Source organism: Vulpes vulpes, chromosome 1, assembly GCF_048418805.1.
Source record: "Vulpes vulpes isolate BD-2025 chromosome 1, VulVul3, whole genome shotgun sequence".
Lineage (NCBI taxonomy): Eukaryota > Metazoa > Chordata > Mammalia > Carnivora > Canidae > Vulpes > Vulpes vulpes.
Window position 1 is genome coordinate 183,213,611 of NC_132780.1, and position 288,358 is coordinate 183,501,968.

General features: G+C 35.4%; 1 protein-coding gene across 10 annotated transcripts; it reads left to right on the forward strand.

The window, feature by feature from the left end:
* The first annotated feature begins 16,175 nt into the window (after positions 1-16,175).
* Positions 16,176-219,965, forward strand: FUT9 (fucosyltransferase 9). Of its 10 annotated transcripts, XM_072737611.1 has the most exons (6): positions 16,705-17,213; positions 114,758-114,846; positions 115,745-115,827; positions 164,071-164,182; positions 189,692-189,845; positions 207,326-219,965. In XM_072737611.1, the coding sequence occupies exons 5-6, from the start codon at positions 189,770-189,772 to the stop codon at positions 208,411-208,413; spliced, it is 1,164 nt and encodes a 387-aa protein (XP_072593712.1). In that variant the 5' UTR covers positions 16,705-17,213; positions 114,758-114,846; positions 115,745-115,827; positions 164,071-164,182; positions 189,692-189,769; the 3' UTR covers positions 208,414-219,965. The 10 variants fall into 10 exon arrangements, with proteins under 10 accessions (XP_072593666.1, XP_072593719.1, XP_072593670.1 ...); XM_072737565.1 differs by lacking the exons at positions 16,705-17,213; positions 115,745-115,827 and adding an exon at positions 16,176-16,672; XM_072737555.1 differs by lacking the exon at positions 115,745-115,827.
* The last annotated feature ends 68,393 nt before the right edge of the window (positions 219,966-288,358 follow it).

Below are 288,358 nucleotides of genomic sequence, written 5' to 3' on the forward strand. Positions count from 1 at the left end.
CAAAATAAGTGCACTATTAGAATATACACTCCATTCTCTCTATAACAACAGACAAGATTCAGATTTAAATGTTCTTATGACGTAAGAACTGCACAAAAGAGTAAACAAATTGGATTATAACAATATGGTATAATAGATCATTTTAATGTTTATGATCTAATTTTATTTTATTTTTTAAAGATTTTATTTATTCATTCATGAGATACAGAGAGAGAGAGAGAGAGAGAGAGAGAGAGAGGCAGAGACACAGGCAGGGAGAAGCAGACTCCATGCAGGGAGCCAGACATGGGACTCGATCCTGGGACTCCAGGACTGTACCCTAGATTGAAGGCAGTGCTAAACCACTGAGCCACCCAGGCTGCCCATGATCAAATTTTAATATTATAGCTAAATATACATAAAATATACCCTTAAGAGTAGAGATGTTTTTGTTATTGGTTAAAAACTACAAATTGTTTCTGATTAGAAACATGATATTTCTAAACAAATACGACTATGATAATTGTATTGATAGGGGTTAGCATAACAAAGTAATTTGAAATACATTATATCAAACTAATTTTTCAAGTACTGTCTAACACATTCACTGTAATGGTTGGTATTTATTAGATCCATCCACCAAATAAATCCAGTTATCTTTTTGGAAGATGGTAGTATGGAACTTCTTTGTGCACTTGCCATTAGGTATAAGCATGGAATTTGGTTCAGCCAAAACAAAATAAAAGGAAAGAATTTATGAGGCGGGGAGTTGGGGCCAGGAGTTACAATAACACAGAATAAGGATCACTGAAAATCTCCACCTCCAAAAAAAAGCAAAGAAAGCACAGTAAAAATTGCAAAAATCAACTTTCTCAGAACTTTAGGAATTAACCAAAAGCTTGCAACTATCTGAGGAGTAGTCATTAAAGAACAAAAATGGTTGAATCTCTCTAAGATGTTTTGCCACATTTTAACTTCTTCTAATTCCCCTCTTTCCAGCTTTGCAGTAGCTTTAAAATCAACAGTTCTGCAACCATACTACTTGCAAAAAAACAGCCGCCTAGTAGCTACTAGAGGAGGTAGATATGAGCTCCAAAAAGAATCTCATGCCCAGAAAATTTTAATATTTGATCTCTATCTCAAAAAGTTCTAATCAGCGGAGATTTTCCTTGTTTGACCTGACTCACAACTCATATTAGAACAATAGCAAGAATATTCTCCCCAGGGTATTAGACAAAAACAATCACTGGTCACTGGTCAACGTCAAATCTGTCTGAGGGGGTAATACAATTTGGAGCATGCAAGTAGTGGGACGAAAAAAAAATTATAATGGGGATTTGGTAAATCAGATGTATATACAGGTACCTGAATAGCTTCAATATATTCCTGGAGATCAAGAAAAATCTAAATAAACATAAATTAATATGCATTATGATTGCTTATATAAAACATAATGAAAAAAAAGAAAATTTGCATGATTGAGAAATATAAATATTAAGGAAAATACAGATATAAGCAAGGGCCAATTTTACCCAACCCAATTTTACCCAGTTTGGTGGCTGAGATGTCACAGAATGCATGGCATTGGTGTCCAATGCCATTCAAACATGGGAGCTGGAATCACAATTCCCTCCTCCTATTTCCTCCCGATGTCTCCCTTCCAAAGCCAAAAATGAAACAGTGCCACACTATGTAGCTAGGAATTGCATGGTCATAATGCCATCACCTCTCTTCCTGCCAAATAATTGTTATACACAGATAAAAACATAAAAACATACCTAAATATATACGCTATTTTCCAGCAGAACACAATGGCACAACCATCATAGAATGGCCAACAGACAAAAAGAGACAACATTCTTAACAAAAGAATAACTTATTCTTGTTGAAATGGTAATAAAAACAATCTGAAAAAATTTAAATACTCTATGTATTGTCTACACAGAGATAAGGTATACAATCATATTTATGAAGCTAGAATAGTAGTTTATGTAACAAGAACAAGTGACTGTGAATCAAGAAGATGCAATTGTACAAAAGAATCAGAAATTTTGCAAAGAACCAAATCAAGATCTTGTAAATTTAAAATGTAATTATTAAAATAAATAACAATAACAAAACCCCTCTTTATCCATTCATCTTTCAATGGACACCGAGCCTCCTTCCACAGTTTGGCTATTGTGGACATTGCTGCTATAAACATTGGGGTGCAGGTGTCCCGGCATTTCACTGCATCTGTATCTTTGGGGTAAATCCCCAGCAGTGCAATTGCTGGGTCTAGGGCAGATCTATTTTTAACTCTTTGAGGAACCTCCACACAGTTTTCCAGAGTGGCTGCACCATTTCCCATTCCCACCAACAGTGTAAGAGGGTTCCCTTTTCTCCGCATCCTCTCCAACATTTGTGGTTTCCTGCCTTGTTAATTTTCCCCATTCTCACTGGTGTGAGGTGGTATCTCATTGTGGTTTTGATTTGTATTTCCCTGATGTCAAGCATTTTCTCATGTGCATGTTGGCCATGTCTATGTCTTCCTCTTTGAGATTTCTGTTCATGTCTTTTGCCCATTTCATGATTGGATTGTTTGTTTCTTTGGTGTTGAGTTTAATAAGTTTTTTATAGATCTTGGAAACTAGCCCTTACTCAGCCATTAGAAACGACAAATACCCACCATTTGCTTCAACGTGGATGGAACTGGAGGGTATTATGCTGAGTGAAATAAGTCAATCGGAGAAGGACAAACATTATATGTTCTCATTCATTTGGGGAATATAAATAATAGTGAAAGGGAATAGAAAGGAAGGGAGAAGAAATGGGTAGGAAATATCAGAAAGGGAGACAGAACATAAAAGACTCCTAATTCTGGGAAACGAACTAGGGGTGGTGGAAGGGGAGGAGGGCAGGGGATGGGGGTGAATGGGTGACTGGCACTGAGGGGGGCACTTGACGGGATGAGCACTGGGTGTTATTCTGTATGTTGGTAAATTGAACACCAATAAAAAATAAATTCATTATTAAAAAAACCCTCAATAGATACGATAAATAGAAGACAGAAAATTACACAGAAAATTGGTAAACTACGAAATTAAGACATCATTTCAAATGATAACAAGGATGAAAAGAGATAAAATGAGAAAAAAACAAAAAAAATGAATTCGCATGTTTCCAGATTTATTGTTTAGAGGTCTCAGTACTACACAAGTATGATTCACAGGATTTCAAGCAAGTTTTACTCATGATTAAGGCTTATTGCAACAAAATGATAAGAGTAGAAGTAGTAAGAAAAATACTGGCTTTTTTCTGAATGGAATGGAATTCAGAATGGAATACAGAGAGATCAGGTGCAGTCTTCTGAGTCCTTCTATGTCTCAGCCCAGGCAGTACTTTCTCTCTAGCAGTGAACCATAGGAGCCCGTAGGAAATGTCTCTGCTCAAGAAAACCATCTCAAGTCTTCAGAGTATGAAGCTTTTATGGGTCTGGTCACATAGGCATATCTGCTAAGCAATCATTTATGGGAATGGAAACTCAGGGCCTCAACAATGAAACTGGTGCACATTACCAAGCTTGATTTTTGTGCCAAGTAATCCTGACAAGTTAGAATTGAATAATCCATTCCTCTAGGTATGTCAAAGAATATTTTTAATCATTAACATAAAGGACTTTCTGAGGGCCACCTTCAAAGGAATTGTGAGTCAATCATGGAGCCAGGCTCACATAGAGCTATGACTGAGAAACCATATATGCTATATTTATATACTTTCTTCATATTTGTCTAATTGTTCAAAAGAATAAAATGGAAAAAATAGGAAAGTGTGTTAAACAATTATTGGTAATAATTTCCTAGACCCAGTTTCTAGATGGAAAAAAGCCTACCAAGTGTCAAACATTATAAAACAGAAAAACTACATTTCTGAGGACAAATATAAATAAATAAATTCCTAAAAGTAAAAGAACTAAATGGTGCTTAAAGACATTATATTAGATTTCCTACTAACAAAATTGGAAACCAAAAAAAAAAAAAAAATAGATGAGTGCCATTAATGTTCTGAGGAAATATAATGATGAATTTAGAATTATAAATTATAATAACTTTGTTTTTTGTAATTCAAAAGCAAAGACAAAATAAATGTCTTTTCAGATATACAACCTTGAAATTATATATATAATATATATTACAGTTTATGTTGTGACATAAATTGGTATGCATTATAAACTATATCCTTTATAATATATAAATTATATAAAAATATAAATTATACATAAAATGTTATATGTAGTTACATATACTATTATATATAAATATATAATATTTATAATATTTTATATATAAATATATAATATTTAAATTTTATTTTTAAAGTATATTTAAACTATATTTTACATAAAATTTCAATGAGCCTTATATATCTGAAAGGATATCTGTTTTATCTTTGTTTTTGAATATATATATATACTTATGTATTTAGAAAAATATGTATTTAGAAAGTAATATGAACAGATTCCCTAGGCAAAAACTGAAAACAACAGTGGGATAAATAAAAATTGAACAAAAATAAATAAAACTTACTGAAATTTTATAAATAATGATGAAAAATACTAGTAATGATTCAGAACCAAATTCCAAAACAGAAAACATGAATGGAAGTATGATAGGGCAAGAAGTGAGATGGATCTACATGAAATGTTGAGGTAGTTATCAGGATAGTCACATTTTTCTTTCTCAGGAGTAGGATACTGCCAATGATCAATTTTTGTGTTTGATATAACAATTACATCATAAATACTTAGGTCAAAATTTTGAGAATTAAAATGAATTTTGCAATGAAAAGAAATATAAAATAAAAAGAAAAATAAACATCAAACCAGCAAAAAATAGAACAAAAGTCAAATAATACAAGAAAAAATAGAAAAAGAAGGAAGCATAGAACATAATAACAAAATATGAGTCCAAAGAGAATATACTTAATCAGAATAAAGTTAAAGTCACCTAGGGGTACCTGGGTGGTCCAGTTGGTTAAGTATCTAACTCTTGATTTTGGCTCAGATCATGCCCTCAGGGTCCTGAGACTGAGTTCCATGTGGGGCACCACCCTGGACATGGAACCTGCTTAAGATTCTCTTTCTCCCTCTTCCTCTTCATCCCCACCACTCACTACCTTGGGCTCTGTCTCACTTTCAAAAAACAAGACAAAACAAAACAAAAACTGAAAATTTGATATATATATTGATACTACAAGGTATACTAACCAAACTAGCAAAAACAAAGCCAGTAACGATATTAATATTTTAAAAAGTAGAATTCAATAAGGAGAAAGAAGCTATAAAAAGACAGAAAAATCATTTTGTTGTTGCTCCGTATCAATGAGAGACATTTCCTCGTATTTCTCTTCCCTGATCACCTATTTGACTTGTGGCAACAGTGTTACAGTCTTTTAACAGGAGTTTGGAAATGTTTGCTCCTTCTCTATTTGCTGAAAGAGAATATGCAGCAGTGGTATTATTTTGCCCTTAAACAATAGGATTTACCATGTAAATCCGCTTTTGGTCTTTGAGTTTTTGTATAAATAAATGTCTTAATTGTGATTTGAAAAAAATATTACAGAAAAAAATATTGAAGTGTAATTTATGCACAATATTGTATTAGTTTCATCACTTATTAGTTTTATTATTCATTGCTATTAGTTTTATTATTTATTATGTACAACATGATTATTCAACAATTCTATACATCACTCAATGTTCTCCATGAGAAATGTAGTCACCATCTATAACCAAACAACATTATCACAATCTTTTTGGTAAAAAAAGATTTTATTTATTTATTCATGAGAGACAGAGAGAGAGAGAGAGAGAGAGAGAGGCAGAGACACAGGCAGAGGGAGAGGGAGAAGCAGGCTCCATGCAGGGAGCCTAGTGTGGGACTCGATCCTGGGTCCCCAGGATCACACCCGGGCCGAAGGTAGTGCTAAACTGCTGAGCCACCTGGGCTGCCCCTCTGTGACTATTTTGTAACTAGAAGTTTGTATGTGTAACTAGAAATTTGTACTTATTAATATCCTTTATCTATTTCACTAATGCCCCACCCACCTACCCTCTTGGCAATCACCAGTCTTCTTTGCATTCCAGTGTGTTTTTTTGATCTCTTTTTTTCCCTTTGTTTTGTTTTTTTTTTTCTTAAATTCACTATACAAGTGAAATCATATGGCATGTTTTTTGCCTGACTTTTTTCATTTAGCAGTGTACCCTCTAGGTCCATCCATATTGTTGCAAATAGCCAGATCTCATTTTTTTTTATGGCTGAGTAATATTTCATTGTATATAGATAGATAGATAGATAGATAGATAGATAGATAGATAGATAAATAGATACACATAATTTCAGTGAGCCTTATATATCTGAAAGGATATTCGTTTTATCTTTTTTCTTGAATATATATATGTATTTAGAAAAAAAAACACGTATTTAGAAAGTAGTACCAACAGATTCCCTCAGCAAAAACTGAAAACAGTAGTATGATGAATAAAAATTGAATATATATAATATATATGTGATTTCTATACCCATTAATCTAGTGACGGACAGTTTGGTTGCTTCCATATCTTGGCTTTTATAAATAATACTGCAATAAACATAGGGGTGCATATATCTTTTCGAATTAATGTTTTCATTTTCTTTATGTAAATGTTCAATAGTGAAATTACTGAATCACATGATATTTCTATTTCTAATTTTTCTGAGGAAGCTCTAAAATATTTTTTTTAAGCGTTTTAATTTTTTTTTAATTTTTATTTATTTATGATAGTCACACAGAAAGAGAGGCAGAGACATAGGCAGAGGGAAAAACAGGTTCCATGTACCAGGAGCCCATAGTGGGATTCAATCCCAGGTCTCCAGGATCACACCCTGGGCCAAAGGCAGGCGCCAAACCACTGCACCACCCAGGGATCCCTCTAAAATGTATTTCACAATGGATACACCAATCTACATTCCCATCAACAGGGCAACCATTCCTTTTTCTCACATCCTTGCTGACACTTGTGTTTGTTTTGATTCTAGTCATTCTGACAGGTGTAAGGTGGTTTTGATTTCCATTTCCCTGAGGATTAGTGATGTCAAGCATCTTTTTATGTGTCTGTGGTCATCTGCACGGTTTTTTTTGAAAAAAAAAAAAGTCTATTCAGGTCCTCTGTCCATTTTTAATTGGATTATTTGTTTTTTTGTACAAGTTCTTTACATATTTTGGATATTAACTTCTTATCATATATATCATTTGCAAATGTCTATTTCCATTTAATAGGTTGCTGTTTGTTTTGTCAGCAGTTTCCTTCAAAGTGCTAAAGTTTTTTTTATCTTGGTGTAGTCCCAGTAGTTTATTTTTGCTTTTGTTTCCCTTGCCTGAGGAGATATACCTAGCAAAATGTTTATAAGGCTAATGTCAGAGAAATTACTTGCCTATGTTTTCTTCTAGGATTTTTATGGTTTCAGGTCTCACATGTAGATCTTTAATCCATTTTGAGTTTATTTTTGTGTATGGTGTAAGAAAGTAGTCCAGTTTCATTCTTTTGTGTGTAACTGCCCAGTTTTCTCAGCATGATTTTTTGAATAGACTTTTTCTCCATTGTACATTCTCACTTCTTTTGTCATAGATTAATTGACCATATAAGCATGGGTTTATTTCAGGGTTCTCTATTCTGTTCCACTGATCAATGTGTCTCTTTCTGTTCCAGAACTACACTTTTTTTTTTATTACTACAGCTTTGTAGTGTATCTTGAAATCTTGAATTATGTATCTCTAGCTTTATTCTTCTTTCTCAAAATTTCTTTGACTAGCTAGGGTCCTGTATAGCCCATAAAAATTTTAATAATATTTGTGAAAAATGCTGTTGGTATTTGATGGGGATTGCGTTAAATCTGTGGATTGTTTTGGGTAGTATGAATATTAACAGTATTGGTTATTCTGATTCATGAGCATGGAATATCTTTTCGTTTCTATAGTCATTTTTTCCTTTTTTTTTCCATTTTTAAAGATTTTATTTGTTAATGACAGACACACACACAGAGAGGCAGAAACATAAGCAGAGGGAAAAGCAGGCTCCCTGCAGGAAGCCCGATGCAGGACTCCATCCTAGGACCCGAGGATCACCACCTGAGCCAAAGCCAGATGCTCAACCACTGAACCTCCCAGGTTCCCCCCTTTTATCAATGTTTAATAGTTTTCAGAGTACAGGTCTTTCACCTCCTTGGTTAAGTTTATTCCTAGGTATTTTATTCTTTTTGGTACAATTATAAGACGTGGAAGAATTTTAAGTGCGTATTACTAAGTGAAAGAAGCCAATCCAAAAGGGCTACACACGGTGTGATTCCAACTATGTGACATTCTGGAAAAGGCAAAACCATAAGGACAATGAAAAGAATCAGTGGTAGTCAAGGAGAGAGGAAGGAACAAATCGATGGAGCACAAAGGATGTTTAAGTCAGTGAAACTGTTCTGTATGATATTCTAATGGTAGATATGTATACATACACATATATGTATATATATAAACATACTCTAATGGTGTGTGTGTATATATATATACATACATTACACACACACACACACATTTGTCAAAACCTATACAATGTACAAGACCAAGAGTGAATCCTAGTGTAAACTATAAACTTTGGGTGATTATGTATTAATGTTAAGTTCCTCAGTTGGAACAAATGAACCACTCTGGTGCAGAATGTAGATAGATAGCAGAGGAAATTGTATGCAGAGGGGGACAAGGGATATATGAAAACTCTATACCTTCTGCTTAATTTTGCTGTGAATTTAAAACTGCTCTAAAATATAGTCTATTAAAAGAGAAAATGTACTCATATGGTACTATTATATTCAAAATTATGGTTAAATAGATCATTTGCTATAAAATCGGAATTTGTAAATTGATTTTAATGTTTGCCAGGATTTTAATAATTATACATCAGGAACAGAGGACTTCAAAATAATTATGAAAACCTTGAGGAAAAGGGACAAAAGATGAGAACACAACATTAATAAATTTACACAGAAATTTATTATTCAAGAAAATGAAAATAAGAATTATATTACCATCACAAGCATAGTCATATTTTAATATCTTATGAAAGCTGATAAACACAACAGATAACATTTATGAAGGGCTCACTATATTCCAAGCATTCTTGTTAAAGACTTTGTATGCCATAACTCTTTAAATCATTGTAAAAATTTCCGTAAAGCGAGTATTGATGTTTTATTTCCATTTATAGATGAAGAAAGTGATGAAATATGTTAATAGCTTTTCTAGTATAGAAAATTCCTTACATTCTTGGATAAAACACTTTACACACCCTCTTGGTGATGACATTGTATTCTTTTAATGTGTTGCTAGGATTTTTCTGTTCCTATTTTAAACTAGGACTTTCCATCAATGCTTTTTTTAAAAAAAGACTTTATTTATTCATGAGAGACAGAGACAGAGAGAGAGAAAGAGACACAGGCAGAGGGAGAAGCAGGCTCCACGCAGGGAGCCTCATGTGGGACTCGATCCCAGGTCTTCAGGATCAAGCCCTGGGCTGAAGGCAGCGCTAAACTGCTGAGCCACCCAGGCTGAACCTCCATCAATGCTTTTAAGTAAGATTAGTCTGTAAATAGTATATGATACTTAATCTTTAACATCTTTAGGCATTATTTGTACCTGCAAACTTTCATGAATTAAGAGTATTATGATTCTTACTAATCAGTGGGCTTAAAGCTATCTTCTTGCAAATATCTGATGTAGTTATGTTGATGCTACACTATTTGGTACATAGGTATTCATAATTGTTTTGCATGCATAGGAAGGTGCGTATTACTCTAATCATAAAATACACTTCTTCATTTTTAAAAAAGATTTAATTTATTTATTAATGAGAGAGACAGGGAGAGAGAGAGAGAGAGGCAGAGACGTAGGCAGAGGTAGAAGCAGGCTCCGTGCAGGAAGCCAGATGAGGGACTCATTCCCGGGACTCCAGGATCATGCCCTGAGCCAAATGCAGACGCTCAACTGCTGAGCCACCCAGGCATCCCATCTTCTTCATTTTGTTTAACATGTTTTTGGTTTGTATGATACCTTATTTTCCCTTATGATTGTGATTCCCGCTTACTTTTTGTATGCCTTTGCCTGGTATGTGTATATATACTTTAACTTTCAAACATCCTGAGTTTTCTGAGTTATAGATATAAAACATAAAACTCGATTTTGTTTGTGATCCAATCTAAAAATCTTATTTTCAACATAGAAAATGAGATAACTCTATTAATTGGTTGTTATATGAAAGATATGTTTGCTCTTGGTTCTGCCGTACTGTTTTGTGTTATGTTTTAATTTTTTAACTTTGTAAAGTTTCCTCACTCTGAGGTCTATTTTCTTTTATTTCTGTATGTGTGTGTTCTCTATGGTTTTCATTTTGTTCTTTGCTACTTTTGTACTTATTCCTTTATAATTAACTGCATTTCTCTTTTTTATAGACTATATTTATTAGTTTGTTGAAATAAATAATAATAAAAATTAATATTTTGTTCATCTTCTATTATAAATTATAATATATTGTAATATATTGTAATATTATATTCTCTTCTATTGTATAATTTGTTTAATATTATCTTGATTATAGCTTATCTATGTGTTTTTTTTTTTTTTTATCTTTGTGTTGTTAAATACATTGGACTACTTGGTTAAGTGATTTCCTTTGACTCCTGGCCATTAAACAGTCAATGCCTTCATATCCCATCTTCTTTTGCCCTTCTCATCCAAATTTTGTTTAGATATATCACTTCTATATTGTCAGAGTCTATGAAATTTATATTCTATTATTTTGTCCTAATTCTCATGGTCTCACATATCAGATCCATGATTAAATACATTTAGTACTGACAATCAGTCTTTAACCCAGAATGTCTCTTCCATTCATCTCCTAGAAAGTTAAATTCCATTCTCCACCCTGAAGACATGTTCATTTGAATAATATTCCCTTAGTTATGATACGATGTTCAAAACTATGTGCACCTGTTATATTTGGAGGATTGTTTGGCTAAACAAAAATACTCCTTAGCTCTCACTTTATTTTCTTTGGTATCTGGTGGATTTTCCTCCACTAATATTGACTGATTCTATTCTGCTATCAATGTTGCAGTGAAGAATTCTGAGGCCACTCTTAATATTTTCCTTTATAAGTTACTGTTTTTGCCTGCATACCTAAAATATTCTTTTTACATTTAAATTCTAGATACTGTACTAGGATATATCTTGATGGTGATAATACTGGGGCAATTTTCCTAGTCATCATTGTGTCCTTTAAAAATGAAATTGCTTTTTTTTGTTATTATAATTTTTTTATGTAAGCTCCAGACCCACAGGGGGCTTGAAATCACAACCCCAAGATCAAGAGTTGCATGTTCTACGGACAAGTGTCTCTTAAAAAAAAAAAAAAAAAAAGAGGCAAACCATGACATAGACTCTAATGGGCTAAATAGATGATGGGTATTAAAGAGGGTACCTGTAATGAATACCAGGTGTTATATGGAGGTGATGAATCACTGAGTTCTACTCTTGAAAGTTACATTATTGGTTAACTAACTGGAATTTAAATAAAAACTTGAAAAAGAAAAAAAATGAAATTGTTGATCCTTCATTTCAAGAATGTTGCTTTCTTTAACAATGTATTTAAATATTTGTAATTTTTTTATATTTATTTTTCTTCTACAGGGTCTCTAATTATGTATGTGTTGGATTATGTTTGCCAATCTTGTACATCTTTCATATTCTCTCTAATCCTATTCATCTCTATTTCCAGTTCATTGTGCCAATTTATCTCATTTCCGTTCTCTTTCTCTTACTGTGTTTACCTCAGTGCATATTTTTACCTTGTAATTCTTTCATATCCATTCTTAATTTGTAATGTTTTATTTTTAGTTCCACTTCTTTCCCCAAGTTTTGCCAACTTTGGGTCATCAGCTCCTCCTCAACCATCCCCAAGTTCTCATATTTGTCTTGTAGCTTTCATTCACAGAAGCAATTCCTTCATTGCACCCTTATGAAAATTCATGGCAAAATGTTGGGACAAATTTTTCAACTTCTCCTTGGCAACACTGTTATGATATGTGTTCTCTAACAATTGTTACGTTTTGATGCTCCTCTGTAAGTCTTTTCCTATATTATTTTTATATTGATACTGTGCCCGTTCTTTTTTTATTACTCATAATTAGCTAAGTTTTTCTCCTCTAGGTTCCTGAGAAGAAAAGAGGAGGAAATAGCCATCTGAGATTTAGAAATACTCTCTTCTCTGCTGATGAAGAGATAGCCTGCTTTTTGCAAATATCACTCCTCTGTTCAATCTGCATTTTGCCCTCCATTTCATCCCCCAGCACATATACAAGAAGGTTCTGGTCATCAGTCCCACTCACTTTAGTTCCTACACTGATTTCTGCAAAGATGCGTAGGTTTGGCAAGTCAAGATGAGCAATTCACCTTTGGGAAGAATACATTTCTTGGCTTCTGTTAGATTAGCCACAAGTGAGCCCTGTCTCCACTTGTCACACTTCTTTTCTCCTTCTGTAGCAATACCCCAGTTTCAGCTTCTCCATCCATTGCTGAAACCAAGAGAAAGAGCTTTAGCACTTCAAAGTGAAACTCTCACTTTCAGGAATGATATTTTTATCAATGCTTTCTAAGATTAGTTAACATTGGGCTCACTATCTGCTATTCTTCTCTTTACTTCCTTTTCTTCAAGTTCTGGTTGATCTCAGCAGTTTGGGCATCTTGTACACACATTTTGAAAACTGCAGATTATCTATCTCCTGATTTTGTTAAAATTAGAATTAGCAGATTTTTTTGTTTTAATTCCCCTTGTTGTTTTGCTATGTTGTTCAGGAAAATAAAGGGAAAAATGGCTGATTTTTGTCATCATCATCATCTAGAACTTGTCCATGTATTCAGCAGTACTAATCATACGTATTACATACTAATTCTTCAGAAGTCTCCATAACCTCAAAGACATTTATTAGGGGTGCTGGGTAGCTCAGTGGTTGAGCATCTGTCTTTGGCTTAGGGCATGATCCTGGGGTTCTGGGAGTGAGTTCCCCATTGGCTCTTCATAGGGAACTTGCTTCTCCCTCTGCCTGAGTCTCTGCCTCTGTGTGTGTGTGTCTTGTGAATAAATAAATAAATCTTAAAAAAAAAAAAAAGACATTTGTTACTCTCTGTTTTCCTCACCAGTAATAGCAGATATTTATTTTGAAAGTTGAGGCTCATGAAAATTTTCACTGGCCTGAAAAAATTCTGTAATTTCCTTTTACTACAACAAATGTTTTCTTGTTTGTTTCCCCAAACCCTTCTTTTTCATCTTTATTCAACAACTAATATAAGACTTGGCTACAAGCAGAGCCGAATAATCTGTATTCCTTTGCACCTAATCTTGTTAATGCCTATACTTAAATTAATAAGTATTTCTTCTTTGGGCTTGAAATTTATCATTATCATCATTATCATCATGATCATGACCACATCATCATCATCACCATCATATCATCATCATCAACATCTTTCCTAGTGATAAAGCACTTCTATTGGATCATTAGACTGTAAGTTTCAAAAGGCCAGTTACCAATTCTCTGCACTGTGGTATATCTCTAGGGACTAAAATGGTGCTTATCCAGAGTGGTGGTTATTAAACATATATGCTCAATAAACAGATGAATGGTATTTCCTTTGCTGTCTCTGGTACAGAGTGCCAGACTTGTTCAAAGATAGGGTTTACAATATTTCTGATTTCAGAAAATTGCAATATAAGTATTTGTTTTCAAGTAAGTAAATGCAAAGGGTTAGTGTTTAAAATGAAGCTTTTTATTTTATTTATTTGCCTTCCCATGTTGTAAAAAGAATACAGTGCAACACTATTGTGGATGTAGAAGGGGAAAAGAAATACAAAAGAGAATGGGGTGGTGGTAGAGGTGGCAGGAAAGTTTTTACCCAGCCTGAAAATCTCTTCCTCCAGTAGGGGAACTGGAATGCCATTCCATCTTTTATCAGCTATTCTTGTCTCCGGTGGGCCAAGTGGTTAGGAATGAGGAGTTAAAAAGTTTCCTTGCTGTGGCTCTAAATGTCATCCCTTCTCTTTGCTTGGCTTTAAGGCATTTTCATTTCCATTTGTTTTTTGTAGGGTTTTTTTTTTTTTTTGTCGTTTTCTAGTCGTAAAATGAGATTATATAGATACTGCTATTCCAGTTTCATAATCAAATGTAGGAGGAAAATAACAAAAATTTTCAAAGGTGAATTATATTAGTAAAGGAAGAGTAAGGACTGTCTTAAACAGGGATGAGAAAATGGAGATTCAATTTTTGGCAATAGCTCCCTGCCCAAGTAGCCACTAGGATTTGGAAAATTTACTGCTCATGTCTGTAATATAGACACTACTGAGAATTCTTAAAGTCAAATAAGGTGTAAGTCTTCACCCACTATTTTCTTCCTATGGTCTTCTTTGAAAGAATAGCATATGGTGAATTTGTATGGTGCAACACTGAGCATCTGGAGACAGTAACACATGCCTTTTAAAGCTGAGGTGTATTGGAAGAGTTTGATATCTGTTGTTCCCTTAATGAGGAGATGCTTCTCTCATTCAGATTATTAGGTAGATGTGAAACCAAATATTTTCATTAGCAGTTGTGCTCCACAGAAAAGATTCTAGAAAGTCAAGGATATCTAGTCCATCTAGTAATACGTCGTCATTACCAACATTGTTTTTTCTCATGTGAATGTATATGGGAAGAGCTAGAGGTTTTTCATCAATTTGAAGGTATGCTTTATGCATTAAAAATGTTTCTGCATTCTGCATTTACAATTGAGAGTATTTTAAGATAGCTACATTTGTTACATAAGACATATTTAGGTAAAATAAAGTGCCCAGTTTACTCACACTAAAGGATAAAATCCTTTAGGCTTTCAAAAAAGGACTCAACTATCTGAAAGACTACTAAAATTACACACACATAGTATCAAAAACTGTCCCCAGTGTATTCACAGGGAGTGATCTGATCACTTCAAATGTTATGTGATTTGAGGAGAGTTGTACTTGACTTTTTTCCTAGTCATTTCACACACATCATTTACTTTGCTTTCTCCTTACCGTCAACTACCTCGTGAAGATTATGAAACAAAATTATGGTTCATGGAAGTGAGTCAACAATGTCCCGATTGTTTTATATTTACCAAATGTGTGGATTCACCTCTTCGATCTTGTGCATGTACAAGGCGCTAAATACATTATCCACTTCCACGCAAGCCTCTGTAGTTGAGCAATAAACAAGACTGATTCACATTCCAAGAGAGCAAAGAAAATCTACAATAGGACAGCGAGGCCAACACTGGGAAAATCTGAGTAAAAACGAAATGCTCTGCAATAAAAAGATTGAGAAATGTTCCGATTAAACGTGCTAAGCTGTGTCCCGGTTTTTGTTTTTTTTTTTGTTTGTTTGTTGTTTTTTTGTTTTTTTGTTTGTTTGTTTTTAGGACATTGGGGAAAGGGAGGAAAACCAAGGGCAGAAGATAACTAAAGGTCTTGAGCCCTGTAAGACCTTCCCAGATCACTGAGGACAGGACCCAAGCAATCGGGTCATAAGATTTTTCTTTTTTCTATCCTTTTCCTTCTTTTTTCATTTTTTCTTTTCTTTCTTTTTCCTTCTTCTTCTATTTTTTTTTTTTTTTTTTTGGTCACCTCCTTAGCTGGTGAACCCGGGCCGCAAGCAAACACCGCCACCCTCATCCAGGGAACGGCTCCCAGGAGCTGGCGCGGGTTTGCCTGCACTGAGCTCCCCGCCGGCGCCTTCTGGCCGGGACCCCCGTGCCCAGGAGCGCCCAGGAGCGCCCAGGAGCGCCCAGGAGCGCCCAGGAAGCGAGGCGCGGCAGGGGCCCCACACGGCTGTCACGGATGCACCTGCGAGGTCCTCATCCGGGCAGGGGGGGAAGGGAGGGCGCGAGCAACGGCCCGCACCCCGCGGCCGGGCAGCCGCCGCAATGGAGCCGGCGGCGGGTGCGCTCGCAGGTGCTGCAGGCCGTGGCGCGGCCGCCCGGGGCTCGGCACCGTCACCAGCGCGCAGAGGCCCGGGTAACCCCCAGCCTCAGCTACACCGGGAAGGGGCGCGAAGGGGGAGGAGGGGGGAGGGGTGGTGGGCTGGGGTGGGGTGGGGGTGGGGGTGGCGGAGGGAGCGACCCATCCCCCGTGGAGAAGGTGGGCACCTGGGCCGGCTCGTGCGCGCCTCCCTCCCCGCTCGTCTCGGCTCCGGGCGCGCATCGCCCCGGCTCCCCTGGCTCTCCCCCTCCCTCCCCTCGCTCTCCCCCTCCCTCCTCCTCCCTCCCTCCCGGCCGCGTGCCTCCTCCCCTCCCCCTCCCCCTCCCCCTCCGCCTCCCCCCTCCCCTCCAGCGGAGCCGGAGATGGGCTGAGAGCGCGCGCGGCGCAGCAGCTCCGGATCCACCGCCGTCCCCGCCCGCGGCTCCCCGCGTCCCCGCCGCCGCCGCCGCCGCCGCCTCGGCGTCCCCGGGCCCCAGTCCCGCGCCCAGGACAGCGCCGCCACCGCCGCCCGGCCCGGCCCGGCCCTGCCCGCCGCCTGCGCTGCGCAGCCCCGGCGCGCGCCCGGATGGCGCTTCCCTCCCGGGACCGGTGAGTGGCGAGTGGCCGGGGGAGCGCGGGGTGAGCGGCGCTCGCCGAGGAGGTGCCCGAGCCACCTGCCGGGACGCCGGGTCCCCGGGGCGGGGCGGGGCGGGGCGGGGCGGGGGCTGCGGGGTGTCCCCTCCACGCGGGCGGCCGAGCCCCCCCTGCCGCGGGTCCCCGAGGGCGCCCCGGCTCTGGCCCCGCGGAGGCGGCGGCGGCCCTGCCCTCCCGGACCCGGACCCGGACCCGGACCCGGACCGGGTCTTCCCTGCCCGCACGGTCCCCGCGGGTCTCCCTCCTGCGTTCCCGCTTCCGTCAGCGGCAGACGCGCCCCCGCCCCCCGCCCCCCGCCTCCCCCCCGCGTCGCCGACCGAGCCAGTCCGCGAAGCCCGCCCCGACCCCCTGCCCTCCGCCTACACGCCGGCTCCCGAGCCCGGCTGTCCCGCCGCGGTCCGGCCGGCGAGTCCTGCCCTCGTCGCCTCCCCACGGCGGTGCCTCCTCGCCGTCTGCCTCTCCGACAGTCGCCCCAGGACCCTGGCACAGGCTCGCGGTGAGCCTGGCTGGCGCACGGCTGCTTGGCGCGTGTCTCCGCACCTGGGCTCGCGGGGCGCGGGGCGCGGGGGGCCGGGCCGGGGCGGGGGGTACGGCCGAGCGTGAGCACAGCGAGACCCGAACACGAAAACAAAACAACAACAACAAAAAAAACCAAACCTTTTGCGGCCAAACTTTTTTGTTATTGCTGTTTCCAAGAGCACACCTTTTGGAAGCCGCTCGGATTCGTTCCGTTCGGTTTTAAAGGCTTCTCGGCTGCCACAGGGAACGCCCCTCCGTTACCTGTTTTCTCCGGAATCGGTCTGGGTTCCCGGTGGAGAACCCTGCCCCTTGCCTGGGTGATGAACCTTCTTCACTCTCTAAAGCTCAGCAAGTCTTGAGGATAGAAGAAGCTTTTCCTTGAAGGAGAGGAGGAGAGTGGCACCAAACTCACTCTTTAAAATCTTCTTTGAGTTTGCAGTAAGCCCAAGCCCTTATTTCTCTTTTAGCTTAATGTTAAGCTAAGAGAGGGATACAGTAGGGTCAGAAAATGGGTACCCAAAAGCTCCGCTGCGATCTGGGTACTGGTGTTGGCTAGTGTCTTAGCATCCACAGTCTTTCTGAAGTTTTCTTAGGGCAGCTGCCCTTTCTTTCTGAAACCATGTTTAACGTTTTCGTGTTTCTGGTTGGCTTGAGAGAAAACAGGCAGTTGTGTTCAATGAATGAATGAGCAACGCACAGGAGGGGGATGAGTGAGCTCGGGGAGAGATTATCCAAATACTAAAATCTGTATTCCCGGTTCCCTATTTATTGCAATCTTAAAAAAGCAAAACTGCTCACACACCGTTTATGATTTAGTTTCCTAAGGAAGTAAAGAAAATAGATTGATCTCAGCATGTTTTACCGTATACACCGTTGGTCACAGGGTTTGTGCTCTAGTTCATGCAGACAAGAGGATGTAGAAATAAATGTTGAAACTTTAAAAGGTGCCCCATTTGAGTATGTAGTGTGTGAATATAAATCTCCTGGTAGTATTATTTTTATTTTGACTAATTTTGAAGAAATAAAAATTAAATTGGTTTTTTTTTGCTCTCGCAGTTGATGCAGACAGATGCATGCTTTCCTCACCTTAAACTAGCAAGCTCTCTGCCTACATAAGAACCAAAAAGGAAAAGATGAGCAGTTATTTAGAGAATTTGTCTCGTGAGGATTGCCTTGACATCTTGCCTTACCCGACGTTAAGAATTTTTTTAAAATTTTGTTTTAATTAAGACTGTATGGGTGTGTTTATTTCCCTTTTCTTGTAACATAGGCAGAAATGCAGTCAGCAAGTCACTGACAAGGGGTGGTGTTAAGTAAACGTTGAGAGCTGCTTCTAAAGTCAGGAGAAGCTATGAGTAATGACTTTATTGTTGGTTTTCTAAATTTGGAAATTTTAGTTGTTAAACCTAATGCTTGACTAAGAAGACTATTCAAAGCCAAGTATTTACACTTACAACAATTACTGCAAATATGTACTTGTGGACATATGAGGTGAATAGATAGTAGGTAAGTTATGAGCTGACTCAAAAGGTCATTTCCTTTTCATTAAATGCCTTTAAAACCTTTGGATAACAGTAGATGCTTGCTGTATGCAATATACCCAATACCAGTGAATCTATATTGGAAAAGATACATCCCAACTGAATGAAAAGCAAAGCAAGGAGCAATGCTGACTTTGATCAGCTATTGCCCATAATTGTGTAAATGATAAGTTCAAGCGACATGTGCTACCATAATTCTAATTAATGTCAAATTCTAGACAATGTCAAAAATGTCTCAACATACCTTTTGTATGTATGCTTATATACGTGCAATATTAAAAAGGTCTCAGAATTGTCTATGAAAATGCAAATAATTAATCTGCCATAAATTATGGCATGATTTTTGGGTAAGAGCTCTTGATGAACTGGAACTCAAGATCTGCCTAAATTTAATGTCATTGTTGTTATGCAAAACAGCTAAATATAACACTTGCAGAGATAAGGGATACTAATATTTGAATGGCACATCTTTGACTATCATTAAGTTATATCTTATAATGCTCACTATTATGTGCCACCTAGAGGATGGGATGGGTGTATATTAAATGTATAGTAAATGTTTACAGTGGTAAAAAAAAAAATTAAATTGGAGAAGAGAAATTTAAAAATGTGGAAATGATACAGATTATTTCACCAATAGATTGTATTAGTTGAAACCATTATGTGAAACTATTTTTTGGCTTGTGTGTGGTGGTATGGGGAGGGTGTGCTAAGGAAGAGAAAGCAGGCAAGAAGGGAGAGATAAAGGATAAAAAGCTATGGATACTTGCTTAAATTTTTTACTTCAAGTTCAGGTAACTAAATACAGGTTCTATTATTTTGGTATTTGGAATAACAGCTTTTTTCCAACTTGGGTTTTAAGAACTGTTTCTTTAATTATAGCAATAAAAATACCATTTTTAAAAATGAAGTGGCTCATTTATTTTATTCAGTAAAACCCGGAGATTATAAGCAAACTCTCTTACGTAAACTAATTGACCTAAATAAAATTCTAGACAAATTTAAAAACAAAATCTTGAAAGAAGGAAAACACACATATTCCCATACATCTAAAATTACAATATTAAATAAAGAGCCAGGTGATTTAATGTTTTAAGAAGGCAAGAAGATTCAGTTGAGGGATAACTACATAAAATTCTTTCATAGCTTAATACAATATCTCATATATTTTTCTTACACTTCTGAGTGTATTATCCATAAAAATGGATTCTTGCATTTTTATTTACAATGTACAAGGATCTGTATTTTATTAAATGTGTCAAATTTTAAAAATTCCAAACAATCCTCATATTTTACTTGTAAATATCAAATTATTACATCAATGTTTACAAATGGCTATGCTTTCTATCCTTATTCTATAGGGGAAGAGAACATTTAATAACAAACTCTCAAAGAATTAATGAGCAAAATGAATATTTTAAAACTAGCATGATGATCTAACCAAAGTTTAGTAGTGCTTTCAAAGTAGCACTCTCATAAGATGAATTAAACAATTGAAATTCTTGCAGAAGAGACATATTTAGATTTAATTAGAAATATTTAGAGTCTGTGATTTTACATGTGACCATGTGTGAGATTCACTTTTATTCATGAGGCAGCAAATAAGATGTTTGACCTTCTTAATAGAAGGAATCAGAGAATTTAGATATCAATTAAAGGATGTACAGGACATTCCATCACTATCATTTTACTATATCTTACCCAAGTTTCTTAAATAGTTAGTAGAAACAGAATTAGAATCCAGGTCTCCTGACTCCATGATGTATGTCCTTCTATAAAATAAAAGTCAATTTTCCTTCTTATTTTAAGAAGGTAATAAGAGAAAAATCAGTTTGAGTATCAAAGAAAACTGAAATTAAATGAAAGTCTGTACTTCTTTAGGAAATGCCTGGTCCTGTCACCATCATAGTTGAAAGTAATATGTTTCTGCACAATCTTTTCCACCTGTAGGTTTAAAACTTGGGAAATATTTGAAAATTTAACTGTTATTGGCTCACCTAAACATATTTTAATATTTTTGCTTAATTTTCACCATAAATTCTTCACCTATATAGGTTTCTTTCATGGTAGTTATATGTCCTGGATACTTCCATTTTAACTTTTAATAGATAGTTCATTGAAAAATATTCATAAAAACAGATTTTGGCTTCTGTAATTAAAACGGGGAATAAACTTGTAGTTTCATCTATGTACAGTCTTTTTGGCATCACAGAGAAAGTCTATGCATCCCCACACAAACTTGTTTTTTGTTTCGTCACTGTAGCCTGTGAATAGCTCAGCTGGTTAGGGAAGATAAATTTCTTTAACAAAGCTCCAAGTCTGCAATAGAAAATCCTGGCACTTTGAGCTTTCCCCCCTCACTGGTGACCAGACAGATCAGTGAAAGTGAATGACTCAATCAATGGGGAACCATCATCATTACCTGGTCAAAGATAAACTTCCAAATGTATTCTTAGTGATGGTGGCTTATCAGGGCCATCTCACCTAGGAAGAGCAACATGGTAATATAGATTGATTTCTCAATTACATTATCTGGAAAAAAAAAAACTGTGTTGTCTAAGTGTGCCTGGGTTGATTGAAATTAGGGGAATCTGTGGCTTCAGACGGCTGTGTCTCTCTTTCAGAGGCTGAGGGGGAAAGCCTCAGCTTAGGAAATGGCCTTTTTAAAACCAACTAAGACATAGATTTAACTGAAGGAATAAATAACTACATCTCTGAGGCCTAATTGCTTTGGAATGTAATTCAGCCTCCACTTATTGAGGGACTACCACGTGGCAAGAACTGAAGTGGTGACTACAGACACAGGATGAATGTGATGCAGTTCTGACTTCAAGCTGCTTACAGTATAACTGGAGGGACAGATAAGAACAAACAGAAAGGAACTATAGGATACCAGCTGGCCTTAACCTACGGCAGCCACCAAGTTACTGAACAAGGATGTCCAAAGAAAAAAATCAAAAAGACTACAACTTATTCTTAATATGCCTTGCCAAAATCGATGGAGGTTTGCCATGACTAAATCCTGGCATAAAAATAATCCATGTCCTTTAAAAAGCATATGTTTCCATTGCTTCCCGTATTAATTTTAACTCTGACGAAGATTTTTGTTTTGATAATGCAGGAGCCTATTATTATGAAGTAATATAGGTATAGCCCCATACTAATGGAGCCAATGATGGATTTAATCTTCATAGGTCATAGGGTGATTTTTTAAAGGAAATGTGATTAAATAGATACTTTTAACATGATTTGAAATATCAAGATTGTCTTTCAAGAAACTTAAATCTTCAAGGAATATTTCAAGGGAAATGTACAAAAGACAGAAGAAATGGAGACAATGAACAATATATCTAATATCTACTAAACAATAAAAGTTCACAAACTGCTTTAGCAAAATATATTTAAGGAGGTAATTTTAAAATTCTGTATCATATACTCCTATAATGAACACTTATTGAGCAGGTATGAAGATATGATACAAAGGAACATGGTGTTAATGATAATGATAGCTTCAGGCTTTGACTAGGAGACAGCTGGCTATTTCAATAGCCATTTCCTGCTGACTTTCAAAACCCACGAAGAGTCTGATATTTTACTCTCTAAGCATGAATAATTAATCTGAGACCTTGTTTTGGAGGGACCCAATGAGAGCAGTCAATCTAACTTGTCCTATTTGTCCATGTCAATAGCCTGGTAGTATTTGTCTGCCCCACCAAGTGGCTAAGCAGTACTTATAGAAATGGGAGTGGAGAAAACATCTAGAGGTGTTGACAGGTATTTACATGGGAAATGCAGAAGCTGGGCCATCCTGTGCTATTCCTAACACATTTCCTTGCTAAGATTAAGAGAAATAGGGAATATAGATCAAAGCATGGTCAGAGCTGTCTGGCGGGGAATGGCAGATTCAGCAGAGTTAAATCTAGGACCCTTGTAACAGTTTGGGAGAGCCATTTTTTCATGTAAAACTGAGATGCCACAGGAGCTGGGCAAGCTGAGAGCTTGAATATACTGTTACCATTTGATAAATGAACCCTTTCTCACAGTGTTAGTCACTGAGTCTGAGTTGACTCACCCCAAAATGATATGTTCCCTCCGTGTTAGGGAGGTGATCAGTCCAAAACCTCAAGGGGGACCTGCAAGTAGCAGTTGTCTGCCCTTTCCAGAGGCTTCTGTCAGCAATAGTGTTAGTCACAGAGACCTGTATCTCACAGATTTATTAGGGATGTGGGACCCCAAATGTAGAGAGCATCCAACAGCTTGCTTGACAACTTCCAACACAGAGTATGGATTTGACCTCAGTCAAAAGATGCCAATTTTTGGATTAGTTGTTGTGAAAGTCCAAGTAAAATATCCAAGTGACATAGAGACTATCTCTAATACTCCCAGATTCCAGTAAGATTCTAGATACCTTTCTTGTTGGTGGAGTTGAATAGACAGAAATTTGTCTCTGACTGCTGGAGGGATTGAATATTACAAATCCGCCCATACAGTCCCAAGTAACTTTATTTGACAAGCAGAGCTCTCAATTCTGTCAGGGTTTATTAGCCACTTTAGTATGTGTGTGTGTATATGTGTAAACAATACCACAGTCATGACATTGCTAATGGAAGCTTCTGACTGTGTCATAAATAGGATATCATATAGTTAAAGCATTGTACAATAGGAGGTAGAAGCACTCATCCTGCTCACCTACTGATGGCAAGTGGCAGAGGAATTTAGCTAGTTTTGGAGATAACCTGTTGGAACTTGAAGAGTTACTGCAACTGTGTATTCATGACCATGACACATTGTCTTCAGGGGCCAGTGGGATAGAAAAGAAAGCATTGGCACAGTCCAGTGTAATGTAGCGAGTGTTTAGTCTGTGCAGTGGATTCAGTTACATGAGCAGTTAGTGATAATCCATTCAAGGCTTCCAGTTGTGTCTTTTTCATTATCCATATTGAGCTGTTGCATTAAGATATGGCGTTTCTTATTACTCATGTTGTCTTTAGGTCTGTAATCAGGGCTGTGATTTCCTTTTCTCCTGGGATTTTACACTGGTTTTGTTGGACCATCTGGGAAGAAACAGAAAAAACACTGGAAAATGATTTACATCTTCCATTAAACACTTATCTGCATACAGCCTTCCCCAATTCTGACTCTCTTCTCCAGTACTATGGATGATGAACTATAAGTATATAACACATTAATTTTTATCATACAAAGTTTAAAACAACAAAAATAGTACATTAAATTGGCCCCAAAGTCTTTATCCACAGGATCATGTTATCCTGCTTTTTCCATTGTGAACCCTGCCTCGATGCCATTACCTAACTCTGAGTGTTCTATAGATCCAGGTAAGAAAGTGACTTGAGGATTCATATCCAACACATCTATGTAGGTTTAATTCCCCCTTCCACTTGAAATTTTCTAGCATACTCAGGTGAATGAGTATGTCCTTTGATCCCTGTTGGGGATAGAGATACCTTGGCCTCTAATTATGTTTCTCTTGAAATCATTAGTCAAAGTAGAGGGACAGAGAGGAATCCGGGAGCAGAAAAGGAGATACTTCATATGCAATTTTAGTTTCAAGTAATGTGGCAGTGGTTCATGGCATAACCACATGAAATCTGAATATTTTTGGTACATCCGTTACTTTGTATGTGGAGGAGCAAGACCCTCAATGGCTGACACTATCTATTTCAGCCTCGGAAATCCCTGGACTCAGAAACCACAGCTGCACTGATATTTTGCTAGTAACTTCTGGTTGACTAAGTCTTGGCTCACACAATGGTGACCTTCTTTAAGGACTCCATATTAATTAGGGGCATTAGCAGCCCTATTGTATAGATAATACCTCATAAGTTTTTAATGGCTTTAACATCAGGGCTGAGGGAGTTTTCCTGCACAGTGGTTGTGACCTCAAGAATTTATCTAGATTTGCCTGGATCTCTTTCTTTTTCTTTCTTTCTTTCTTTCTTTCTTTCTTTCTTTCTTTCTTTCTTTCTTTCTTTCTTTTTTTTCTTTTGGTTCTCTTCCTAATCCTCCAGTAGATCAACTTCATCAGAATTCTAGACTCAATCCAGGGCAGTAAGAGTTCAGATACTGGTCAAAGCCTCATCTGTGGTTTCCCAAAGGAGTTTTTCTATCTCTGCAAAATCTCCCCAAGAAAGGTAAAACTCTTTTATAGCAACCAAAACCCACTGTAAAAAAACGAAAACAGAAACCAAAACTCTGAGCAATTTTACTGTTACTTCCAGATGAATATATTTAGCATAATAGAATTAAGGAGAGATATAGCTATAAGACAACTTTTACTGCTTGCCATTTTGCTTAATAAGCCCTGTTCTCCATGCTCCTTCTTTCTCATGTGAGCCAGTCAAAATTCTAATGATCCATCTGGGTTCTGTTAGGGAATTCTCCCTTTCATACTCAATTTGTGTTTGCATTCTTCTATTGTCTGAAATAGGAAGCAACCTTCTGCCTGCCCATTACAAATCTTAGTATTATTTGTAACTTGTGCTGCGGATCAGAGGCAAGCCACCAGATTGCAAGAAGTCCTTCCACCTAGAGGAGGATAAAAAACAGAACAGCATCTTGCCATCTGTATTTTACCTACTTCCTGCTACTTAGCTTACTTAACCTCCTTAATTCCAGGCAAAAAAAGTGAAGGACCTTTATTGCCAATAGATGATATTATTTGCTACTGATTCCCGTAGACCTACCCTCAAATTCATTAATGGACCTGCGAGGCCCTCATCCTTTTTTTTAAGAAAGAAAGCCATGTCTATGTCAACATCCCATCCTTATTACCAAAATGATCAAAAACTCTGAAGAGTTTGAGATGTTACTCTAGTTTCAAACTGACATGAAAACCTGCCACAGATTCATGGATGGTAGCAGAAGACATTAGGGTCAGAGATGAAGGACAATTTATTATTCATAGCAGTAGCAAAAGTTTCAGCATTTTTGCAGTGGTTCCCTAAGTCCTAGTTTCCACAAGAAAACACAGAACAGACCGGCTGATGCTTCAACAGTGCAAGAAAGGGATCCTGAACTTAAGGAGTGCAAATCCTTTATAATGGATGATAAGTATGCCTTACTTTACTCTACAAGGAGATGCTAGTTCTATCTTCAAGGTTATTTGCTTTACAAACTTCTTTTAAAAATAGTTCAGAACAAAAGCAGCCAATGCTTCTTTCATAAGATGTGCAGAAACGTGAGAGACCCTTAGGAAATTGTCTCCTAACAATGACAGGAGATTTCAATAAATGCTTGTTTTGATAGGCTCTTTATCTATGGTTTGATATATGTTCATCATTGCTATTTCCTAATGATGGAGTGCTTTAAACATGTGCAACCTGAGATTGATGAATCCCTCACTAAGACATAAACTAAGAAAGAAACTTTTAAAGCAAATATATTCCATTTATAAAGTGCGACATTCAATTCTTAATTAGTTGCTCCTGACTATATGGGCTATGCTCTATAGACTAGATAATTATATAGTGTAGGAAAGACTAAAGAACTGAGCATTTCTAGGTCAGGAAGTTAAAAATCTGAGCCCAGAATACAGGATATAAGAAATGTCTATTTTGAGTAATTATAGTAGATCATAAGTAAAAATCATTAAACAAAAATGGTGTATGTGAATCTTTTCCTATAGCCTTAATACTTCTCTGATACTTTGCACTTTAAAGGGTGCCTAAACTTTTCCAAATAATCAGAGGAAAAAGGCTCATTGATGTTTTATTTTTGCTTAATTGTAGACTGTTTCTTCAAGATTGAGCGTTGTCATCATTTTCTCTAATATGCATCTCCTATACCCTAGGCTAGGACACATGCCTTTTCTGTATGATGGTAAATGCCCAGGTTTATCTGTATCATATTATGACTTTACAAGATCACATTGGCATGATACATTTATTTATTTATTTTTAATTTATTTTATTTTATTTATTTATGATAGGCACACAGTGAGAGAGAGAGAGAGGCAGAGACACAGGCAGAGGGAGAAGCAGGCTCCATGCACCGGGAGCCCGATGTGGGATTTGATCCCGGGTCTCCAGGATCGCGCCCTGGGCCAAAGGCAGGCGCTAAACCGCTGCGCCACCCAGGGATCCCGGCATGATACATTTATATGTGGTTCCCCCACTGGATTACTTTGAAGCTGGTTGCTTATTAATCTTCAAAACCTTAGTGCTCAGCTTCCTAATTGATGCATAGTAGGTCAATATTTATGGAGGTGAACAAAAGGTAACAAAGTCTATTAACATTGAACTTAACATCGGATATTTTAGGTAAGTTATCTCCCACAAATAATAACTAAAAGGAAGATATGTAGAATATTTGAGCTGGAAAAATCTTTAAGAGTTCTTAGTGGCCTTTGGTTTAGTTATAGCTGTGTTAAACATCCAAATTCTGATGCTTCTTCCTAGTTTTGTGACCTCCTGAAACATTTAAAATTATATCCTGTTTTTTTGTGAAACCTTAAAATTAGTAGTTTGTATACTTTTGGAAATTGATGGGAACATCACAAAGTATAATGCAAGCCCTTGTTTGATTATCGAAGTTTGAGTGTCTTTGATTATATTATCCAGGACAGATTTCTCTTTTAACCCTCAGTTAGAAACTTCAAAGCCTTTGACTTTTCCCCTTTATCAAAGGGTTAGACTAAAGATGAGCATACCTCTTTTCACCTCTTGCCCTGATGCACAGATGCTCTTTCTTCGTTTCTTTGTCATCTTGTTTTTTTCTCTGCTGTTCAGATGTCTGCTGTTCATGCCTGCCTGCCTTTGCGTTTTCTGTCACTGCCCCACCCTGATCACTATTGTTAAAACCAATGCTGCCAACCCTGAAGTCTGATGTGCTTCTCCCCTGCCTTTTTTCTCTAATTTTTCAATTTATTTTGCATCCAATTCTTACTCATGTTATAAAAACAAAAGCAAAAAACATAAAAGCCTTTCTCTAAGGGACAGCTGCCTTCTTTGCCATGAACTTGAAGAATCAAATAAAATGATGGGCTCTGTGATTCTTGTTCGGTGTTTGTTGCTTGTTCATGGGCTGACTGCAACTTCATTTCAATTCAGGGGCTGTAATTCTCTGGTTTTGTTCCAGAGCCATTTTGGAAATTTAAGAAGTCTAAATTACTGAATTTTGATTAACCAGATTTTTATTATTTTCCTCATAGTAAACAGGTCTTTGGTGACCATATTGTCTCTACGTTGCCTTGTTACATTCATGAATACTTTAGAACCAATGAAATATTAGTGTTATTTGGGAAAATAAAAAGGTTGGAATGAATTAGATAAGAGACAGATAAGGTTTTATGGGAAGCATGGAAGGTCAGGAAATGACTTTGAGTTGTTTGGAGCATGACAGTGGTGAGCTTGAACAAAAGAAAATTGGAAGATATTGAACAATAGGAGAGCATAAAAACAATGCAGAGGAGAGGGATAAAGAAGCAAATTATAGACTGATAAAAACAATATTTGCCTATGCTATAAATAGAGCTCTATGGAGACACTGCATTATAGAGGCAAAGTATTCAGCCATAACTGGGCTTTATATTATCTGACTATTTACTAGCTAAGACACCAAAGTCAAATTTCCTAGTTCTCTTACGTTCTTTGCCCATTATGTAAAAATTTTGCATAATTATTGTGAATGTAGAATTAAGTAACATGTAGAAATCCCTAAAACACTGATTGGCACCATAAATTCTCATTTGGTAAATATTATGTTTTCTCTATACTTAATAATTTGAGAAGACATAACCATTTCAGTTTGTAACAAATGAAACAAGTGTACTTTCCAGTTAGATAATTAGCAAGTGACATTCATTCTTTCAGGCCACTAGAAGAATCTTGGATTTTTCAGAATAGTATACAGTAATGCAGGAAGCAGCATATAATGAGCACTGGAGAGCTAATTAGAATCATACTTTTTTATGACAATATTAAGTAGATACTTGGAAAATAAATTCTGCACTTTAATTATTATTTGATTAGTGTGGTGTAAAACTTTTCCCAAAGAATTAAAGCTCATGAAGTGAAGGATTCTTGTTCTACCTTGGCTAAACAAAGCTTGTAAGAGTATATATCCTACCTTAACAATAAAACAAACAAAACAAAACAAAACAAAAAACAGTGGGTGAGAGACGCCTAGGTGACTCAGTGGTTGAGCACCTGCCTTTGGCCCAGGGCATGATACCCCGGAGTCCTGGGATCAAGTCCCACATCGGGCTCCCTGCATGGAGCCTGCTTCTCCCTCTGCCTATGTCTCTGCCTCTCTCTCTGTGTGTCTTTCATGAATAAATAAATAAAATCTTAAAAAAAAATTGAGTGAACTACAAAATCATAACTTTTCTTGAACTCATCAGAAAGCTGATAATAAATTCCAGAATTGTTAACCCATGGATAGATCCCTCCATGGAGCAGTAAGTCATGGGGATGGTGTGATATGTGGTAGAGAACAAAAGGAGACCTGCTCATCATACAAGTGGCTTTAAAAAATCAACTAAAAATGTAATAAATTGATAAAAGTTGAATGTGGTCTAAAATGACAATATAGGACCTCTATAAACGTGACACAAGGGGACTTTGAACTCACCAATGCCTTCATGTAGACCTCCCTCAGGTGCTTGTAAGAAAAATTAGAAGCAGGATAAAAGACAAGTGGAGCTTCCCTCATTAAAGTAGATACAGAGCAGAAGATTGGCCATCACTGTAGGTAAATCACAAAATCCTACTCCCCCTCCAAACCCTCGGGTTCTATCCTAGGCAGTTCTAGAGGACATTGAAGTCTTTGGTTCACCGAACATCAACTCCTAACTAGATAAGTTCAATGCCCAAACTAATAGGCTTAGCATAGAAGAGGCATGACCTGTGTCTAGGTATAAATAATTTTCATCAGTTTCAACTATTTTACACCTGATTTTTGGCATTTAATAACAAATTATAATCTATACAAAAATGAAAGTAAAAAAGAATCACTGTCAACAGTCAAAGCAATAGAGAAAGCTAGATTTAAAGATAGTCCAGGGTTGGAATTCTCAGACAGGGACTTTAATGTAACCATTTTTAATGAGCAAAGGGCCTAAGGGAACAGGTGAACAATATGCATTAACACAGAGAAATTTTAGCAGAAAAATGAAAACTGTGGTAAAGATTCAGATGAAGATGCTAGAAAAAACATAAGTTATCACAGGTCACAGACTCCTTCAATGTGCCTGTTAGTTGACTCAGTTTTTCTCACAGAGAAAAAAAAAAATCTGTAAACTTGAAGACAGGTCATTAGATATTAGCCAAACTGATAAGAAAAACAAAAACAAACAAAACAGAGACAAAAAGAGTAAAAGGAAAACATAAAAATTACATATCCATCAATTACATATCCAAGAAGTCAGGAAAACTCCACACAAGAGAACTACACAAAGTACACATATATTTAAAAAAAGGTTCTTCATGTGGTACAATAAAATACCAGACAGAAACATGGATCTACATAAAAACATGAAGAGCTTCAGTAATGGTAAAAATAAAGTTAAACATCAAAGATTTTTTAAAAATTTTAATTGCTCTTAAAGATAATTGACAATAGATGATTGACAAAGAGACAATATATTGAGGACTTTGTAATCTCTCTAAAAGTAGAGTATACGTCAGTGATACCTCAAAAATTATACAGTTACAATAATGGTTAATTCACTTATTTTTAATTACTTGCCATTTGAACATTTGTACCTGTATGTAAACAAATAACCTAATTTATGCAAATACATTTTGTGTTACTCTAAAGTGTTGATACACATTATTTCATTGGACTTTTATAATAGGTCAGACTATAACTCCATGCAGAGTTAGGGTGAGTGTTTTCGAAGAATAAAACCCAGTACAACAATATAGCCCTTTAAAAGATTAACTACCTCTACCAACTATACCTTCGTTGTTTAACAGATGGTGTATCCTTAGTTGGTACTACAGAATATATGTACCCTGGTAACTTGACAGGAAGTATAACTTTGACCCCACTTCATCTATTTTCATTAAAACTTGGTTATGTGAATTAGAATTTTTTTGAGAATTGACTATTGCCCAGGGTCCAAAGTTTAGCTAACCCCAGTTGCTAAATCTAAAATGTAAATGAGTAAAGTGGGTCTGGGTAAAACACAGGGTCATGGAGGAAAGTGGAGTAATAGAAAGGATGGGCATCTTGGAGATAAAGGTGCTACTCAAAGCATGTTTTGCAGGCCCAGACTGTTTTGCAAAGTGTTTCTTATAGGTTCATGAGAAATACAGACACTGAGAGGAAACATTTAGAGAATTTTATCGTAAGTTGGAATTAATTTATATCTGTTCAACCTAACAAAAGAAAATACAGGCTTGTATTTTTAAGTCTTTTAAAATTTTTTCTACTAACATTTGTAATTGTATTTTATAAAACTGATTCATGAGGGACTTGATATTTAAAAACAAAAGTAGTGCTTCACTATAATTAGCCTGAGAGGCACTGATCCCTAGACATTACAACTAATGAAATAAAAATGATTAATAAATGCAATAGATCTGTGGCCAAACTTGTCCTATCGTTTTCCACTTTCCAATCTTGCCTTTAAATATTATAAATTTGAAAACATTGTATTGGGAGTGCACTGTTCTCACGTTTTCCAGAATTGATCTCACAGAACTATACTTTACCATTATGTTTTCAGTCTACATTGAACCCTATGGAATATATTGTTGAATCTAAAATAAGGATGTTATTTTAAAAATCTAGTTCACTACCTCATATAGGGTTATCTATGATGATCTGCAAGAGAAATATTTCTCACACTTTTTCAGAGGAGTCATACTGATTTTATTACTAACCATATTGAATGAACAATTCTTTCAATGGTTTTTAAGAAGTCCAAAGTTAGATATATATCCCTAATAACTATAAAGAGGTTTATAGTCTGTATTTTTAATTTATATTATTTATTTAAAAATGATCTTGCTTTATTTCGTGTCTTTTATCCTATTCTATATTTTTTTTCTCATAATGCATTTAAGTTTGTAGCAAAGTAAGGTGCAACTAGAAAGATGATAAGTACTAGGAAAAAAAAGAAGAAAGAAGAAAGGAAGAAATGAAGAAATTAATATATTCAGATATGCTTGTATATTGTATATTAAATATCTGAATATATCTAATATATATGAGCTCTAATTACATTGTGTTGTCCTTGATACCTAGTTGAAAAGATTCTGTGAAAAATATGTTGAAAATTTCGGTTTAAAAAATAAATATAGCAGGAAGAAATTTACAATAACTTTCTCTATGTAAAAGCAGGCAATAAAATTTACCCATGTTTCTTCCACTCAGAAGCACCTGTTCCAAAACAGATATGAGCACTGGGAGTCATTTCATTATTATCTCCATGCCCATGTGATCTCAGTATTTCAGGTTCCCGATTTAAGCCGGGCCCTGTCTGTAGGCAGGCCATGTAACTGGAGAGATAACAGCATCCTACTGAGATAATATGCTTTTATTCCTAATGATAACCTGAGGAGTAGATGAACAGTACATATTTTTATAGTAATTGTAAGAAAACTTCAGGCCAGATTTGCATCCTGTTCAACTCAGCATGACAATTTTGTGATTCCCAGAAAGAAGTTTCTGTGCTGCTAACCAGGAAAAGAATCCCAACTATTAAGAACAATTACCATGTGGTTTTCAGCTCTCTACACTGGGATTTGAAATTCTGTATAATTAATTATACCTTATGGAGATCAAATGAAGTTTAAAAAACAAGCCATTCCGCTAGTGAGAATACGAAAAATATTGAAAGCCCATTTATTATCAGAGGTTTCATAACCATTGCTAATCTTTGTTCTATTGTGTTGAATTTCATGGAAGAAAAAGTAATTGTAAAACTTTTTAGCTTACATGACCTCACTTTTAAGACTTATTGAAAATCTCTTGATCACTAATTAAAGCTACTAAACAGTGGACTTTTTTGAAAAGAAGCATTTTTTTTTTGGCTGGCGAGACAGAATCATTTCTAAAATGGAGTATAGCAATCCACAGATGGAATAAAAATTGCTTATAAAAGAAAATGACTCCTCATTCAATTGATACAGCAGGGTCCAGAAAACACACGAGTCACAATTAATAACCTAGCCTGGAAATAATCCAAATCCATGGAAAACTGTCCAAGGTCGATTTCTCTTCATTCTAAAATTATTCTCCTGAAGCACACAAAAAATTTATTGACTTAGACCAGGCCAGAATATATTAGAAAGTAAATTTTTTAAACCTAGCAATTTTACAGATGAGCTATTTACTTTCTTAAATTTGTTTGTCTTTTGATATAGCAAATATAAATATATAGATACTCAAATATATACACATATATATACATACTTATGTGCATACAAACACAAACTGCCAAATATGTAAATATATATACAAATATACACACATGCAAATGCAATACACATACATACCCTTGTAAATATATTTCTTTACACATAAACACACTTAGGTAAATATAAACACGTATGCATAGACATACACATACGCATGTCTAACCTCTTTATTCTATATTCAGAAAATGTTAATTCCTAAATTTTCTATAAAACAAATGCGAAGACTTTCAACTAGGGAGAGGAAACCTTAGGGAAAATGAGAAGACAAATATAAACCCTATACAGAGCTCAGTGGGCAGGGTAAATCTAATTTTTGTTTCTATTATTTTCCCAGTATTTTCTTATTTCTCTGTCTCTCTGTCTCTCTGTCTCTCTCGCTTTTTTTTTTTTTTTTTTTTTTTTTGAGGTGGGGAAAGGTAGAGATTGAGGGAGAGAAAGAATCTTATGCAGGTTCCACGACAATGCAGAGCCCCACAGAGACTCAATTTCACAACCCTGAGATCATGTGCTGAGCCGAAATCAAGAGTCAGACACTTAACCAACTGAGCCACCCAGGATCCCCAGTATTTTCTTATTTCTATCTTAGTTCTTGATTCTTGTGGATTTTTCCTGTCCTTTAGTTCCTTCCTCAAGCATACCAACCCTCAGAATGAAGCAGGCCAAGGAGTAAAGGCAATCTCTGCATCTATGTGAGTATGGGTAGAAATATATCATCATAACTATTAAAAGTAGTAGGGGAGTACATCATTATTATAACTCTTATTAAAAGATAATTGTATGTGTTACTATAGTTAGGCACTATAAAACCCTATTACCCACTTGTATAGCCCATGTTTTATCAAGGAAATTATACCCAATATAAAATCAAATCTGCAGAGCAAAAAAGGTAGAAAAAATAAATAATAAATCATTACCTAAATGGACTATAGAGTGTTAGAACAGTGCATGTTCTTCTATCATTGGCTTGAATTATTATCTTTATTCAACAAATGTCCATTAAATTAGCATGTGAATGTTGCAGTGCAAGATAAATGCCCTAGACTAGCAAATGAATAAACTGACGTAAATCAATTTGAGATGCAACAGAACAGATCGGTTCTTTGTCTGACTCCTATTATTCACTGAGGTAATTGAGTTCTATGGTTGGGAAACTGTCACCTATACACTTTCACCCTTGCCTCCTTGGACCCATACTTTGCCCTTGCATCAAACCCAGAATGCTTGCTTAGTAAGTGCAAAGAAAGTTATCAAAACTCTTAACTAGAAATGAAGAAGGAGAAATTGTTTTTCTTGCTTTTTTAACTTTTAAGAAAAAGCTATTTTGGCAGTAACTGCCCATTACTCAAGTGGCTTAGATAAGAGGAGATAAGCAAATGACTTAAATAAGGGCATAGACAAATGAGCTACAGTTTTCTAAAACTGATCAGAAAAGGATGAGTAACCATCAACTCAATTAGCTCACATGAGATCATAGAGTAACTAATGGAGTCTTTGTTGGAAATACAACGTACCCCATCTTTAGTATATTATACACTTTCTGAAATCCAAGAGACTCTACTACTGTAACACATTCAAGATAAAAAGGGAGAAAGATATTAATTTAATTATGGAGCATTATTGAGTAACTATTATTAGTATAACAAAAAGATGCATGAACACTTTAAAAACATCTTATTTTGAGCCCCCTTTCCTTTCTTCTTTCTTTCTTTCTTTCTTTTTCTTTCTTTCTTTCTTTCTTTCTTTCTTTCTTTCTTTCTTTCTTTCTTCTTTCTCTTTCTTTCTTTCTCTCTTTCTTTTCTTTCCTTTTCCTTTCTTTCTTTCTTTCTTTCTTTCTTTTTTTCTTTCTTTCTTTCTTTCTTTCTTTCTTTCTTCCTTCCTTCCTTCCTTTCTTTTTTCTTTCTTCCTTTCTTTTTCTTTCTTTTGCTTTCTTTCTTTTCTTTCTTCTTTGTTTGTTTGTTTGTTTCTCTTTTTTCTTATTTTCTCAGTAAAATGCCATTCTGCACTTGTACATGAAGATTCTTACTCTGTTTGTTTTATATCTACTTCCCTTGTCACCCATAACCTTATTTTTCTCTTTATCATACTTGGTTTCTTCTTGTTCCTTCATCTGTATATCTTCCATGCTTCTAATACATTTAGTTATTCCATTTTAAGAAGTCATTTTGGAAATACAGGAGTTCACAAGTTTGAAGACTAATGTGCATCTACCCAGGAGGACCTCAAAAATTACATTAATTTTAGAAAGATATATAAGTTCAAGTCTGACATCTGCAAATGAATACTTATGGTTTTAAATTTCCTTTATGTTTTGAATCAGAACATTTGCACTTTAGAATAGAGATCCTATATAAGCATTAAATAGCATACTATAAAACACTAATTTTCATCTTTACCATGTCTTTTTAAACTAATATGTAACCTGATTTTGAAAGATTCTGAGCAGATTCCCATGCTGCAAGAATAACAAATTATGAAGACTGAATGTATCTCTGAGCTTTGCTACTGTGATTAAATAAAACCCACAGCAATGCTTATCTAATACATTGAGTCCATCCATGGATTGCATAATCATTATTATACTGTGTGATTATTATGCATAAATGCTAAGTGGCTCACATAAATGACTGCCATTAGAATTACTTTTATATAACCAAACTAACTTTTTGGTTTTTCTCTTCCCATTTTGTCAATGGGGCCATTAGGAGTGATAACTTTGCCAAATACCACGTACATTTAATAATGTTATCATTATCACAACATAAAGAAAAATTTCCTCCATGAATAAAACAAGATCCAAAGATTTAAGTTTCTTTTATTGAAAGATTCTTCATTATTTTCAAGGATCTGAGTCCATGCTTAAAACCTTGCTGTGGTTTGTCTGTATTTGGGGACAGGAGGAAGGAGACAAGAGAAAGGAAAGCACCTCTAAACCATTCTAATAATCACCATTATCTTCCTTTCTGCTTTTACATGGAATTTATTTAAACTAAACATAATAGCTGTGCTTCTCAAACTTAAATATCCATATGAACCACCAAAAATGCAAATTCTTATGCAGTAGGTCTGGAGCAGGATCGGGGATTTTTAACCAACTCCTAGGTGAACTGCTACTCTCTGAACCACACTGAATAGCAAGGCTCTATGGAACACTAAAGGTAGAGATCATTTACTTCAATATTTCATAACCAGGAACCTATGAATCTCCCAAGCATTCATACACAGGTTTTAGGATTCCATGGGTCTCAAGAAATCAAATGCAAAAATTTTTATATATGTGGATATGAATATTTTTCTTTTCTGCAGAGTTCATGGTTATAAGATTCTGCAAGAGGTTTATGACCTAATTAAGATAAGTGACTACTGATTTAATCTGCTCCATTTTTAGATGAGTAAACTAAGGTCTAAGGTGCCTAAATTATCTGGCTTACACAATTAGTTACAAATTTAGGACTTGTAACCAGGTCTTTGATGCCCTAACTCAGAGGATTTTAATGATAATAGATTGGTCTTCAAGCTTTCATTAGAGAAAAAGGAGGATTAATTTAATTCAGTAAATAAATGAAATAATGAAGTAATAATAAGTGAATATGAATGTAATCTTGTAAATGAGGTATTGGGCTTTTAAATTTTTTTTCTTGTAGGATAAAGCGTCCTTAGCCTTGGCCTAGATTGGAGGAGAAACTGATAGCATCAACGATATTGAATGGCTTTGATATGGAGGAAGTTGGGGAATATCAAATGCTGGAAGGAGAGTGGAGACAACAAAGATGGAATTTAAAGATTAACTCCTCAACTTATCTTTATCTCTATCTATCTCTTATCTGCTCAATAATTAGTCTCTAATGTCAAAAAAATCAATTATTACATGTTCAAGAAGAAAACAAAAATTTTGAATCTTCTTTCCAGAGAAATGTACTCACAAGTGGTATTGTTTTCATTAGCCACTTATGCCAAACTGAATTGTATGAATTCATCCAAGTGAATACAGAATGACAGAAGTACAGATCCTTAAAAGAATTACTCCAGTAATAGGTGAGGTGAATGAGACAGTACTTCAATAATGTATTTAATATCAGTGAAACCTGTATATCAGTATTGGCCAAGAATTTAAGCTGGGCTATGGTTTTAAAGGCATTAGAAGTTTCCGCAGACAGGATAGCTAATTAGAGCTTAATACAGACACTTGAAACATACACGAGACCTGAATCTTCACCCTTAGGTGTGTGCTGCCTTGAACAGAGACCAATGCTTCAGTGCCCAAAGGTCAAAAAGATGTACACCATGAAAGTAGACAACCTCTGATAAAAGAAATGCAATATTTATAGTTATAAGATTTTTCAGAAGCTTTGGGCTTTCCATTTAATTTCCAATTATGGAATCAAATCAGAAGAGTAAAGATTTTCAAAGGAAAAGATGCAAAAATGTTGCAAATATTCATCAGAGAGGATCCTCTGTCACCTTTGAGTCAGGTGAATTCACTGCTATCTTGGGATCTAAGACATGAGTAATATTAGAAAACCACAGACACCTCAGTCTTCTGTTAGCAAAATGTCTGGCTAGCAAGGCAAACCACAGACCACTTTTTTTTCCCTTCCCTTTTTGCCATTACGCATTAAACTATAAAGCTAATTCAAAAAAGAAAAATGTTGAAGATTATAAGGAAAATATTAAGTAATCCCCTTAAAAACTGTTCTAAACAGTTAGTTAAAAGGTGTTTAAAGAATTCAGAAGAGATTTGACATTTCTAGAAAAGCAATTTTCTTCCAGAATAGTAGCTGGGTAAAAATACATACAAGATGTTCCCTACCAGCTGCCAGAGATCTATTTAAAATGCAAATCTGACTAGGTCCAGTCTACTCTTCAACATTCATCAATGGCTTCTAATTGACCTCAGGATAGCATTTGAACATCTTGAAATGGCCTTGAAATCTCTCTTGCTCTGTTGCTTATGTTCCAAATCTTATTTTCTACTCAGTTCTTATTTTTAGCTTTAGTAGTACTGACTTGAAAGACCTCCTTTGCACCCATCTATGTGAAAACTTGTCTTTCTTTAGTTTATACTTTCTTTGTAAATGGAGCACCCTGTTTGGCTTAGTCAATTAACTCAAAACGCTTTCAGGAAACCTTCCTCCAGTCACCATTTTAGGATAATTGACCCTTATCCCAATCTTTCAATATCCCTACATTCAAAATTATGTTAATATTTTTCTTTCTTTCTATATTGTATACTCTCTAAGACAAGAAGTATGTTTTTCATCTTGTATCCCTATCACTAAGCTCAGTGAGGGGAACATAGTAGGTGCTCAGGAAATGTTTAGGTGCTTTTGTTTGTTCAGCTTTATTGATGTATGATTGACAAAATTGTAGGATTTTTAAAGTGTACATCGTGATTTGATGTACCCATACTTTGTGAAAGAATTCTCACAATCTAGTTAACCCATTCATCTCCTCACATACTATATTTTGTTGAGAACATTTAAGTTCTATTGTCTAAGCAATTTAAATTATATAATACAATGGAATACGATACAACTTAGTCACCATGTTTTACATTACATCCTTACTTCATTCATCTTATGCTTAAAGTTTGTGCCCTTTAACCAACCTCTCCTTATTTTCCCTACCCCTCTTACTATGGCAACCACATTTCTACTCTGTTTCTGTGAGTTTTAGTTATTTGTAAAAATTTCATATGTAAATATTACCATGCAACATTTACCTTTCTCTATCTGGCTTATTTCACTAAAGAGAACACTCTTAAGGTCCATCTATGTTGTCACAAATGGTGTGATTTCCTTCCATTGTGTGTGTGTGTGTACACACACACACACACATATATATATATATATATATATATGTATAAATTTGTATATATAAATATCACATTTTCTTTATTAATCCATTGATTAATGGTGGAAAATAACCCAAGATAACACTTGGGTTATTTTCATATTTTGGGTATTGTGAGTAATGCTCATGAAAGTGCAAACATCTCTTCAATATCCTGGATTAATCTCCTTTGGATAGATACCTGGAAGCGGGATTGATGAATAAATTGTAGGTTTTCACTCATTCCATTTCTTGACCTTGACAAATTTGTTCTCACTAAAGGGCCTATGTGTGTGATATTTTCCATGTCCAAATTTTTCTTCAGATATTCAGCTCTCATCTCAAACATTACCTCCTCCTCTTCACAGAGGCTGTCTCAATAACCGTATCCAAAGTAACCAAACTACCTGCTCATCATTCTCAATCACAATATCCTGTTCTATCATTTTTATATTACTTATACCATTTGAAAATTTCTTTTATTACCTATCTTCACTGCCAGAAATAAAGCTCCAAGAGGATAGAGATCTTACTCTTTGCTATGTCTCTAACACAGTCCAAGCAAATGATCAACAAGTATTTGTAGATCTAGTGGAATGAATAATATATTTCTTTTCCATGTTGGGTTTTCTTATTAAATATTGTCTCTAAAAAGATTTCTTGGATTAATAATATGTGAGAAGATACTTCTTGGATTTTTAAGTTCAAACAATTTATCTGTCTCATTCTCTTTCTTGCTTACTTGCTTGTTTTTCTGCTTTCTTTCCTTCTTAGTTCAAATATTTAATAGATTCATATTACATACCAGATACCAATAGCTAATGCATCATATTATGTACTATGACCTTAAATAAAATATTTTTAATTTCTAAGTTTTTCTGAATATTGTATGTGTTATTGGCAGATATTATAAATTATTTCTCCTTGTTATTCAAGTGTGAGTACGTAGTTGTTTAAATGGTCTATCTATTTAAGGGCCATTTAGGAGAACAAAACACAAACTATCTGAGGCTCTGAAAAATTCCAACCAAGAAGGATAACAATAAATTCATTTATTTATTCATCAACTCACTAATGCGGTCATGTGGTCTAAATAAAGCATTGCTTAGCAGCTGGTATTCCACAAGTGAAAAGGCACAGCAGTGCAAAATCATGGCATGTTCCTGGAACTACAAATATCCAATATTCTTGGAGAATAAAGATGGTAGTAGAAAAAGGAAAGGAAGTGGTTTGAGGTAGGCTGATACAGGTAAGGAACAGATCACAAAATATCTTTAGTGACAGATAATTGAGTTTAAATTTTATTTTGTAGGTGATGACTCCTCTTCTGTAGGATCTTGGGAAAGAAGGAAAGGGTTTGGAGAGGGTAAGCCCAAATACAGTAGTCCAAATGAAAGAGATGAGGAGGGCAAAAATGGTGCAGTGTAGATGGAGGGCAGTCCATGTAAAAATGCCCATTTTTGAGGTAATATTATTGAAACAGCAGAAATCCTACCCTGAATGATGCAATGTGGGGGATGGAAAGTCAGGAGCAATCTATGATGATTTCCTGGTTTAGGCATGGTGGATACCAGAAGGGGGTCAGGTACGTTGAGATTGATGTTACACTAGTTTTTTTCATCCTGGAACTCCATTATTTTTGTTTGTTTTTGTTAATGTGTAAAAGATATAGTGAGAGGCTGAGAGAGGAAGAGAAATCAATCCATTGGAATTCTCAGGTTTTGAACTAAAGTGTTTCTTTTTTGCCTGCCCTTCCCTGCCCACCCTCCCACCATCAATTGCCCGGACCTTAGCCTTTCTGCTTCTGTCCAATATATGGCCAGTATGCTTCCTAAGGTATGTCTGTGCCTTTTTACTTCTTTGTTTTCACTTCTTTCATAAATCTTGCAAAACACAGCTTTTTAAATGCTACTCATATACCAGAATCTTCTTCATCTATTTAGTTGATTACCAAATCCTGGAAGGCAAGGTTGTATTTACCATCATAAAGCAGCTTCCAAAGTGTCTGACAGAAAATAGATATTTGGTGTTTTGAATTCTTATTTAAGTGTTCTCAAGCCACAAAACTCAGAGTGAAGAATTCTCTAGCACTCTTAGTCCTTCCCTACTGTGCTTTTTAGAATACATGATTTGTAATCTATATGTAAATTGCATACATCTTGTATAAATAATTCAAAATTAAATGTAATCTTGTTACTAGTCCCTGAATATAAACAGACATCTACCCATATTAAACTAAATATTTTCCATATGGTTTTCCTTCAAAAGTCATGTTTCTACATAGGAAAAGAATAGTGACCCTGAAGAGGTATTGGCAGTTTAGAGGGCAACTGACCCTGCCACTTAGCTGGTTCTGTGATGCACTTAAGAGGTGCATCTTTTAACTGTCCTGAACATTAGTTTTCTCGTTCATAAAAGCACATTTCTAAGGGCATCTTTAGCTGCATATTTCTCTGACCTATGTTTTTTGAACTCTATTTAGGACCTAAGCAATCTATTAGCACATTATAGTCACCACTTATATCTCTTAGTAATCCTGATGAGTTTCTCCTTGTCATGACCTAACCTCATTGTGGAAAAACATTATTGAAGAATAGCATTCTCTCTGATATTATGTTTATATAGAAATAAAAAATGGCGATTATTATCTGTATAATTCACAAAAGGAAAGGTTTACTAGAAACATCCATTGATTAAAGCAGAATTATTTTTGCTTGAAGTTGTTCTTTGCTCAGTTATCTGCATATGTGGAAGATATAACTATACAGATTTATTTCATATTTTGATGTCCTACTCAGAAACAAAAAATAGTAGGCTTCCAGAGGATGATATATCACTACAATACCTAGAAACTTTCTATAGAATGACAAATATTTACGTAATTGACCTCATTTTTTTCTAATTGAATTTTTAAAAAAATAAATGAAGTATTTTTCCTTAATTTTTAAAATAAATTAATAATTCTTACATGGTGACATGACAGTTGTTCATACAATGACTGGCTCTGACTTCACACTGAGTTATTCTTTAGGTTTTAATCACTACAAATGTCTCAAATAGTTGAAAAACAAAAATTTAGCACTGAGGTTATAAAGAGAACAGAAGAATTATGAAAATAGCAACATTTTATAAAATATTTTATAGCTCTACAGAGCCATAAGGAGTCTAAGATAAAAGTATGTATGTATGTGTATTTATATGTATACACACACACATACATATAAACTTTTTAATACAGAAATAAAACTAAACCATACCAAGTGTTTTGTAGCAAGTTATATAATCAGCACATTTTTATTGTTTTTCATAGTTTTGTGACTAATGCTCTGTTTTTCCTGAACTTTATCATCAAATTATATCAGTGCTGGTTTTCAAAAACTTGAGTCCTGACTAGAGACCAATTTCCAGAGCCTGCTTGTACTTGCCCTCACGTGTCCCTAGGTGATCAAGTGAGTCAAAACTAGATGCCAGGGGGGGCCTACAGGCACCAGGGCCTCCCACAGCCTTGGATGTACAGCAAGGCAAACTTGCTTGTCGAGGCACTATCACAACTAGCAATTTTGTACCCGGAGGCAAAACAGCAGAAATCCTACCCTTAGACAGAAATTTGGAACTCCCAGGTAGGTGTTAGGAAAAATACCTGCATTTGATAGCTTCTTTTAATTAATAGGTGCTGAAAGTTTTGCACTTTTTAATTTTCTCTTATTTTATTTTGAAAAATGTAAAACACATAGAAAATATGAAAGATTTTTACATATGCCCACTACCTAGATTCTACAACTAGCATTTATTACATTTGCTTTATGCTTGGATATCCATCTAATTCATCCCTCTCTCCACCTCTCAACTCATCTTTTTTTTTTTTTGATGCAAAGTTGCAGACGTCACTACACCTCACTGTACAATTTAGCATGTGTATATATCTGTTTATGACTTTCTTTTTCCTTTGAGATATTTAATATGGATTTGAGAGACAGATATTTTGGAAATGAATCAAATCTTAAACATAATGAAGCCCCAAACACTACTCTGTCAGTAATAACAATAGTTAACATTTATTGAGCAATTACTGTATGTGACAGATCCCGTATTAAAGATTTTGGGTGTATTAGCCCATTGTATTCTCATCACATGGACCTATTATTATGCCTATTTTATACATATATATATTAGAGCTTAGAGCAGGTAACAATTAAGGTTTAATTTATAAGCTCCCCTCTTGCAAATAAAATATGCACTCAGCATTTTAGAAGTCTATATGGGTGATGGCTATGGGTATTAAGGAGGGCACTTGTTATGATAAGCATTGGTTATTGTATGTAAGTGATGAATCACTGAATTTTACTCCAGAAAACAATATTGCACTGGATGTTAACTAACTAAAATTTAAATAAAACAAACAAACCAAAACAAAACCATGATAATATTTTTTTTAATATCAGAATGTGAGGTAGGAGGAGGAACAAAAGTGTCATAGACATCATACTCAGCATAATTTGTGTACATGTCCTACAATCAAAAGAAAATTTGTGCATATGTGTACAAACAAAAGCCCTTATTCTTGGTGATTTTTCCATTATCTACAATTTGCTCTAAATTGAAAGAATGACTCTTTGAGTAAAGACCAAGTTAAGGCAGCATGACCTAAATAATTGTCCGTAAAGCTGACTCTGATTCTTCATTGAATTTTTTGAATTTAGTCATTTCACTTTGTTGGCACAAAGAGACAGACCTTATTTAACAGGCCTATTTGCATTTACAATTACTCAGATTTGAATGGAGATACTCCAAAAATCCATATCTTTTGAAAAGCTCAATCATGGCTGATAAACTAGAGTAAAAAACAAACAAAAATAAACAAACTTTATTTTCCAACAGTAAAGCTGAATGAAATATGTGGAATATTTCTTCTTATATTGTTTGATATTTGCATATTTGACAAAGAACCTCTCAACTAGCAAACAAATATTAATTGAAACTCTTGGGGGCACCTGGGTGGCTCAGTAGTTGAGCATCTGCCTTTGGCTCAGGTCATGATCCCTGGGTCCTGGGATGGAGTCCCACATCAGGCTTCCCACAGGGAGCCTTCTTCTGCTTGTGTCTCTTCCTCTCTGTGTCTCTCATGAATAAATAAATAAAATCTTTTTTTTTTTAATTTTTATTTTTTATTTATTTTTTTTTCCTAGTCTGTGCAAGACTAAATAAATAAAATCTTAAAAAAAAAAAAGAAGTTCTTGGATTAGGTACTGGAATCTTGGTCAATAATTTGTTCAGGTTATTTGCCTGACTTAAACACAGCTACAATCACCTTATTAAGAACCACAGTCTGTGCCAGGTCTTCATGATAAAAATTATTTTATAAATAAATTTTAAAAATAATAAAAAAAGAAATAGTCTTCACAGCTCTTTATTAATGATTCACGTGAATTTTAAATAATATGTTTACTATGCTAGGTATAAAAGTACTGTATAAATTATTTTAATGAAATAATAATGGCAATGTTGGAATAAGTAAATTTACCCTGTTTATTTTAACATTAATTACTGCTGATATGTACAGTCTTCTGTGTTCTGCCTGCATATGAATATTTCAAAATGCTTGATATGCCAAGTCACTAATTTCATTTGATAAATGAAGGCACAATATGGGAAGTCAGTCTAAATTGGGTAACATGAAAGGGGTGAAATGGGCCAGGCTCACTGTGAGGGAGAATGTCAGGACTTAAGAAGTTAGACATGTGACAGACGGATTTTTCAGTGGTATGAGATTAGCTAAACCAGCTGATTGGTTATCATAATCAGAGGAAAAACCAAGATGTGAAAAAGCAAAAGCAAATAATGTTAGACAAAAGTGACTTGTGGAAATGTCAGAGCAGGGGCTCAGCCACCAACAATAGTCCAACTGAAAATAAGAAAATGGGTTATTAGGAAAAAGCAAGAGCAAAAATCAGGAAGTAAGAATAAGTGAGGCAGATGGGGCTAAAAGGAACTTTCAGGGTGTACATTAGAACTTGGCCTGATCCTCAGACATTCTTCCATTTGTCATTATTTCACATTGTTCTATGTGCAAGCTCTGTGTGGTTTCTCATATCCATGTCTAATATATTCACTTTATCAATTCCTAGCCAACTACTTGCTTCATTTTTTTTTTTTTTTATTTATGATAGTCACACACAGAGAGAGAGAGAGAGAGAGACAGAGACACAGGCAGAGGGAGAAGCAGGCTTCATGCACCGGGAGCCCGACGTGTGATTCGATCCTGGGTCTCCAGGATCACGCCCTGGGCCAAAGGCAGGCGCTAAACCCCTGCGCCACCCAGGGATCCCTACTTGCTTCATTTTTGAACATAATTTTGAACTAGACACTGTACTAGGTAGTGATATTGCCTAAAAATCCTAAAGACTGACAAGTAAGTAATTACCATCCAAGATAGCAAATACTATTGAAATTTGATGGATGGGATACAAAGCACAGGAGATTCTGGGAGTATCCAAGGATTCCAAATACAGTTGTATAGACCCTGTAAGGTAAAAGCTACTCAGCTATGGAAAAAGTGGGGGATGGAGGGTAAAAGTCACCTGCCAAGCTATGCAGCCTAGTCACGCTGGAGAGGTCATTGGCATCCCTCTCTACCTCAGAGGAGATAACTTCTTTCATAATCTGCCCATGCCAACGGGGCACCTTTTTGTAGTTTGCCCAAGGCTGTTCAATGCAGAATAGGTGTGGATGGCTACTTGAACCTCCGAATGGCCAGCCCAGATGTAAAACACACCATGACCTGCAGTCCAATTTTTAGTTTTCTAAATACATAAATCTGATCTTGCTAAAGAAATGGGACTGGATCAGTGGATCCAGCTTTTGCTTTTGAGCAGCTCATTCTTCCTTTGTATGTATGTATGTGGTTTCAAAATTCCCTTTCTGCCTCATTCCACATGGAATAGTATTCATATCTTTTGATAGCTGTATAATAATATCTTTCAAGATCTTCATTGAGCCTTATAGAGAAAAATACATTTTATGCCTCTCTCTCTCTCTCTCTCTCTCTTTCTCTCTCTGTGTGTCTCTCATGAATAAATAAATAAAATCTTAAAGAAAAAAAAAAAGAATACCATTTGGAGTCAACCTGCATTATCCAAAGAATATTGTGTCCTCCCTCTAAGGGCATGCTACAAAAAATATTATTAAAATGAGGGGAATTAACAATGTATTTTGACTTAAGTGGCATCAAAAAGAACGTATCTTTAATAATACTTTACTTTAAAGATTTTGTTTATTTATTCATGGGAGACGCAGAATGAGAGGCAGAAACATAGACAGAGGAAGGAGAAGCAGGCTCCATGCAAGGAGCCCAATGAGGGACTCGATCCCAGGACCCCGGGACCACACCCTGAGCCAAAGGCAGACACTCAGCCACTGAGCCACCCAGGCATCCCAATAATGCTTCATTATTTAATAATGCCCCTTCCAATGACTAGAAAACCATGTCTCTGAACCTGGAAGGACCCCTTCTTCTTCACACTGTGCTTTAATGGCAAATCCAAACTCTATTTGATCTTTAGTTTTCACTAAGCAGAAAGGGATCTAAGTTTTTCATGGTCTGAATCTTATACGGTTTGGGGGCCTTCTTTTAGAATAGAAAAATGACAAATATAATATGTCCTTCCAATGCCACCCAGCAGATAGAAAAATGCGTTGGAGAAATGGTAAGAATAGTTGTCCTAACGGATTGCAGTGGGAATATTTCACTTATGCAAATTTTACTGGAATGTATAATTCTCTCTCAGAGCTTTTGAAAAGGCATGCTAGTGAGGAGGCCAATGATGTTTAAGTGTCATTCACATCACACTATATCTGCCTCTGCTTCTAGGTGCACATTTAGTCACAAAATATGTTTTCTACAGTAAAGTAGTTTTTATAATTTCCATTTACTAACTTGTAATCCCATCTTGTTTTTTCCTGCTTGAGACTAGGAACACATTATTTTGATGAGAATTGTGGTATTTCCCAAATGTCCCTTCATAGTATTAAACCCCAAAATTTTGGTTTAGTCCCTGAGATAGCTAATTGTATTCATTACATATGAAGTTGTGATTATAAATTCAGAAAGGAAATGTATTTCTCACTTACAGTTGATCAGGAGCCTTTTCTGTTCCACTCCTGAAACCTTTATACCAATATGAAAGTAAAACAAGGTCTATGAGAGAAAAACACCATGGGTACTATGTGAGGGGACTTAAGCCACACATCAGGCATTAAGAAAGAAATCTTGAAATCTCTTAAGAGTTGCTGGTTGATTATAGAGGGTGCATTTGTTTTCCATGCTGTTGTAACAAATTGCCACAAATTTAGTGACCTAAAAAAATGTATTGTATTACAGTTCTCTAACTCAGAAGTCCAACATAGGCTTCCATGAGCTAAAACGTGACAGCAAGCCTGTTTTCCTCTCTGGGATCTTTAGGGGATGATCTGTTTGGTTGCCTTTTCCATCTTCCAGAGGCTGCTTGCATCCCTTGTCTCATGGCTTTCTTCCTCTATCTTCAGAATCCGCGACATTACATTTCTCTGACTCTTCTGTAGTGATATCTTCCTCTGACCAAAACTGAGAAAAGTTTCTCCATTTTTAGACACCCATATGAATACATTGGACCCACCAGAAAATCCAAGATATCACTGATCTTAAAGTCCTTCATCATATCTGAAAAGTTTCTTTTGCCAATCGGGTAACATATTCACAGGTTTGGGGGATTAGCACTTAGACCTCTTTGCACATCTGCCTACCTTAGTGGCTAAGTGGAATGATCAGAGTTTTTGAAAGATAAGTCCTGCAAAAAAGGTGGCCATAGCCACCACCATTATTCAAGAGGGAAAAGACAGAGTACTCAAAGGAAATGTTAGTAGTCTGAGAAGAAGATTTTGCTGTATAATATGGTTTGGAAGGATTGCCAAAGAGGAGCCAAGGATAAAAAATAGAAGAAAGCTACTCCTAAGTTTCTGACTTGGGCACAGGGATAAACGGTAGTTCCACTGGTGAAGAGAGAGGTGAGAGGAGAGAAGATTGGATGGGAAGTTCACACTGACCTAAGGTTGTTGTGATACTTCTGCTAAACACAGGTGAGGATCTGTGTATTACCATGGGACTAAAGTTAAAAAAAAAAAAAAACAAAACAGAAAAACAAAAAGATCTGTACTGGTGATTCTAACAGCACATGTTTACTCTTTCAATAGATATTTCTGAACACTTCCTGAGTGCCTGACATGGAGAATAGGACAGGGAATTGACCAAGTACAATTGGACTTGATTCAGTCTACTTTTCCATTGGGTATGGATGATACAGAGGTAGTAAAGCCAAGTGATCAAGAGCAGGGACTCTAAGTCAGATTGTCTGTGACTGAGTCTTGATTCTGTTAGTTTCTACTAGGATCACCTTCAGCAAATTATTTTATCTTACTGTGCTTCATTTTCCTTTCCTTTAAGATGGACATAATAATACAAATACCTTTTTTATAGTTTTGTTGTGAGTTAATACACAAATTTCCAAGAACAGTGCTTGAAGTGTAGTAGATTTTAAATGGATACTAACTATACTTGTGGAAAGGCAAGAAAGCAATTAAGGGAAGGATATTCTTGAAGTAAGAGATTGGCTGATCTAAACTAGAAAATAAAGGACAGGAAGTTGAGGGGGACATAAAGAGCCTCAGAAAATAATCTCTTCTTTACAGGCCTTCTCATTACTGTTCTTTGGAATCCTTAGTTTCCAGGTTTCTTTATTCTCTAGCATCTTTCTGAGGATTACACAAGGTAGTAGTAACATCCAGTCTCCTGGGAAGCCAATCACCTATATACCAAGACACATGCTACTCACTGATAAAATTCAGTATTTAAATTGCGTCTTAAAAACATTTATGTCCAACTTATGTAACCAAGTCTAATAAAGGAGTCATATTTTAAGTAAGTCAGTAAATAGTACCTTTTTATTTCCTCCATGTCTCATATAAGGCCTTTCTATTTCAAAGTCAACACCCAAGGGAAACATCAGAAATAAAATTTGAAAAGGAAGAAATTTTAATTCTTGTCCATTTGTGATACAGTGTAAATAAACAGGAGATCTATCAGACACTGGCTCCAACTTTTTCAAGTTTTGGAGTGAGAAACATGAATTAGAAAGTTGTTTTGAATTTTTCTTTAATTTCTGTTACATTTATTTTTATTATTTCCTTTGGGTTATGAATTCTTTGAGTATCTCTCTATTTTTATTCACAGAAAAGAGAGAACCAGAGACATGGGTTATAGTAGAATCTTGGAGGAAGGGTAAAATTCTCAACATATTGGCATAGCGAACATAGACTGAACAGTTATTATACACCAGGCACTATATGGAAATACTATAACATTTACTCCTTACAATAATTCCACAAGGCAGATGTGATCTTGCATTTTTACAATGAGGAAAATGAGAGAGAAAGTAATCTGCTTAATGGAAGAAGCCACAGTCTGAATCCAGGCTGTCCTTGAGATACTTTTTATTTTGGTTTATGATTGTTTTATTCATTCATTTCTATCATGTTTATTAAGCCCTTAATACATGCCAGGCAATTGTGAATAATGATCTCTATTCCTATGAAATATTCAATGTTTTCTTTTGATTACTCCGAAGTGAACAAGATTTCCAAAAATTTTTAGAAAAGGATTTATGGTGTAAACCTAACTATATTGCTCCCACTAGAACAATGATGAACTTGGGAAAATGTAGTAATAAAATTAAAAACCTACTGGGTATTTGGCACATGTTAGAAGATTTTATCTTTACAGCAAACTCGAAGTTAGGCATTTCATTTGCAGGAGAAACTGATATTCAAAGAGGTTACGTGACTTACAGAGCTAATGAGTGATCGATGCAGAATTGCCCAATATGTCCAGAGAAATATCTATCTCTGGAAATATTGAGAAAGGGCCCAGGACTCAAATGAGGAAGGATATGTAGCATACCTCATGCCCCCTGTAGTTTTACTCAGTGTACATTGGCCTAGGGTTTTAGGAAACTCCTATAGTTGAAGCCTGTTCAATATTGGTGAGTAATTATCCTTAAACTTATATGACCATATAGGCTGGATAATGGCAAATGGCACCAATTTAATCCAAGCACTGCACATCATGTTTAATTGGGTCATCTACATAATTTGTGGGACCCAGTGCAAAATAAAAATGTGGAGGCTCTTACTCAAAAAAGCAGGAAAAATGTACCATTAAAGGCTTTTCCTTTTCCTGCACTCTCTCTCAACATGTCATGCTGTTTATTATTTGCTATTCATTGTTGTTCTAAGGAAAGAAAATTAAAATTTTAAATTATCAGCATAAGTTTTACTATCCATCTTTATATTAGGTAATGCCTGTCCCAATGCAAATATCAGAACATTTAATTAGTATGTAAAATCACCCAAAATTATAAATCATATTTCATAGCTCATCCTTTCATATATATATTATATTGAAATGATTATAATAGTTATATATATAATATATATATTGTTAAAATAGAACAATGGAAATTCTATGAAAAATTATTTCAAGTGTTTTTATTTTACTTCTTGATACATACACATTCGACCAATGCTCTACTTTCGTTTATTCATGAATAAGAAAGAACTGAAAAGGAAAGAAACTATGAGATGCCCTATCTGTACCTTTTCTTTATGTCATCCATAGTGTAAATGGTTGGCTGATAATAGAGAAGTAACAGGAATAAGGAGTATGATAGGATTCCTTGTTGTGGTTTTTAAAACAATAGTGTCTTCTGTCTGTATTCAAAGCAAGTTTTTGATCACATGGAAAGCATGGCCACTTGGTGGTATCAGTATCACCCCCTTCCTTTAGTCAGACATAACACTTTTACCTTGAATTCACTTTGAGTCTCCTTGAATTCTCACACCTTGTGGGTCCACCAAGATTCTGTGCCCAGAAGATATCAGAAAGGCTACATGCAAACAGAGTTGCAAGGAATGGTGGCCATACATCTTGCATGTATCTCCCCTGCTTATTGCCCACTATCTTATCACAATTATTGAATTTCACTTACAATACACAAGTTCAAAAATAAAGTTATTAAGAATTTCAAGGCAGCAACCACAGAGCAATAAACCAAGTATGGGACCCTCTGATAGCAGAATCCTGCATAACTGCACAGGTCAAAAGCCCATGCAGCTGTCCCAGTTTTAACCCAACCCAACATGATGTAAAATTCAATATTTTTAGATTATCAAAACACTATTTTTTTATTTCTAATAGAGACAATGCTCTTTTTATCAACATTTCTGTCAGTTAAAAATGCAACCCATGTTCAGATTTGTGGTTTAGTGTTCTAGTCATGAGCAACTACACTGTTCATTATCAAGTCCTGTGCTTTGAGACTATCTTAATAGGAACAGTTTATCCTTTGCATCCATGCCCATCACCAGCTGATATTTTCGTAAAACACAAAACCACTTACTTGAATATCCTAGTCATGTTAAATTGCCCTAAAAGTATGTTAATGCCTATTGTCTCTTTCTCAACTTATCTTATTTGCTCTGGAACAAATAATTTACATACCATACCACTTTTTGTGTAGCACTGATCTGAAGGATATCGTAATTGTATTCTAATTGTGAAGATGATTGTTTCAGTAAGGAACTGATTAGAAACATTATCTCAGTCTTTTAATTCAATTATGGATGATAGAGGGACATGCAACTGCCATGTCTCTTTTACATTTCTAGCCTATGAAATAGTTGTAAATGATTTTTGAGGAATCAATTTTTGGCAATCTATTTTCACATGACTTAGGTGAAATCCTTTTACATACAATAAAGTAATAGTAGAAACAGTTAATTAAAATTTGCAAAGCAGTATTATGTATTGAATAAATGATTTTTCCTTAGATTAGGATTCTGATGGGGAAAAGCAAGCATCCAGACCCACTGAATGTCTTCTAATAAGTACTCTTGGCTTTCCAGAACCTTTTAAGAAGTGCAGTTACATTGGAAAAAGCTACTAAAAAGAACTGGAAAGTCTGGCTGCTTTTGTCACTCTTTCTTATTTTATTTTATTTTATTTTATTTTTTAATTATTTATTTATGATAGTCACAGAGAGAGAGAGAGAGAGAGGCAGAGACATAGGCAGAGGGAGAAGCAGGCTCCATGCACCGGGAGCCCGATGTGGGATTCGATCCCGGGTCTCCAGGATAGCGCCCTGGGCCAAAGTCAGGCGCCAAACTGCTGCGCCACCCAGGGATCCCTTGTCACTCTTTCTTAATGATACTTATCCTCCACAGAGTTTTCTGCTGGTTATTCCCTCTTTCACCCCAGAGCTTTTTGGAAAATTTATCAAGGTTTCCAAGTGTATGGCAATTACTGCTACTAAGCACGTTGCCTTTTCCTCAACTCCCAATTGATTAAATCAAGAAAGAAGCAAAAAGAAAGTTTAACAACCAAATCTTGTGTGCTCCCTAACCTGGCCAGGGTGCTGCAGAAAGGAAATGGGAACAAGGAGACAATCAGAGGTTTTTCCAAATGGAACCAACTTGAATTCACTATGACCACTCAGTTGCCAAGAATCTGAAAGATGTTAGGGTGTTGATGGATACTTATTTCTAGCACTATATTGAAATATTGAAAGGCTTTTGCTTTTTTAATACCTAAGATACTTCTTGAAACATCAAGAAAGAATCTCTGAAGAAGAAAATACTTGTGAACTTTTCTTCATGAAGGTGGTATGTAGAGAGGGATATTTGAAGAAAAATTAGAGAGCAAGTTAATATTTAATGAGATAAAAAAATTAAAACTATAAAAGTAAAGTATTGAAAATAATCTTGTGTCTTCACTCAATCACCACCCAGGCAAGCCATCGCAAAGCTCAGCCTTCATTGAAAATTTACCAAGAGCAAAGTAATTTTTTAATTCTTTTGAAACAAAGCACCAAGTCAGATTAATTAGTAAGACTTTTCTTGGTCCATGGAAGATTAATTTCTACATAGATCTAAAAGATATCAAAATAACTCAGAAGTTTGTATCTCCATAAAACTAATTTATTTTATACTGTCCTGAGGATTATCCTAGATTTTGGAGATTTTATAGGTCTAAGAAGCATTAAGGCAATGTATTTTTGTCCCAATCATTTGCTCGTTTCATTATTTTTGTAGTTTAGAAACTTTAAATCTATTACAGTTGGCTCTTAAACAAAATGATTCAAACTGCACATGGCCATGTTTTTCAATAGGTACAGTACAGGGATGTACTGGAGGATGACTGGACAAATGTATCTTCTCTTCCTTATGACCTTCCTAATACTATTTTCATTTCTCTAGCTTACTTTATTGTAAGAATGCAATATATAATACATATACAAAATATTTTTAATCAACTGTTTATGTTATTAGTAACGCTTCTAGTCAACACTAGGCTAGTAGTAGTTACATTTTGGGGGAGCCAAAAGTTAAAAACATGAATTTTTGACTGCATGGGAGTCAGACACCCTAATCCCCTCATTGTTCATGGATTAACTGGGTATCCAAAGTACAGTTGACCTGTGATTATATTAAGTATAAAAAGGAACTTTTTCTACTCACTAGTAAAAATGAAAAAAGAAGAAAATCTTGAACCATTTAAACTGAGGAAAATACATTTGTTAACAGATACATTTAAATAAGTAATCACTTAAGTACTAACCAAAATATCACATGTTGCATATTTACTATCAATTTTGCCATGTTGTCTTGGAAAGCTATTCGATATTTGATTGTATACGCAGGTAGCATAAATTATATATTACATATATTTATTTCTAACAGTAAGTTATGGCTTTAGGGAAAGAGTGAAACTGTATTATTTGTAAACATCATATGATATATAGAATTAACAAATCAGACTAAACAGATTTATTTCTCATTTTTGGATATTTTTAATACTGCTACATAAAGCACAGGGTATCACAAGGTGTCACAACATAATATTGCTATAGCGAGTGCAGTAGCAAGAAGAATAATTCTTTGGCTGCTTCGGGGTCCACTTCATCAAGTGATTATAGCTGTGAAGACTAGAGGTCTTGTCCTTATTTTGGAGGTTGACTGGACAAACTAATTCACTCATTCCGTAACTCAACCCTTCTTTACTTAGCCCTTACTCTGGGCTTTATTATATTCAGTGCTGCGGTTATAACAAATATGGAAGAGATAGACATGGTGTTGGCCTTTGTGAACCATACAGCCTAGAAGCTATTTATAGTTTATCAGGTACTACCATCCAAGACCAAATACACATGCTAGTGCACAACTTGAGATGTGTCCTACAGAATTCACTCATTCAGTCAACAATTTTGAGTAATATTGTGGCCCAAGTGTCTTGCTAGATCTTTGGACTACAAAGATTTCTTTTAAATCCTTCTACTTTTAAAGGACTTACAATCTGATGAAAGCATAATAATAAAATAACTCCACAACTATCAGCATTTTAAAGGATGCATATGACAATACAGTGAATAATTTAAGAAAATTTATATGTGATTAATTCACACATGAAGCACCCAGCATACCAGAAGAAATTTAGGCAGAAGTACTTCTGTCAGAACATGGAAGATTCCAGCCACATATTGCCTTTTGATCTTGAGTGTGTCCCTAATCTCTTTTTGTTTGTGTTTCAGTGTTTTCATATGTCCGAAAGAAGGAAAGGGATAATTTCTATCTCATAGGGTTTAAAAATGCAACGTTCATGAGATAAAACAGATACTATGCTTATAAGAGTACCCAACACATAATACTAAGTGAATATTAGTTATTATTTCATTTTTATATATCTTGATTTTGTGTTTGCTTCCCTTTCCTTCATTAGATTTCAAGAGTTCCTTAAATTTCTTTATACTGTGTCAAAAATGATGATCCTTGTCTCATTAATTTAAATGATTATTCTCTTTATGAATTGTGAGTGGTGTGCATAGTGCAGCTATTAACTTATTTTCATTCTTACTTAATAATGAAAACATGTAATGTTACAAATTTACTTTGAATGTAGCCTTAGCCATATACATTTTGACGTATAGTATACATATGCTCATTAACTTGTAAATAGATGTGATAATCTTTTAAATTTTTTCATTGACCCAGTAACTAAGGAAAATGATTTAAATCTCTAGTTAATGGTTGTTTGAGGTTTTACTTTTCTTTTTTCTCTGGTTCAAACTTAGGCTAATATCTAATTATAATACATCTTAGTAAAAAATTATAGCATGTGCAATCTCTCTTTTTATAATTTATTTAGATATTCCTTGTGGTGTAGTCAGTTTTCAACTACATAGACAACAGATATTTAGGGAAAAAAACACCTTATAGTTCTATGGTGCAAAGTTTAGTATACAGGGTTTATATTTCTGTTATAATTTTGTCAACTTAAGATCAAAATATCAAAATAACATTTGAATTAAGTATGTTGAATTCTTGCATTTTAGTTCTATTTATATGTGGTTTAAGTTCTTAAAGAATTTCTCTTTTAGATATGTTGCTCTCTGCCAGTTCATGAAGTTTCATACCTGTTATATCTTTATTATCTGTTGTTAAATAAATAATTTGTGCCCCTTCTTATGCTTTTTGCCTTGCAATCTATCTTGCCTGAGACAAAACAATGATCAGTCTGCTTTAAAATTCTCAATTTGCAAATCCTTGTTTCCCATTGGAGGGCAGTAGAAAAAGATAGATAGAATTTGGTTAACCTCAAAGTAATATCTATGAGATCTAGAAACGTTTTTCTTTGCCAAAACCATTAAGAATTAGAGAATTCTAATTGGACAATTAGCCCTATAAATATGCATATCAGCTTTTAGTTTGCTTTTATTAACTCATGTAACTTAGATTAATAGTTCTCAATCAATGAAAAGTGTGAGTTTTAAGACCTTTTTGCCTATTGCTGATTGAATTCTGAAGGTATTATTAGTAGAGAAAAAAACACAACTTAATGTAAGCAAATATATCTATTATCTAAAAACCTAAACTCTTTTAACTAACCATCTAATACAGTAATTATACCTCACATGGTTACAATCTACATATGTCTTGATTATGTATGGAAATAATGATAAAAGAGAGCTTGGATAGATGAGAATTGCATTTTAGTTTTTATTATCAGTCCTCTCTTTTTCTAATGTTTAAAAAGTTAGAAAAGTAGTAAGCTATTTTAGTTTGTGTCCACTTCTTTCATTTTATATCCAACATAAGGAAGTGCTAAAGAGCAGTAAACCAGGCCATTCTAGAAGACAGAGAAAGAAGCCTCTATAAACCATGTGTTCCACACCCATTTCCTGAATAATAGAGAAACGGACAGAAAAATAAAAGTGGAATTACTGAAGGACTAATATTGCCACTCGCTTCCAAGAGACTCAACAATGGGCAAAATTTACTTTTGTTGATTTTATAAACATATATTTGGAAAGCTCTAAGTTGTTCTTCCTCAAGGCCTTAAAACTGGGTTGAAATCTCTTCCTTCCAAAGGCTGAATTGGGGGAATTCTTTCCTACAGTTTTTGCGATAGAAAGTTAGTGGAAGCACAGGATGAAAAGCAGTATATACATGGAATGCTGCTGTCGGAAAGAAAAACTGAATATGAGACAACCAAAGAGCCAGCACCACTCTGGATAAATCAGGTGTGTTCAGCAATCTACGAAGATTCTCTGCACCCAGCCTCTCTTATATCTAATGCTGTCTGTAAGAAAACTGTAATTACCAGACGTGCCATTAGACTCTAGGAGAGGAAATCTTTAGGAGAGAGAGGGAGAAAAACCAAAAGCTACTTCTACAGATATATATTATTAAATGTAAGGAAAAGTATGGGAAAGAATCTAAAGTTAAGGTTTCACCTTCCCTACTTTCCATATATGTACTTAAGGGACCTCATAATCAGATAATTTTCTCCTTTTCAAGGAATAGAATTAAAGGAAAAATAGCTTCTTTTGGTTCATGTTCATAGAACATAATGGTGTATCCCTTTGTGTACTAGGAGTCTGTCCAAGTTATGTCCAAGAATTTGATGTGTTTGTGCATAATAGAAAATACCTTGATATTTCCTAGTCCTAACTTTACCACTCACTAACAGTAGGGTCCAACGTAACACAGAACTGGAAGGAATTTGAGGTCCCAACTTACTCTAAAATTCCTCACATTTCTTGCCGGAAAGCCTCTGTTGATCTGTCCACATCTGCACTCTTGTTTCCTGTCTGTGCCACCTTCCTCCCCTGCTTTCCCTCCATCCCTCTTCCTTAGTGAATCCAGTTTAAAGTCTCCATAGTGACCATTGCAGCCCACCTGCAGCACTAGGGAGGGATTGAAATAAGAAGAAGAACGGGGAGAAGCAGCCAGGAGATCCTAGAAAGTGAGAGCACACCAACCCTGTCAACTTCTCCACACCCTGTCACCTTTTTAGCCAAGGGAATCAAGAACGGGATGAAGAAATTGAAATATTTTCTCATTTAGACACAAAGAAGCAGATACGATGGCTCACTTTTTTAGTGAGAAAGATAAAGCAAAACATTTTTTTTTTATTTATTTCTAATAGGTTTGTGTCCTTCACAGGATGAGAGGGGCTAATAAACTGTGCAGAGATGACACAAACAAGATTCATTAGGTCCATATTTCTTTCAGAGGCCTTTAAAAGTCTTATGATCTAAATGATATAAAACTAAATTTTGAAGTGACTGTTAAAACTATTTTTATATACTAGACAATTTTCTCAGGATTTATTCTTTTTGTCTCTCAGGCTCTCACTAGAGTTCAGGCATCGAGTTTTAGTTCACACGTGTGGATAAGCCTCCAACCTCTCCAAACATTTTAAAAATCTGTAAATTAAAGACATTTAAAAGGAATTCACATGATCTCATCTGGACTGCTGCTTGATCTTGTTTGATATTCTTTAGCGTTCTTTTTAGAATGGGTTAGTAGCAGAGGGGCTGTAACTGATCTCCTCATTTCAGCACTGGGAACGTGAGGCACTTTACGTTGGGTTCAGTTCTATTCTGTTATGCTACTCCCGTTTGTCAGTAGGTAGAAACTTTTCCCATTCCCCAGAAGGCAGTACCTTCTGTGAATAGTTGCTTTAGACAAGCATTCATTGTTCAAAGGGTTTGATTCTGCACTGAGCAAAAGCTACAGCATTATAAAGATGCCAGTTTAATTTTTTTTTAAGCTTGAATTTTTTAAAGCTAGAAAGGAACCCTCACTGTTGAGGCAGTCATGAAAGAAAACCTCTTTTCACAACCCCTGAAACAAGTGGATGAAGAGAGTAAGAGTGAAAGTGCAAAGACTGGGAACCTGGCTTTTTTCCAAGAAAAAGAAAAAGCCACAGTTAGAAGAAGTAATTGAACACTTTGGAAATCCCTTTGAAGACCTAATGCAGTGGAACTTTTTTAAATGAATAAAAGCTAAATGCATAATAATTCCATGTAAGAAAATATAAATGAATGTTTGAAGTAGTAAGTAATGAATTTATAAATGTTTAATGTAGTGAGACCAAGCAGTAGCACCCCTTGGTAATGTGTGTTTAGCATTAGCAATGCTGTTACTTGGAGGAGACAAATGAAAAACCTGGCAAAGTTTTACCTCTTGTTATTTTGTGTCTTGAATGCTTTGCCTGGTTCACAGTGATGATATTAGTTGTATCGATCACCCTTATTCGGTAGAATTTCGTGCACTTGGCAAACAAAATTTTTAACGTTGGTGAAGGCAAAATAATTAGACTTAACTATAAAAATGTCCCACTCTTTCATATTGTGACTAATGATACATTACACAAGCTTATATATTACTTATAATAACAGTCGAGGCAGTTGCATTTACATGGAAAATATAGGAATAGATTTTAGCTCTGTTAATAGAACACACGATATGAAATTTTAATATCTTGCTACATGTGGTATTTCTTAGCAAAAAGGTATGGAAATCATCGATATTTGGATAACTTTGATGTAAAAGCAAATGTGTGTCGAGGACACTGGAGGTTGAGACCTAAAATGGAAAGAGCCTTGAGTGTTTATCACGCTGAAGGAGAATGTGTTTTCTGCTGAATGTGGTATATATATATACGTTATGGTTTTAGTAGATCAGTTGCAGGCAATCTTCTCTAAATATTCCAATGAGTTGTGGTGGGTTTGTGTGTGTGTGTGTGTGTGTGTGTGCGCGCGCACCAACTTTGTCTAGACTCATTTCTCTATCAACCTCAAATGACTCAATTTGCTTAAAGTTGGAGAATAATGTCAGACTCACCACCTGCACACATGCACACCTGCGCATGCGGAGATGAGCAGGCTACTAGAGGTCTGCTTTGGAGCAATGATTTCACTTTGGACCATGTAGATGTTGCAGAGGAGTAATAAGTCAGTTAAAACATAGGTGTCTAGACGGGAGGAATAACTGATATGGTGGAGTGTCATAGAATTCCGAATCAGGAAAGAATACCAGTAACAACAGAATCTTAAGGTTAGGAGAGAGTAAATTAAATCAACTGTCCATCACATTACATTACCTTTCACTTTGAGGCTCCTTTCTAACTGGCGTTACATTGGAACACCACTAATTTCTGCTTCTTATTTTGAATTTCATATGTGAATTGATTTCTCAGCCTGCCCCACAATATCTCCTCTGTATGGAAAAATGTTACCTCTTTCTTTTTTTTTCGAAGTGTGAAAATAAAGCAACCAGACTGATTTTCTTTTGTGAGTCATATCCGATCTCTAAAAGCAGTTCCTAAAATGGAGTTGCCAAAATATTCCACATCATGGCAGCATGGCTGGAGTAAGTTTATGAGGTAAATATTCTGAAAGATATTTCAGTACCCATTTTATAATCTCATATATCTCTATAATCACATGTTGAACTTTAATACTGAACTTTAGTAACTTTAATACAGAAAAACATAGGTAAAAGCACATGTGTTTATTGCTTGCACAGAACAATAACATGATTTCTTTGTTAGTAGATCTCATTTGGTGAAAGAGAGTCTGACAAAATTTTCTCTTGTTCTTGCTCAATTATCCAAACACAAGGAATGGTCCTGATCTGAATTAAAACTATCTTTAGTGTCAAATTGAACAGATGGAAACTCACTTATGGAGAATCTTTTCTTGGAAATAAACTCTTTAATTCAATAAATCTATCTAATCCCAAAGTATTCCACAGAATATGAACACCTAGTTAAATTAATTTAAATACCAAAGAATATTTCATCAATAACAGTTACATTCTAATTTCAATTTATACAACACAAAACACTTAGAACCATTAAAGACACAAAGATTATTTTGAATTAAGTGCTTAACATCATTAACGTCAGTATAATATTCAAAAAAGGAATTAAATATTTAAGGAAATCCTTAATGTCTTCTTCCTATCAAAGGCTATTTGGCTTGCAGTACTCTCGACATCTCCAGAAATATTACCAGCTGGGCATTTATTGCACCGAAATCACAAATTCAATCAATTAAGAAAAGACCATTATAACACTGAGACAGAGTTTAAACAAAGTAAATAAGTACTGTCATTTTGTTTTGCTTTGATTTGGCAAAATTATTATAAAAGTCCATAAGCATAGGCATGTAAGATACACATTACAATGTATCCTATATCTAGCTAGTATTAAATTTGCAGTTCACTAGTAATCCCACGGGATTTTTATCACACAGGTACGGGAATAGGAGAGGACATATTGCTTTTGGTCTCATTTTAGAATTCACCTATTATGGTACATGAGTATTAATCTATTTTATAATGGTGTTGTTGAAGTAGATGCTACAACATGTTTTAGTAGATCATTCTAGTATTTAACTACATTTCCTGGCAAGAATCTATTATCTATTGTTCTTTAAAAGTCTCATGACACTTCTTAAACTATTCTCTCTGGGGATGGGTAAATTCTAATAATCATGCCATAGATTGTCTTAGAGATCATTAAGCCTTCTCTGCTCTAGATATTTTTAGCATTTCTATTTTCTCATGTATCTAGTTTTACAAACTCTTTCCCTCTTTACATTGTTCATTTCATTTTTGTCTATACCAAAGAAGCATCTGCTTCTTATCTGCTTAGAATCACCTGCTTCTTATCACCTTAGAATTATTCAAAGTCTCATGGAACTTCTTGATGCTTTGTATATATTATTCTCTTTTTTCCCATTTTATATTGTGAAACTTGCTTGCACTACATGATTCTGAGAACTTTTTCTTGCATGCTATGTAGCTGTCAACCTATGCCTTGTGTTTATGTTCTTCATTCCTTTTTTTTTTTTTAGAAAAAAAGATTTTATTTATTTATTCATGAGAGACACAGAGAGAGAGGCAAAGACACAGGCAGAGGGAGAAACAGGCTTCTTGCAGGGAGCCTAGTGCAGGACTCGATCCCGGGACTCCAGGATCACGCTGTGAGCCGAAGGCAGATGCTCAACTGCTGAGCAACCCAGGCGTCCCTGTGTTCTTCATTCTTACAGTATCTAACTACTCTACATGGTTAATGTTATTTATGTTGTAATCCTCTCCTCTTGGATGCTTCTAATTTAATCATACTTAATTATCAGCAAATTCAGAAGGCTCTTAGCTTCCCCCCTGTTTTATTAGAAGCATTTTCCCAGAATACTTCTTCCCAGGAAACTAAAAAGAAAAAGTGAGCCAATGCTACTGTCAAGTTACTGAAAACAGAAGCACTATGGATTATCTAGCAAGCTGGAGATACTACTCTGTCTTATTTGATCTATATTCTGGAAGTCAAATTGATTTTAATCATTCCCATGGAGTTGCTGAATTAATTTAATAATTTAACTTATAATTGTGCCACAGTTATAATACTGTTATGATAGTATTCTAAGTATCTTTGGTTAATTTATCTCTTTTAATACTGGGGAGGAAGGAGTTAAAGTAGCTGGCCTATGATCCATTCACTCTCATTGTGAAAGAGCAAAAATGAGGATGTTGTGGGCAGAGGTGGGGAGCAGGTAGTTTGGCCTAATCTTTTAATAAATGAACCCATACTACTTAAAAGAAAAGAGATCTTATATATGAAATGCTCTTAGCAGGATATTCTTGGTTTAGGGTTATGACAATGAACCTAGAATCTGTAGGTTTATAGAGAATGAGAAATAGGGAAATTTGCTGACTCTATGGGGTGTCAAATATAGTTATTTCAGAACCTAAATGCCCCATTTAGTCAAATAAAGACAATGAAACATCACAGGGTTGTGGATGGATGAAGTTATGGATCCAGGGGTATACAAAGTGGGGAGCAATCAGTTTTTCCTTTGGAGAGAGAATTTGGAGAAGGATCCTGCAAATGACATCAATAATCTGTGCACAAGGTAGATGCACCAAACCACCTCAGCCAATCCTTTAGAGAATAGAACATTAACAAAAATTGCCATGTAGATTCAGGTTGGCAAGTAACTCATGGGGAAAAACAATCTATATAAGACCAATTAAGTAATTCTTTTTGTTATTTCAGCTCACTGGAAAAGCCTCAAAGTGAGATAATGGTATGACTTGAATATTTAAACTTGCAAACTCTTGGTTACACTAACAGAATTGCTGCATATCTGGATCCATTTCCAATTTATAAGGTACAATTGCTGCCAAATGCACAAGGAATTTGGGTGTAAAGATCCAGAAATACTGGCATCAAAGTGAAACAATTACTTCACGTTATTGTTAGCTTGGGTAATCCACTACTGAAGAAGTTGCTGGTCCATACCTGCTGTCTATGACAGAGAACTCATCCTACACCTCACTATTAATGTGATCATCATGATATTTGACTATGGTCTCATAGCTCCCTGGAAAACAAGTTTTCTAAGAGATGACCACCACAGCACCACCTGTCTGCTAGAGATGAGTGCTGAATGGAGGTCACAGAAAGCATCATACAGGATCATGTGGAAAGTGACGCATGTTTCCTTTGAGGATTGATCATCCCTTATCGGCAACGTCCAAATGGTCTGGAACTGGCACGTGAGTGCATGGTAAGGACAGCAATGAAAAAATGAAGTTGTGGATGGCATCATTATAGCAAGGAGCTTCTAGCAGTCTTTTCACCTCCTATGGGAGAAGTTGGCATAAGGTCTCCCCTTTGAAGTAACTTTTCATTGGCTCCCAGCATGCACACTTATCTACATTCCAAAAAATATGTATGCAAAAAGTAGTTATAATATATAAAAATGTCTGGGTCTTGAATCAATTTGATTAATATCCTATGATGCTTTCAGCTTATTTGTGACCAAGTTCCTACCAAAGGCATTCTTCATCTTTAGTTTTCACCTTAACAAATATGTACACACACACGCACACACACACACACATACACACCTCCATCTCCTTTCCATTTCAATCTGCATTAGATATTCCTAAAGCTGAATGGCTATGAAATCACATCATTGAGATATCTAGTATGTAATCAAAGCAATATATTTATGAAGAAATGTGGGCATAGAACAACTGTTCTCAAAATATGTTCTTAGTTTGGCTACATCAGAATGCCCTAGACATCAGAATATTCTAGACTGTAAAATGTAGGTTCCTTGGCCTCATCCCAGATTTGGAGAATCAAGAAGTCTGTATTTTTATCAAGTATTCCACGTAACTTCTATGAAAAATGATCAATAGAAAGAACATTGGTTTAGGTGTTTATGGAAAAGATTACTATCACATGAGTGTTTTTTTTAATCTAAGTAGACTTAGAAAAGTTATAAAGAAGTTCCATGTTTGAGTTTCCTCATCTAAAAATAGAGCAATTAAATCGGACATAGAGGACTAGTCCAGGTGTTACTAGTACAATTCATTATCTCGTTGCTCAGATGAAATGTTTTAAAATGAATTATCAAAACAAAAAATACTCTCTTAGATGATTTGCCTTGCAATTCTGTCATTTCTAGTGTGCTCTGGGAAGATTCCTATTGCCACAAGAGTAGCAAAACATAGGGAAGGAAAAAATATGTTTAATGAGGGGAATGCCAATGCTTATCTATTCCTGGCAACTTGCTCAGTACTCTAAGGAATTGGCAATGGTGGCTACTCCATCTAATAAAATGGGATGTGATCAGTATGTTAATGAGAAAAATATTGTTGTGCCTCTTTGAGCTCCAAGTCTAAAAACTTCTCAGGAATTTATATACAATTTAAAGAAATTTGAATTTTTAAAAAATGTTAGTGTTTGCTTTGCTTTCCACATTTTTCCTGTACGTATGTAATATATATGTAAACAACAGCCACAAAAACTGCTGTAAGTCTATTATTTTTTTAATTTCAATTATAAACCATATGCCTGAAATACTTTATTTGAAAGTTTGGCTTTGTATGTCATAAATTGCAAAATTGATTGGAAATCTTTACAAGTTGCAAGATAACAGAAAGAAATAGAGTGTTGTCACAAGATAATGGCCACTGACTGTGAGATAAATGTCAAGGCAAAGTCATGGCAAAGTCTGGCCATTTATCAAAAGTAAACATTGAACAAAAAGTAGGATACATTTATCAAGCAACTGTTCTAGTCCAAAAATTTTATTTTTCTCATCATAGCTGATGTATGATTTAGATGCTGTCATTTCACCTGCCAGATGTTTGTGCAGCTAAATGACTTGGGTCATTGCCACCTTATTTAGAATTATATAACCTTGATTTTTTGAGTGATGATTTTGTTTAGTTCAATAAATACCTTATAGTAAGAAAATAATTAAGAAAGTTAATTGATTTGGCTGAGTTTTAGTTTCTTTTTCTTTCCACTTAGAATAATTTTATGCCCTATCTATTACCTAAAAGTGGTTTAGTAAGATTCACATTAAAATGCATGTTCAAAGGATCAGTAGGGTAGAAATTCAAATAAAGGCTATAACTGAGGAGAATAATACTCAAAATTATTTTAATATAGGCATAGAGATTCTAACAAGCAGAGCAATCGCTTCTACGCCTATTGTCCCTGACACGTGTGGCCTGTTGAATCACAGTATCATTTGATCCTGATAGCTTTATTGTCACCTGTAGTCATTTATACCCATCACCACTCCTAAATTACTGTAAAAAGAGACCACCATTCTCCTAATTTAATTTAACAAGTTCTTCTACGTTCCAACCATGATGGTGAATTTGGAATCCATTTAACTTCCATAGACCAGCTTCCTCGAATGGAAAGCAAACGCCCAGTAATTATAAGCTAAAAGCATATGGGGGAAATCTTTGTATAACTAATACAAGTATATATACTTTATTTTCAGAACTACTTTATAATGACATTACTTAGAGTATAAAAATAGCAAAAACATTTCTCTTCTAGCCTGTATTTAAGGTGGCTGAGTATAGTGTACACATTCCAGAATTGCCCAATTCCTGCATCTTTCATACTCATCCTCTTTCAGTTGTAAGAGAGGCTGATCTGGGTTAATGAACATCAGGGACCATAAAATATGGTTACCTAAAGCTTTTATGTCCTTCCTTCATTGCATTCTTCCTTCATTCATCTTTTCAGCCAAAACACATCAAGTAACTGTGAAGTGTGAGATATTATATATTTTAAGGTAAAACATATACAATGAATACTATACAATCTTTCCATTGAGAAATTCGTAGCCCAATGGTTAGGGTTATATGTGTATATGTATGTATTTTTTCCATTAGGGTGTGAATATATATATATATATATATATATATATATATACACACACACACACACATATATATACACACATATATATATACACATACATATGCATATGTACATATATGTTTAGGTAAAGATAAATAATTCAGTACAACTGTGAGCATATGTTTGTAGTAGAGTTGAGGAGCAAGTGGGCTATGTCTGGAAATAGAAAACAACTTTAGAATATAAAAGATCTTGTGTACTTTGCCAAAGAGTTTGAATTTTATTCTATAGGAAACAAAAAGCTAAGGAAAGATTTTAAAATTAGGAATGATTGTATCATGCCTGGCTATGCTGAAGGAATCATTGAAGCAATAAAATATTAGAGATCTTAAGTCTTTGCCACTCTTTGAGAGTTGATGGTTACTTGAAAAAATAAAGCAGTAGTAGAGGTGATAAGAAGGACATTGACTAAGTATATATAAGATGCCAAATTGACAGGCCTTGGTAAATGATTTAGTGATGTAAGAGAAAGGAATGACTCAGGGATGACTCTGATGTTTTTAGCTTTGAACCATAGAATTGTAGTTAAAAATAAATAAGTAAATAATAAAAGATAAAAACAGACTTTGCATTGAGATTTTAAAGCTAGATTCACCACTTTTTATTTTATCAGTGTGACCTTGGGCAATTTGCTCAAACTCTTTGTGCCTAATTTTTTAACTTATAAAACAAGTATACTAATTATTTTTAACTCATCAGATTTTTGTGAGGATTAATGAATTAACGTATGCAGTCCTCTTAAAATGGTGCCTGGAATATTGTAAATGTTGAATAAATGTTTCTCCTTGACATTATTATTATTATTATTATTATCGCAGAAGATCATTATTATCACTGCCATGATTCCATTACACAAAATAAAGAATTTCAACCAAGACAATGATTTTGAGGAAAAGATAATCCCCTTTTGGACTGATCAAACATTTTCTTTAAACATCTAAGTTAGAAATGACAAGTAGGTTATCAGAAATACAGTTCTGGAAAGAGATGATGGCTAGTATATAAATTTGGAAGTCAGCCATATACAGGTCACATTTGAGGCTATGAAATAGCTTGGATTGCCCAAGGGGAAAATATTAAAAAAGAAGAGAAGAGAGGAATTATGAAAAACAAATCAGTCTTCATGGAAATACTAATATTTAAGCAATGAGTAAATAAGCCATCATAGTACCCTGAAGACCAGTCAGAGATACAATGGAAGAATGTGGAAAGATGAGTAAGATAACCAAATAGATAGGGCTCCCCACTCCCCTAAAAAAATGAAGAAACCTGAAGAGTGCTCATTGGAATTCAACAAATGATTTTGGTGAATGAAGTAATTAACTAATTTGATAATTGAGAAGTCATTGGTGACATCGCAAGCTATTTCCATCTGTTCCTATCATATCGCTTGGCATGTGAATACACTGAAAATAAGTATTAGACTAAAAAAGCAATTTAAGCAATATTAGGTATGCAGTTTAGATTTCAGTGGGCTAAGTTATTAGTGAAGAAATGAGAAAAGCTATGCTTTGGTAAAAATATAATTGTAGACAGATTTTTCTATTAAATTGAGTTATAGTGCTATCTAAATTTGTTCCATACTATTATTCTCATCATTGTAAGAGTATATGAGTCAGCAAATTTTGTTCATAGGCTGAAAGAAAACACTCCTATATGGAGAAACTATGGAGGAAAAAAAAGTAAATTTTTTGAGTCAAACTGGCTGGATATTAGAACATAAATAAACCTAAGATTTTCTATACACAAGTAATAATTTGAAATTACAGTGGAAAAACGATTTCATTTATAGGAACAACTGTGATATATGTTCACTAAGAATCACTTTAATAAGAAATAAATGATACCTAGTATATTTTGCTTGGTTTAATGGAATGAATAAAGAAGTTCCTGATGGGAATATTGGAAAAAAAAATATTTACTATCAGATTTTTTCCTACACTTAATCTCAATAGGATACCTTCAGGAAATTTAAGAATCTATCCTAAAATTCATATAAGCAAACCACCTTTGGTAAGGTAATTTGGAGAAAGATGAGTAAATAGCTAGACAGAACAAATTACTAAAGCACATTAAAAAATAATTAAAACTCAGAAATTAAAGAAAAATTTAAAAATTTAAAAATTTCAACGAGCATACTCATAATAAATTATAAATTATTCATTAATTTAGAAACATAAATAGCTAATGAAATAAAGAATATTTAACTTCATTAATAATGAAAGATATACAAATAAAAAGCACAGTGAGAAATATTCTTTTCCTTTTTTTATTAATTGATTTAGGAGAGGTACTTGTTATATTTGACAAAAATAACAGTATACTTTAGATGTTTATGTTCTTTGTCCTTGTAATTATATTTCTATGAAGCTATTTTAAGGAAACTGAATTATAAAAAAGACATTTATTTAAATATGCAGTACTTATTGAAACATTATTTATAATAGCAGAATATTATTGGAAGCAATCTAAATGCCCCACAAAACAAGAAAAGTTAATTATGGCAATCCATATCATGCAATATCATGCAGGCATTAAAATCATAATTACATGGGAAATCATTATGAAAAAATGTTTAGCAAAAAGCTAGATGCAGAAATACATAAGCAATTTGATTTAAACCAGGAAATATGTAATATATCATAGCTATTTCAACCATTGGGGGGAAGGGAATCTGATTTATGCATTGCTTTGCTAAGGATACAGTAATTTAAATAGAAAAATTGAAGTGTATGTAATTAGAGGTTTATCAGATAGCTATTAGCCTACTCACTTAAATTCAATACAACTGTTTATTTTTTTAAATACAGCTGTTTAATACCACTCTCTAGACTAAAATAAATATAAGCATTTTCCAAAAAATTGACAAAAAATGATATTAAAACAATGCCAGTTAATTAAAGTATTAATACACATAGAATAAAATTTTTGAGATATAATTTTGCATTTTATGAACCAATTTAAAGTAAATAAGATCTTCAAAAGGTAGTAGAAGAGTCTCCAGAATCAGAGCAAGTGGTCAAATTCTGACAGTTGATGTGTCTCCAGTAGGAACTGCAGGTTAGAGGTTCTTCTCTAGAGGAATAGATCCTAGAACAGTATCCTTAAATGAGGATTCATGTGGACCTGTCTGGGAGCAAAATACCTTAGGTGGAATTTGTTCTAGTTGGCTGACAAGAGATCGAGTGTTTTGGGAGGTGGGAATTGTAAGAAGGATGATGAAAAACAAGATGTGAATTTAAGCATTCAAAACAATTCTCACGTATTTGCCTAAATATCATGATTATTAATTTTCTACTACTTTTCTTCAATCCAATAAAAGATCACAAGAAAAAAGATCTGGAAGTGAAAACCGTTTTGTTTGTGGACAATTAATTATGTAGAAAATGAAGTACAGTAGTCATTTTACTGAAGAGTATGAAGAGCACTGAGCTACAATTCCAGACATATGGAAGCTTTGCCAGTTTAACTACTGCTGCATAAACAAACTTGAGGAAGATTCACAGTTGTTCTAAACTTTAGTTTCCTCAACTATAAAATAAGGGATTTGTTTTTAAATTATCACTAAATCCTTTCCATTCTTAAATTTCTGTGACCCTAATTCCAATTACAGCCACTTCACAGTTATGGCAACAATAATACTTCATTTATTGTTACTATTTAACTCTAGTACAAGATCTTTTCCATACATTATTCTATTTAATCTTTGCAATGACTTTATAAAGCAGGTTCAATTATAAGCTTCATTTTTAATGAGAAACTAGGGTTTGGAGAGGTTAATTAGCTTGCTCAAGGTCACATAGCTGCAGTTGGCAGAGTAAAGATTCAAACCCAACTGACTGCAAATCCTGAACTCAGAACTACTGGACTATACTTTCTCTTTATTTCTAATATATATTTTCTAAGAAACTAGAGCTTATTAACAGCTAGTTGCAAGCATGTGAGATGTTTATTTAATTCACTTGACAACATAGAAAGTTGTGTCTTAATAACTGTTATTTTCTACAACCACCTAGTAGATTGTCCTATAAATTTATCTTTGTTGAATATACTTAAAGAATTTTTTTCAAGAGAATATTAAATCGTTTATTGATTACACATGATAATGGGTGATATACAAGCTTTAATCCCTTCTATAATTTTATCTGATATTATAATTCTATTTAGATATATTGCATAGAATGTGCCAACAATCATAATAACCAAATAAACTCCAGGACTTTGCTTGGTTGACCCTTTTAACGGTGAACTCCAGGTCACAACATGTTAACTGTCATTTCAACCACACCAAGGTTTGTGGAGACAATGGCTTCTGTGCCCAAGCAGGTTGCAAATAAATTTTGAATGGAACTGGAATCACCCTGAAGGAATTCTAACTTCACACTCTTGGGGTAGTTTACCAAGATGGCTTCAGAGTAGACTGACTTTTACACAGCACATTTAAAAAGACACATTTATTCAGCGTCATGATCAGACATTTAGCAATCAACAGCTGGGTGCAAAAAAAAAAATCTACATTAAAAACCCTTTGTTGGAATGCTTTACACTTTCCACAGAACAGAAACTAAAATAACTTGTTATACAGTTAGTCACAAATACAGTCCTTGAGTTTTTTGCCCATACACATGAGTATTGTCTAAAACATGTCTTCTTTGTAGCAGCTAGGCCCTCCTACCACTGTGCTTGGCTGAGATCACACATCTGTTGTAACCTGTAGCTTCCCTGTCACTTCTCTGGCTCTCCTCTCTTTCTAAGCTTTGTTTCCAGGTGTAATGAAAACCTTCTGCCACTGCCATAGCTTCTTCTGCTGCTGGAACTGCCAGAGCCACCTTGGTTTCATGGTTTGGCAAAGTATTGGCCTCCACCACCATAGGTGCCAGAGCTTCTGCCTCCAAAATTTCCTTCTTTCATGGGTCCAAAATTTGAGGATTGATTGTTGTAATTGCCAAAATTGTTATAGCTTCCGCCACCTCCAAAGTTGCTTCCATCATTACCAAATCCATTATAGCCATCCCCACTGCCACCGTATTCACCAGCACCTCGACTGCCACCGAAGCTACCTCGACCAATGAAGTTCCCTCCATGACCAAAGTTCTCATTCCAACAAAACCACCTCCACGACCACTACCAAAGTTTCCAGAACCACTTCGGCCTCTTTGGCTGGGTGAAGCACTAGCCATCTCTCGCTTCCCTAGAGCTTTCCTTACTTCACAGTTGTGGACATTCACAGTACAGTACTTTTGAATGACAATCTTATCTACAGAGTCATGGTCATCAAATGTCACAAAAGCAAGACCTCTCTTTTTGCCACTGCCTCGGTCAGTCATGATCCCAATCACTTCAATTTTCCCATACTGTTCAAAATAATCTCTTGGATGATGTTCTTCAGTGTCTTCTTTAATGCCACCAACAAAAATCTTTTTCACAGTTAAGTGGGCACCAGGTCTTTGAGAATCTTCTCTTGAGACAGCCCTCTTTGTTTCCACAGCTCTTCTATCCACCTTGTGTGGCCTTGCATTCATGGCTGCATCCACCTCCTCCACGGTGGCATACATGACAAACCCAAAGCCTCTGGAGTGCTTGGTGTTTGGATCTCTCATTACCACACAGTCCACAAGCATTCCCCATTGCTCAAAATGGCTCCTCAGACTTTCATTGGTTGTTTCAAGCTCAAACTTCTGATGAAGAGCTTCCGCAGCTGCTCAGGCTCTTTGGGTGACTCTGACTTAGACATGACAGCGGTGGGAGGGGAGACTTTAACGATGCTTACTCAGTGGCGTCCAGGGGCAGAAAGCAGTAATCTAATGAACGTATCTACTTAAAGGATTTTTCTCAATGTACCCAAATGTTGAGATCTTTCAAAAATTAGTGGAGAATATTATGTTGAAAATTTTTGGCCCTTGCTGGTTTGACATTTGCAATTTTATGTAAGCTTGGTATATATTTCAAAATTGTATTAAGATAGTTATTTTTAAAATGTCTTTGTTTGCCATAATTTATCATAAAATTAAAAGATCACATTTTTTTTCTCTGAATAATGAAATTCAATGGCTAATTCAGTGGTAAAAAGTAAAATTTATCTGAAACTATTTTGTACTATATTTTTTATTTATTTTATTTATTTTATTTTATAAGATTTTATAAGATTTTATAAGACTTTATTTATACATAGAGAGACACACACACACACACACAGAGGCAGAGACACAGGCAGAGGGAGAAACGGGCTCCAGCAGGGAGTTGATCCTGGGTCTCCATGATCACACCCCGGGCTGCAGGCGGTGCCAAACCGCTGCGCCACTGGGGCTGCCCTTGTACTTTATTTTGATTAAAATATTTTGGTGTACATAAGATATGCACAAATATAACTAAATAAAGTTTATGGTTACTCTTAATTTGGCTAAAACTGGAAAAAAAGATACTTTTAGTACAGTAAATAGATCACAATTATACACCACACATAATCCTTTATTTGGCAGACACATTGAAGCCAGACATAGGTAGGCACTGGAATTATTTAGGTGAGCCTCAAGCTCTTCCTATCTTTAGGAGTCTTTTCAATAGTTGGAGAAGACACACATGAAGAAACAATTAGAAAGAAGATAAACGTTATAACTTCTAATATAAACATGGGGAACAGCACATCATTCCTTCCCGGACATGGTGGAAAGATGGAAATCAGGAGACATTTCACAGAAGATGAAATTTGTATTGCTCCAATACTTATGGCTTTGTATGCTTTAATAAGCCTTGAACAGAGGGAGGTATTGCTGATAGACATACAAATCAAGTAAAAACCTAACAGCCTGTGTATGTATAGTATTCAATATAAGAAATGTAGGTCAGAATATCAAGAGAGAGATTGGATTAGAGGAATGTGTTGAGGGGCACCCGGGTGGCTAAGTGGTTGAGCGTCTGCCTTTGGCTCAGGTCATGATGCCAGGTCCTGGGTTCAAGTCCCACATCAGGCTCCCCCAAGGGAGCCTGGTTCTCCCTCTGCCTGTGTCTCTGCCTTTCTCTGTGTGTCTCTCATGAATAAATAAATAAAATCTTTTAAAAATTGGTTGAGTATTATCAATATCTAGCCATTAATTAAAATTTTTGCACTGCACAAGAAGCAGATACTGGGGGGGCACTTGACGGGATGAGCAATGGGTGTTATTCTGTATGTTGGCAAATTGAACACCAATAAAAAATAAATTTATTATAAAAAAAAAAGAAGCAGATACTGGAAATGACAATGGGACCACAAACATTAAAGAGGATACTCTGAGGAAGAAATGCTAAATTGATCCTCCTTACATAATTTTCTCTCCAGTGCTACTCTCTTTGTAACTTTGAACAAGCCTCCTGCAGTACTGGTACAACTTCTGTCATCTGTAGAGGGAGACAATGAAGCTAGCTCGTTTGTTCCCAACCTGGGCCTTCAAAGGTAGTGTTGGAGTTCTTCAAGCTAAATTAAAACTCCATATGATTTTTAGTATTAAGAAAAACAGTCTACATTGCAGCTTGTTCACTGATTTTAAATCCTATAAAATTTAGGGTCTGTGACTAAAATAATGAGAGAATCTTTACTTGTATAAACATTGCAAACCATTTTACCAGATGGTTCCTAGAGTCTCTTCCAGCTCTGAAAACTTATTATTCTATTATCTCAGTGAATATTTGCAGTGGCTGTTTTTTTACATAGAATTTTACTGCACCAAACAATATTCACACAGTCCCCAGCCCTGAGAATGTTGCCTGGCTGGCAGCTGCACAGGGGCCATTAGCACAACAGTTTACATGAAACGTGATGATATCTGTTTTCTTTGGTTTGTTAAAATACAAACATAGCATTTAAAATCAGTCATTTCTTGGAAGGAAGGCAAATGGTATAATGAAAGGAAGACTGAGTTGTGAACATGAATTTCTTGAAAATGCCTAGTTTATTGATATCTACTTAGAATTCAGTTTTTTGTTCAATTATGTCTTTTGGAAGAAACTAAAATTAACTTTCAGGCATGTCACTTTGCTTCTTTGTAAAAGGGATAGGATGGTAATGACTCTCACCTAGTTACTCCATGGAGGCTTCCTAAAAAACATTGCAGAAAGAGTCTCTTGTTCTTTTGAATATTGAAGGTCAAAAACAGGGTATTTAAAAATAATGTGATCAACCCTCATAACCATATTTTTAGAAGAAAATTATTTCCACCACTAAAAATTCGCTTGTGTAATTAAATATTGAAACCATATAAAAATATAGCCAACAGATTAATTAGAGCTTAGTTCTAGATAGTATATAAAATATATGCAAAATATGTGTATATGTATATATGTAAAATATGTATCTGTCTAATGAAGACTCAGCTACTAGCAAAAAGCTACTACATCACATAAAACAGAAACACAACAAAAAAATTAGTCTCTATCAGGAGCCAAGTTTGAAATTAATGATGGTGAAAATTTTAAACAGTAGGACACAACCAAGCCTACATGGTCTCCTTGGATATATAAATAACAAGTAACAAAGTTATAGACTAGGATTTGATGCAAAGAAAACTTAAGAGAGAATGAAATCCTCAAATTTTAACTTATTCTTTCATATTTAGCATTTAGGAGGAAAATTATTGGAATTCTGTGCTTTGGAAATGAATCCCCATTTTCTGGTAAATAAATATATGAGTTTTCTTTCTTGTAGAAGGAGGTTTGGCAAATATGAAAACTCAAGTCATGTATAATTTTCATTTTCTTAACTTTTAGTAATTTATTTATTTAATTATATTTTGAAATTATATATTTGAATATATATATTCTTTCAAAATATATATAAAATATATGGGTCATATATTGTAAAGACTAGAATATTCTTATAACATGAATGTGTAAGTGAATCTAATGGAAACTGAAACACATTTTAAACTTTTAGACTTTTCAAACTGCCAATCTTATTCAGTCTCTTGCTTCATCAGTTGAATTAATGTCAGTTAGCTGATTCCTTGAATTTCATTTTACTGTAAGTCCACTAACTGATTTGACAGTAGCTCAATGAAAGATCCCTATTGGATTTTAAAGTTTAATATTGCATTAAGTTAATTAAGAGAATGATATTTCTTTTCTCCTTCTACGTGTTTTGCAGTAGGTATTAACAAATATTTATAGCCCCAAATAGCCTGTTGTTAGAGCAGCCTTTGTTCTTCAACCTCTTAAAACATACCAGAAAAGGATATTTACACAAGCTATGCTATTCACAGCCTATTATTTACTATAAATAATGAAATGTCTGGGAGACTGATCTGAAGTGAGCCATGACTCAGGACAGCCAATTCTGTGGTAGATCACAATTCCACGGGATTCAGAAACAGCACAGATTTTCAGTGCCCTTCATTGGGAGCAGGTACCAAGTAAAGAGTGCTTGCACTTTCTTCATCGAGCGGTATTATTTTTAAATTGATGTTGATAAATAAATAAATAAATAAATAAATAAAAATAAATTGATGTTGAGATTCCAGTAAATATAGGAAGATCATTTTTTTGGGGGGGAGTAGGGTTTAGAAGAGGAAAAATTAACAATTGTTAAAATATCTTTACAAAATGTCAAGGATGGCAAATTCACTTAATACACAGAATTACTGGTAACCTGGAAATTACCTGAAGGCTTTCAAGTGACTACTGAATTAAATTATTCCTGCCTTGTGAATATAAATTAGTCTTTCTTCATCCAAGGAGGCAAATATGGACATACTTTCTGAGTTTTCACCTAAAATTATTTTTTTAGCTAGGTCCTTTGCAAGGATGAACAGTAGATGGAACACCTGAATGGTTTAGTGGATTAAGTGTAGAACTCTTGATTTCAGCTCAGGTCATGCTCTCAAGGTCCTGGAACTGAGCTGCACATTGGAGCTCTGTGTTCAGCAGGGAGTCTACTTGATATTCTCTTTCTCCTTCTTCTTCTGCCCTTCCCTCCACTTCCTGCCTGCATGCACATGCTCTCTCTTTCTTCCTAAAATAAATAAATCTTAAAAAAAAAAAAAAAAAGATGAACAGCAGAGCTTTCCTATGAAACATTTCCTAAACCGAAATGGCATAAATCAAAGAAGCAAGTACTCTTTCATAAAAGCAAAAATCCTCCTCAGATTTTCCCATATTTAGCATTTCATTATTTGGGATACATCTGGCAAACAGATCTTCTTTTATTCAAAAACTGTACTAGTGAGACTGACATAGTACTTGGCATTGGCTTCATAAGTATAAAATAAATGCCTTAAATTATTGACAGTGTATTATACTGTTTGGCATATAAAAAATATAAGCACTTAACTCCTAATAAAATGAAAATTTAGAATAGGCATGCTATAACGTTGTTTTGTGTTTGTGTTATTATTTCCCCTAGGATAGTTGAAGTGCTTCTAATAGTAGTTATTTAGTTCTCAAAGCCACCACATGAAGTGCTCAGCAGCAAATATTGTTGACCCTGCTTCACAAATTGGAACACTTTGTCAGGTTTATATCCATATAAACAAATAGACCATAATAAGAAAATCTTAATTACTAGTTCACTAATGTTTCTCTTCATTCTCTATTTTATTAATTTATAAAATTTTGATCTAATCAAGTTGCTAATAGAACTTAAAACCATTGACTAGTACAAATCTTGTAAAGAAAAACTACAATTCTCTCCCTAGGCCTTGTCTTTCCCCAGATTGCACCCCAGAGATGCACAAATACACAATATCAGACATAGTTCTAGTATAATTTCCTTATGTCGCAATGAATTAATCAATGTTTATGCTCATTTTTGACTCTGTTATGGTAAATGAGATCAGGATTCTTAACAACTGTGTGTACACACACACACACACACACACACACACACACACACACACATCCCTTTTACCTGAACTACTGATGTTACAAATTTTAAGTATTGTAAATTTTCCTTCTAGAGCTCTTTACCTTTTTCCCTTTCAGACACAACTAATACCTTTACTGGTTGTAGAATTGCCTGTTGACAGTCATTTCCCCATATTTTAAATGTCTCTTGATATTCAGTGTTTGTTGTTGAAATTTCAGAAGCTGTTCCTTTTTTTCTGTTTCCTTTTATGTGATCTGCTCTACACCCTGTTTGTAGTCTTGATGATTTACTCTTTATCCCTGGAATTCTCAAATTTCAAGATAATGCACATTGGTGTGAATTTCTTTATAAAATTGTTTTAGGGATTCAACGAACATTTGTAATCATGCCCTTTGTTATTGTGTTGTTGTTTTTATTTTTATTTATTTATTTTTTTTTCTTTTTTTTTATTTATTTATTTATGATAGTCACAGAGAGAGCGAGAGAGAGGCAGAGACATAGGCAGAGGGAGAAGCAGGCTCCATGCATCGGGAGCCTGATGTGGGATTCGATCCCGGGTCTCCAGGATCGCGCCCTGGGCCAAAGGCAGGCGCTAAACCGCTGCGCCACCCAGGGATCCCTGTGTTGTTGTTTTTAAAAAGAATTTTTAAATTTTCTCCTTTTTGTGCTATTTTTGGAATGCTTTTGAATCAATGCTGGACCTTCAGAATTGACTCCTTTTTTCCCCTCCCAACTTTTTTCTTTTCATTTTTATTCTTTATTCTAGGATATTCCTGCAACTTTGTTTTTCAAAATTTCTATTGGAATTTTAATTTTGGAAATATTTCCAAGAATTTTTTCTTGCTCTCTGGCTGCTCTAACTTCACGACATTCTGCTTTAGATTCATAGACGCATCTTCTTTTGTATCTCTGAAATATTCATCATACTTTTTCTCCCATGATCATTTTTCCAGTGGGCTTGCTTTGTTCTCTTTCATATTAGAGGCTAACAAAATGTCCCATAAGTCTCAGTTATGCATTCATATTTGAAAGTAAGGCTGACCAAAGATAACTGAAGTTCGCAGCATTTGGATAGGATTTATTTATTGGGTGTGTTTCATTTATAGTGAGTAATGAAGGAGTTGGTCTTTTCATTGAAAGACATCAATATTTAGATTCTGGTCCCTACTCTTAACTATTCAGCTTCTGTAAAGAAGACTCTTCAATCTATTTCATGTGAGTTATATACCTGTGACTGAAGCTCTAGGATCAAAGTATCTTACCAATACATTTTCAGATCCCCCTCCCAACTGCATCCCTATATTTAACCCTGATCTTCACCTCATTTCCTCACTGCTTTGTCTTGTTATTGTCCCCATGTTCAGAGGCATTGTGGTTTCTTTCTTTCTTTCTCTTTCTTCCTTTCTTTCTTTCTTTCTTTCTTTCTTTCTTTCTTTCTTTCTTCTTTCTTTCTTCTTTCTTTCTTTCTTTCTTTCTTTCTTTCTTTCTTTCTCTCTCTTTCTTTCTTCTTTCTTTTTAAGATTTTTTATTTATTTATTAGAGAGAGAGAGAGACAGACAGACGGAGAAGCAGGCTCCATGCAGGGAGCCTGATGTGGGACTCGATCCTGGGTCTCCAGGATCACAGCCCGGGCTGAAGATAGTGCTAAACCACTAAGCCACCGGGGCTGCCCTTCTTTCTTTTTCTTAAAAAAAAAAAAAACATCTTATTTATTGATTTGAGAGCAGGAGAGGGGGAGACAGCAAGAGCAGGAGGAGGGACAGAGGGAGAGGGAGAGAACCTCAAGCAGACTCCTTGCTGAGTGAGGAGCCTGGTATGGGGCTCAAACCCCAACCCTGAGATCCCAAACTGAGCTGAAACCAAGAGTCCGACCCAACTGACTGAGGCATCCAAGTACCCGTAGTTTTATTTCTTTTGGAAATATGCATTTGGTTATTTTTCCCTGTTGGTAGTCATCTTATTTTTAAAGGTGGAGAAGGGGGACTAGAAAACACTAAATCTACACACGTTCTTTCCACTAACCCTCTATCTTCAGCAATTTCAAATTTTCAGAGTACTCTGTATGTCCAAATATTGAGCTTTCCAGATACCATAGATATAATCTTCTTATCACTCATTCTCTGCTTAGGCATTTAGGTGGAGTCCTCCTCCATGAAGTTAAGTCAGTTATTACTCTTCCAATTGTCTTCTGGTTTCTCCTGAAATTGTTGAAATCTCTCATTGCTGATCTTCTGTATTTCCCATTCTCTTTGGGAGAGAGAAACTTTTTATTCCTTTACAGTCATTTTGGTGATGTTAATGGAAGAAGAGAAAATAAGTACTTGAAATCAATCCACCATTATAATAGAATATAACTTTATTAATTTTCCAGATAATGGCACCATCAGGTCACCTTCTAATATATAGACAAATGTTGCTGAGGACCTCTAGGATGACAAATTCTAACATTATACAGTCTATTTCTAGTGTAAAAATATGACCTCAGTCAAAAAAAGGAAGATAACCAGAACTGGAATTTCAGTCCATAACCTGTATGAAGGGGCTGAAAACTGTCCTATGGTAAAAAGTTTTTTTAGAACTTTCTTACAGGGGAAACAAAAGATTACTATGGAACTCCATCAACATAAAGGGAATGAGGAGATGTATTTGAATATTTTAGGAAAAACTAGTTAATGAACTGTGAGAAAAATGAAAGCCCATTGTGGGAAAACAAAAATGGATCCAGCTGTAAAAAATGGAAAAACAGTTATGATTTTCACCAAAAAGAAAATCCTCATCTTTGCAACAATGTATCTATCAATGTTAATGTTGTACTTAAGGAATTAGAATAAGCCCAGGCTATTAAATATCAAAAGAAACAGATTTGCATGTATTTATGTCCTTAAATTGTTTTTAAAATAATATTTAAATAAACCATGATGAATAAAATATTCATGGGACAAATTTTTAATCTTTTGTTTATGCTGGTTGTTGTAAGCTATTTGTCAGAACTTGTAAGTAGAACTTGATTGTACTTCAAAACAAAAACTGGAATGTAGGACATAATACTTTTTGAAAAATGGTCATTTATTAGAGAATATTTAAGTGTAATTATGTATAACTTCTTTAATACTTTTTAGAATATAGGATTCATTTTTGGCGACCTTACATAAGAACAGTGAGGAGATCAATAAAATGAAATTTTCAGGTGCATTTTTCCATGCCTAAAGCAATTTAGTGAAAGAATAATGGACTGAAGTGAAACAAAAACAAACAAAAAAAATCTATTTGCTTATTTATTAAATATATGTATGCTTCACCTATTCCAAAAACTAATTTAAAGTAAATTATTGCAAATAAATCACTGTATTGAGAAAATTATGATTGCCTCAAGTAAGGTATTTAAATGTTTCAGTGTCAATTAAAATGAACATACTTCATATATTGAATGGTTGGAGAACCACATCTTGGCCACACATTTCCTTCTTTTAAAATCCACTCTCTTCCCTGAAAATTGCATCTAGGCTCTTTGTTTAATATGAATGCCATTCATATGCCCTGGACTCCTAAATTTGTATCACAGCATTGATAAATCTTGTCTCAAAATTCATGTAATTAACAGTCAGCTTAACATTATCCAAGTCAGCTTGGATATGTATATTACACATCTCAAAAATGGCATGTCCAGATCAGAAATCTTATTTCAGTTGTTCCTCATTTGAATAAACAGTGGGAATATGTACTATTTTTTTCAAGGCCAAAATTTGTGATTCTTTCTTGATACCACATTCACATTTTTTTTTTAATTTTATTTATTTACGATAGTCACAGAGAGAGAGAGAGAGAGAGAGAGGCAGAGACACAGGCAGAGGGAGAAGCAGGCTCCATGCACCGGGAGCTGATGTGGGATTCAATCCCGGGTCTCCAGGATCGCGCCCTGGGCCAAAGGCAGGCGCTAAACCGCTGCACCACCCAGGGATCCCCCACATTCACATTTTAACTCATTTTGTATATTCAACCCTTTATAAAGTCTTACCAACAGTAACACCAAAACATGTATCAGATCTGTTCATTCTCTCCACCCTCATTGCTAAAATTCTAACCAAACTGCAGTCATTTATTTTTATTTTATTTTATTATCTATGGAATATTTCATTAAAGAAATATATAAAATATATATGTAAATTTTAAGAAATATTCATTAATTAGCATCCAATTTCAAAAATAGAACAATAAGAATTGAATATCTTTAATGCCCTCACTGATCAATTTGTCCTCCATTTCTCCCAGAGGTAACCAGTACTCTAAATCATATGCTCATAATTTCTTTTTAAAATAATTTATTTTTTAAAAAATTTTTCCTTCCTATGTATATTCATCTTGGATAATACCTTGTTTAGTTTTGTTTTTTGAACTTTTCACAAATGGAGTTGTATGGTATATATTCTTCTGCAATCTGCATTCTCTCAATATCTTGTTTGTGAGATCTGTCTGTATTGCTGTGTATATTTATAGTTCATGCACTTTTACCGCTTTACACTAGGCAATTGTTTCAGTATCTCACAATTCACATATTGATTATAATTTGTACGAAGATTTGGATGGTTTTCAAATTTTTCTGGATGCTTTATTATTGTCATCTTTTGTTAAAAACAATGCTGCTACATTATTGTAATAAATCTCTTGTGACTATGCGATGGGGTTTCTCCAAAGTACATACCTAAAGTGTAGGAACTAAGTCCTGAGGTTTTCAAATATCCAAATGCAGTGGATTAAGCCAAACTATTTAAATGTTTGTGCTTATTTACTTTCACATAACAGTGGATGAGAATTATTGTTGCTATACTATCTCATCAACATTCATTATTAGCTCCAGTTATTAAATTTCTGCCCATCTGAAGAGTATAAAGAGTGTAAGGAGCCATCCGTTTGTGACTTACAATTTGCATTTTACTGATTACTAATGTGGTTGAGCATCTTTCTTATATTTATGGCCATTCATGATTCCTCTTCTCTAAAATGCATATTTGGTCATTTAAGCATTTTTATTGTTGTTGATTGTCTTGTAATTATTGATTTGTAGAAATTTCATATTTGTATTTTTGTCCAACTTAATTATAAATATTTTCTTTCAGTTCTGGTCATATCCTTTTACTATTTTTATGCTATCTTCTTATTATCATCTTAATTGAGGGAAACCTCAGTAATTTTCTTTGGGATCTTGATTTTTTTTTTAACTTCTTTAAGAGAATGTTGCCAAACTGAGTCTTAAGGATATTCTTCTATATAGTCTTCTAAAGCTTTTAAAGTTTTTCAATCCACATTTAAGTATTTCATATCTCTTAAGACAAGTTTTGTGAATGGCACATTAGGGAATTAATTTTATTTTTCCCTTTGAACAGATACTCAGGTTCTAGCATTATTCTTAAGCAATCTATTCCTTCCCAGTGGCTGCTAACAAAACAGATCAAGTCTCCATACATGTGTGGATGTACTTTTAGATTATTTCCTTCTATAGGCTCTTTCTATCCCAAATACCACACTGCCTTAATTATATAGCTAAAGCTTCATAATAATATGTCTTGAGGTTTTGTATAGTTTCTTCACCTGATGCTTCTTCTAGAGAGTTTTGGCTATTATTATCCCTTTATTACTCTATATACATTTTAAATAGTTTTTTATTATTTAAAAAAATAAGTTTAAAGAAAATTGTATTTAATCTATAATCTAGTTTTGGAAAAACTGCATCTTTGATATACCAAGCCTTTTTCAAAGACATGGCATAACTTTCCAATTATTTAGGATTTTTGTCATGTCCTTTAATAAAGCTTTATAATTTTCTCCAAAAGGGCCTCTGTATATTTTTACCTACCTACTTACTTCTGTTTGTTTGTTCTTAGATACTTTATGTTATCGGTTGCATTAACAAGGAGGGTCTTTTTCTGGTTATCTAATCTACCAAAGTGCTAGAAATAAGAATTGTTCCAAAATTTCTTAGCTGGTTTCAGTGTTTCCACTTTTGTCTCCTTACTGCCCATTCTCCTCACTTACTACATCCTGGAATTTTTCTGTTTATTTTTTGATGTGTTTGTTACCTATCTTCTCTTACTAAAACTCAGTTCTCTGAGAGTAAAAACTTTGTCTTTTCTGATCAATATTGTATCACCAGTATCTAAAATAAAGTGAGCACTTTAAAAAATATTGAATTATTGAGTAAAAAAATTGTAGAATACATTAATATGTGAGTCACATATATTGCTAATATATCAGAATACATAAGTCCACATGAGGGCTTTCCTTTGCTCAAAATAAATAGATTGTTTGGTCTATTAACTAATCAGGATAGGACAAAATCATGGAATTACAAACCAAACGATAATATTTATGGGTAGCAGGTAATATCAAAGAAATTGATGACTGTTTATTCTCCTCTGGTTCCTAGATGCAGAAAACATCACTTACTGTGGATCTTTGGACACAGGGCAGCCTAATTGTGTTGATCACAGATCTCCTAGTTCTGCTTTTTATCCAGTGTACTCGTGCCTCTCTTGCATCTTTGTGGAGTGGCCACAGGACTTTCACTTGAACTCTTCATTATCAGGCAGCACACTCTCTCCTCAAGTTTCCATTCCATTTTCAAGTAGCTCTCATTGTATCAGAGTACTTTATACTGAACTAACTTCTACTTCTCTTGAGTCACCACCATTGAACTGAGCTTTAGCCACAAGATCTTCAAAAAACAAATTCAACTTCTTTTGGCAAGATAACTCTTCATGTATTTTAAGTAACCTATTAGGTAATGTACTAATTTTTCTCTCATTTAGCCAAAACATCTTTTTACTTTCATACATGAATTCTTTCAGCTACTATTTCTGGAGTGTCTACCATGTGCTAAGCATAGCAGAGATGAGCAATAGTAATTTCAGAAAACATTGCTTCTCACATGACATTATATAACTCCCAAAATTAAGCTCTAACCTTTTAGGATGTATTTGGCAATTCGATAGATATGTAGTGGAGCCTTTGAGCCTCTCATTCTATCTATGATGATGGAATTGTTTTTTTCCAAAAATTGCATAGCAACCTGAAAAAATTTTAAATGAGACACTAAAGTATTTAATCACACTAAAATTAGGCTATATAGAAGATCATATCTTCCCATTTTCTTTTAACATCCAAAATAAGTTTGAGTTGATTCTTCCAGAGAATTCTGTCAAAAAAAAATCCTAAATTTCCTGGAAAGACCATCTGGTATATTTCAGAAGTGCTATGTATTTTTTTAAAACTAGATTTAGCTTTCTGATGAAGAAGAAAGGATTTTTGGATAAAGAACTAAAACCAAAAATTGTATTGCATTTCAGTCTTCAATTTTGCCCCAAATCATCCTTGCCAGTTGAAAATGTTTATCTAAGTTTCCCAGAGTTTATCAATAAACTTATCAAAGCTTGACCTTAGCTGGTTTTTAAGCTGAGTAGTATTGTTTTTTGGAATGCAAAGTTAATTTTATTACACACTCATTTGGGACTGACCATTCTAATACTCAGGTTTTAACAAATTTGACACTTGACAGATATAAACACATGTCCTATAGAAATAAGACTAAACTGATTAGCAGTAAAAAAGTCACAAAACTTATACACTCAGTGGAGAGGGTTTTGGCTTCTAAATCATAGAAATTATCTTAAAGCCCCATATTCTGAGAGTTGCCTTACTCATATTTATCAGCACATTATGATCCCTAGTATCTGCAAGGTTCTGATCACTGATCACCATTTGTTTCCTCCCATTCCCATAGATACTTGCTCTAATATTTGATATATGCCATATAACTCTGGTTATATATGTATTCTTGCAATATATACAGTTTTGTGTGTGTGCATATTTTTAAATTAATTTATTAGAGAATATTATGATGCATAGTATGATATTTTGTTCAGTTTCTTGTTTTACTTTAAAAACTATCCAGGTAACTGAATGTATGTAAAGATTTCTTTAGTTTGATTATGTGAAAAATCTCATCAGACAGACTTCACAGAGCATACCCTCCTAAGACTTTTATTTAAATGAAAAATATACAAGTACAAAAACAGAAAGAGAGAGCAGGCAAGCATTGGGGTCTCAGAGATATCCCATGTGCAGGGTGCCATTTCTGGGAAAGCTCAAACTAGAAGTTTCTAGGGAAGCAATTTTGTGTCCCTTTGATGTTGCTTGGTTTTATTTTTCCCTTGGTTTTGTTTTTCGTGAACCAGGAACAACCCTCACCAAACACCAAAATTGCCAGATCTTTGATCTCATACTTCTAGTCCCAGAACTGTGAAATAAATTTGATTGTTCATAAGCCCACCCAGTCTATGCTTTTCTCTTACATTAGCCCAAACTGATAAAGACAGAAATTGATACCAGAAGTGTGGTGCTTCTATAACAAATGTATTAATTAAAATGTGGAATAGCTTTGGAACTGTGTAATGGGTTAGTACTAGAAAGATTTTGAGGAACTTCCTGGAAAAAGCCTATATTGTCATGATTAAGGGTAATTCTGGTTTGGACACATAAACAAGCAAGGCTCATCAAAGCTCTGTAGATCAATTGGAACCACCACTAAAGAAACTGACCTTGAGGATCTCTAGTACATCATAAATCCCACTGCCCTTATCTTGGCCAAGAGTAGAATCCAAACATCCAGGTGCTCCTGAAATAGTTTCCCAGTACAGCTATAAATAAATTATAACTTCATAATATATATCTAGCTTAATGTTTCTAATTGTTGCTAGTATTTCATGGTTTGCAATCCTTTTAAATTTCTTTCTTTTTTTAAATTTTTATTTATTTATGATAATCACAGAGAGAGAGAGAGGCAGAGACACAGGCAGAGGGAGAAGCAGGCTCCATGCACTGGGAGCCCAACGTGGGATTCGATCCCGGGTCTCCAGGATCGCGCCCTGGGCCAAAAGCGGGCGCCAAACTGCTGCGCCACTCAGGGATCCCCTCATGGTTTGCAATCCTTAAGCATTTTTTAGTCATTCTCCTAAAGATGGGCATAAAGGTTGCCTTCAGTTTCCAATTACCACAAATAACACTGTGATGGATGTATTCATACATATCCTCTTGCAGTCCTGTGTGAATTTCCCTCAGGAGCTCAGTGTTGGGGATACCTGGCTGCCTCAGTGGATGAGTGTCTGCCTTTGATTCAGGGTATGATCCCAGAGTCCTGGGATCTAGCCCCACATTGAACTTCCTGCAAGGAATCTGCTTCTCCTCTGCCTATGTCTCTGCCTCTCTCTGTGTGTCTCTCATGAATAAATAAAATCTTGAAGAAGAAGAAGAAGAAGAAGCTTGGGTGTTGAATAGCTTGGTCATCAGTAGGGCAATCACATAACTTAGTGTCCATACTGAAATAACTTTGTGAGTGGAAGAGGGCATTATTTTTTTTTAATTAATTTTTATTGGTGTTCAATTTACTAACATACAGAAAAACACCCAGTGCTCATCCCGTCAAGTGTCCACCTCAGTGCCCGTCACCCATTCCCCTCCAACACCCGCCCTCCTCCCCTTCCACCACCCCTAGTTCATTTCCCCGAGTTAGGAGTCTTTATGTTCTGTCTCCCTTCCTGATATTTCCCAACATTTCTTTTCCCTTCCTTTATATTCCCTTTCACTATTATTTATATTCCCCAAATGAATGAGAACATACACTGTTTGTCCTTCTCCGATTGACTTACTACACTCAGCATAATACCCTCCAGGTCCATCCACATTGAAGCAAATGGTGGGTATTTGTCGTTTCTAATTGCTGAGGAATATTCCATTGTATACATAAACCACATCTTCTTTATCCATTCATCTTTCGATGGACACCGAGGCTCCTTCCACAGTTTGGCTATTGTGGCCATTGCTGATAGAAACATCAGGGTGCAGGGTCCCAACGTTTCATTGCATCTGAATCTTTGGGGTAAATCCCCAGTAGTGCAATTGCTGGGTCGTAGGGCAGGTCTATTTTTAACTCTTTGAGGAACCTCCACACAGTTTTCCAGAGTGGCTGCACCAGTTCACATTCCCACCAACAGTGTAAGAGGGCTCCCCTTTTCTCCGCATCCTCTCCAACATTTGTGGTTTCCTGCCTTGTTAATTTTCCCCATTCTCACTGGTGTGAGGTGGTATCTCATTGTGGTTTTGATTTGTATTTCCCTGATGGCAAGTGATGCAGAGCATTTTCTCATGTGCATATTGGCCATGTCCATGGGAAGAGGGCATTATTAAAAATTATTCTGGGATGGCAGCATGAGCCAAAACATGGGCAAACCAGGGTATAGAGTCTTCTGAATCATAGGTTGAATGCATACACTTAATATACCAGTCTCTTCTCCAGAGTGCATACATAAAAAGTATCTCTTTTCATACTTCCTTGACAATACTTAGCATTTTCAAATTTTTAGTTTTAGAATTTGATATGTTAAATGTTTTTTTCATTTTCATTTATCTCCACATATTTGCTTGCTTTCGTTCTTTTAATTTGGGATTCACAACTTTTTTTTTTTATTATAAATGTTCATTGGATCAGATTTAGACTTAGAAATTCTTTTCCCTCAATTTGTCACTTATTAGCTTTGTCTCTGAACAGAAATTCTTAATTTTGATATAGAGGACCAATTAGTTTTTTGTTTTTTGTTGTTTACCTTTAGTTGTGCTATATGTAATTTGCTCTAGAAGAATTTCCCTATCTTAAGGTCAGAAAGGTATCCTCCTATATTTTTTTCCACTGGCTGTATGACTTTAATTTTGGAATTAGCTTAAACTAGGAACCAAACATTTTTTTTTTAATGGAAAAGCTCAGTTTGACCACAGAGTTCTTGACTTTGTTTCTAAACTTTAATCTCAAACTAAGAAACCTTCATCTATCATGAACCCTTGTGTTTTCTCAGTTAATACTTTCCTCTACTTGGCCTCTCTTTTTAGCACTCACACAAAAAGAACAAACTGTCTGCATTCAGGTATTGAAAGGCACAGGGTAGCAGCAGGACCCTGTTGTCACAGAATATAGGTTTCCTGCAATTCAGGAGTATGCAGTCTGCCAATTTTTGGTTAGCACCTGTGCCTCCCGTGTACTGGCAGAGGGACACATGCCTTCTTAACACATGGTGATCAGAAAGGAACCAAACAATTATGCATGTGGGAGAAGGTCAATTCTTAGCTTTGTTTTTCCTGTAATACCAGTTTTTGAAAATCTAGCCCATGTTTTTTGATGGAGACTCTCATAGACTCAGAAACTAAAGTTGAAAGTTTGCCTTTATTTGGGTTATTTAAATGTATTTTGTCATCTGTTTTTATCTTGACTTATCTGCTAAAATTCTTTGTTATTGCTTTAGAATTTATAGTATATGCTTTTAGCTTATCACAATCTTCAAGTAATGTTATATCACTTTTTATATAGTATGAGTACATTACAATAATAGACTTCTATTTTTCCCCACAAACTTTTGTGCTACTGTTGTCATACATTCTACTTCCCTGTATTAGTCCTACAATCTGTTATCTTTGTTTTTGCTTTAACCAGTGAATGTTCTTTTATAGAGATTAAAATTAACAGAAAAAAAAATAAAAAATAAAATAAAATTAACAGAAAATCATTTTTTATTTACCTATATATTTATTACCTCTAGTGTTCTTTATACTTTGATACAGATTTAAGTTTTCATCTGGTATCATTTTTTTTCTGCTGAAGGACTCCCTTTAACATATTTTATACTAACGATAGTGATGGTGAAGGTTTTAACTTTTATGTGCCTGAGAAAGTCTTTATTTTGTCTTTATTTTTCAAAGATATTTTTTCTAAGGATAAATTTTTGGTGTTTGGTGTTTTAAAGAGTTCCTCCACTGTTGTTGGGCTTTTATTGTTTCTGATGAGAAATCTGCTGTAATTCTTATTTTTTCTTGGTACATGATATGTTTATCTCTTTGCTTTTAAAATCTTCTCATTTTTGAGAAATTTCATTGTGATATACCTTGAAACAGTTTCCTTCATATATTTTGTACTTGTAGTTCATTGAACTTCTTGGTTCTCTAGACATCACTTTCATTGCATTTGAAAAATTTTCATTCCTGTTTCTTCAAAATTATTTTTCTTTCTCTCCCTCCTTTTGGGACCCCTACTACGTGAATATTAGATGGCTTAAGGTTTCTCAGAGCTACTGATGCATCGTTAATTTTTCTCTGTGTTCTATACTGAATAGTTTCTATTGTTATATCTTCAATTCCACTTACCTGTTTTCAGCAATACCTAATCTGTGGTTTATTCCATATAGTGTATTTTAAAATCTCAGAAATTGTAGTTTTACCTCTGGAAGTTAGATATGAGACATAAAAAAAATCTTGTATGTTTCTAACATGCTGTTATTTCCTTATCTTTTTTAAACATACGGAACATCGTATTTTCCTGCTTCCTTGCATTCTTTTTTTATTGGATGCCATGTATTGTAAATTTTACTTTGTTGGATATCGAATAGTTTTGTTTGTCTATAATCGTTGTCCTTTATTTTGGAGCACATCTAAGTTATTTGAAAACTGTTTAACTTTTTCATTTTGAAGTTTGCTTTCAGGTTTTGTTAGACAAGATCAGAACAGCTTTTTTCAAAGATTAATTTTGTTCCTGATGCTTTTTTGAATACTCTTCACAATGCCTCATGATTTATGAGATTTCTTTTATCATTCGGTCTGGTGAAACACAAACTATTTGTGGCCATATATGAGATTGTTCCCTGTCTTCTTTTTAGGAGGTTCTTCTTCCCACCATGGGGGGGTCTCCTCATAGATATTTGCTGATTAATGGTCAACTGAGGGGGCCTTCTGCTTATCTCCAGATATTTGCTATGGAATTTTTTTCCTTTCAGATAATTATCCCTGAGAACTCTAGCCTGTTGGCCTCCCTGAACTCCTAATTTTCTCTCCTTAACTCTGGAAGACCATCAAGCTCCACCTTGGTTCCCCCTCCTCATGATACAGCCTGAAACCTTTCACCTGGCAGGGATCTGTGGGAAGTTATAGAGCTTTTTTTCTTCCCCTCTCAGGGATCACTGTCCTGTGCTGCCTGATAATCTAATGTCTAAACTGTTGTTTGATATATTTTTTCTCTTTCTTTTTGTTGTTGTTGTTGTTTGAGTCTAGAAGATTAATCTTGTCCATATTCCTGCATTTAGGCCAAAAGTACAATAATGGTCTGGGTTTTTAATAGCAGAGACAAGGTCTTATCCTGGAGCAAGATGGGAAGCTGAGCTGAGCTTTCAGTATATTACCAGGAGGCACAAATGCCTTTCAATCCAATAACATGTATTAAAATAGTGCCTTGCCAGCACTGAGAAGAAACCAGGGAAAACGTACATTCACAGCATAGAACTCATCATCTTAACCAAGTGACAAGGCATAGTTTTGCCAATTCAAGACAACCTAACATTATTTGACTCCTAATACAATGCAATAAGAAGTGTAAAGCATTATATATGCAGTTTTGCACTAAATGTTCAACTTCAGTTTAACCATGAGAAAACATTACAGAATTTGGATATTTTATGAAATAAGTTCATGTATACTCTTCAAAAACTTCAATTTTGTGAAATAAAGCAAAGAAATAAAGAAGCAAAAGTCAGTGGGATGATTTTAGGTTAAAGAAGACTAAACAGTGACAATAGCCAAAAGTCACATATGAGCCCTGGTTGTATTCTAGCTAAAACACACACACACACACACACACACACACACACACACACACACACACAACAAAACAAAAAACAAGCAGTTTTAAATACATTTGGGAAGCAATTGAAAAAACTTTACACATCAATGCCACAGTTTATAACATGCTATTATTACTGCCTTTTTGAGATATGATAATGGCATTGTTGTCATGTTAGGGAATGTTCTTTTTCTTAAGATATTTAATTCGAAATATCCAATTAAGAAGTGTCATGAAATCAAGCAATATGCTTTTAGGTAGTTAAGCATAGAGAGAGAGACTGAGAGCCAGGAGAGAGAATGAAGAGAACAGATGAGTGAGAATTGAAAAAGGGAGGAAACAAATATGGCTAAATGTTAATCAGTGAAGCTCATTGAAGGGTATGCAGACGTTCTTTGTAAAAATACTTAAACATTTCTATCAGTTTGAGAGTTTTCCAAATAAAAAGTTCACAGGGAGGGACAACACCAAGATAAGATGGCTTTATAAACAAGTTTCATTATATCTTTAAGAATTTTTGAGGGAGGGAGACCTGGGTCACTCAGTGGTGAACCATCTACCATTGGCTCAGGTTATGATCTTGGATCCTGGGATCGAGTCCTGCATCAGGGTCCTCATGGGAAGCCTACTTCTCCCTCTGCCTATGTCTTTGCTGCTCTCTGTGTCTCATGATACATAGAATCTTTTCTAAAAAAAAAAAAAAAAAAAAAAAAAAAAGGAATTCTTAAGGGAGAATATACTTTGAGAAATAAAGTTTTGTTTTTTAAAGATTTTATTTATTTATTCATTAGAGACAGAGAGAGGCCGAGACACAGGCAGAGAGAGAGAGAGAGAGAGAGAGAGAGAGAAGCAGGCTCCATGCAGGGAACCCAATATGGAATTAGATCCCGGGACTCCAGGATCATGCCCTGGGCGGAAGGCAGATGCTCGATTGCTGAACCACTCAGGCATCCCAAGAAATAACGTTTTCATGCTAATATTATCATGTGAGTATAACCTTGGACCTAAATCAGATCAAGACAGTTTGAAAATGTAAAGTTTAGTATACTATTATAAACATAATACAGAGATGATATTTAATAAGATATCAAATTATAACCTGCAGTTCAGTAAACAATAATACATTATGGCAAGGTACATTTACCCTAAAATTCAGTGATATTTTAACAGTAAAAGACTGATCAACACATTTACCAAATTAACAGATCTAAAAACCACTTATAATCATCTAATAGATTCCAAAATACTTTTACAATATAGCTGTAAATGGCAGATAAAATGAATGAACTAGACCTGCATACATCTTCATGGAAATATAATGAAACATAATGTTGAGTATACCAATAAAGTTAACATTTGATACTACATGTGTGAAATTTAAAAATGAACAAAAATGTAATAGCATGTTTCTGGCTATATATATTTAAAGCAGAGATACGAAAATATGAATGTTCAGAGCATATCCCCTGCTTATGATATTCTGGTGGCTTCTCATAGCTTTAAGATGAATACCAAAATCCTTACTATGGATCCTAGGGCTCTACATGATCTGATTTCTGCCAGCATTTCTAAATTGTCAAATATTATACTTCTAGCTCTGTGTGCTCCGGCCTTTCCTGGCTTCTTTCACACACTTGAATGTGTCATGTCACAATTCACTATACGGTCTTTGCGTGTTGTTTCTTCTTTCTGTGATAGCCTAGCCCTACTTCTCCTTACTTACATAATTTCTATTTAGATTTCATCTCTTATCCCATTCTTCATTTATTCGGGAGACATATTTTACTCTTATAATATTCAATACTATTTCTTTCCTCTGGGCACTATATCAGTTATTTCTCATTTATGTATGAGATTGTGTGATTAATATCTGTCCTCCTGTTAGGTTTTTACCTCCTTCACATAAAATCAGAGACTATTTCTTGCTTTCTAACCAGTGTATCCCCAGTACTTACTATAATTCTCACAGATTAAAGGTGTTTACCAAATATTTGTTAAATCAGTGAGTGAATTGGAAGTCATTTTTTTTCATGAAATGTGTTTATTGGATTGTAATTCCTTTGAAACATTTTTCTTTCTGATGTTGTCATTTTCTTTCCCATGTGCCTAATACCATTGGATGCAGTTTAAGTGTCTCTCCCTAGATGAGAAGGAATGGATACTATGATTGACAACACCAACTAGAACCATGGGGATTGAATGAAGCATGTCCCAGACAAGTAGTAAGGATATGCCAATCCTGGCAATTAACACATAAATGTATATTAAGGAATTGCATAGAAGAGTGAATAAATTATGTATTACATATTAGGATATAAAACAGAAAAGATCTCTGTAGCAAAGACTAACACTGAAATATGCCTTTCTTTATGTTCTATATTATTTATGAGCATTTAATTATCTCTCTTCCTAAGAAAAAAATAAAAGTGGCTTCAAAGATATTAAGTGAGGGAGAATCTACAAAAAGTGAGTTTCCAAAATATTATTTTAGCAGCTGTTTAATGAAGAATGTATAAATTATGCAGCTCTTTTCAGCATTTTTGTCCTTTCAAATTAACAACTGTTTATTGAATATTGTCTATGTGTAAGACATGGAAGGAACATGCACTGTGAAGCACATGATAAATAGGAAATAATTTGCTGAAGGTATCCAAAGTCAAACCACAGAGTTAGAGGTTGCAGGTCAGCATCTAGTGTGTACATGATTAACCAGTATGAAACTTGTAGAGGATAATAGATGAGTAGTCATGTACTACATACTCTTCTTCCATAGTAGAAGGGAACTTCCTTGAGAGCAGGAACAGTCTTAATCATCTTTATAAACTGGTACCTACTACAGTGTTGGGATCATAAAAGCACTGATGTGATCATAAGAGCAGCTCCCTAGCTCCAGAGCAGCTTATGTGCCTCTCTCTCAACTCTTCTTTCAGTGACATACTTTGGTAACTTGGAATTGGCCTTAGTGGAAGTATTTACACTGTGGAAATCAACAAATACTACAAATTGGATCTTTTTCCCAAGAGCTGGTTGTTGAATATTTACCTTGCATACCACTGCATAAAAGATAGTTTAAAAAGATGTTTGGTGGAGAGCCCTGGTGGCTCAGCAGTTTAGCGCCACCTTCAGCCCAGGGTGTGATCCTGGAGATTCGGGATCAAGACCCACGTTGGGCTCCCTGCATGGAGCCTGCTTCTCCCTCTGCCTGTGTCTCTGCCTCTCTCTCTCTCTCTCTCTCTCTCTGTCTCTCTCTCTGTATCTCTCATTAATAAATTTAAAAAAATCTTAAAAAAAAAAGATGTTTGGTACATGAGTGAAGGAATTAGTAAAATTTATAAGAGAGAGATATTAGGTCAAGACATCTTTTAGTTCATTTGTGATATAGAAGAGGTGAGAAGGTGAAAGCTGAAAATAAATAACTTTCAATGAACATTATAAAATAAACAAAATGAAAATTAAGATCCTTAGGATAGACTATAATTCAATTTCCTACTTTATGAAGAAATTTTATATAAAGAATCATTTTTTAAAAGGATATTCAGCAACTGCCAAAAAAAACCTTCCAAAAGAAGGGAATCCTAGGAAATTAGGTAAAGCCCTGCTTCCTTCTGGGGTAAAAAAATTTACAATTCATATTTCTTCCCAAGGGTAGTACCCTACATAATGTATTCTTATTTTGTATTTCATCACTATGTGCCTATGACTCTTGCATTAGACAAATGCTTCCTAAATATTTTTAAACCACAATTTCTTTTAAGAGTATCACCTCCATGTGAAAATGCAATGACATATAAAATCGTTCATAAAATTTCCTGAGGAAATTCAAAGTGCTGCCCCTAGGCCTGGGTTAGGACAGATATTCTATGTTAGAATAAGAGGACCTTAGGGGGCTAGCTATTTGTTGAATTCATTTCCTATTTCCAGCATGAGTCTGGCACACTGGCACTTTAAAATAGAAAACACAGAGAAAAAATAAGACTTCTAGATTGAATGAATGAATGGAACAAATAATTAGTTACTTTAGATGCGCATTACTACCCCTGAGATCCTTTTTTCAAAACATCTTTCATTTTGTTAACTGTTTACTTATAAAGCATGATTTTCAAAACCTATAATTTTTAGATCACCGTCCTCTGATAATTTTTCACTTTGCATCATTTATGATACCAAACTGAATGTTCTTGATTTGTGATAGAGAAGGTCAAGCTATAGCCTTTTTTTTCTCCCCTGGAATATATAGTTCAAGATTTCATTACTGTTCCAAGCAACATTGCCTCACCCATGAGCCGCAGTGATCTTTCATTTAGCTAAAATTCTAGGTCTTGGTCACCTGAGAGTTGATTAAGCTAAAGCCATTACATTTTTCTACTTTCTCAGTGGACTTTTAAACCTAACTCTCTATTTTTACTATTTAATTCCCTTGTCAATTTCAACTCACTGTTCTAGTCTGTGAAAAAATTTTTGTAAATTGTATGACATAGTAACTTGAACTCTTTAAAATTGCCTCCAAATTTATTAAGTATGTCAAATAATATGTCATCAAATAGTTGATTTCAAAATAATGCAAATAAACATTCAGTAATACAAACAAGAAGCCTTCTGCAGTTGACACAAAGATATTAACTTGTATTATTTGTAGAAAAGATTTATCAGCTAAAAATTCAACAAACTACACAAAAATACTATCAACAAATGCTCATCTTAACCACAAAGATACTAGGAATTATTTTAAACGCTTTGTTGAAATCTAGATGATTCAAATGAGGTATCACATCATCTGTGAAGTCTTTCCCTGTGATTCAATAGTGCATACCTTCTTTATGTTCCCATGAAATCTTGTGCAAGTCCCTATCACAGTCATTACCACAATATACCAAATTTCTTTTGTATCTATCTTTTCAAGTACTGTGAAGTCCTTGAAGAATGACTCTATGCCTCCTTTATCTATGCATTCTCAGAACCTCGTGCGTAGTAGTTATTCAGTAAATATTTGTCATACTGTTGAGTTAATAATAGAGAGATTCTCATAAGTTACCTCAGGATATTTCATCCTGTATAAAGGTTGCAGTTTTCTCTGGGCTTATTCTAGGAAGCACATTGCTAAAAATAATTTACAACAATTCGTGGGTTTAGATGAGCCAGTTCACCTCTTTGTGCCTCACTTAGAACATTCTTACTATTTTAAATTCATGCACATATGGAATATGTGACTTGGTTTTATTACAGAAAGATAATTTCATCCTTTTAAAGCTAAAACTGGATGTGTTATTATGGTTATTTCTCATTTCTTCTTTTTATACTGCATCTTTTGTATTTCTTTTTAAAATGTCAAAAACAGTATCTCATTAACACCTCTCAGAGAACAGTTGCCAATGTTTCCATTCATAGATTTGATACTTGGAGTGCCTCCTTCCAAATCATAAGAAAATGATAAAATGCAACAAAATCACAATGGTTCTGAACATACATGCACTCAGGTATATAAAATTTACATTGAACTTTCTGATACTAATACATTTATTTAAGTATTTGGATAATTAAATGCCCTTATCTGATGGCTGCCTTTTGATGGCCAGATATAGATCCATTTTTTCCAAGGCCAATTTATATAAGAAGATACAGATAAAATTCCCAGTGTTCTTGCACATAGGTTCAGTAATTAGTATCTACTTCAGACTAAAAAGATCAATGGAGGGAGAACAAAGTGACCTTGTACCTTATGTGTAATCTTTATTAATTGAACTCTAAACTAGCCTTTGAGATTTTTATGCAGTCTCCAACAGAAGGGTCAATAGAATACCAGTAAATCCTCTTATATTTATTAATTCATTCTGCAAATGCTAAAGTGGGGTTAAAATTGATTCAATTCATTTGTAAACCGCTACTAAAGGGGAGAGTGATTTTTTAACTCATCACTTACATATACATGGAAAAATAATATTTCGAAATAAAATCAGGGGAATGTTTTTAACAGCAATGGGCACATAAGAGTTTGACCATGTTTGTAATTTCTTACCATCTTATAAAATTTCTTAAAAGAAATTAAAATTTTGAATTAAAAACACTAATAAATATTTATATTGAACAAATACTATGGTTAAGGAGCTTTTATGGGTTCCAAAAAGACAACATAAAAAATACAGTCAATGCTCTGAAAAAAGTTATAGTCTAATGGAGAAACAAAATATTGAGAACTCACTTATTAAAATACAAAGTAAAGTAAGGGAAATACTTTGACATTGATCTGAAATAATGCTATGGAAACATAGAGGATTCAATGATGAAGTTTTATAAAATAGGAGACATTTGAATTGTGCACTGGAGGATTAGCATAACTTCACAAGTTTTAAAAGATATTCTAAGCAAAAACAAAAATAAGGGCAAGAGCTCTGAAAATATCAAAAGATATAAAGTAATTGAGAAATGGAGGACAGCCCTATGTGACTGGGATAAAGTAAGGAATCATGATAGACAAGCCCACAAATAAAGACGGGAGTTTAAAATTTGAAGACCTTACTTTCCATGTTAAAATTTTTGGACTTTAGCTTCTGGCAGTGAGGAACTACTGAAAAATTTTGAAGTATGGAACGGCATAAGTTAAACCTGAGTATCTATCAGTGTTTTAGAATGTTTTCACTGGTGACAACACAGAAGGTGTAAAAACTGTAATTGCCCTAGTGTAAATGAAGAAGTTCTGAGTTGTGGCAATAGAGGTGGGATTGAAAGGAGGGAGAAAAATTGTTAAAAGTTAGTAGGACTTGATTTTTTGAATGCAAGTAGAAGTTAAGGAAAATAAAGATGGCATTGGGGTTGCTACTCAGTATCATTTGTTTTTAACTACAACCAAATGTGCATTCTTTTTTTAATTTAATTTTTTTAATTTAAATTAAATTTGCCAACATATAGTATAATATCCATTGCTCATCCCATCAGTGCCCTTCTTAGTGCTCGTCACCCAGTCTCCTCCCTTTCTGCAACCCTTTGTTTCCCAGTTAGGAGTCTCTCATGGTTTGTCTTCCTCTCTATTTTTTCCCCACTCAGTTTCCCTCCTTTCCTTTATAATCCCTTTCACTATTTCTTATATTCCACATATAAGTAAAACCATATGATGATTGTCTTTCTCTGACTGACTTCTTTAACTCAGCATAATACCCTGCAGTTCCATCCACATCAAAGCAAATAGTAGGTATTCATCTTAAATATAACTAAATATTTCATATCTAATCATTTAATTTTAATCTGAGTGTTCTTAACCCTGAAAAATTTTAAGTTTATAAAAAAATTTGTTTATAAATCTCTAAGTAAACATTTCCAGTTTATGCATATGTGTGTGTTCTATTTTACCAAAAGATCTTCAAGAATAATTTTTCAGAACAAACAAAAGAGAAAGAAAAAGAAAGAGAAAGAAAGAAAGAAAGAAAGAAAGAAAGAAAGAAAGAAAGAAGAGAGAGAGAAAGAAAATTTCATTACTTGACCAATTATTTCATTAAAGAGATCACAATCTTTCTCCTTGAGTTGGGGAGCAGAAGAACAGTCTTCATCCTTTCCCATTCTCCTTTTCTACCTGGTTAGTGTCACTAGGAATTCATCTTTTTAGCCTATGATGAATAAAGAAATGTATGTATATAAAGATATATCTGCATTGTTCATAAAGATATATATGACCTTATTCATAGTTATTTCAGTTCATTTGATATGGCATTTGTGTGTGTGTGAGTGCATGTGTGGTGGTAAATAAAGCCTCAAAAGGTAATTGGTGGACATTTCTGTAAAACACAATGAAACTTCCCTGATTTATCCAATTATATGCAGATAACAGCTTCCTAATATTACATCAATACATAGAAGTAGATAATGGGATTCTTGCAAGGATCATTGTTTATTTCTTGAAAATGACATATGCTAGAGAACAGTTTATCTTTAAAGGATAATGTATATCATAATCATATTATTGGAATGACAAAGTAAGAACTATGTATCAGAAAAACTTTATGTAGAAATATGAATTCACCTAAGTTAAAAAAAAACTGATTATCAGGTCAAACATTCATTAAACAGAATAAACTGATATGATATCTCCTTTCTAGGATAATTTTCTGATACTTGCTTTTTTTCCTCTTATGCAAATCCTAGAACCTAACATTGCTTTGAGTTATTTGTAGCCAATAAGATTTTCATTATCAGGTGCTTCTCTTCAAGAAGAGTTATAAATTCTTTCTCTCAAAGCTGTTCCAAATGGTGCATGAGTCTACTTTTTGAGACAGGCTTTGCTACAATACAATCATCTTTAACTTAGAGTTGTATATGTGAACAGTCTTAAATGTGTGACTTGGTTTATAATTACGTATGTCTCACTGAATTTGAATAAATCTTATAAATGTAGTTGGATTTGATACCCACATCATATAGCACATAGAAATTATGTTTTCCCGTTATGACAAATCTGATGGAAAAACATCTTCATATTACACTAGAGAGAATAATTTAAGCCTATATTCCTTCCACATATACAGCTACACTAGAATATTCGACATACCAAACAAGGCAATAGAGATTATGTATTGAGATGGGAAAGCACTTTGAGGAATTGACAAAAGGTTGGACTGCCTAGAACATAATGAAGACCAAGAAAATATTGGGCACGATCTAGACCCCCTTTTGCTTCCCTAAGGCTTTGGGCTGTTGGAAAATAACAGTCAGGAGGAAACATATAGGCTAGCTGCTTTCAGCTCTGCAACATAAGCTGAGGCAGTTAACCAAGTTATGACCTAAACACTTGAATGGGTGCTAAGGAAAGAGCCTAGTGAATACTTCAGAAATATTATCATGTAACAGCCTTATTTGGGAAGAGTGTAAGTTCAGTATATATATATATGTGTGTGTGTGTGTGTGTGTGTGTATAAATACACACACATATTCATGTGTATGTAATTTTTAAGATACTTCCCTTCTCTGCCCTTAGCTTCCATTTCCCAGATGATCAGAATTGTCATGCTACCTTCTTGTTAATCAAGAACTCCTCACTATAGCATCCCACCATAACCTCAAGTAATTCCTTACCCAAATCAAAGTTAAATCTGTGAAGATTGCGTTAATTTCACAGGGCTGCTGTAACAAATTACTACAACCAGCTGGCTTAAAACAATAGAAATTTATTCTCTCAAAATTATTGGGGTTAGAAGTTCAAAGTCAAAGTGTTGGCAGGGCTAGATTCCCTCCAAAGCTCCAAAGGCTCCAGGAAGAATTTGTCCTCACCTCTTCTAGCTTCTAGAGGTTGCCAGCAATCCTCGACATTCCTTGGTTTGTGGCAGCATAACTCCAATCTCTGTATCTGCTTTCACCTGTCCTTCTTCTTTGTATGTCTCTGTGTCTCCAAAGTTTTTCTTATAAGAACACAAGTATTGGATTTAGAGCCTATCCTAATCCCGTGTGACCTTATCTTAACTTCATCTCACCTGCAAAGACTTTTTTCCCATATAAGGTCCCATTCACAAATACTGAGGGCTAAAACTTCAACAGATCTTTTTCAGGTTACAATTCAATCTACAGTAGGGGAAGCTAATATTTAGAAAATTGTTTAGAAGGGCTACCAGATCCATCTAATTAAATAATTTTATATCAAAGTCAGAGTAACTCTAAGGTTTGTTTGCATTTTTAAAGAAGGACTTTGTAACACAAATGTAGCAATAATGAATAGAATCATAGGGATCAGAACAATCTTTGCACCTGCTTCCTGAGTTTCCAGCTCCTTATTTTCAGCAAACCCATGGATTAAGATCTACCTCACCACCCCCACCTCTCAGCACCTGGGTGGCTCAATGGTTGAATGCCTACCTTTTGCCCAGGGCATGATCCTTGAGTCATAGGATCGAGTCCCGCATCAGGCTTCCTGCATGGAGCCTGCTTCTCCCTCTGCCTATTTCTGTGTCTCTCATGAATAAATAAATAAAATCTTAAAAAAAAAAAAAAGACCCACTTCCCAGAGTAGACCAGCTACAAAATGAAGAGGAGATACTATGCAGAAAACTTAGGCTGTGTAGCTTATTATTTTCCTTTAGCAATGTTTTTGCTTTTATGATAAATATTTAAGTATTTTCTTTGGATCAACTTATATGAATAATGGCTTTATATCTCATTTTAATTTTTTCATGTTATTGTGGATTTAGACTCATATATGGAAAACATGAAGGATATCCAGGCAAAAATTCTGGCAACAGAAAACTACACAAATGTAAATGATTTGGGGAGGTCTGGGTTTCTTTTCTTCCAAAATATTTCCTAAGTGTGAATGAAAAGAAGATGAAAAGAAGGATAAGAAACAAAGCAAAAAAGTCTTTGGAAAGTTTAAGTCAGATAATCTGGACTCTTCTGTGCTTTCATGGTAGAGTAAGCATGCATTCACAATCTTGGAACACTATCCCTGAGTACCATAATGACAGAGGATATGATAACTTACTTAGGACATTAAAATCCTGAAATTCAAGTTTTACAATTATTCAAAAGGAAATGAATGCATTTTAAAACAAAATGCTTTTTCTTGTATGCAAAATGCTTTCCAGAGTACAACTTTGTTCTAAAAATTGGCCTATATTCTGAACAATAAATGTATTTCCTTTTTTAAACGACTTAGTTTATTCATAAATTGCATGTGATCAATACATATCTCAAATGATTATATTTAATGTAGAAATTACAGCTAAAATTGGAATGGATTTCTTCTTTCTCAGAACATTATTTAAGACTCAGAATTTAATAAGAAATTCTAATATTTAAAAATCTTTCATCAGTTTTAACACTTTAGAAAAAAGGAAATACATTACTCTAAATTAAGTTGCCATTTTAAAATATCCATTTACATTTTTGTTAGGTTTAGCATTTTTTCTTTGTTGATTACAAAAAACATATTATTCTAAATTTTGTTATTTTGATTATTGATTTCCCAAGAGACTTTGATCTGAATTAAAAAGCTACAGCCTAAGTTTTATAATTGAACTTTATAGTGAAACATTTATTTTTCATGCAATTAACTTATACTCAAGAAAAAATTTAAGTAATCATATGAGTTTCTATAGTGCTTTTTATTCAACTGTTTTAAATACTCTGTGTTACCAGGTCACTCAGTTCTTGTCCCTGATGCACGAAAGAATTGGAGACCCAAGACCAGAATGGGAAGATAGAGTTTATTGAGTAGATAAGTATGGTACTCTTTCAAGAGAGAAAGTGGACATTGCTGATGCAAGAGCAGCAATGACACTGAAAAGCTCTAGCTGCTTCCCTCTTAAGCCTACTTTGTGTACATGTAAATTTGGCTTTGATACATAACATTTTGAGTTTTGTGCATGTGCCTATCCATGATGTATTCGGCTATGACTGTATTCATTTATGTATTATATGAGTTTCTAATGAGCTTTTTTAGTGAACTTAGGGCCAAGATGCACCTTTTGTATGCATGTTCAGCTCTTGCAAGCTCCCTGGTGGCTTCTGAGCCAGCTTTCTGGTTAGGCCTTTTCTGTTCTGTGAGCCCTAAGAGAACTCTGAAGGTATGGCTGTTAAGCCTCAGGGATGGGTTCCTAGGGTGTGACCAGCATCTCCTTTATCCCTCCTTGCTAATGCCTAACTAATTACATACATCTGGAACTGACTTAGTTGTGACTTTTTACAGTGTGGTTCCCCAAACATATGCAACAAATTCTACTGAGAAGTAGAGGGCTTGTTATATTTGGAAATTCTGTTTCCTATCCCAAATCTATTTATCAGCATCTCATGAAAAATAGTTCATGAATCTATTTTTGATAAGCCACTCAGATAATTTTTATCCTTAATAATGTGTGAGAACCCAGGATTAAAGGTGATAGACCAGTGAATCCTAACCTTTTCAACACTGGTGATCTCTATGCTTTGCAGTATACTGGGAAAATCTATTCAGTGACTGTCAACTTCTTCCAAAGAAAGTCATCCAAGGGACATGAGTGAAAGCCTGAACTACCTCCCAATGTCCCCAGAGTTCTGGGATCCTAGCCATAGATAGCAGGCAGCACACTTGGAGCCTAAGAGAAATATTCACAGACTTCTCTTCCCTTTTTCCTTCTCTCTCCCCCTATTCCCCTGCTTCTCTTATGTTTTCCTTCCTTGCTTTACTCTTTTCCATTTTCTCAATGCCTTCACTAATTTTGTCAGAGGAACTGGGGGGAGGAGGGTATCCAGAGGGCAAAGACAGCTTATCAAAACCCTCCCTTATTCCACCTAGCTCAGTCTCACTGAACATCCTTACAACAGGTATTTATAAAATAAAATGTCCTTTTGTTTTGTTTTGTTTTGTTTTGTTTTGTTTTGTTTTTTTGGTATTGTCACAGGCAAAGAAGAAAAGAACCAGTGTCACTAGCCATCTGTCCCTGGCCGGTCTCCCATCTTTGGTTCCAGTCATGCATCTCCTAGATGTGTGTGACTGAGGATGGATATAAGTATCATACAATCTTTATCTTGACTTTACTTCCTAGCTCCCATTTCCAGATTCTTCTTCCAGGGAGGGTTTTAAGAAGTAGGATCAGAAATCAAAACACCATCTGAACAAGCAAGAAGTGCACTTGCTTTTTGGGAGCAGTCACTGGAGCTCAGCCCAATGCTCATCCTGTTCATCACAGTTCCTGAGCTACCAACTGGCCTGTCTTTTCTTGGCCTGTCACATCATAAGTCAGGACTTATCTCTTCTTGGATTCATTACCTCAAGAACCACCCTCTCCCACCTCCCAGCAGAGCTAGAGAAATGAGGAGATAGAATGCTTAAACCTTATTGATTCAATTTAAAGATAGGAAAAATGAAACTATTTCTATACCCATATCTCAGTAAAATTTTATTTAAAAGTTAATTATGGTCTAAGCCAGAAGGTGGCAAATATGATTCATGGGCCAAATCTGACCTGCTGCTAGTTTTTGTAAATAAGAGTTTACTGGAACACAGCCACAGCCATTTGTTTATATATTATTTATCTACTTTCACACTACAACAGAATTGAGGAATTATGACAGAAATTGTAAACAGTTGAGAAGCTACAGAAATCCTTGACTTTACCTTTTGGACTGTAATGCCTAAAGTATTTACCATCTGCTTCTTTAGTGCACAGTTTGCTAATCCCTGGTCTACATCAAAACATTCATACTTTATTTGTCCAATTTCTATAAGCAAAATACTCATAAATTAAATTCCATAGAAAGATTTCCCATAGCAATAGAAAATCTTAATAGACCAATTACTAGTAAGGAGATTAAATCAGTAATCCACAATTTCCTAACAAAGAAAAACCCAGGACCAGATGGCTTCACTCGTAAATTTTACCAAACATTTAAAGGAGAATTGATACCAATCCTTCTCAAATTCTTTCAAAAAAAAATCAAAGAGAAGGAATGCTCCTCAACTCATTTTACAATGCCAACATTATCCTCATACCAAAACCATAAAAGGACACTACTAGAAAGGTAACTATAGGTCAATGTCTGGATGAATAGAGATGCCAAAATTCTCACTAAAATACTAGCTGACTGAATCAGCAGCATATTAATAGTATGATTCAATGTGATTAAGTAGTATTTATCCATGGGATGCAAGGATGATTCAACATGTGTAAACCAATCAATGTGATTCACCGCATTAACAGAATGAAAGGAATCATGATCACCTCAATAGATAAGAGAAAAGGCATTTGACAGAATTCAGCATTCATTTATGATAAAAACTCAACAAATTAACCATTGAAGGAACATATCTCAACATAATAAATGTCATATAGGACAAGCTCACAGCTAACATCATAATTAATGATAAAAGGTTGAAAATTTTCCTCTAAGATCAGGAACAAGGCCAGGATTCCCACTCTCACTATTGCTATTCAACATGGTACTGAGAAATCCTAATGTAAAAAATAAATAAATAAAGGCAAAAAAAGATATCAGAATTAGAAAGGAAGAAGTAAAATTGTCTCTTTTTGCAAATGACATCATTTTGTATGTAGAAAATCTTAATCAAAAAATGTTCTTTCTAATCAACAAATTCAGTAAAGTTGTAGGATACAAAAGTAAGTAGCATTTCCCTAAACTAATAATAAATTTTCTGGAAAATAAATAAATAAATCCCATTTGCAATAGCATCAAAAACAATACAATAGTTAGGAATAAAGTTAACCAAGGAGTTGAAAGACCTATACACTGAAAACTACAAAACATTGGTGAAAGAAATCAAAAACATACAAATGGAAAGGTATCTTGTGTTCATGGGTTGGAAGAACTAACATTGTTAAAATGCCAATACTACAAAAAGTCATTTATAGATTCAATATAATTCTTAAGAATATTCCAGTAGCATTTTTTTACAGAAGTAGAAAAAAACACTCCTAAAATTTATATGCTAAAATAAGACCCTAAACAGCCAAAGAAATCCTGAGAAAACAAAGCAAGAGCATCACACTTCCTGATTTCACTCTGCACTATAAAGCTATAATAATCAAAACAGACAGAATGATGGAATAGAATTGAGAACTCAGAAGACCAAAGCATATACAGTCAACTAATATTTAACAAGGGAGCCAAGAATACTCAATGGAGAAAAGACAGTGTCTTCAATAAATGGTGCTGGGATAACTGAACACTCACATGTAAAAGAATGAAACTGGATCCTTATATTACACCACTGGTACAAAGTAACTCGAAGTTACTTAACCATCAAAAAAAAAAAAATGAAACCTTGCCTTTAGCAATGACATGAATAGAGGTAGAGATTAGAATGCTTACTGAATAAGTGAGTCAAAGAAAGAAAAATACTAAGTGATTTCACTGAGATGTGGGATTTAGAAAACAAAACAAATGAGCAAAGAGAAGAAAAGAAAGAAGAAAGAAGAAAGAAAGAAAGAAAGAAAGAAAGAAAGAAAGAAAGAAAAAGAAAGAAAGAAAGAAGAAAGAAAGAAAGAAAGAAAGGAAGAAGAAAGAAAGAAAAAAAAGAAAAGAAAGAAAAGAAAAGAAAAAAGAAAAGAAAAGCAAAAGGAAAAGAAAAGAAAAAAGAAAGGTAAAACAAATTAACTATAGAGAACAAACTGATGGTTACCAGAGGGGAGGTGGATGGGAGGAATGGATGAAATAGGTGATGTAGACTAAGGAGTGCCCTTTTGGTGAGCACCAGGTGTTGTATGGAAGTGTTGAATCACTATATTATACACCTGAAATTAATATTATATGTATGGTAGCTAACTGGAATTTAAATAAAAACTTTTAAAAAACGATATAAATTAAAGACTTAAATGTCATATCTGAAACCATGAATCTCCTAGAAGAAAACATACGATAAACTCCTTGAATAAGTCTTGGAAATGATCTTTGGATATGACACCTAAAGCACAAAATAATAAGTAAACAAATGGGACTACATCAAACTAAAAGGTTTTTATATAGCAAAACAATCTATCAACAAAGTGAAAAGACAACCTATGGAGTGGGAAAAAATATTTTCAAACCATATATATGATAAAGGGTTAATATCCAAAATATGTAAAAAAATTCTACAACTCAGCAGGAAAAAAAATAATAACCCAGTTAAAAATGGAAGAAGGACTGAACATTTTTTTCTAAAGAAGATATATGAAAGGCCAACAGGTACATGAAAAGATGCTCAACATAACTAATTATTAGGGAAATGCAAATTAAAACCACAATAAGGTATCACCGCACACCTATTAGAAGGGACATCATCAAAAAGACAATAGGTAAGTGCTGGCGTGGATGTGGAGCAAAGGGACCCCTGCTCACTGCTGTTGGGATTGTAAATTGGTACATCCACTATGAAAATCAGTATGGAGGAACTTCAAGATATTAAAAATGAAACTATCATATGACTTAAGAATTCCACTTTGGGAATATATCCTAAGGAAGCAAAAACATATCTGCATCTTCGTGGTCTCAGGAGCATTATTTACAATAGCCAAGACATGAAAACAATCTAAGTGTCCATGAATGGATGAATGGCTAATGAAGTTGTGAGCCATTAATATTATTCAGCCATAAAAAATAAAGAAATCCTACCTGTTTGCAACAACACAAATAAATCTTGAAGGCTTTATACTAAGTGAAATAAGTCAGACAGAGAAAGACAAATATGATATGAATATCTTGCTTGTGAAATATAAACAAAATAAAACAAAAAGCAAACTCAGAAAAGGAGATCAGACTTATGGTTACCAGAGGTGGAGAGTGGGGGTAGGAGGAATAGGAGAAAAGTGGTCAAAAGCTACAAACTTCCAGTTATAAGATAAGTAAGTATGGGGCTGTAAAGTACAGCATAGGAATGCAGTCAATAATATTGTAATAAATTTGTAAGGTGACAGATGGCAACTACACCTTTTGGGGTGATCATTTTGTAATGTATATGAATGTCAAATCACTCTGTTATATACTTGAAACTAATATAATATTTCATGTCAACTATGCTTCAGTTAAAAAAAGGAAAGATAAATCAGTAACAGGATGTACCGTACTATGTGATGACTATAGCTAACACTGCTCTATGATGTGTAGGAAAGTGGTTAAGAAAGTAAATCGTAAGGAGCACATGGGTGGCTCAGTGGTTGAGTGTCTGCCTTTAGCTCAGAGTGTGATCCCGGGGTCCTGGGATCAAGACCCACATCAGGCTCCCTGCAGGGAGCCTGCTTCTTCCTCTACCTATGTCTCTGCCTCTCTCTTTCTGTGTCTCTCATGAATAAATAAATAAAATCTTTAAAAAAATATATAAATCCTAAGAGATCACATCACAAGGAATTTGTTTTTCTTCTTTCTTTTTTTAATTGTATCTATATGATATGATAGCTGAACCTATTGTGGGAGTCATTTCACAACATATGTAAATGAAATCTTAGTGATGTACATCTTAAGCTTTATACAGTGAAATCTGTTAATTATTTCTCAATAAAACTGTGAAAAAAAGATTTCCCATACACATGTTAAAACATACTATATTGTTTTCTCCCAAAGCAGCATAAGATAAATATGTGGGAATAACTGCTTTAATCCCAATAACCAGAACAGCATCTATCATAGTGGAGATTCAATAAATGCTTGGTTAAAGAAATAAATCTTTAAAAATATATGTACATTCTACACTGTATTTATGACCTTTATTTATTTTAGAATAAATTCCTTTTTCCTAAATCTTTGGGTAAAACAAATGTTCCGGGGAGAATGCACAATGAGATTTATAGTACTGTTTCAAAGCCCCAGATGAGAGAAGCTCATTAGTTTGCCCTACAGGGTTCTACAGGTTTTAAGAGAACAAAGCACCCTGCTCACCCTCCCTCAAAAAGTGTGTGTTAAAAATGTTCTACAGATTATATATATATATATATATATATATATACTCTGAAAGAATTTCAAACATCTATAATAATAGCATTTACTAACCTGTATCCAAGCATATTTTAAATCCTCAACACATTGATGTTTATGAATCGTCCATGTCTCCTACAGCAAGCAGCTCAGCAAGTGGAAGAATTTGCAATACTCAGAGCTAGCTCTCTTCCACAACACCAATCCTGTTTTGTGCAGTTCATACAGATCTGTATCATATTCCCCTAAGGAATAAGGGTCAGGACAGATCATCCAAGCTAGCTACATAAAAGAGAAGGGAATAAGAGGAAAGCCTAACCTGAGAAAAAATTCAGACCATGAAAATAATCAAGGAGTTAAGAAGCAAGCACACATCATATACTTCTCCCATAATCACTTTTTTTCCAGCTTCTGTGCAGATACAGACCAAGGAAGGTGACCATTCACCATCTAGCCACACAGTAAATCTGCCCCACAGCAAAACGCTCAAGAAACATAATTTCCCTTTCTCTTCCTTTTCTTCATTTGCTTTGTGCTTTTTAAATTTTCTTTTATTTTTTAAAATTTTATTTAAATTCAATTTCCCAACACAAAATATGACACCCAGTGCTCATCCCATCAAATGCCCTCTTTAAGGGAGGTCACCCAGTTACTCCATCCCCCCATCCACCTCCCCTTCCACAACCCCTTGTTTCCCAAAATTAGGAGTCTCTCATGGTTTGTCTTCCTCTCTTCATTTTTCCCCATTCAGTTTCCCTCCTTTCTCTTATAATCCCTTTCACTATTTCTTATATTCCACATATGAGTGAAGTCATATGATAGTTGTCTTTCTCCGACTGACTTTTTTCACTCAACATAATATCTTCCAGTTCTATCCACATCAATGTAAATGGTGGGTATTCATCCTTCCTGATGGCTGAGTAATATTCCATTGTACATATATACCACTTCTTTATCCATTTATCTGTTGAACGACATCATGGCTCCTTCCACAGTTAGGCTATTGTGGACATTGCTGCTATGAACACTGGGGTGCAGATGTCCCATTGTTTCACTACATCTGTATCTTTGGGGTGAATACCCAGTAGTGCAATTACTGGGTTGTATAGTAGCCCTGTTTTTAAGTTTTTGAGGAACCTCCACACTTTGGCCGCACCAGCTTGCATTCCCAACAGTGCCAGAGGGCTCCCCTTTCTCCACATCCTCACCAACATTTGTTGTTTCTTGTCTTGTTAATTTTAGCCATTCTTACTGGAGTAAAATGGTGCTTTATGGTCATTTTGATTTGTATTTCCTTGATGGCAAGTGATGTGGAGCATTTTGCTTTGTGCTTTTAATTTCAGGATTCTTATTCCCATTTATTTTGCTAATAAAAAGAGCAAACCAACATTTTCTATGGTTGGAAAAGGACCCCCTTTCCATGTCAAATATGCAAAAAAAAAATCCTTTGTGGCTAAACTATCCAATGTTGATCTCACGAGACAGAACAGGGCTCTAGAATCTGTCTGCTTCTGTTGCAGTCCAGCTGCATCATTTCCACACTGGGCAACCTTGAACAAGTTGTTTAACCTCTCTGTGCTTCATGTTCCTCTTCTCTAAAGCTGGAATAATATCTTATAGGCTTGTTGATACAAGGCAATTATGTGTAAAATATAATTATGTGTATGAAACTCTGGAAATTGTGCTTGGTATATAGTGAGCACTCTTTTATTATGAGGTGGTATTATTACTAGTGTTAATGAGATTCAAGGTTTTAGCCTGAGACCCTCCAATGGCTGGTTCTTGTTCCCTTCTCCTGCCTCCTACCTATGCTTCATCACACTGCCTATCTCTCTGCTCCGGGGAAGCCACACTACTTTTTATCCCAAATTATATTATCTCTGTATTCCTTATCTGTGTTCATACTGCACAGCCCCATCACCATTCAACATTCACTTTACACTATCAAGCTTCAGCCAAGTAAAATTGAATACTGTTACATTTGTGCCCCTAGCCAGACATTTAGTACAGATTTCTTCATTTCTCTTTCTTCCCTTCCTCCTCTTGACTATGAACTCGTCAAGGACAGGATAGTATTCCGGCCACCCTTTTAGCCATAGCACCTGGCAGCTGCTATATAGAACACATTTTTTAAAATGTATGTTGCATTAAAGAAGGCTTAAGGACCTAGTCTAGTAATTCTGAAGTCATAAAATTCTGTTTAAAGTATAGTCACAGGAATTGGCTCAGTGACCTCCTCTGGCAGCAAATCTCACTTATTACTATAAACTGCATGAAGGGATTGTCTTTATTTGTTCAAAATTCAATGTCCTTTCACCACATTTGGTGAATTGAATTAAGGAACTTACTCTTATTAATGAAATTCAATTTTGGATATATCTGCAATGTTTCGAACAACATCATTCAGAGTCCCCGAGAGTTTTTCTTCTTTCTAAGACAAGTAATGTTCCATTTGTCTATTTCCCTATTATTTCATTTATAAGAACAATATAGTGCTTTTCTTAGTCATTTATACTGTCTTGAATCAATTGGTTCAGCATATCTTTTTCATTATATAAAACAAACGTCTCCATATTTTCACCTTTTGGTAAATTTAACCCAAATTGACATTTATCTTACATAAATATCTATATAATTTTTATTTTTCAAATTAACCCTTTGCTAAAGAAAAAAAAATATAGCCTACCCTATAATAATGACTCAAAAATGCACTTGTGTTGGTGAAATGGTAAAATAAATGAGTAGGATTTTATACTTTATTCAGATACACTCCAAATCCAAACGTTTCTCTCACCTTTAGATTGGCTACTGCTTCTGGGCTTGCCTCTCTACTAAATGTTTTACAGAACATCTGAAATGAGTTTTAAAATTTTAATCAGATCATACTAGTCCACTGGTCAGATGAACTTTCCTGTCTCCCCTGTACCATGAATAAAGTCTGGACTCCTTACAATAGCCTTTGAGGCCCAACCTCATCTACCTGTCTATCAATCCTAACCCCCTGACCAACCCCCAATTTGACACTACTGTGCCCTGGATTACTATACCACGGGCACACTGGGATTTTTTTCTTTTCCTCCTTGAATATGTTGTGCTTATTCTTTGCCTGACCCTTTGTAGCTAGTGTCCCTTCTCGTATTGCTCAGTCCTGAAGGTGAGGCTGAGACCTTTCCATCCCTCAGATGTGACCTCCTTCATGAGGCTTACCCTCCCTGACCGCCTCTGCTCAGGATGACAACTTGGTCCCATTGCTGTGAGCCACTCCGCAGCTGACATCCCTCAGCTTCTAGCTTTGTGTGCTGAACGGCTCTGTGAATTCAATCCACCCTGGATCTTGGCGACCAAGTCCATCAGTCTCTGCTGTTCCAGTCATTGCTGTTTCCCTCTTCCGACACCTGGTTAAAGCAGAAAGCCTCACAAACCCCTATATCTGAGTCATTTTGCTCCCCATAGGCCCATTTTTTTTTTCTCTCCACTCATCATCCATGTCGCAGATAACCTAGGGAGAGTTGGGTTCATAAGCTGGACCTGTTCCGGGTGTGAGACCCTCGTGACACTACTGGTTTACCACATGTTAGCATGGGATTACTCAGCACAGTAATCTCTTCCCAAAAGCAAAAGCAGAAACCCTGAGCCTTCCCTCAAGTAGGAGTTCTGAAAATTGTCCCCCCTAAAGGTTTGGCCTCAAGAAGCTGGGGGGAGAAAACCCACTTTCCCCTCCCAGGGAGCTCTCCTTTCTGTCCACCTCTTGGGCCACTGTCACAGGAATAGACAAATCAGGCTTCTTCCCATTGCCATTTCTACATGATTTCCAACTCCTTTATATAAAATTATATGCAAACGTAGTCATTTATGCTTACTGACAAACATCAAGATGAAAAGTAAAAAAAAGCAAAAAATAAATGAATCATTTTCATGTTTCATCCTTAAGTTATAGAACCTCTGGATCTGGGCATGAGCTCACATAATAGACTAATCCACGAAGTTTAGTCTTATATATATATATAAAAGGGAACTAGAGGAATTTAGAAATACTCCCTTTGTTTGGACGTTTGGGTGGTTCAGTCAGTAAAGTGCCCAAGTCTTGGTTTTGACTCGGGTCATGACCTCCAGGTTGTGGGATGGAGCCCTGTCTAAGGGCTTTGCGCTCAGCATAGAGTCTGCTAGAGATTCTTTCCCCCATCTCTACCTTCCCTCTCTGCTCTTCCCTCTGTTCTCTCTGTCTCTTTAAATAAAATCTAAGAAAAAAAATAGAAATTCTTTCTTTCTCAAATTGCCTGACTTCATCCATATGTCAAAATAATCCTTTAAATGACAAAAACTGAGGATCTTGTCCCACCTTCACCCTACATCAGGCAGATGCTTTGACTGCCCTAGAAGGAAAGACAGGTATATAGGAAAGCAAGAAAGAGAAATGCATATCAATGTGACTGGTTTAGACAGAAATGTAGAGAATGGAAAAGAATAATTATTTCCCTACATGTAATACATAAAAAAGATAAAGATAATTTTATTTAGATAAAATTTTATCAACAAAAATAATAACTCCACAACTTTATTCAGCACATTAAATCATAGCCATAATTTGGGAAATACACACATGCATACACAAATCTGAGTTGCCAATTAGATAAGAGAACTCAGGCTACTTATTGGCTCTCGTTATTGCTCTCATTCTAGGTAGGATTTTAATTTTTTTTTTCTGATTTTCCAGCAAGGATCATTTTGAAAGCATCAAATAAGATTTGGTTGGTAAAAACAAAGCAAGAATGGCATTTGATGCTGAGGCAGAAAATCATCATAGTATCATAAGACTGGAACCAGTTGAGATAGGTATAAATGCCCTTTCTCTAGTTTTCTTAATTTATTAAATATGTTGATCTTTTATGTCAAGATTCATAAATAACACATTACATATGTTACATGCAATAATTGTGTTTGTGGTTTTGCTCATTTAACAATTTTAAGTATAAGATATATACGATTTCAACACAGAAACTTGATCCACCCTACAAAGCATTTCATTAATATTTTTCAAATTGATATCAAATAGTATTTAAAGTAGATGTCTAGGCAGAATTATCTTTTAAACAGTGTCCAGGAAAACCATGTGCAAGTGAAGACTTTTTCGAGTACACACTTTTAAATTAGGGCTGGATTTGACTCCAGCTATACCTTCCAGCTTCTTATATGAATGATTTGTTTGAACTATCGAAACCCCATAAAATGAGGATAATAAAACCCACTTTAAAATATTGGTTAAATGTCAATAGAAAACACCTAAAAACCTTCAACAGCTATTACAAAATATAGGCAATCTATTCATCTGCATTTTATGTCTTTGAAAGAGAAAAGATTTAAAGACAAGACAGAAATGCCAGATCTGTACTCCATATTTTGATTATTTTTAATGTATTTGAATCCAATATTAAAGTGTAAATAGGGAGAGAGTAATACCACATTGGGGGGGAATTATTTTTTTATTAAACATAAGCCAAAGATATATGTGTGTGTGTGCGTGTATATATATATATATATATCCAGAAAGAAATCTGACTGAATTTTGCTTTAAAATCCACTTATTTCAGGAAGAAGAAATGGGTTAGGAGTTTGGGGAACATTAGAGGGGAATGTGATAGGCTTGTGTGTGTATGTGCATGTGCCCCCCAGTCCATGCATGCACACGTGTGTGTGCATGTGTGGATGTGTGTTTACGTGTACTGAGTGCGGAATTCCTAACCTCCACTTAGAAACCTCTAAGTTTAAGAGGCTTGTGTTCTACAGTAAAAAAGATGTTTTTGACAAGGAATACATTCCTGTTACATAGCTTGTGAAGGCATTATCTTAAAGAGAAAACTAAATCTGTTCTTTAATTTACTTTGAGTAAATTATTCCATAGTTCCACTATATTTGTTCTCAGTTAGGATAATGTCAGTGGGTCAGCTTCCCACTTTGTATTCAATGGAGTCTTCATTTATTATAGAATAAATAATTCAGTAAGACTTGAAAGCACTCACCTGCATTTTATAGTCACTCATGTTTTTGGGCAAGCATCTTAGTCCACTTGAGCTGCTGTAACAAGGTGTCACAGTTTAGGTAGCTGATAAACAACAGAAATTTCTTTTCCACAATTCTAGAGGCAGGGAAGTCCAGAACTGTGGTCCTGGTGGCTTGGGCGTTTGGAGTGGGCTTCCTGATTCATAGACGTTTATCTTTTCACTGTGTCTTCACATGGTGAAGAGGGTAAGGACACTATCTGGATCCTCTTCATAAAGGCACTGATGCTATTTATCTCCCAATCTTGGGCACTAGGATTTCAACATTTGGGGATGCCTGGCTGGCTCAATTAGTAGAGCATGTGACTCTTGATTTCAGGGTTGTGAGTTTGAGTCCCACGTTGGGCGTGAAGCCTACCTAAAATTAAAAAAAAAAAAAAGATTTCAACATATGAATTTGGGGAGGATAAAAAAAATTCAGACCATAGCAGCTGGCATACAACAACATGAAAATTAAAGGTATTTGGACAAATCATCTAATTATTTGGTCTTTAGTTTGTTAAGCATCCAGATAATTCAGTTAACCTCTTGTTTTGCATTTTGGTTTTGGTTTTGTCTACATGTAAAATTTATTCTGTAGGTGGAAAAAAAATAGATACCGTAAAGTATACTTGGTTAATAATATATGTTATTTCCTTAGAGTTTCAACTAGAGCATTAATTCTTTCTAATAATATTTCTTTTATGGGGCACCTGGTAGCTCAGTCTGTTAAGCATCTAACTCTTGATTTCAGTTCAGGTCATGATCTCAGGATTGAGAGATAGATCCCCCAGTCGGGCTCATTCTGCAGGGAGTCTGCTCATCCCTCTCCCTCCTCCTCCGTCCCTTCCCTGCAACCACCCTCCCCAACACTCACACTCAACACACTATCTCTCTAAAATAAATATTAAATAAATAATAAAATAATGAAATATTTTTAAAATAATATTTCCTGTATATATTCAAATAACTTAATAACTCATTAGCATTTTTCTAAAACTTAAATGAAATAATATATTTATACAAAGGATACAATAATATATAGAGAAGAGTCTATGTTTGAGAGATATATGATTTTTAGTTTTCTTTTGGTTATTTAGCTGCATATGTAGTATAACCAGTACATTTAACTAACATACTTTTTCTTTCTTTTTTTCCCAACAGGCTTAGAATGCGATAATTCAAGAATTTTATAATACAGTGGAATAGCTTAACAACTGCTTATGTGCTTCCCATGATATGTTCTCTATATTGTAAGTATATATTTACTTCAATGCTGGCTTGAGTGTGAGAGAAATGTGTTCAATTAGAACTTATAGGTAACCTAGATTGTTTTAGAATTATTGTAAGCTGAAATTCATCCAAAGTATAGAAAAGTTGTAGAAGTTTATCTTCTAGGAAGAGATATTCTGTAAATTTAGATTTAATGTATCAATGTTAAAACTTAATATAATTGTCTGTTGTAATAGAATAATATGCTTTGAGGGTTAGTTATATTTTTAATAAGTCTTTTATCTAATATCCTTAATATTTCTATACTATTCTTTAGTTTTATGTAATTTTTAAAAATATATTGGACCTGCAAAATTTTATGCTAAAATATTAGAATCTTGAAATTATCTTTTTAAAAATATAATATATAATTTCAAGGTCTGGACAATTTATTTCTATGTTAGTTATGTTTTCAAAAATTATTTTAGTCTTGGCAAGATAATACCTACACCATTAAATCATCTGTGTGTGTATGCGTGTGTGTGTGTGTGTGTGTGTGTGTGTGTGTGTCTAGTTTCTTTAATAAGTTACATAAAAAGAAGAAGAAAGCTAGTCTTTGCTTGGTAAGTGAAACTCTTACTATTAATTTCACATTGCCAGAAAGCAAGGAAGGGAATGAAAGGCTGGTATACTATGTTGTTAAGTACTAAGCTGAAAGTACTACCTCACAGCAGTGAGAAGGAAAGGAGGTAGCCCAACACCTTTTCTTCAGGAAAATAAGGCATGAGCTAGAGCCCTTCAGTAATAAGAAATGTCCCCCAAATTTATGACATGGTTAGGCCATCAGAAGATGCTGTTCCTTAACAATACTTGATAAGGCCAGATCTGCAATACTCACCCCAAACCTTGCACGCCATTCTTCTGTCCCTTTCCTTACAGGGGCCCTGAGTATCTAACATTTACCACCAGTAATTTGGAGCTTAGTGAGCCTTGATCTTTCTCTACAAAGGAAGGGGAATGAGGTATGACTGGTTATACTATGGAAGCTGGAGTGATGGTGGGTAGGTTTTTAGCATGCCATTTCAGAACACTGAATGCTTTTTGACACAATATATAACTTAATGCACAATATATGGTTCTAAAGTAGTGCCATCTAAAAAAATATAATATGAGCCAAATATGCAATTTAAATTTTTCTTGTGGCCACATTTTTTTTAAAAGCAGAAAGAAGCAGGTAAAATGGTGTTTAATAACATATTCTATTAACCCTATGTACTCAAAATACAGTCATTAACATGTGATTGATATAAAAAATAGACACCTTTTATGTCCTATTTTTTCATACTCAGTCTTTGAAATCCTTTGTGTACTTATAGCACATATCAATTAGGATACCACATTTTTATTGGATATTCTTGATCTGTATTTAGGTCTCATAAAATTTACAGTTGAAAAAAAGTAGATTCACAAAGCCAAGTTGTCCCACATATACTTAAGGATTCCAGTAACTAAATTGAGTATCAGTTTTTAAATTTAAATTAACCAAAATTAAAAGTGATTAAGTCACACTCACCACATTTCAAGTACTCAACAGTTCCATATGGCTAATACCTACCACATTGAACAACTCTTTTCCAGAGATATGTTAACATAAAGCCATAGTTCTGCCTAACGAATTTTATAGGTGATCTTAGAACACATCAATTGAGCCTGTAACTTTAAAATATTAATAAGAAAAAAATGTCAAATTCTACACTTCTGACTTAAAAATGAAATTTTAACCACTCTCATCTTATCCAGGAGAAGTTATATATAAGAAAATATACAAGATCTACACCTTAAGGCTATAATGTACATTTGAATTTGTTTTAAATCGGCTTCAGTGTAAACACTCTATTGTAACTAAAGGAATTAGCTGATCACAGTCCTTCTAATTACAATGAGTGATTCAGAAGCAAAAAGTAAAATAAAAATTTTAAGAATGTCTCTGTCAAATATATTCATTAAAATATATTTCATTTCAAAATGAAAATATAAGCTTCAGACTTATAAATCACATATCTGATAAAGGCTTTGTATTCAGAAATTATAAAGAAGTCTTAAGACTTAAAAAAAATTAAAAATGGATAAAAGATCTTAATTTCAGTAAGAAGATGTATTGATGGCAATAAGTATATGGGAAGATGTTCAACATTATTAGTTATTAGAGAGATGCAAATTGAAATCACAATTAGATACCTCTAGACACATATTAAAATTGATAAAAATTTTTAAAAATCTGACAATACTAAATGCTGGTGAGCATGCAGAACCATAGGGATTTTTATTCATTGCTGATAGGAATTCAAAATGGTACTAACATTTTGGAAAATTGTGTTCCATTTTTTTTCTTAAATTAAAAACACTTAACGATATGATCCAGCAATCCTATTCCTATATTACCCAAGTGAATTTAAAATTTATTTTTACACAGAATTCTATATGTGAGTATTTATAGCAATTTTATCTGTAATTGCTAAGACATCAAAATAACCTAAATGTTATTCAGTTGGTGAATGAACGAGGAAACTATAGTAATAACTATACAATGAAATATTACTGAACTATAAAAAAGAATTGTCAATTTTTTTTAAAGATTTTATTTATTTATTAGTGAGAGACACACACACACACACACAGAGAGAGGCAGAGACAGAGGCAGAGGGAGAAGCAGGTTCCATGCAGGGAACCTGATGTGGGACTTGATCCCATGACTCAGGATCACGCCCTGGGCCAAAGGCAGACGCTCAACCACTGAGCCACCCAGGTGTCCCAAGAATTGTCAATTTATGCAACATCATGGATGAAGATTAAATGTATCTTGCTAAGTGAAACATGAAAGACCCAAATGACTGAATATTCTATGATTCCATATATTTTAAATGCTAGAAAAAGCAAAATAAAGAAACTACAAACAAATCAGTGGAGAGATATTGGGAGATATAAGAGAGTTGACTATAAAGTGATAGTGTGAGGAAGTTTCAGGGATGATAGAACTGTTCTACATGGTACTGCAATTCTGGATAGATGACTATGTATTCATTAAGACCTATAGAACTATATAACACAAAGTGAGCTATATAGTATGCAAATTAAAAATAAGAAAACAATTGGATATTGAAATACCAAGATGGAATAAAGACTGTGACAAATCAATATAACCAAACTACAAATGTAAGACATAACCTCTTTCTCCATGGGGAAAAAAGGGGTCTAGCCTAAGTAACTTTGGGAAGCAGTCTTCCTAGAGGCACAAACTAAAATGAATAATGCTAAAGGGAAAATAATTGTACATAAACATTGTACACCCTTTGATAATTCTCCCCCTCGAGTACAGGTGAGTAACTATGTAACTACTTTGTATTTATATTAGGGTGGAGAAAATAAATGAATTGCTGATAATGAAAGCTAGGTTCTTCATTGTCAGTGAAAGAGGTTATAAATAATCAAAGGGAAATAGCTAAAATTAACCTGATCATGCTAGGCAGAGATATCAATATGAACTCATTTTTATTTTAGCATACCTACAAACAGTTAAAAAAATAAGTATGTATATGTGTGTATACATGTGTATACATACATACTATTTATCATCTCTACCTACGGAAAGGTCCCAGAAGTAGTAACACCACAGTAGCAGTGAGCACACCTCAAGTCCAGATTTTAGTTACTAAATACCATTCTCCAATTTAAGAAAAGAACTCAGGGGCCCTCCAGTGGCTCAGCAGGGAGTCTGCTTGTCCCTCTCCCTCTATCCCTTCCCCTGTACATGCTCTCTTGCTCTCTCTCTCAAACAAATAAGATCTTTTTAAAAAATAAGAAAGAAGCCCAGGCCATCAGGAAAAATGGCTGATTTGGGAGATACAGAAGGAAAAATGTAGCTAAGACTCAACTATCTTCTAGTACTAGAAAGTGAAAAAGTGGCAAAAAAAAGTGATTAGGGCATGTCAAAAGGATACAGGAGCTAACGAGAAACAGTTCCCAGTAACAAAAACTAAAACACTTTGTAAAATAAAATATTGATTGTATTAGGCTATAACCTAATGAATAAAATAAATACTGATGAATTCACATTGGTACAAATAAATGATTGACTAGAAAGATAAATGACAAAGGAGGGAAAAAAATCTTCATTATGGAAAAATTCCAAATAATATATGGAGATACTTCATCACATCCAAAGAAATGAAGCTTAATGCCTCTTCTTCTGAGTGTGAGCTAGACTTCCTGCCTGAGAGAGTATAGATATGTAGGGAAAAGTAATTTTTCCATGGAGAATGTGGCAGATATCATTCATTGAATGATCATGCTTAACATCTCCAAAATAGGTTTTGTTGACCCCCATGTACTCTGGTGTGATGTGATGAGTATATTTCATTTCTGTTATATTCTTTCCACAAACCCAGAGCTCCATTGTAATCTTGAAAAAAAATGAGACAAAGTCAAATTGATGTACTACAAAATACCAGTATTCTTCGAAAGTTTCAAGATTATGAAAGACTGAGAAACACAGCTAAAGGGGCAAGAGAGACATTATGACTTAATGCAATGTGGTACCCCGGATTTGATATTGAAACAGAAAAGAGGCATTTGTGGGAAAACTGGTGAAATCTGAATAAAATCTGCAGCCGAATTAATATTATTTTGCCAATGTTCTTAGCTTTGACAAATGTACCATGATTATTTTGATAGTGGAACAAGCTGGTAAAGGGAGTTCTCTGTATCTCTTGGCAACTTTTCTATAAATTGTTATATTATTTTTAGATATAGATAAGAATATTTATATTTATATATTTTTTATATTATAGATATATTTATATATTATTTATACTTATTTTACTTATAGATATATTATTAATATCTTTAAAAATGAATTCTAAGTTTTTAATACTTGGTCAGTGATAAATCTACTTGTCGAAAGATTCCTCTCATATGTAATCTAATCCTTTCTACCCCAGTGATAAACACATTTTGCCATTTTTATCTATCTACTCTAAGCTGTTAAGAACCTATGCTCTTTATTTGCCATAAAAACATTCTTTTATTACTAAAAAATTGAAAATTATAAGAGCTCTTCACATAGATTTGCATCTTTAACAATTCATATTACTTAAACCATCCAAAATTATGTTTTTTTTTTAATTTGTAATGCTCTAACTAAATTTAATTAAAATTACATTTTGCCATTTGGTTCCATATTATTTGGCAGTACAGCTTTGTTGGTCTCACAGGCACAGCAACTTGACAATCATTATGACTGGCTGTAGTTTTTATTACATAAATGGATATACATTCTGATATTTAAAAAATCAATAAATGGCCAAAATAACTGTAATGTCTTTTTAGATTGGGATACTTAAGGGCTTGTGTACCTTATCTAACACAATAATATTGCATTACAAGGCCAAAATCCCTTTGTTCTTTTTTTAGGAGTGCAAAGGTTTCTTGTACACATATGACATTTCAGCCTTATAGTGAGCATGCAAAGTAGGAAATTCAAATAAGATTCTTTAGCTGTAAACAAAAAAAAAGAAGAAGAAGAAGAAGAAGAAGAAGAAGAAGAAGAAGTTTCTGCTAGGTTAAGTGACTTGCCTAGAGGCAAGCAGCTTGTAAAGGGTTGAGCATCTCTGTAGAACACACCTTGCTTAACTCTTAATCCTTGACCTTTGTGCCACATAATGAAGTCCACACTACATGGAAATACTCTAATTTGTTAGCGTATATTCTTGTTTTCCTTAACTTTCAGACATAACCAAGCTCTTTCCCTTCATTTAAAAAAAAATTAACAAATTGTACACTACTAAAAGAAAAAGTATTATTCATATTTAAAGCAAAAATTTCACCTGAAATATCTATTTTCTGCTGAACTTCAAAATCCAATTGAGATTACTAGGTTGGAAATCACTATTGCTGATTTATTTATATTACACATAAGTATACTTTCACTTTAAGGAAATCTAATGAATGAGAACCCAAAAAAGTCACAAAATACATAAACTGAGAAGTTATTTTTTTATTATAAAATGATCCTTTCTCTCACAAAAGAATTTATCATGTCTTTTCTTACATAACAGTCTTCCTTGGTATAATGTTATTAGGTTTATACATAGTATTTCAGAAGAAATAAATTTTATAAAACAAAGCAGACCTAGCCTTGGACATTGTGATCCTTGCCTTTAGCATTTGCATCACTATGACTATATGCTGCAGTTTCTCTAAGAGTGATCTGATAATCCATAGGCAGTTTTAATATGGAATAAATTTATAGCATACTCTCAATTATCAATAAATCAAGCTTTCTCTCTATTGCTTTCCAATCACAATGCCAACTTCTTAGGGAACTTATTTTATTAGGTAATTTGAAAATACTTTATTAGGCTATTTGAAAAGCTCTTGGATAAGAGGATGACAAACAGTAAAAGAAGATACATTGATAGAAAAAAATTCCTATACTTTCAAATAATAGTATAGTAGGTAGAGAAGACATATGCAAAATCAAACTGATCCATCTTATGTGTAAATTTCATTTGACATCTGTTACAATACATAAATATACATTGAAAAGAAAATTCCAAATCTACCTCTACCATATCTGAATGCTTAGAGCTCTCACTATTTTCTTTCTTCTAATCTAAACCCCTTCTACCATAGTAAAAGCCTATTGTTTTTTGTTTTTGTTGTTGTTCAAGACGTTACTCATAAAAGTTATTCTTGTAAGACCACTCTCTTTGTATGAAGCCTTCTTATTGTACTGCTTGGTGAATAATGGGTGCTCAAAAGTATTTGCAATTGAATTTCTATTGAATTTCTAAACAAAATACCATTGAGCACATTTTTCAATTAAGGAAACTAGGCTTAAGATGTCAGGTAATTTCAGGAGTAATTGGGGTAGCATAAATGGAACCATAAGTGTGATTGGCTCCAGAATCCTGGTGTTGGTATTGACTATTACTTTTGCAGACACCTATATGATTATAGCAGATGTAGGTAGAGTATAGATAGATGAATTCATGGATGAATGGATGGATAGATGGAAAGACAGACAAAGTGTTCTGTTATGCCTCCCTGATATCTCCCATACCAGGGATAATATTTTATCCAGAAGTAGAAAATATGTTTAAAGGAATTAGAAAACAGCTAATGATAGAGAATTTCACAGAACTTGGATAATAATAATAACTTGGAGAAAACTGAGGAGAAAATACTTGTATGCTTTGTGTCCAGGAAAACTTACTGCTTTATTTTGGTTGCCCCAAAAAAGTCCATTTACCTTTACTTTGGTAGCATAGTCAAGTCAATGCCAATGGAAGACTGTACCTTTAATAACTGCTACTTTATATTCTTTTCTCATCCCTTTAATGATACATCTTTATTTTGAATATGCAGATATAAGCAGCTCTAAGACTATACTTCAAATTATATGCTCTGGGGAAAGAATTAGTAGACAAAGATGTCTGGAAAGTCTGAATTTATTATTGTCAAATTGGCCTTAAATTTTTATTTTTAGTGACTATGATTTCCCTGTAGCTACACTATAAACAGAAAACACTTCACAGTGAACCATCCCCTCTAGGAAAAAATACTGTGGTGTGAATATTTATGTTAGTAGGTACTTAGAATAAGTAGAAAGAGATAAACATACCCTAAACTTTTATTTAAAATCATGCATATTAGCCCTGTGAGATTTCTAGCTAGTCTTATAAAATAAATGTGACCATTCTATAGTATTTAAGTCTAATTTTAATTGTTTTCAACTATTTCTATTTTGGTTTTTCTTCCTTTTTAAGTGTATCTTCTTATCATAAAATTAATCTTTCCCTTCCTTTTTTTAATGTCTCATCATTTCTTTTAAATTCATATAATTTTTGACTTGAAACACAGTAGGATGTTAATTTAAAATTTGTGTCTTTAAATTGATGTCACTTACACCCTCAAAAATGAATATAATGATTCTCCACTCCTATGTTGGAATATAATAATATATCTCAAAATAAATTTCTGTGCTGCTAAAGGCATATGCTCCCTTGGTTTTATGAATGCACAATATCAAATCTTCATTATGTTCAAAGCAGAAGTTGATGATGGAGAGCTGTCTTCCATGACAAAGTGAGGGGAATTTATCAGTAAATCTTCAGGGAGGAGCGGATGAGTGATGTGTTAGGTGACTCAAAGAGTTTTAGGAGAGTGATGATCTGTGCTCAATATTAACTTGCATACTCTGCTATGGTAGAACACTTCTCCATCTAAAACTTCAGAAACACCTGCTAACTATGTCTCCACGAAGTGTCAGGAGCAAATTAAGAGACTGAGTTCCACATCCAGGTCAAAGTAGAGGGAAGGAAACATTTATGGTAAATAAGACATGAGTAGAATTTTTAAATTTCCAGGGTAGGAATTGAGAGCACTAAATAATCAGGAGTTGATAAGAACCTTGGAATTCTCAAGAATCTTTTGGGACATTGGAATTCCCATAAAATATGGAGAACTTCAATTATAGAGATTACAATTTATATCTAGTTTACTTTTGTAATTACATAAATATTAAAACAATATACAAAAGTAACCTAGATTACATAAATATTAAAACAATATTTTATTTATTTTTTTTTAATTTTATTTATTTATGATAGTCACACACACAGAGAGAGAGAGAGAGAGAGAGGCAGAGGGAGAAGCAGGCTCCATGCACCGGGAGCCTGACGTGGGATTCGATCCCGGGTCTCCAGGATCGTGCCCTGGGCCAAAGGCAGGCGCCAAACCGCTGCGCCACCCAGGGATCCCAAAACAATATTTTAAAAACTCAATAAAATGTATTTCACCCAGAGTCCAACCACCCATAGATATTTGTCCACATTTCCTTTTATTCTCAATTCATATATACACATAATTTTACATGGTATAATTATAATTTTGTGTTTTGATTTTGGGCTCAATCCCAAATCCTAAGCACTTTAACATACATAGTCATTATTTTATCCTTATAATCCTTATAATGACTATTTACTTATCTCTTTTCTTATCTTTGATATTTGAATGTTCATGGGTTTTAATATATACAAACAATGGTTTAGTATAGATTTTTAACAAATATTTTTGTCCTTATTTTGGATCATTTTCTCTTGTAGAGCAAGTAGATTCTGACTTAAGACTCAGTCTCTAGATATTCAGAGTATAACTAGGTATGTGGCTGCAGAAAAGGTTTTAAACTTTATAAGCCTTGTTTTCATTAAATGTAAAGTGGAAATAAAAAGACTCACATTATAGGATTGTTCAAAGCATTACATGCAAAAATGCATAACAAAGATAATGCAGTGTCTGAGCAAATTTCTAGAAATTAAACGATGAAGGCTGAGAAAATGATTACCTATATTCTTCCCAAAATTGTTGCACAGATTTTTAATTTCCAGAGTATTTAGCTGCCAAAAGGATAAAAACCAACCCTTAATATTTTAAACAAAAAAATCATACTGCTGAATTTATTGCTAACTTAAGGAAAGGAGAACTACACCAGTCAGGTAGAGGCTTTCAGAGTAGAGAAGGCTGCTAATATTATACACGGTTTGGGTTTAAAGTGAAATTCAGTGATTGACAGATTTCCAGAGTATTTAATGTATTGATGTTGTAGGAACATGGTTTTTTACCTAGGTAAGAATATCATTCATTAGCTGACTTTCATAAGCATGTTCAAAGTGAGTCTTTTTCTGATCAACTGACTTTTAAAATTTAGGATTATTACTAATTAGTTGATTTGCCAATGCATGTTTACTGAAGTGCATTGCCATTAATTGATCAAATTTGTGTAAAATCAGTTCAGATGATTTTTAGAACTGTCAATAACTGAGTAAGCAGGCTTAAAACGAGTCCTGATAGTTACTTGCTACCACAGCTGCAGAAAATCAGCCATTTTTGAGGAGTGCTATATTTGAAACAACCATATGAGAAAAAAAAATTCTTGGGGAAAATGATGAAGGATGCCAAGAAGTGCTCTCAGTAAGGAAGACTAGAAAATAACTAGAAGTTTGCTCTTAATGCAGTCTTCTGATTGACAAGTACTATATCAGTATCACACAGTGAAATAAATGTGGAAAGTTAGTATACCCATTGAACAGACAAGTGAAACTCGGAAGTTCTGTAAGTTAATAAAGTTCTCGATGAAAATGTCCTATTTCACATTAAAAAAATCATAAAATTTTACATTTTAGTGGGATTATAATTGTCAACTTTTATTAAACTTTTTAGATCACAGAACTACTTTTCTCTAATTTTATACTTACCTAGAGTATCTGATCTTTGTTTTTGTTTTGTTTTGTTTTGTTTTTGCATTGTTTCTTTCTCCTTCCCTTTTAAACTGTGTGTTACTTGTTGGTATTTCATTGTAGACTAGCTGCCATTTCCTCCCAGAGGGTTGTTCCTGCCAGTTCCAAAATCCTATTTTGACCCTCATCCTCCTAAATTTCCTTCTCCTTCACTGTTAACAATTGTGAACACTTCTTCTTTTTTTAATGACATTCAGACTCTGAAATATTGGCCTCTCTTGTTTCTACTTCTACCCTTTCTGTTCTGTCATGCAAAACTAAATCTCCCCCTCTCTTTTTTGGGCCAACCTTCCCCCAAAAGGTCTAAGATCTATTATATTCTCTCTCTTCCTCTCTCTCTCTCTCTCTCTCTCTCTCTCTCTCTCTCTTTTGGGAAGCATCTTAGTAGGTTAGGGCAGAGTAACTCATTGCAGATGATGCCTATATCTTCCATTCTGTCACTCTTCTGCAGCCCATTCCTGCAACATCAATAGATGACTCATTCCAGCTTGACCTCACAAAAAGAGCTTGTATTCTGGGGCAAGACAGAATAAAAAGAAATTCCCATTTCTTCCATTTATTGGCTGCTATGACCTTATGAGTAATTAAGTTCTACGTGTCTTTATCTATAAAATGTGAATTCCAGTACCCAGGATGGTTATGATGATAAAATTATGTATAGAAGCACTTAGCACACTGTCGCTACCCAAAAGGAATACATAAATAATGTATCTTTTTATTTATGTTTCTTTCTCATCATTTAATGCATTGACTTTTTCTCAGAACTGTGTAACCAAAAGACCCAGGAGACCCAATGTCAAAAGCCCAGTGATTTTGTCTGTAGGGATATTAGGCAATTTATCTAATTTTACTCATTTAGGAATAGTAATAATTCTTTCTCTATCTTAACTTCATGTTAAGGATGACAAATTGAACAGTGATAATGACTTACAAAAGTACTTATAAGTATTATAATAACAATAACTGTTAGCATTTTTTAGTTTGGCAACATGAGATATTGTGTTGGCATTTAACGTATGTGACTTCAATCACCTACCAGAGACTGAATATTTTTTCTGATATTTATATGAGGGAACTGCAGTTCAGAAAGGTGAAGTCACTGGGCCAAAGATACATATTTAGAAGGGAGCAGAGCTGGAATTGAGGTTCTCTGAATATTCACCCCTATCCTCAGAGCTCTGTGTAAATGTAAAGGGTCACAGTTGCATCAGTGTCCTTTCACTAAAATATCCCTTGGCCATTACTTGAATTGTGTCCCGTTGCTACCCAGGCCCTTTTAAAGGCTCCTGTTAATTCTTCTAAAGGCATTTTGGAGTTAGATTCTACTTGAGGTTCTAGCTGTTTTGTTTTTATACCATTAATTCATGATTCTTTTTGTAATCTCACTGCTGCATTCTGTACAAGAATGCATTCTGTACAAAGTGATATAAAGGATTTCAAAAAGGAAAGAAAGGGAAGGAGGAAGGACAAGAGGGAGGGAGAGAAGGAAGGAAGGAAGGAAGGAAGGAAGGAAGGAAGGAAGGAAGGAAGGAAGGAAGGAAGGAAAAAAGGAAGGAAGGAAGGAAGGAAGGGAGGAAGGAAGGAAGAGACATACATAGGTGGTGCTTCTCTCTGGAATCTATGTAAGCTTTTCAGGGCAAAAGCTGACCTGAGCTCATTTTCCCACCTACTCCATGCTGTTGTCAGGGTAGACAGTCCCCTTCTACCCCCAACAGTACTTAAGCCTATCTTTCATGTCTCTCCTCCATGTGCAGATAAAAACTCTTCTGCAACTTCTGAACATTATTATTTGCTTCCCTAAAATTCTGAGCCTTTGAAAGTGCTCACTCAAATAATCAAAAAGTACGTATATGTATACCACTCTGTGCTATTCTATAAATTTAGGACATATAGAAAATTATCAATTGGGATCCCTGGGTGGCGCAGTGGTTTGGCGCTTGCCTTTGGCCCAGGGCGCGATCCTGGAGACCCGGGATTGAATCCCACGTCAGGCTCCCGGTGCATGGAGCCTGCTTCTCCCTCTGCCTATGTCTCTGCCTCTCTCTCTCTCTCTCTGTGACTATCATAAATAAATAAAAATTAAAAAAAAAATTATCAATTATATGCAAGGAGTTAGGCTTCAGGGGGCATTTCATTTTTTTTATAAATTTATTTTTTATTGGTTTCCAATTTACCAACATACAGAATAACACCCAGTGCTCATCCTGTCAAGTGCCCCCCTCAGTGCCCATCACCCATTCACCCCCACCCCCCACCCTCCTCCCCTTCCACCACCCCTAGTTCATTTCCCAGAGTTAGGAGTCTTTATGTTCTCCCTTTCTGATATTTCCCACACATTTCTTCTCCCTTCCTTCAGGGGGCATTTCAAAGCGGGGTTCTCTTGCCTCTGTTTCCAACTAGGAGATTGAGTGTAGTCACTATATACATACATTCCTAATTCCAATCTGCACTTAAATTTATGTTATTTGCTATTATAAACATATTTATTTGATCTAAATGAATTCCATGGAGAACGAGGCAATGCCATCTTTGCATTCTTTAACTTTCTTGTTGGAACATGGCCAGGCATGAATGAGAAGTATAAAATGATGATTAAAACAGAAATGAACAATTGTCTGTAATAATATTAAATAATTGAACAGAGAATTTAGATCCAAGGGTCAATGCTTATTAACCTAAATAATAATTCTTAAAAAATCTATTGTTATAAATAGTTTCAGATTATTATTTAGCCTGAGAGATAATTTCTCTTGTTAGAAACTAGTTTTTCTTTAAGTAATTGTAAAAGGCTTCTTAAAAAAAAAAAAGATTTTATTTATTCATGAGAGACACACAGAGAGAGAGACAGTGACATAGGCAGAGGAAGAAGCAGGCTCCCTGCAGGAAGCCCGATGTGGAACTCCATCCTAGGACCCTGGGGTCACACCCTGAGCTGAAAGCAGATGCTCAACCACTGAGCCACCCAGGTGTTCCTCTAAAAGACTTCTTAAGACAAATTTAACATCAATAGATTTAATAAGTAATAGGCTCAACTACAATAGACAACAATAGTAACAACAATAGACACTATAAACAAAATAAATGGTTTTTTAACTTAAAAATTGGGAGATAGGACAGCCCTGGTGGCTCAGCAGTTTAGCACCACCTTCGGCCCAGGGCGTGATCCTGGAGACCCGGGATCGAGTCCCACGTCGGGCTCCCTGCATGGAGCCTGCTTCTCCCTCTGCCGGTGTCTCTGCCTCTCTCTGTGTGTGTCTCTCATGAATAAATAAATAAAATCTTTTTAAAAAAAATTGGGAGATATTATTTGCCAAAGTCATATTAGACAAAGATCTAATTTTGTAAAATGTAAAAAGTACTTAAAATTAATCAATTTTGATTAAATTACAAGAAGAATACAATAAAATAGGGCAAGTCAAGTATGAGTAGTCATTTCATAAAAGAAGAAATGAATACTCTCCACAAATAAAGGAAGTGAAGCCCAACCTTTACTTAATAATAAGCAAGAGAATGCAATGGGCTTTTATGGGATATTTTCTCATTGATATAATTTTATATGGTTCATATATCAACTGTCAATCAATAGAAGAAGACTAAAATATATAACAGTATATGCTTACCAATCAATACTAAGCAACCATTGAAAATAATTTAATAAATATGGAAAAACAGAATAGAGTATCAAAACCACTCACTATAAAAAGCAAGTCTTAGAAAAAAATAAGTATAATGACCCCAATTACCTAAAAAGAAATTATATATGCTATGAATGTACAAATATATCTGGATACATACAAATATATATATAAAGTTAATGAAAAAATTCTAGAATGATATATGCCAAGCTGAAACAAAAGTGGTTATATCTGGAAGAGGAAAGAGGGTTGAAAGATTGGAAATATTAGATTGGGTATTACTGTTTACTTTATATATTCCTGAATTGTTTACATTTTAATAATAAAGAATATATTATTATAATACTTGTATACTTTTTATGAGTCAGGCAAATATAGATACTACATAGTAAAATGTTTTCAGAGAAAATTTATTGGTAAATTATCAGTTCATTAATAATAGTGTTCTCAAAAGTTGATATTTCTAAATATTTCTCTTTTTTTCCATAATGAAGCCTTCATTATGTATTTTTTCATCATACTGGTAGAATCTACTTTTGCCTAGAATCAAGTATTTTTGGTAAATTAGAATCATTTGGAAAAAAATGAGGACCTCCTCAATAACACCACACTGCAGGGTGGGAAAGGTAGTGTGAATCTCAGTCAGCATGTTTGTTGGGAGGCCAATTTCTGACCCTCGTATTTGAAAAATAATTTTTGTATTTGACAAAAAGTGAAAAAAATTAAAATCTGATTTTCTCTGCTGGAAGTGAAATTCTTGTTGAGTAATCTTATAAAACATTACAAAAGACTTAATTGGTATCCATGTAGTTTCAGCACTGGTATTAAATAAGATAGAAGGAAAATAGCACCTGGTGTGGATACAAATGTCTCAGTAGAAATGTGTGGCATACACCACCCTATCATCCTCCAATGGCTCAGTAACACAATTTCTGAGTCTTCATAGGTATCTTGAAAAACTTAATAGACCTCTTCTTTTGTGAAAATACCTCTCAAAAAGGAAGAAATGGAGATTCCCTAGTTCTTGGGCATTAAAGAAATGCTGTAGATTCCCTTCAATGAATGAGCCTGAGTGAAACTTTCAGACTCTTCACTTGTTGTAATTATTAATATCCAACCTGGCTTTACATATTCCTTCTCCAAGGGTTCAGAAATAATTCTTTTTTTTCCCTTAAGGGTAATGCACTAAAGTATTTTTTCTTCTACACAATTTTAACTGAACTATACATATACATGTCTTCATACTTAGTGTAAAGATAGAACAGTTGTTCATTATCCTTCTGACCCATTCTAAAACTGTCTCTTCTGTAGTCAGAGGAAATTCTTGGAACTTTATCTTTTTTCTCCTTGTGACAATGTAACCTTGTTGCCTGCTATTCTACAGCCATTTCTGCACTATTTTCGAAGTTCTTCCAAATTTAACCTTTTTTTCTGACTCTTTTCAGGGTATTGATATAGCATAGTGATTATTTGTGCTTATAAATTTGAGTCAATGATAGCACCAACTTCATCATGTGATTTGAGGATCACATGAGATAATGTGATGATGCATGTCAGTGCAAGGCTCAGTACCTAGATTACATGGAGACCTTAATAAATATGAGCTGCTACTGTTATTTTTTTCTTCCATGAATTCCCACTTTCTCTTTTATTCTAAAATGTCACTACAGACTGCTATACTTTGCTCTTTTCTAACTTAAATTTTATATTGCTCCAATTACATACCAACCACCTGTCTGAAGAAAAGTGAAAACAAATACAAAACAAAAATAGAGCATATCTTGAATATTTCCAAGTATTCAGCTACCCAGCATTGTACAAACAACACTTGGAAGGTTGGCTTGATTTTCCTCATTTCAGTATCTTTTTTCTTTCCTTCTTTGCCATATCTACATTTTAAGTGCTGCTAGTAGTAACCAGTAAAGTTGTGCAGGCTACATGTGTGAGGATGTTATACTCTCCCCAATGCATGCACACGCACGCGCGCACACACACACACCTTTGTTTTAGATCATTGTTAAGCTTAATCATAATTCTTTAACTGAAAGGAGGAATCAGGCATTTGCTCCAAATTCCCAGAGGAGAAAGCTCTATCAAGACAGATTATTTCTCATTCTACTACTTCTCCACCTTCAGAGGAATAATGTGCTTGTTTAGAAACTTAGACGGTGGTCAGAGAATCCCAGCTTGCACACATTCATTCCCTGATTCCTCTGAGAGCCACTCTGACAAATCCCCAAAAGAAATCAAGATGGAGATTTCTTTTTCAGAAAGGTTTCAAGGTTTCTTATTCAGAATTCCCATTCTGGTTTCAGATATTACAAAAACCAAAAGAAGTCATCTTTCTCCTCCACCCTATTACATGGGAGGTTTCTCACCTGTTCCAAACAATCAAAGGATTTATGATTTATCTAATATATGAAGAAGAATCAGGGGAAAGGAAGTGATCTAAAACTTACTAATTGCCTAAAACATGTAAGTAAATTACAAGAATTATTTTTGACTATCCTCGCAGTCCTATGAAGATGGTAATATAGTCTCTATTTCTCATTTGAATAGAGCTTCAAAGAGGTTAGAGATTTGCCTAAGTCCCAACATGAAATGGAGCAGAAGCAAATGATGCCATTTGTCCATTAATTGTATTTCCCTCCTGACTCTACAAAATTTCCCAATTGCCCATGGTATGTTTTTCCACTAACATTTGCATCATTATTTAAATTTTATTTAAATTTTATTTAGTTAACATACGGTGCAATATTGTTTTCTGGAGTAGAATTTAGAGATTCATCACTTACATACAACATTCAGTGCTCATCACACACACAAAGAATGCCCTTCTTTTTTTTTTTTTAATTTTTATTTATTTATGATAGTCACAGAGAGAGAGAGAGAGGCAGAGACATAGGCAGAGGGAGAGGCAGGCTCCATGCACCGGGAGCCCGATGTGGGATTCGATCCCGGGTCTCCAGGATCGCACCCTGGGCCAAAGGCAGGCGCCAAACCGCTGCGCCACCCAGGGATCCCAAAGAATGCCCTTCTTAATACCCTTAACCCACCTATCCCATCTGCCCACCCACTTCCCTCCATTAATCCTCAGTTTGTTCTTTATCATTAAGAAGTCTCTTATGGTTTATTTTCCTCTCTCTCTTCCCCCCTTCCTATATGTTCATCTGTTTTCTTTCTTATTCTACATATAAGTGAAATCATACATAGTATTTGTCTTTCCTTTTTTTTATAAATTTATTTATGATAGTCACACACAGAGAGAGAGAGAGGCAGAGACACAGGCAGAGGGAGAAGCAGGCTCCATGCACCGGGAGCCTGACGTGGGATTCAATCCCGGGTCTCCAGGATCGAGCCCTGGGCCAAAGGCATGTGCCAAACTGCTGAGCCACCCAGGGATCCCCAGTATTTGTCTTTCTAACTCCATCCATGTCATTGCAAAAGGCAAGATTTCATTCTTTTTATGGCTGAGTAATATTCCATTATGTATACATACCACATCTTCTTTACCCATTCATCAATCAATGGACATTGAAGCTCTCTCCATGGTCTGGCTATTGTTGATAATGTTGCTGTAAACGTTGGGGTGCATGTATCCCTTCGAATCTGTATTTTTGTATTCTTTAGGTAAATACTTACTAATGTAATTGCTGGATCCTTGGGTAGTTCTATTTTTAACTTTTTAAGGAAACTTCATATGCATTTGCATTCCCACCAACAGTGTAAGAGAGTTCCCTTTTCTCCACATCCTTGACAATACCTGTTGTTTCTTTTGTTGTTATTTTACCATTCTGACAGGGGTGAGGTAGTATCTCTTCATGGTTTTGATTTGTATTTCTCTGATGATGAGTAATGTTGAGCATTCTTTTACACGTCTATTAGTCATCTGGATGTCTTATACATTGGCATCATTTGATGTTGGAACAAATATGAAAGTTTTTTGTGTGTTGTATTGTCTGCTATATTTTCTTCCTACAAGTGCTAATAATTTATTTACAGTAAGAAATCTTTGCTAAACACGTTTTTAAAAATATTCAACATCTCTGAGGGAAATTGAGTAAAAAACAAAGTTTGCCAGAATTTAACAGATCTGCTGTTTCTTTCCTAACAAGCATGTATAAGCTGCTCCTGAAAATGAGCAAAATGTCAGTTATTTTGCCTAAAATAGAATCTGACCTTCTCCAATTTCAGCTGCATGTTACAATCTGGTTATCCTGTATAGGTGTGCATTCCATAGCAGACATGGTTCAGATAATAGAGGAAGATGAATTAGATGATAGAAAATAGATATAGGATAATATCTTTAATATCTTCACAAAAATGTTGAAAACTATTGCTGGACTGGTAGTAAGGTGGAGAGATGGCAGTTTGGAAGCTTGTCAGTACTCCATTAGGCATGTTTTATTGACTATTTCTGCTAACTCAAATTTATTTTGTTAAGTCCTGCTCCTAGAGATTTAGACACATTCTCTCTCTTTCTCTCTCTCTCTCTCTCTCTTTGGACACATTCATTTTTGAAATTAGGAAATACTTGCTAGTATGTTTTGAGATACTATAATAGAATGTGTTAAAATGTAAGAAGTATGTAACAGTTCTTATAAGCTCTCTCAAAAACTTTGTGAAATAATCATCCTGGGCAAAGTCCTATTACAGACTTATTCTAAAAATGCAAGACAAATAAGCAAAAAGCATACTATTTTTTCTGGTTCAGACTTTTCTTTCTTTAATATTCTTGCATATGTGTGGACTGTATGGATCATTGGTGTGCATGTGCATTATATGTGTGTTTCACTTTAGGTCACAGTCAAAAACTTTAAATGCCATTGCCCGAAATGACAGCACCAGAGAGATAGAACTCTAAAGAAACTTTTCCCACATTCAGACCCCAATTCTTTTCTTAAAACACTACCTTCATTTCTATGATGCTTTGCTTAAATAACTATGAAAGCAGCTAGAAGAAGAATATAAAGTAAAAGGAAAACAGTAATGATCATTGCAAACACTTGAGTAATCAATTTTTTAATTAACTTTTTAAAATAATACAAACATCTTTTGAGGTTCAGTTAATAAATAGGGAAAGCAGACCAGTAAGGTTCAGTTCTGAGCATTACAGCTTGCTCATTGAGGAACCCTGGACAAAGTTATTTAACCATGCTATGCTACACATCTTCATCTATGAAATGAGGATAAAACTACCCCTGTCTTCTCAGACAGTTAACAGAATTAATCTGTATAATTTCTATATGTGATTCAGTACCTCACATGTAATACATTTCAATAACTTTTAACTATTAGTTCTACAACTCTGCAGAAGGGATTATCAAGCACCAATTTACAGATCGACCAAAAATAGTTTTATTTTGCCTTATCTAGTTTTGTATGTTTGTATAGATTATACCTTGTTAAAATTATTTCCAAAATCAGTAGTCTCTCAAACAAAAAATAACTTTTGCTTTTTGATCTTTGACGAGATATTTATTTGCAAGTTCCCATGCTCCTCTGTTGGGCAGCTATAATTCTACTTCACTTAATTTTTACTGTAGAATTGTAATAGTTGAACTAAGTAAGAGTAATTTTTAAAATAATTTCAGACAGATATGTTTAAGTACTTCCCTTTTCGTGACTCATAAATAGAGAAGCCTCAATAAATATAAGATTGACAAGTTTTTTAAAAAATATCAGACACATGGGGTGTCTGGGTGACTCAGTCAGTTGAGCATCTGACTCTTGATTTTGGCTCAGGTCAATCTCAGGGTCATGGAATCAAGCCCTGTGACAGGCTCCATGCTCAGCAGGGAGTCTGCTTGAGATTCTCTGTCTCTGCCTCCCCTGTCATGTGCACAGTCTCCCCCTCTCTCTCTCAAATAAATAAGCAAATCTTTTAAAAACATATATCAGATACATAAGTTTTGGAGAGAGTTGAAAGAGAGAAGTAAAGAGAAAAGATATAAACAGAGAGGAAAATGCATTTTAAAATAAAATATTTTGGACTCCTGGGTGGTTCAGTGGTTGAGCATCTGCCTTTGGCTCAGGGTGTGATCCCGGAGTCCCAGGATCAAGTCCTACATCAGGATTTTTGCATGGAGCCTGCTTCTCCCTCTGCCTATGTCTCTGCCTCTCTCTCTCTCTCTGCATCTCTCATGAATAAATAAATAAAATCTTAAAAAATAGAAATAAATAAAATATTTTGGGGGGCACCTGGGTGGCTCAGTGGCTAAGCATCTGCCTTTGGCTCAGGTCGTGATCCCAGGGTCCTGGGATCCAGTGCTGCATCAGCTCTCCACAGACAGTCTACTTCTCCCTTTGCCTATGTCTCTGCCTCTCTCATGAATAAATAAATAAAATCTTTAAAAAATGTATTTTTTCTGATTATAAAATTAGCATGTTCATTATAAAACTTCATCTCATACTAAAAAATAAAAATAACAGTGTTAATATTTTGTGTATAGCTTTTTGTTTTGTGTTGTTTTTTTTGTTAAAGACTTTTTATTTATTTATTCATGAGAAACATAGAGAGAGAGAGAGAGAGAGGCAGAGACATAGGCAGAGAAAGAAGCAGGCTCCATGCAGGGAGCCTGACACGGGACTCGATCCTGGGTCTCCACAATCACACCCTGGGCTGAAGGCGGCGCTAAACCACTGAGCCACCCGGGCTGCCCTGGTGTATAGGTTTTAAAGGTATATTCTGTACATACTTACAACTAATAATTTTTTGTTGCTATTAATGGGATGACATCATAGAGTTTTATAAGTTTCTTTAGTCTTGTGACTCTATCTTCAATATATTTTTATGTCAATAAATATAAGTCAGTGGTATTGTTTTAACTGCATCAGGATAACTCTATCCTTTGTTTAGACCGTAATTTTTAACCTTATTCAAAAACATTTACTTTATATCTAATATTTAGATTGCAAACAGTGTTTCCATCTTTCTATGAAACTCCCTGTGCCCTTTTCTAAATAGTTCTCCTTTCATTCTCAAATGTAACCACCAATTATTGAATGACAACTATGTGACAAAGTAAGAGCATTTTATATATATAATATATAATGTATATGTTATTATAGTAACTGTTTATATAGTGACTATTTACATAGTTACTATAATAACCCTGTAAGGTAGGTACCAGCATTAATATCATTTTACCAAACCGGGTGATTGAGTATTAATATAGACAAATAACTTGACAGAAGTTCCACATAAAGCTAGAATTATAACCAATACAAACTGATTCCAAACCCATAGGTGTAGCCATTTCACTATATTACTTCTCTCCTGGAGTATGTACTTCTTACCTTTTATTAGTATTTCCTAATTTGTTTCCCAAAATTTAAAATTAATATTTGATGAATTACCTAAATTCTATTTTGTAGGACAACTACAATTCAGTTGTCCCTAACTCCCAATGTATTGACTATTATGGCATCTTGTCAACTAGTTGCATGACACATTCAAATTTTATGGCACTTTCACAAAGGGACAAATCAGGAAATTGCTGAGGAGTTTATAAAACCAGTTGCAAAGTTAAGAACTAATATTTTCCTTAGGAAGAAAAAAACAAGTTATTGGCAAAATTACCTTGTTAGATAACTTTACCAAATGCCACATACTATGAACTGCAGACAATGAGGGACATCTAAGTGGTTCAGCAGTTGAGTGTCTGCCTTTGGCTCAGGTTGTGATCCCAAAGTCCGGGGATTGAGTCCCTCATTGGGCTCCCCACAGGGATCCTGCTTCTCCCTCTGCCTATGTCTCTGCCTCTGTGTGTGTGTGTGTCTTTCATGAATAAATAAATAAAATCTTTAAAAAAAAAAAGAACTGCAGACAATGTCATTAAGAAATTATTGTTTGGGGCAGCCTGGGTGGCTCAGCGGTTTGGCACCGCCTTCAGCCCAGGGCCTGATCCTGGAGACCCGGGATTGAGTCCCACGTCCAGCTCCCTGTATGGAGCCTGCTTCTCCCCCTTCCTGTGTCTCTGCTTCTCTCTCTTGGTGTCTCTCATGGATAAATAAATAAATAAAAATCTTTCTTTAAAAATGTGAAAAAAAGAAACTATTGTCTGAGTATTCTGGCTCATATTTTTGTCTATAGTTACACAAAATTCAGATCTGTGTGGTATAATCAAATGTTAGCATGTATATGGTTCGTATATATGAAGGACATTTTGTTCAATGAAAATTTGTGTTAGGAAAAAAAATTGTGCTAGAAGAGAGGGATATTTCTCTAGTTACTGCTCATTATTCATTGGAAAAATATTGTAGCCTCAGACAATATTCTACTGGGATTAGAGATGAATAAGCACCAGTTATTATGCCCCAGGGAAGGGTATTAATAAGCAAATGGCCAGAGGCTGCATCTTAATGCCAATACTTAAACTGCTTTGCCCAGGGATCAGTTGGCCAGCAAATTTAATTAATTCTGACCGTAGTTCAACATCAAAAGAAATAATGAGCAATGGAAATATGAAAAGACTGTGGATACTGAGTATACAGCGTAAAGATAGGCACAGCAAATGTAAAACTCTGCTTTTCTCTTTGCCGGTATACTGGTTGTCAAAAGCAAAGGTGCATTTAAAATGAGAGTGAAGAAACAAACATTTCTTCCCAAGACCAGCGTGACTTCAAGTGACTTCTTCAAGCAGCATATCTCAGTGATATGTTCAGTGTTGAGCATAGACAAAACCACTTACTCATTGACAGAAACATGACTTTTCTGAGATAAAGATAATAGGATCCCTTAAAGCCAAAAGAAAATCCTGCAAAAGGCCTGATCACTTATAGACTTTTTCTAATACTTGATTTTTTTATTTCCTAGTTGCCTGAGGAGTATATAGATATATTCCTATTAATGCATTGAATAAATAGATGGGATATCATTGGGTATATTTAAAAATCACATCTATAGGCTGTATCATGAAGAAATCATTCCAGAGTAAAATATCACCAAAGAGTAAATTAGAAAGTCATTTACCCTTGACATCCAGTGGGTTGAATGAGTTGAATCATTTAACCTTTTAACTGAGAGCATGATATGTTGACTTAATATCTGATGAAGCACCAGAAGTTGAATTCAGGGAGAAATATCTCAGCATTCAAAACTATTTAACAAAGCTTCTGAATGCTTGCTGTAAATCTTAATAGATATAATTGAAAGCCTGGATTTAATTTTACTAAGAAACAAAATGCATTAGAATCTATTTATCCTTGAGTCAGATATAAACAGCATCATCTTCATGCATTATGAAATGATTATATAATGTCTTATCACATTTTGTCTTTATATTTTAATTGTGATAAACATTTTAATATACCTAAAATTGGCAATCATTTTGCATACTAAGTATCCATTATGTGGTCTGCAGATGCTAAAAGATTGATGTCATGCTTATAGGAATATCTCCTTCACAGCCCTTGCACATTATGCTAATGCTTTTTACATTCAGAAGAGAGCAAATTTTACTCCAAAGAAATATAAAGAATCATTTAAGTATTGTGAATATGTGTGAGTAGGAGGTTGAGAACATGGTGGGGTTTTAAAGCAATAGGAAAAAAAGAAATAAGTATGCTCATACTTTCAAATCAAAAGCTATTCTTACACTTCACAAATAATTTAATATGACTTATGAATATAAAATTTTAATATGACATGGATCAGACTTGATCTTTACAGCATATAGACTACATACTGAAAAAAATAGAATAGTGTATGGGCACATGGAAACTTAAAGGTTTTTTTAAACCTTTGACATTTACCTTTTCCATATACATCAGGCCAAAATTTAGATGCATGGCCATCTTAGATCAATCAGCAAATATTTATCAAGAGCTTATTAATTCTGAGCATGTAGTAAGGTGCTGCAAGGGATGGAACCCATGAGATGTGACTTTTTTCCTCGGAGACTTTGTAGTTTTATCTTCCTCTTTCTCATATTCTAAATTTCTCCTTTCACATATGTTTTCATTTGGGGTGTGGTGGGAGTAGGTTTAGTGATCTTAAATGGTAGTTGTCAGACCATTTGTCAAAGGACACATTTTTTTTTTGGCCAGTTGTATTCCTTAACAAAAAATCAATCCCAGATTCCTTTTCATTCCCTAACTTTCAATCAATACCTGTTCCATTCAAAATATAAAAAGATTCTAATATCATTCCCCAATAAATGGAACCAAGGTTCTTTGAAGGAATGGCTGATTTCAGGGCACGGGCAAGGAAGACACAAGATGAGCCTGAAGGAACTATCCAAATAAATAAAAGAAGAGAAGACTATCAAAGGAACCAACTGTAAGAATTTCTAATGTCCAATTTTGAGTAAAGTAAAATAGAACAACTTTATCAACATAGTAAATGCTGTAGTATTACAGTATAATTCAATGTATAAAATGAATATCCATTAGTGCATATTTATATGAATAAATGATTAAATAAATAAATAAATAAATAAATAAATAAATAAATAAAGAGTGAAAAGACAGATCTCTCATACAGAAGTCCAAATAATTTGTGTCTTAGAGGAGAGGGGGAAAAAACTCCTAGCTCCTTAATTGTGAGCTGCATTTCATGAATTCTGCCCAAATACTACAGTATGGAAATGGAGAATGTGAGGAACTTGACAATGTTGAAACCTGATAAACTCTACATCAGCCTGAACTCTATGGAAAAAAAAATTGATAAAAATTAAAGAAATCTGAATGAAGTATGGGGTTTGGTGAACAATAATGTACCAGTATTGGTTAAATAGTTGTGACAAATGAATCATGGTAACATAAGACATTAACAATAGTGGAAACTGGATTTGAAGTATAAAAAATCCTCCATCCTGTGTTTGCTACATGACTCTAAGTGTAAAACTACCCTGAAATTAAAAGTTTATTTAAAAGGTTATGTATAACAGAGCACCTGAAGCTGTAACCTGAGGAGATCAATGGAATGTCCCAGGGATAACTAAAAGAAGTAAAGTGGGTCTGTGTGCTCATAACTGCTCATCTGTTGAACTACTGGATTGTCCTCTCAGTTTACCCTGTTAATGAATATTCTACATGCTTGTCTCCATTCTTATTGCCTCTTTCAATAATAAACTACAAGAAGGCATAGACCTTATCAGTTTCGAATCAGTCCTGCCCTCTCTTAATAATGAAAAAATTAAATAAATAAAAAAAGGGGCAGCAATAGTGTTCCAGTACAGAACTAGGTATTACTATGTTGGCAAATTGAATCTAATTAAAAAAAAAAAAAAGATGCAGGATAATCCTAACAAAGGTGAGGTTTTACTTGATTTTTATTCTTTACTCTTTCTTTTATGTGCTTCTATTTTTTTCATCTGTTGTCTTATAAAAATAGATCCACATGCTGACAAATTGAAAATGATAGTTTCCAAAGAAAGCCATGCAAAGAATATTCTTGTGTAACAGCACTGAAGCACCTATGTGTTCTTTTTTTGACACTTTACTTTTACAAGGAAAGTGAAATTTGAAATGCCACTTCCTAATGCAAAAAAAGAGAGCAAAAACTGTTAGCACAGATGGTTAGCTACAAGGTTGAGGACACACTTAGCAGGCTGAAATTATATTGGTGTGGAGTCTGTCAGCAATACAGAAGTCAGGACTGATTTGGTTTCATTAACAAAGCATCCTTTCCCTTCCTCTCTATCTCTTATATCACTTGTCATTTTAACATACAGACATTTTTAAGAGTCTACAAATGAATTTTGCTAATCAAGAAACCCTATGCTTTCTGCAGCACGTGTTATCTCTTTTAAAGCAGAAGTTTCTCTTTCAGGAATACTTGAACACAGTTTAAAGTGTTCAGCTAAAATTTCAAAGAAAAAGTGTCACAATAATTAGATACCATTAAAGCAGAGGTCATTTTTTTCCAAAAAAAATCATTAACTGGTTATTGATTGCCTTCAGTGTGGAAAATGCAAACCTCAACTTAATCTCCACACTTAAAAAAAATTGTCTACTGGCTGGAAATAAACATTATATGTGCTGGACAACAAAACTCTTGCTTAATAAGCTACTTTCATCATTGAAAACATTCATATTCTTCCACTTTAGTGTTCAATCTCTAAGATATGCCACATATTATATAACTAAAATCTGACAAAAATGCTGTCACATTTGAAAGATAAAAGAATGTTTTATGTCCTATATTGACCATAGAATTGGGTAATAATTAAAACACTTTAATTTATAGAATATCAATTTTTCTTTGCTAAATCTAGACAAATATGGGTTTATTTTTATTTCTTTGGTTAGAATTAAAGACGTTTTTCAAAGTTTCCCAAAAGTATTATGTTTGTGACAGGTTATCTATAATACAATATGGAAGCTATACTTTAATGATTAGTTTTTCTGAAATGTCTTTTTCTTATTGGTTTTTATACTTTGACAATATTGATTCTGAGAATAAGATCTAGATAAAATATATAGGCTAGTAGATCATTTTCCCAAATATTGGAAAAGTACTAGTTCTGAGAGATTATTAACTATTTCTATGAAAAAAGGAAAAAGTGTTCTCTGATCAAATAAATTTCAGAAATGTTGCCTACCATAGTCTTCACTAAGTTTCTTTTCATTAACATATGAAAGATACTGGTAAATCTTGTAGAAAGAATGTCTGCCAAAAATATTTTGAGAGCAGTAGGAGTAAGAAAGCTGAAGCAAACAGCATCCAAATTATGAAGAATCTTTTATGCCTTGCTGAAAATTTTGGAACTTTTCCAAATTTTCTTTTTAAAATGACCACTGTGGCAATAATGTGAAGGATGAATAGAGACCTATTTAGAAAACTTTTTAAAACAAAACAAAAAAACTGAGCAAAAGTAGTTACAATAATATTGGAAAGAATTAGAAAGATTATAAATATATTAGAGAGAAAGGGCAGCATTTAAAGATTGGTGAGTATCAGAGGTTAGAATTCAAAAGTGATTCAAGTTTATGGTTTTGGTGTTTAGTGGATGTTGGAGCCACTTACTAAGATCAGGCATGTAAAAGGAGCATCAGAATTCAGTGAGGTAAATGGAAAATCTATTTTCACATATGTCGAGTTTGAGGCACCCACAGAAAATGAAGGAAGAGATTTCCAGTGTATAGTTGGGTAAAGAACTATGGAATTCAAGGAAAAGGCCTAGGCACAGGCATATACTCGCAAATGGGTGAAGTCATGGTAATGAATGAAGGCATTCAAGACAATAGGCAGAATGTGAAATTTAGAGAGCACAACAGGAACAAGGAGTTCGATGATTAAGTAGATGCTACAGATGGAAAGACACAAGTGAGCGGGGTCATGGGACCTAAGTGTAGAGAGAGAACCCAAAAGGACAGAATATGAGTTTCTTTATATATTTAATGTTAACCTCTTGTTAGAAATATGATTTGCAAATATTTTCTCCTATTTCATAGGTTGCCTTATCATCTTGTTGTTGGTTTTCTTTGCTGTGCAGGAGCTTTTATTTTTTTAAGATTTATTTATTTATTTGACAGAAAGAGAGTGAGAGTAGGCAGAGGGGCAGTGGGAGACAATCTTCGAGTAGACTCCCCGAAGAGCACAGAGCCTGTCTTGGGGCTCCATCTTTACTCATGAGATCATGACCTGAGCCAAAATCAAGAGTCGGACACTGAACCAACTGAGCCACTCGGGCAAACCTCTGCAAAGCTTTTTAGTTTGATGTAATCCTACTGATTTATTTTTGCTTTTGCTTTCTATGATTTTGGTGTCAGATCCAAAAAAAGCATTGTCTAAACCAATATCAAGGGCTTGCCACCTATTTTCTTTTAGGAGTTCTATGGTTTCAAGTATTTATTCTCTTTTGGTTTGATTTTTTTTTTTTTTCATATAGGGTATGATAGTGGCCCAGTTTCATTCATGCATATGACTGTCCGGTTTTCCCAGCACCATTTTTTTTTAAGAAACTATCCTTTCCTCATTGCATATTCTTGTCTCCATTGATCTAAATTGATCATTAATGTGTGAGATATTTCTGGGCTCCCTATTCTTTATCATTGAACTAGATGTCTGTTCTTATGCCAATATCATACTGTTTTGATTACAGCTTTGTAATATAGTTTGAAATCAGGATGCATGATACCTCCAGTTTTGTTGTTCTTACTCAAGATTGCTACAGCTTTTCAGGGTCTTTGGTGGTCCCAAACAAATTTTAGGATGGTCTTTTCTATTTTTTTGAAAAATGTCATTGGAAATTGGAAGAGATTACATTGAATTTGTAGATTTGTAGATTGGATAGTATGGGCATTTTAATGGTATTTCTTCCAATTCAGGAACACAAAATATTTTTCCCTTTATTTATATCTTGAATGGCTTATAGTTTTCTTATAGTTTCAGAGTATAAGTCTTTTAAAATGGATTATTGTGATGGTTGCCCAACTGTAAGTGTATTAAAAAAAACCATCAAATAGTACACTTAAAAAGAGAGAATTGTATATAAATAATATCAAAAATGCTACATATTTAAAAACCTGTGAATTTGCTACTTGGAGTTATTAGTGACCTCAGTGGGAGGAATTCTAGTAGTGTTTGGAGTTGAAGCTAGACTGAAGAAAATCAAGCAGTAAATGAGATAAGGAAGTAAGCAGCAAACTTTACCTGTCCTTTCTTTGTTATGACAAAGGAGGTAGGATAGTGCTAGAAAGGAAGAAAGTTTATTTTTTTTTAAGTTTTTATTTAAATTCCCATTAGTTTGGGGTGTCTGAGTGGCTCAGTCAGTTAAGCATCTTGGTTTCAGCTCAGGTCATGGTATCAGGAACACGTGAGACTGAGCCCCACATTGGACTCTGCTTAGTGCGGAGTCTGCTGGAGATTTTTTCTCTCTCCCCTCCCCATAGCCTCCCCCCAGCTCGTGCTTACTCTCACTCTCCTTTATAAAGAAATAAATCTTTTAAAAATAAATACATAAATTCCAGTTAATTAACATTCGGTGTAACATTAGTTTCAGGTGTACGATATAGTGATTCAACACTTCCATACAACACTGAGTACTCATCACGACAAGTGCACTCCTTAATTCCCAACACCCATTTAACCCATCCCCCAACCACCTCCCCTCTGGTAATCATCAGTTTGTTCCGTATAGATAAGAGTCATATGGTATGTATCTTTCTCTGACTGACTTATTTCACTTAGCATAATGCTCTCTAGCTCCATCCGTTTTTACAAGTGGCAAGATTTCATTCTTTTTTTTTCATTCTTTTTAATAGCTGAATAATATTCCATTATACATATATACTACATCTTCTTTATTTGTTCATCAGTTGACTGACACTTGAGCTTTTTCCATAATTTGTTTACAACAACATGGATGAAATTTGAGTGAGTTATGCTAGGTAAAATAAGTCAGAGAGAGACAAATACAATATGATTTCATTTATAGTCCCCCACACCCACCCTCAAAAAAACCCTGAAATCACAGATACAAAAAAAGTTTGTAGGTTAACAGACATGAGAGTAGAATGTGAGCAACTTGGGTCAAACTTCCAATTATAAAATAAGTCCTGGGGATGTAATATACAGCACAATGACTATAGTTAACACTGTGTTATATATTTGAAAGATACTAAAAGGTCTTCATCACTGAAAAAAAGATTACTATGTGAGTTGATAAATGTTAACTACTTATTGTGGGATTATTTTGCAAAATTCACATATATTAAATTATTATGTAGTATGCCTGAAATGAATATGTTATATGTCAGTTATATCTCAATTAAAAATTTTATAATTTTAAAAAAGAGGGAATAATTATCAAAATGACAACAAAGGTAAAGTAGGATATATATGAAACAATGTACACTGAATTTAGTAATGAATCAATTGTTAGCTATCATGGTCAGCACAATTTTAGAGAAATAGCAAGACAAAAACCAGACGAAAGATTAGGTGAGAGGTCAGGAAGTAGAGATGGAAAACATATGCAACTTTTTACTTTGATAAGAAGGAAAGTGGTAAGATAGTGAAAAACAGAGACATAAGTAGAGAATATTATTTTATTCTTTATTTAATATTTAAGATAGGAGACGTCCAGTGAAGAGGAAAAACATTGAAAATATAAGCAAAGGGATAGTTGATTAATTCAGATTCTTAAAGAAGCCAGAAGTGATGGGATCTAGAGGAATGCATCTTTCACAATATCTACAGGAAACATGGTAATGATGAACATACATGCAGATAACTTGGTAAGTTTAAATAAGGAATATTGAAGGATTTCTCATTTTCTGGATTTTATATTCTCTTTGAAGTAGAAGGCAGTCTCTTCTGCTGTGAATGAAATGATTAAATCATTAGGGCTTTAGGAAGGTTCTCAGGGTTATGAAAGAGCCACTCTGAGAAATGGATGAACTAGGAACTTTTTGTCAAGCTGTTGAGGACCCAGTTGAGTTAGGAACAATAAATTTATATTGACACCATGACATCTGGTTGCATGATTTTCTCTTTAAGTGTTGAACAATCCCAATGCAGGAAATGAGAGAAAGTTGGATTGACCCAGGGTCAAGGTGTAAGGAAATTGAGAACTTTAGTGACAAAATGCCTAAGTAAGAGAATAGAATATATATAAGAGGATGGCAAAGCAATTAGAAAGGTTTACAGATCAAGTGAATTCAGTAGCACATTCAGTGGAAGCAATGAACTGAGAAAGATGGTAGTATAAGATTTCAGAAATAAAGCTACAGGTCAGGTGACTGGCCATGAGGATCATGGTTGAAGGAACATCCAGATGGAGGTCATTGGAGATGATGTGGTTAAGCAATCAAGTGGTCATAATGTTGGATGTCTCATCTGTATAAACACTGTGATTGCTCTCAATTAAAAAAGAATTAGTGTAAAGGGAAAAGCTGAAAGTCAAACACCAAAAATTTGAAGGATTATTGGAGGCAAACAAGAAGCAGGAAAATAGGAGATAAGAAAAAAATTGAAAGTAATCTACTTGGAGAGCCATCAAATTTATAAAAAGATTTTGCCCAAGGTAGAGGATAAAAAGTGGAGAGATACTGAGGAGAAAAGACTGAGGCTGGTGGAATTATAGGAGAAAGAGGAGTCTCAAGCAAGAGCCAAGAAATTAAGGCAAGAAAGCAAAGGCTTTCAGAGGGAACTGAGGACAAATGCATTTGGGTCAAGAGAAAGGAAGGCAGAGTAGCAGAGCAGTATCAAAGTGAAAAGAAAGATAAGGATGAATTTTTTCAGAGGTTTGCATTTTATGTAGTGATCCAGAATGGCAGGGAAAGGAAGCATGGTGAATTAACTCCCTGAGTTTTCAGAGAGAGCTCAAGAATTGTGTTACAAGCTGAGAACCCAGGAAACCTGGGGAATTTGACGGTAATAAACTGGTCCTTGACATACTGCTACCTCTCCAGATACTGGCTGTCTTCTCGGAGATTTAGCTGGATGCAACTTGGTTAGTTTTATTGTAACGCATAACCTCCTTTTCCTTGTCTGCTGGACATACCTCTCTGGATTCTAACCATATCGCTCCTCCACTTTACATTCTAGCTATTCCATAGGGTTTAATTAAAACACATCTAACTAATATATGTTTATCTCTGAAGGGGTATTTTAACGTCAAGGGTAAGGCAAACAGCTTATACACATGGGTATCTTGCTCATAAATTTTCCTAAGAAGCTATAAAATCCTTTTTAAAACTAGTGATTTCAGAGATGAAACCGAGTATAGGAAGATAGCACACAGAAAATCAATCCCAGTAGGATTTTCTAGTCCTAAGGCAAGTTTCTAGTTCCTAAATTCATCTGTACAGCTTCTCTTATATGAACAAGTGATACTAAAGGCAAGATAAATCGGTGATAGTAGAAATACTTAAATTATTTTCCTTCTGGCCATAATAGGAAAAAATGAAACATGATCAAGTGATAAATAAGAGCAATGACCACTAAAGGGCTAGGCTATGTCAGTGTCCAATCTAAAGTAGTATGAGAGAAAAAGGCTGCAAGTTGCCAAAAGTGAACAAAAGGCCAAATCCCAGAAGACCTACAGAGAAGAAAATGCTCAGAATCAAATCAGATTTGAATTAGGAGCTACTTAAAGGTTCATCATTAATGAACAAATAGTATGACCAAATGAATCTGATCCTAAATCAGAAGTTGTCTTGTTACAAAAAAGGATAGCTACCAGATAGATCAAGATACATTATTTTGTTTGTGCATCCTCAAAAATCTCATTAAAATATACATATTATGTATAGGGAGTAGTATTTACATATTAGCACTCTATTGCTGTATATTATGCTAATATGGGTTTCTCATTATTGTTATTTTCTTGTTAGTGTTATTTTTACCTAAGAAAGAGCATAGCTTTGGGGAGAATATGTAGAATGATCCAAGTTTTTATCATAATAAACTTAAAATCATAGCAACATATTATTTTAAAGAATATTCTCATATGGATTAAGTCATATGACCTGTTAGAAGTCCTGTGATTTTGACAGGGCAGATATTTCACCTGCATTTCAGAAAGAGGGAAATCTAAGGTAATGAAGTTTGGAGCCCTTCCCTAAATGGCATAGTCAATGTCACAGCCAGAAGTGGCACCAAGACTACTTTAACCCCAAATAATTCTCATCTACTACCTTGTCTCCTGATCTGATTTCAATGCTTTTTTTTTTTTTTTTTTAATTGCATAAGGACCTTGGACAAGGTCCTTAACCTCTCTACACCTATGCTCCAAGTTCCATGCCTGGAAAATGCAGGTACTGAAAGCCATTTACCTATTTTACTAATTTAGTAAACTAAATTTACTGAACTAAATTTAGTAAACTAATTTACTAATTAGTTACGAAGATGAAATGATGTGCGAAATGTAACTGCGCCCATTGGTTTTGGGAAGCACCACAAATACTGCCAATGCTGTTATTTCACCTGTACAATAGAACAATTTAGAGAAATTGAGAGATTTCTTCATTGGCATGAATTCATTAAGCATTCAATGAGTGTATAGTATTTTCCAGGCACCATGTGAGCTACTGGAGAAACAAGAATGTAAAAGTATAGCTCCTTGCCTTAAGCAGTTTCTTGTCCAAGGAAGGGAAGTACACATATAACTCACACTTCGCAAACTTATTGCGATCAGTAAAATAGAAACAGTGGAGAGTGGATGGTGTGGGCATCAAGCAGAGTTCTGACCAGGAAGGGTCTCGAAGTTTAAGGATTGTTTCCTAGATGGCGTTCCAGACAGAAAGAGGAAAATGAGGAGAGGCGATGAGACAGGAACTGTTTCAGCATGCTTAGAAAACTGTAAGCACGTTTCAGGATGGCCAGAGAGTAAGGATGATGAGGGTCCCGATAAGATAGAGATTAATGGTTAGACAAGGGGATACTTTCTTCAAAGCAGGTGAGTCATGGTTCTTTCTTTTCTTCCTTCCTTCCTCCCTGTCTTCCTTTCCTCTTTCCTTCCATCTATCCTTCTTTCCTTCCTTCATTTCTCTCCCCTTCCCTTTCCCTCCCTCCCATTCTTCCTATCTGCTTTCTTGCTTTTTAGTACACTCTTTCCCATGCCCCAACTTCCAACCCTCAGGCATACCATATCCTTAGTGCTGAGCACAGGGCCTTTCACAACTGTTGTACTACCATTATTTGTCCAACAACAAGATTAGTTTAATATATAAAGATTATGAATCTGATGGGTAGATTAAAATTTTAGACAGGAAGGCTCAGTCATGTGTCTTTTTGAACAAAGAAGATAAGCGGGAATCACACTGCCTTGTTAGAAACTAGAAAGGGGCTATATGACAGAGGGCAATAATTTAAACAGATTCCCCCTCCCCACTCAACTCCATCCATCTCTTTGCTTTTGTTACTTGGTAATAGTGAACTCTGTTGTGTACCTGTCTCAGAAAGCCTCAACGTACTGAGGGTAGAGGTAAGGCTTTCCAGATAAACAGTGAACTGTACCTCTTAATCAAAGTGTTCATCCTGTCCAAGTTGAGTCTCCTGTTTACCTCTATCCCCTTCAGTACTCTTACTTGGCTATGTGATCACTCCTATTACACACATAGGTACACATACACACTATACACACTCATTAATAGCAACTTATTTATTACATCATCTGTGCCTCTCATTTTTGTAGAAAGTTAGTTTTTAAATCCTTTTCTTCCTTAGTGATTTTTTTCCCCCAATTAGTTGAACAAATGATGATATTTGTTTGCAGCTTCCAGAGTTGCCCATAAAGAACACCAGTTATTCATTTAGGGAAATTGCTTGATCAATGCTATGCAGGTCTATAATATCTTTTTTTTTTTTTCAGCTGATAGGAAAAAAGAGTAATATGCCAGATTGAAACAACTGGAAAAACAGATTGCTGAATTAGAAGTGAAGATATAATTAGATGCACCCTCCAATAATTGGTTAGAATTGGAAGCATTTAAGTCTGTACATAATCAAATATTGCCTGGAAATGTTACAGCATCCTTATTTTATGCTAAATAGATTTTTATGGAAGGGCAATAAAGGAGGAAATCTGCCTGCTAATTTGATTAAAAACACAATGGATCTCTGCTATTTCAGCTATTAAGACTCCAAATAGGAGGAGGCTGATTAGAAAAGAAAAAATTAATTGCATATTTGAGATCTATTATCAAACATTGCATATTTTAAAGTGGAATTATTCATAACAATTGATGTATTTTCATAATTACTCTCAGAAAAAAATAGATATATTCCTAGCTTCTCTTTATAGTGAAAAAAATCTAAAGAAATAATAGCACTCTATCATTAGTATTTATGGGAGAAAGAAGCTAATTTATTAAACACATAAACCCATTGTACAGAAAATACAACAGAGATTAAAAGAATTCCATTTGCAAAGGCCATCCCAAAACACAGATCTGTAGAATACCATAATTTAAAGACTATATCAATTTTCTGCTTATACTATTTATAATTTATTTATTATGTCATAGCTATTAATGAACATGTTCTTTTGTCTTATTATTTATTCATTCATTAGGCAGATATTTACATCTGTGGTGTGGCAGACAGTGTGTTTTTTTTTTTTTTTTTTCAGGTACACTGTAGGGAATGTAGAAGACAAAATTTCCAATGATCAAAGATTTTGTAATCTATTTGAAAATTGACAATGTAATAAGTAAATTAAAAAGTACAATATAAAAAAAAGTACAATATATAATATGTTGAGTAGTAATAAATGCTAAGGAACATAAATATGGAGGAATATGAGTTATGAGGATGAGTTTGAAGCTTAGAAAGGTCAAAGACCTCACTGACCTCGCTGAGAGGTTTTGACTCAGGATAAGAATGAAGTAAGTGAAGGAGCTATCTTTGTGGATATCTCAGAAAGCCTTTAGGCAGATGTGCAAAAGCCCTGAGGCAGGCTTTCGGGAGCAACAGAGAGAAAGCTTGTGTTGGAAAAGCACCTCAGAGAGGCATCAAGGATGGGATGGGTGTAGGAGGTGCCTATTTTGTTAAGTCTTAGAGGTCACTAGGTTACCATAAAGATTTGACTTTTAATTAGAGTGACATGGAAAACTGGCTGATTTTGAGCAGAAGAAAAATTACCAGCCTTATTTCATTAGATGTGAGTTTATAAATGCAAGAGGCTGTTGTAGGTCACATAGTTTTGTACCCCTACCTAAGTGGCCTAACATGGTTCCTCTTATATAAGGTTCAGAAATATGTTTTAAATAGACATAGTTCCAAAGACAATTCCAGTTTCCTTTTTCATGAGTGTCCTATCACTCTACTGGTTTGTAGACAACTCAAGAACCTTTTGATCTACTTTATTATATCTAGTATGCAGTCAAAACTGGAAGTATTTATCAGTGATGCTGGTTACCTTTTACAAACCAAATATAAAATGTGCCTCTAATTTAAAGACAAAGATGACACATTTGGAAACTGCAAAGGAAAACATGAAGGGCCATATTTTTATAATCTAATTTATCTAAACTTCTGGACGTCTGGGCGGCTCAGTGATTGAGCTTCTTTTTTTTTTTTTTAAGTTTCTTTTTTTTTTTTTATTGGAGTTCAATTTGCCAACATATAGCATAACACCCAGTGCTCATCCCATCAAGTGCCCCCCTCAGTGCCCATCACCCAGTCACCCCCACCCCCACCCACCTCCCCTTCCACCACCCCTTGTTTGTTTCCCAGAGTTAGGAGTCTCTCATGTTCTGTCTCCCTCTCTGATATTTCCCACTCATTTTTTCTCCTTTCCCCTTTATTCCTTTTCACTATTTTTTATATTCCCCAAATGAACGAGACCATATAATGTTTGTCCTTCTCTGATTGACTTATTTCACTCAGCATAATACCCTCCAGTTCCATCCACGGGGAAGCAAATGGAGGGTATTTGTCGTTTCTAATGGCTGAGTAATATTCCATTGTATACATATATACATCTTCTTTATCCTTTCAGCTCTCGATGGACACCGAGGCTCCTTCCACAGTTTGGCTATTGTGGACATTGCTGCTATAAACATCGGGGTGCAGGTGTCCCGGCGTTTCACTGCATCTGTATCTTTGGGGTAAATCTCCAGCAGTGCAATTGGTGGGTCATAGGGCAGATCTATTTTTAACTCTTTGAGGAACCTCCACACAGTTTTCCAGAGTGGTTGCACCAGTTCACATTCCCACCAACAGTGTAAGAGGGTTCCCCTTTCTCCACATCCTCTCCAACATTTTTGGTTTCCTGCCTTGTTGATTTTCCCCATTCTCACTGGTGTGAGGTGGTATCTCATTGTGGTTTTGATTTGTATTTCCCTGATGGCAAGTGATGCAGAGCATTTTCTCATGTGCTTGTTGGCCATGTCTATGTCTTCCTCTGTGAGATTTCTCTTCATGTCTTTTGCCCATTTCATGATTGGATTGTTTGTTTCTTGGGTGTTGAGTTTAAGAAGTTCTTTATAGATCTTGGAAACTAGCCCTTTATCTGATACGTCATTTGCAAATATCTTCTCCCATTCTGTAGGTTGACTTTTAGTTTTGTTGACTGTTTCGTTTGCTGTGCAGAAGCTTTTGATCTTGATGAAGTCCCAATAATTCATTTTTACTTTTGTTTCTCTTGCCTTCATGGATGTATCTTGTAAGAAGTTACTGTGGCCGAGTTCAAAAAGGGTGTAGCCTATGTTCTCCTCTAGGATTTTGATGGAATCTTGTCTCACATTTAGATCTCTCATCCATTTTGAGTTTATCTTTGTGTATGGTGCAAGAGAATGGTCCAGTTTCATTCTTCTGCATGTGGATGTCCAATTTTCCCAGCACCATTTATTGAAGAGACTGTCTTTTTTCCAGTGGATAGTCTTTCCTGCTTTATTGAATATTAGTTGACCATAAAGTTGAGGGTCCACTGCTGGATTCTCTATTCTGTTCCATTGAACTATGTGTCTGATTTTGTGCCAGTACCACACTGTCTTGATGACCACAGCTTTGTAGTACAACCTGAAATCTGGCGTTGTGATGCCCCCAGCTATGGTTTTCTTTTTTAATATTCCCCTGGTTATTCGGGGTCTTTTCTGATTCCACACAAATCTTAAGATGATTTGTTCCAACTCTCTGAAGAAAGTCCATGGTATTTTGATAGGGATTGCATTAAATGTGTAAATTGCCCTGGGACATTTTCACAATATTAATTCTTCCAATCCATGAGCATGGAATATTTTTCCATCTCTTTGTGTCTTCCTCCATTTGTTTCAGAAGTGTTCTGTAGTTTTTAGGGTATATATCCTAGGAATAAACCTAACCAAAGAGGTAAAGTGATTGAGCTTCTGCCTTTAGCTCAGGTCATGATCCGAGTGTCCTGGGAGTGAGTCTCACATCAGGCTCCTTGCAGGGAGCCTGCTTCTCCCTCCGCCTGTGTCTCTGCCTCTCTCTCTCTCTCTCTCTCTCTCTGGTCTCTCGTGAATAAATATAATCTTTAAAAATACTTAAATAGGGCAGCCCTGGTGGCTCAGCAGTTTATCGCCACCTTCAGCCCAGGGCGTGATCCTGGAGACCCAGGATCGAGTCCCATGTGTGACTCCCTGTGTGGAGCCTGCTTCTCCCTCTGCCTGTGTCTCTGCCTTTCTCCCTCTCTCTGTCTCTCATGAATAAATAAGTAAAATCTTTTTTAAAAAATTAAATAAATAAGTAAATAAATAAATAAATAAATAAATTTCCAAATAGGCTACTTTGAACAAAAAAAAAAATGTCTTGATGCACAGGCATATGGTAAATATTCTTTGCTTTTCCTCTTCGGAACTATATTTAAAGAGGAAAAAATTAATTCTGTGATGTCACTTTGTTGCACAAAGAAGCCAAAGGAATTTCTTTATATTTCTATTTTATGTACCTTCTCATTCTTTTCCATGTCACTGTAAAGGAGCATTACTACTTGGTGAAAGTTTTTCTTTTATCATAAAATGATGAAATGAATTTTAAATTTATTTCAAAGAATGCATCCATGAGCCAGCTAAATATGCTCATGGGTCTGCTCCAGCCACTTTTACTGCTGGTAATTGACAAGCTCTATTGTACAACACTAAATTTGGAACTAGAAATTCTCTATCTTTGGATAGCTATAATTTAATCAAGCTTGCTTTAGCTCTCTTATTATTTCATAATGAAATATAAAATATCTTACAAGCAAATACCTCTCTTCCAGAAATTAAATAGAGTGCAAAGGATTCACAGGCCAAAGAGTAACAATCAGTATAAACACAATTACCTTCTCACATAAGAGATAAAGCAACTCCTTTCTTTTTTCTTATCCAATATCAGAGTAGCACAATCTTTTCTCCCAACTTGTACAATACCTATTATCTTCATTTTTATTCTAAAGCAAAAGAAAAGGTTAAGCAGCTGCGACTGTGAGATATAGAAATACTAGAGATATTGGTGTTTTTTGAGAAAAGCTAAGTTTCAGGAAGCATATAATTGCAGATCTTGAACCTAAAGACAGAAGACTTCTTCATAGACCTAAAAGCAATACAGACATTTGCCACTAGTAGAACCCAGAGTGAAGATTTTTTCTCTCTCCATCCTTCAGGGACGTGCTAATTGAAATGAGGAAGACCCAAGGGGGTTGGTCAAACAATCATCTCACGCAGAGTGTTAAAGCATTGCTAGATGAATACTAGCCATGATGGATTCAGGCTTGCATAACTAATCTGCAGGAATTCTTTGAAGATATCACAGCCATCCTAGATAAAAGATATTTAGGGGCTGAGACATAGTTAATATTTTAGGGAAAAAAGTACATTTGATATGGTTTCACATCAGAGATAAAGGTAAAAGAACCACTGAACAAGGGATAAAGAGCACTGAAGGGAAAATTAGTTTTAGAGACAACTACAAAGAGAATCCTTCAAAGAAACATTTATGTTGGGAAGAAAAAGTGTTGAAGCTGAGCAGCACATGTGCAATTAATCGAAGGCCAATCCTTCATTAAAAATCATGTTTAACTCATCGTAGACCTCACAAGGTTGATGATAACTAGAATCCTTCCTAACTGCTTTTCATAGTAGACTAATCATTCACTAAGCAAGATATGTGGAAATCTAGGTCCTAGTCACTGTAAGTTACTAAATGACGTTGGGCAATTAGCCACTCTAGATCTCAGATTCTTCCCTAAAGAATGGGAAATTAGGGCTGGATAGATCACCAAGCCTCTCCTATCTCTAAAGTTATTTGATTCTAAGAGCTCCATAGAGTTCTGGAGAGTTTGGAGGATAAAAGCCAGTCAATGATCACCATCAAAAACCAGATAATCAAAACATGAGCAAATAATCATCAATAAAGTTCCATCACTGAGTTGGATAAAGTATAAATGCTCTGTAGTGCATCAAAAACGGGCACAGACTGCTGGCTTTTTCAAATTTTACTGTTTGTTTTCAGTAAATATGACGTGGTGCAATCAGCCAAGCTATGGAAATGTGCTACGAAGGCTACTTGTTCCTGGGTTCTTGATAACTTCATTGACCCTCTGGGAACAGCTAAATATTCCTAAGGCTGGAGAGGCCTTGGAGAAATTCAGATTATAAAATTTTGTATTGCCCAAGATATAGATTGCTCCAGTTATATATTTTGCACTAGGGTTGAGAAAACGTTGAATTCAGGGAAAAAAAATCTACTCCTGTAGTGGATATTTAAACAAATCTGATGTCTTTACTCTGACTACACATGCATATAAATCCCAACAAAATGTTCTCCAACTGCTTTTTTGTGACCGTATTTTAAAACTTGAGCTGTTAGATTTTAAACTACTTGAGCAAGTAGACTGCTTTCATTATATAATTCCCTATGATCATCTTACTCCATAGCATTTTGGAGTAATGGAGTCAGTGCATTTCGTTAACATTTTTAACATTAACATTTTTGTTAACATTTTTAACAAAATGCATTTTGTTAAATTGAATTTAGTTCTTCTACCACTACCAGACTGTATTTGTTTTAATGAGGAACATGATTGCTAATTTAGATGACATGTAACAGAGGTTAAGACAGACAATAAAAGTATTGAAAACCACAATGGAACCTTTTGAAAATAAAATTAAAATATTGACTTAAAAATTATTCCATGATGCTTTCACCCCCGAATGGTTAAATATCTTAATGTCTAAACCAAATGCCTTCTCAGTATAACCCTTCTGGAAAAAGCACTCTCTTTTCACCACGTCACAGACATTCGGTTGCCTCAAATCAGGTCTATAAGCAAAAAGAAAAAAGAAAAAAATTCACAATCATCCTCAAAAAACTTACTGAAATATAGACATTACTAGGAAAAAAAACATAGCTGTGAATCCCATTCAAAGCACATCTTTCTTCACCTGAACTTTTAATAATTCTACTTCTAGGGCAAAAGATAATTTCTGCCCACCTGAATCTTGTTCTTTTTAGGAGAGATAAGACTTAACCAGTAATCACCACAAGAGGAGAGAAATGGCACAAATTAGAGACTTTCAGATAAAATACCATGAAAATTCAGAAAACGCAATCAGGGATCAGGAAGTCATTGGAGAAAGTAGCATTGTTTGTAAGCCTGGACTTTAAAGTGTGGAAATCAGGGGTGGGAGAGCAGAAGGATCAAGCATTCCAAATACAAGAGTAATGTGAAGAAAAGCTAGGGGTGAGGGAGGTGGGAGGCAGTTCCAGGGTTTCACCTGAGCATCATAGTGTGTGAAACAGAACAGTGAGCTATAAGGCATTAGAGAGCAGAGCACCCTGGGGGCCTGACATGGACTACAATCATCACATTGGACGAGGCATGGAGGATTTTGAGAAGGGGAATGACAGAGCAGGAGATTTATTCTGGCAGCTGTGTGTAAACTGGATCGAAGGAGGTGATGCCAACTCAACAGCACAGCAGTAGCAAGCACCTAATCCATGTGCCACTGAAAATCGACCTACATTCCACCTGCAGCAGCAGCACACAATAGAAAGCCTGGCTACCTCTTTCCAGAATATCCAAGATCCACGGACAATTACCTCCTCTCTATACTTGAGCTGTGTGCAGTTGGCCTGATGGCAATAATGATAATAAAGGGCATACGTAATTTTGTAGGATTGGGGGTAGAGGCAAGATAACATTCTGAGAACTCCCACGTTGTTCCTGTCTTAGGTTTCTAAATTTTACAATAGCAAAGAATTTAATTCATCTTGAGGTTTGAGCTATGCCACTGATACCAGCTTTCTAATTATCGTTATCAGTGTGGCTACAAAAAGGAAAGGTGTGATTCCACAATTTAGATTTTCAGATATCAAATAGAACGTTAATTGATATCTTGGATGCATGATTACTGAAGTTAGCACACTTGGCAACGGCAAGAAAATGTTTTAACCCAAAGCCACTTAAAGGCTAAAATAGATGTTAAATTTAGACTAAGGGAAAGAGAGGAGAGCCCTGCTTTCCTTGAGGCTTAACTGCTTTGAATAAACTTGATAGCGAGTCATCCTTAGGGTAATTTCTACTTCAAGATGAGTCTCATCCCATGGGTCAGGCCATTGTAGAGTAGTTATAATAGAAATTTGGGTTTTTTTCCCCAAAGTATATTACAACTTCTGAAAAAGATAATCTCATTTTAACCAAAAGAGAAGAAAATCCATCAAAGGGAATGTGAGAAATTATACTTTCCTTTCTTGTCTTTGCTGCCTAAGGTGAAGTGAAATTGTTTTGTCCGTTATCAGATCAAATGCAGACATACTTTAAGAAGACTAGCCTTCCATTAAAGATTTTATCAGGTGAGGACATCAGTCTTGCCTTCCTGCTCGCTGCAGTGCACTGTAAATGGTCTCACAGCACATCCACAGCTAGTTCACTTGACAAAGGTATGCAGAACAAAACTTCCTTAAATTCTCAAGAGACCTGTTCCACAAAACTGTGAGCAGAGTTTTGCTATCTACAGATTCACTATCCTCATCTCTCATGAACTTTGAGTTCCAACTAGGATATTTTGGACCTAAGGAATAATGTATCCTTTTATTTCTCCAGGAAGCAACCATCTAATACAACGGAAGTTACATAATCGAGACCTCACTGTGAGCTTTGAAACTATTTTTAATCACCAGAACCTACTTCTCATCATAAAAGGATATCTCCAGCTCCATAATTTGAGGTAGAAAACAATGGCAATCCTGAAGAAATACAAATGACAAATTACAAAGCTGAAGTGGAGAAGCATTCAAACATGAGATCAGAAGGCACACTCTTACTCACAGGTCCCCTCAATGCCAGAGTCTAGAGAAAACATTTTAGGGATATATTTAGTACCATTGAAATTGTTCCCATCTTTACTTAGGGTGAGGTCAGCATTACGATCTGAGAAAACTCTGGGAAAGAAGTCTGTCTTTTAAAGTCTGGTGTGACCCAGGATTCTATCCTTGAACATTGGCCCTCCTGTGGGTCATCTCCTCCTCTGTCAGAGTTTTACTTATTACATGTTGGATACGCTGGTGACACCCAAGTCTATAAATTCAACCCAGACCTGATCCCTGAGGTTCAGATTTGAAAGTGACCTAGATTTACACATGGATGTCCCTCCCACAGGCATCTGGCACCCCATGCGGCACTCCTCCAAGTGCCCATTTTACTCCCAGTCTCTCTCACTGGGTGGGAGGTGGGAGAGGGCTGAGCTATGTCCGTTTTGTTCATCTTTGGAGACCTAGGTCCTGGTCGACACCAGCTGTTCAGTAAGTATTTCTTGAATAAATGAGTCAGAGTGGGACTGAACAATTCTACATAATTATACTTTCATAAAATATCCTTATGTAATCTTCTATCCAGCCACTAACATTTAAGATGAAGGTACTGCACTGACACTTATCTACTCGGGGTCACAGAACCCTGAGTCTCTAGGTACTGTCCTTTTAGACAATGATTTGCTGTGTTTTTGCCTATGAATGTGCTGCCAAGTACAAACAATTTAATATTACTGCCCATTCAGTTGATAGAGCTGTAAATGGAGAAATATTGCCTTTCGGAAGAATGTTTATAAAAATGCATTAAAAGCAATACCTAAAGAGCATAATATGAAAAATGATTTCATTCTTGCATGCAAAGTTTAGGGAAAACAGGCTTTGCCTCACACAGAACAGGCAAATTTTATCTGGGTATCTTCTGGGGGAAACTATAGAAATCTAAATAGGAACAGCACAAAAGGACATAGAAATTTTAGGTATTATAAAGGAGTTATTAATTCTTCTTATTAATAAAGGAAGTAGAATGCCTTAAATCAAGCCCATCATTTTTTCTCATTTATTAGGGATACCACTTTGTCAAGTGGTATCAAACTGGTACTTACAAAAATATGTAACTGTGTTGTATATCTAAAAGTTGCTAATAGAGTAAGTCTTAAATATTCTCACCACACACACACACACACACACACACACACACACTGACACTCTCTGAGTTGATGGATGTGTCAACTAACTTCTCTTTGGTAATTATTTTGCTATATCTATATATAAATCAAATCATTACGTGGTGCAATTCAAACTTACATAGTGTTATATGTCCCTTAGATCCCAGTAAAGCTGGTGGAAAAGCATTTAACTGTTGTACATAATTGGTAGGATAAATTTTCAAGAATCTAAATTCTGTAAATATATATAAACAATTCTCAAAGACCATCAAATCAAACCATCTGAGAATTGATTGCTCTCAGTTCATGCAGGATGTGCTCCATGTCCCGTCAGAGCCCACTGCTTCATTCCTCCCTGCTGCGGCTTCTTTAAATCATAGCAGGACATTAAGCATAGACTGATGTCTTGCATTCTCCTATGTTTTGGGGAACTAGAAAAAACTGGTTTATCATTTAAAAAAATAAGTGTGTAGGGTTTCCTATAAGTAGACAATGTGAGAGTTATGAATCCTTTCTAAATACCTTTCTAAGCATGAAATTGAGAAATATCCTGAAAAGTAAGAGCAATCAGATAGAATTAAGCTAAGGAAGTACAGTCATATGATCCTAACTAGAAAGTTATCTATATCTTGATAATGACCATCTCCACAAAGATCTTCACTGAAAAGACCTTCACTCAAACAAGAAGGAAATAGTAACTCATTAAATGAAAATATGGGAAATACTGTCCCATCTCCTCTGAGGTTGTTTATCGTTATGTCTTGAACATTACTTTTCTAGATTTTCTTTATGGTTTTCAGTTATGTAAGAATCACTACTGTCATTTAAAAAATAGAATGTCTTTATTTTTATGGGCTGTAGAATTAATTTCCTGCCTCTCTCAGAAATATCTCTTTTGCTAGGGATGGCCAACAGCCAATCTTGATCCTAGAGGAAATTATTGAATTTTTAATTTCCCTGGAGGGAGAACTGCTACATGTATCTTTTGTTTCTGGATTTTATTATCAGACTGTATGTTTCTACCTCATTAGCCTTATTTCACAACTAGTTTTCAACGTGATAAAGGGGAAGAAGTGGAATAGATTATTTCAATCCAGTGGTTAATCTCATTTGACATACTCTTTGCTTTTATATTTAATGATATACTTTATATTACTCTCCAAGTCAGAGATCAAAGTATTTTGTAGTTATCACCTTACTAATATTCATCATGCTTCTTGGAGTTAGATAGTAGAGAAAATGAAAGAAATATAGGGGGGAAAATGATGAAATCATTTTCTCAAATGGTGATTACTGTTAATTCTGAACTTTCAGTTCTAGAACCCTTAAGTATCTATATATATAGCCACAATTATCTGGCCAAGATTTATTTTTTTAATATTATAGTTTTATTTGGATTACAGTACTTTTTTAAAAGCAAACAAATAGTACTTGGGTTGTTAATTGGAAATTATAAGGTATATTAGTAAGTAAAAGATATTTATTAGCTGACATCTCATTTAGTTTCTTTACAACTGAATCAGTTTTTTTTTTCTTCCAGGAAAAGCTTCATTCTTAGACTTAGTTTCCCCATGATTGCAAAATGGCTACTTGCAGTTGTAACATCACTTCCACATAGTACATTGTCCAAACAGAAAGAGAACTTGTCTTTTCCCAGTAGTCAAAAATTCCACACTTCATTCTGCTTGGACCAAATTAATTGACGTGTTCACTTTTGAATCAATCACTATAGCTAGTCAAGTCCTATCTGCGCACATCAGAAGACAGAGGTTGGCACTGAATGAGCCCTCATGAAAATTCTCTCCTGAGGTCAAAGTCCTTCAAAATGCTTGACTGTTATGCCATATGGAGGAATATAGTACATGCTGAGGAGGCATGAAGAGTCCCAATACTTATCCATACCTTCTTAACATTTCCATAGGCTTTATATATATATATATATATATATATATATATATATATATATATATATATATAAAGGCCTGCAATCAGCTGAGTAAAGAACATCTCCATTCTATAGCAGTTGTGGTTTACTTTCTTATAACACCTACTTTTTTTCTAATACTATTAGCAAGTTTATAAAGTTTTAAAACCTGATTTCCAGGTTTCTTTGAAATCAAGAAAGTTAGTAACTGAGAGTTGGGAGGGGAAGGTGATTTAGTGTCAAATGATTTATTATGAAAGCAATCTTTCTTGTCTTTGGTTGGGGAGGGGGAGAATGTGTTATGGCCTGAATTGTGCCTCCCCCCCAAACTTGTACATTAAAGTCCCATAATTGCATTATCTAGTCCCCTCAGATATAACCATATTGAGACATAAGATCCTTTAACAGATGATTAAGTTAAAATGGGGCCTCTAGGGTGTGGCCTTAATCCAGTGTGACTAATGTTCTCATAGGAAGAAGGGCTCCTGACTGGCCCTGTCAGCAGAACATACAGTTCTTGATCTCAGGGTTGTCAGTTCAAGCTGACATATTGGGTGTAGAAATTACTTAAAAATAAAATCTGAAAAAGAAAAAGGGAAGAAGAGGAAGAGACACCAGGGACACCCACAAATGAATGACCATGTGAAGAGGCAGTAAGAGTATGGCCATCTGCAAGCCAAGGAGAGATACTTGAGAAGAATCCAACCTTCCTAACACATTAAGCTTGGACTTCTAGCCTCCTGAACTGTGACAAAATAAATTTCTATTGTTTATCAAATGAGTAGCATTTTTTTATGGCAACCCTAGCAAAGTGATACAGATAAGTTGTTTGCTGTTTATACTATTAAATACCTAAACGGGGCACCTGGGTGACTCAGTTGGTTAAGCATCAGACTCTTGATTTCAGCTCAGGTCATGAGACCTCCCAGACTGGCTCCATGCTGGGTGTGGAGCCTGCTTAAGATTTTCTCTCCCCCTCTCTGCCCCTCCCTCACTTTGCCCATGTGCTCTCTTTCTAAAATATAAAATAAAATAAAATAAAATAAAATAAAATAAAATAAAATAAATAAAATAAAATAAAATAAAATAAAATAAAATAAAATAAAATAAATTAAATTAAATTAAATTAAATTAAATTAAATTAATTAAAAAATACAAAACAAAACCTAATTGTGGAAGCAGTTGATTTCTAGTTTTGTTTCTTAACATTCCTTTGTTAGGCACATTCTAATTCTGATCTAAGACTTTCTCCTATTGCTGGTTACTTTTGTTGGTGTTGTTGCTGTTATTGCATATAGCTATATAAATGGAGACTATAAAGCTAAACTCTCTCTTCCAACCTTTTAATTTAAGATTTTGTGGTTGCAGTGAGGAGAGCTAATTTCACAGAAGGTAACAATTACTTTGTTGCTATTCAAGGGATACTTCTCATCCTCAGTGAGGCTGATGTGTTTCTCTTCATTAGTAAAATAAGTACTATTACTAGAAAGTTTTTAAAGTTTTACACTGGTCCAGGACTGGTTAATTTTCCTTCTAACCTGCAAATACTTTGAGGATAAAGTTGATGAGCCAGCATAACTGTAACAATGATATCTTCCTAATTTCATTGGTATTAGCTAACCTTTTGCCCATGGAGCTTTAAGAATATTCTTGTTTGTTGTTGTTGCTGTTTGTGTGTTTGTGTTTGTCTGTTTCTTTTAAACACAATATCTCTTTTCATTTAATCTCACCATAAGCCCAGTTACTTTTTTTTCTTTTTTAAGATTTTATTTATTTTTTCATGAGCGACATCGAGAGAGAGGCAAAGACATGGAGGGAGAAGTAGACTCCATGTGGGGAGCCCGATGTGGGACTTGATCCCAGAACCCCAGGATCACACTCTGAGCTGAAGGCAGATACTCAACTACTGAGCCCCCTAGGCATCCCTTTAAGCCCATTTAAATAGAATATATCCTTTTTACTATGGCTGCAATTTGGATCTTGAATGTATAAATCGTGACTGCCTATAACAAAAGAAATGAAATATGTTGCCATTAAATAAAATAATGATAGGAAATGTTAATTTGAAATGTTCCCTTTTTTTTTCTTCAGTTCCCATCAAAGTTGGGTTGCTCTGTTGTTTCAGAAAAGAGAGAAAAAAAAATAAAAGGCAAAGCTTCAGTAATTCCCCAAGGAACTACATTAACTATTCCTAGTCCTAGAGAGACAGTATGAAATTATGACTGGATAAGAAGGCTAAATAAGATATGGTTATTTCTTTTATTCTTTTTTTTTTTTTTTTTTTTTTTTATTTATGATAGTCACAGAGAGAGAGAGAGAGGCAGAGACACAGGCGGAGGAAGAAGCAGGCTCCATGCACCGGGAGCCTGATGTGGGATTCGATCCCGGGTCTCCAGGATCGTGCCCTGGGCCAAAGGCAGGCGCCAAACCGCTGCGCCACCCAGGGATCCCTCTTTTATTCTATATATTATCAATACCTTCACTTTCATTTCCTCATGTAATTGTGAAATGGGTGTGACAATTCTGTCCACCGTACCTCAGAAGTCTGTTACCAAAATCACTGAAAATATCACAGAGAAGGGCCTTGAGCTCCTTAAAATTTGTTAAATAAATTTTAATAAGGTAAAATATAAGGTATATGGATCTTTTTATGATCTTTCTATTATATGGATAAATTTGTGTGTTTTTCTCTTGAAAAAGAGATTGCTTAATAAAACTGTTTGGGGAATGTACATTGAATCAGCGTAAGCAATCCTCCTAGATTTGAGGATGTTTATGTTAATTATAAGGAAAGTTCTAGTTTAGAACCTATTCTAGACAAATAATGGCATTTAAAAATCAACCAATATTTCAATAACTCTTTAAATGAAACAAAAACAATGTAGAAGAATTTAAACATTTAAATCTCAGAAATGCCAGTAGGGCTATAAAGCTAATTCGACTAAGGAATTCAAATATTATATAACCTATTTTTACATACATATTTTCCAAAACAGGAAAATAATCCACTTCTTAGAGAAAACTACTCAGTCCTAAAATTATACTTTGAATCAATAATTTATTAATATAGAACAACCCTGCCTTGCATTTTTTTCTCTTTTGATCATCTAAAGATCATTTGTCTTCAAATTTTATTACTATCTTCTCTTTAAAGACAAACTCATTTAAAAAAAAGAGATTTTTTCAATAGTGGTATAATGTAAATGAAAGGAATATATTTTTGGCAAATACAATTTCCAATGCTACTTATTTTTCTCTCTAAATCTGAAATTTCATTTATATTAATTACATTATCCAGTCTTTAATTATTACTAATACGGCAAACATTACTAAAAAAGAATTAGGCATGGCCTCAACAATGTGACTTAAATTGTACTTTTGCAATCTGCTATTTGAGGAATATATAATTAGTGTTTACCATAATTTTCACAATGCTATTTGTCTTAACTTTATATTTCATGTTTCGTGTTTTTAAATAACTAACTAAAGGACACACGCTTGCTGATTTATTTTTAATATATATTTTCAAAACAGAGTGAAATCTTAATGGCCTTTAATCATCCTCATATCATAATGGACAAGCTGGAGAGAAGAATTTCCTCCACTGTATAGATGTATGAAACTGTACCAGTAAACACTGTACAATGTAAGTTAAACTTTTATGTTATAGATACCAAATATTAATCTATTTAAATTCATGGCCTGGCACGAGGAGTTACCAATTTCTCAGGTAGCAAGCATTTACAACAGAGTAGAAGAGATTGTTCTCTAATTCCTTCATCACTCCTTTTGTTATAGGGACTAGTCCTCAGACAAAGAACCTGCTCTGTTCTTTTGATGATCAATTATTCTGGGGAGATGTAAAGAATCTCTAACCATTTCTGCTGCATCCATGGTATTAGTTTTGCTGGCTCATCATCACCTCTAATGTCCATGACTCCATTCTCTACTATTAGTGACTAAAATTTAAGTTCTCTCTCCTTTATCCTATATCAGCCAACAAGGCTTGCATACTCAGAATTTTAGTATCACTCGTAATATTTATTTTTAAGCATTTGCTCACATGTTCTTCTGTGTTCCTGGCTTTACACTCTGAATGATGGTGTACTAACCCTTAAGTTAGTAAGGGGAAAAATATCATTAAAAGCAACTCGTCTCTAGAACTCCCCTTTAGAAATCATAGAATGGAGTAAGACATGAGATATTAGACTAAAATGGATTGTGTAAGACCAAATGCATTGGTAGACCTATATGTCTGTAAGATGATTTAAAACAATATAATTTATAGAAATATCTCCCAAAACAGGTTTGCAGAGCCAGGGTAATTACACTGATTAACTCTGTTTCACTTGATCTCTTTTACTGTTATAAAGTCTCCCATGGTATTTCAAATCACTCTTTGTACCTTACAGTATCTTCTACTGAAGCCAGAATCCAAAGTCTATACATGTTTCCATCATCTTAATTCTTAGCATAGTACTTTACTTTAGGACCTAATGGGAAGCCAGTATCTGAATGAGTATATAGATGACTCAAGTGTTACAGTTTCATAAGTAAACCTTGTAGCAATAGGATTTTAAAGATACTTACTATTTTAATGTTAGAAGTAATGCATAGTCTTGATGAATTGCATCACTAATTCATTCTTTCTTAGTGATAAAGTTAAGCATACATACTTTTTGTTACTACCTCAGCTACTTCTTACCACCCTTGGATATATTTTTTTCCCCTGGTTTAAATTTATATTATAAAAAAGACAAAAAAAATGAATTAGGCTGAACATCAGATAAAATTAAAGAAAGGTAGAATCATCTGGACATCTCGTAGTTACATACAAGCTTTCTGACCGATCTTTTAAAAATACTGCCATGCCCTGTGCTTTCTGATTTAAAAGATAAATCAAAGCTTAAAATGGTGTGGGCACCACGAATTTAGGTTTTTGGCATTCTGAATTAAAATTGGAAATTCTGGAATCTGTGTTAATGATGGGATTGTGACTCTATGAAATGTTGCAGGTAAGAGGGGGAAGGTACTTTGAATGAAGTTCTGGAGTGTCCAAGCCTTTCAGCAACTAGGTATTTGTGCTGGTGAAAGATACTATAGTTTTGCATTCTGGGTTTGCAGAATAAATCACTTTAATTTCCATCATGACTATGTTTCTAGTTGAATAAGAAAGGCTTTGCTTACCTGATTTGGCTAACAATCAGCTGGATCAATCCAGTGACATAATTGGCCACAGTAATTGGAATAATGTATATGAAGGTTTATTAAAAGCTATAAAATGCTATAAACTCTCAAGACATTATTCATTAAATTATTCACATTTAATGCTAAAACGTTGTCCAACTTGATGATTCACCACATTCTTCCAAATCAGTCCAAAAATGTGAGGGCAACCACCTAGTAATATGGATTGAAAATTTTGAATAATTTCATCATCATATATAGTTAGATCTTAATTATCTATGGAAATGGATTTTGGTGATAGCATGAGAAATGAAAATATAGATCTATCTATAAATACATTTGCATTACAAATGCCATCTTACTGGTGCTTATTATTTACTAAATGTGGCAGAAATAAAAATAATCCTGATGAGAATATGATGATGATCAGGAGTAATGTGTGTGTGAATGTGCATGAAAGAAAGGGAGAGAAAAAAGAGAAAGAAAAAAGAAAGGAAGGGAAAAAGGGAGGAAAGAAAGGAGGAAGGGAGGGAGGGGAGAAGGAAGAAGGAAGGGAGGGAGGGTGGTAGGAAAGGAGAAAGAAAGAGAAAAGAAATTAAAGACTGAATATTCTGCTCTTAAATTATGATTATGGAAAGGCAAATTATAATCACAGATAACTCCCATATATTTCTGTAGGGTAAACTAGGAAGGATACAGTTCTTCAGTAAAGGAAAATCTGGATTAGTTTAATTCTGTAACACCAGTGTAGAAATAATGATTGACACAAGAAAGACCAAGCTCAAGGAAGAGGCTCTCTAGCTATAGATATAGATGTAGAAACTTAGATAGATATGGATATAGGTACAGATAGATCTATACCTAGAATAGATAGATGTAGATATGGAGGTGGATCTAAATCTGGATATAGATATGGACATGGGCAGACACACAGACACAGACATTTTTATCTGGAAAGAGTAGTGAATAGTTTCAGTACTGGAGGTGGCTGCCTGAATGTGGATATGAATACTCATGGGCCATACAAATATTTATAGGATCTGGAGACAGTTTCACACATTTAGCTCTACTATAATTCACATTTTCTGTTAGATAAAAACCACATTGTATAGGCCAGCAGTACCTGTAACTATGTAGTACTAATAGAGTGAATGCCAGATAACTTGAAGAAAGTGTGCTGACTCCCCTTAATCATGAGATATGAAGAAGAAGGACAGTCAGCATTCCAAGAATTTGTGCTAGAAGATTTTCTGAGTCCTTTACTCTTCCCAACAGTCTACTCTTAAACACATCAAGTGAATTCTTAATTTCAGACAGTGTATTTTCAGTTCAGCCAAATGTTCATTTGGTTCTTTTTATACATTTCAATTATTGAAATTCTGCCTCTTTTCATCAAGTTTGTCCTTTTTTTAAAATCATGAAAGTGACAGTTCTCTTGAAACCCCAAATCCCAAGATTCTACAGGCTTTTCTTAGTACTTGACTTAAACAGAATCTCAGGTACAAGCAGTGTTTGAAGATTATATGTTAATGTTCTAAGTTTTTGTATGTTGTCCGCATGATGTGTTTATTTCCCATTAAATCTCTTCTGTAATAAGATTGTATATTCTCAGTAACATCCAGGTATATGAACAATGAGGTCATATAGCAAGATAGTGAAATATCACAAAGTACGAGCACTCTTTCTTCCTGGCAAGCTCACCAGTTGATGTGGCAAGAGAATGACCTCACTAGGGCACCTGGATGGCTCAGTTGGTTGAGCAGTTGAGCATTTGTCTGCCTTCAGCTCAGGACCCCAGGGTCCTGGGATAGAGTCCAGCATCGGGCTCCCTGCTCAGTGGAGAGTCTGCTTCTCTTTGTCCCACTGCCCCATCCCACCGCTTTGCGTGCTCTCTCTCTCTCTCTCAATAAATAAATAAAATCTTAAAAAAAAATAATGGCCTTACCAAATTGAAATAAGAGCATTCTACTAACAGAATCTTTTATTTGGCACACGAGTAACTTGTGATACCAGTTAGAAAGCAGTAACTTTATCTTTCAAAGCATTTGCTTATATCCACTATACCTAAGGTAAACTATTTCAAACATCTAGAATGATGAAATGTTTTCAGTCAATAAATGTATTTTTTGAAGACAAAAGTATTCGCACACTCAAGTATCAACCAGTCCTTCTGCTTAAACCTACAACAATTGATTCACAAACCTTTGTTAGAGTAGAATGTTTAAACTTTTTTCCAGACTGGATATTTTGGCATTTTACTACTATTTAGGGACATTGTATTTAGAAGTGAGGTCTAAGAAACCCTGATATAATTCTGTATTATCATGATTTGCTAATGGTTTCTTGACTGGTACACCCAACTATCTAAAGGAAATCTTAATGGAGAATACAAAAGCCATCAAGACCCACCAGGAGAGGCTCATGGTTATTTGGTTATTAAAATCTTTGGGGGAAAAAATCTTCAGCAAAAATTTGGAAACCTGTGGCATCTCTGAAGAGTCTGCCACACTGAGGAGGCGAAGTAACAGGCTGGGTGTTTGATACGTCAGAGTATCACTGGAGCCATACCCCAGGGCTGCAGCCAGCCTGGAATCGGCTGTAAGAGCAGCCTTAGCATGGCTGCCTGAAGGCAGCAATGTTCTCTGAGGCAAATCAAGTAATAAGACTTCCTTTTCTTATTTTACCAAATATTTCCAGGGCCTGTTCTTTCCTGTAATTATACCTATTAGTGAGGGCCAAATGCCACATTTTTTTTTTCATTTTCTTTTCTCTGTTCTTAATCTTATGACTGTTCTTTCTTGGTTCTCACTGAGGAGATAGTTATAGCCACATACTAAAAATACCACTTTTCTTTTTGTTTGGGCTATTATTCATTGATGTGACATTATGAATATTATTTGGGGCATCTCCTCCTCTACATTTCTCTATTACATGCATAATCTCTTATGAACTGATGCTTATTTGTATTACTCCCCCCACCACCACCATGACTCTTCTCTGACTCTGATGCCACTCTGGATGTGTGCAACTATCCAGAAAATGCACTCCATGTATCTGAGGTATTATTACATATAAAATATTATGATTTGAGCATGCAGAGCATGTGTAAATTCTGCTCATAATCTGCTGTAGACATAGCTGTAGTTGGTTTGAGGTAGAAGATATACTTAGATGCTTCCAATGTGATTGCCCTTAGAAGTAAAGCTGTATTGACTTCAGTTTCCAGAGGATGACAACACTGCCATGCTGTCACTATTTACTATCCCCAGATATGACCTGATGATAGTTATCTATAGGCAATGCTACGTATCATAGTGGAAAGATGAGTAACAATAGATATGTCAGTCTAATCATGGAGAATGTTTAGTCTTTCTGTTAGTCAAATGCAATATTTTTCAGACTTTAATATACAGACAAATCACCTGGGTGTTTTGCTAATGATGAAAATTCTGAATCAGTGGTTCAGGCTGTGGCGTAAGACCCTGTATTTCTAACAAGCTCCAGGGCAAAGCAATACTGCTAGTCCAAAAACCACATTTTGAATAGCAAGAGGCCAGGGCCGCACTGTTCAATACAGCAGCCACTAGCCACAGGTGACTACTTATGGCCATTCAGATCAATTGTATCCTCACTGATTTTCTACCTGCTCCATCTCTCAATTGCTGAAACGGGAGTGTTGAAGTCTCTAACTTCATGGATTCATCTATTTCTCCTGACAATTCTGTCAATTATCACCTCATGTATTTTGATAATCTATTGTTAGATGCAAACATGTTAAGGATTGTTATGACTTCTTAGAGAATTGATCACTTTATCTTTATACAGTGTTCATCTTTATCTGTGATAACTTGTCTTATTCTGAAGTATGCTGTGGCTGAAATTAAGATAGCTATTCTAGGCTTCTTTAATTACTGGTAGCATGGTATATTTTTCTTTCATCCCTTTACTTTTAAACTACCTGAGTCTTTATATTTCAAAGTAGGGTTGTGAGGGGCACCTGGGTGGCTCAGTTGGTTAAGCATCTGCCTTCAGTTCTGGTCTTGATCCCAGAGTCCTCGGATTGAGCCCTGCATCCTGCTCCCTGCTCAGCGGGAGAGTCGGCTTCTCCTTCACCCTCTGCCCCTCCCTCTCTGCTCCTGTGCTGTCTCTTGCTTTCTCCTTTTTTCACTTTCTCTGTCTCTCAAATAAATCAATAAAATCTTGAAAAAAATTAGAATTGTGTAGGCAACATATTATTGATATTTTTTCTAGTGTATATAGAACATACACATTTAAAATTATTATTGATCCAACTAAATTAATATGTAGCCCACTGTTTTCTATTCATTGCATTTGTTCTTTACTTCTTTTTCTTTCCCTCCTTTTCTGCTTTCTATGGTTTTAATTGAGCATCTTATATGATTTCATTTGATCTCTTAGCATATCAATTATACTTCTTTTTAAAAAAAAAAATCCCAGTGATTGTTTAGAGTTTACAATAAATACTTTTAACTAATATAAGTTCACTTTCAAATACTACCATATCACTTGCTGTGTAGTGAAGATAGTTGTTTTTGTTTTTTAAGATTTATTTATTTATTTGAGGCAGAAAGTGTGCAATGAGAGTGAGGGGAGGGGCAGACAGAGAGAATTCCCAAGCAGGACTCCTATCTCCCCTGCTGAGCATAGAGGCCCACAAAGGGCTCCAACTCACACCCCCTGAGAATTTGATCTGAGCTGAAACCAAGAGTCAGTAGCCCAAGAGACTAAGCCACACTGGTGTCCCATGAAGATGGTTTTTAAGAGACTTCTCAATCCCTCTCTTCAATCCATTATGACACAGTTAATGTCGTTAATTTCATTTATACATATGCTAAAATCACCTAACGCATTGTTATTATTATTTTAAACAGTTATCTTTTAGATTAATTAAAAATAAGAAAAATAAGAGTTTATTTTTCCTTCTTTTATTCCTTCGCTGTCATTCTTCCTTACGTAGACCAAAGTTTCTTTTTTTTTTTTTTTTTTTTTGATCCACTTTCTGACATCACTTTCCAGAACCCTGAAAACACTTCACATTTCTTAGAGGACAGGTCTGCTGGCAAAGAATTTCCTTGGTTTTTGTTTGGCTGAAAAGTCTTTATTTCTCCATCACTTTAAAGGAAAATTTCTCCAATTTAGAATTCTAGGGTAGTGGGGTTTTTTAATACTAAATATTTCATTGCATTCTTTTCATGCTTGCATAATTTCTGATAAAAAGTCCACTATGATTATCATTCTTGTTTCCTTATAAATAAGGTATTTTTTAAATCTGCTCAGGCTTCTTTCAAGATTCTTATCTCCATCTTTAGTTTTCTGCAATTTGAAAATGATATGCATGGGTGTAAAATTACAGATTCTTTCCTCTCCATGTCCAGTCTCTTGATAAGTCCATCAAAGGCATATTTCATTTCTGTGACAGTGGTTTTGAATCCTTTTGATTCTTAGAGCCTTTTTTTTTTTTTTTGGCTTAAATTACCCATCTGTTCTTGAATGTCATTTATTTTTTTCCATAGAGCCCTTAACATATTAATCATAGTTATTTTAAATTCTCTGTCTGATTATTCCAAAATCTGTATCATATTTGAGTCTGGTGCTGATGCTTATTTTTTCTCTTCAGGATGTGTTTTTTGTTGCCTTTCAGCATACATTATAATTTTTTGTTGAAAACTAGAAATGATGTATCAGTAATAAGAACTGAGAAAATAAAACTTTTAAGATTTTATTTATTTATTTGACAGAAAGAAAAAGAACACACAAGCAGGGGGAAGGAGAAGCAGGTTCCCCACTGAGCAGGGAGCTTGATGCTGGGCTGGATCCCAGGATCCCCGGATCATGCATGATCTGAGCCGAAGGCAGACTCTTGACCAACTGAACCACCCAAGTGTCCCTTAATAGGACTTTAGTGTGAAATTTCATATTAGTCTGCCTTGTAGTTGGGCTGTTGTTTAATGATTGTAATAGCTGTAAGTCCCAGAGACATCACATTCTGCTAGTGTCCTTGTTTTGTCTCCACTGTTGTCTTCGGGCTCCATTTTTCTCTTAGACATTTTCTTTTAGAGTTCCCTGAGAAGTCTTCCTAGTATGGATCCTGCATCTTTTAGCTCTTTCAGCAGCAATCCACTGCTAATATGTACCAGAGTTCTGTTGGCAAGGTGATAAGATATGGGTGATGGGAACGTGTTCTGTAACCTTATGATTAAATTTCAGTCCTTCAATGGGCTTATGTCTCTGGGCTATGACCTTCTCGAGTCTTTCTTAGCTTTTTATTTCCTCTTAGGTCATACAAGAAAGCTAGAGTGGGCTGAAATGGGAGAAACACACTTCCTCCAGGTCAAATAAGGTTCTATCTAATAAAGCCTTTTCTCTTGGAGAGAAGGTCCTTGTTATAGAGATTGCTCTAAGTATATCTCATAATGATTATTTCCCCCTTCCCCTACCAAAATCAGGAGAGGGCTCCTGGCTCCTCATTGTGAGAATTGATGGGGTATTTATGGAGATAAAACCCAAGAAAATGTAGAGGCGTCCCAAGATTGCAGCCCTCACAAGTTATGCACTCAGGCTAGACCACACTCAGGCTCAGCAGTACATGAAAGTTACCACTAAATATCCCTACCAGCTTATGGCCCCAGCAGCTTCTGTTTCAGGTAAGGAGATCTTGGCTGCAATTCTCAAGATTCCTCTGTCTCTCTAGAGTTGGAGGGTAGCAGTTTGCCCTGTGGCCTCAGATCTCCCATGAATCCAAAAAAAGTCATTGATTTTCAATTGTTCAGCTTTGCCCTTATTTTGAAGACAGGAGTGACAACTAAATAAAGTTAAATAAAATTTAAAATTCTGTTTCTCAGTCACACTAGCTATGTTTCAAGCACTCAATAACCATGTGTGGCTAGTAATTACCATATGGGACAGCACAGATATAGAACATTTCCATCATCACAGGAAGTTCTATTAGACAGAACTTGTCTAGACAAATTTTCTAAAGAAATCTCAGGAGACAACTAGAATCACAAGACAAAATGGGTCAGTAAAGTAAGATATTTTAGAGTGAGATTGTAAACTTTCATCTCAGGTTCACCTTGAATAATCACTAAATGATGAAAGAAAAATCTACAATAAAAGATATTACTAAAAAGCTGATCAATAATAGTCCATGGTAATCAGGATAAGACATGATCTCTACTTAATCCTAGCTCTGAGACTTCAGTCAAAAATCTGAATTGAGACCCAAGCATACTCTAATACCCAAAAAGGCCCATCCTGATTGAGAGATTTTTGTTTCCACACATAGCTAAAGCCCAACTTGCATTTTCTGCAAGTGACCATCACATGTGGATTTAAAGATGTCTTCATATTATTTTGTATCTTTTATACAACTAATCAGCTAAACTTTTAGATTTGCCTTGTGATTTTGAGTGCATAAAAAAATGCCTCAAGAATATATGGTGATTAATTTCAAAAGCATAAAATCAAAAAAGAAAAAGGATAAAGACACTGAGAGAAAGAGAAAGCATAGAATTGACTTGCTTTGGAAACAATGAAAAAAATGAGATCTTTCATACCTTTCATTTTAAAAAATGTCATGTAAGTGACAGGTTTAATGGATCAAACCTTTGAAGTAATTATACTACCAAGGCAGTTAAATATGATAATGTAACATTAGGCTAGGGAAGCATAGTAATGTTGGCATATTCTATACATTGTGAGTTTAAAAACTATCTTCTAGCATAATACAGTAGTTTAAAATGTCTTTTTTTTTACAGAATAATGTTACATCTGACTTTTAAAAATAGACTGGCACGTTGTTCTGAATTACTTACAGGAGCCATAATTCACTTTTAACAACCTCTTTTTTTAAGTTTGAAATTAAAAGTGTATCATTTTGTTTTTAATTTTTGTTTTACTTTTATCAGTAAGAAACCATTAGCCCTGGAATGCCACTGACTAAAAAAAAAAATTAAATATCCTTGTACTGTTGATTTTTAAAAATGTGATATTTGAGCCAGTGCCAGATACCTAATAAATATATGTCACACCATATACTTTGTGACCTTTTTTTTGCTTTCTGTTTAAGTATCTTCATTACTGAGCCTGAAAAAAAATTGCTGAAAATGTAAAATGGTTTTAAATTTGAGATAAGCAACATAATTAAGAATTTAAAGACTATTTCTGAGATTGGAAGTTATTGGATGTGATCCTTAATTCCTAATAAAAAAAAAAACTATGAATTCTCTAGTTTTGAAAATTAAAATAATAAGGAAAGATCTTGAAAGTTCTTAAGTCAAATGCCTAAGGCAAACTGAGGGCAAATATATGTAGGAGTTGATAAAGCAAGTAATGAACAGCGATGTGAAGAAGGAAGCAATAAGATCATAAGACTTTATCTAAATAAAATGGAGAGTGTGTTAGAAAAACTGATACTATTCCCATGTGTTTTTTCTTTACTCACATTTCTACCACACTCACAACACTTTTGACATAGGATGTGGGGGAGAGGGGTTCCCCATACCAAGCAATTCTCTGTGACACCAGCTAAATGTCCCAGAACTTCATACAATTCTATCTACCTATATAAAGTGTCAGATCCCACAGGTGAAGAGCTCAGTCTCACAAGATTTCTCAATCCCACTTTAGGCACCAATCCCAAGTAATAGGTCACCAGGTTATCTTGGAGGTTGGCTTTGAGGTTCCCATAATCTCCTCCTCCTTGGATTTGATCGTTTGCTAGAATAGCTCACAAAATTCAAAGAAACACTTACTTGTGTTTACCAGTTCATTATATGATAAAGGATATGATAAAAGATGCAGATGAGCAGCCAAATGAAGAGATGCATAGGGCAAGGCATGTGGAAAAAAAGCTTGGAGCTTCTGTGTTCTCACTGAGTACACTACTCTCCCAGTACCTGCATGTGTTCATCCATCTGGAAGCTGCCCAAGAGTGAAATGATCTGACTTACAATTTAAACCTCTGGCTTCTGGGAAACTATAAGGAGCATAGAAATATAAGCAAGAAGAAGGGACTATTTCAATATTTCAGAAGAAAAATGACAATGACTTCACTTAAAAGTATCCTTAAGAATGGAAAGAAGTAATGATTCTATATTTAAGTTAGAGGTAGAGCCAGCAGGATTTCCTTCTGAATGGGATATATGTGTGAGAGAAGAGAGTGAGATCCCTCAAATACTACAAAGTTATAGCTTGAGCAAGTGAAAGAAGGAGGTTACCATCAAGTAAGATGGGAAAGGCAACAGATGGAACAAGCTTGGTATAAGGTCATGATTTCATTGTTAAACTCAATGTGCTTCTAATACTGTGGGTTATCCAGATGGAATGACCACATAGGCAGCTTCAAGTAACTTAGAATTCAGGCGTGAGGTCTGGTCTGGATATATACATTTAGTAATTTACACATATTTGTGAAACGAAAGAGCCTATGAGAACCAGATACTAAGCTCTGGAACACTTAAATTTTGAGTGCTTGGGAAGAATGGGTGTAGCCAAGAAAGGAGCAGAGAAGACATGACTAATAAAGAAGAAGGAAAACTAGGGGAACGTGGTAATTTAATCCAAGAGTTAAAACTTTTTGCTGGAGGACGAAAGCAATTATATAAAATATTGCTTGTAAGTAAAAGTTAAGATGATGACTGAGATTTTTTCATTGAGTTTAACAAATGGAAGAATTTCAAGAAGTAGCAAGAGAAGATGCCTAAGTACAATGTACTTAATAGGAACAGAAGCAGAAACAGTGAAGAAAGTAAATATGTAGACAACTTGTTTGGCGAGTATTACTACAAGGTGAGATACAAGAATGGAGCAGTGGCTGGCAGGAAGCTGTCAAGAGAAGTTTGATTACTTGTTTTAAGATGGGAAACTTCTTTGCCTTATGATGGAAATAATGCTATAGAAAGTAAAAAATTAATGATAACAAAAGAAAGGGCCTCAATATTCTTGGTTAGGCAAAAGGTGATAGGGTTTACTGTCAAATCAAGAGATTGACTTTAATGAGAATAAAGTTCACTTATGGCAACAGGCAGGAAGGCTATAATGGTGTGGATGCTACTATGTCTGAAGAGAAGTGGCAAAAACCTGTTGGCTTTCACTTCTATACATATGTTGTTTCATTTAATCCTGACAGAAGTGCTTTGAGGCGCTCTTATTTTCCATGCTTTACAGATGAGAAATCCAACTCTTAGAGTATAAGTAACTTGTCCAGGATCATGCTATTGATAAATGATGGAGCCATCTGACTTTATCTCAGAGCCATTGATGCTGACCACCATGTTATGTTGCCTCACATGATTGTTGGTAGGATACTTTTGGTCAATGTGGTTGTTGACAGTTTTGAAGATGTGACTCGTGAGCTCTTTATCACGGGGAAGTTAGTAGTGAGAGATAAGAAGTTTTTAAGTTGTGGCTCTCAAGTTCTCAAGGGACTCATCTGAAGAGTTTTTTAATTAGTAAAGGATCTTATTTAGTAGCATTTTTAAGAACATCACATAATGATCGTTCCATTTCTAACAAAGATCATCAATAATAGATGCTCCATTAATATGCAAATATTTGTGCTAGAGATACTAAAGAAATAATACAAAGTGCATCATTCACAACGTTCACATTTTACTCAGAGAAAATGGATAATCAACAAGTAAACAAAATTAATAAACAAGATGGTAATAACTCCTATGAAGTAAATAAATAGAAAAATATGAGCGAGTCTCTGGAGAGAGGAGTTAGATAGTGTCAATGTAGTTCTGTAAAAGTGGCATCTAAATCGTGACCTGAAGAATGAGAAGCAAAGCCTCTGAGGAGTGGAGAATATTCTGGGAAGTACAAAGCTGTTAGGAAGACAATAACTTGACATATACAAGGAATAGTGAGGAGACCAGTGTGGCTGAAGTGTGGTATGAAAGGGAGATTAGTATGAAATGAGAGTGAGAAAATGACAGTGGCCAAATCTCACACTTAGGACAAAAGCTTTTTTTTTCTTGTTTTAAATTAGTGCGTTTGCAAGCCATTGAAATATTTTAAGAAAGAGGCGATCTGATTTATGTGCCCATTAGAATTGTTGCTTTTAAGAATAAGAATTACTTTGGCCCTTACACCAGCGCTGCCTACTTTTATCCAGACTTCTACTAAAAAGGGTGACTCTAGGCAAAACCAGTATTTTTTTCTCAAAAAGAGTTGAAACTTCTCCAGATACTTGGTTAAATAGCTGAGACATTCGAATTTTCTCCTCCATATACTGGAAGTAGCTATTTGGGGTTTATTCATGAGAGACACAGAGAGAGAGAGAGAGAGAGAGAGAGAGAGAGGCAGAGAGACACAGGCAGAGGGAGAAGCAGGCTCCATTCAGGGAGCCCGACGTGGGATTCAATCCCGGGTCTCCAGGATCAGGCTCTGGGCCAAATGCAGGCGCTAAACCCTGGAGTCACCCAGGGATCCCCTTAGTTGCGTTTTAAATTCACCACCAGTTATGTATGGCAAAATAATCCCTTTATCATAGAGGTAGGGGTTATTCAAGGATGCAAAGAAATAGTACCAAATAAATACTCAATATAGAATGACCACATAGTGAGTACTCAATAAATTCAAGTTAAATAAAGGGAACAAAATCGTAGCTCTTAGAAAGTTAGAAATTGACTTTTTTTTAAATAATAAATTTATTTTTTATTGGTGTTCAATTTGCCAACATGAAGAATAACACCCAGTGCTCATCCTGTCAAGTGCCCCCCTCAGTGCCCGTCACCCATTCACCCCCACCCCCTGCCCTCCTCCCCTTCCACCACCCCTAGTTCGTTTCCCAGAGTTAGGAGTCTTTATGTTCTGTCTCCCTTTCTGATATTTCCTACCCATTTCTTCTCCCTTCCCTTCTATTCCCTTTCACTATTATTTATATTCCCCAAATGAATGAGACCATATAATGTTTGTCCTTCTCCGATTGACTCATTTCACTCAGCATAATACCCTCCAGTTCCATCCACGTTGAAGCAAATAGTGGGTATTTGACTTTTATCTTTCAGAGAAAAGTTTTATTTATGAAAAAAGTATATAAGCATTTTAAATTTAGGTAATTTATTTATCTCTTTAGATTTTTTTTAAATTGAAGAACTATTTTGAAATGAGTAGGCATTATAAATAAACCTTTTTCCTCTCATGTTCAAACCTCCTTTCTCCTTCATTCTTTAAGAGATTTTATTATTTTGGGGGGGCACCTAGGTGGCTCAGTGGTTAAGCATCTGCCTTGGCTCAGGTGGTTCCAAGGTCCTGGAGTCGGGCTCCCTGCATGGAAGCTGCTTCTCCCTCTGACTGTGTCTCTGCCTCTCTCTCTGTGTGTGTCTCTCATAAATAAATAAAATCTTTTAAAAAAAGAAATTTTATGATTTTAACTGATTTGGGACAATTTTAATTCACATTTTTTATTATGTTGAGAAAGAGAAATTAATTTCTTATGGTAAAGATAAGTGGGGCAGCCCGGGTGGCTCAGTGGTTTAGCATCTGCCTACAGCCCAGGGCGTGATCCTGGAGACCCGGGATCGAGTCCCATATCGGGCTCCCTGCATGGAGCCTGCTTCTCCCTCTGCCTGTGTCTCTGCCTCTCTCTCTCTCTCTCTCTCTCTCTCTGTGTGTGTGTCTCTCATGAATAAGTAAATAAAATCTTAAAAAAATATATTTAAAAGATAAGTGAGAGGTTACTTGAAATTCTGCCAGCCAAATAAATTTGGAATAAAGTTGAGTGAGTGATTTTTTTCATTAGCCTGTGAAAAGGCTATTTATTTCCACATGTAATTATAAAACAACCAATTCTGACTTAATGAAATAAAACCATCCCTGAAAACAAATAGGACACATTTGCAGTTTCAACTAAATTAGATACTGAAAAATGCTTGCACTCTGATGTGTTTTGAAATGTCTAATGAAATTAGAAATATAATATTTCAAAGAACAAGGATAAAAGCTTTGATCAGAGGAGGAAATGTATGTGCATAAATAACATCTCAAGAAGCTCAAAGTCACTTTGCCATTTTAAGCTTTCTCTTATTTATGTCATTGATGTGAAATAACGCAGGAAAATGAGTTTCCACTCAAATCTTATGGAGATGCTAAGTTTCATAAAAATTGAGTATAAGCAGTTTACAGTGTGCACAGTAGGTTGAATTGATATTGTGATTCATGAGAATTAAATGTGTTATTTGATAAATGCAGAAACCTAAGAATGCCTCTGGCAGACGTTTAAAATAGGTTATAAATAAGATTTAATGTCAACAACAGGGATTTATAACAATCATAAACTGAAAACAACCCACGTTTTAAAATGTTAGGATCATGAACTACACTGTATCAAAATCAAACTGTCTTTTTTTTCCTTTAAAAAAGAATAGTCAATGAACTAGTTAAATGAAGTTAAAATGAAACAAAACCTCTTTCTCTCTTATACACACACAAACCTACAGAGATATACTATCAAATAGGAATAATGTAAGAAACTAATATTACTGTCACTTAGAATCATTGCCTTATGTGTTGACGATAATGGTTTTCCTACGGTTCCTGTTGTAAGTTAATAAAAGTCCATAAAGTATGTAATAATGACAGAGAGCTACTGTCCTGGGATTAGAAGGAAATATATTTTTCTAGCTCTCCATTCAGATAACACATTTGAAACCCTGGAGAATGGGACATATGGGGATTGTGCTCTGAGTCAAGTAGAAACTCAGAGACAATTCTAATTGTTTGTAAAACTCTCTCACCTTCTCTGTGTTACCCAAAGCCTTGATTTAGCATATAAATCAATTAACAGTCCACTCCTTGGGGGACCATACATGGTTCATTCTCTCCTGCTCTTTTCCTTCTTCCTTCCCCCAAATTCCCACTGTTTTAATTTCAGTCCCCTGAAAGCATACCCTGAGACAAAGACTTGATTACTCATAATTCTGAAGAACATCTAATCTTACGAAACAGAAACACAGAACAGGACAAATGAAAGAGGAAAGACACAGAAGCTTATTTCAGGATGCATTATCAAGGTGGCCACCAAACAGGTGACTGGTACTCAAGCCCATGGCTCTGGCACATTCTGAAGAGCCTTATGAAATGTGTCAGAGCTGTGCGCCTAGGGGATGAGAGACAAAAGCATTTATCCATCAGTTCCTGTCCTCATTTGGACAATGCTGACTCCTCACATATTAACTGCCCAGCATTTCTGAATGCTTTGCGGGTTCCCAAGAATGTTCCATACACACACACACACACACACACACACACACACGAGTGTGTCAGAGAAGTCTCTAGGCAGTAAATGGTTGGTATGTGACCCAGGAAAAGGCACTGTTGGGTTGTATCTACCACAGGTAGTAGAGGGAAGCATGGAGATGGCCTTCTCTGTTTCTCAGTGTGATTTTATCTCAGTTGCATGACTCTTAACTTTCCTGGAGCCAGATAAAAACAAAATAGAGATATCTTTAACACTAAATACTTTAAAAATCCAAATATCAGCTTTTAAGAGGGCCCATGAAGCAAAATGATGTCCCCCTCCCATCAACTCAAGGGATGCTCATTCTTGGTTTTATTCCATTCACCCCAACCCTTAAATCAAGCAAGTGACCTGAAACACCATCATGAGATCCTGAAACACCTAACAGAATAAAGAATTTTTCTGATACTTAGGACCATTTTTGGTTGAGTATCATTTGACAATTCTAAAGGCAGAAAATAGCTCCTCAAATAATGAGTGTGAGCTAGCTAGAACAAATGATTTCCTTTCCTGTTTTTCCTGGGGATTCCACCATTTGCCACCATATGCATTTTTATATGCATTCTGTTACTGTCAAAATGTTTGTTCCTGATTGTGCATGGGTTGGAAAACAATTTCAACTCATTATTTGGTCTCTACATTTGGAAAACACTGTATCACTGAGACATATTCAGTTGTCGCTGCTTTTAAAGTTTTATTTATTTAAGTAATCTCTGCACCCGACACAGGACTCAAACTCAGGACCTCAAGATCAAGAGTCACATACTCCTCCAACTGTTCTCAGTTTATTAACTGCAACCCCTGTATTCTTTTGCCCTCATTCTTGAAAATTAGAGTTTCAACAGTGTGGGTTTCTGCATAGTATTATCAGTGTTTAGAGATTGCTACCAAACGTGAAGACATTGACGTTTCTGCATTTACAAAAATGATGTCCTATAGCCATTTACTTCCTGAAATATTAGGATATTTAAGAGTAGTTTAAAGAACAAAATAAGGGACGCCTGGATGGCTCAGTGGTTGAGCGTCTGCCTTTGGCTCATGGTCCTGGGATGGGTCCTAGGTCCTGGGTCCTAGGATCCAGTCCCACATCGGGCTCCCCACAGGGAGCCTGCTTCTCCCTCTGCCTGTGTCTCTGTCTCTCTTTGTGTGTATCTCATAAATAAATAAAAATCTTTAAAAAAATAAAGAACAAAATAAATATTAAACTGAAGAGTTGTAGTAGAAAGGGTACTGCTTAAACTTCTGAAAGTTCATAACTTTTCACAGGATCTTAAAGATCAGCTGTAACATAGTGTAGTGAACTTAGAGTCATTGTTCAGTTTTTCAAAGATATTCATGTTATTCCATTGTTTGGATGCAAACCAGAAAGTCTAGAATTTAACAATGTTGAGTAGAGGGGCAGCCTGGGTGGCTCAGCGGTTTAGCGCCGCCTTCAGTCCAGAGCGTGATCCTGGAGACCCGAGATTGAGTCCCACCCACATCAGGCTTGCTGCATGGAGCATGCTTCTCCCTCTGCCTGTGTCTGTGCCTCTCTGTGTGTGTTTCTCTCATGAATAAATAAATAAAATTTTTAAAAAGAAAAAGAAAGGGCACTTGTTACTGGGGGGACAAAAACTGGACAATCATTGAAAGTTTAAGGCTAAGAACTGACAACTAGCAGCTAAGAATCAGGCTTAAGTCCTCCAAGCAAGGATTAATTCTCTAGGATATGTTAATAAATGTACCCAATCTGCACAGCTTCAATTACTTTATGCTTATTTAACACACTTTTGTCAGTTTGAGGCAAGATACTGTGGTAATTACCCAGAAGCATTCCTCTTTTCTTTTTATAAAAAACTTGTTAGAGGTTGAAAATTTAAGGAGTAAGTCATAATTTCAAGGTCAAGTGACAAGTCTTGGTAGATATCAACAAGGCTCAAGATTCTTATTTTATCACTATCACTTGTCAGTAGAATTGTCACTATGGAGGACAAAATAAATAGACACAATTCTCATTATTGAAGAGATAACTATGTACTCTGAGAACATGAGAGTCACCCACAAATATTTACATAATCTATCATTAGGGGTGAAGTTTCCCAGTACCACTGAAATATTTTTTAAAAGATATTTTAAGAGCTGGAGTCAAAATAGATGGTTTTATGGAATTGAGGGAGGACTTGTAGAAAATGGGAGATTTGAATTTGGATTGATGGAGAGGGACAGGAAATGCATTCGTTGTGAGAAAGATTACATGAACAGTTTCACAAAGCACATAGCATTCTGTCCAGGCACAAGGGCATCTTTCTATTTCCTGTAGTTTCTCTATGTTGCTTTTTCTCCGGATCATTGAGGAGCTGGATCCCACTTGTCATTCAAGATAATAATAGATATAGATATCTAGATATAGATATACTAGATATCCCTTGACTTATGTAGGCACTAGTCATTCTGTAGTACTGAATTTTATTTTCTTCAAACAACTTGTTTTCATTGATACTGGCTCATTTACTTGTCTTTATTGTATTGTCTGCCACTCCCCCACTAAAATGTTAGCTGCATGAGAGAAGAAATCTTGTCTATCTTCCTTAGCTGTTGTATCAACAGCAACTTGAGTAGCCCTCAAGATAAGTTAGGAACAGATCATATTTATTGAATGAATTGATGAGTCTACCACATATAACCACATGTTCTTACCTCTCTCTTGGTGGGAGATGGGACTTGTCCTTCTCTCAAAGTCTGTGTGTTCACTAGAGGCTTCCTTGACTAAACTCTTGCTTATTTAAAATCTATTCAATAAAAACAAAAGAAAAAAATGATGAATATTTTACGTGATAAAATACTTTTGCATCTGCCTTGTAAAGTTATGAATTTGTCAAGAGAGAACACCTGGTCTTTTATACTTACAATATGATAATTTAACATGTAAATCCTACAGATTTTCTTTTGTTTTCTTTAATACTATTTAATGAGATCTATCATCTGATGGCATTGTTAAGAGTTTTGAGTTTTTAAATAAATGTGATTGCCACATTTTTGTCATTTAAAATGTCTTTTAAAAAATCATTTGCATAACAAAATAGTTAATAATTTATTTGTTTGGATTGTTGTGTAGTTTTTCTAAAGAGAAATGTGAGATTTTATTCTGTGAATCAAGACTGAGGAAAACACAAGGAATGTTCTTAGAACTTCTTAAATGAGGGATTTCCTCCTGTGGTTGAGGCAGAAAGTATGGCATCCTGTGGCCCCAATAAATCTCTTACCTGCTTTTAAAGTCATAGACAACAACTCAGCCCACTTTAAAGATGCACAAGCCACACATTAGGGGTTGAAGTAAAGGAGATGTGATTGGGTAAGTGCAAACTCTTCACCACTCCAGAAACAACTCAGATTGTGTCCTAGCGATCACAGTTTTGTACACAAGGAGCAGCAAGCTATTATGAAGAGATGTTAAAGCAACTTAGATTGCTATTAAAGAAAAGATAGCTGAGGGTTGTTAATAACTGGTTTCAAGAATATAAAAAGCTCTGTAAAAAGGTTGACCAGATGTTTTCCATCTACATGGAGACAGAATCACAGTAAATGGTTGCAAATTACAACAAGAAAGATGTAAATTATACCTAAAAAAGCTTCTCCACTGGAGAAGGCTATTGAAATGGAACAGTCCTGTTTCACCAGTTACGTATAAAATTACTGAGAGGCAGAGGTTAAACAAGGCTGACCACTACATATTAACAAGATATACATATTATAATCTTATTTTTCCTCTTTTATCATTATACCTTTATTTGACACCGGGAAAAAAAAATGGTAGAGTGAACACAGGAAGTATGGCTAAGTTAAAAAATTTGAAAAAAATGAAAATGAATGGGGAAGATGAGAAGCATTCACAGAAAATAATGTGTGAATAATAGGAAATTCAAAGACTTCTATACTTGCCCACTTCTGAAGTCCTGAACAAATTATTTAGGAAACATCCGAAACAAAAGCTCCTTGAAATTGAATGCAAACCATTTTATACACATGCTTTGTTTTTCTTTCTTTTTCTTTCTTTCCTTCTTTCTTTCTTTCTTTCTTTCTTTCTTTCTTTCTTTCTTCTTTCTTCTTTCTTCTTTCTTTCTTTTTTTTTTTTTCCTTGTAAGGCAGTTTAAAGTGTTCCTCTATTCCAGAGGGGTAGTTGACTCCGAAATGTTTCGGTGTCTTACACAAGATACTTCAGGGGACTAATTCAGTTATGTTGCTGTGCCTTAACAATTAGGTGTTAGCTAGTTTGCAGGACATTTTCCTAAGAACTGGATTTTGAGAAAATGTCTCAGCCAGTATATCAAGACTCTTTTAGGAACTATTTAAAGCTAAAGGAAAGTCCTTTTGGCTCCCACTTCCCTAAGGCTATAGTTTAGGAGATAAATCTTGGAGCTCATCAATGAGAAAAAAAAATGGTGCCTCTCCAAGGCCAAGGCCCATCACCTTCTCAGCTAGCACATTCAGCTCTGCCTCTATTAAGGAGAGGTGAGGGGCTGTATTTTCATTTCTTCTCTGCCTCACTCTCACCTTCTGTCTCAGCTAAGTACATTCCAAATACTATGTTGCCTGCTAAGAAATATGGTCACTTTGAAAGAAGCAGAGAAAACTTAACATAAGCTCAGTCATCGACTCTGTGGCTAGCAGTGATGGTTATTTACATACGTGTCTTGGGCGTGCAGTTTCATGTAGATTTAACTGGCAGTAAAGATTTAACTAGCAGTAAAGAGAAAGCAATAAAGTAGCTTAAAGCTACTTGGTCTTTTTACCTGAGTCATCAAATATTAAGAAAAATAAATTAATGCACACTATTTGTTAAAACAAGTTGTACCTGATGCTTTAAACTAGGAAGTTACATACTTCTGTAGGGGGCCAAATAGTAAGTATTTTGGGCTTTGTGGGCCAAAGGATCTCTGCCACTGCTGTTCAGTTCTGTCATTGTTGCACAAAAGTAGCCATTGACAATACCTATGGATGGGTGTGTCTGTTTTCCAGTAAAATTTTATTTACAAAAATAGGCTATGGCTATGACTAGAGTTGGCTACTGGGCATATAGTTTGTCAGCCCTTGAGTGAAACGGTCCATTTTGGTCATTTTTTTTAAAGATTTTATTTTATTTGAGAGAGAGAGAGCATGAGGGAGCAAGATGGGGTGGGAGGGTGGGAGGGCGGGGGCCAGAGGGAAAGGGAGAAGCAGACTCCTCGCTGAGCAGGGACTTTGATGTGGGGCTTGATCCCAGGACCCTGGGATCATGACCTGAGCTGAAGGCATACGCTTCACCAATTGAGCCACTCAGGTACCCCCCCACACACCCTTTGGTCATTTTAATTTTTTTATTCTCTCAGGTATTCTCTTCTTTCATCTGCTTTTCTCCAAACCTCAGATAAAGCCCAAGAGAAAGAAGGAAACCGTCTTCCAGTCTGACATCTTCCAACCTCAGATGCATGCTTTTTGTCTACCTGCTTCTGGTCTGCTCTCCTGGTTTACGTTTGAGCCTAGAAGAACTGTGATCCGGGACTTCCCAGTAAGGACACTCAGTGTTGCTGTGTGCCTGTTCTGGGTTCCCCCCAGCTTCTTTGGCGCTGTAACCTTGCTGGGGTCTGGCGTGGCTGGTCACTCAGGCTCCTATGGCTTTTAAGAGGTCTTCCTACCTCCCTCTGTTTTTAATATTACACTTATTTGTCTGGCACTTCCTACTCAGACCAAGGTCCAGAGAGCACCTCTCAGTCTTAGATCTTGGTATTTTAAAAAAGGGAATAAAGGCATTTGAAAAATCTTCTCTCAAAATAGTAAGTGAGCTCGCATCTTATACTATATGTCAGAAGCTGAAAATTACATTCTCCTTTCCCTTTTTATTTTGGCTCCAATGTATCCTAACTTACCCACTCCACTTCACCCCAGGATAGGCTAGCCTCAGATAAAGGGCATGCATTCAAAGTCCAAACAGGAAAATGTGTACATAGTTTTCAAACCATTAGTCTGTTACACGTTACCTTCTGTATCTTCACAGCAATCCTAGGTGTTGTTATTCCCATTTAGAGATGAAAAAAACATAGTTCAGATGATATGCTAAAGTTTTCACAGCTAGTGCATAAGAGAACAGGAGGTTACACCTGTCTCTGATCCACTCCCTGTTCACATTCAACCGCAGTTCCTGAAAGATGCAGAAACCTAATGGTGAAGAGCATGGGTCTGATTTCTGGCCCTAAAGCCACCAAATATCGGTTCCAACCATCTTAACAAATTCAAGAATTCTCAGCCATTGCTTAAAATCATTGGGATTAAATGAGACAATGATAGTAACGGCTCTTTCATCTAGTCCTGTCTGCCTGGCAGGCAGTTTCTAAACACTCAATGATCTCATTTAATTCTCAAAACCATCCTAGGAACACCTGGGTGGCTCAGTGGTTGAGCATCTGCCTTTAGCTCCAGTCGTGATCTCGGCATCCTCTGATCGAGTCCTGCATCAGGCAACCTGCAGAAAGCCTGCTTGTCCCTCTGCCTATGTCTCTGTCTCTCTCTGTGTCTCTCGTGAATAAATAAATAAAATCTATAAAATAATAATAATAATTCTCAAAATCACCCTATAAGGTAAATATTAAAATTATTCCTATCTTATAGATAGTGTATAATAAAATCCTCAGTATAGAATCTACCATAGTGTGACAGAGAGTAACACTTAGAGAGTAACTCTTAGGGGAGCTTGGTTAAGCATCTGCTCTCAACTCTGGTCATGATCCCAGGGTCTTGGGATCAAGCTCCTCCCGCCTCAACAAGGCTCCCTGCTCAGCAGGAAGTCTGCTTCTGTTTCTGCCCTTCCCCCTGCTCGTGTGCTCGCGCTCTCTCTCTCTTTCTCTCACATACACACGCACACTCTCTCCCTCAAATAAATAGAATCTTTAATAAATATATAAATACTCTCTTCTTACAACCACACCCATAAGAAACATTTAGACAGAAATCTTTACCCAGAGCAGAAGCAATTCTTGATAGGCAGCCTTTGTTTGCTTATAATATGGGTCAGGGTGAGGGATCCTCCCATTTTTAAAAGGACTAAAAGAGTATCAGACTTAAGAACAAACTTCTGGGGACACCTGAGTGCCTCAGTCCATTAAACCTCCAACTCTTGGTTTCAGCTCAGGTCATGATCTCAGGGTAGTGAGACTAAGCCCCCAGTGGAGGGCCCCTACCAGGTTCCATCCTCTACTGCAAAGTCTGCTTGGGATTCTTTCCCTCTCTCTCTGCCCTTCCCCTTGTTTGTGCACGCAGGAGCTCTTTCTCTCCCTCTCTCAAATAAATAAAGAAATCTTTAACAAGAACAAACTTCTGTGTCCACCTACGCTACCATTTGGCTTGGGTCCCCTTGCTACCCAATCTCCCTGGCTTCAGGTGTCTAGGACACAATGCAGTGTCCTGAAGGAGAAAGCAGTAAAAGAATGTGTACCAGCATGACCAAGACAAGCTGCTGGTTCCATTCAATACCCAGGCAAGACTTCTCTTTTCAATTTACATTTCTATTAGAGTTATTTTAATTTTAATCCACTTCATGTGATTTGGGGCTATTTTTCATTTTGAATTCTTACTATCACAGCTTCCTCATCTCATGAAGAGAAGAGACATTGTATTATGGGAAGCCTTGAACTGGAAGTCAAATATGTGGCTTAAAATTCCTATTGTGTCACTAAATGTGTAGTATTAGTGATAATTTGACTTTTACATATCTATTTCATAACTCTATCAAGCCATAAATTGAGACTGTCAAATTAGATTATCACAAGGATGCCACCCAGCTAAAAATTGTTTCCTAATTATTTTCTATTGCCTGAAACATAAATGCTCACAAATCTCTTCATCTTTAGTCAATGTAAGTCTTGCAAATATTGCCACTGTCAACCACCTGACAATCATTAATTTAGGAGACTAACTCCAAGCCTTGAATAATGCCATCGTTTTTAGACATAATTATTTATGAATCTCAATTTCTCATTCAATTTATTATTAAACTGAAACATAAATGGAAATAATATGAACTATAATATCTAAGGGTTTCCTAGCCCTATCAGTATGTTAATCATTTAGTATAATAAAAAGTAAACAAGCATCAATCTCTCTTCTCACTGCTTCTCAAAGCAGATGATTTAGCTTTTGAACTGTGCTTATGTTTGCTTCACATCAAGGTCTTTTGTCAGCAATTCATGGAATCATATTTAAACATTATATATATTTTTTTGCTTTAAGGATCTCATTTATATTTAGATTTCACAGAGTTGCTATATACCAAAACAAAACTTTTACAGTTTCCCTAGCTTTGGGATTTCTAAAGCATGAGTCTTCTTTCATACCATGAGGAGCAGAAAACAACTGTCTTAAAAGCATTGAAATTGTTATGGTTGGAAATTTCCAGATATTGGAAGGTTGAGGATCATCATCTCATAATGCATATGACCAAAGAAATTTTGTTCTTTTCTCTCCAAAGAAAGAAAAAGCCATAAGTTCTTAAAAATTTGCTTGAACATTCATTCAGTCATTTATTTATTCACTTACACATTTAGGAGATATTTATGCCTCCCATGTACCTGAAACTGTGTTAGGTAACTATAATAGAATGTCAAAATAAATTTGGTTCATGCTTCTGTGAAACTTAGGGATTGTTGTCTTATTTTGCTACTTGTTTTTCTGGCTTTTGAGTTCTTTAAGGGGGCTTACATATATTTGCTATAACACCCATTTATAACACTGTGTCATAAGCATAGAAATTTCAAAAATATTTAATGATCATTTGTTATATACAAAAGTTTGAGTTAGTTTGCTGGCTGTAGAAAAATAATGGAATTTCAATACACAAGAAAAATGAAAATTAAGAATGAAAATGATTGAAAAATCACTTACTCCCAAAGAGAACACCTGAAAAATATGTTTTCAGAAATTGAAGGTCAAAGAGGGGCAAAGCACATCAGAGAAAATGAGTTTCTTAATCTCATGGAGCCAGATTTGCCCATTGAGCATACAGTTTATGACAAAATAATTGTCCGGTAATTACTCTAAAAGATGGAACAAAATCAAATTAAAATGAAGCAAATTGCCTTTTGCATTGTGGCCAATGACAAGTAGTGACACATTCACACTGCTGCAAAATAGCATTTTGCTTTTTCTGAGAAGTGACTGGTTGCTGAGTGGTTGACTAGGTTATTCCATGTAAAAAAAAAAGTCTCCTACAACTCTGTCTCTCAGTGGAAGTATGAAGTTTCTGACTGCTACTGCCACTGTGGCAATTTCATATTCAGTAATGAAAGATACTTCTGAAGCCGTATACACGTATACACATATACACGTATACACGTATGTGTAGCAAATATCACAGCTGCTAATTCTGGAACACTTGCTATGTGCCAAGGACTGTTCCAGGTAATTTACATGTATCAATTAATCTTACATGCACAAATCTGGCAGGTAAGTATTCTTATTTTTCAGATGAATAACTAAGACATGGAGAGATTGAAGATGTTGCCTGATAGTTTCATAGAGAGCCAAGTGTAGATTCTGGATTGAAAATCAGGCACTCAGTGTCCAGAGCAGGTGTTCTCAGTTATAAAACAATGTGCCATGTGTCATTCCGCATAGTCCAGAAGCCAGTCGATGCTCCTCTTTTTCATATTTTTTATTTTTATTTATTTTTTAAGATTGTATTTATTTATTTGACAGAGGGAGAGCAAGAGAACACAAGGAGGGGGAGCAACAGAGCAGAGGGAGAAGCAGACTCCCCGCTGAACAGGGAGCCCGATGTGGGGCTCTATCCCAGGACCCTGGGATCATGACCTGAGCCGAAGGCAGAAGCTTAACCGACTGAGCCACCCAGGTGCCCCAATATTTTTTAAAAATAAAACCTAGTACTTATTTCACATAGCATCAAAGTAAAAAACAAGTTTGCATCTGATGAACACAGTGTGAGTGAATGAGTTGTTATGTTTGTAACTACTACATGTGGACTAATTTAAGTTGGGAGAGAGACAAATGGATAACATTGAAGAAGATCTGCTGGTGGCTTGGATGCCAAAAGGGAAGACATTCAGATTTGTGCCTGTGCTTTTCATGCTAAAAAAAAAATGGTTCAGTCACTATACCTAGAGATAATCAGTCCCATTAACATATCCACACAGGTAACTGAATGGTAAGTTCATTCATCAGGAAGAGGGATATGACATTTTGTTGCTTTCCTTTATACAAGAAGTATTTATTGAGCAATACAATAAGAGCTGCGACAGACATTCACAGAAAGAGGGCTATGGAAATGTGTAAGACTTTGGTGAGGAAGTACATTATTAGTCCACTAGAACTGCTATAATAAAATACCACACACTGGGTGGCTAAAACAGCAGAAATTTATTTTCTCACAAATCTGGAGGCTGGCATTACACGAGTAAGGTGTCAGCAGGGTAGTGTCTGGTGAGAGCTCTCCCCATGGGTTGCAGAAGGCCACCTTCTAGCTGTGTCCTCACATGACCTAGTGGATTTGCAGTGGCAGGGGGAAAGAGCCAGGTCTCTGATGTCTCTTCTAAGGACACTAATCCTATCAGTTCGGAGTCCCACCCTTATGTCCTCATTTAACTGTAATGAATTCCTTAGAGGCTTCATCTCCTAAAACACTAGGGATTAAGGCTTTGAAATATAGATTTGGGGAGGATATGAACTTTTAGTCCATAACAGGAGGTAATGTTGCATCTAATTCCTTTAAGGATAAATGAATAAAACTAGATCCAGGGAAGTTACAGAAGAACAAAATCAGAGGCAGTTACTATTCCCCCTCGGCTACTGTTATGTTTTATAAAGTACGTTATGCAATGAAATGTTAATATATTTGAAAATCTTGATGCCATGGGCAATTCTGGGAAAATACAAATGACCGAAATTAACTCAAGTCATATAAAAAAATCAAATACATGAATAAAAGAAATTGGAAAAGTTATCAATGTAATATTGTACAATAATATAAAAAAGACAAGGGTCAGAACCACTTGGTTTCAAATCAAAAAAGATATTCCTAATATTACAACCTTATCAATAATACGATGTGCTCCATAAAATAAATAAATGACATTGTTTAACATTTGTTTTACATTTACAACTTGTTAGGAATTATGCAATGCTTTGTATTATTTCATCTAACTTTTTAGGGAAAAAACAAGGGAAAAAAATCAAGTGTAGGAGAAAGCAACTTCCTTAACATATAAATAGTATCTTGGAATGCCTGGATGGCTCATCCAGTTGAGTGTCCAGACTCTTGGTTTTGCCTCAGATCATGATTTCAGGGTCCTGAGATGGAGCCCAGTGTTGGGCTCTGCACAGCAGGGAGTCCGCTTAAAGATTCCCTTCCTCTGTCCCTCCCCACACTCCCACATTTGCACACACTTGTTTTCTCTCACTCTCTCTCTCTCTCATTCTCTCTCTCTCAAATAAATAAATAAATCTTTAAAAAAATAATATTCTGATAAATGACCAGAAGTGAGAGAGTTCTTACAAGTAGAAATGTGCAAAAGATGCCAATCATAATTTCTATTTAATAATATTCCAAAAATTCTAAGCCACAAAAATATATTTTACCTATTAAAAATTGTAAAGAAAAACATTATTTACAAAGGCTATGCATATGTATCTTAAAGACTCAATAAAATCAACACAAATTTTTTAAGTTAATAGGAGTTCTGTAAAGTGTTTCAATAAAATATGAAAATGCAAAATCATTAGTTTTGATCTATTTCAGACATAATCAGTCCAGAAGAGAGGGAAGAAAGATGCTCTACACAATAGCGGAAGACAATTAAAACATGAAATATCTCAGAAAAAATGAATATTTTATATATGTAAGACACCATCAAATTTTACTCTGGGATCAGAATGATTTTAATACAACAGCAGAGTCCATTTTCACTGAGAAAAATAAATACTTTTGGTATGCCACTGTTTCAATTACTTTAAATAAACATAATGAAATATTTCTTCAAAAGACTAGTCAGATGTTTTTTAGGATGTACTTGACAAAAATAATTCTAATGTTATCTCAAAGAATAAACAAGTGATATACAATTGAAGAAAATAATTATAAGTGGGGAAACTAATATAAACAATTTAAAACATGCTACAACACTACAATCAACAGATAGATGAACAGAAAGGAATAGATACCTTTGAGATAAACTTAGACATATACCAGACCTGAATTTTTTTTTTTAAGAGAAAGAGAGAGATGTAAGTAACGGGAGGGGGCAGAAAGAGAGAGAGAATCTCAAGTAGGCTCCACACCCAGTAGGGAGCCTGATAGCAGGCTCAAATCTTTCAATCCTGAGATCACGACCTAGCAGAAATCAAGTCAGATACTTAACTGACTGAGCCACCCAGACATCCCATGAAATTGTTTGATAAATAAACTATAATAAAGGAATGTGCAAAGGAAAGATTATGCAATAAATATCATTGGGAATGATTAGCTGGGTATTTGAAAAATATATTCACTTGTTCCTTACCATGTATCAAGTATGAAGATAATCCCAAAGAATTATAAATTCTAATATAAAACCATGTGCAATTAAAACCTAGAATAGCATATTGATTTGACTAATCTTTAGTTTTGAAACACTTTCTAAGTATAAATACAAAGAGAAGCAAAGGAGGAAAGAGATATATATTTGACTACATAAAATTTAATAACTGTGTATTAAAAATGCCAAAGGGAAATCAAAAGACAATCTACCAAAAACTTTGAAATATGAAATTGAAAAGATATTGTCATTGAAACATATAAATGATAAAAATTCTTCCAATTTAGGGGCTTCTGGGTGGCTCAGTCCATTGAACCTCTACTTTCAGCTTAGGTCATGATCTCAGGCTCTTTGGACTCCCTGCTCAGCCAAGAGTCTGCCTCTCCCTCTCCCATTGCTCCTCCCCACCCCTTGATGTGGTCTCTCTCTCTCTCAAATAAATAAAGAAAATCTTTTTTAAAAAAAGTTCTTCCAAGTTAAGTTACACAGTAAAAGCAACTTGGAAAACAGACAAATCCACAATCCTTTTAGCATAAATATGAGTAGCCAACAAATATAAGCTTACATCACTAGTCATCAGAGAAAAGTGAATTAAATGAAAATTTAACAAATTATATATTCCTTATCAAATGCAAAATAAGCACATATAGCTATATTCTAATAAGAACTCTACTTTTTTTAGGAAATAAGTGTGTTCTTATGTCTTTTTAAATGATATATGGCTTTGAAATTATTCATACTCTTTTTTTTTTAAATGTTATTTTTTTTATTATTATTATTATTTATTTACGAGAGTCACAGAGAGAGAGAGAGAGAGGCAGAGACACAGGCAGAGGGAGAAGCAGGCTCCATGCACCGGGAGCCCGATGTGGGATTCGATCCCGGGTCTCCAGGATCGCGCCCTGGGCCAAAGGCAGGCGCCAAACCGCTGCGCCACCCAGGGATCCCTATTCATACTCTTTTATCACATTTTCTTCTGTCTGTAAATTAATCCTAAGGAGATAATCAGAAAAATAGTAATAGATTCACTGTATAAATTGCATATTGTGGTAATATTTGTATTAGAAGAGTGAAAAAAGTATTTATGACCAATAATAAGTAAATAGTGAATAAATTAACATATATTCAAATGTTGAAAGCTTATCCAGCCATTAAAAACCAGGTTTTTTGGGCTGCCTGGGTTGCTCAGTGGTTTAGCGCCACCTTCGGTCCAGGGTGTGATCTCGGGATCCGGGATCAAGTCCCAAGTCAGGCTCCCTGCATGGGGCCTGCTTCTCCCTTGGCCTGTGTCTCTGCCTCTCTCTGTGTGTGTGTCCCTTTGAATAAATAAATGAAACCTTTAGGAAAAAAAAAATCAAGTTTTTTTCAGGGCTCCTGAGTAGCTTAGTGAGTTAAGCATCCAATTCTTTTTTGGCTCAAGTCATGATCGAGCCTCCTCCCCTCATAACTGCCTTCCCCTGGTCAAGCACTCTGTCGACCCCCATGGGGCTCCCATTAAGCTTGGAGCCTGTTTAAGATTCTCTCCCTCTTCCTCTACTCCTCACCACCCCCACCCCTCCCACAAGAAAAATCAACTTTTTTCTTGGTGATATGAGCAAACACTCACAAATTAAAGTTAGGTTAAAAAATTTAAAAAGCAGGAGAAAAAATTATTTAAATCTATTAGTTCTCACTATTGTGTAAAAACATAGCATACACTTGATAATTTAAACTAAAGAGGTGAATAATAACTAAATAGATCTCTGCAATAAAGGGAAAAAGAAAGACACAAGATATTGTTACTATTTCTGTGAATTGCTTTATAGACTGCTTCCATTTATCATGTTTGTGTATCTTCAAAATTGTATAGTACACATTAAGTTAATACAAAGAATCAGGCACCATATGAAACTCATTTTTATCAGAGATTGTGCCTAGTATCAAACTACCAATATTTTAAGAATGCAATCAGTCAGGAAATATCCTAGTAATCTCCATAAGCCCTCCTTTTTGCATCATATCTGGTCTATGGTCTAGAATAATAGAAGCCCCCAATGTCACCTCATAGAGTAGGGAACATTTAAATAGTAAAACATCTTTATTTTATACTTAATAGAGTTGTATAGTTTATGTGACACTCTCTAGGGAGCCATGCCTCATAAATCCATCCAAGTTTAGGTTTGTTTACAATAAGCAATCCTCAACCAAGAATATCTTCCTCAAAGTATTTCATAGATAACAAATCTCCCTTCCAATAAATGTGATTATTCTGGTGGCCTGGAGGTCAAGTTATCATTGTTTACAAGGACATTGAACCAGGTTACCTGCCTTCTTAACCTCCCACTCCCCAGGAGCATCTCCCTGGTAATCAGGAAGGATCACAGGCTAGCTGCTTAACCTTCCTCCCCAATATTGTTTTAAAATAAAACATTTTCGAAAGAGAGAAATTTAAAAAAAAAGAAAAAGAAAAAAAAAGAGTCACAGCATTTACTATGAATTGGAAGAAAATAAGACCGTATCAGTGATAACAGTTAGTGGTTCATTATAATAATCCAGAAAATAAGTGAAGCAGTCTTAAACAATGAAGTAACAGTAGATAGAGAAGGTGAGTGAGATTTAATAAATACTACAGCATTTCAATAAGTGTAGTAATTGACTAGATGTTGGGTAAGGGAGTTGAAGGAATAAATAATGATTTCTAGTCAGAAGCTTAGGTAGGTGGTGTATGAATGATGTGGCTATTTGTGAAGAGTAAAGAAAACAGAGGAGCAGTGTTTTGGGGGGTTGAGATTCTTTAATAGAAGACTAGAGAACTGTAGTTATATTTAAATTCTAATGAAAAGCAACCATTAGAGACAGAGAAAATGAAGATTAGGAAAAAAAATCAGGGATAATAAATGGAATGAGGTCATGTAACTTATTTAGATTCCAGAATTAATGAGGAGGAATCAACTTTCAATGATGGGACACTTGTCTTTTCCAATGTGGTAGGAGGAGAGAACAGAAGGCTATTCTCTGTTGATGTATTTTCTTTTCATTTTCTCTACTATGTTCACCAAATATGGTGCTTTATTCTGAGTATTCAACTACTTGGTGAACTGAATATTAAAGATTATTTATTAGGAATGAAATCAGAATAGAAATGCTAGATGACCCCTGAGAAGGTTTCATTCGGGCTATGGAGAAAGAAGCTAATGGGGCCAGCTGAGGAATGGTGATTCAATGGAAGTCCTCCCTGCCACCACCACCTCCCCACCAAGGATTGGAGCATTTATATCTTAAATTCAAGAGTTTTTCACTCTTGCATTTTTTAAACAAATTTATTTATTTGCTTGAGAGACAGAGAGAGCAAAAGTGAGGAGAAGGAACAGAGGAAGAGGGAAAACCAGGCTTCCCACTGAACAGGGAGCCCGACATGGGACTCCCAGAACCCTAGAATCATGACCTGAGCCAAAGGCAGACACTTAACCAATTGAGCCACCCAGGCACCCCTACTCTTGCATTTTTTTCACTTCTGAATACCTCCTTTCTACCTTTCTTCTAATAATATCATCTTTTTTAAGTATCTTAATCAGTTCATTTTCAGATTACTCAGCTGCAAGTTGATTAAACTTGCTTCTTTCCTACAGATCACTTTAGCTACACTTTAATCATAGTGTTTCTTAGGCTGTTGATTTCTTAGTGGTTTATCCTTGCTATTTTAGTTCTTACTGACCTATTCTCTTATTGTAGATTTAACTTGAAGTTTCAGAAGCTTCTTATTAACTACAGTGATGTATTTTTATTTAATCCCAGTAAAGCCAGTGCTAATTAGTTTCTCATGAGTTCAAAAGATGATCAGCCTGTAAAATTTGCTCTGATCCAGAAACTGTTGTCATGGCAATGCCCCGTCTAATACAAGGCTTGCCTCTATAGGTAGATATATTCTTTTATTATAGCAATCTTCTTAGTATCTATTAACATCTTTTGATGCACATGATGGTGTGTTGTTTTTATTTTCATTTTTGCTTTTGCAACTTGAAAAGCAAGAATTTTAGCGTTAGAGAAAGCATGTAGGAAAGAACCAAGGAGCATAAAGCAGTTTGTTTCTCATGGATTTATTTCCTTCCCTTGTAAACTGCACTAAACCCTCTCCAGTTAGCTACCTGATAGAAGACCAGAAATTAAGGGAAATGTTCTGGGCAAGATATTGTGAGTGTATTGGTATATTCAAAGCTGCTAGAGTCAGTGACAGAGTTTGATTCAAATAGTCAGTCTTCCAGATGTATTAGGAACCCAGAAATTCTGGTACCCAGAGGGTTAGAGGTCAGGGGATGGCTAGGTTTGAGATTCTAGGCCTACATATTCGGTGGTAGGAGCAGAAGGGAGACCACATTGACTGGATTCTCAGACTAGCCAAATGAGGAAGGGCGAGCCAAGTCTGTTGGTGGTGACTGTTGCTGCCAGACAGGTTTGGGTCCATATGAAACTCTCTCCCAGGGCCTTTTATAAAAGCAATTGAAGGACACTTTGAAGAGATAATTGGTAGTAAGACTGATGAAGGTCAAACAATCATAATATGATCATTAAAAGCGTAGGACCTTATGTAGTAGCCTGCTGGGAAACAGGGAATATGTAACATAAAGCTTATAGAAAAGAAATTATTTATTTTATCTGAAGTAATGGTTAAATACTTATAAATCCTTTTAAAAATGTTAACTGATGACATTATGTGCACAAACACTGGGATATAACTGAAATTTTTATTGAAATAATTCTTTTTCTCTACCTTTATTGTTTTTAGGCAACCTGGCTCTTTGAGGTTAGTTAATTTTCAAAGCTGACTCAACAAAGCAGCACATAAGGAATTCACCTGAAGGAGAATGTGGCTATCAGAAATACAACTATCAGGGTGGCCTGGCTGTCAATTATTCTTTATATTCCTGGAATTGCTTTATAAACAGCCTAATCATAAAACAAAGCTAGACTCCTCCCTGCTCTGAGTCATCCCTCTGCACTCTCTTGGGGACAGGAGAATTATCTAAAACTCCTAGTTTTCTGGTTCTGGCCATTAATTTCCAGAATAAGAGTGGAGATGAAGTGTTGGTGATCTAGTTTATTCTAATGAGCATATGACTTCAGAGCAGTATATATCATAAAATAAATCCTAAATCCTATAATTCGCAGAAATCTTTGCAATTGTAACCTGGAATTCTCAATTCTTAACATGTATTTTTAGAACAACACGTTTTGGAGTCAAGCCACTAGTGTCCACATCTTGATTTATCACTTACTGTACGGCATGAGACAAATAGATAGGCATCAGTTTCCTCATCTATAAAATGAATATAATTATAGTGTGTATTTACCGGTCATTATGGATTTAAGAGAATTAATATTTGTTAGGTGCTTAGAATCATGCTTGGCATATAGAAAGTGATATATATTTCTTTTTTAAATGATCAAAAAGAAAGACATTTTTCCTGAAAATGAAATGATAAAATCTATATAAAAATCTTAGCCTGGTGCCTAGAACATTGCAAATGCTGGATAATTGTTAACTACTTGGTCACTCAAAAAAACATTCATTGAAAGCAAGGATATACCAGGTCTGACTAGACACTAGGGACTGAAGAAAACACCCAATGTCTATCATATGAGCCTAGGTATAGTCAAACAGAGGCAACAACACTAATCAAATATACAAACACAGGGACACTAACTACTATAGTAAGTGTTTTGTAAAGATGACAGATAGTACTATGAGACCTGTACGCAGAGCTTTGGTTTAGTGTGTGCGTGTAGAGGGGTGGGTGTTGGTAGGTTGTCAGGAATCCTTTCATAAGCAACTGCCAGTGGAACAGAGAGCTGAAAAATGAAAAGGGGAAATCAACAAAGAGTGGAGGGAAATGGGTCCAGGGAGAAGGAAGAGCGGGTACAATGACTCCATCACTACGAGAGGGCCAACCATGGCCATGCAGGGAATGCAGAAGGGACTTTGACATGCACGGAGGTTGGAGGCAGAGGCAAGATCCCCATCATCCGGGACTGTTTAAACTACATTAAAACTTTTTCTTTCTTTCTTTTTTTTCTTTTTTTTTTTTTTTACTTTATCTTAAAAGTAATTGAAATTCATTGAAGTACCTAAGCAGTGTGGTCCGTGATTTGAAAAGAAGATTCCACTGCAGGGATTCTTGAACCTTTTGTATTTCAGAATCACTTAGAAGAGTTTTAAAATGGATTGCTGGGCTGCAGTCCAGTTTCTGATTCCTTATATCTAGGTCAGGAGGGAGAATCACACTTCTAACAAGATCCCAGGCAATGCTGATGCTGTTGCTGCTGGCCTGGGGACCACATTTTTAGAACCACCAGTCTACTGCATCGTGAAATCAATTGAATGGATCAAAAGTGAGTGCCAGATGTACCACTGAGAAAGGAAGGTCAGCCATCTAGACAAGAGGTGATAGATTTTGGACTCAGTGAAGTAGAAAGAAGTCAGCTAATCTAAGGAATATTTAGGAGGCATAATTGGTACTAGGTAGGATATAGATTTGAAGGACAGGGAGATGTCAGGAAAAAGCTCCTGGGTTAATTACTCTACTTTGTCATCTGGAAGGAAAAAAGTCTCATCTTTAGGATTGGGAATGGAAGTAATATATCAACTCAAAATTAGAGGTTTTTATTTTTTTTAAGGCTCCCTTGACCTTCATTGGCTGGCTGATATGGGCTACAAACTGACAATAATAATAGAAAGCACTGATGCTGATGGCCAAATTATGACAGAATATTGGCCTCAAGGAATGCCAGAAAGCATGTTCTAGGAAGCTGCCAAAGAGCACCCTGGCCCTGCCTGTGGTATTCCCTCTGGGAAGGTAGCACACGAGCCAAGTTACACTTGGGCTCAGTGTCAGATCTTGTTGCTCTCACTGCAGCTGAAGCAAGTAAATAAAGCTTCTAAAATGAGTAAAGACAGTGACTGAGAACTAGTGATTATGAGTAGAAAGAGAAAAAAGCAGGTAAAAGATCAAACTATAAAAGGTTAATCTCTGAGTTGGAAAGAAATTTCAAAGACAGTGAATGTAGAAACTGTTCAAGATGAAGAAGCTCACAATGCAGGAAAAGAGTCAGTTGGCACACCAAAGGAAACAAATGTGAGACAAAAATGAAAAGGGGAAAAAAGGGGAGACTTTTTTTTAGTATTTTAGAGGTAATATCCCTAAAGATCAAACCACTGCAGAAATAAGTCAGGGAATCCTAATATGTGCTAGGGTGCATTCTGAGGAATATTCTGGAAAAGCATAAGTGGCAAAAAACAAAACAAAACAAAAACTGGCATATTTTGGTAACAGCCTCTCCAGTGTTTGGAGGAAATAAAAGAGGCTCACCCTTGGAAATACTGGAGATAATACCCAAAGGTCTTTGAGAAAGGTTCACAAACAAGAATTTGATAGCATTCCAGAGATCAGCTAGTGTCTTCTTGCCAAAAAGTAAATGGCATCTCTCCCAAAGACAGAAGGCATTTGGCTCAGGATGTAATGGGGAGAATTGTGGGAAGTCAGAGCAGGAATGCCCATGAGAAAGGTTCAGTGGAATGTGAAGTGTCAAGAGAATCTTTGAGAATGAAGAAATGAATATGTAAAGTTTTACAGTACCTTGAGGCAGAATATAATTTGGTATCAAGTATTGAGAGTATAAGACATTTTTATTCTTGTAAAGGATCTTAGCATTAAAGTCACAGGAAGAAGTAAAAGCAAAACAAAATAATACCAAAAACAACCCCAAAACTAAATAAACCTGGGCAATTCAAATTATGAACATTCAGGGTATGAACATTCAGGGTAGTAATCAGAAGACTTTTGCAGATACCACCTACCAGCCAAGACCTAAATTCTGGGTGAAGCCTATGGCTTAACATAAAAGGAAGAGATGTGTTTGCTGTTTTGAGAATTTATATACAGTTTTTTAATACATATAATCATGGGCATATTTTGAAAGATTCAAGGTATGTAATTCATAACCTACAGGAAGAAAAAAAGAGGAGATAAAATAGTTGGGTTTTTGTTTGCTTGCTTATTACTTGGTTAGGATTTGTTTTGTTGTGGATGTTTGCTTGGATTTGTTTGTTTCAAGTAATAAAAACAATTATAATTAACATAGACAAAAAGAAAAATGATTACAAGTTTATGGAGTAGCTCTTAAAACTGAAGGAATATCTGAAGAACCAAACCCTGGCAGGGAGGATCCCAAGCAGCTCCTTGGGTGCAGGTAATAGAGTTTACATAATTGTCTCATGAAGGAACCCCACTGTGATTAATCAGCTCCAAAATTTTTCCCTCCAGACCTTTTCATTCAAGTTTCCAAGCCCCAGAGACAGAGTTTAAATGATCTGGATCATCTGCCCAACACTGGTTAGGAAAGAAGGAAATATTCTCTACAATCCCAAAGATTGCACACAGGAGGAGGAAGTTGATATCTCAATAGGAAATTGGGGCATTATTATCAGAAGAAGGGAGAGCGATCCAGACAATAAAAACCAACAAATATCTGCTATGGAATCCTTTAAATATAACATGCTCATAGAGTAACTTTTTGTAAAAAGGGTAATTCAATGAACTATTGAAAGACTATATTCGTTAGCTATTTTATATTATATATTTATCCAGAATTTATTAATAATGAGTTATGTTTTGAACTTAGAGGAAATTGTGTATATGTGTGTGTGTGCACATGTGGTTAGAAATGGTAATAATTTGCATAGATGTAAGAAGGTTTTATTATTCCAAAAGAATTTCAGCTATGGTGAGAGCTCTGATTCTTGACTATAACAAAGAGTAATAACATAACAGCAAACCCTAACGTTGTGCTTTCTCTGGTCCAGGCACCGTCAGAAGCATTTTATTAATTTTATTTAACAGTCACGATAAATGACAATCATTTTTTTTCTTAACTATTTCTAACTTTATCCACTTAATTTGTCAATGATTCATTTCTGGTCTTGAAGGCTGGACTGAACTGATATGAAGATCCCTAAGCGGATCCCAAGTTCTGTTCCTTTACATGGATGAAATGTCTTACCACTTCACGAATCATCTCATCGCGCACCCACACTGTGTACTACACAGTGACTGTCAAACATGTTGACTCACAACCTCCTAAGGGCACAGGAACACTCTATTCCAACCCCACATGCCTGCCACTGTGAGCCAGAGAGGTGGGTTGAAGAGTGAGGGGGTGGCTGCAATCTAGAAATAAAGCCCAACTATCTATCCTCTTTCATCTTTTAAGTTTTAGGCAGGTATTGAATTCTATCCTAAATATACCCCTGTTTCTTTCAGTGTAAAACACACATACACACACACACACCTGAAAAATTTTAAAGTAGAATTACCATTCCATGGAGAAGCCTCCTATTCTCTTTGGCTTCACATTTCTCTCCCTAATACCTTCAAGTGTATTTATGATTTGAGAATCACACTCGAACCTCTTCTATTCCAAGCTTCCTTCCAACCTTTACTTTTAGTGGAGCATATCTCTAAAGTGTGACACCGAAGGTAGTCTGTCTCTTTTTTTAAAAGGTTTTATTTATGTATTCATTAGAGACACAGAGTGGGAGACAGAAACATAGGCAGAGGGAGAGCAGGCTCCCCGCAGGACCATCCCAAGATCCATCCCAGGACCCCAGGGTCACAACCTGAGCTGAAGGCAGGCAGATGCTCACCCCTGAGCCACCCAGGTGCTCCTGAAGATAGTCTCTTAATGGAAAGCAGAACTGGAGGCACACTGAGTCCCATTAAGTTATACTTTTACCAAAGATTTTGTTAATTTTTTTAATAATAAATTTATTTTTATTGGTGTTTAATTTGCCAACATACAGAATAATACCCAGTGCTCATCCCATCAAGTGCTCCCAGATTTTGTTAATTTTTAATGCTAATGTCTTGATATTCTTTTATAGTACTCAAGACTACTAAAAATCATTAAGAAGTTTTAATTATACTATTTACTGTTATAATTTGCTTTGTCCTGTAAATTTATTGCTCTCTCTGGTGAAAGCTAAGGTGACAGTGCTGTGGGTCCTTTAAAAATAGGCTGTATCGATTAACAGTTCAAGATGTGTTGGGTCCAACTGAATTTTAGTTATGAGAAGTAGGTTTAAAGGTCCCTGTCAAGGGGTTGTCAATTAGGCTCCAAGAAGCAAACTGTCCTGACAGTTTCTGTACAAAGCAGGGGTTACTGAGTAACTGCCCCTACTGTTCAGTAATTGATCGGGACAGCCATGAAAAGCTGAGGAGAGGGGTGTGCAAGGGTTAACAAGAAGAACCTCAATACAAAATGTCCAGGAAGCAGAAAAACTGAGAGGCACACGGTGAAAGGAACAGTTTCTGCCTAGTGACCAATTTTTTTCTCATTTGGTAAAAAAAAAAAAAAAAAAAAACAGTCGTAGAATTGAAGTATTCTAGATAGATACCAACTCTGACATGTGACAAAGGAAGGCAGGCAAAACTAGGAGATTTTGCTCATTCAGTGGTAGACATATCTTGTTTGTCAACTGTGATGGTAGTTATTCCCTAAAGGTAGACATATTAAATGTACAAAGAAGGCAACTAAATACATATTTCTTCATTTATACTTGACTCATTTTTGCTTATCTAGTTACCAAGCATTTTATCTTGCACATAGTAGGGGATTCAGCAATCCACTCTTTCATTCATGCAACATAAATAGCATGTATTAAACACCTGCTGCATTCTGGTGATGAAGATAAAGCAGTGAAGAAACAAAGCCCTTCATAGAGCTTAATTCTGGTTATTACGTTCCCTAGCTGCAATAAGGAAAATCGGTGAACATAAAATGTAGTGATCATGACCCAAGCGAACTAGATAGCCAGGGTCTGTTTGAAAGTGTGCTTTGCCACTTCTGAACTGGGTGTCCCAGGGCAAGTTTCTTAACCATTGGAGGCCTCAGTTTCTTTATCAATAAAATGGGATTATAATGAGGCAGCATATGCGTGTGTGTACGTATCTATGTTAATGTAAGTGCTAAGATCAATGTTTGGCACTAATAAGTATCATGTAAGTGTCAGGTATTCTTGTTAAGGGAAATTTTTCTAAATTTAATGCATGGGTAAATAGTCCTCAGTTATAAAGGATGGAGGCCAGAGAAATCAAGACAATAAAACTTGAGGTGCCAAATGTACCTCAATAGACAATTGAGTTTGTATTATTTATTCAAGGAAGATTATAGAAGGCAAGCTAGTTACTTATATCTCTGGCCTTCAGTTTTTTTTCTTTTCTTTTCTTTTCTTTTCTTTTCTTCTTCTTCTTTTTTTTAAGATGTTATTTATTTGAGAGAGAGTGCGAGAGAGAGAGAGAGAGAGAGAGAGCAGGTGTGGGGGCACTGGGCTCAGTCACAAGACCCTGGGATCATAACCTGAGCCAAAGGCAGACACTTACCTGACTGAGCCACCCAAGCACCCCAGCCCTGAGTTTTTCCATCTGTAAAGAAGAGGTGACAAAAGACCTTCTCGATAGAGGTTCTAAGAGGATTAAAGGAAATGATGTGTGCAAAGTGCTTGGCACAAAATCTAGCTGAGAGTGAGCATTTACTAAACAGAGGCTGTTGAAGTTGTAACCTGATTATAATGAATTAACATCATTTATTTAGTTTTTGCAGTTGCGTTTCAATTCAAAAAGGACTTAAGGAAACTTTCAATGAGAACAGTTCTTTTTTTTTTTCCTTTTGAGAGAGGGAGAGAGTGTGCAAATGAGTGGGGAGCAAGGAAAAAGGGAGAGAGAGAATCTTAAGCAGGCTTCAGTCTCAGTGTGGAGCCCAACATAGGGCTTGATCTCACAACCTTGAGATCCTGACCAGAGCCAAAATCAAGTCAGATGCTTAACCGACTGAGCCACATAGGCATCCCATCAAGGAGAACATTTCTAAACAGTATTGAACATTGGTCTCAGTTCATTGCTCAACACTTCATTGCTCAGTCAAATCCTGTATATTAAGGTTAGTATTACTCCATTAAAAAAGAGATCCCTCCAGTGAATTTCCTCAGTCTGTAGATCCCAGAATCTAGAAAAAATTAAAGGATTGTCCAACTAATTAAATTTATAAAGTAGGATCAAATATACATGAACCTACATAAACCAACTTTTGAAATGTGTCATAATATATTTTAATACTCTTTATTGCTAAATGTTTGTATCTGTCTTCATAAGTGAAATAGACTTTTTTTTAACTTCTTATATTTTCTTTTGGTAATAGATTAACTGGCTTCATGTATGAGTTATACTTCTTTATTTTTCTGTTTTCTAGAATTGTTTTTAATGACAGTAGTCTTCTCTATTCATTGAACTATTGATATCACTCCTACAAAGCCATCTAGGTGTACTGTTTGTTTTCAGTTAACATTCATGAATTATACTTCACTGACTGGTATTTGTTTAATAAGAATTTCTTATTAAAATTGTCATTTTTCTATTTGTGCGGATAAAAAACCATTCATTTCATCAGTTTTTCAAATTCAAGAGCATAAAATTACTCCGTATAGTCATTTCCTATTTTTCCTGCTGCATAATCATTTGCTGTTTGTATAAACTGAATTTCTTTAGAAAATAAAATAAACTGAATTTCCTTTTTTTCTTGCTTATTCTTGCATGAGGTTTATCTTAGTATTTTTTCCAGTTTTATTGAGTCATAATTGACATATAACATTATATTAGCTTAAGGTGTACAACATAATGCTTTGACATATATATATATATATCAAAATGATTATTACAATAAGTTTAGTTAATTCATCACCTCACATAGTTACATGTGATGTTGCCAATTATCTCAAATTTCTGCTCTCAATTTCAATGATTTCAGTCCTTATCTTAATTTTTTACTTCTTATTTCTTTAGCTTTGGACTATTGTTCTTTGTCCAGCTTGTTCAGTTGACAATTTTGTTAATTTCTCCAAAACTATGCAAACCTGTAAATTCCCTTTAAATAAAGTACTGTTTCAGCCATATTCCATGAAAGTAGACATGATGTGCCATCAACATCATTTATTCTAAGGAGTTGAGATTTCTTTCATATTCCTTTCTATTTTCTCTGTAGCTTAGGGGTTAATTAATACTTTTTGAAAATATATGGTAGACACTTTTTTATTCTCCTTATGTTATTGACTGGACAGGCTGAAACTAACTTTGATGCTAAGTCACAGTCATTAAATCCAATAATTCTGTCCTGGGAGTGCTCCAGAATACAATATCCAGATTCTTTGGATTACAAAATCAAGGGAACTACATAAGGAATCTCTTATGCTTTAAGAAAAGCTACATAACAACAACAACAAAAAATGTGATTTTTAAAAAAATATTCACATAAATTTAGGTAATTAAAGAACAATTTCTCTCTTTTTTTCTGGAAGGAACTGCCTCATGTTTCTACACTAGCTTTTGATCAAGATTTAAAAACATCTTAATGAAAAAAAAACATCTTAATGAATCTGAAATTGATAGAGCGCATTATTTTGGTGAGAAGAATAATGGGTTTCAGAAGATCAGTAAGAATTTGATCAAAAGACAGTTTTGCAAACACATGTTTTATATTTGTGTTCATATTCATGAGAAAACATGAATGTCAAAGAGGAAAAACCCTGAAGACTCTTGTATTAAAAAAATTTAAAAACCTTGATTCATCTTTTTAATTGCAATATGCTATAAATCACAAAATCAATACTGTTCTCCCTGAAATATAATTTTCTTTTGAGAATCCATTTATCTTTATTATACTAATATTTTAATGCTAAGAAAAACTTTTTTTAATGCCCTGATACCACATAAGTGAGAATGTTTTTCTAATGCCACTAGAGCATTTTATTATCACAATCTAGCAGATCTTGGGTGTAGTAACAGATTAGTAAAAGTAAACAAGAAAAATTATAAGGAAAATAAAAAGAGGTTTTAATTTATCAAATTTTTGCATCAGAGTACTTACTAAAAAAAAGGAAAAAACACAAGTTGCTATTTTTTACAAGAGGACTATTGTAATGCATTTTTGACAGTGAAGATGAACTTACGCCAATAAACTAAAACAAAACTTTTTTCTTTAAAATGTTTGGTTTTCTAAAGAATTCCATCTGAACTGCAAAGTAATATTACAATCATAAAAAGTGCACTAGGAAATAAGTGATTATATAAACTGGGGAATGTTCACAAATCTGATATGGTTTCAAAGTTCTAAAAATTTTAGTCATAGCTTTGATGACGCTAGTCTTTGTGCCAGCTTTCTAGAAGCAAATAAAAATATCACAGATAAAGATGTCATTGGAAAAAAAATGCAACTCAGCTTGAAGGTAAGCTGGTCCACTCTTGACAAATTCTCCCTTACTATTTATAGAGTTCAGGGGAAAGTTCCTTTTAGAAACAGTTTCTTGGCTTAATAAAAGCTACGCTTCTCTCAATGGCTTAATAACACTACAGAGGGGACTCCTGGGTGGCTCAGCTAGTTAAGCATCTATCTTCAGCTCAGGTCATGATCCCGGAATCTCTGGATCCAGGGATCCTGGGATGGAGTCCCAGGAGCTCTATGTCCTTGGGGATCCCTGCTCAGCGGGAGTCTGCTTCTCTCTCTCTCTCTCTCTCTGCCCCTCCTCCTACTGGTGCTCTCTCTGTCTCTTGCTTGTTCTCTGTCTCAAATAAATAAATAGATAAATACTTTTTAAAAAATAAAACTAAACAGGAAAATGCAATTGATTTTGTAAGTGTATTTTGAGATGTACCGATATTTATGATTAACTTTTCATCACTACCCCTACCTACTATCCCTCTATCTTTCTCTTTCTGTTTCACAGAAAAAATTATGACATCAGCATCCAAAGGAATTCTCCGCCCATTTTTAATCGTCTGCATTATCCTGGGCTGCTTCATGGCATGTCTGCTCATTTACATCAAGCCCACCAACAGCTGGATCTTCAGTCCAATGGAATCAGCCAGCTCAGTGCTGAAAATGAAAAACTTCTTCTCCACCAAAACTGATTATTTTAATGAAACTACTATCCTCATTTGGGTGTGGCCATTTGGGCAGACCTTTGACCTTACATCCTGCCAAGCAATGTTCAACATCCAAGGATGCCATCTCACAACAGACCGTTCTCTATACAACAAATCTCATGCAGTTCTGATCCATCACCGAGACATCAGTTGGGATCTGACTAACTTACCTCAGCAGGCTAGGCCACCCTTCCAGAAATGGATTTGGATGAACTTGGAATCACCAACTCACACGCCCCAAAAGAGTGGTATTGAACACCTCTTCAACTTGACTCTGACTTACCGCCGTGACTCAGATATCCAAGTGCCTTATGGCTTCTTGACGGTGAGCACAAACCCCTTCGTGTTTGAAGTGCCAAGCAAAGAGAAGTTAGTGTGCTGGGTTGTAAGTAACTGGAACCCTGAGCATGCAAGGGTCAAGTATTACAATGAGCTAAGCAAAAGCATTGAAATCCATACATATGGGCAAGCATTTGGAGAGTATGTGAATGATAAAAATTTGATTCCTACCATATCTACTTGCAAATTTTATCTTTCTTTTGAAAACTCAATCCACAAAGATTACATCACAGAAAAGCTCTACAATGCTTTTCTAGCTGGCTCTGTACCTGTTGTTCTGGGGCCATCTAGGGAAAATTACGAGAATTATATTCCAGCAGATTCATTCATTCATGTGGAAGATTATAACTCTCCCAGTGAGCTAGCGAAGTATCTGAAAGAAGTTGACAAAAACAATAAGTTATACCTTAGTTACTTTAACTGGAGGAAGGATTTCACAGTGAATCTTCCACGATTTTGGGAATCACATGCATGCTTGGCTTGTGATCATGTGAAAAGGCATCAAGAATATAAATCTGTTGGTAATTTAGAGAAATGGTTTTGGAATTAAAGTTTTCCATCATTTGCACACTTGGAAAAATTATTTTGATGAGCTATCATCCAAGTTTTGAGGATAAGAAGAGAGACAACATTCTGCTTTTGTGTCACAATTTATTTTTATCATTCTCTCTTGGGTAACATGTATATTTTGATGGAGATTTCTGAGAGCTCAGCATTAGCAATCACTCCTTTTGATTTTAAATTATCCTGTATATACTTAATTATGTGCACTGAAAATTAATTTATTCTTTGCTACCATTTGCAAACATTGTTTTTCACATTTTGGTAGTTGTTTGTAATGTAAGTTTGTGATATGATTGTTGTTTCTACATTGATCAGCTATTTAAGCTATTTGGGAGATGAAGATACATATCTTAAAATATGAAATATTTTCACTAAATAATATAACCTCTATTCCAAGTTTGCATAATGTAACAAAGGAAAAGCATTTGTAATTGAGTTCTAACCTCTTTGACTTCAAAGTGAACAAAGTGCATAACTATCTCTTTTGAGCTACTTTTTACCTGTTTACCACATTTTTTGTGAAGGAAGAATTATTCATGTAGTGAATAAGAAAGATAGTGAAGCAGAACTGTTTTATTCAGGAAGCTATTAGACTTTTCATTTATTTTCATTAAGCTGACTTGCAAATGCAGCCACTCGTTCTCATGATCTTAAATTAAATTATTCAAGTATTTTTAAATATCCAATTTGGGGGGATTTGTAGAACATGGGAAGTAATCCTGAAAACACTTAAGAATACCTAGAACAGTTCTCTTCCCAATCCTTACACTTATTATATAATAAATAATTTCCTCAAACAAAAGAAAAGGATGTTTATAGATACACATCATATTTATAAGTGGTACAGTTATATACAATTTTGAATAACATATCAATTTAAAATATTTTTCCCCCAGCCCCAATATTTAAAAGTTTCATTTTACCATGTGGATGAATAGACATAAAATTTTAGAGTTTGTCCTGTCATTTGAAAGAATATAAATAAAATTATCATCAAGGTATTAAATATAAGATGTTAAAATAACACAGTGGGGATCTATAGAAAACACACAATGCTAATTCAATCTCAATGCATTATTTAATGAATAAATGAATGTCATTCAAAGTCACGGGGAAATTTTTGTTTGTTTCAACAAAGTGACAATTCTAGCCTAGAAAAATTAACTGGAGATGATGATTTATATTTCATTTTAGTAATTACTCATATATAGCGCATGTGACTATGGCCCTCAGGGCTTTACAGAACCAAAATTAACTTAAACACTAAGTTTTTGGAAAATTCATCCCTGAACCTGCAGTTGCTATACAGCAATTTTCTTCTGCAAGGTTAAGGGCTGGATATAAGCAGAGATTCATAGGTGAGAAAAGATGGGATGTTAAAAATTCTTCAAGAAAAGCATTTCCCAAAAGAATCTTTAATGACTATTCCATTCATGCCAAAACCCATCAAAAGAATTGGAAAGTTCTGATGACATCCTTTGAATCTAACTGCATTCTAACAGTCCTGTTACATGTTAAAATTAGCAGAACACAAATCCACAATCTTCTACATCAAATGGAAACTAGATAGAGGCAAACTTGAGTTCAGTAAGTAGGAGATATGTCCCGTAACCCAGAATGCCTTGTGTAGGAATGAACTGTCTGGAGCATGAGAAGGATTGGAGCAGAGGAAGATTCTGACGTTAGATGAAGGACTGTTTGATCCTCGGGTTCATTTCTTTGCCCATGTTGAACAGCATGTTGTGTCAGGCAATACCCTAAGCAGAGATAAAGATGAACAAGGTACTATCACTGCCCTCCAGGAATTTACAATTAAGTGGAGAAATATATGAAAGCTTTCTTCAAGTCTATGTTTATGCACATACTCCTCTCAATGGAGTGGATATGTCACTGCTGATTTAATGAAAATAAGTTAGGGAATTTCCCCCAATTGCTCAGGAACTCAAATATTTCTGAGCTGCAAACTTTCTTCACTCATTTGACCCAGTGTAGTTTCTCTCCATATTATCGCTTCTAACCATAATGCATCAAGAAATGGATGCCCTCATGGATAAGGACAGACCTTACCCACGTTTATTTCATCAGATTAAAAAAGTCTAATTCATCCATTTAGTCTTACTTTGTCATCTTTTGGGCTTACAAAAAGTATAGGGACCTAAACAAATTGCATGGCTGGTAAGTTTAGAAAGCACCTGGTTTCTAAAAGCAGAAAAGGATCAGTATCATGACAACCCATCTTGGCTGTGGTGGGCTCTCATGATTTCAAAGAACTGAGAAACTTGAGGGCATCGCCACCCTGTCAACTATAAATTTGGTCTCTTTTTTAAACTGACTATAATCACATGCTGATAATATGATCCAAGCCAAGGCAATAATGGTGACTAACTGGCACGTCTGTATATTGAAAACCCATTACCTGGTCCCAGAAGAAAAACTTTTCTGAATTTGAAGTGCCAAAAAGAATGAGTCAACTTACCCCATCAGTTCTGGGGCCATTTATCTGTAAGTTTTAGGGCCCAATGGTATTATAGCAATGTTTACAAACCAATCCTCTATTCTGCTTATGAGTTAACCAGATCCATAGATAATACTTATTCAAGAGATATGTTCACACACACCCACACACACACACACACACACACACACGCAGAGCTAGTGACATAGTAAGATAGCAATGTAAGGGTGCTATATATCTTAATTCTATGTTCTTTTTCATTGAATTCTCACCTAACCATAAAAGTATGTCTCAATTCCTAAAAATGTGAATGCCTTATTGGTCTAATTAGGGCCTATGGAATGGTACACTCTATGTGGAAGCACTTTGACTTTTTAAAAAGTATACAGTAAATAAAACATCAAGCTTGTTAGCATTCTTTCTGTTTTAAATATTTTAGAAGTTGAGCCTTAGCAGAAGGAAATGGGCTTTCACTACATTTTAAGTGAAATATTCAAAGATAGCATATGGTTCTCAGGCACTCCTTTAATAAATCCTGTGGATTGCAATTCTTTTAAAGGATATCTCATGGTGAATGAATATGGATTCAACAAAATTAGGTTGCTGTTGAATATAAAAACAAATAATGATGCCAAGGGATAAACTGTGGATCTAAAAACAGAATAGACCATTTAAAAAGTTTTATTCCACAATATCAAAAATCTATTGCCTTCAATAATCTGAATATTTAAATGTTAATTGTTGTAGGCCTTACTAGTAAGAATATATTAATTATTATAGGTCTTTTTAGTAAGAATATATACTGAGTTCTCCATATCCAGAACTATTAAACTCTAAAAAAAAGACATGACAGTCATATTTTATGACAGCCATAAATTTTACAATATGAAGTAGAAACTGAAAAAAAAATTGTCCTAGTGAAAAACCAGTATCATCTTAAAATTTTTACATTTACTACATAAGTCCTAATAATCCTAGAATATGCAGAAATGTTTTCTTGTTGTGAAGGCTTAGAAAGCTCAGAGTACTTGAGATATAAAGTGACAGAGTATTTAGGAATTATTTGCTGGGGCTTTAAATTCTTGCCTCCAATTGGAGGTTAAATATGAAAAGAATAGGAAATTCTACTATTGATATCTTTTTTACTGCCTATTTTCAAACTAGATTCCATGAGTCTTAAGGTAATCACCTAGAAAATGTCTTTGCATAAAGTAATGTTACCAAAACAAGGCTTAGGTCCTTCCATTAAGACCTTGTGCTTAACCATATCTTTGAGTTCCCTTGAACTCTGATCTCATTTAGGGGAACTTTGTAACGAATTAATTACAATCAAACTGGTAAATATAAAAACTTCAGCATCTAAAAGATAAGCACAGTGCCTGTGACAGAGAGGGAGTTCAACAAATACTTGTTCAATGACTAGAAATTGCATTGGAGGCCATGCAGAATTTTTAAAAGTGTAAGAACAGTTCTAGCTTATTGGTACCAGTTAGAGATTATGTTCTATATTTATTTCTTTGTTCAGGTTACTGATTGGATGGAAAGGAAGGCTTTTTTTTTTTTAAGATTTATTTATTTATTCATGAGAGACACAGAGAGAGAGGCAGACATAGGCAGAGGGAGAAGCAGGCTCCCTACAGGGACTCTGATGTGGGACTAGATCCCAGGAACCCCGGATCACCCCTGAGCTGAACACAAATGCTCAACCAATGATCCGCCCACAAAGGTGTCCCACAAGGGAAGGCTTTATGTCCTTCCAATCTTACTACATCTTAGCACCACTTCAAGGGGGATTTTAAAGGATTTGGAACATGTTAACATTCTATCCAAACATGAACATCAACTGTTTCTAATAGGAAAAACAATTAGTATTTGAGGAGAATATAAAGTGCAAACACTGTGAAGGGCACATATTTATTACCAAACTATGCACAGAGAGAAATGCAGTTTCTTTCCTCCCTAACTGCACTCCTTTGTACTGCAGACATCAGTCAATTAAAATGGTATTTTTTTCTGGATGTCTCTCATCTAAAGATTTTGTAGCATTTTACAAATGGGTAAGCTCAACTACTATCCAAAGTATTCTCCCTCTCAGTAATTCATATTGAATGCATCCATATTCATAAGCACTAGATAGAGCAGTTAACAAAACAAAAATGAGAGAAAGCCTGCCAAACCAGACATGACAATGCTAGGCTGGGTTACAGGTTCAACAAACTCATTTCGAGAAAGACACCTAACCTCTCTGGACTTTGTTGTTTGCAAGGTTCTTTCTGGCACTGTTACTCTCTCAACTTAGATCTAAATTGACAATATGCATGTATTTGCAAATGAAATTCCAATGACTGCATCGTTTTTTGGAGGTAAATGTTTCAAACAGATTTCCCTCTCATTTCTCTGAATATACATTTAAAGTATAAAACTGAATATTTAGACTAATATGTGGAAAGAACTTAATGCAGTGCTTGGAATATGGCAAGCGCTCAATTAACTAAACTTCTTTTAACTCCTTCCCCTTTGTTCTCTAACCTCGTCTTTTGTAACTCATGTGTTCACTACTCACTGAGACCTTAATTGCCTATAGAAAAACAACCATATAAGGAGCATTATTTTAAGATATTATAGATTTTTCTATACCATCCGCATTCTTGTTACAATAATTTAAAACTTTTTATCAATGCAAAAATTTCAAGGAGGCAGTAGGGGCACATTTCAAATCCCCTGATGATATTAAAACAGGGAGCATAATTTGAGTAAGCCAGATTGAATATATCCAAACAACTTAGCTATTCTTAACTCATACTTACTATATATCTTTTCATTTAATCTACTTTGAAAATACTGTAAAGAATTTAAAGAGAATCTCTCCAATGTCAGCAGTCTTTGTCAGTGTAACTGAAAAGCCTGGTTCCTGGGTCACCAGACCTAGAATCACCAGAGGTATGTATTTATGAATAATACTGATTCCTTGACCCTGCTCATTCAGTTCTCTTCAAACAAGTCAAAAAAAACCCCACATGTTTTTAATACATTTCCTAAGTTATTCTGCTCCCTGCTATAGTTTATAAGCTATCCTAACTAAGCCAGTGTTCTCAAACATACATATGTCTTTGGAACTTCCTGGGTCAGCTGCATATGAATCATTTGAAAAAGTATTAACAAGAAACAGTTTCTGATTCTCTGGGTCTGAGATGGAAGCTAGAATCTGTATTTTTAAAATCTCCCCCAATAGTTCTGATGTGCTATCAGGTCTCTGTCATAGCCACCTATAAAATGGAGTGTATTCTGTTGTTCAACTGAAGCAAGCTAATACCGTTAATTCACCTGGAATCTTCCTGGGTATGCCAGTAAAGTGTTTCTCTACTTTAAGAGCCACGACATTCTATATGCCTAGTTATGTCATGCAGGAATGTGGTATGGGCTAATGCCTTGATTTGGGGCACAGTATTTTCAGTCTCAAAATCTTCTTTTAAGTTGTGATTGCTTCATAGCAATACTTTTCAGGCCTAGAGGCATAAATAGATTGCTTGGAGAGGCTTTAAAATTCTAGATGTTCAAACCCCAGCTCCAGAGATCTGATCTGATTGATTTGAAATGGGACCCAGAGACCAACAATTGTAAAGACTCTTTAGGTGATACTAATGTGGGGCCATTTCTGGAAACCACTAGTGCATACAAATGACTGCTCAATTCTTGGCCTGGAGAAATTATTTGGAAAAGAAAAGTTTACACACCTTGAAAAATGCATCTCTCATTCTCTTTAGGCTCCCAATGCATGTTTGTATTTTGCAACACGAAGACTGAACTATCCAATTACTAAGATCTTTTACAGCCATAAAATTTTATGCTTCTGATCTGCTGATGTGCTAATTCACTGTATATGTTTAAAAATACCTCTTTTCCATGTCCCAAAGTCCTTGCTTGAAGGGTGGAAAAGTCATTTGCAATTGACATATAGCAGTGAGCCAACTGCAGTATGTGGCTTTTGGTGACCACAGATCTACAACTGAACCTGCCATTCCCTAATTGTAGACAAGTTACTTGACTCCTCTTAGCCTCAGATTTTGCATCCGTAAAGTAGAGGTACCATATTCCCAGTGTGGATTTTTCTGTGAGGACAAATTAAATGACATTTAAGTGAATAGATAATGTGCTCCATTAAAATAATTTACTATAATAAAATATCACTATGAGGAATAAAAACTACTTCCACAATTTCAGTACTAAAACAGAAAAATGTTAAGCAGAGAGCTTATAAGAATCATTGCAAATTTAAATAAGCCAAAGAAATAATCTTCAGAAGAAGAGAAACAAATAAATATAGTGTAGAAGCATGCATTCACATCTTCTATAATTACTAAGTAATGGAAGGGGTGTGAGGAGCTGGCAGTGGTAGCACATAGGCATTATTTGCATTACTAAACACATACGCCATTTCTTAAAATAATTGGAACCCAAGTAGGCCTAATTTCCCCTCACTGTTATGAGCAATCAGTAAATTAACAGTCAATTTAGCTTATTATTAGTTGGCATAGCTCATGTCACAGAATGGAATAGCAGGAAGATTCTCAGAGGTGATTTTCTGGTAAGGACAGAGGGCCAGAAATATTCAACAACTTAACTTCATCCACCACATCAGCTCAGCCACAGCCAGTTAATGACATGTTAGGAAACAGAATCAAGTCTTCATCTACTTTTCCTAAAGTTAAAAAAATTCTAAAAGTTACTTTAAAATGTTAGAGTATAAATTCAATAAACAGGAATGTATTTGGTTAGTGGTGCAGAAATAAAATGATTCCTAGCCAGACTGTGATTAAGACTGCTCTAATTGCTAATTGCATAATAAATAAAATTTTGACATGAATAATCTCAACTGTTCATTTGCACAATTTCTAAATACTTTAATAAAACAAGAAAGTACACTTAAAGGAATTTTTTATATTTATGTGTCAAAAATGAATAATATTCAAAATAGTATTTTTAAGTAGTTCCTAATTGTCTTGCTTTAAAGAACATTAGAAATGTTTATTTCAGATACAACTTTAGAAAACTTCAAAAATTAAATTATTTTTCTGAATTTTCTGGCAACCAAATTATTATTAGTTATTGAATTAGTTGTATACATAACATATGTTAAATTAGTTGTATAAATAACAAATTATTGAATTAGTTGTATACATAACATGTTAAATTAGAGCTTGCTGGAATTTTGATGTGAAAAACAAATATAAATTTTGTCTGAAAAATTTTAAGAGTGATTTTTTTTTCAGAGGTATGTTAACTATGGTGACTTACTGCACATGGCTGCATTACATTTTGATTAATGAAGGTGCAGGAGATAGAAAAGCAAGCTCACGGATATGGTACACAGACTAAATTAACAACCCTGTAGTACTCATTATGCAAGAAATATGTGCCAGAGTTACAAGAGTGCCTCCCCTATCTCGGATTGGCCTCATTAGCCACATTCATTCTCTCAGATGAGACAATCCTGAAGATGCCATCCTCCTCCAAGGCCCATTTGCCAAAAGGGAGCTCACTATCTGGTAGGACAGGATATGTGTCTCCAGGGACTACCTTGAGATAAGGCCTTCCACGCACTGGTTTTCTTCTTTAAGAGCTTTGAAGAGACCGAGAATATCTGGTTCTATGTAAAAGTAGAAGTCTCTTTTTTACATAATAGATGGCCTATCTCAAATATTTTACATATAATTTTAAAACAATAAATCGAAGGACAAAGACTATCACACTTGAGACCAGGAATTTACTGACAAAAAAAAAATTCATTTTGCTTTACATTCAGTGAGAGCTCTTGTGCTGGAAGATATAGTGTTGGAAATGGAAATAGAAAAACATAGTGAAAATAATGATATCGTTTTTTACTCAAATAAAAATGTAAATCTCTAGAGCTATCTGATGGCAGTCTTAAAAAACGTGCACTTTTTCCCTTCTTTTTTTCCTTTTTTTTCCCTTTTTTTTTTAATTTAATGTTGGATTTGGTAGGAGTCAGGGTTTAGTGGAGTAATCATGACTATAAAAATAACGTTTCCTTAAATCATACATAAGATGAAGGTAAAAAGGAATGTTTGCTGGAGGGAATGCAACTGGTCAGAATTATCGGAGTGAAATTATTGAGAAAAATCATCTTCATTGGAATAATGTAGTTTATTCAGAATCTGAAACAACCTGTGTGTTTATTAGAGATTTTTAAAGGAAAAAAGTAAGGAGCTAACAAGTGTCAATGTAGATTCAAGTTCACAAAGCTGCAGAAAGTAGGAAAAGAGTAGTAAACAGATTAGAGCCCAAATTCCAGATAGCACAACCTACTGCATAATTCGCTAGGTTTTTTTGAGCCACTGACTTCTCATCTACCAACAGTGTGGTGGACTTTACATGAGAGTCACCAGAGAAGCTTTTATTACATCTTGATTTCCTGATTAGACACTCTGGTTTGGTTAGCCTGGCACAGACATGAGCTGCCATACACTCTTCTAGAATTTTCCTTCTTTCCTTCTTGCTCTCTTCCATGTGGCCGCGTCACTGCTCTGGGAGATATAAGAAAGAAGAGAAAATAGTTACCAGGCAATTTCTTTGGGAATTCTATTTAAACAGTTGCTAAAGGAAAAAAGCTGTAGTGGAGTTTTACAAATGAAGAGTGGGGACTTTACATGTTTTCTCTTATCTCATTTCCTCAAGAACATACATACAGACACACATAAGCCTATACTTTTCCTATGTAGTTCAAGTGTAACTTTGAATAAAACAATGTATACTCAAGTAAAGAAGGTCAAAACTCTCATGGTGAAACAAAATGTGCCAATTCTAGCCAATATGTGAATTGTTAAAGGTCAGTAATCTATAAACTATTTGGGTGGTAATTGTATGTTTTATTAATGTAATGTGATTTGCACTATTGTACTGTCATATTTAAGCAGACTCTTAAAAATACTCTGAAACCTAAATGCCAAATGTACAGTTTATAGGTTCATGTTATTTCTGATAAGGACTTAATTGCATTGTGCTAATAGTTGTTTAATGCTATTAACTTTCTGTATGTGTATAATTGCAATGCAGACCCCATAGGGTTGTTGTAAGCACACTAATTAGTCATCTGAATTTTTATAGATAAAATCACACATTGATCAGAAACCACTTTTCTACTTATTTTTTTGTAGAGTATTTTTCCACACTTGAAAAGACATGATTATTTTATATCAAACATCAGCTTTTCTTTAAAATCTTATTTTAGTAGCCAGTGCATGTTTGAAATAAAATGTGTTAGAAATTATATGAAGATATTAAGGTTGTGTTATATTAGGTGAAAAACTGCATGCCATTGGTGAATCATGCAACTTTGGGGGGGGCATTTACACTGCCAACTCATACATAGGCTTCGTCTCAATCTGTGTGCATGATTCATGTCCTTTCGAAAATTCTTTTTAAACTTGAGTAAAGTGAAAATGTTATTCTTAGTGCTAATGAGCCAATAGAAAATGCTACTTTGCTGTTTTCTTGGCAGCATAATGTGGTAAAATCCTCCCACCCCCAATTTTCTTCTTGGAGTCTCTTGTTGGCAATAAAATACAACAAATAAAATCATTTGTTGACAAATGATACAATTTACTGCATAGCAATTTACTATGATAAAAGCATGAAGATGTGAAAAATATCATCTTAATCAGTTCCATACTATGAACACAATATTCTGGCAGCTTTTTCTACAATCAAGAATAGTATGTTGTTGTTGTTGTTGTTTTTTACACTGCCAAAATCAGTACTACTGCCAGGGAGGGGAAACATTGAGGCCAGGTCTGCACAACAGTAAATTGGACAATAAAGTAGAACATCCAGGCAGTGTGAACAGCCAATCAGTGTACTTGGTAGAGAAGGGGGAAAATATTCTTCTTGGTAATTTGAGTGATCAAGAAAAAAAAATGATTGTGTAGAAAATATGAATTTTGGCTGCAAAGACCAAGCCTCTACATGCCAATAATTTGCAGTAGTCTTTGAGAACAGAAATTATTCCATTTGGTGAAGCTTTGTTTACGTTTTTATTTTTGTTTTGTGTTCTTTTTTCAGAAAATACACTTGTGCTTTTGAAAGGGCTTAATTCCAAACATAATATATGTGGACCAATGACCACTCCCCAAATGAAATTAGTCATTCATCATAATATAGTAAGGCTAGCATGTAGCACTCGGTGACTTAAAACATCAATATAAGCATTTATACTGTTGGAAGGTAATTTTATTGCTATGTTATTGAAACAGGAGGGATCCTATTTATACATTTATTTATTTATTTATTTACAGAAGTTTGGTTCATTCAAGTTCAGTTTTAACTGCTTCAGTGAAGTTTGTAGAACAGTAAGAAAAGTTGAGTCCAGCTACTCTTCCAAGTGAAAAGTCACGCTACTAAGTCTTGCTACATCCTGGGGTAAAGCATTAATCCAAAGTTGAGTAGCCAGTGCTGATAGTGTGGAGGCCAACTTCACTGACCAGGATGTTGTAGGTGTACGGCACTCAGCGAACAATTGATATGGGCTTAGTTTGCTACTGTTTTGTTTCCTTCATTGATTCAATTTGTAAATAACATAACATGTTATGGCAGCTAAGCAAATATTGTAATAAGCCATGCAAGGCAAAATGCCATAGGAGATCTGTATATTCAGCTATTTGAAAAACTTGTGTTTTCCACAAATTAAACTGGAGATGTCATTTGAAATTTCCTTCCCTTAAAAATGCCATCATAATGTGGATTTTTCTGGCCCACTGATGTCTTTCTGGGTTTATAAATATATGGTGTGATTGTATAGTTATAATTCTTTGAAATTTTGTTCTGCAATTAATAGTGACTTCAGCGATCTGTGCTAAGATCCCAAGGCAGAAATAAATGTATAAAGGGTTTGAGCCTGTATGTGTAAGAAGAATTCTCTTTCTTCAATCATATTTCCTATATTCAATGTAAGTACTTCACTGATTTACCACTGGAGTTATTCCTTGGATGTGTAAATAATGATGTTCTATTCAGGCTTAATGAATTCCTGTACTGTGAATATTTAAAATAAAAGAATTCAATTTAAATGTGCAATAGTGCTGGTTATTTATAATGCTTACATTCAAAATCATTCACTTATGAAGATTCATTTTGACTTACATGCAAATCTGGATTCCCTGTATATTTTGAATTAAAATTTAAAAACAAATCTATTTTACAGATTATACATTTATTACAAATACTAAGACAAAAAATGGCAATCAGTGTACATATGCACTCTTCTACACTAGTTTGTTTCCTTAATTTTGCATTGTTAATGGACCTGGGGCTGAAATTAGATCCATGAATGATTTGAGGAATAGGAAAATCTATCCATCTTTTCCTTCTGCTCTGATCCTAGCTTGAAAGTTGCCTCATCGTGCATTCTCAATTTTCTACTACTCTGAATACTCTCCTATTTTTATTCAAGTACATAGAATCAATAATTACCAGTAGCCTAAACTCCCAAGTGTATATATCCATTTTGAACTTCTCTCTTCTGCCATATGCCTCTAACTTCCAATGTCTGTTGTCACCTAACTTCCTACAGACCCGTTGCCTTGATAGCCCACCATGAAAGGAGTTTAACACTCACTTCCCCTTTAATCTTTCATTCACTTAATTGCACTGTTACAAATTATGTTGCCGTATCAAAATTTAGAAATAACTCTTGATACTCTCTCTTCCTTTCCCTCACATTTACTTGACCATAAACTATCTCTATGTATGTCCCTTCTCTTTTAGTCCACTGTTCTTGTCTCATTCAGTCACTGGGGTCTTCAATATTTCCTACCTGGACTAAAGTAATAATTTTTTAAAGGCTTGAAAATCACCTCTCTACACTGTCACCAGTGAGAAAAGCAAAGTAAACATAGCAAGACAGAATTCAGCTAGTGTTGACTTTTCAAAAAGTCCTGCACTTGTTACTATCTTTCCGTGGTTCTTCATTGCTTTTAAGATACATTCCTCAATTGGTAGCAAGCTGCACATACTTCTTTAATATTTGGCCTCTACCAATTTTTCTAAGCTTTTCCCTTGTAATGTTTTTTTCATGTTTGTTCTTCTGTGACAGTTCCCACAGAACCATCCAGAGCCCAGGCCCAGGCTGTTTTTCCGCCCAGTGAACCTCCAGCATCCTTAAGATTATACTCAAAGGTCACATCCACTGTAATACAAACTGTATTCCATATTTAAAATCTATTTCAGAAGTTTCAAAGTCAAGATAGCAGGTCAGGACATCACCATTTTCATGGGAGAAGTGAGTTGTGAAATAGTCCTTGAAGAAATAATTTAATTAGACTATCTGAGAGGATATGTGAAGAGAACTTACAATGGAAATACGAACAAAGTCTTGGAGGCAGGATAAATTGAATAAATCTGGCTGATTTTAGTGGTGTGTCCATGAAAAATAACATTAGATAAAGAATTAAAGTCTTAGAAAAAAAGGTCAGAATATGGAGTGCTTGACACACTGACAAATACAGACAAAGCTGGTTGGTTTAAAATGATTTATACTGAAGTGTGATATAGAGTTATTGAAAATTTATAAGTAGATGTACAGCATGAGCAAAGCCACAATGCACTTTTCTAAAACTCTACATCATGAAAAAATGGAAACAAGCATTATAATATCTTATCCACCCTCATGGTCGCCTGCAATGTGTTGCAAAGAATAGGATCTCCCATTAGCTGAAGAGAAGCTGTATGATGTGGTGGCTTGAGGTGTCTGGGTTCTGGAGCAAGACACTCACGTTTAACTCCGCTCTCTTTCTACCACCAAGGTCCAAATGACCAAATGACCTTAGGAAGGTCATTTATTTCTCTTTACCTCTGTTTCTTCTCATGGAAAACAGGAATAATAACAACACTTTACTTACAGGATCATTTTGATGATTAATGAGTTAATATACGCAAAACATTTAGAACAGTATCTGACAAAGTAAGCACCAGTAACTCTTAGCTATTATTTTATAAGCAACAGAAACATTTTCCTAAATAACTTTTCATCAGTTCCTCCAGTCTCTCTTAAACTGTATTGTCCTAAAAATGTATTGTTTTTGCCAAATCCTTATATCTCCAAATTACCCCTCTGTTGTTGGGTAGGCAGAGAAAGTGGTTTTCATCACGGAGAAAAGTCAGAGAACATGACTGGATGTATCCTAGAGACAGGAAGAAAACTGCATGTTTGATAATCTACTCTCAGTAGCCAGATACTCTGAAATAAAAAAATTCCTTGTAGAGCAGACTATGCTTTGGGAATATCTAAAGTAAGCTGATTTTAGTGGAAGCTCAAAATGTATCATATCATAAACAGTCTGACAAGCTTCCTTGAGCATAGAACTGGTTTGGGGAAAACTGAAAATTTCTTTCTGAATAGGGAATTCAGTTTTGCTCTTCTAGTCCTTTTTTCCCCCTTCATTTTACATTTAAAGACATCTTTTAAAATTTTTTGAAATACCTTTAACAATGGGTATGTTGCCATAAGTCAACAAGAAAACAAGCTCAATTCCCAGAAACTGGCAAGGCCATGAATCCCTACAAAACATAGTTCAGTGGAAAAAAAGAGCAAATACATTAATTTTCAAGGTTAAGCATCCCTCTGGGATTGCCAGATCCTGCCATCATATAAAATATTAAGCCCAAAATCAATAGCCAGACCTAAAAGTTGGGTTTTCATTATGCAAAGTATAATTACTTCAAGTAGAAAATACTATTTTTAGAGTTTATAAGCTTGGAAGCCCAAGAAAACATTTGCATGACTATTTGACCATTCATTAAATTTGTCAACATACATTATTTATTTTAGTAAATGACCATGTTTGCAAATCATCCCTTTGTATCTGAACACTACATCAAATAAGTTTCCTAAATCTAGGTCCCAAATTACACTAGTGTCAAACATTAATTCTTTGTGGCTTTTGTTGAATAAAATTTGGGTAAGTGATCAAAAACATTTGAAAGAATGCTTCACAAAATATTCATTTTTTGAAGATTCACAAAGCACTTTCATATATTAAAGTGCCCAGGATGTCCTTCAATAAAGGACTTTGTTTGCTCTTATTTAACTCAGCAGTTCTCAACTATATCTCATCATAGAAATGCTGTTTTTTTTTCCATAATGCTAATTTATGTCACATAAAAGTAGCGGTCAGGCTAATACTCTGCAAAGTGTTGCTCTAAGACCAGCTAGTTTTTGCTCTAATACAACCTGGGGTCAATATCCTAAGACACTTGAGTCTGATGGGTTCTTCTAGATATCTGCCTTTGGTACAGGATTGTGATGCACCTTTGACTGCTTCCAAGAAATTGGGTGGTTCCAGATTCACATTCTACATCCAACTTGGAAATTAAAAGTCCTCTCTAGAGGTATCCATAGGTATCCATAGTCAGAATATCTGATCTGCTTTAAGATTTCCTGTCTAGATACTCTAATTAGAACTAACTAAAACTCTTAATAGTTCCCTTAGTTACTTGCCAAAACACCCCAGTCCATCCAACTCCCTTATTGGATATTGCCCTAGTAAGTTATATGCAACGACCAAGAAAACTGAAACTTCATCTTAATCTTCAGATTTGTGGAGATCAAAAAAGAAAGTACACTAATCTTGACTTTGGTACAAAGCACATTGACAACAATGAGTTCAAGTGAGCAAAATTATTGATCCTATTCCTTTTCTCCCCCCACCCTAATAATCTCCAGACCCAGATATGATCTTACTAACTACTATAGTGACAGATGGCAAACTATAGAGAAACTGAGACCTTAAAACAGTTCTGCCAACTGAAGTAAGGCAGGTAATAGAGAGGAAGATGCAAGTTTTAGATAATAAAAGAAAAGTTCATTCAAATACCTAAAGCATTATGTGATTTCCACAGGTCAGGGCAACAGACAACAAATGATAGTTTGGGAAGAGGTAAATGACTAGAATGGGGCAGAGGAAGGAGTAAATGCATCTTTACATGTGAAAGGGGGCCCAAACAAGGAGGTAGAACATGGCATAGAAGGCAGGAGCAAAAAAAAAAAAAAAAAAAGAAGTCAGGAGCATAAGTCTATAAGAAGGGAGTGAAGGAAGTATGTCTGGGATCCCCTTCACTTGAAAGAAGGCTTGTAAAGACCAGACCTATATTCTATGGAGACCAGGAGTGACATGACATCAGGGACTCAGGAGAAGACGGGACCAAAGGAAGAACTCAGAATCTCAGTGAGCAGAATGGATACCAGAGGTGAGACCACCAGAGGGTCTTTGGCCTGAATTTCTGAAAATCTCCTAGTTTAGCAATCTAGTCAAATAATTTACATTTTTTGGCTTGCAAACATACTCAAAGGGCAAATGTTTATTCCAGGAAAGCTATAGAAAAATAGCAATGTAATTTTGAGAACTACATTGTCATCAACTCTCTTCAGATGAGCTCTTTCTCAAAGAAACCGTTGTTACATGTTTACTCCTGGAAAAGAATTAACTCTGCTGGGGTTATATTTTTACCTAAAAAGCCAGGTAAGAGATACACAGAAGAGTGTTTATCAAAAGCAAGATAATCTCCAATATTTACTAAATTTCTCTATTATAATACTGACCTATAATTTTTATTCTTTGCATTAAAATATACTTGAGGAAATCTGCTTTTTAAATCTTTGCCTTCAAACTAAGCAAAGAGATAATATAAAAAAATAATTGTTTTCCACACTTTGGGAGCAGGAAAATATAAACAGCATCAGTATAATCATTATTTTAATGTAAAATCACTCAACTGTCTTATCTATCTCTATGTCTACATGTATATATTACAAGATAGTGTTAATTTCTTCATGCAGCCTCAGAATTGCATTTCCATTTTTAAATTCTAAAAATCCATACAACTTATAAAGTAGCTCTCCAAATCTATTTTCTAAAATGGTTAATCATCAGATTATATTTTCAATCAGAAATAAAAATGCTAATATACCTCTTACCCAGTGTTTTGAAAACTATAGAATCAATGTTTAGAATTTCCAGTAAATGAAGCCACAATAATACAATTTTTAATAAGTCTGAAATGTAAAATTCCCCAGGTTTAGCACCCTAAACCCTCAATAGTAACTTAATAATGTGAAATACGCAGACACAAACCTTTATTTATCTAAAATGTAACAGCAACCACTGATTTTATGTTATAGTATTTATTTCACCTGCATTATTCAGAAAATTCCACAGCCTTTTGCAATTAATCAGCTGTAGATTCCTATATAGTAGATGATTTCAAAAAGGATACTCTCCTTACAGTCCCTATAAATTGATGGCAAAATCATTTCCAGTTTGTCCTCAATTCATGTGACTTCCTTAATTCACAAAATTTGCCCTAGAGTTCTAATATTTCATTTGTTTCAGTTAAAATTGTCAAGCTAATTTCTTATGAGCCATATTATCATCTATTTACTAATTAAATTTAAATGTAAAATACAAAATTCACCACTTAATTAATATAGATTAAGCAATCACATTAATAATCTCCATTGACCCTTTTAGTTTTATTATTAAAACTATTTTTGGACCTCCATCTTTTAAACACAATGCATATGTATCATGTTTCTAAGGCTCCAAATAAATGGTAATTTTTTAAGCTAATAGCTATTTGTCAAATATAGTTTGAATAAATCCCAAGTTTGTACTGATTTATTGATCTATACTTTTGAAATAAGAGAATTTGAGATTTTACCAAGTTTTTTGTTGCAATAAAATTTGAGGTATTTTCATTAAAATTGAGGTATTTCTGGAGAATATGCAAATGAGATATATCAACAGGAGCTGAAGTAATGAAAAGCATTAACTTAATGAAAGCATTCTGAAGTGTGGTTTAGAGAACTCACACTGCCAAGCCTCTTGAGAGCAGGACCAGGAAGGGGAAAGTCTACAGGAACTTCCAACAGTGCTCTGCGGATGTGAGTATGTTTTTAGTGAGTACGCACGTGGGCATATGTGTCATGATATGGGGGTCTGTGTTTTTGTTTGCTCATCTGTATGTGTGTGAATCTGTGTTGTATTTAAGGGGAAGGAGAGATCCATTTTTTTCTCTTGGCTTCATACTTCATTCTTCTCTATGGGCAGATAGGATTGCAGCGCCCCTCAATCATACCTGAAAGGGAAAAGAAGTTTCCTCAATCTAAGGTTTACAATTTGTATACAATTATACACTGGCTGCTCCCTACTTAAATTAGCTATCCCCTCTAGAGGTGAGTACTCAGAGATAAAAACTAATCCCTCTGGGCAAACTTCCCTAGAAAGGTTACTGTATCAAAAATCTCTGTAGCAGTCCCTCAAAACCTCTAACAAATCTCATAGTGATCCCTATAGTTCTTACTCCAAAATAAATCCTGTGGTGAAGATTTATATGATTAATAGTAACATTAATAATAAATGATTGTTGATAACATTAATATATTAATTTTATCAATTATTGATATATATTTCCAAATAATTATAACAATGTAATTATTAGTTATAATTATTAATAAGTTATAATGATGAGTAATAATGAAATGATAATAATAGTAAAAAAAGATTGAGATATATTTTCAATAATCCAGGCAATATTTTAAGTAATAGTTGACTCTTGAGCAACATGCAGGTTAGGAGTGCTGACCCCCACCCTTGCCCTAACCTGTGCAACCAAAAACCCACATAACTTTGACTCCCCCAAAACTTAACTACTATTGGCCAGAAGCCTTACCAATAAAATAAAACAGTTGATTAACATTTATTTTGTATACATACTATATACTGTATTCTTACAATAAGGTATGCTAGAGAAAAGAAAATGTCATTAAGAAAATCGTAAGGAAAAAAGAAAAAGAAAAAAAGAAAATCGTAAGGAGGGACACCAGGGTGGTTCAGCGGTTGAGCGTCTGCCTTCCGCTAAGGGTGTAATCCCGGGATCGAGTCCCGCATCGGGCTCCCTGCATGGAGCCTGCTTCTCCCTCTGCCTGTGTCTCTGCCTCTCTCTCTCTCTCTCTGTGTCTCTCATGAATAAATAAAATCTTAAAAAAAAAAAAAGAAAATTGTAAGGAAAAGAAATTATATTTACAGGACTGTACATGTAAAAAACCCTTGTATAAAGTGGACCCCTGTAGTTCAAGCACTTGTTCAAGAGTCCACTGTACTCTCCATGTTTTATTTAATCCTTATAACACTCTATAGTTCCACCATTGCCTCCTTTTTTCCCAGCCAAAAAATTGAGACACTCATCCAAGTTTACACAGTTAGAAAGGTAGAGTTGGAATCTGTGGCCAGACCATCTAGCACCAGGGACTTAATGCTTAACCACTAAGGTCTACCATTCAGAAACAATAGGTTAAATGAGATTGAATCAAATACTGATTGATTTTTGTTGTAGGATTTCTTACTACTTTTAATATGTTGCTTTGAATTATGAATTCCCCAGAGCAGGACACACCATAATGTTTCCACACTTTATATAACCATCAACTTTTTATTTTCATGAGTCACCTAAAAGCATTGGTAGAACATTCTTTGGGAAATGTTGCTATAACTTGATTTTGATCTGGGTTAATAAAATAATACATAAGGAACAATTGAGCCATAAGGAAAATTGAACAAAAATTAGGTGTATTTATTTTCAGTTTAATTTCGATTGGTTATAGAATTTTCATAGAGTCTAAAATTAATGAAAGTATCAACATAGATAGACAAAATCAAATTGTTTGCATACAAAGCCCTTAAATTATTTTCTTAAAAATCAACAATAAAGAAAGAAAGCAGCTTATTAGCAGACAAATAAATGGAGGCAACATGTCACCTAATACATAGTCCATGTATGGGACATAATATTCCAAGAATTCATATGTTCAAAGGAACAGGAACTTAGGAAAGGTTTAAACTGGTTAAATCCTTTGATGATAAATGTATGATGATTCCAAAACTGAAGCTAAAAAAGTAGTTTCTTTCTAGAATTAATGAATGAAAGATAATCCCTATTCCCTCTTACAAAACAGTGATTTACTCATTCGACAAACAGTGCCTACCAGATGCAGGGAACTGCCCTTTGTTTCTAGAAGACAATAGATGGATAAGACACAAATTCTTTCCTTATATTTTCATGATGTATCCTTTGATCACTCATACACGCAGGAGAGAAACCACATCCAGAGCGGGGAGAAATGCACAGTGGAAGATAAGAAAGACTCCAGAAAAAGAATGACACTTATTTTTTTTTAAGATTTTATTTATTTATTTGACAGAGGAAAGAGAGAGAGAGAGAGAGAGAGAGGAAGAAAGAAGAAAGAAAAAGAAAGAAAGAAGAAAGAAAGAAAGAAAGAAAGAAGAAAGAAAGAGAAAGAAAGAAAGAAAGAAAGAAAGAAAGAAAGAAAGAAAGAAAAGAAAGAAAGAAAGAAATCACAAGAAGAGAAAGCAGCAGGAAGAGGGAGATGAAAAACAGGCAGAGGGAGAGGGAGAAGCAAGCTCCCTGCTGAGTAGGGAGCCCAGTGGGGCTTGATCCCAGGACCCTGGGATTATGACCTGAGCTGGAGGCAGGCACTTAACCAACTGAGCCACCCAGGTGCCCCAGGAACAGCATTTAAACGGGACAAGGAGGTATCAGGAAAAGAAAGGAGTACATGCTGAGGAAAGGGAAAATAGAATGCCTTCCCTACACTGGGGCAGAGCCCACCAAGCTACCTTGCAGCATGATGGTTATGAGCATGGACAGGCGGGGCCTTCAAGCTCTCATCCAGATTTCAGTGAACAGTGGCTCTCCACCAGCAGCAGCAGTTTTGTTCCCCAGGGGACATTTGGTAATAGCTGGGGGCATTTTTAATTGTCATAATTATTTGAGTGTTGGGTAATAGCTGGGGGCATTTTTAATTGTCATAATTATTTGAGTGTTGTATTTAGGGCTATAAGAATTTAAAAGATTTAAAGTAATACTGCATTTAACATTGAGGACAGTGACTTTACAGCTGCAACACACCGCTTATTGACATTTTAAGGGAAACACACTGCTTATTGACATTTTAAGGTATTGTCAGTGGACTAAGTATTTTGGAAGAACTCCTCTGATAAACATATCTAAAAAAGATGAGTGAAATGTAAAAATCATCTTCCCAAATTTATCAAGTAGGTGGGTGGTGAGGAATTAAAATGCCACTGGAAAGGATGGGACTCAGAGATTTTAACATGGCAATTTGGAACATTTCCCTGGGGGCATTATGCAATCATAAATTGGTCATCACTAAAAGCTGAACTACTCTTTATTTTATGTATTTTTAACATCGTTACAGGTCTTGAGTTACAAATAGCTGCCTCCAGGACCCATGAAGTGTGTAATCCTGCTAAACTTCACTGTCTGCTTTGAGTGGGGATCCAAAGAGCCAGATTCCAGGATTAAGAGCAAAGAAAGAACCCAGGAAAGAAGTTCTTGCCCTGGCAACAGCCAGGTCCTCTGTGTAGACCAGAAAACTCCAAACCCAAAGCTCAGTGTCAAGTTATACAGATTAACTCTGACCCCAGAGGCCAGTAGAAGCAATAAAAGTCTTCTTTAAAAGGAGAGTAGTCATACTGAGCTGTCAATTTTTTCTATAAATAATGTTCCTGATACAATATCCATTCTACAAAAATAAATAGACAAATAAGAAGATTAATCACAGACGAAAAGCAAGTAAAACCACTTCTGAAAAGTCAAAAGAATGGATACAAAAGACCCTGAGTTAAGGACACAGTCAGTTGACAGTCTGAAAGCAGAGTACCAAATAGGAGAAGGCGGGGGAAGGAGACACAGAAGTAGAGAGACAGAGACAGAGGGACCAAGAGATCCAAGGATCTACAGAGGGACCCCTGTAAATATTCAGCTGAGTGTGGATCAAAACATTTATGTGAAGAAATTACCTGAGAAAAACAACTTGAAAGGATTAGAAGGAAAAATCCTTGGAAATAATACAAGGCTGGGACCAGTTTACATCCCTGCATCTGCCTGTGCTTGAGAACAGGAAAACTTTGAAATTCACAGGATTTGGGGGTAGAGTACTCGGAATGCAGTGCCTCAGTAGGGGGAAATTAGTCCTCTGCTAAAGACTGCTCTAATTCTAACACAACCCAAAAGTGAGGCTTCACAGCATCGAACTGTTTCTAACAAGCTCAAGAGTATTTGTAAGAATAAACAAAGCTCAAAACAAAGCTCAAGGGTATTTGTCAGAATAAAAAATGTCTCTTACCCAACAAGATAAAGTATGCAATATCTGACATCAAACCAAAAGTTAAATCTAGAGTAAACAGAAGAAACTAGATGATAAAGCTAAGAGTAGAAATTATAGAAATAGAAAATAGAAAATTAATGGAGAAAATCAATCAAATAAAAAACTGGTACTTAAAGATGATTAATAAAATGGAAAACTCTCTGGCTGGATTGAGCATGGAAAAAAAAAAGATGTAAATTACCATTATCATAAATGAGAGGAGTCACATGACTACAGATTCTGCAGACACTAAGAGGTTAATGAGAGAACACTATGAACAACAAGATACCAAAAAATTTGACAACTTGTATGAAATGTACACTTTTTAAAAGGCACGAACACAATTCAAAAAAAGAAATAACCTGAAAAATGTAATAACGGTTTTCAAAATTGAATTTGTAGTTAAAAACCTTTCCACAAAGAAATCTCCAGGCTTAGATGGTTTTTTGGTAAATTCTGCTAAATATTTAAGGAAAAAATGATGTCGATTCTACACAAATTCTTTCAGGAGTTGAAGAGGGTATGTTCCTTTTCTTGATTGCAGTAATGGCTTAAAGTCAAAACTTAAATTTTACACTATAAGTATATGCAGCTTATTGTATGTCAGTTATATCTCAAAGGCCTTAAAAGGTTTAAAAAACCACCTCCCCAGCTTCCATAGGAAAAGAAATGCAAACAAGAGCAATACTGAAATATTGTTATGTACGTCTCATCAATTTTGAAAATAAAAAGAGCAAAAAAATAATGACAAATTTGTGATGAGACAAGTATATTTATGTACTGCTGGTGGAATTCTAAACTTTTCACCCATTATGGAAAACAATATGGTAGTATATATCAACTGTCATAGTCTTATTTATTTATAAAGAAATATTTATCCAATAATCTTTGCTGTTATTGTGTGTTCTAAGAAAATGATTTCACATAGAGAAAAAGCTGTCTTGACCTAAATATTTTCTTTACCACTTATAATAGGAAAAAATGGAAACAACTCAAATACCAAACAGTAGGAGAGGTTTCATAAATCATATTGTTGATACATGATAAACAAATGCCTTGTAAGTTAAAAAAAAAAAAAGCAAAGAGACAACAAGTGAAAACACAGATGTCAATATTATGCATATGTTACAGTTGCAACTATTTTTAAATGTATATTTATTAATGAGAAAGACAACAAAGTCTGGGTGCATCATGTCAAAAATAGTTTTGTTATGATGGGGACAATATTGGTGATTAAAAATTATTTAATATCTCTGTTACATTTGTTTTAATAGGAAAAAAAGCACTCGGTCTAAGTATAGGTTCTCTCTCCATAAAATTATTAATTCTCCAACAAAGTTTTATTTTAAGGATGACTAATTTGCACTAATTTGGCTTTATTTTCTTTTTCTATTCTAATTTCATCAGGGATCTGAAGTACAGACTAGAGCCACAGCACAGTGTGAAGCCCTGAAATAGAGGATGATCTCATCACCATGACATTTATCAGCTGAGCTAAGTGGCCATGAATATGAATGCAACAAAGAGATCTTGGCTGAAGAAGTTTCTGCTGTGATGGTTACATTCTGTTTTGCGCACAAAAAATAATAGGGCTTTTGAAAAAGTAATAAAAGCAATAACAATAAAACTTTGCACAGTTAAATATCCCAGAAATTTGCAAATTTGCATCCAAAGTATTGGTCAATTGATCCTTCTTGGAAACATAGGTCGTTGAATATAGCTGTTACCAACAGAATATTGTCTGACCAAAAATAAGTCTGAAGATGCAGATTTTTTTCATTTCTCTCATCTCTCTCCTTCTTCTCTCTGCTTCTGTCTATCTCTGTCTCCCTGTCTCTCAAAATGAGGAAAATACCTTCCCAGCTTCTTCATCTGCACTCACAGCAGTATCACCAAATAGATTAACTTTGGAGAAAACAGTGTTTCTGGAAACCATAACTTCTGTATATTGCTAAAATTTTCTCTTTAACTACAAAAAGGCTTATTTCTGCATGCTTCAAACATGCTTGCACACCAGGAAAAATCACGCAGAAACTGTCTCTTCTTGCCCATTTTTATATTTGCCAATCACCTAAGACCAAATTTGCAATACAGAAGCACATATTCACATCACTTTAGCTTTCCTACAAGGTTATTTATCTCAACATGCTACCCCATGATGCATTAGAAGTCTACGGATCCTTCTGCAGATACCATACAAGGTTCTTAAATCTTCCCATTTGTAAATTTAGAAATGCTCAGTACTTACTTGACAGTAAGAGAACACATATTTACACTATTTGGCATAATAACATATTTGTTATTGTTGTCATTAACTTCTGTGGCCAAAAGATGGGTTTCTAGGTACAATCAAACTTATTAGAGCTAACTAACCATTTTTAACACTACCATACCAGATATGGATTTTTTAATTGCATCATGAAATTTAAGTTTTGGTTATCAACATTATTAAATTCATCTTTGTTAGAAATATAATGTTAAACAAAACCAGTTGCTTCCAGTACTTGGAAGAATTTGACCTTTGAGGGGAATGTATAGACTCTAAACTAATGTTAACATGAGTGTTTATCTACTGGTGTGTGACACAAAGCAACCATTCACAAATCATTGTTAAAATGAACTGAAAACCTAACTCGAGAAAACCTAACTTGAAAACCTGAAATGATTTAGAAAATGGTTGTTAATTCAATTTAGAGACCAGAATAGAACCTTAACTACAAATAAAATCTGAGGAGAATCTTGATTCATTTATGGAACACTTTGATGCTAAATATATCTCACAAAGCAAACTTCAAAACTTATCATGGAACATTTGAGTAAAGAGAAAAATTAACAAATAACATAAAATACCAAATTGTCACTTTGAAACAGAAACTGATACTCACTGCTTCATAAAGCCAAGGAATAATGTCAACCACCTAGTCCAGTTCCTTCATTTTACAAATAAGAGTTCAGAGAAATCAAGAGAGTTTCTCAAGTCCATGGTTGGTATAATCAGTGTTAGTCTCTTAATTTCAGTATTATGTTCACTCATCTTCTATCTCATGCTTTTATATCATGTCAAAGAGGAGGCACAAAATGGAGCATGCTGTAAACATATCAGACTATAGTCAAGGCCAAATGTTAGCTGAAAGCCAAAGCACAGAAGGTATTCCAAGATGGACTTTTCTTCCCATTAAGAAATATTCATAGTAGCCAATAATAGCAAATTAAAATATCTCATATATTACATGTTGACTGCCATTATCCTTTTTGTCTTTCAAGCCAAGTTCAGCCAAAATTTCCATATAACTTCAATGAAAGAATAACAACTTAAATGAGTATTTTAAATAAATTTGCCGTTTCAACCAAAAAAGCTAATTAATCCATTCAAATCCCATGCATTGGTTGTTAATTAGCATTAGGTCTGATCTTTGTATTATATATGAAAAGTATGGGTGAAACTACAATCCTATTCAATTAGGAAATATTCATTTAATTCTTTACTAAAAAAATAAAAACCTTCCATAGAAACTGAAAAATGAGTAATAAACTCAAAACATTAATCCAATTATCTCCTCTCTGAGAGCTAGAAGAGATATTAGAGATTATTGAGTTCCAGTATTTAATTTATTAATGAAGAAACTATGACCCAGAGATTCATCACAGCTGTGGGTCTAGAATGGTGAGCACAGAAATATAGTTCTTCTGACTTGCTTCTTCCTTCTGGAGATGGCTCAGTACATTTTCACATATGCATCTGAAAATTTAGAGCCCCAGAACTGAGTTCTCGAGTTACTAACTGCATAACCCTGCACCCTGAATAATTTTACTGATGATGTTTTCAAAAGGAAAACACTGTAATCTATCTTTAGAAAGTGTAATAAATAAAAGAGGATCTTAGACACTTGCAGTGCCGCTTATCTGGGCTTCCACCTTAAGCTACGTTTCCTGAATTTGCTTCTACATTCCCAAGGCAGGTCCATCCCAGAGGAAAGAACAAACCTGACCATTGATACAAAAACAAGGAATGGTGATAAAAATGTGAGGATAAGTGAAAATAATTCTTTTCAGGAGAATTTTGATGTGTAAAAAGTAGAAGTGCCAGTTTTTGAGAAGTAAATATATTATGAGGCAGGTGCTTACCACGGATTACAGAGCAACACAAAGAGCATAATTTACTAGAGACAAAAAAATTAATCACAGGCAGAGGGAGAATCTTTTTTTACTCATATAATTAGACTGGAGGTTCTGGGAAAGAGAAATGAGGATAAAACGACACCTTTAATAAAAGATAGGGAAAGTCACTTTTTCCTCAAACACCAGATGGCAAAATCAGTAAGCATAGGGCTCTCCATACACCGGGGTTCCCAGTACCAGAGGTAGGACAAGATGAGAAAATAAAATCCTCTATAAATACGTTAAGTTACACACACACACACACACACACACACACACACACACACACACACACTTTCCTAAGGATAGAAGGCTGTTCCCTAAAATGATCTTGTTACTAGAACTCACAACAGATTCACCCACCTTCTCATCTAGTTCCCTCCATTCCATTTCACTCTCTCAGGAACTAATATGAGATTCTAAAACTTTGTCATGTGCCAGGAGATTATTTCAAACATATCACTTTCACAACATAAAAAAAAAAAAAAACTTCATTAATGAATCAGAATGAAGGAACACTTATCAACACCGACAAATATTTCTGTCCATCACCATCTTTTTAACTTAAAAAAAAAAAACCAAAATTTAATATCATAATCCAAAGATCATTGGATTTGGAAAAACGGGAAAATAATTTATGTTTTCCAATATCTAAATAGTGGGTTATTTTAAAACTAATTAAAAAAAACTAATTTTAATTTCATCATTAGCCTAGAATTAAGAAATACGGTTTTTGGTCAGATGTTCATTGGTATTATGACAGATGATAACACATGTACTTACAGGCTGTCTTCACATGTGGGCAACAGCATAAACAACCAAGGTGCAAACACATTCTGGAGTCCTGGACTGCTCTAGAACATGGAAACCAAATCTTCTTAGCTCAGGATGGCTTAAAGGACACAACTGCCTCAGAAGAAATACCTTCATTTTCTGTAATTATGTATCACTGAAAAGGCAGAGCACTTCCCTATCTTATTTGCTTCATAAAACAATCATAGTGAGTAAATCCAAACAACTCATTTTCAGATGGAGAAACTGAGGCCTCTAACTGGAGGATGTGTGTGGACCCCAATAGTCAGCAACAACAACTACAAAAGATTAAAATAGTCCCTTAACTATCTTACATTGCTTATGTACTAAGACACAATACCTCATTGAATGGCTCACGTTATTCGGTATGTGGTTGAGTTTCTCCATTCATTTTTGATCTAGTAACCTTGAGATTTTACACCACTTAAGTTTTATTACCTAGAAATTACATCTAATTTATCTCCACAAATACATTGGAATCGAATAAATGTAGTGTAAATCAGCAATCAGGTGGCTTTAAGACTGCCTTTTAATTAGACCTGTGGTAATTTGTCTAACAAATATATCACTGTGCAATCAAATTAATGTATACAATAAATTCTAAAGTGTCTCCTCTACGATTGGAAGACTGAAGGTACAATGCATACCAAGCAGTATCAAAGTGTTCTCTGGTCTGCATATTTTCTGCAATGAGTATCTTTTTCTCCTTAGGGAATTAGTAACTAACCTGAGTTACATGCACATGCACGTTCTCCCCATTGTATGGGTAACTCAAAGCCACTGCATGACCAAGGATTTTCCATGTAGATTTTGAACTACCTTCTGCTAGTAACATCTTGCCTAGCCCACGAGTCTGTTATTAAAAATTCTCATAGGCTTATTCATGAGCTGTCTCAAAGGGCCTCTTTGTCAGCTATATCAGTCCACCTGACAGAGATGATGATAGACCTTGGCAGAAGGAGAAAATTGATCAATGGCTCCTTCTTTTCCAAGAGACTCCAATAGAGAGGCCAAAGCATCCAGTAGATTAATCCTCTCGAAGCCCATGAGGCTTCATAAACCTACAAAAAGCAGGGTCATGTAGGGAGTGAGAAGGTCTGTCTTCAGCTCTCAAATACGTATGCAATTTGCCTTTCCGTTCCTCAAAGGCATCTTTCGTAAAATGAAGTTAATGCTTGTGTCTTTCATCATAAGCTAATAACTTAGTTCTGGTCTTCAAATGCCTTTTACCCTACTGTGTTTAAGACATCATACTCTGTCAGCTACTGAAGGCTTTTGATTGTTGGTTTCTTCAAAGCATATTTTTTGGGCTACATTTTCTTAAATTAGTTGAATAAAAAATACCTTGTCCTATGTTGAATTTTAGTGATTATTAGCAAATTTCATTAACTTCAATATACTCCATCTAGAATATTATTTAATTATGATATTGTTATTATCATTACTATTATTATTTGTAGTCTGTGTCTATCACTTAATAGTGTGCATACCATGTGGCACACCATGCCAGGGCTTTCTTTTACGTTATCCTACTTAATACTAAAAAAAAAAGAAAAATCTTATGGTGAATATTTTAGCCCTCATTTTCCAAGTGTAGAAACTGTGCTTCAAAAAGTTTAAGTTGTTTAAAGATAACTTGGTTAATTCACCGTCAGAGCAGAACTCAGCTTTATCTAACTCCAGCATCCTATCTATTCAGCAATGCTGATGTTCTCAACACTGGTGTTGAAGTGTCTTATAAGAGGATTTAAGGGCTCTGTTTTTCCACTTCATTCGATTATAAATTCAATGACGATTTTCTGATACTCCTAAGTGCCAGGCAAGACATAGAGATATGGAACAGAACAGAGAGGGTGACAGACTTGATTCCCACCCTCACAGTTTGCAAACCCCTCGTCACACCAATAAACAGAAATTTCCAACTGAGACAAGTGCTAGGAAGAAAGACTAGAGTTTCAGGAAGACCCCCAACTGCAGGGGCTTGGGGGTGGGGGCAGGAGTAACAGGCATTTGCAAGGAACATGAAAAGGCTCAGGGACCAAGGCTAGCTACACTGGGACAAGTTGTGGCTGAGCATCTGTGGGACAAGCGTGAGAAGGCCGGATGAATTATTAGCCTTTTTTTACCCGTATACAAATAGAAATCATATGACTAGCCCGTGACTACCCCAGAACAGAGCCATGAAGCAGAAGGGTTGAGAGTAGAATTTGGGTGTACCTCACCTGAAAACAGGCACATTTTCACCACATTACACTGCCTGGCAATGGCCTACCAGGTGGGTTGCCTCAGAAAACACACACACAAGTGACCCTGAGCTAGAAATGCAAGGGTGATTAAGACAGCTTCCTGACGAAGTTCCAAAGACAAGCCTCTCAGAAGGACAGGAGCCAAAGGATGAGAGAGGAATCTATCAGAAGCGAACATCATTTTTAAAATTATCAGTGACAGTGAAATAGTGCTTAGATGCAAATTACAACAAATCTACATCATTCTTTGCCTGTTCCCTTTTCTCATGCTAAACTCCAATTCAGTGCACACCTTTGAAAGGATTCTTGCTAATCATCTGTCTCAGGGAATGCTGACAGTGTCACCCTGGTTCTCCCAAACTGCTGCAGACTAGAAACCTAAACACATACAAAGTAATTGTGTCACTAAGGATGAAAATAGCTGCAAATGTCTCCTACCGAGGTCGTGCAGCTGCGTAGCTGCTCAAATAAATTCATTACTCCTTACAATATAAAGAAGTTTGAATTAGGAAATATGGTTCACTTTTACAGAGATGTTCAATATACCCTAAGATTCAAGTCAAGACATTTATACAGGACCTCTATCCTAAACTCCCATAAGATTTCTTGTCAGAAATCCTGTGCTTGTTTATGCAAAGTCTTCTAGAGCACAGCACAGCAGTGAGGAGATCAGAGCCTAGGCTGCTTCAGACTCATTGGTTTTGTCTCTCTGGAGACTCTCCCAACAGGCCACCCAGCCTCAAGATCAGCGCTGTTGCTGAAATAACCATCCTTCCTGTAGTTATTGCTAAAAGTCTTCCCCATTCCTCAAGTTCTAGTGTAAATAATAGATATTTTAGAAAGTTCTCCAGATGTCTTACTCAGAATTATTTTTCCTCTCTATACTCCCATAGGACGTTTTTCTACCTTTCCTATTATACCTATTCCAATATGACACACTATTATACCTCTCCCCTCTTCACTATATGGTAAGTTCCTGAAAGTCATGGATGATAAATTTCATCTTCCTTCCCCCTGCCCAGCACAGGACAGTGTACAAAGACTGTAGTAGTTAACTTGTAGACCCTCCTTATTGTAAGGGGCTAATTCTGCACAGACACATAATCTACTTTCTAATTAATAACGATTTACCATATCTGCATGACTTTTGGAGGTACGAATATAATTAAAATTATACAATAGTCATCTTAGGAATAGCCAATTCTTTTATTGCCTTCATAGAGAGCCTACCATAGTGCATTCAGTGCACTCCACACTCTGAATATCTACACACCAAAAACATGCAAAACACTAGTTTAGTCCAACTAGACAACTCTGTAGATTATGGGCACCTCCGTGTGTTCTCACTTCTGTTCCTATCTCTGGACAGTGAATGGACGAATGTTGCTTGGTTAATTATGGAATGGAGATCAGGAACCAAACAATTCTCCAGAAGTACTTGGAGTACAAAACAGGGTAATTTCTAACAGAATTGTATCTAAATATCACAGAGCCAACAGGAACTTTGGAAACTGTGAGACAACCCTTTTGTTTTGTAGATAATACAACGGAAGCCAGAGGAATTAGGAGAACTGCTGGACATGCCTTCAGTGATGAAATGAGGACTCCTGACTCCCACGCTGCCCATCTCCAAGATCTGATATTTATAAAATATAAAATGTTGGCTTTAACAACTCAAGATGTTTCCACAGTTCTGGAATATTTGGTCCAAGTATCTTTTTTCATGTTTAAATCAACTTTATTGTATAATTGATGTGCCACATCTCATCTCTGTTTTAATTATGTATTCCTACGAATACATTTTGTAAATGTGGCCAGCTGTGTGACCATTGTAAGAAGATAGAGGGCATTTCCTTCTCACCAAAGCATGTCCTCAGGCCCATTTTTTAAAGATTTTATTTATTTATTCATGAGAGACACAGAAAGAGAGAGGCAGAGACATAGGCAGAGAAAGAAGCAGGCTCCATGCAGAGAGCCCAATGTGGGACTTGATCTTCGGACTCCAGGATCACGACCTGAGCCAAAGGCAGACACTTAACCGCTGAGCCACCAAGGCGTCCCTTCAGGCCCATTTTCAATCCATCAGTACTCCAGCTGCTCGGCTCAGGCAACCACCAATGTGCTTTCTCCTGCTGTAGAATAGTTTGCTTGTTTTAGAATTCCATGCAAATGGAAGCATTTGTTATGCAGTCTTTTTTGTCTGTCTTTTTTCACTTGGCATAATTTGAGACTCATCCGTGTTGTTGCCCCTATCAGTAGCTAGTTTTTTTGTGTGTGAAATTAACAAAACACCAGACTTCATCTGGAATTCACCAGATTTTTCATTTGTGTGAATTGATCACTATAGTAAGTGTAGGGGTATGATAAATAAACTGCGCTGGTTTGGTCAAGAGTGTAGTCTGGGTGAGACAAATATAATTTAGACTGGTACTGATTCGTATTTTAACTCATACTGGCTATGTGTGGCCCTGGGACTTTATTCGATTCCCTGCACTTTAGATTCCTCACCTGTGAAAAAGGATGGCAATCCACATCTCAGGGTTGTTTTTCAGATTAAATGAAATTGTACATATGCATGTTTAACTTATACTAAGAACTCAGTAAATGGTAGCTAAATAAAATCAGTAGAAAATAAATAGAAGAAAATACGGAACACTATTTATATAAATTTGATACAAGACATAAGGAATCCACAAAGGATAAAACTAGCAGAATTGAAGACATCACCTAATTAATTCAATTCAGTATTTACTTAGTGACTGATGACTTTGTGCCAGGAACTCACTAGGAATTCAGTGTTACCTCCGCAAAACTTATATACTCTAACGGAAAACAGAAAATTCACTAAGAAATATCAATATGTAAATGTCAGGGGGAGAGAAGTACAATGAAGACAACCAAAGCAGACTAAGGGAAGAGGATGTTATATTATATTAGATGGACGAGGAAAACTTCAAAGGGGTGATATTTGCACACTGAATATATGTCATGATTTGGATGGAAAGCATTCAAACTCAAGAGAAAAGCAGATTAAAATGTCACAAGGCTGGTATGAGCTTCATATGTTAGAGGAAAAATCTGAGTTCCATGGGGCTGAGATAGCAAACAAGGGTGGAAGTTGTAGGAAATAGAATGGAGAAGTAGCCAGAGTGCTCATCCATATCAACATGTACAGGCTTTGGAAATGTTTTAAATTTTATTCTAAATGTGATAGGTCATAATGGAGTGTTTTCAGCAGGAAAGGGATATGATCTGATTTATATTTTAAGGACATTTACATCTTCTATTTCTAACATAGTGGCAGAAAAGATATAAAGAAAAATACATCCAGGTACAACATATTCATTTCAAAAAATTAAAAAGCTGGAGGCAAAGTAAAGGAAACCCACTAGGTTAGAAACAATCAGAACCTACACTTTGAGTGTTGGAACTGCATTAACCCTGAAATTGTCTGCCGATCTCTGGTAGAAGAGAACTGGGATTGAACAAACTGAAAGCACTGGGGACAAGAGAAGAAACCTGGCTCATCTGATTGGAGGACACTGATGACCCTGGTGACCCTGGAACATAGCTCACGCAGTGCATGAACAGAAAATAAACGTCCGAAGGGGGAGGCAGCAGATACCAGACCAAAACCTGAATTTGACTCTGGGTTTTGTGGTAACAACGAAAAAGAAACATAAGAAACTCTTTATTCTGATGTTACCTAGAAAAATAGCAAGATTTCGTCCTGAAGGGCAACTGTTACATGATGCCGCTTTTAGTTTCAGAAAGGATCAAGTTTTTTAGTATTCATGTATAAGTTTTCTCTCCTTCAGTGTTAAAATACGGAGTTAAAGAGTACCCTATATATGTATAAAAATTAAAGTGCATACCAAAGGCATATTCAGTTCTACAGGGATTATTTTAGTGTTTGCATGGCCTTGCAAAAACTCTCTGATGTCATGTGCCCCTCACAGCACATTCAATCTCACAAAATTGTGTTTTAGGATCAGGAACTGTGATTTTGGGGCAGAGGTTCAAAAACTCACATTAAAAACATTTTGAAAAAAAAAAAAATAAAAAAAAAATAAATAAAAATAAAAAATAAAAACATTTTGAAAAACAATACTGCTCAAAACGTAAAAATAAATGGGAAATATATGCCTTCAAAAGACACAGAAACAAAGTCTCCACCCCTGGATGCTGCTGATTAGAATTTCAGGGATTTTTACAACATGTATCTTTGTTTTGTGTGCAAAACATGAATTCAATGGTGTGCAATAAAGGTTTTCTCAAAGCAAAAAAAAAAAAAAAACAAAAAAACATTCCAAAACTAAAAATTGAAAGTATTTCCTTGAAAATTAGGTTTCCCACCATTACAAACTCCACCACAGTTTCATTGTGCAACTATGAGCAGGGGATACGAGGATCAGAAAGAAAGAAAGAGCTGTCATTATTTGAAGGTAATATGATTTTCTGTGTAGAAAACCTTCAAAATATTTAAAGGCAAATTATTGGGCTTAAAAGAAAGTTTGCTGAGTATAAGATTACTTAAAAGCACAGTTAAATTTTATTAACCAGGAAGAATTAGAAAGTGCAATTTGCTAGGAATATATATATATCTACCAAAAGATATATAAAGTTTTGTGAAGAAAATTATAAAATGTATTAAAATAGAAAAGACATAAAGGAAGAAATATACTATTTCATGGATAGTAAGTCAACATTTAATGCCATTTCAACAACAACAACAAAAAAAACAAATGGGATTTTTCATGGTACGTTGGCACACAGCAAGCTGATTCTAAAATTTGTGTGGAAGAAAAAAATAAATAAAATTTATGTGGAAGAACGGAAGAGTCAAGATTAGCCAAGATCCTAGAAAGAGGAACCAGAATAGGAGACATACCTATCATATACCTGAGTTTTCAAGATGTATTACAAAGCTATAATTAAGATACATATACATTGTTAGTGGCCCAGAAAAAGATATCTGAAACAAAATTAACCAAACTGGAGAGCCCAGACATGTTTGCCAAATAATGGAGATGACATTGAAAATTTGTGGCATACTCAAGAAATGATGGAAGCTGAAGATGTGTATGTGAAGATTATATATATATATATATATATATATATATATATATATAAATAAATAAAATAACTCAGTCTGCCCACCCTTAGGTATCTATCTTAGAGAAACTCTTACTATGTACATTGAAGGTATGTACAAGTATATTCATAGAATGATTATTTCTAACTGAAAATAAAGATGGATGGATGAATGAACGAATGGATAAGAAAACAAAAGGCCCATCAATATAGAATGTATAAATGGATCATGGCATGTTCTTGACAAAGGAATAAGAGACAGTAGATAAAGAATAATTTATTTCTATAAATACCAATATTAAAGAACTTCATAGTATATTTTCAAATAAACAAGTATAATATTAGACAAAATAAGAAATCTATTGTTTAGCACTACCTATAGTTGTGGCAAAACCTTTAAGAAAAGAAGAGAATCATTAACACAAAATTCTGAACAGCAGTTTCCTCTGGTGGAAAAAGGATAACACAGTCAGAGGGGACACACAGAAGCCTTCTAATATATTGCTTATATTCTATTTCTTAGGCTAATTGATGGATATATGTGTGTTTATTATTGTTATATAAAATGCACATATAGTACATATAAAACATGAATTCTATAATACTTTCTTTACTGTTTTATAATTAAAAGGTAACAAAAATAAATGTGTCATTTTGACTGAGCTGCGAAAGATGGATTTATTGCCGGAGGGGAAGAGCATAAACAGAGATACCAGGAGTCTAGGCAGAAAAAGACGATGTCTCAAAAAAGGATGGTAGAGAAAGGATTAATTTGGGAAAAGATACAAAGATCAAACCAAAAAGAATCACTGGTACAAGATCTCATATTAAAAGAGGAATCAACAATGGCATTTATGGTTTTGGCTTCAGTAACTGAGTGAAAGTTTGTGTTACTGAGAGAAAATGTTAGGTGACAGTTTATTTGAATTTCAATGAACAATAACAGTATTAAAAGGTTAAAAGATAAATATATGAAAGAATTGTAGCTTATAGGATGGACAAAAGATTACTGTCCATAATATATAAAGGCTTTAGGAATTCCAAAGAAAAAAAAATAAAGACACAAGAAGAAAAAAAAATAGGCAAAAGATATGAGTAGGGAAGTCACAGAACAAATGAAAAATATATGAATAGACGCTTGTCCTTGGTGGTAGCCAAAGAAATGCAAATTAAAACAGTAGTAACATGCTATTTTTCACAAATATGTTTAGAAGAAAAATTAAATGACAATTCCAATTGTCAAAAAAGAATCTTTTAGAAATGTACTGTCATATTTTTATATTGATTTAAAGTAATATAAACCTTTTGTATGGTAATTTGTATATGCTTTGATTCGATAATTTCACTTTTAGGAATCTCTTTTACAGAACTACTTTCTTATGTGTAAAACGAGTACTTGTTAAATTATATTTATTACGGAATTTTTTTAAATGAGAAACAGAAAATAAGCAAACTTTTTGATAGTAGGATGATGGATAAATATATTATTATTATTATTATAAGGTTATCAGAAATAATCTCCCCTACAGGTCTGAAATGCCTTTCATATAATTTCCCACCATCATATAATAATTCTTCTTATGGGAAGAACATTTTATCTTACTTCATTGTTCTATGTAAATTTGGCAAAGTTGTTATTCTTTTTCTCTCTCTCTCTTTTTTTTTCTTGCAAGAGGTTTATATATTTGCACTGAGGACAAATGAATTACATGTGCAAATTCTCAAGGTATGTGTTTATTAGGGACTCTGCTGACTCATCTTATTGAATATATATTTTCCTAATGTATTTATAAAACATCAATACAGTTACTTAAAGTCTAATGGGATTCCCTTGGACCTGACACTGAGAAGTTGTCATGCTGTAGAGATATTCACGGCCTCCCAGATTTACCTTCCAACCTTCTCTGCTCTCAGAATAACCTCTGTGGTCTTCTTTAAATCTATGATTTTTCTTTAAAGTGTTTTAACATAAACATTGGCTCAATGCCTTTTTCAAACTAGCCATCCATGCCAGTTTATGCTGTATGTTGACATATGTAATCACTATCTCTCAATTTGTTCTGTTCATGATACCTACCAAGTCATCTTGTATAATAAGCAGAACAGTGGATATGGGAGCTCTGTCAATTGGGACGGCTGAGCAAGTTCTAACTGAGGTAATAATTGAGTAGAGACCTGAATAAAGTATAGTATTGAGACTGTGCGATGTGGGAAAAAAGCATTTCAAATAGAGAAAATAGCAAGTACAAAGGACTTGACATGAGAATTTTTACAATGGTGAGTGATGAACACCAAGACACCGGAGCTAGAACAAAGTAAGGATAATAATGGTAGGAGGTAGTGCCAGAGACATACACAGGGGCAGATAATGTAGGGTTTTGTAGGTCATGATAAAGACTTCACATATAAACAATAGGAGGCTTCGGGGCACCTGGGTGGCTTAGTGGTTCAGCGTCTGCCTTTGGCCTACATCATGATCCCTGGGTCCTGGGATCGAGTCCTGCAACAGGTTCCCTGGAGGGAGCCTGCTTTGCTCTCTGCCTATGTCTCTGCTTCCCTCTTTGTGTATCTCATAAACAATTAAATAAAATCTTTAAAAAAAATAAATAAATAAGTGAACAATAGGAGGCTTCGGAGGACAAAAGTAACAATTTGATTTACATGCTTAAAGGTTCGCTCAAGCCCAGTTTCTCAGTGGAGAGCTGATTTTAGGGAGGTAAGAATATAAGCAGTGAGGTTATCATCAGCTTAGTCCAGAATAGAGGTGATTGTGGCTGAGACTAGAGTGTTGAGTAGCAGTGGTAAACGGGGTTTGAATAAAAGCATATTTTGAAGATAGAGCCAAAAGGTCTTGTTAACAGATGGATGTGTCATCCTGCCGTGAAGCATGTGTCAAACCTTATGCACTGAGCTATTAACCCTCTGGGAGGACTGAATTTCTGGTAGTAACCAAAGTAAACAGGGAAGCCAGGTATGACGGAATTATGTCTGAGGATCGTTTAAAGATGAGTGAATACCTACTTCTAGTTACAGCCTCTTTCTTAAGGGATGTCTTTGCTTAAGCAATTCTGTGATAGTAATTTCAGATAACATTGTAGTAGAGACAGAGCAGGGCATGAGAACACAAATTATCAATCAGAGTGCATGAGGTTTCCAGACATCAGTTCAATTCTACTCTGGGGTGTTGAGCCCAGAGGAAAGGAAGTACTGCAAGGTACTCAAGGAGTCCTTTTTTACCCAAATAAGGTATTCCATAATTCATCACTACATAGAGTTGATTCAGTTGTCCACCAGCCTGTGAAACTTTTGTTTGGAAGCTAAATTTTAATACTCTAACAAAAACAGCATTGCAGATGTCTTCATCCAAAAAAGCTGTCTTTTCTAGCCCAGTAGCACATACTAAGCCATTCTTTAGAGAAAATAATACTCAGTCTCTACAATCTGACAAATATCTGTCCTCTCTGAGATTTTCTTTTCCTAATAAAAGTATAAAGAGCAACAGAAGAACCACACTTTTTTCCCTGTGGAGTGATATCTATCCGGTGATAAATGTATGCTGTTTGACCCTCCAGTATCCCTTTCTTTGGGGAACGGCCCTACCTGTATTTAGTATGATTCCAATGGGATGGTCTGTAAAACAGGCAACTTTTCCTCAATGGTGTTAGATCTGACCCAGGATGTAGACCTGGCCAATCAAAGCACTAATCTCTCTGCCCAAACTGATTGGTAGCGTGTGTCCCAAATAGCACTATTCACAATTCACAATTCACTCTATAAAATATTTATGAAAGGAGTAGGTAAGGGAGGCTATAACTTTTCTTCTAAAATTAGCAGCTATAAATTTAATGTGAGCCAGTGGTCATCATTTCTACCACATCAGGAAGAGTCTGAGAATAAAAGAAACATGGAGGGACCCCTGGGTGGGTCAGCGGTTCAGTGCCTGCCTTTGGCCCAGGGAGTGATCCTGGAGTCCCAGGATCGAGTCCCGTGCCTGGCTCTGGGCATGGAGCCTGCTTCTCCCTCTGCCTGTGTCTCTGCCTCTCTCTCTCTCTCTCTCTCTCTCTCTCTGTCCATCATGAATAAATAAATAAAATCTTAAAAAATATATGGGGAAATGTAGAGCCAGGAGATAAAGTGAGATACAGCTCTGACCACAGCTTTGAACATATGAATCCATATGTGCCTAAGCAAGTTTCACCGTTGGATATATCATTCATTTTATTAGGAATCTATTTCTCCATAATAAATTAGCCCCAGACATGCAGTTTAAATGACAGACATTTATGATATTACACAGCTGTTGAGAATCAGGAATCCAGGAGTGGACTAGATGGGTGGCCTGACTTTGGATCTCTCTGTGTTCCAGATGAGATGTCAGCTAAGTAGAACATCATCTGAAGGTGTGACAAGGGCTGGAGGATCCTTTTCCAAGGTCTTCACTCACTCACATGGTGTTCGTCAGAGTTCCTCACCGACTTTTGTCAGGAGACCTCAGTTCCTCATCACAGGGATTTCTCCATAGAGCTGCAAGGGTATCCTCACAACATGACAGTTTCCCCTGGCATGAGCAAATCCAAGAGAGAGACCAAGGTAAAAGCTAAAATGTCCTTTATGATTTATCTTCAGGAGTCATATACCATCACTCCTGCTGTCATCTGTTTGTCACAAAGACCAACCCTATCGCAGAATGGGAGCGGGCTATGCAATGACTTAAATACGAAGAAGTGGGGCTTGCTGGGGCATTCTGTGCAACTGAGAACTCCCAATTGTACAAACATAGGCATTCCCCTTTATATTTAATCCTAAACTACTTTGTTTGGGGTTTCTGTCATTGGCAGCCAAAATAAAGTTCTACTTGATATATAATCATCAACTAATCCCTTTCTTCAGAAAACTCTACTCTGGGGGCACCTGGGTGGTGCAGTTGTTAAGTGCCCAACTCTTGGTTTCCACTCAGTTACAGATCTCAGGGTCCTGGGATGGAACCCCAGGTCAGGCTCTGTGCTCAGCTCGAAGTCCGCTGGGGTTTCTCTCTTCCTCTGCTTCTGCCTCTCCCACCGTCCCCCCCATTCTCTCTAAAATAAATAAATAAATCCTTAAGGAAAAAATGCTCTGTCTTTAAACATCTTTAAAACAGAAGCCAAAGTAAATAGCCTAGAATGAAATCCCAAGTACATCAGTCGTGTTACCATATGTGACATTTGACAAGCCATAGACTTTCTGAGCTTCATTTCCATCTGAAAAATATCTGGACCATACTTCCTGCCACTGTGAAAAATGAATGAACACAAACAATATTGTTATTATTTTTTAAATGAATAGAACATTTAAAAGTTCACAAATCTTTCACATCTATTTTTCTATTCAATGATTATAATAATCTTGTGAAGCAGATAGGTCAGGTATAGCTTTCAGCATTTTTCAGATGAGGAAATGGAAGGAAAAGGTTATTATTAACCCAAGGTCAATGTAACCCAGCTGGTAGAGTGGCATAGCCACAGAGCCAAGGCATTTGCATAGCCACATTTCTATCAATCTTGTTTGTACCATATTGTCCCTCTGCATTCTTGCTCAGGCCTGCTGGCCCAGCCAAAGGCATTGCAACTGTAATAAATGTCCCCTTCCTACTTCAGCATTAGCTCCCTCCTGAGAATGTGACTAAGCCCCATTGCCTATTTCTGTGCAAGCTCAACAAACTAACCCAGATTGTACTCCAGTCTCAATGCTGATTAATTTCAAGGCCTTCATTTATGAGACGTTGATGCATTAGCTGTATTTTCAAGGTATACCTTCCCAATACTACATTCTAAGTTTATTTACAAAGAAAGAGAAACCTGCCAGTATGCCACAGAAACAAGGACCGGAAAAAAAAAAATTCTTCTTACTTTGTATTATAAGGTGTTACAATTTAAGAGAAGGAATGCTGTAATAGAAGATGCCATAGTGGGTGGAGAAGGAAGGCTGGTGTTTCCATCAGAATCATCAGAATGTTTTCTTGTTCATTTCCTTAGAATGAGTTGTGAATATCTGCAGAAGTGAAGTCTACATGGTACAAGAGGACAGTAGTGCGGGTTCATAGAATAGGATATGACAGCCTTTCACTCCCTCATACAAGCTTTGGCTTGTGCTTTTTAGATAAAAGCAGCATACAAGCGTTAATTAAAATTACTCCATGTGTAATGTAAGTTGTCCACTTTCATTTTAAGTTTCATTGCATTTTTTTGACAAATGTAATGCAATAAATCAACCAATAAGGAAAAAACATAAATTCCCCAAAAGGCCTTGAGATATGAGCCATCTTCTATCTCTCTCCTGTGAGGTTAATTACTTCCCCAGTTTTTTTTTTTTTTTTTTTTTTTGGCTAACATCTCAGACCCTTTTCTCATCTTCCATATAAATTTCCTTCACTTTCCTCCCAAGACAGCACTGCATCTCCTAGATTCCCAATAAGCTCTTACACATTTTATAAAGCATTATCATCCTGGGGAATTAACTCCCTTCTTACAAAATCATTGAAAATACAGAAGGAAAAGGCTGCCAATTGTCCTTCTCTTTCGGTGGCAACAGCAATTTTTCCCCACTAAATAGAAGTGATACAAAAAAACAAACTTCACGTACTTCCAGCCAGGCAAATCAACCCACAGGAAATTATATAGGAAATTATATGGCTACATTCAGTTTTGTGTGTTTATCTACAGAAAGGGCGTCAGACTAAGTGAATTGAAATGGCTTATCACCGAGGCATTTCATTTATTTAAAAATACTGTGTGGTGAACCTGTAAAAACAGAACATTTTGATAAAGATGAAATTTCACTCTTTTAAAAGTTATTATTATCAACAGATTGCCCAAACTCATTCCTGACCAGCATTCTTTCCTTTAGCCTCAATCTTCTCATACATCATACTTGCAGCAGTACACGGTGAGCTGAATAAAGGGTATGCCTGCAATGGAAGGACACTTAGGACAGAAGGGAAGCAGGGACGGTATTCTATTAGAAAGGGAAATTAAATGACAATTTTAAAATACTCGAAGTTCAGTGACTTGTTTGTGGATATGAAATAAATGAAAATTTAAAAAATGTCCTGATTATGAAAGTAGACATAAAAGAAATTAACTTGTCAAAATGCCATGAATCCATTGACAGTAGAAGCTGCAAATAAATGGTTGCAAATGGAATCTTATACAGCAGAGAGAATAAATAAATTGCAGCTAAATATAATCACGTGATTAGGTCTTAGGAAGATAATCTTGAATAGCAAAAGCAATCATAGAACAATATATACAGTATGATGCAGTTGAATCACATAAGCTTCAAAAACTTATTCATCTAAAAATATATTGTTTGGGATATATACATAAAATTAAGCCATATAGAAAAATGAGGGAATAATAAGTTTCATTTTCAACATGGTCATTACATTCTAGGGGTGAATGAGGTGGGATGCAGAATCAGAGAGGAGTATCCGTGACCTTAAGAGGCTGGAGTTCTTCCGCAAATTGGATGGTGAACCCACGAGTGCTTGCTGTACATTGCTTTTTAAAATCTTTGCATATTTTAAAATTTTCCTTTGGATTTTATTTATATTTAATTTTTACAAAACAAATTTAACTAGTATCATGTACCTAGATAGTGATTAGCACTCGACGAAACCCTGATCTTCTAAAGAAGAGATAAGTCTTTAAACTAAAACTCAATCTGAGAAGACAGGGTTTTGAGTCTTATGCTTCTGGATCTGGATGTTGAGGGAGGATGTCTAGAATATGCTTCTGAAGGTTATTTGTTGAAATGGTGCCCGGTACAAGGAGGAAAGCCAGAAATGGGAATTGCTAAATTCTGGGAAAGCCAGAAAGTCTAGAATTCTCAGGAAGGAAGTCAAGTCCTTAGGTTACACAGTTATTTTTAGTAGTCTGTTTCTAAGAGAAACTATAATTGGCTTTTTTAAATGAACATATTCTATAAACTCATATTTTCTAGCACCATATAAATAAGTAGCCTCTTATCTTAACCTAAAATAAAGTCAGGAGTAGACCAGAAAATCTCTAGCTCCATGCACTAATCACAGATTTATGAGAAACAACCATTGTATAACTTATTCTCAAACAGAGAACATAGAAGTGACAGGTGATAATGTACATGTTTCTATTCTGGAAATCAGTCTCTAGATAAAAGTTCTTTTTCTGTTTTAGCTGCACATTCTAAGTTGTTTCTGATGGAAGGTGATTTAAATTCATGTGTAAATTTCAGGTTACTTCTGAGACCATTGTTAAATTTCCCTTCAGTATTCAACAACATTCCAGAAGAATTTAATCTTTTGAATACTGGGAGAGAAAAATTTATCACCAACATGGTTAACACATAATTTCTTATCATGTAATAATGTCGGTCCTAGATTAGAATTTCCATGAATTCCCAGACCAAATTTTTAAACATTAAAAAGGAAGATAAAATCCAATTTTATGTTGGTCAATTTACTGTATGTAGTTGTATTTGATCAGAGGCAATGAACATGAGAAAAAGATACTATCAATTTCCATGGATTAAAGAGAAATTTCTAGAGATAAATATGCATATAAATATATATATTTAGTATATATTCAATATATATTCAAATGTACATTTAGACTATATATATATATTTATACACGTATATAAACAATAAGGGTGGAAAATCAAAGAGAAAAATCAGGAATCTTAATCTAATGAGCTAATTAAAAGTATCCAAAACATTATTTTTTATTTATAATGAATGAATGAATGAAGAGGCTGATTAGAATGGAAGAGTCCCTATTACATATATACGTGTATATGTAATAAGGACTATTATATGTGTATATATGTATATATAATATAGGCACATATTTATATATGATGTGTACATTCAACACTCTCATATGTATATAACATATAATATATACCTATACATTAGTCTTGGATACTGCAACAGTTAACTAAAAGTTTTGGCCTTTACAGAATCAAAATAGTATCAATCACTATTGACTTTTTTTTGCTGATTTACATGTCCACCTGGACACCGTTTATTACTGTCGGTCTGTAGGATGCCGCTCCATTCTTCATGCCTGAGTACCTTCTAACTGTCTTTTAAACTCATGGAACAGCTCCTATGTATCAAACACAAAAGCTGTATCATGCAGGAGAATAGTTTTTATATGAGTACAGTGACCGGTTGGGAGAAGAAACAAATGGGTGTGTTATTTCCACCAATATCTCCTATTTACATACTTTGTTAAGAAGGGTACCCTCAGAAGTCTGGGGGAAAAGAATCCTGATCTAAAATCTTAACATGCTTCCTAGGATCAATCCAGGTCTTGGATGAATCGTATGGTCAACCCAGATGTCTGGGACTGTAGAAGAAAAGCTCTGGAAAAAAATGAAGATTCTGAACCTAAAAGAATATAGAGAGGGATCTTAATCCTGTTAGTATGCATACTTCCTAAAACTTCTGGTTGTTCTTTAAACACTGAAATCCTTGAGGATAATGAGGTCTGGACTGAGGCCAGTTTGGAGGCCCTCCAGGCATATCCGCTTGCTGCTTTCAGAGCTGATTCATTAAGTAGTTGGTCCTAAAAAAGGTAAGGATTGTTAGGACTAAGAATACCAATGAGGCCTAGCCAGGCTTTGTTGCAAACAGAACATCACTCTCTTCTTTGTATTGCTTTCATTGTTTGCATGAAAGTAATCCAGAAATATTTTTTTCTCAACAAAAGATGTGTAATATTTTTTTTTAAAAATCATTGCAAAGAATATCTGGTTTCCCAGATAAAACATTAATTATGCCCATCAGCCTTTGAACAACCTCTTTTTGTTAACATAACATTTGACTATAGGATTCTGCATCTGCATATTTATTTCACTCAATACCAAAGCAGATACTTCCAGAATTTCCAAAGAATTGTTGTTGTATTATAGAAATATTCTTTCTTTTAGACAAAGACTCTTTAACAATTACCCATTAACTAACATGAAAACACAAAGCAGGAATGAAAATGGAATTCATGATTTTAATTTCGACCTTAGTCACCATATGAGGCCCCCTAGTTTCTCTAAAAGAATATTTTAAGCAAAGGAAAAGTAGAACTGCACACTAATAAAAAACTATCTGGGTGTGTGTAAAGAGTAGAAACTCACTCCACAAACTTGCTCCCAGTGATTATAGCCTTTATGACGCCAAAGCCATACACTTGGCCAACTGCAAGTAGAATGTTAAAGGTATAATTAATAATGTTGTCTTTAAAGCTTTGTACTTGACTATGCTCAGCCCTCATTTCCCACAAAATTAGAATCCTTTTTTTCCACCAATAGCTAGCAGGATCCCCAAATACAGGTTGAGAGAGAGTGAAAGTGCTTGGTAAGCAAGGGTATTGAAGGAGTGTATGGGAACGAATGAATCACTGACATGCATCTAAAGGTGTGGCTGGAAATGTGTGGGTAACACTAGGAAACAGAAGCACAGCCCTGATACTTGATTACTCTCATAGTCTCTTCTGGGCAGAATTAAAACAGAATCCGAAAAATGATGAGCTATCTCACCTGCCTCTATCCAGGACCTAAAAAGTCACATACCCAAATGTATCTTTTTTAGAAGTAATAGTCAAATAGCTGTGAAGTAGGTCAAATGTCTTTGAAAGTAATTTTCATAGAGGAACAGTTTGAAAATAAAGTGGAAAGAATAAAATTGCTGATGGTATTATAAGAACTCTTGTTCCAAAAATGTCTCTACCACAGTATCTATGAAAAGGATCTGGAACAAAATTTTCATAGAGTTAACATATAGTAAATTGAAACTTACCTGTGAAGAAATTCTGATGTATATAGCTAGTTTGCCTAGAAGAGAAAAGGTATTTTGTTTCATAGTTTTTAAAAAATCACCTCTTAAATATTTGGTTTACCCCACTACAAAAAGTTGTCACTGGGAATACATAAGTTACTATTTAATGGGTACATAATTTTACAATAAGTCTCAGCCATCTGCTTCCTCCTCTAATTATGAATTCAGGAAGGACATATTTCACTGCACATGGTACAAAAGGCTGATGGAAAGGATTTAAATTTTATGTATACATTCTTTCTAAAATGTTCCTTTTCAAGATATGTAGTTTTCAGACTTAAAACACAAATCAGGGAAATTAGTAACTCACCTTTGAAAAATAGCAAATGCCCAAAAAAAAAAAAGAGAACTTGATAAGAGAAGCTTTTTGATTACATCCATATTTTCAGTCTCCAACTCAGAAAACATTTTTTAATATCAAAAGTTGTAACTATAATCTTGATTTAAGTGCTATTTTCTGTTGGGATTCCTTTTTCTTTTTTCTTTTTCTTTTTTTTTTTTTTTTAAGGGAGAGAGGATGCCAAAAACTCTCCTCCATTTGTTTCGCACTGTTTCCCTAGTGTGAAATTGACAAGAAGTAGTACAAAGCTAATGACAGGGAAAGATGGAAATTAACAACACAAAAAGAGTATTTCTGAGCTTTTATTTCGACTAAGATAAATATTTACTGCTATTGTCATACCTTTCATTTGTCACAGAGACAATACAGCTCATACTATAAACTCTCACATGAAGGATTCATTGTTCTTAATACAGTGAGATAGCAATCCATACATATATATCTTCAAGATCCTCTTCTGCTTATACAGGGAATGGCTGATAAATGAAAGTAAAGCTTCATGCAACAAACTAAAAAGAATGGCTTTCCTTTTTTATGGGCAACATTAGAAATAGGTTTACTGAGCTAATTCCCAAACCAGGACAGCATTTTATACCTTTAGTGTCACCCTTTGAAGAATTTCACACTTCAGCTCTCAAAATTAAGGAAAGTACCACAGAACTTTATAGTGCTGTATTTTCTTACATTTCAATCAACCAAGATCACATTCATCAAGTGGAGTGGGTGGGGCGAGGGAAGCTCAACATAGCTTTTTAAAAACCTACACATGGAAATTAAAACTTTTCTGTTCCTCTGCATGTTTTATCACTGAACATAAAAAGGTCAGCAGTGGTTTTTGCTAGTGTCACATGCTGTGAGCCAAATTCCTTCTTTGTCAGACGTGGCCCCCAGGTGCACCCTTTAGCCATTCAGCATACCCTTAGCTCCTGGAGAGCTGCTGTACACCTGTCCAGGAAGATTCCTGGCTACTTTCTACGGCACTGGTATTTGGTTCTTCTTTCAGACACTCGCTCTTCTCATATCCTATCTCTCTCAAGGGTAAGTACAAACCTCCCTAACTCCTTGTTAGCGAGGTAAACAGATAATTCCATAGAATATAAGTTTGAGAGGCAACAAGGAAAGGTAAGATGTCCTCTGCTATGTTCTGACTGGGAGACAGAATAAGATATTTTGTAGTTTCTTCAAAATCTTTCCTGTCCTTCAGGATGAATCAAAGAAAAACATCATGTAAACAATAATAAAATTTGGGCTTCACAAAAGGAGGAATTTTTGTTGTTATTTTAAGTTTTTATTTAAATTCCAGTTAGCTAACATAGAGCACACTATTAGTTTCAGGAGTAGAGTTTGGTGATTCATCACTTATATACAACACCCAGTGCTCATCACAACAAGGAATTTTTTAAATACAAAAAATATTCATCATAAAAAGGGTGTGGCAAGAGAGGGGCATTGGAACATGTGCACACAGACACCACTGGTAGAGGAGCATACTGGGTCATATTGTCAAGACAGCAACTTGGCCTTTCGTATCAAGAGTCTTTTAATAAATTTAATTGCCTTTGAATCAGTAATTTCACTTTGAAGACTCTGTCCGAAAGGGAAAAAAATCTGATGTTTAACAAATATATATGCTATAGGAAAAGCTGGAAGCAATATCAACATTTAACAATGTGAGTGACAAAATGCATTATGGAGCATTCTTTCCTACAATGTTGTATAGCCAATAAAGCCATTTTGTAAGCCAATACAGCCAATAAAGTCTCTGAAGTATTAAGGAGTTAGTTATATGCTCATAAAATGGTAAGTTAAGGGTGCCTGGGTGGCTCAGTGGGTTAAGGGTCTGCCTTCAGTTCAGGTCATGATCTCAGGGTCCTGGGATCGCCCTGCTTTGGGCTCCATGCTCAGTGGGGAATCTGCTTGTCCCTCTCCCCATCTTGTGATCTCTCTATCTCTCAATTAAATAAATAAAGTATTTTTTTAAAAAGTTAAAAAGATGGATACAAAACTATGTACCACATATATACATATAATTATATCTATGCATATACAGATCCATACATATTTTATCTATATATATATATACATTCATAAATATATTGTTATTGTATATGCATATAGTGTTTTAAAGATATACAAAATATTATATAAACCCATACCTACATCCATATATTAAAATGATATATCTATTACAATATACAGGTCTACATATGTTGAGGTAGTTACAAATACCCCCAAATATTATACTTTTTGAGACCAATATTTACTTTTTATTATATTCTGCATCATCCAGATTTTTATTTTTATTTTTTCCAAATTTTTATAATTAAGTTGCATTTTCTTTTTTAATTGGAACAGTAAATGTTGAAGCTTTACAGCTTAGTAAACGAGTTTCACCATCTCTCATAATATAGGTCACAGTGACTCCACAACTTTGGGTAATCCAGTGAACTCCTCCAATCGGGAAGGACTAACACAGCCAATATCAGATTAGCTTGCAGGAATGGGGCAGGCACTGGGGGTACAGAAGTGGACAGAAGTGGAGAAAGAAAATCTGGTCTAGGAAATGGACTTTAGCTGGAGACTAACAGGAGCCACAAGGGGGAGTCCAGACAGGCAGCTAGCATTGGGAAAGTCCCACTCAGAAAACATCCTAAAAAGATGGGCTTAGGAGGAAGGACAGTTGGGGCTCCAGGAATAGGGGATCTTTAGAGACCCAACAGGCTAGATAGATAACAGCTGCTCCGAAGACTATCAACAGATCACCACATTCCAGCCACTAGGACAGAACTTCAGTCCCCAGGGAGATGGGTAATAGGAAACGTCAGGTGAAATGGGCATTGGAAAGAAAATAAGGCAATGAACTTCCAGAAGGGTGACATAAAGAATCAAGGAGCCTCAGGATTAAGCTAGAAGTGGAATATGGTCCTGGAATCAGAGTCGTGGAGCAAGTTCCAGGTCTGAGAAAATTACAAAGCAAGTATATTTTGAAAGGTAAAGGATTTCGGGGACAGGTTTAGAAAAAGGAGATGGTGTTTGTTTCTAGACACATTGTGTTTGAAGGGATAGCAGGAAAATCATGTAGAAATAGCAAACTAATAGACAGAGTTGACCTGGAAATTAGGTTTGGATGAGAGCTGTAACAGAAAAAAATATATATATTTGTAGTCACTGGCACAGAGATAAGGTCCTGGCTGTCGTCTTTCCCTCCCCAGATCAGTAGGCGTCTGCTCTTTGCCTACTGGGCACCTCAGGAGGCTGATCTCTGTACACTGTTCATCCAGCCTTTGCTTGCCAGCCAGCTTCAACCTGCGTTTGGCACATAATGGGCAGAGACAGAAAATCACGGGGGACGTAGGAGTGGAGAGTGGTCAGGGTGATCTCTTCTCTGCTTCTTCCTCCTTCGAAGTGTGGTTTCTGACAGTAGCTGTGTCCCTGCACAAAAACTTGCTTGTAGCAGATACGTCCTGCTAGGTTTCAGGGCCCCCTGCCTTCTTGCAAGTTCACGTCTCTCCTTTCCCTGCAGGCCTTGAGGTGGAGATGATTTTTCTAAAACCATTACTGTCTGGGGACCAAGCCATTCCTTTTCTGAGCCCTTAATACTGTCCACATCTCTTTGTTAAGTGTCTTCACCTGTGTAATCTAGGTGTACATTGAGTTTCCTGTTTCCTGACTGAAATCGAATGATGAGATAAACTCTTCAGAGGAAACTTTTAAAAAGTGTCTGTACAAAGAAAAGATCCCTCTTTGATCCAGAGAATCAGGGACAATGTAGGGATGAATATTGACACTCTGAACCTTGGGGATATGGACAAGGAATGGTAAGGAATTGTAGGGAAGAAAGATGTTATAATGTTATGGAATTGACGAAATAAGGGGGTTAGGAGGGTGTTAGTCAACAGTGTGAAATGCTGCTGTCAGGCCATGGAGGATTCAAATAAGAAAAATGGCATTTATCAATCAGGTACTAGTGACTTTTTAAAAAGATTTTATTTATTTATTCACGAGAGACACAGAAAGAGAGAGGCAGAGACATAGGCAGAGGGAGAGGCAGGCTCCCCGCAGGGAGCCCAATGTGGGACTCAATGCAGGACCCCGGGATCATGACCTGAGCCAAAGGGAGATGTTCAACCACTGAGCCACCCAGGTGTCCCGGCACTAGTGACTTTTAAGACAGGAGAAAAGCTTCATGTATAAGCAAAGGAGGACATATTTTTAAGCGGTGTGGAAAAGGAGTGAGTGAAGATAAATCTTGAACAGAAACTAAATTCCATATTTTTGGATGCTGGGGAAATAAGGGAATATAAAGTAAATGAGAACTAGAGCCACAAGAGAGGTGAATGTTTCTTTGTTTCTTTGTTTTTAAAACTGGAAAGAACCAAGAGTGTTTGAAGGCAGAATCATGGTGAGGACAGTGAAGACAGGGTCAGTGCAAAGGTAGAGGGTTTTGCCCTGAGAAGAAAACAGGGTACAAATGTAAATATGCTACGTTTCAATATCTTCTGAAAAAGCAGGATAATGTTTTCTTCTAGGCTAAAGATAAAAGTAGGGAATTAATAGCACATAGAAATAGTTGACATTCTGTCTTGAAATGAACTTGTGTGGAAAGTCTGAGGACCTTCCTTAGCATGAAGTCTCATCCATCATGGCAGCTCAGTTCTGGGGCATCTGACGCAGGACACATCATAGGTCATGGCAGTAAGATACTTTCATCCTGAACTCCAATGATCTAAAAGAAAAATGTGCACAGGGGCACCTGGGTGGCTCAGTGGTTGAGCGTCTGCCTTTGGCTCAGGTAGTGATCCTGAGGTCCTGAGATCAAGTCCTGCATCAGGCTCCTCATAGGGAGCCCGCTTCTCCTCTGTCTATGTATCTGCCTCTCTCTCTCTCTCTCTCCCTCTGTGTCTCTCATGAATAAATAAATAAAATCTTAAAAAAAGATGTGCACATATGCCTCATTTTATAATATTTAGAAATATATGTATTGATATTTGTATAAAATACTACAATATGGCAATTCTAGGGTTTGGTTTATAAATTCAATCATTTCCATACTCGATTAAGTGGCATATGTACCTGGAAAAGTCACGCTACAAAAATATATAGATTCAAATAGAAAAAGTGTTTCACTGGCCACTTCTACTAAAGAATGACACTTTTTTTTCTATCTCATCCATCACAATGGATAATTATAAATTGAGCCAGCAATATTTACCTTTCCCAATGTCAATCAAAGCTTATAAAACAACAAACATAATGTTCTGTTTAAAACAGTTATAAAACCTACAAAACCTTTTCATTTAGGTAAGTTTTAATGACATTAGAAAACTTTCCAGATAAGCAGAATTTAGAGTTTATAGGTTATATTCTTAGAACTGTTTTTGTCAACAAAGCTACATAATGATGGGAACATCTCCAAGTATCTATTTTCAAAATTCTCTTGTTATAATATAAACTTCTTTGAAAAAGAATTCATTTTCTTGCTTATTGTTAAAATGTCACTTTTACTTGAAAAGACAGATTATGTGCTTTAAAAAAGAAACAAACAACAACATCTTCCAAGTAGTGATATACTTTTTCATCCCTGAAAAGGTCAACAAATTTGGAACATTTGTTTTTTTTTTTTTAAAGAAAAATTATATCTTTTTTTAAGTTGTCAATTCCTTTAAGTACTTGCCTTGAGACAACCAAAAAATTGTTGTGGTTAAAAACGACTTTCATGGTCACTCCTATTGTGTTAAAAAAAAAAAAAGTATTGCTATTTAAAAATATTATTTTTACAAAACTATATTTATAACATTGAAAATGGTGCAACTTCATTTTCAAAGCCTTCTATTCAAATAATAGAATGAGTGAATTTCACTTGTAAAAATCTCCATAACCATAACCAGGAAACTTAATTACAATTCCAAATAAATCAGCAGTTTTACCAACAGTTATATGTATATATTTTGTCCACAAAAAATAGGCGTAGTTCTTTTAATTAAGTTATTTATAATGAGATTATATCTGTGATGGGACATCTTCCTTTGATCATTCACAAAAAGAAATATAATCTAGCAAGTATCATAGCCTGAATGTTAAGAAAAACCTGTATGTTTCTCCATCTATATAGCAAACTTCCCCAACTATGTGAAATATATTTTAACAATTTCTATATCGGTGCTTCCCAGGCATTTTCCAATAGAATTTTCCAGTAAGAAACGTGTTTTAGTTTATCCCCATATTAATTCTCCTGTATAGTTCAACTATATTTTAAATCAGGGAAAAAAACCCAAATGTTTCCCTAATTATATGTGGCTTTTTGCCCCTCACTAATAGGAAATCTCAAAATTGTCATTTAAGCATTTATTATGTGGATTAAATATTAGAAAGTGCTGAATTATCATATGACCCTAAACATTACTGAAGAAATGATCATCTTCCAAATGCTTAGTTTTTCAATGTCCTGCTACTCATGATGGCTTTATACTATGATTAGCTAATATCTAAGGACTAAATAAATATTTAGGACAAGATTCATCCTTAATGACAGTGCATGTAATTAAATTTCAATAGTCTCCTTGAAAATTTCAATTATTTTTTATCAACATCTCAAATACTATTATTATGTTATTGGTTTTAGCTCATAATGTGGCTGAAAAGAGCCAGCATTAGTTTTAGAAGCATGAGTTCTGCTGCTTTCTTATTGTTTATTTGCACTTGTGTTATTAGTAACATACTCAAGCTATGATTTCTTTGCAGGAATCGTTTTTAAGCCATTTGTTCAATTTGAGAGGTTTCATTTCATTAAAACTAATTAACATAACCTGCAAATCCAGCTACTCAGACACAAATAAAGTTGCAATAATCACAGTTTGCTGAAATCAAAGGAATGCACCAGGAACTTGTGTCAACACTTGTTTTTAGGACACGTAACTCCCTCAGGATCACCCAATGCTGGGTGACCATGTGACACATATACTTGCTGAGAGTGCCATTGTCAATCTTTAAGTTAATTATTAGCCAATCCTAACAGATAAACTTAGTCCCCCTGCATTGAGGACCACTGATACAGGTGACCCCTTCAATTCCATCTTGTCATAGTAACAGCATTTGTAAAAACATTAGGATGGCTCACCTAGAGCCGACGTTTCATTTTGACCCAGTGCCTTTAAAAAATCTCCTCTAATCACAAGTACTTTTAAGTTGGTCACTAAATGATTTGCAACATGCTAAGTTAACATTCATGTGTACACGTACATAAATCTAGTATTTGAACAGAGTATACAAATTATATTCTCATTGTTAATAAGAGATATTTTGCATACAAGATAAACAGCTTCAAGTTTGGGGGAAGCAGTATCAGAATCACACGTTAGTCAGAAAATTATTTCCACAGTGAACACTTATTTTTATTATACTTTCCCTCCCATTTTCTTTAACATCAGGAAACACCTTAAATAATTGAATGAGATAGCTCGCAATCTCCTTTGTTCTTTATTCAAAGTAACACAAATCAAAATATTCAGTTATAAAGGGACATTTTAAATGTCCATTTTTTGCCTTCATGTAACTGTATCATGGTAGTTGACAGAAGAGTTCATTGTTATTTTTACACTGAAAGGGTTAAGAAAACCTGAGAAACTCTATTTCCTTTGCTATTTTTAACGTGTTAAAATTCACATCCATCTCCTAGTCAATTGATGTGTATAAAACAGAAAATGCAGTGTTACAAAAGACTTTTATGTGACTGCTACAGAGACATCTATCACCTGGAGGAAACCTGGAAGTGTAATTGGTCTAACTGTGCCTAAAATAAAGCTTCACGCTTGGGCACCGCGCTGGCTTCCAGGTTTGCGCAGGTGCTCCTCCTATCTTAGGTTCAATGAGCTAGGCAATCTTTCCCTTTTAAATATCATTTAATGAAAAACAAAAGCCTAATTAGTCATTCAGTCAGTCAGTCACACTATCATACTGCTCACCTTATGTGAGCATCAGAAATAAAACAATTTACATATTTGAGATTTCACACTTTAGCAAAGATATCTAGGTTCCTTACAACATCAAAGTGACACCCAATTAGACTGAATTCATAGGGATCAAGAAATCAGACAGGTTTGCACTTGTGCCCCTGTAGCCAAATAGCCTGTAAAAAAGCTAAAGACAGGCTTAAAATCAATCGAATTTTTGGAAAGCCTGGGGAGGCTGGCACCTTAGATGTCAGACAGTTAGAAGCCAGTGAGCGCCCTTTCTAAAATCCTTTCCCTCAATGTTAGACAAGGGGAAATTTCTCAACACCTTCTTCATATGATCTCTGAAAGAGAAAAATTAAGTTACAACATGAGAGACTGTTCTGCCTTTGATAAAATAAAGCTAATAAAAAATTAACAGTGTATAACCCAGAATTTTGACAGCTAAAAGGTGTATTATTTCCAGTAAGGCATGCATTTCTAGCTTTCAGTTGAGAAGTTTTTGGACAAAGAATAATTCAAAAAATAGTCTTTTCTCAATATTATTTTGATCAGAAACCTCTAATGAACCATAAAAGCCTCTACATGGTCATTTAGCTTTATTTGTAAAATTGTACCTGCCATTTTGAAGTGAATTTTCACAGAAGCTTTCTGAAAAAATGTTCACATAAAAGCTTGTCTTTAAAAAAAGAAAAAAATGCAACTAAGGGCATGGCTGCAACAAATTCTTTTTGGCGGGGGCAGGTGACTCAGTGAGTAAAGCAAGGTGACTGAGGACAGTAGAGCGAGACTGGGAATGATAGAGTGAGCCCCATTCACAGAGGTCTCCAACACTACTCAGCTTCGGCCACTTGCAGGCCCAGGCTTCTCAAATCTTCTGATTATTCAAGAGAAACCAAAAATCTAACCCAGGAGTGATATCTCCCAATTTTAAATCCTAGCAAATAATTTGATTATTTTAAAAAACATTATGTATGCCAAATGAAATATATCTCCTGCCTGGATTTGGTTCAAGGGCCACCCATGTTCAACTTCCATCATAGAATTCTATATTGAAAGAATTGATAGGAAAATAAAATCAGTGGAAATAGAAGATTGTTATTACTCATCGTCATCATCAAGAATGAATCACACGTCAACCAGAGATCTAGAAAGAGCACTGGCCCAGGCCAGGAAACAAAGAAAGGAAGAGGGATTTGATGCCATCATCATGATACTTTGTTTGAGACAGCATCATAGGAAGAGAAGACTTTCAAGAGGCCAGAAATTCCTGAAAGGAATTTAAACCTTGCATTGACCTAAAAAGAGCTATTTAAAATGATAGAGTCTAAATTAATTTGAATAAACAGGCTTAAGCTCTTTTTCTACTCTTGGCAGAAATAGAGGTTGAAAGAAGAAATCTGCCAAAAAGATAAGGAAAGCTACATTTTAGCACCAACATAATTTTTGACTGGCAAAATCACGCACACAGTTAACTTTTTATTTTTCCACCTTTTCTGAGGTTTAATTGACAAATAAAGTTGTATATATGTAAGATGTATGACTTGATGTTTTCATATATTATACATTGTGAAATAATCATCCACAGTTAGCTTTTTAAATCCTTCATAATATATGCTTGTCTACACAGCTGCTAAAATGACTGAAAAGATGAAAAAATAAAGACAATACGATGTGCCATAAGAACATGAGTAGTATTAGTACCTTCCTGCTCGTGAAAGCATAAACTGGTAAAATTGCTGGAGAAAAGTGCTTGTCAGTATCTTACAAAGCTTAACATATGTAAACCTTATGACTCAGCAATTCCACTTCCTTCAATATATCCAACAAAAATGTTTACCAAATATCATACACAAGAATGTCCACAGCTATAGTATTTGTAGTTGCCAAAAAGAAGGAGAAGCCTAAATGCCCATCTGCAATAAAATGGGTAGATGGTGATATATATTTACCCAAAAGAATCCTACAGAGTAATGACAATGACCACCAACAACACACAGCAACATGGATGAATGTCACAACATAATGCTAATCAAAAGAAGGCACACACAGAAGAGTACACACTATAGGAATCTATTTCTAAAATACCTATAAACAGGCCAAATTATCATGGTTGAAGCCAAGATAGTGGTTATCTTTGGGACAGGTAGTAACTAGCAGGGGCAAAGGAGCTTCTCGGATTCTAGTAATAATCTGTTTCTTGACATAGAGCCAGGGTCTTATTCACAGGTATGTTCACTTTGTGAAAATTCACTGAGGGTATACTCATAATTTTTGCTCTTTTCAATATAGATATAGATAGTCTATATCTATAACTATATCTATATAGGTTGTATTTCAATACAACTTAAAAAAAAACTAAAGATAGGGAGCACAGAATTTACGTTTTTATCCTTTGTATTATATTTCCTGACAAAATCCCTAAATTGAATGCTATCATAAGTTACTGTAAAGTGTGTAAAAGAGATTTAATATTTTTTTAAGAGTTATCTATGAGAGAGTGCGCACAAGTGAGTGGGGGCAGGGAAGAGCAGAGAATCTCAAGCAGACTCCCCACTGAACATTGAGCCCTATGCGGGGCTCAATCCCATGATTCATGAGATCATGACCAGAGCCAAAACCACAAGTTCGATGCTTAACCAAATGAGCCACCCAGGTGCCCCAAGAGATTTAAATTTTTAGGATGGGTCTGTTTTGGGGATCCCATGACTACCCTCAAGATAAGTGATTTGCCAGAACTCAAAAGCAGGTTATACTCATGGTTAAGATTTAACACAGCAAAGGATATAGAGTAAAGGCAGCAGGAAATCATACGTATTGTGCATAGTCCAGAGACATCAGGCACAGGCTTTCAGATTCTTCCCTACCCAGAGCTACCAGACGTGATTTCTTTCTGGCATCAAACTACAGAGATGTGTACAGAATGTATTCAAGGGAGCTATGTTTGACTGTCAGGGTCCAAGACTTTTATGAAGAATTGGCCACATAGACACATTCTGCTATGTAAGCAGTCATGACAACTGAAACTCAAGACCTCAACAATGAAATCAGGTGCACATCATCAATCTTAATGTTTGTGCAAAGTAACCTGGACACACTGATATGTCACAGTCCATTGCTCCCTGTGTACACAGCAAAAACATCAATCATTAAAATAAAGACTTTCATATGGTCACATTCCCAGTGGCTGGCTAAGGGTTAGTCATGGTTCTAGGTTTCCTACAAAATATGCAAGGACTAAGCAACTAGCCCTAACACGTTAAGTCTTTCCTCACAAAATCCTAACAGCTTTAGATTATCCTCTCAATTGTAACCTCCTTTTCTGTAACACTGCTGAGACTATTAAGCTCTATTTGTGCGGTTTGTATGGACAGTGTCAGTCTCCACCTTATTTCCAAATTTAGGCAGTTCTACTTTTCACAGAAAAAAAAAAAAACCTCTCTTCTTTGTGAATCAAGAATAATATTTGAAGCAAACATACTTCTCAACTATCAAAAAAATTAAAACAGTTTATACAGAAAACAGCCAAGTAATAGGTGAGTTTCATTTTTCTGAGGTCCGTTTTCATTTTCCAAATATAAGTGACCTGGGTTTGGATGAAAATAGATAATTCATTTTGAAGGTTAGTCATTTTCTCAACTGAATATTAAATATCATTCAACTTCCAGTGTGACTTCACTACCTATACCACTTCCTGTTGTTTTCTGTCTTCTCACTAATCCTAGGCATTGCTTTTTTCCTTCTTCCAAAACAAAGAAAAAAATATAGCATTTAGGATATCCGCATTAGCTCTTTTTTCATTGCTCTTTGAATGCATTCTCTTTTTTTAAGATTTTATTTTATTTATTCATGAGAGACACACAGAGAGAGAGAGGCAGAGATATAGGCAGAGGGAGAAGCAGGCTCCACGCAGGAAGCCTGATGTGGGACTCGATCCCAAGACTCCAGGATCACGCCCTGAGCTGAAAGCAGATGCTCAACTGGTAAGCCACCCACGTATCCCATCTTTGTATGCATTCTCATTGCAACACAGACACATAGACACACATTTTTTTGTTATACTGATTTCACATTAGTCTCCTCACTATACTATCCTCCCCGTTGAGGCAAGGAACATCTTTTTGTTTTGAAACTTCAACATCAAGTTTAGTAGTTGGCATACAGTAGGTAAACAACAATATATGTTGACTGAACACGTCATTACAAATTTATCCAAACCCATAGATAAACAATACCAAGCTTGAACCCTGGTATAAACTTTGGACTCTGCATGATAATGATGGGTCAGTGTAGAGTCATCAGTTCCAACAATGTAAAACTTCTCTGGTGGGAGATATTGATAAAGGCAAAGGCTATGCATGGGTGGAGGCAGGGATCACACGGAAAATCTCTGGACACTCTGCTTAATTTTTCTGTGAACTTAAAACTGCTCTAAACACTAAAGTCTATAAAAATTTAATCATTAAGTTTTTCACTATATTGGAAAAGTTCTGCTACCATGTAAACTTAAGTGATACTTGCTTTGAAACTCAGACTTTAATAAAAATGGATTTTAAAAGACTTTGTAAAGTAAATCTGCTCCACAATACCTCTTTTACCATTTCTCAAAATCATGTCCTTGTTTGAAATGAAATCCTCTTGGAAATCAACCATGTCATCAAGAAAACCTGTCCAAGCACTCAGGTTAAATTTGTGCTATCTCAGAAATAGCAGCCAGTCTTCATAAAAAGCACTGCCAACATGTGTTAATGGATGTAAGAAGCTACAGATTGATGCCTTTGAGCTAAGAAATTAATTGAATGCACCTCTCTGTTCTCCTTGATTCACTGCATACAGCTAACAACCTGCAAGATAAGAAAACATATGGCCAAGAGAGAAAAGTGAGCCATAGGTACCAAGGCTTCTGGTAAAGGTCCTGTTATGTAAAGGGGAAATTTAGGTGGCCCATTGAAGAATATGAAATGAGATTAATCTCTTGAGAGTAAGTTTAATAAATACTTTAAAAGATTTACAAGTTTTGCTTCACAAAACTTACTCAAACTTCAACCTCAATTTGAATATCTCATGCTTTGGATTACAGCAGGTCCTATGTCTATAAAAAAATTTCCAGAGATCTTAGTACTCTTTCTCAAAGTGATAGACTTGTATGAAGCAATTTCAAACTACTTTAAATCAGATGATCAGAGTGCAGAGTAAGAGACCATATATGTGACACATGCAGGGAAAGTGGGTGCCTTGCCTCCAAATAAAATGATCACAGGGCAAAGAAGATAAGGCCGCCTCTGGCCCAGTAGCTGTAGTATGCTCTCCTCCATTTCCAGGAATCATGCTTTAGAACAGAATTTGAATAACTGTAATCCCTAAACTAAAAGATTAATCATTTAGTATGTAAAGCAAAGAAGGAATTTTTGTTGATAAAATAGGCCCTCATTACTCTCTTCATTCATTTTCCTTAGATTTATGGCTTTTACATTCACTGTGTTTTGGTCCTCTCCCTGCCACTACTTGACCGGTCCTTTTCAATGACCCATACAACAAGCACTTATTGAGCATATACTATACTGTTCTACACCTTGAAGATGAGATGTGAAATACTTGAGAAAACATGAAAAATGTTTCCTTGTTATCCAAAATCTCATTATTCAAGGCACTCATACCAAAGAATGTAGAAAATAATGAAACTCATGATAGATAATGAAAAAATGTTTGAAGACTTTTATGACCTAAACAAAACACTAGGGCAGCTTGGGTGGCTCAGGGGTTTAGTCCTGCCTTCAACCCAGGGTGTGGTCCTGGAGACCCAGCATCGAGTCCCATGTTGCATGGAGCCTGCTTATCCCTCTGCCTGTGTCTCTGCCTCTCTCTGTGTGTCTCTCATGAATAAATAAATAAAATGTTTAAAAAAATAAAAATAAACAAAACACTAGCTACTGTAATTAAGAAAAAAAAATGGACAGAAAAACTCAAATTAAGAAGCAAAAAGATTGTCTAACAAAGCTGAGAAGGGAGATCCCCGGGTGGCTCAGTGGTTTAGCCCCTGCCTTTGGCCCAGGGCATGATCCTGGAGTCCCAGGATGGAGTCCCACATCAGGCTCCCTGCATGGAGCCTGCCTCTCCCTCTGCCTGTGTCTCTGCCTCTCTCTCTCTCTCTCTCTCTCTCTCTCTGTCTCTCATGAATAAATAAAATCTTAAAAAAAAAAAAAGCTGAGAAGAATGTATTAGGTACATATCTGTGTTAATATAAGTGTTCAGTGGAATAAATAATTTTCTGGAGAAGAAAATCAACTCAAAATGGACGAATTCCAATCCTAACAATAATACTGAAGAATTTTGAAAAAGTTATCGGAAGTTGAATTCCATGAACGTTGGTATAACCAAGCAGTTCAAATGGCCAATATTTTAAACTTCTTGAAAGAGATCATTTCCCCAGTAAGTGAAATATTGCAGAGAATAGAAAGTGAGAATGATTCCCAATCCACATAAAGAAGCCTAGATGCTATGAAAAAGCTGTAAATATTAGCAAAGACAAAAAGTGGTGGTTGACTACAAGAAGTAGAATATCTCAAAAGCACCACTATAAAACTAATGTGCAAAGTTAAAACTGGAGATAATATTTCATTGATAGATGAGAGAAATACAGTGAATATATAAAAAATATTTACACATCTAAATGAAAACTATTAGCAAATGACATGAGTCCACAGTAGCAAAGTGTCTAAAGGAGGAAGTAAACATAAAAGTATATTCAGCCTTATTGATCAACTATATTAAAATTTGGATAATAAGATTCAAATTTTGCCTATCATATTGGCGAAGATAGTTTTGAAATCTTGCTGTCCATTGAATACCATGGGCAAGGGGGTTAGGAAACCAATACTCTCACTTTGTCCTTGGGATCATAAGTTGTACATCTAGCTTTTTTAATGACAATTTTGCAACGTGCATCAAAACTTAAGTGTATACCCTTTGACATGGCAATTTAATTTCTAGAAAATTGACTTAAAGTAATAATTTGCGACCTCCACAAGTTACAGCTAAAATAATGTTGTTGTTATTTTTAAATATTTATTTATTTATTCAGAGAGAGTGAGAGAGAGGCAGAGACACAGGCAGAGGGAGAAGCAGGTTCCATGCAGGGAGCCTGATGTGGGACTCGATCCCAGATCTCCAGGATCACGCCCCAGGCTGCAGGTGGGGCTAAACCGCTGCGCGACCTGGGCTGCCCTAAAATAATGTTTCTTGCAATACTGTTTGTAATAAAAAAAAATTAAATAATCCAAAGGTCTAACAATAGGAAACTAATCAAGCATACTATGAGAGCTTTTTAAATATTGTATTTGTTCATAAAATGCTGTTTAGAGATAGTAAGTTATTCAACCATAGTATAGATCCAAATTTCAAAAAACTTAACATATGTGGGATGCCTGGGTGGCTCAGTGGTTGAATGTCTGCCTTCAGCTCAGGACTTGATCCAGTGTTCCCGGGATCGAGTCCCGCATCAGGCTCCCTGCGTGGAGCCTGCTTCTCCCTCTGTCTCTGCCTCTCTCTTTGTGTCTCTCATGGATAAATAAATAAAATATTTTTTTAAAAACCTTAACATATGTGATATCTAAGTACATGTATACATAGAAATAAATATATATCAATATTATTAACAGTGTCCAGTCTTTGGATGGGGTTGCTTACTCTCGGTTTTTCATTTTTATTCACATTTTTCTCCAAAGTATTACTTTCATAAACAGGTATTATACTAATAATACAGTAATAATAATGAATTTAAGAAGTAAAAGAGAGAGAATATCTTGATTCTAAAATTTGAGAGAATCGTGGTACTTCCTCTGGGGATTTATAAGTAAAGGGTTGACTGCCAGCTTTCAGTAGTAATTGAGGAATAGAAGCCAAGGGAATTGACGAGACTCCTTGTACAAAGATATTCCTGCTCCACTGCTCCGAGTTCCGGACTTCTTCTTTGGCAGTGATTCATCTCTAAAATAGTCTCCAGATATCTATTATGAAATACTCAGCTCATTGTTGCTTGACAAGAAATAATAGAGACACACAGAGCAGGACATTAAGGAAGGACACAACTCTACTCTTAAAGTTTCTCTAGTTTTTTAAAGACTAATCCAGAGAAAGACAATTTTTGTTTCGACATTAGCCATCCAACACTAATCTTTCAGACTAACATAAAAAAGAAAAAGCAAGGAAGCAAAATGAGTGAAATACACATGTTCTGCTGCAAATACAAAGAAAATCAAAAGTAGCTTGCCAAAAAAAATGAGATTTCCTTGAGTTAAGAACTTTATGAGCAAGTCTGTCATTAAGAAATCTGGAAAGAGAGCTGATGTTAATCCTGTGGATCTGTCAAGTTCTCATTTTCTCTGTGTGCCTTTTTTCTTCCACTGCTAAGTCTCCTCTAATTCCAAAGGCATGAAGAAAGAAAACCAATTACTAAGAGAAAATGAGACTGGTGCTAAGAATGTTTTTCTCCCTTGATTTTGATTAGTGGCTTTCTGTGACCAGTTATTTTTAGCTATTGGCTTAAAGATACTTCGCTGACATAATTCTCATTGTATATATTTCTTCCTTTTTGCTTATAGTGCTTTAAACAGAGTATATAATACATACCTTTCTAGTGGATGTTGGAAAATTCATATAATAGTGAATATTGATATCAAATTGATTCGAATCAGCCAAAAATTGCATTGTGGTAATTGAATTACCTCTGGCGATTTAAACCATAAAAAATAATGATGCCTTATTTCATGAATCAGTTAATTTTCTAAACTACCTAGTTAATCCAAATGAGGATTATTTTAATCAAACACAAATCCTAGTTTTCATATAACTAGCATGAACATTGTTTTAGAAACTAATGAGTTTTATTGGCCCAGTTATTATGTAAAATTTTTGTTGCCAGCTGTACCAGTGCATTTCTTGATTATCGTTTGCTAGTAGAAATATAAATAGAGGGTATGGTAATAAATGGTAACCTTAATAAACATCTTTAAAACAATTTTCTCAGAACGCCTGGGTAGCTCAGCAGTTAAGTGTCTGCCTTCAGCTCAGGGTGTGATCCTGGAGTTCTGGGATGGAGTCCCACATTGGGCTCCCTGCATGGAGCCTGCTTCTCCCTCTGCCTGTGTCTCTGCCTCTCTCTCTCTCTGTATCTCTCATGAATAAATAAATAAAATCTTAAAAAAAAACAATTTTCTCACTAAAAATAGTGCAAATGCAATTTAATTTTAAGTAGAATAAGCACATGAAAAGAAAAATAAGGTTCTCTATTTCAGATAAAATCCATTGACAAATTTCCAGTGAGCAAAAACAAGTAATACATTATAGCCGAAATGAAAGGTATTTTCTCAGAAATTTTGGTGATATTATTAAAATATTTGCAAATTCTTGAGATCAACCTATTGGGAAACAATTATTTTTCTCTATTTGTACCCTTGAGAATGAGAGACACACAATGTTATTGTGTCCTGCATAGAATAGTTACAGATCATAAACTGCCAAAATCAAGAATGCAGATTGCAAATAAAACCTGGACCATCTTGGAGTGGAGCCTGAACTATGTTTCTGGGAGGAAAACCTTTGATTTTTCTATTGGTTTAAGTAGATTTTAAAATGATCTACTCTGGACAAACATCTTCTGTGGGGGCTTAGAAAAACAAACAGTAAGATTTAGTTAAGATCATTCAGAATTCTTTTTAGTTGTTTATTTATAACAAAATACTCAGACCAGGATTTCACAGAAAATTTCCATGTAAGCCTGTCAGCAACTAACTGAGCCATATTCGGCATTTATCTGATCATCACGAGTCTACTGAGACAGGCTTTTACATATGCATCAACATGTAAAACTGCGAAGAATATAATAGAATGGGAAATATGGTCCCTGGAACCTTGATGTACTCAATAATGTCTTCATATGGTACTAAAGCATGGGGAGCAACATTTGATGAAGTAGCTATAGCCAGGGGACATGGAAATGGTTTTCACTCATTTTTTTTTCTGTCGCGTGTTTCTCCAAACCTGGGAGTTATAAAGATAGACTCAAAGGAACAGGCATCCTAATGACTTTAACAACACAGGAAGATGTTCCAGGAACTTTTTAAAACACTTGGACATTGGGTTAAGACACCGAGTGATAACTATACTTGCCTTCTGTTTCTAACATGATTACAGAGTTTATATTGCCTATTTCTTATGTAGCTATGCCTAGCAGACAAAAATAACATATCTCATGTATATCTACAGGAAAGTTTGCTATACCATTTTTAAAGAAAAATACTGTTAGAAAAGGGTGCTTTCTACAAAAAGGAATCAGGTCAGCTGTTTTTAAAGGTCAAATTCCATATTGATGACACCAGAGTATCTTCATCCATATAAAGAACTAATTGCAAGAGAATGTTTTATGCTGTTAGAAACATAGTCACTCTATATTTGGAAAAGAACACAAAATTGTTAGGTCCATGCCAATGTTTTTCAAATTAGGGTTCATCTACATATTGCAGGTCTGCAATCCAATGATCATCTAAAAACAAAGATATTCTTAACCACCCGAATGAGCACCTTATAACTACCATGCAACTGGAAAATCTTAAATTACAATTGTGTTTACAATCATATAAATGTTAAAAGCTGTAATTTTGAGCTATAAGAGAACTCCACTGGTCTACTTAATGGCCAAAAAACATCAAGGTGCCCAAAAGTTTGAATAGGGAAAGAAAATGAGAGAGATGAGTTACTACATAGTACAGAAAAGATAAAACCAGAAGAATTCATCTTCATCATCAATACCTTATTTGTTGCTTATATCAATTTAGCAAAAATGAACCATTTATCATAATATGAAATTATTTAGATTAACCTTAGGCTGATGACTTGCTAAGAGCTGACAAAGGCACAAGAAACCTTCAGAAGATGCTGTCATACAGAGAATCTACTGGGGAGAGAAGATTTTTTTTGAAGGAAATATGTAGGGGTAGAGAATGCCCTGGCGTTTCTGCTCCACTTTATGCCATTCCCCCAATCCAAGTCATGCAAGACTGGCCTCTTTCTGCCTTCTAGATGCTTGATGAGCTTTAAAAAGCCATATCCCCACTTAAGATTAGAGCAGAGTCCTGGAGATTTCTTTGATGGTTGGGAATGAATGGAGGCAGTTACTTGGCGCCAGTTAGGATTGACCCGAAGGTGAGAGGCTGGTTGGAGTGCTCCTGATGGTTGAATGGAGATGGACAGCACAACTGAGAAAAGCCTGAAAATTCAGAGCTTGACAGAGTGGGGTGGTGAACTTTTTTAGGGATCAAATGGACTGGGATGATATTGAAAGAAGCCCATTGAAATGGTTACCCAGGGGTGTTGTTCATGAGAATAGGAGTTGGGAATTCTTTGGAGCATATGTTATCAGCATCAGGAAATGATACAGTGTGTAGCAGTCAGGTAGGGCTTTGTCTGTTCCTTCTCACCACATTTTCCCATACCCCAGACCCAAAGGAAAAGGAGCCATAGAGGTGAAGAGCAGGCCATGAAACAGAGAAAGATAGAACATAATACATCCCTTTCTCTATGAGGTCTATAATAGCACGGGTTAGGACTAAATGGAAGGAGGAGGCAAAAATTAATCTAACTCATAGAAATTAATATTTCATAAACATATACTAAGTTATAATATGCATTAATTTAGCATCAACTTATTTCGTTAATACTGAATTTTTTTTAAGATTTTATTTATTTATTCATGAGAGACACAGAGAGAGGCAGAGACACAGACAGAGGGAGAAGCAGGCTCCATGCAGGGAACCCGACACAGGACTCGATCCGGGTGTTCCAGGATCATGCCCTGAGCCAAGTCAGACACCCAACCGCTGAGCCACTCAGGCATCCCAATATTGAATTTTTAGAGACTGAAATTTTTATTTAGCTTGGAATTGGTTCTATAGATTTGTATATTTCTTTTCAGGCCCACTGAAGAATATTATTAAAAGGAGGTTGAATAATTTTAAAATTATAGAAGAGCCACAAGTACAAATAATTTTTTTCCTGAGTCGTTTGAAAGTAAGTTGCTAATGCAGTGTCCCACCACTCTCAAATGCGTCAGCATGCCATTTCTATAAACAAGGATCTTCTTTTTATGTAATTATAATACAGCTATTAAAATCAAGAAATCAATCTGATATATGGCCAGCATCAAATCCTCAGACTCCACTCAATTTTTCCAGTTGTTCCAATAATTTCCTTTAAGCCAAAAAGTCCAATCTAAGAGCACACATTACACTTAGTTTTCCTGTCTCTTTAATGTCCTCCAACCTGGAAGAGTTTCTCTTTGTCTTTCATGATCTTGATGCTTATAAAAAGTATAAGCCAATGTTCTATGGAACGCTCTACACTTTGGGTTTGTCTCTTGTGTTTTCTTAAGATTTGGCTTACATATCTGCAATCAAGAATATCACAGAAACGATGCTCTGTTCTCACTGCACTCTGCCAAGTGGTACATGGTTTCAATTTGTCCCATTACTGTGATGTTTGTTATCTTTTGCCATTTGATTAAGGTTGTATTGGACTTTCTAGTACCTAAAAATGGGATCATTTTAATACCTGAAAGTGACCAGAGAGATTATGTCCAATATGCCAGCAAGGGCTAAGAAAGCAAATCCCATATGGTTTGTTTAAAAGCAATCATGAAAGATAAAATGAAGGCATTATCTATGTGTACTCTGTAGAATAAAAAAAAAAAAAAAAAGAAAGTATATCAAAGGCATTAGCTAAGTGTACTCTGTAGAATCAAACAAAAAAAAAATGAAGTATGTCAAAACAAAGGTATGGCAACAGGAGACATCTGTTTTGGTTTTGTGTCTAAGAAATGTTGAATTCCAGAAAGGGGGAGGGACTTCAGCCTTTCAGTGATGGATCCAAAAGCCAAACAAAATCTCACAGCTCAGAGCCTTGTTCCCATTCACTCAACAGGCAATCTGCCAGTTGTGTGAAATTCCCTCTTCTCTCATAATCTTAATAATACAGTAACATGTACTGACTACCTACTATGTGCCGAGAATAAGCCTAAGTACTGGATGTATATCATTTCATTTTCTTCTCCCAACAATCCCATGAAGGAAGTCTTCTATATGTCTTCATTTAAAATTTAAACTAACTGAGGCATGAGAAAGTTTTTTTTAATGTACCCAAAGTTCTGGTGTTCTTACTGCTCTGTGTTGAAATAACCTGTGTGTGTGTGTATGTGTGTGTGTGTTCAATTCTCTCACTTGAGTATAAACCTCTCAAGGATAGGAATTGTCTTTTTATTTTTTATCATGTGTCTGACATGATGTTGGACACAGAAGGGAGTCAATAAATACTGTACCCGAATTAGTCAATTCCAATTATTGAATAAAAAGGAGGAGGAAAGAATGTTGAGTGCAGAAATCCAGATGAAGCTGGGTGTTAGAAGCAGGCAAATCTGACCATAAGAGCAAAGGTTTTGGTTTGTGGAAGGATCAAGTGAAGGTGAAGGTTCCTAAGTCCTCTGTAGGACATCAGTGAGGGCCTGAGTCAGAAGATGGAAATGTTAAACTCTATAAAACAGATATAGAGACAACGACACTAAGAAAGGAATGAGGTGGGTGAAGTAGGAGGTGGCAAAATGACCTGACAACAGGATTCAGATTTAAGTATCATGATTGGTTTTTCCATTGTTCAGAATCAACTTGGAAGAAGGCTGAAGAGTTCTGAGGACTTCTTGCCCTGAGTCAGATCATGTGTGAAGCAATTACAATGGTGGGAACTACGGCAACAAAATGGGCAATCATCTCAGGTTGGTAATTTTGCCCAAACTGACCTTTTTGGCTGACTGATTAAACTCCCTTAAAAGTTTTTGAGCAAACTTGGTTGCATATGAATATAATTAGAATCAACCAATCAAAGAGCTGGGATTTCTTGGATATGTCTGTGGACTAGCACATCTACTAAAGAAATCAACATCTTTGGGAGAATTTGTAGCTTTTGGCAGGTGTTTGGGGAATGAATAATTATATCAGCCCTAAATATTCTGCACACTTATTGATTTACTTAACAGATAATATGAAGAATACAGTAAGGATGAAGGAAGGAATCATCATTACATTCTGGTAAAATGCTGGTTCAAAAGCAAATTTTAAAATAGCCAGTTGAAGAGCCTACCGGCAAACCGTTCAGAAGTGTGTTGAATTCTGCACAACACAGCACTGCTAATGCAGTTGAAAGGAAGAAATGAGTTATGAAAAGGTAGAGAGACGAAAATAAAAAAGAAAACAGGTCACATAACCTGGAACAGTCCATTAAGGGGCTTGTTGCAGAGCCCTGGAGGTCTGGCTGTGAAAATAAAAACCTCTGACAGTCCTGATTAAATCTAAAAACAAATAAATAACATAGGGAAATACGGCCTCCCTTATTAGATGGTGGAGAGCAGATTCTTTCAAAAGAGCAACGCGTCACATTTTCTGCAGTTGAATTGCTACGCCAGCGGTTTGCAGGTCTGAGATCAGGGCAAGAAAAATAACCACCTTGGGATCTGCCCACCCAGCGAGGCTCAAGCAACTGCAGCAGCAGACCCGAGGACCTTGCTCCAGTGGCTTACCGGTTGGCAAAGCCTAATTAGTGAAGACAGTCAGAGACAGAGATTTAATGTGAAGCTTGGTCCAGCCCAGGGTCATTTTTCCCAAAGTGGAACCATTTTCACGTATAAGAATAATTTCAACATCCTTTGTTCCCCAGGATAGAAAACAGTTCATTAGCCCATCTACACAAACACATTCAGTGCAACTAGGAAGATTTGTGTTTGCGTGAACCCTATATGAGAACATGTGTCATTTATCCTTTGAAAGTACCTGCCGTTGATGACAAGGTCCCTGCCTTTCTTTAAGTCTGATGAGAGCCTAGACATTGTCATGGGCAGGTAGCTCTTATAAATATTTGAGCGATTCCCCTGGTCCTTGAATTTTTGCCACCGGATGAAAAGGAAATATTGATGCCTAGAGCTCTCCTCAGAGATCCCTGAAAGAGAATGGCTCCTCCAGCCAGTTTGGCTGGCTTTAACATAGAGCTGCTTGTCTCCGTGTTTCAACCCTGAAAGCAGAATGGGAAGAGCTGGAAGGAGGACAGAAGCCATCATTCCTACACTGTCAATTCACGTGCACTGGCCAGGGCACGTTAACGCAGCAGTGCACGACCCTAAAATCCCAACCTCCAACTCCACAAATCAACCGAGTGCACATGTACCAGCTCTGAGCTGCTGGAAGAGGAAGCAGCCATTCATTTATTTTTGTTTTGTTGGAATGGCAGGCAAAGTAAAACCAACTGTGCTTTAGCTTTTTCTCTCCTGATTGCAGTGTGCCGAAGGATTAAGCAGTCAAAATCCACAAGTAGCTAATAATGACCCCAAGAATAGTCTTCTCAAATATGCTCAAAACAACACAATATGCCACATTTTTTTTGCATGTGTTCTCTAACTTAATAATTTACGTAAATGATTCCCACTCCTCAATGGTTCTGAAATATGCTTTTTGCACTCAATATTATGTTCTTGAGAGGTGCCCAAGCTGATATTTAGCCTGACCTGCCTGCTGACAGTGAGACAGACCTGACTTTCCTAAAAGATAATTGGGGAGCATAATTCCAAATCAAGAAACTCACCTACACAACAAAGGTAGCCAGAGGCCCAAATTCAGAAGCAAATATCAAAGTGAGCTATGTCATTGACACCTTCCTCAGTCATTGTAGGTATTGCCAGCTGACCAGCTGCACTCTGAGACTGCTTTCCTAATATGGGTCTGAGATCATTTGAGATTTTTCAGCTTTAGAAGACTCACATTTTTCCTCCCTCAAAGTCCATCATCAAAGTTTAGATGCCTTTTTGGATTGGGCCCTGCCTAGCAGGAAACATGACTTTTACCCAGCACTCAAGCTTTGGTCTTTGGGTTTTTATTTTCCAGTTCTAGTTTATTTTACATGCTATATAAATATGCCTTTGTGTGCATCTTCCAAGGTTTATTTCTCTGTTCACCTACCAATGTATATTTGGGGTCGTTTCTGCTTTTTTCCTTGTTCCTATATTACAAACAAGGCTACACTGAAAACTATTGTTTATGTCTTCCTATATATTATACCACAATGATATGATGACACAACCAGTCCCAACAATCAAAAGGAGTCCATGTCAGTTATTCGGCTAAATATTCAACTAACATTAATGTTTTGCTCTCTTAAATGTTTTCCTCTCCTAACTCCTTTACAAGTCTTTGATATCATGGACCCACAATATTTGTTCTGAATAAACATTGTGACTGGCCTTGTTTACAAGTATATTGGTACTTAGGGGGTTCATTCAGGACCCATTTCTAAGGATCTGTTTCTGAGGCGCCATCACCTACAGTTCCCTCCTATGGGACAGTCTGTCTCTGGCCAGCAAGGTATGACTCTCTTTCTGAGCTCTTGGCTTCCAGAGCGTACCACACACAAATCCCATCACTAGGGCTCTCTCATCCCTTCAGGTTTCCTCTGGAAATCAATGAGGGAGCCTAGAGAAAGCACATACTCACCCCCAATGCCCCTCAAACTCATAAAGAACAGTATATAATGTTGGCTCTGCCACCACAGCTCTTGTCTTCACCAGTCTCTTACTTTTTAAATACTTTTCCAGGACAAAGAGAAATACTGGCCTTCTGTTCCCCAAATTCCAAGAAACACAAATCAAACTCCTCAGGTGGCCTTAAAGAACCCATCATTTCTTTGAGAATGGAGAGAACCCTAGGATAACTCCAGCAGTTCTCAATCCAAAGAAACTCTTTCTCTCCAATCTTCCACTTTTGCAGGACTCTTGAAATTCTCTATGTAGTTTGAACCTGAGAATGAGTTAAACAATGAGAGGAAAAGTGGTTTGACAAGCTCTCTTCACGTCCTACCCCACAGGTCCAGCACCTATTGTTCTGTGTAGAGTCTCTGCTGAAACTCCCAGAGGACAATACACTGCAATAGCTTCATGCATACATTTGCTGATTTATTTGCGTTTGTCAGTTATGTCCTTTATTTTATTAGTTGCTCTCATGATTATTTGTACTTCCTTTTCTTTCATTCTGAATTACATACTTGTTTCTTCCTTTTTAGATTAGATTTACTGATTTTTCTTTTTAGTGTTTATTTTTAATTTTTGATTTTTTTGATCACTTTTTGGTCCCTCTTCCTTATTTCAGAGATGTTTGTTCTCTTATTTGTTATCACTATTAATGATTAAGTTCTTGTTTACGCTGTTGTTTTTTTCTTTGTGAGTTTAGCTAACATCTTTTTTCAATATTTTTTGTGGTTAAATGTTTAAATATATTCAAAGATACAAATTTCTAACTTCTACTCTGGTCAAATCTCATAAATACTGATATATAGTATGTTTATTGCATTCAGAAGTTTGCAATTTCCCACGAGATCCTCCTTAATAAAAGCAATACTTATTTTAGTCTCCAAATATACGGGATTTTTTTTTTAAGCTATCCTTTATGGATTCTAACTTTATTGAATTTCAGTCAAAGAACATAGTCTTAGTATAATGCTGATTCTTTAGAACGTACTGGGGCTTCTTTTGCAGCCTTGTACATGGAGTCTCCCCGCAAATGAATTAAAAGAATCTGTGTTTCCCATTGGGCACACATTTTTTACATAGAACTAATATTTTCTTATTGTGTTACCCAAATCTACTCTAACAGCAATTTTTGCCTGCTAGATTTCTCAGTTTAAACCACAATCTTTCATATACCCATTTCTCCTTATTCTGCCCATTGTTGGTTTATGTTTTGGGGCTGCACTGTTATTCCACAAATCATGCACATGATTACTATGTCTAAGGTTACTTTTACCAGTAAATAACATGCTTCCTGTCCTCTCTACCCCTCCTCCCTGCTTTACTTTTCACATAACATTTGTCACGTTCCAGAAACTACAGAAAGTAACTATTCATTTTGTTTGTTGTCTCTCTTCCTGAGTTAAAAAGTCATAAAAATATGCTGAGCGGATATTTCATCTGTGTTGCTTTCTGCTATATCACACCAGGAAGAGGAATGGACACTTAGAAGTCATTCCATAAAAATGTGTTGAGTGAATGAATAAACAGTTCCATAACCTTTTGTTTTAAATGCATGTCCTGTAGATAATGCTGTCAGGTGTGTGCATGTTTGTCTGAGGCCCCTTCTGTATTCTACTGTGTGTTGGAGGGGGCTGACAGTCTGCAAACAACATCTCTGGGCTGGGGAACTTCTACCAACTGGCTTTCTGTCAAGTTCTGCTGAGGGCATTCCTGAGAGGAATTTGTAAGGTGGGAGAGAAGCACCTCTCATCCTGTTCCCTGTTTCTGAAAGAGTCTTCAGTGACAGCAGCAAGAGAAGCAGTGCCAGAGCCATAGGGACCACAGCACAGCCACACATGACAGCATTGGTAGAAGCCATGGTGTGGCCTCTGGCCTCAGGCCTGGCCAAAAGGGCAACTCTGGTGGATCCTCAACAGGATGTGACAACTGTACAGCAGCTCATCAGCAGGTATAGACTCTTGGACTTGCAGAAGCAAGTGTCAGCAAACATACGATCTTTACGCATTACTCATTCTATTTTGCTTTTACTAATTATCTTCTGCATTTTGCTCATCCAACATCTGTATAACCAATTCCTTGTTTTAAATCCCCTTTAAATACCTAGAATTTTTTTCATCAATTGACTAATATAGCAACATACTGCTATCCTTTATTTGAAATCCAATCTGTATGTCTCTATCTTTAGATTTTTGAGTTGAACTCACATTTATTGAAACTACTCATAAAGAGATTTTCTTCTATAACACACTTAGTATTATATATTACTATAATTTCTTCTCTTTTTTTTTCTTTTTTCTGCTTCCCTTTTCTATATTAGAGAGGTGGAATTTTCTTCACTGGTTGAAAGTTTTATTTTGTGGCTTCCAAAATGCATATATTTTATAAGGTAATATCTTGAAAACCAAGGTGGATTTGCAGTCTGTAGTGTTTTATGATCACTGTTGGCCAGGTAGTAAAGTTATGCCAGAGTTGTCATTCCCTGAGCATGCAAAAATATCAGAAATGCCAGCATCATTACCGGCAGAATGGGTGTCAGCAGTTTGAAAGAAAATCCTAGACATAAATGGTGGAGAATAGAACACCTTTAACCTCTAGGAACCAAATGATATGGGACAAGAAGGGGTGAATCAGACATCTGTAGGCACATTCTTCAGCAGAGGTCTCAAATAGGCCTGTTCTACCTGCAATGCATAGCAATTTTACTCCCGCAAATTCTTTTTAAAATATTCCATTGTCTCTCTTTATAGCTCAGAGGTTTATTTTGTGCAGAAAAACACAAATACCAATGATGTTAAGAGGTCATTTAGAGGAGTTGAAGAAGGTCATTTAGAAGAGTGTGAAAAGTTTTATGAAAATGTTAACTGGTTTTATTTTGGTCTTTCCCTTTTATATGTTTTATAAGAATGAAAATGTCTAAAAGATCTCTTGCAACATGAATATAAATTCTAACTGTTAAGAAAGCATAGTGTCTTGATTGGCTGCCCCTTTTTCAGAGTTGGCAGCATTTTGTTCTTCTTAGTGATAAATGAAATAATGGTGCAATCTTATCATCGAAGGCTTCTTGAATTCTATGTAAAACAGCAGACAAGTTATTTTTGTGTATGATTATGTCTAATTAAAGCCCAATTTTGTGTTTATTTTTAATTATCAATTTCTTAAATTTATTTATATGTATTTTTTGTAAAATATTTTCAGCCCCCACTGATTTTCAACATCCCTCATACCCCTAGTCATATTAGAATTGCCTGAAATTTTAATTCAGAACTGTTGGGCAGCCCTGGTGGCGCAGCGGTTTAGCGCCGCCTGCAGCCCAGGGTGTGATCATAGAGACCCGGTATCGAGTCCCACATCAGGCTCCCTGCACGGAGCCTGTTTCTCCTTCTGCCTGTGTCTTTGCCTCTCTCTCTCTGTGTCTCTCATGAATAAATAAATAAAATATTAAAAAAATAATTCAGTACTGTTTATGGAGTTTTTGTCTGTTTATTATTATTGCTGATTGAGGAAATTAACAACACTAGCTAGGCTGTAATTCTATGGCATTACTTCCTCTTACATTCATTTCTCTTTTGTTGGAGTTATTTCTCCAAGAGTAATTTTTTAAAGATTTTTTATTTATTTATTTATTCATGAGAGACACAGAAAGAGAGGCAGAGACACAGGCAGAGGGAGAAGCAGGCTCCATGCAAGGAGCCCGATGTGGGACTCGATCCCAGGAATCCAGGATCACATCCTGAGCCAAAGGCAGGTGCTCAACCTCTGAGCCACCCAGGTGTCCCACCAAAAGTAATTTCAAAAGTGGTCTTTGTGTTGTACATTTTCAGAGCTTCAATGAGCTAAGCCTCAGAAAATAAAGGTATTTCATTTTCATAGCTAAATGTTATTTATCTGAAAAAAATCTATATTCAAAGTTTTTTCTTCATACTTTTTTGCCCATTTAATTCTTCAATTCATCTGGAAAATAACTTTTCACCATCCCGTTTATTAAATAAGATATCCCTTCAACATTGGTCTGTAATGCTTCCATTAGCATGTAGTTAATTCAGAGACACATCAATGCATATTCCATTACATTTTAATGCACATCAATTATTTTGTCAGTACCACACTGTCAATTGTCAAAGCTCTAATGAAGTGACATATGATGTTATTCCATTACAGTATCTCAAGATGTGAACTACCAGTTCTGGGTCATCTTACCTTCCCTTACAACCATCCCCCCCCTCCAACACACACACACTTTATTTGTGGAGGATAATTCCAAATTAAAAATAGCAAAATTCTACACTGTCCTGCAAGATGTAAAATTAAAACAATGAAGAAAACCAAAGACCTAGTTTTTGTCTTCCCCAGCTACCAGAAGTGAGCCCAAAAACAAAGCTAAAAGAAAAAGAGGCAAATCTTGGAGGGGGAAGGTTTAATAATATAGAGAAGGTGACTTCTGCTTCTACTTTAATTACCCCCATTCCCAGAATTTCCTTTGCAGTTTGGAACATAAGCTTGATGAGCATTTCTCATCTGCAGCTCTCATGGAGACTGGTGCTTAGCCAACTTGTGCAAAAGAAATATAAACCCAGATAAGCAAGTACCAGTATACATGTAATACAGGCACAGACATATACACACAAACATACACACGCATACACCTAAAATACCATAGGTGGCTCAGTTGGGTGAGTGGCCGACTCGGTTTTTGGCTCAGGTCATGATCTCAAGGTCCTGGGACCAAGCCCCATATATGCATCAGGCTCCACACTCAGCAGGGAGTCTGCTTCTGGATTCTCTCTCTCCCTCTCTCTCTCTATCCTTCTGCTCCTCACCTAGCTCACTCCTTCCTTCTCTCTCTTCTCTAAAATAAATAAATAATTTTAAAAATAAAGAATATATAAAAAATAAAAATATAAAATATAATATACCCATAGAGGTTCAATTAAGGTAGAGGGAGAGAACATTTAAAGATCTCTACAAAAGTACAAAAATATATGTGTTTTCCAACGGGAATGGTTCCTGGGCTAGTTTGGAAGGTTGACAGCTTGTCAGAGAATAAAATCTGTATCAGTAGGACTTTGGGGGTCACACTCCATGGGCTGCTTCTCTAGAATACTTCATGGTAAACAGTAGGGCAGGTGCCCAGCTGGGTACACAGATGCACCACAGGTCAAAATCAACAATGGGTGTGCCAACACCACAAACCAGTCAGGAAAGGACATGAGCAGCTGGATCCTACAAAGCTTTATGACCTAGTTTGGGATACTTGACAATAAAGACTCTGAAAATAACTTTATAATTATCTGATCAATGAAATTAACAGTGTTGCTTACTCTGGTGCATACTACTGGCTCAGGAATAGACTTGATATTAGTTGAGAGACAAAATAGAGTACACGTGTTATACATATTTGATTGATGGCTTTTCAGTTATTTCTTATCATGTTCTTATAGGGGCAATAATCAATATTTTTACTTTTTTCAACATTCCTAGAAAATGAGGTTGTAATACAAATAAAATGCATATAAAAATGCATACCATTTAACTCAATAATTCCATGTCTAGGAATTCTTATTAGAGGAAACAATGTGCAAATATGCTTACTAAGATATGATTTTTTTATTTGGCTGCAAATAAATTTTCATTTTAAACCAATATTTAATAATAGTAATATGATTATAAATTTAATACTGTCACCACTTTAGGTATCCCCAACACTTTGTCAATAGGGATGCCCTTTAACCTTTTGTTACCATGGAGAAGTGTTGCCATAGCTAATAAATACTTGGATGTTTTGTTTTCTTTAAAATTTTAATTACAGGGCAGCCTGGGTGTCTCGCGGTTTAGTGTTGCCTTCAGCCCAGGGCGTGATCCTTGAGACCCGGGATCCAGTTCCACGTCGGGCTCCCTGCATGGAGCCTGATTCTCCCTCTGCCTGTGTCTCTGCACCCCCAACCTGCGTGTCTCTCATGAATAAATAAATAAAATCTTTTTAAAATTTTTTAATTACAAATTTCAAATTTTATAGCACCTTGGTCAGAAGAAAAATCTACCATGAAAAATTTCCATCATTTGAAATATTCTCAATTTATAGTTTGATTTGTACTTTTCTGTGCTAGAGAGTTTGTGGAAATTAGAAAATTGATTTTGCTATCTCTTTTGCTATCTTTTTGATTTTGCTAACCTATAATATAAACCAATGCTCTGGGTGGCTCAGCGGTTTGGTGCCGCCTTCAGCCCAAGGCCTGATCCTGGAGACCCGGGATCGAGTCCCACGTCAGGCTCCCTGCATGGAGCCTACTTCTCCCTCTGCCTGTGTCTCTGCCTCTCTCTCTCTCTTTCTCTCTTTCTCTCTCTCTGTCTCTCATGAATAAATAAATGATATTGGAAAATAAATTTAAAAAATAAACCAATGCTTCATTTTTATTAATCATATTATTCTAATTCAACATATTTTTCTACTTAGCCTATCAATAGCAAAGATAGTTATCCTAGATTATTTGTGTTTCTATTTTTTTTCCCCAAGTGTTGGTCTTTAAAATATATATTTCAATATTTCATTAGACATCACCACCAAAAAGAACCTATGAACATATATTTATTTAAATATGAATAAAACATTTTAGCTCACTTAGTTAATTTTGCCTTTAATTCTCAACTTGTTTGAAATTAAAATTGTCACCCAAACTTACTTTTTTCATTTGAGAAATGATGCCTATTTGTTTATTTTCAATAATTAATTTTTTTGTTCCTATGAATTTCTATATTTTTATAGCTTTTTGGTTTTTTAATTATCCTTAACAACCTTTTACAAAGTCAACAGTCTTAGTTTAGTTGTCTTAATGTTCATCATAATGTTTTTAAAAATATGATTTTATTTTTCTATATTTATATAATAACTATCATCAATCATAAAACAAGGATTTAACCATGTTGGAATAAAATTTTCAACTGTCATATTACATAGCTTAGATTTGAACCTATCACTGCCTGACCCCAGTGCCCATGCTCTGAGCATCATTATTTTTTTCAAAAATATTAACTTGTATTCAGGGATTTTTCTTGTATTCAGTTTTAAATGTGGCATTTAAAGTAATAATTTAGATTTACTTGTTACTTATGAAAAGAAATGACTTTTTGATATTCATAACCTGCTTTGTGTTTAATTTGATTACTTATTATTGTATTTTTAACTTGGATTTATCTGCCACTTGGCTAAGATATGACTTCAAACAAAAATTTTCAAAGGCAAATGTGTAATAGTTTTTGGAGATGTCTACATGACCAATAATGTCATTCTTGTAAATAGCAATTTATCTAATGCAAAAATATTAAGTCATGAATATATTCTCTTCAAATCCTGTAAAAATTGGTATTTATAGAAAGGAGCTAGAATTATGAGTAGGGAACAGATGCAGGTGTAAGTGCCCACTCTTGGCAATGTTCCTTCTGGTAGGCAGGATAATGGGCCTCCAAAAGATGTTCTAATGCCTGGAACCTATAAATATGTTACCTTGTAAGGCAAAAAGACACTGCAGATGTGATTAAGTTACAGATCTTGAGATATAGAGATTGTCCTGGTTTATCCATATAGGTTCAACATTATTGCAGGGATGTTTGTAAGTGAAAGAAAGAGGCAAGGACAGGAGAGCCAGAGAAAGAATGTGATGATAGAAGCAGAGGTCAGAGTGATGCAAAGCCATGAACTAAGGAATGTGGTGGCCTGTAGATGTTGGAAAAGGCAAAGAAATGGATTCTTCTCTGGAGCCCCCAGAGAGAATATAACCCCAATAACCCATTTTAGAACTCTTTCCTTCAGAACTGTAAGATAACCCATTTGTATTGTTTTAAGCTGATACTTTCATGTAGTTTGTTAAAGCAGCAATAAGATACAAATATACACTTCCTTTGATGACCTTGTCATGACATACCATTTAAGTCTGTAACAGATTGAGGCTGGTTGGCTGAAATAGAAAGGATTCTTCCCTCCCACATACATAAGGGAGGATTATCAGGGGAGGATTCAGCTACTACTTCATTACTTTGTAAAGTTTTTTTTTTAAGATTTTATTTATTTATTCATGAGAGACACACAGAGAGAGAGGCAGAGACACAGACAGAGGGAGAAGTATGTTCCATGCAGGGAGCCCGATCTGGGACTCAATCCTGGGATCCCAGGATCATAACTTGGGCCAAAGGCAGGCGCTCAACCGCTGAGCCACCTGGGCATCCCTATTTTGTAAAGTTTAAATGCTATAATTATCAACAATGACCAAACTATGGAAAGAACCCAAATGTCCATCAACTGATGGACATATACACAATGGAATATTACTCAGCCATCAAAAAGAATGAAAACTTGCCATTTGCAATGATGTAGATGGAGCTAGAGTGTACTACACTAAGCAAAGTAAGTCAGAGAAAGACAAAAATCATATGATTTCACTCATAGGTGGAATTTAAGCAAAACAAATGAAAAGAGGAAGGGGGGAAAAAGAGAGAGAGAGGGAAACAAACCATAAAAAAAAGTCTTAACAATAGAGAACAAACTGAGGGTTGATGGTGGGAAGTGGGTGAAGAGTGGCTAAATGGGTTATGCATATTAAGGAGGGTACTTGTTATGATGACCACTAGGTGTTATATGTAAGTGATGAATCACTACATTATACACCTGAAACTAATATCACTCTATTTGTTAACTAACTAGAATTTATTTTTTTAAGATTTTATTTATTCTTGAGAGATGCAAAGAGAGGGATAGAGACATAGGCAGAGGGAGAAGCAGATTCCTCATAGGGAGCCCAATGTGGGACTCGATCCCCAGACCGGGATCACCCCATGAGCTGAAGGCAGACACTCAACCACTGAGCCACCCAGGTATCCCACTAACTAGAATTTAAATAAAAATTTGAAAAAAAAATGTTTGAGCTTTTGAATAATAACATTTTGTAAATCACTCTACTTGTCCTGGAATACTATTGAATTCTTTTGAAATAATTCCTTAAATGTTGGTTGCATTTCAATGAAAACCAATTGTAATGTTTTAATAAATTATTAAAGAGATGGAGCACTAGATAATCAATAAATGCTATTTCTACACAGTTACCCCAATCCCATGATAATCTTCAGAGTCCCCAAAGTGCTTTTTCATTTCCAAGTAGTGAGACCTACTTGTTCCTACCTTATAAGATGACATTAGCTCCTTGAATATTGCAGATATTGTAGCCAAATATATCATAAGTTTAGTTTGCTTCCCATCTGAGCTCTATAGATAATGGGATACCCATGTATCATCTAGGACATGCAAACAACCCTCAGTTCACCATCAAGGCTCACCCACTTCTCCAGTCTTCTTCAAAGTAATGTGGTCAAGATAAAGACTCCTGCTCTAGTTTCAGATCAGCAGCTGCCTGTCTTAGACAGTGGCGTTCTTCAAATTCCAAGGGAGGATGTTTCCCCTGAGTGGCTTCCCTCCTTTACATGACCATGCTCAGCCAAAGTACTGTTTTGGACTCCCAAAGGTATAATACTTTATAATTTTTTTTTTTTGGTATAATACTTTAGATTTACTCATGTTTTATCTTGCTTTAGTATAAGAGGGTTAGATGAAGACTAAGTTTGCCATTAGATGAATGCCTACTTCGGACCACTGGCCACATGCATAGGCCAGCCCACCGGTCCAGTTCATCTTCTAACACCTAATTATATGAGTATCAAGGGCTTCTTTGCTCTTCCTAATTTCCAAGCCTTGGTTGAGGCTGACTCTTCCCATTCAACAGGTTTCAGCAGCTTGGATCTCAAGAGAGATTAAGATTTCTGTCCTTTGCCTCTCAGGAACATCGAAGCTACTGCTTCTTCTTTCTTTCTTTCTTTCTTTCTTTCTTTCTTTCTTTCTTTCTTTCTTTTCTTCTTCTTCTTCTTCTTCTTCTTCTTCTTCTTCTTCTTCTTCTTCTTCTTCTTCAGATTTTATTTATTTATTCATGAGAAACACAGAGAGAGAGGCAGAAACATAGGCAGAGGGAGAAGCAGTTTCCCTGTGGAAGCCCGATATGGGACTCAATCCCAGGATGCCAGGATCATGCCCTGAGCTGAAGGCAGATGTTCAGCTGCTAGGCGTCCCCATCCAAACTTCTTATACAAAGTTGCCAATTTTTTCCCTGCAAATAGCAACCTTC

What these genes read in the sequence shown, in the direction of transcription:
- FUT9 (XM_072737565.1), top strand. Translation starts at nt 189,770, where the DNA reads ATGTGGGGCTCTATCCCAGGACCCTGGGATCATGACCTGAGCCGAAGG. An exon ending in TAACCGACTGAGCCACCCAG is followed by an intron (nt 189,846 to 207,325) that starts GTGCCCCAATAT and finishes TCTGTTTCACAG; the next exon opens with AAAAAATTATGACATCAGCA.